Here is a 288358-nt window from a genome sequence, read left to right on the forward strand (position 1 = left end):
ATGTCTTTGCCTTGCCCGAGAGTAGAAGTGTAGCTTCCAAACACTGGCTTTCTCTGCTCACCTGCCACCACAGCTCCTCCAAGGCAGTCTCCCACCTTAAGAATTCTCCACAAAGGAAGCAAGAGTCCTCTACTCAGCTTTCATCCCAAACTTTCAGGGACCCTTGCCATGCCTTCCCGGAAATTTCTCATTGGCCAGTCACTCTGGTGCTCTGAGATGATGAGTATTCAGCTAAAGGATAAATGCCATTCTCTCCTTGTAAGCACCCCAAACTCCATGAACTGTCCTCTTGGAGCCCCTTTGCTTGGCTTGGACGTGAACCCCTAATCTTGTCCCACAGGGAGAAAAGTGGCAGACAAATTCTATGCATTAACTCTTTTTAAGCTTCTAATCTTCTGTGTTTAAAGCTTGGGGGAGAAAGAAAGGTTAGCAAATTTCAGAAAAAAGTAACATTCTCTTAGACAACCCCATCTCCAATCCAGATCTCTTCCCTCGGAAGCAGGTACATATAAATCCAACACTTTTTAGTAGTCTTACACTTATATATACGTATGTAACATACACACATATGCACATACACACATATATGTGTAAATCTATTTTAAAGAATATATTATATCCCCAGAAAATATATACTATTATTTTGGTGGTTTTGTTATTTATATAAATGGTATCTTGCTGCATGCATTATTCTGCAGCCTGGTTTTCCCACACGATGTGTTGGACGTCTTTGAGTCTTTGAGGCCCCATCTCACATGGTCTTGGCCAGCATTCTGCACAACAGTTGCTGTGGCAACCAGCAGCTCCCAGGTGTAGCCTGACAGCTTTGCCTCAGTTGCACCTCACATGTCTTCCTTTCTGCCCCAGGCATTCTGGTGTGCTTGTAAACCCGGAAGCGCCAAGGAGTTAACCCTCCCCGGGGCAATCCTTGACCAATGGGAGATGGGAGCCAGTGGATCAATATTCCACACTTGCAGGTCTCCAGCACACGATTTTATGGTATATTCTACGTGGTTTCTCAGGGGGTCCCCAAATAACCTGAGCCCCAATTGCCCAAAGCAGTCATTGGCTTAATAACACACCCCTGTATAGGCTTTCCTGTTTCCCCATTTCATTCTTCTCACTAAGTTTTTTTGTCTTGGAAAATATAACTATTTTTCATTAAAATGTTGTTTATACTATTACAAGTATTATGTTAACATGTAATGGGTTTATTTTTTAATGAATTGATATATAAATATTTTAAAAATTTCTCAGCCTTGTAATTTCCAATGTTGTAAATATTAGTAGATATAACCCACATAAACAAAAGCTTTTTGAGGTTCTCAATAATTTTTAAAATGGCAAAGGGGTCCTGAGCCCAAAAGTTTGAGACCCACTGATCTACTTCACTGCTTTTAACTTCTAAGTCCAATGAATGCATTCTACTAGTGTATGTGCCCTATTGACTTTATACATTCTCTTCCTGATGAACAGTTAGGCTACTTCAGTTTTCTTCTGTCACCAAGAATGCTGTATAAACACCTCTGGAGCTGCTCCTTGTGCATGGGTATTCCTTGTGCATGTTCCTCTATGGTAGAGCCCTAGAAATAGAAGGCAGAGTCACAGATATGAGCATTTTTAGTTATAAAAGTGAAATTGTCTTCTGTACTTGCCTGTACAATTTGTTTCCTGTATCAGTATACAAAGAACCCATTTCTTCATACCCTCTCTCACTAACACTTATACTGTCCAACTTTGATTTTAACCAATACAATGGTTGAAAATTTCTCTCACCGTTATTTTTCTTTCGATTTCCCTGATTGCTAGTGAGGTTGGTCATCTTTTTATATGATGATTTGCCATTCGTACTTTCTGTTTTATTATTGCTTGTTTGTATCCAATGCTCATTTTTCTATTGAATTGTGCCCTTTTTCTTCTTGGTTTGTGGGAGTCCTCCATATATTTTGTGTATTAAATCTTTGTTATATCTGTTTCCAATATGCTTTTTCATTTTGTTACACGTCTTTTAACTTTATGTTTTCTTTTGTCATGGCAAAGTTGATCGTTTTCATGTCAAATTTATCAGTTTATTCCTGTAAATTTTTCTTCATGTGTTTTGTTTAAAAGTCTTTCCCACCCCTAAACCAGCGGTCCCCAACCTTTTTGGCACCAGGGACCTGTTTTGTGGAGGACAATTTTTCCACAGACCGGGGCTGGGGGGATGGTTTCAGGATGATTCAAAAACATTACATTTATTGTGCACTTTATTTCTATTATTATTACATTGTAATTTATAATGAAATAATTATACAACTCACCATAATGCAGAATCAGTGGGAGCCCTGAGCTTGTTTCCCTGCAGCTAGATGGTCCCATCCGGGGGTGATGGGAGACAGTGACATCCAAAGTGTGTGGCTTATGTCCAGTCTACTCTGTAAGATGCAGCTTAATTGTCACTTGCCGCTCACTGATAGGGGGTTTTGATATGAGTCTGCAAGCAACTGATTTATTACGGTCTCTGTGCAGTCAGACCTCTCTGCTAATGATCATCTGTATTTGCAGCCAATCCCCAGTGCTAGCATCACTGCCTCAGCTCCACCTCAGATCACCAGGCGTTAGAGTCTCATAAGGAGCACGCAACCTAGATCCCTCGCATGCGCAGTTCACAGTAGGGTTCACGCTCCTCTGAGAATCTAATGCCACCTCTAATCTGACAGGAGGTGGAGCTCAGGTGGTAATGTGAGCGATGGGGAGCGGCTATAAATACAGAGGAAGCTTCTCTCCTTCACCTGCCGCTCACCTCCTGCTGTGCGGCCCGGTTCCTAACAGGCCACGGACCAGTACCAGTCTGTGGGCTGGGGGTTGGGGACCCCTGCCCTAAACCATAAAAATATTTTCCTGTATTATTTTCTAATATTTTTTATTGCAGTATAATTGACATATAACATTTTATTAGTTTCAAGTGTATAATATAATGATTTGGTATTTGCATATATTGCAAAATGATTAACATAATGTCTAGTAAACATCTATCACCATCACCATACATAGTTACAGAATTTTTTTATTGTGATGAGAACTTTCAAGATCTACTCTATTAGCAACCATCAAATATGCAATACAGTATTATTATATATTTGCCATGCTGTACATTACATCCCCATGATTTATTCATTTTTTAACTAGAAGTTTATACCTTTTGACTCCCTTTACCCATTCCACCATTTCTAATTAATATTATTATTTTACAACTAAGTCCTTAATCTACTTGGAATGTTTTGTTTGTTTACAGTATGAAGTTAAAATCTAATTTAATTTTTTTCCATATGGCTAGTCAATTATCCCAATATCATTTATTAGGAGTCTATCTTCACCTCATTGATTTATGATGCCAAGCTCCAACATATAATAAATTCCCATGTATACATATGTTCTCTATCCTATTCCATTTATCCATTTACCAAAATCTGCTCAATACTGTACTTTTAGAGTGAAATAACTTTGTAACATGTCTTCTTATCTGATACAGTTATTTTTCCTCATTATTCTTATTTTTCAGAACTATCTTAATGCTTCTTGCCCACTTAGCCTTCCAGATTAATTTTAATATCAGTTTGCCAAGTTGCATTAAAAATTTTGTTGGCAATCTCATTAGGATTACATTAAATTTATATATTAATTTGGGAATAATAATTATTTTTTACAATATTGGGCTAATTCATTTATTTGAATCTTCTTTCAATTTCTTCAATAAATTTTTGAAATTTTTTACATAAGTTTATTATACATTTTTGGCTAGGTTAACTCCAAGATACATTATAGTTTTGTTTGTTATTTGCTGTTTGCTTTTTTTTTTTTTACTATAGTTTTGATTGTCTTCTTTCCTATTGTATTATTAACTGATTATTGCTGGTATATAGAAATGCTATTGGTTTTTGTATGTTGATTTTATATCTGGTCATTCTGTTAGTCTTAAACCCTATATTTGTTGTGAATTTTGTGAAGATGATAATATCACCTATAGATTATAATTCTTTGTCTTTTTTTATTTCTTTATTCTTGTATTCCTTTATTCTGTGTTTTATTGCATTATTTGAACAATATTCATTCACAGTAGTGATAGAGGATATTATTACCCTGACTGGAAGCAATGGTGGTCCAGGCAGTGGAGAACTGAATGCCTTTAACTTGGCCACTGGAGTTCCTAGTGCCAACAGCACACTTCCAGCGAGAGGTGGCTTCAGTAGATCGAGAAGCAGAGATTTATTCTGAGCAACACTGGGACCATTGCCGCAGCAGCCTGGAACTAAAGAGGAAAGAAGTGGGCTTCCCTGGTGGCGCAGTGGTTGAGAATCCGCCTGCCAATTCAGGGGACACGGGTTCGAGCCCTGGTCTGGGAGGATCCCACATGCCGCGGAGCAACTGGGCCCATGCGCCACAACTACTGAGCCTGCGCGTCTGGAGTCTGCGCTCCGCAACAAGAGAGGCCGCGATAGTGAGAGGCTCGCGCACCGCGATGAAGAGTGGCCCCCGCTCGCCGCAACTAGAGAAAGCCCTCGCACAGAAATGAAGACCCAACACAGCCATAAATAAATAAATAAATGAATAAAATTTTTTAAAAAAAAGAGGAAAGAAGTAACAGGCATATAGGGAGCTGTCCCAGACACAGTCTACCCCTTGGAGACTCCTACTCTAGAGAAACCTGAAGGGACCAGTGGGAGATCTGTTCTTACTTCATCAGCCAGGTCTCAGGAACAACAAATGCAGGTGTTTGTTGAATAAATCAATGAATGTTTATTGGACTTTGTAGAGAAGATAGCTTGCCGCCTGTAAAGACTGAGATAGACTTCAAACTATCTAGAGAGAATGAGGGCTTGGGGACAGTTCTCGCCCTTCTCTGCATCACCTAAGGCCTTTCTTCTTCCTGTACCCTCTCCTGCTGAGCTGGTCCTTCTCTGCTCAACTCTTCTCCCTATCCCTGCTTCAGGATTCACAGGTGTGCTCCACCATGCCCCCTTGGTTTTGTTTTTCCAAGTCAGTCTCCAACCACTCCCTGATGGTTTTTTTTCTGATTCTGAGGAAGCCGGGTGAGAGGTTCTGTTTCCCCCTCTCTTTCTTCCCTCTCCTTCCTCCTTCATCTTCCCTTTACTTCTATCTTGCATCTTTCCTCTGGCTTTTACTATCCTGCTTGCTGGAACTGAGCTGATACGGGGTCAAGCATAATGTCCAGGGATTAAAGGCAGGCTGGGCCTAATGGAAAGCCAGTCTGGTCTAGAAACAACGAGGGTTTTGGAACCACAGGGAACTAAGTTCAAACTCCAGCTCTTCCAGGTACTAGCTGGGTGATCTTAGGCAAGCCACTTACATTTAACATCTGTAAAGTGGGGATAATAAGAATAGTCTCATCATAGGATTGAGTTAATCATGTGAAATGCTCAGGACAGTGCCTAGTACATTCTAACTGATCAATAAATGTTAGCCATTGTTATTTCACTCTGCACGGGGGCAGACTAGAGCACTTGTCAGAAAAAGGAAGTCCCTCCTTCTATATTAGATTTTTAAGGCTATCATAACCAAGTACCACAAACTGGGTGGCTTAAACCAACAGAAATGTATTATCTCACAGTTCTGGAGGCTGGAAGTCCAAAATAAAAGTGTTGGCAAGGACATACTCCATCTGAAACCTGTAGGGGAGAATTCTTCTTTGCTTCTTCCTAGTTCTTGCTGGTTGTTGTTTCTTGGCTTGCAGCATCACTTCAATCTCTGCCTCCATCATTACATGGCATTCTCCCTGTGTATCTGTGTCCAAATTGCTCTCTTCTGCCTTTTTTTTTTTTTAATTAATTAATTAATTGATTGATTTCTGGCTGTGTTGGGTCTTCGTTTCTGTGCGCGGGCTTTCTCTAGTTGTGGCGAGCGGGGGCCACTCTTCATCGCGGTGCACGGGCCTCTCACTGTCGCGGCCTCTCTTGTTGCGGAGCACAAGCTCCAGACGTGCAGACTCAGTAGTTGTGACGCACGGGCTTCGGTGCTCCACGGCATGTGGGATCTTCCCAGACCAGGGCTCGCACCCGTGTCCCCTGCATTGGTAGGCAGATTCTCAACCACTGTGCCACCAGGGAAGCCCCCTTTTTTTTTTTTAATATTTATTTATTTATTTATTTTGGCTGCGCCTGGTCTTAGTTGCAGCATGCGGGATCTTTCGTTGCGGCGTGCAGGCTGCTTAGTTGCGGCATGTGGACTCTTAGTTGCAGCATGCAAACTCTTAGCTGTGGCATGCATGTAGGATCTAGTTCCCCAACCCAGGCCCCCTGCATTGGGAGCTCCGCGTCTTACCCACTGGACCACCAGGGAACTCCCCAAATTTCTCTCTTCTTTAAAGGACACCAGTAATGTTGGATTAGGACCCATTCTAATGATCTCATCTGAACTTGATTTCATCTACAAAAGACTCTATTTTCAAATAAGGTCACATTAACAGGTACCAGTGTTTATGGCTTTAATGTATCTTTTGAGGGAATACGATTCAACCCATAACACTCTCCAAATTTTTTAATATTCATCTTCTTGGCACCCAGATTGCTACCACCAAGTGAATTTGGATGGAGGCCTGGACTGAGAAAACGAACAACTCTCTTTCATTTTCAACATTGGCATCCCCCTGCCACCACGACCACCGGTTCCTAGAAGGCTTCCCAAACTGCCCTAGGGAGTTCACCCATTTTTAAGGGCTCCTCCTGCACGCAATGAGTCCATAATCTCTATTTCTTGGCCTGATATCATCTCGCAAACCTAGCCACTTAGATTTTAGAAGATAAAATCTTTCCCAATTGCCTCCTGTAGGCTTCCTTCTGAAGGTTCCTCCTTCGTCTCTACTTTTCCATGTCTAAAGCTAAACTCAGCACTTCCCCAGTCCTGTTTGTGCCCTACACCCGTCTCTCAGGGCACGAGTCTGTCTTCCAGACTAGGAATCTTAGAGTCATTCCTGACTTCTCCCTTACTGTAATAGTTTCCAGTACTTACAGCTCTGAGACGCCAGTGAGGGAACGTCCACAGGTTATTTTCAACATTTCAGGAAGCTAAATGGAGACCGTGTCCACAATAAGTTCTCAAAGTTAACCAAAGTTCAAGTTCTTTATTGTTGTCTGATAATGTATCAATTCTGGGAAATAACACAGCTATGTAATGATGATCAGAGCCCCTGATTGGCTGTATCTGAATCAGAGTTCAAGCGTAGTTCCTAGCTGTCTGTGTAGGTGGCTATGCTCCTGATGGACACAGGGTCCCATGGATCCAGGACAAGACAGGATGGCCAACTTCCAGCTCAACATCCTCAGCAAGCTGCTCAACTTCTAGCAGAGGAGCTCTGGGACTCAGGACCCAGGAGTTCTTCCTCTCTGACCCCCCACATTTCTGCTCTGTGGGATCTGCCCTTCAGTTCTCTGTGCTTAGATCTGATGATTCTCCCAATCCTTTGTAGGTTCTAACCTCTCAAGCTGTCTTCAGTCTGCCCAGGTTTCTCCAAGACATCATCCAATCACGGCCTAAGCCACTGAGACTCCCTGGCAGGCTTTGGACTCCAGGTTGCATCAGATTTTACCTTAACCTGCTCTCTGAGCCTCGAGGCTGGACTATCCACACAGACTGAGATGGTCCCAGGGGGGCGCTGGCCAAGTGATTATAAGTTCTCCCATGTCACCTCCCCTGTCTTCCTTCTCACCATCCCTCCCCACCCCCATTCACTCTCCTTGCCTAGATTCTCAACACCCAGATTATGCAGAAGGACTTGGATCCAGAGTCTCCAGGATGTCCTCACCTAAGGGGGTGAGTTCGAGACAAGAGAGAAGGTTAGGACTCCCTAGGCAGCTGAATCATGAAACTGCTGTGAGGCCAGGACTAACTGCCTTTCCTTCTCTGGATGTTTGGACCAGGAGATCTAGGTCTCTCGTACCTGACAGGCCATGGGGAACAGATCTGGGCTTCAGACGTGAGAAGTGCAGTACATGGAGCATAGAAGTCCTGATTTGTCCCTAGACCCAGGCTATAGGCAGGGAGACGAGGCTCCAGAGGGGACCGGTAGTGAATGTACCTTAACTGTGCAGCAGGTCATGTGCAGAGACACGGGATGGCATTATGAGATGGAGCCCTTCCAGTTGACACACTTTGCCCTGATGCCTCTGCCCCAGCCATCTCCTAGTTCTGTCCCTTCACCTTCTCTTCAGTCCTTGAGCAGTGCTTCACCTGGAGGGCTTGTTAAAACACAGCTTGCTGGGCTCTGCCCCCTGACTTCCTTATTCCTAGGTCTGGGATCGGGCCCAAGAATTTGCATTTCTCACAAGTGTCCAGATCTGATACCGCTGGTCCTGGGAGAACACTCTGAGAACCGCTGCTCCAGACAGAAAGCTGGAAGCACAGAACCACCTGAGGGCCATCACCAAAGTGAGTCAGGGTGTGTGCTCCCTGAGGGCAGGGACCAAGACTGATTGCCCTCTGCACCGAGGGCCTGGCCCTGAAGCTGCCGTGTGAGTACGGGACTGAATTGGCATGCGAAGTAAGCAGCAACCGGGCATTGAAAAGGTTGGGAACGGGCTTCCAGGAGGGAGAGGGTCCCAGGTGGGTGGCATCTACACAGAGCTCACCACAAGACATTGCTTTGACTCTCCCAAAAAAAACCTCTGACAAATATCTCAGGTTTCAGAAAGCAGCTCAAGGAAGAAGCCACCTGCTACCTCCTGCCTTACCCTGGAAAACAGAAGATAAACAGCAGCAGAAGGGTGACTCAGAAGGTGAGGGTCCTGGGGTCCTCAGAGAGTCAGGGTATTGTGGACAAGTCCGCATGACTCGCTTGGCTTTCCTCGTGGATGTGCCAGCATATGGCTCTCTGCTCACAAGAGCGCAGTTACCATTGAAGAAGGGGGTGAGCAGATTTCCCAGAGCCAAGCCCACTAGACCTAGATCCGTCTCTCACTTGGCTCCTCAGCAGCCCCTTTCCTCTCTGCTGGGCTCTCACAGGCATAGAAAGAAGGGAAGAAAGCTTCACAGTCTCCTCGGCCGCTGAGATACGGTCTAACCAAGCTGGGACTGAGTTCCAGAGAGGGCAGAGAGCCGGATCTCCTGGCTTCGCAGAGCGAGGATTCAGGGCAAGGGCTGTGGTCTCTCTGCAAGTTACAATGGGAGGCGGCGGCCTCCCTGACTGTTCTGAGGAAAACAGAAGCTGCCAGGAAAGAGGCTGAGGATGATGTGGAAAAAAAGAAACGGATCTGGCTGAAGTGGGGCCTGAACTTGGGAGGCTGGGCTCTCAGAAAGCGAAGGGGTGACAGGCCAGGGCTGCACAGGATGCGGCTGCCTGAGGTCGTCCGGCCCACACTGCCAGGAGAAGTCTCTCGTGTGCCCTGATGCCAGGCAGGACTGTTCTCCACCTAGCCACTGGCCGTCTTGGTAAGACTCTCTCAGACCTTGAGGAAGGCCCAGAATATGGAGACGTTGGAACAGGGACTTCAGAACAAGAACAGAGCCTTCCTGGACAACGGTATTTACAGACCTAAGGGCCAGATGATGACTGTAAGGGGCATTGAGTCAGCTCTGTGGGAAGCTGTTGATAGGACCTCTTTGACTGGGGCTGAGACTTGGGCTGCTAAAACCTTTTCTAAAGACTGGACAACTTCTGGAATTGGGGATGGTGAGGATAATGAGGTGAGTTCCATGCTGCCCTATCTGGAGTGAGGCAACAGATGATGCACATATTGGATTATCAGGCAAAGATATTAAAGCAAGTATAATAACAACACTGAGTGGTAAACACACTTAAAATTAATGGAAAAATGCTCATCAGAGAAATAGAGACTATAAAAAATTAAAATGTGATGTCAGACGTAAAACATTCACTGGACAAATTTCAACAAGCAAGATGGAAGTGATAGGGGAAGAAGTTAATGAACTTGAAAATGTCAATAAAAATTATATTATCTGAAGAACAGAAAGGGGGAAAAAAGATTGAAAAGATAAACAGAACCTTAAGAACCTGAGGAACAATATTAAAGATCTAATGTTTGTGTCATTGAAGTCCTAGAAGAAGAGGAGAAACATATTAGTGCACAACAAATTTAAAGGAATGATGGTCAAAATGTCTCAAATTGGGAAAAGACATAAATGAAAAGAAGCACATAAACTGGATAAACTCAAAGAAAACCATCCCAGACACATCAAACCAAAACTACTAAAAGTCAAAGATTAAGAAAAAATCTTGAAAGTAGTCAGAAAAAAATTACACATTATTTACAGGAGAACAATGATTTGAATGATCACAGAAGTCAAAGGACAGTAAGACAACATCTTTAAAGTGCAAAGACCTTCCAATCCAGAATTCTATATTCAGTGAAAATACCCTTAAGGAATGAAGGCAAAATAAAGATATTCTCAGATAATGGAAAACTAACAGAATTTATCACCAGCAGCCCTGCTTTAAAGGAAATGATAAAGGAAGTTCTTTGGGCTGAAGGGAGATGATACCAAAGAGAAACTGGGAACTTCAGGAATGAAGGAAGAGCAAAACAAATGCATATATCTGTATAAATATAAAATATTTTCCCCTCTTAAGTTCTTTAAAATATTTATGACTGCTCAAAGCAAAAAATACAATGGTATCTGGAGTAGTTTTCATGTAAGACATGTAAAACATATGACAACTATAACATGTAGGCCAGTGGGGGAGGGTAAATGACCTGTATAGTTACTTCTACATTTTCTTTGAAGTGGTAAAATATTAACTCTCAATAAACTACAAAAGGTTAGTGATTGTTGTGGGTTGAACTGTGTCTCCCTAGAATTTGTATGAAGTCCTCAGATGTGACCCTATTTAAAGATAAGATCTTTATAGAGGTAATCAAGTTAAAATGAGGGCATTAGGGTGGGCCCTAATCTGATATAACTGTGTCCTTAAAAAAAAAAGTAGAAATTTGGACACAAAGACAGACGCAGGGAGAATGCCATGTAAAGATCAGAGTTGTGCTGCCTAGAGCCCAGGAACCACCAAGCTAAGAGAGAGGCTGGAACGGATCCTACCATACTGCTTTCAGAGGGAGCATGGCCCTGCCAACACCTTGATCTTGGACTTCAAGCCTTCAGAACTGTGGGAAAATAAATCTCTGTTATTAAAGCTACCCAGATTGCGGTACTTTGTTACAGAAGCCCCAGGAAACTAATAGAGTTATGTGCATTATATTCTCTAGAGCAACCAGCAACAGAAGAGAAAAAAAAAACAGATATAGGTAAAAAGCCAATATGTTAAAATCAAATACTAAAAAATATTCAAATAATCAAAAGAATGCAAAAAGCAGAAAGTAGGGAAGGGAAAAAGAGAAACAAACAGAAAACAAATAATAAAACGGTAGAACTAAATCTGACCATGTCAAGAGTGACACTAAATATGAATGATCTAAATCCCAATTAAATAGCAGAGGTTGTCAGATTGAGTTTTTTTTAAAGACCTAACCATATACTGTCTTCAAGAAAAAAAATACTTTAGGTAAAAGACATAAGTATGTTGAAAGTAGAAGAATGGAAAAAGGTATGCCATGCAAATATTAATCAAAAGAAAACTGAAATGATTACATTAATATCAAAGCAGTCTTCAGAACAAGGAATATTATCATGCATAAAGCATGACATAATATAATGATAAAAGGATCAATTAAACCTTAAATATGTATGTACCTAACAGCAAAGCTTCAAAACACATGCAAGGAAAACTGATTGGACTGAACAGAGAAATACACAATTATACTTGAAGACTTCACACTGCTCTCACAGTAATTAATAGAAAAAGTGGATAGAAAATTAGTAAGGACATGGAAGACCTGAATAACACTATTAAAAAGCTTGACTTAATTGACCCAACAACAGCATAATATACATTCTTTTTGTTTGCACGTGGAACACTTATCACAATAAAACATATTCTGGACTATTTGGGAGGAAAAAAGCTTAAGATTTTTAAAAGAATTGAAATTATACAAAGTATCTTCTCTATCCTAACAAAATTAAATTAGAAATCAATAACAGAAAAATATCTAGGAAAACCCCAAATATTTGGAAATTAAACAATGTACTTCTAAAGCAATTTATAGGTCATAGATGATATCACTAAGGAAATTTGAAAATATTTTTAATTTCATGAAAACGTAATATATCAAAACTTATGAGATGCAGCAAAAGTAACCTTTCTAGGGAAATTTATAGCATTAAATGGTTATATTAGAAAAAAAAGTCTCAAATAAATAATCTAAGCTTCCACCTTAAGAACCTAGAAAAGGACTTCCCTGGTGGCGCAGTGGTTAAGAATCCGCCTGCTAATTCAGGGGACACGGGTTCAAGCCCTGGTCTGGGAAGATCCCACATGCAGCAGAGCAACTAAGCCCACGAGCCACAACGACTGAGCCCACGTGCCACAACTACTGAAGCCCGCACACCTAGAGCCCATGCTCCACAACTAGAGAAGCCACCGCAGTAAGAAGCCCGTGCACCGCTATGAAGAGTAGCCCCCAATCGCCGCAACTAGAGAAAGCCTGCATGCAGCAACGAAATTAAAAAGAAATAAAATTAAATTAAAATTTATTAAAAAAAAAAAGAACCTAGAAAAATTGGAGCAAATTAAACCCATAGCAAGTAGAAGGAAGAAAATAATAAAGATAAAATCAGAAAACAATCAAATTGTTTCACTGAAACAACAAATTGAAAATAATGGAATTGATTAAACCAAAAGCTATTTCTTTGAGAAGATCAATAAAATTGATAAATCTCTAGCCAAACTGACCAAGAGAATAAAAGACAGAAATTTCCAATATCAGGAATGAAAAAATGAGCATAGAAGCAAAAATCCTCCAATAACAAAGTGAATTCAACACAATATTAAAAGGATACTATTTTATAACCATTTGGGATTTATCCCAGGAATGCAAGGTTTGTTCAATATTCAAAAAATCAATCAAAGTGATTCACTAAATCAAGAGACTAAAGAAGAAAACAAGTATGATAATCAAAATAGATGCAGGACAAGCGTGTAACAAATTTCAATATCCATTCATAATAAAAAGAAAACTCTCAGCAAACTAGGAACAGAAAGGGACATCCTTAACCTGATTAAGGACATCTACAAAAAACAAACATCTTGCTTAAAGGTGAAAAATGGGAAGCTTTCCTCTGAGATTAATAACAAGGAAAAGATGTCCACTCTCACCACTCTTATTTAACATTGTTTGGAGTTCCTACCCAGTGCAATAAGGTGAGATAAAGAAATAAAAGGCATAGAGATTGGAAAAGTTGAAAGAGAACTTATTGTCTTATAGTCTTATTGTCAGATGACATGATTGTCTACATAGAAAATCTCAAGGAAAATGAAACAGAGGCCTAAATATAATAACTAAAACTATAAAATTTCTAGAAGAAAACATAAGAGAAAATATTCGTGACCCTGGGTTAGCGAAGATTTCTTAATATGACAACCAAAACATGATTCAGCAAAAAAAAATGTTTTTTTGATAAATCGGACATCATTAAAATTAAGAACCTCTGCTTAGTGAAAGACATTGTTCAGAGAACGAAAGAACAAATCTAGAATATGAGAAAATGGTTGCAAAACACATTTCTGAAAAACCTTTTGTTTCAGAATATAAAAAGAACTCAAAACTCAGTGTAAGAGAGCAAACAATCCAATTTTATATAGGCAAAAGATTTGGATACTTCGTGAAAGAAAATATATAGATGGCAAGTAAGCATATGAAAAGATGCTTAACATCATTAGTCCTTAGGTAAATGCAAGATCAAAACCACAATGAAAGATGACTGTGCCCTAATAGAATGACTTAAAAAAAAAATACAACTGCTGGGAAGGAACTGCAACTCTGGTACCTTGCTGTGTGTACAAACACACGAGTACAAACATATGTGTTATATACATAAATACTTGTGTATACACACACACATGCAAACAAAATGATTCTCTCATTGCTTTGTGTGTGTGTATATATACAAATACAAACCTATATGTGTATGTATACATACATACATGCATACAAACTCTCACATGTTGCTTATGTATACATACATACAAAACGGTACAGCCACTTTGGAAAAGAAATTGGCAGTTTGTTATAAAGTTAAACACAAACTTATCACATGACTCAGCAATCCCACTCCTGGGTAACATATGAAGTGGAACACAAAACCTTACACACAATTGTTTATAGTGGCTTTATATATAAACACCCCAAACTGGAAACAACCCAACATGTCTTTCGTCTGATGAAGGAATGAGCACCTTGGGGTGCATCCACACAGAGAAATACTACTCAGCGATAAAGAGAAATGAACAACTGATAGATTCAACAGCATGATGAAATTCAATGCCTTATGCTGAGGAAAAGAAGCCAGACTCAAAGGGGTATACATTGTATGATGCTATGACAGTTTGGAAAATGTCATAGACATTTATGACATTCTGAAAAGGCCACATTATAGGAACAAATCAGCAGTTGTCAGGGGCTAGAGGCTAAGGGAGAAAATGACTACAAAGGGACAGCACGAGGTCATCCTGGGGTGAATTGGAACTGTTCAGTACATTGATTATGGGATGATTACATGACTACATGCATTTGTTAAAATTCAGACACCAATAAAGTGTGCATTTTCCTGTAATTTCAAAAAGGGAATATGGAACCTGGCTGCAGTGGGTCAGGGGCTGGGTCACGGCTGTAGCTGGGTTTCCAACTGGGGTTAGAGGGATGGTTAGAGATAATGTGATGGAGCAGCCCTCGCAGGTGCACTGGGGAGAGGGCTAGGGATGGGCAAGGAACAGGTGGCAGGACCCATAAGGGCGCCAGCCAGCAAGGCAATGGAAACTAAAAGACTGCCACAGATCTCAGACACCTCGTCCATGCCTTCCCCCACTCGATGGGTACGGGAATCATTTGGAGAATGCATTAGACAGACAGATCCCTGCCAGTACTGCCCACGTGCTCCCAGGTGCAAAGTGGGTACCTCTTTTGTGAGGGCAGTTGAGGAGGTCCCCAAACTGGCCATGCGCCCTGAGAAGCCAAAGGATGGGGTCAGGGCTGAGAACAACTTTCACATTAATGTGATGAGGGTAGGATGGGATGCTCCTACGGTGAGATTTTCAATGAAGAGGCACGTGTTACTCAGTAAAACCTTTCATGAGCACAGATGCAAACTCGATGGGCAATGCCGGCAAAAGAGACCCAGCTCGCACAAATTGTCGAGGGAGGATGGACATAGAATTACGTGCTCTAGCAGCAGGCAGGAGGGGTCTACCACGTCCTGATGACTCTACCCCAGTTTTCTCTCCCCTTCCATTTCCTTTATTGCACATAAAGCCACTAATGCATGTGCACAAGCGTATTGCATTTTTATTTTTTTATTTTTTGCTACACGGCCAATGATTCGTTTTCATGGACAGCAAATGGAGATGAAAAATGGATTTTGTAAAAATCCCTCCTTGCTTCGTTACCGAATTGCTCATTCTACTTTTATCTTCATTTTCTAGTAAATTTTTTTGCTCTCCATGTTTAGCAGCAACAAATCCTTGCGTATCTTATTTGGAGAATTTCAATGTTTTCCATTTTTTGTAAAGCCAAGGACTGTTTTGTGACTTTTTGGCATGTGACCATTTCATGTAAGGCAATCTATCTTTAGCTGGGAATATGACACTCTAAGTAGAGACTTTTTCCTTCATGTCAAGTATCTGGGTTTTCTGATTCTGGGGTTCTGGCTCTGTGGCTCTGGAGCGAGGCCCAGGACTCTGTATTTTGAACAAGTGCCGGAAGTGAGACTGATGCTATCGACGTCCACCAGCCTGGGGGGCACACTGTTCCCATCTAGAGATGGAAAAACTGAGGTCCTGTCCCGTGTGTTTGACTGAAGTTGGGACGCTCTGGGTGGGGCTGCTCCTGGCTCGTTTTGGAGGCAGGAAGAGAAAATGGTTTAAACACCAGCGGTGCCTAATACAGCGCTTGCTGCCCAGAAGGCACAACAGAAGAAGAAAGCCTGGTTTCTACTTGGGTGCCTTTAACAGTGGACCATGGGAGGGGTGAGTGGGAGTCTGGGCTGTGAGCCCCTGGGTGTGGCGGGATGAGGGACGGCTGGAGACCAGGTCTGAAGCCACAGAGAGGCACGTCAGAGTGGCATTTCCATACAACACTTTGGGTTCTTTGTAAAAGATTTGGGGATATGGGAAGGGAGGGTTCCCACCTATCCTCCGCATACCCCGTCCACTAGAAAACCAGCTCTTCCTCCCAGGGCTGTCTTGGATAATCGTCACCCCACCTCTCTAACCTCCCAAGAGCCCAAGGAAGAACTTTGGGTTGCGGCGTGTGCCAAGGGTCCAGTATGAGGACGTAAGTTGCAGGGGCCGAGAGACGGATGAATTGACCTGCAAGCAAAAGTGTGTGCACCTCATAGCGGCCACCTCTTCCACCTCCCCTGCCAAGCCTGAGCGTCCCCCCATCCCAGCCCCCTGGCCCCTCCCCAGGTGGGGCTGTGAGCCTTGCCTGACCAGGGAAGGCACCATGGTGCCCCTTTAACATTCAGGGGCTCCTTCCTTCCCTCCCCTCCCACCCCCAGGGAACACTCAGGGTCTTTCTTCCTCCTTCCCTTCAGGAGACAAAGGCTCTTCCACTGTCACGGGTAATTTCAGGCTCTCTTCAAGGCAGAGTTTCTCATCACACCTAAGCCTGACATACTTACTTGCCTGGCTCTGCAGATCACTCAGAGAGCAGGGCACAGACAACAATTGTGCAGGGGAAAATTCCACTCCTTCTGGGCAGGGATCCAGTTTCCAATTATTTCTTTATCCCGTTTACTTGATGACCAAATCTAGTGTCATCTCATAATTTTATGGCCATGAGCAGACCATGATAAGGGGAAATGGCTTCATGTCACTGCCAATGAGGGGCCTGCCTCCTCAGAGCCTGGAGGGACGCAAGGTTGCTACTCCTCTTTCTCTGCACCTGTGCACCTGCCACGCCTCCAGGATCAGCTACCCCTGCCCACATTTGAAGCTTCAGCTCTGTCCATTCCTGGGTCTGTCCACGAAGCAGCAAACCCCACCCCCAGCCTTACAAAGCCCTTCTCACCCTGGCTCTCTCTTAAGCATCCTCACCTCCTTGCCCTCACCTTCCACAGAAGCTGCCGGTGACTGGCATTATCCACGGCAAGGCACTGTGCCAAGTGCTTTTCTAACTACTGTGTCCATTCGTCCCTGTGACAACCACATTTTACACATCTAGATACAGAGACCAGAGATGTTAAGCGATTTGCCCAAGGTCACACAGGCAGGAAGGAAAAGAGCGACAACTTGAACCCAGCTCTGATTCTAAAACCTGTGCTCTCCATCAGTGCCCTAACCAGGCCCCCAAAGGTCACCAGGGACCCCCCCAAACCAACCTGTGGCTCCCCTTGGCCTCAGCCTCCTTGACATTCGAGTAACATTTGACTCCTCTGACTTCTGAGATCTCCTTTGCTGTCCTCCTCTGTGTCTCTTCCCCTCGACCCTCCCCTCATGGCCGTCAGTGCCCCATCCCTTCCCCCACCCCAGGTCAGATCTTCAGCCTTCTTCTCTTCTCCCTCTACTTTACCCAGGTGGCTCCGAGTTCCAACTCTTATCTCTACCAAACGCCTGTCCAATCTGCGTGAAGAGCTCTCCCCAAACTTCTCAGCTCTATATGTGTGTTTGCAAAGGATTCACCCTTCCTCCCCATACTCTCTTTGCCAGAAGCTGTGTCAGAGATAACTGGGCCCCCTTCTTCCTGCCCACATGGGCTTGAGACTCCAGGGTCAGCTTTGCCTCCCTGCATCTTGCCGTGCTCTGCACTAATGAAATTGGCTGCCCGCATTTCTCTCCTTGTGAATTCTCATCCTTCATCCTGCAGCTTAGGGGTCCCTTGGAAGCCATTGGGAGCTTGTAATCTCCACCCTCTTCAGGATCCTGCAGTCTACTGATGGGTACCAGTCCTGGAACCCCTCATCTGAGCCGAGACCTCTGTGCCTTTCTTGCCTGTCAAGCTGGCACACACAGGGCTAGCACTGGACTTGGCTCAGAAGTCACCTCCACCTGGAAGCCACCCCGCTTAACTGGGCACTTTCCCCTCTGGACTCTGATAGCACCTGAGCAAACCTTAATACATGGTTTTTCTGTGCTAGGTGCTGGGGACCCTGGTAAGGAGAACAAATGGCCCCAGTATTATTGGAGGAAACAAACAGACATAAAGAAAATGCACAAGGTGTGTCTTAGGTTTGCATGCAGGAGGTCAACACTTGTGAGGGAATGACAGAAGCAAGACTGGACAGAGGACAGACATACTGAGCTGCAGTCACAATAGTCCTCAGCCAATCCTATGAGGAACTCTGAGCTGGATGGCCCTTCAGAGTGGTCTCAAATTGAGGCAAGAAGACTGGCCTTTACCCTGCTCCCATCCCTTAGAGTGTAGGCTGCTCCCAGCAAGGGCGTGGGCTTGGACAGGGCATCTGCCTCCTGCTGAAGGCAATTCCCAGAAAGGGCTGCAGCCATCCTGCCATTGCAGCCAGTACTCCAGGCATCTGGGAAAACAAGTGCCTTGTCCAGAAGTGAGCTCTGGGTAACACAGCACAACATCCACTCCAGGGCACACACAAGGATGCCTAAAGAGGGGATGGCCAATTCTAAGTTGAAAGGAGAAGCAATAAGAGGACAGTAGGAGATCTTCCCATTTGGGCTGGGTCTTGAAATACACATATAAGTCTTTGTCAAGCAGACAATCCAAACATCTTCAGTTCCAACAGCTCTTCCTCGTATAAACATGACAATAATGGCTAATGCTTTCTCTGCCTTTGCTATGTGTCAGGCCCTGTGCTAAGCTCTTCACCTGCACAGCTTAGTTAATCTTCACGGTACTCTGCCAATTAAGAACTGCTGCCGCCCTCATCCTACACAAAAGGAAAGCCAGGCTTAGAGAGGTAAAATGACTTGCCCAAGGTCACACAGTAAGTAAGAGAGGGCCCCCTCTGCCTTTCTCACTAGTGACCTCCTTTCATCCTTCAAAGCTCAATCCCCACTTGCTCGACCAAGCCTTCTTCATTCCTCTTAGGAAGATCAGGTCCTTGCAGCCAGCCTGCAGAGTGTAAGCTGATCTGCAGCCACAGACCTCGGTTTCCAGCCCCTTCACCATCAAGGACGAGTCATCTAGGAGGTTCCATCCAGCCCTGTGGCCTTGCCGGTTTAAGTGGGATTTCACTTCCTTTATTCTGGACCCTGGCTTTGCGGACACCCCACCCCCAGGATGGCTCATGAATCCAGGGCAGCTGAGCTGCACTGGGGCCTGAGCCTGTGGTCAGCAATAAAGCATTAGGTTGTTCTCACCTGTGCCCTAGAAAGCCACCTCTCCTCAGCCTGTGCTGGTCATTCGGTCTACCCAACTGAGACAAGGGAGACTGAATGGGTTCAGGGGTCCCTTCTGCTGTGAAACTCTGCTTTGAATGAACACATTCACTGCATTCATGAGGGGCGCATCAGGAACAGACCGTATTTGTGTTTTGTCCTCACTGGTTGTCATGGGTCCGTTCTTCAGAAGAAGACCCTGAGATGGGGGTTCATGCAACTGGCAAAGAGAGAAACCAGTAAGGGAGTGGGGGAAGCAGAAGAGAAAAAGGGAAGAAGATTGTGCTTTGGGCAGAATCCTAGCCTCAGCTCAAGGTCAATTATACCACTTGAGGCAGGGTGGCTGGGTTTCCACGGCCCAGCACTAGCCTGGCACCCAGGCATCTGTGCACATGTGCAGGCAAGGTGGCTCCAGCAGCCCAAAGGCCAAAGAGAGTCGCAGATGCAGGGCATTAGACGACACGCCCTCAGACCCTGGGGGATGGGTGCACAGACACAAGTAAACAGACCCGAGGGGATCAGAGCAGCGGCCTCTACACTGTTATAGGGATGTTCGCCTCCCCACGCAGAGCAGGGACCAGGCCTCTGATCCCCTGGGTCATTCCCTGTTCTGTGTTGCTCAGCCAGCTGAGATCAGAAGCCGCCCAGGCACCCAGGGAGACAATGCCCAGTAGGCTTTTGTTTTCAAAGTCTGTGCTCAGAAAGTTGATAGAACTGATTTTCCTAGGAGGAAGCGACACCAAAGTTTGGCAAGGTTGGAATCCAGGGAGAAAGAAGGATTTAGTCTTCCCCAAGACCACAGAATCGAAATTTAAAAACCCTGGAAGCGGGGTCTCTGAGACGGCAGGAACCCATGCCTTCACCTGAACACCTTCCCAAGCAGATAGCAGACCTCACAGAGGAGGTGCCTAGGGAAGCCGACCTTAAATCCTGAGATTCCCACCTAGTAAAGATCTCCAGCTTCAGCCCACATAGAGGCAGAGAAGCCACACCTGCTGGGGTGGGAACTTAGAGTGACCAGCGACAGCAGAAGACCAGGGGGTTTCCCTGAATGTTCACCCTGGGTGAGGCCTGCTCGGAACATGACAGATATGGATTTCTCATCTATCTTGACAAATGGGGGCTTGCAGCCAGTTTAACTTGATTTGAAGCAAATAAAATAATGTGACATTCTTTCACCCCCAGCAAGAACAAATCCCTTCTTCAGTGCTTCTACACATGGCGTGCATTTCCGTGATACTTCTTTGTGTGACTGTCCTTCCTCCTCCCTAGGAGACCCTAATTTCCTTAGGGGAGAGTTGATGGTTTTCCCACCATTTCTGCATCCCAGGTACAAGGGCCCAGCACAGTATGGCTCTGCCGTAAGTGGGATCTATTGTAACCAACCTTCCTCTACGTCAGCACAGAAGACATCACAGTATTGTCGGTCGTTTCCATTTCTACATCCCTTCCCCCTTCCCATCACCTCGTAGCTCTCCAAGCACATAGAACAGAGTAGGCACTAACTAAGTGCCTGTACTCATAAATGAGTGCCTGCTCTGCCTAAAGAAGGGATGGATGGACGGATGGATGGATGGATGGATGAATAGATGGGTGGATGGGCAGATGGAAGGACTGACAGATGGGGCTAGTGAGAATGTGAAGGAATGCTTGCCGCAGAGTGATCTATTTGGGACACTGCCATTTCCTCTTGGCTGAGCAATGAACATGCCACAGGGCCAATCAGCTTGAAATGCAAGGGAGTGCATGGCCAGAGGAAAGTTCTGCTGTCTCTCCTTCACCCTGACAGCCATCGCCCTGAGGGCTAACAGAGGTCCTTAAGACCAATTCCACCGTCAGAAAGGAAAAGCCCTGACAAAACGCTTTGCATTCAGAAAATTAACATTTATAACACAGCCAGAGAACTACGAAAATATCTTCCCAGCCAAGAACTGGGCAATGCCATCTTGGGTTCTCAGGAACACTGGCAAACTCACGTGGCATTTCCTACCTCCCCACATTCCAGATACCCCAAGGTGTGGAACCAGCACCCATTTTCATACATTGCTCTTGGGAATGCACTTTGATACAGCCTCTACTCAACAGCAATTTGGCAATATCTGATAACATTTTAAATGTGCATACTATTTAATCTAGGCATTCTACTCCTAGGAATATGTCCTGTAAATACAGTCACATACACACACACAACAAAAAACAAACAAACAAACAAACAAAACACTGCAAAAGCAAAGCTTGGAAACCATCAAAGTCTCCATCCAATGGGGACTGGGTAAATAAATAAGGCATATTCTGCAGCCATCACAACGAGACTTCTACATGCTCTGCTATGGAAAAAGCTCCAGGATATATTGCTAAGGAGGGAAAGGCAAAGTGCAGTTCTGTGTGCATCACTATTTTTGTGTGATGGTCTTATCTAGGATAGAGGGAAGGGAGGGGATGCCTTGTGTTGTCACTTCTTCAGTACAGCTTATGGAGGGAGAGGAAAGGGGGGAGAATGCACTAAATCAGGTCCTCTTGTAGCCTTGGGATCCTTAGCCGCTCACTGCAGAGTCTGGGGGTGGAGGGAGCACCTGCCACTTTGCAGAAGTGCCCTTCTCTCCTGATCAAGATCTTTTTGGTCCTGACATCTGCGGGATGCCTCAGAGCACAAAGGTCAGAATGCCCACTAAGACGGTCTCTGGAGATGTTGGGCTGTACTGAGCCAGACTCGCCTTTCCGGCACTCCTGGAATGCAAGAGGCCAGCCCTGGGCCCAGGCTGGGGTGTTGTGGAGACTCAGTCTCAAGCTGCCTTCTCATGGACCATGAGCTCTTTGAGGCCTGGACCACATCCTACACAGGGTGCGTACAGAGAGGCCAGGAGAGTACAGAACACAGAGTAGGAGGGACCCAATATCTGGACCACTTCCCCATGTTTCAGGAAGGGGCTGTTGAGTGAGTCTTGGAGAAGGTTAGCCCTGCCTGCTCCAGGAAAGCTTAAAAGGCCCTGACTTGCTCTCTTTAGCCTGGGCAGCCAACGACAGCAGGTGCCTGAAGTTCAGACGATGGGATTCCCCCATCAGGGATTTAGGCTAGAGTGAGTGACACCTAGAAGCAGGGCAGGTCACAAGTATGGCTGGGGCTTCGCTGGTGGCACAGTGGTTAAGAATCTGTATGCCAATGCAGGGGACACGGGTTCGAGCCCTGGTCCTGGAAGATCCCACATGCTGTGGAGCAACTAAGCCCGTGCACCACAACTACTGAGCCTGTGCATCTAGAGCCTGTGCTCCGCAACAAGAGAAGCCACCACAATGAGAAGCCCATGCACCACAACAAAGAGTAGCCCCCGCTCGCCGCAACTAGAGAAAGCCCGCGTGCAGCAGAGAAGACCCACCACAGATAAAAATAAAATAAATAAAATAAATAAATTTTTTTAAAAAAGAAGTACTGCTGGCCAGGGTGGCAGTGCCGCCCCCAGCTGCAGAAGAAGCAGGGACAGTAGTGACAACTGGTGTCCACACTGATGGCCACAGTGTCCTGTCACATGACCTCAGCTGTCTTTCTGGCACCTGTGGTTCCAGCTCATTTCCCTTGTGCCTCCCTGGATTCTGTGAGGGCCCACATCTTCCTCCAGAGAGTCAGAGCCCAGGTCTGTTGTGGGCAACCCGGAGCCCTCATGGTCACAGAAGGGGAGGGAGGGACACGGACAGAGAGGGAGGGAAGAAAGAATATGATGCTAGCAGACCCCTCTGTGGCATCTGGGGGAATTTAAGGCTTTGTCCAGCCCATCCCCCAGAAGCCTAAAGAGACTTCATCAGCCCTCTCACTGTGCGTGGGTTCCCGGCACATACCCCTGCTCTAATGCTTGTCACCTTGTACTAGTTACACATCTGCCTCCTTCATTTGCTTATAGGTGTTTGGAGGGCAATTGAAACTTTCTCTCCCTGGGACTCAGTTTCCATCCATTCATTCATTCATTCATTTATTTATTTATTTATTTATTTATTTATTTATCTTCATTGGAGTATAATTGCTTTACGATGTTGTGTTACTTTCTGCTGTATAATAAAATGAATCAACTATACATATACATATATCCCCATATCTCCTCCCTCTTGTGTCTCCCTCCCTATCCCACCCTTCTTGGTGGACACAAAGCACCGAACTGACCTCCCTGTGCCATGCAGCTGCTTCCCACTAGCTATCTATTTTACATTTGGTAGTGTATATATGTTCATGCCACTCTCTCACTTCGTCCCAGCTTACCCTTCCCCTTCCCTGTGTCCTTAAGTCCATTCTCTACGTCTGTGTCTTTATTCCTGTCCTGCCCATAGGTTCTTAAGAACCATTTGTGGGGTTTTTTAGAATCCATATATATGTGTTAGCATACGGTATTTGTTTTTCTCTTTCTGACTTACTTCACTCCATATGATGGACTCTAGGTCCATCCACCTCACTACAAATAACTCAATTTCATTTCTTTTTGTGGCTGACTAATATTCCATTGTATATATGTGCCACATCTTCTTTATCCATTCATCTGTCGATGGACACTTAGGTTGCTTCCATGTCCTCGCTATGGTAAATAGAGCTGCAATGAACATTGTGGTACATGACTCTTTTTGAATTATGGTTTTCTCAAAGTATACGCCGAGTAGTGGGATTGCTGGGTCATATGGTACTTCTAGTTTTAGTTTTTTAAGGAACCTCCATACTCTTCTCCATAGTGACTGTATCAATTTACATCCCCACCAACAGTGTAGGAGGGTTCCCTTTTCTCCACACCCTTGCCAGCATTTATTGTTTGTAGATTTTTTTGATGATGGCCATTCTGACCGGTGTGAGGTGATACCTCACTGTAGTTTTGATTTGCATTTCTCTAATGATTTGTGAAGTTGAGCATCCTTTCATGTGTTTGTTGACAAGCTGTATATCTTCTTTGGAGAAATGTCTATTTAGGTCTTCTGCCCATTTGTGGATTGGGTTGTTTGGTTTTTTGATATTGAGCTGCATGAGCTGCCTGTATATTTTGGAGATTAATCCTTTGTCAGTTGCTTCATTTGCAATATTTTCTCTCATGCTGAGGGTTGTCTTTTCATCTTGTTTATGGTTTCCTTTGCTATGCTAAAGCTTTTAAGTTTCATTAGATCCCATTTGTTAATTTTTGTTTTTATTTCCATTTCTCTAGCAGGTAGGTCAAAAAGGATCTTGCTGTGATTTATGTCATAGAGTGTTCTACCTACATTTTCCTCTCAGAGTTTTATAGTGTCTGGCCTTACATTTAGGTCTTTAATCCATTTTGAGTTTACTTTTGTGTATGGTGTTAGGCAGTGCTCTAATTCCATTCTTTTACACGTAGCTGTCCAGTTTTCCCAGCACCACTTCTTGAAGAGGCTGTCTTTTCTCCATTGTATATTCTTGCTTCCTTTATCAAAGATGAGGTGAACATATGTGCACGGCTTTATCTCTGGGCTTTCTATCCTGTTTCATTGATCTATATTTCTGTTTTTGTGCCAGTACCATACTGTCTTGATGACTGTAGCTTTGTAGTATAGTCTGAAGTCAGGGAACCTGATTCCTCCAGCTCTGTTTTTCTTTCTCAAGATTGCTTTGGCTATTCGGGGTCTTTTGTGTTTCCATACAAATTGTGCAATTTCTTGTTCTAGTTCTGTGAAAAATGCCATTGGTAGTTTGATAGGGATTGCACTGACTATGTAGATTGCTTTGGGTAGTATAGTCATTTTCACAATATTGATTCTTCCAATCCAAGAACATGGTATATCTCTCCATCTGTTTGTATCACCTTTAATTTCTTTCATCAGTGTCTTATAGTTTTCTACATACAGGTCTTTTGTCTCCTTAGGTAGGTTTATTCCTAGGTATTTTATTCTTTTTGTTGCAATGGTAAATGGGAGTGTTTCCTTAATTTCTCTTTCAGATTTTTCATTGTTAGTGTATAGGGATGCAAGAGATTTCTGTGTATTAATTTTGGATACTGCTACTTTACCAAATTTACTGATGAGCTCTAGTAGTTTTCTGGTAACATCTTCAGGATGTCATCTGCAAACAGTGACAATTTTACTCCTTCTTTTCCAATTTGGATTCCTTTTATTTCTTTTCTTCTCCGACTGCCGTGGCTAAAACTTCCAAAAGTATGTTGAATAATAGTGGTGAGAGTGGACATCCTTGTCTTGTTCCTGATCTTAGTGGAAATGGTTTCAGTTTTTCACCATTGAGAACGATGTTGGCTGTGGGTTTGTCATATATGGCCTTTATTATGTTGAGTTAAGTTCCCTCTATGCCTACTTTATGGAGGGTTTTTATCATAAATGGGTGCTGAATTTTGTCGAAAGCTTTTTCTGCATCTATTGAGATGATCATATGGTTTTTCTCCTTCAGTTTGTTAATATGGTTTATCACATTGATTGACTTGCGTATATTGAAGAATGCTTGCATTCCTGGGATAAACCTCACTTGATCATTGTGTATGATCATTTTAATGTGCTGTTGGATTCTGTTTGCTAGTATTTTGTTGAGGATTTTTGCATCTATGACATTGGCCTGTAGTTTTCTCTTTTTGTGACATCTTTGTCTGGTTTTTGTATCAGGGTAATGGTGGCCTCGTAGAATGAGTTTGGGAGTGTTCCTCCCTCTGCTATATTTTGGAAGAGTTTCAGAAGGATAGGTGTTATCTCTTCTCTAAATGTTTGATAGAATTCGCCTGTGAAGACATCTGGTCCTGGGCTTTTGTTTGTTGGAAGATTTTTAATCACAGTCTCAATTTCAGTGCTTGTGATTGGTCTGTTTATATTTTCTATTTCTTCCTGGTTCAGTCTCAGAAGGTTGTGCTTTTCTAAGAATTTGTCCATTTCTTCCAGGTTGTCTGTCCATTTTATTGGCATATAGTTGCTTGTAGTAATCTCTCATGATCCTTTGTATTTCTGCAGTGTCAGTTTTTACTTCTTTTTCATTTCTCATTCTATTGATTTGAATCTTCTCCCTTTTTTTCTTGATGCGTCTGGCTAATGGTTTATCAATTTTGTTTATCTTCTCAAAGAACCAGCTTTTAGTTTTATTGATCTTTGCTATCGTTTCCTTCATTTCTTTTTCATTTATTTCTGCTCTGATCTTTATGATTTCTTTCCTTCTGCTAACTTTGGGGGTTTTTTGTTCTTCTTTCTCTAATTGCTTTAGGTGTAAGGCCAGGTTGTTTATTTGAGATTTTTCTTGTTTCTTGAGGTAGGATTGTCCTGCTATAAACTTCCCTCTTAGAACTGATTTTGCTGCATCCCATAGGTTTTGGGTTGTCGTGTTTTCATTGTCATTTGTTTCTAGGTGTTTTTTGATTTCCTCTTTGATTTCTTCAGTGATATCTTGGTTATTAAGTAGTGTATTGTTTAGCCTCCATATGTTTGTATTTTTTACAGTTTTTTTCCTGTAATTGATACCTAGTCTCATAGTGTTAGGAAAAGATACTTGATACGATTTCAATATTCTTAAATTTACCAAGGCTTGATTTCTGACCCAAGATATGATGTATCCTGGAGAATGTTCCATGAGCACTTGAGAAGAAAGTGTATTCTGTTGTTTTTGGATGGAATGTGCTATAAATATCAATTAAATCCATCTGGTCTGACGTGTCATTTCAAGCTTGTGTTTCTTTATTTATTTTCATTTTGGATGATCTGTCCATTGGTGTAAGTGGGGTGTTAAAGTTCCCCACTATTATTGTGCTACTGTCAATTTCCCCTTTATGGCTGTTAGTATTTGTCTTATGTATTGAGGTGCTCCTATGTTGGGTGCATAAATATTTACAATTGTTATATCTTCTTCTTAGATTGATCCATTGATCACTATGTAGTACCTTTCTTTGTCTCTTGTAATAGTCTTTATTTTAAAGTCTATCTAGTCTTATATGAGTATTGCTACTCCAGCTTTCTTTTGATTTCCATTTGCATGGAATATCTTTTTCCATCTCCTCAATTTCAGTCTCTGTATGTCCCTAGGTCTGAAGTGGGTCTCTTGTAGACAGCATATATATGGGTCTTGGTTTTGTATCCATTCAGCCAGTCTGTGTCTTTTGGTTGGAGCATTTAATCCATTTATATTTAAGGTAATTATCAATATATATGTTCCTATTACCATTTTCTTAATTGTTTTGGGCTTGTTTTTGTAGGTCTTTTCCTTCTCTTGCGTTTCCTGCCTTGAGAAGTTCCTTTAGCATTTGTTGTAAAGCTGGTTTGGTGGTGTTGAATTCTCTTATCTTTTGCTTGTCTATAAAGGTTTTAATTTCGCCATCAAATCTGAATGAGATCCTTGCTGGGTAGAGTAATCTTGGTTGTAGGTTTTTCCCTTTCATCACTTTAAATATGTCCTGCCACTCCCTTCTGGCTTGCAGAGTTTCTGTTGAAAATCAGCTGTTAACCTTATGGGGATTCTCTTTCATGATATTTTTTGCTTTTCCCTTGCTGCTTTTAACATTTTTTCTTTGTATTTAATTTTTGATAGTTTGATTAATACATGTCTTGATGTGTTTCTCCTTGGATTTATCCTGTATGGGACTCTCTGCATTTCCTGGACTTGATTGACAATTTCCTTTCCCATGTTAGGGAAGTTTTTGACTATAATCTCCTCAAATATTTTCTCAGTCCCTTTCTTTTTCTCTTCTTCTTCTGGGACCTCTATAATTCGAATATTTGTGCACTTAATGTTGTCCCAGAGGTCTCTGAGACTTCCTCAGTTCTTTTCCTTCTTTTTTCTTTATTCTGCTTTGTGGTAGTTATTTCCACTATTTTATCTTCCAGGTCACTTATCCATTCTTCTGCCTCAGTTATTGTGCTATTGATTCCTTCTAGAGTATTTTTAATTTCATTTATTGTGTTGTTCATCATTGTTTGTTTGCTCTTTAATTCTTCTAGGTCCTTGTTACACATTTCTTGTATTTTCTCCATTCTATTTCCAAGATTTTGGATCATCTTTACTATCATTACTCTGAATTCTTTTCCAGGTAGACTGCTTATTTCCTCTTCATTTGTTTGGTCTGGTGGGTTTTTACCTTGCTCCTTCATCTGCTGCATATTTCTCTGTCTTCTCATCTTGTCGAACTTACTGTGTTTGGGGTCTCCTTTCGCAGACTGCAGGTTCGTAGTTCCTCTTAGTTCTGGTGTCTGCCCCCAGTGGATGAGGTTGGTTCAGTGGCTTGTGTAGGCTTCCTGGTTGGGGGGACTGGTGCCTGTGTTCTTGTGGGTGGGGCTGGATCTTGTCCCTCTGGTGGGCAGGGCTGTGTCCAGTGGCGTGTTTTGGGGTGTCTGTGAACTTAGTATGACTTTAGGCAGCCTGTCTGCTAATGTGTGGGGTTGTGTTCCTGTCTTGCTAGTTGTTTGACGTGGGGTGTCTAGCACTGGAGCTTGCTGGCCGTTGGGTGGAGCTGGGTCTTAGTGTTGAGACCAAGATCTCTGGGAGAGCTCTTGCTGATTAATATTACATGGGGTCAGGAGGTCTCTGGTGGTCCAGCATCCTGAACTCGGCTTACCCACCTTGGAGGCTCAGGCCCGACACCCGGCTGGAACACCAAGATCCTGCCATCAGTGTGGCATGGAAGAAAAGGAAAAACAAACAAACAAACAAAAAAACACCAAACAAAACAAACAAAACCGACAGAACCGCAAGACAAATGATAAAAGCAAAACTAAACAGACAAAGTCACACAAAGAAACATACACACACTCACAAAAAGAGGAAAAAAAAAAGGAAGAGAGTAACCATACCAATAAACAAACCCACAAATGAAAACAAACACTAAAAACTAAACTAAGGACTTCCCTGGTGGCACAGTGGTTAAGAATCCGCCTGCCAATGCAGGGGACACGGGTTCGATCCCTGGTCTGGGAAGATCCCACATGCCGCGGAGCGACTAAGCCCATGCACCACAACTACTGAGCCTGCGCTCTGGAGCCCACAAGCCACAACTACTGAGCACATGTGCCACAACTACTGAAGCCCACACGCCTAGAGCCCATGCTCCACAACAAGAGAAGCCACCGCAATGAGAAGCCCACACACCATAATGAAGAGTAGCCCTGCTCACCGCAACTAGAGAAAGCCCACGTGCGGCAATGAAGACCCAACACACCCAAAAATAAATAAATTTTTTAAAAAAAACAACTAAACTAAGATTAAAATAAAACCAAAACCAAATCAAATGCAGAAAGCAAATCCCAAGTCCAAAGTTGCCCCCAAAGTCCACCACCTCAGTTTTGGGAACACTTGTTTTCTATTCAGGTATTTCACAGATGCAGGGTTTGCCAAGCCCGTTGCGGGGATTTAATCCGCTGCTCCTGAGGCTGCTGGGAGAGATTTCCCTTTCTCTTCTTTGTTCGCACGGCTCCTGGGGTTCAGCTTCGGTTTTGGCCCCACCTCTGCTTGTAGGCCACCCTCAGGCATCTGTTCTCCACCCAGACAGGAGGGGGTTAAAGCAGCGGCTGATTAGGGCTCTCTTGCTCACTCAGGCCGGGGAGAGGGAGGGGTAGAGTAGTCATAATTGGGCTGCGGGGGGGAATGCCTGCATCAGCAGAGGTCAGTGTGTAGTTGCAACAGCCTGAGATGTGCCATGTGTTCTGCGGGGGAAGTTGGCCCTGGATCACGGGACCCTGGCAGTGGTGAGCGGCACAGGCTCCCGGGAGGGTGTGGGTAGCGACCTGCATTTGCACACAGGACTCTTGTTGGCAGCGGTGGCACCAGCAGCAGTCTGTGCCCGCCTCTGGTGTCCGAGACGATAGCCGTGGCTCGCGGCCATCTCTGGAGCTTGCTTAGGTGGTGCTCTGCCGTCTGTGGGCACACGGAACAGGAAGCCCTTCTCCTCGTGTACCCTGAAACAATGGCCTCTTGTCTCTCCAGCAGCTCCAGACTTTTTCCCAGACTCCCTCCCAGCTAGCTGTGGCACACTAGCCCCCTTCAGGCTGTCTTCAAACCGCCAACTCCGGTCCTCTCCCTGGGGTCTGACATCCAAAGCCCGAGCCTCAGCTCCCAGCCCCCACCCGCCCCAGCGGGTGAGCAGACAAGCCTCTCGGGCTGGTGAGTGCTGGTTGGCACCGATCCTCTGTGCAGGAATCTCTCCACTTTGCCCTCCACTCCCCTGTTGCTGTGCTCTCCTCCGTGGCTCCGAAGCTCCCCACCCCCTGTCTCTGCCAGTGAAGGGGTTTCCTAGTGTGTGGAAATTTTCCTCCTTCACAGCTCCCTCCCAGAGGTGCAGGACCCATGCTTATTCCTTTGTCTCTTTTTTTTCTTTTGAACTACCCAGGTACGTGGGGAGTTTCTTGCCTTTTGGGAAGTCTGAGGTGTCTGCCAGCATTCAGTAGGTGTTCTGTAAGAGTTGTTCCACGTGTAGATGTATTTTTGATGTATTTGTGGGGAGGAAGGTGATCTCTGCATCTTACTCCTCTGCCATCTTGAAGGTTTCCTTAGTTTCCCTATCTTTAAACAAGAGATGGGGTAAGATTATCTCCAAGGCTGCTTCCACTGATTGTTTTATGGGTTGGTTCATGCATTCAACAAAGCATGCCTTTCTGGAAAAGCTCTACTGGGTTAAAAACATGGGGAAATTTAGGCTCAGAGAGAGGAAAGATGAATTGCCCAAGGTTAAACAGAACCAGAAGTACAGACACAGAAAGGAGAATGCATATGACTGTAGGACTCCAAATTCTATAACTGATGCCCGCTCTTTAAACAGATGCCCGCCCTCATCTCTTGCACTTAAGACTTTGTTTGCAGATCAATACCCATTAACAACTGGGGGAGATGGGCCAAGACTCCAGCAAAGGCCAGGTCTTCCCCTTGATGTGTCCAAAATAACGGGGACTCACCCTCCGGGTGGTGTAGTAAGTCAGTAGAGGCACTCCGAGCTGGGCCTGCCCACCCTCAGCCCCTACCCCCCACCCCGCCCAGCTCTCTAGGACTTCATGGTGAATCCCTCAATGCATAGGCCACCTTCTGAAGACACGTTAACTTCGCTCTCATTTTACTGTAATAAAATGGGCATAGTTGTTGAACAAACGAATACATGAACCTCAATTTTCCCTGTAAGTGAGAAGGTTGAACTAGAATTAACAAGGGGCTCTTTGAAGCTCTTTCCAGTTCTGACCTTGTCATCTGTCGCTCACTCGTTGTGCAACTGGATTATGTAAAGTCCTGGCCTCACCAGCTGTTTGGAAGGATCCTGTCTTTCGTCCCCAGCCAGACAACGATGAGCCTGAAGGCAGGGCTTGTGCCCACACTCACCAGGTATGTGTGTCAGTGTCTGTGGGTGGTGTGATGGGGGTCTCAGTGCTGGCCCACTGCGTCTGTCCCTTGCTGTACCTCTAGTGCCCCATCTCACACTCCCTTAACCTCCCCTCTGACCACAGCGGTGCCCAGTCTGCCCCCAGCTCAGAAGTGCAGGACAGCTAAGGATCCTTAGAACAGCTCTCAGTGGCCATGAGGCTGGGGCGTCTGCAGAAGAACATAAACTCCCCAGAAGCTTCCAGCAGGATGGAGAGCGTGTCCAACAACGTACCCTTGACTTGGCTTTTCCTCCTTCTCCATTTCAGCCCCTCACTCTGCTCACTGAGCTCTGCCCCCAAATACACCACGTGCACACTGGCCTGAGGCTCTGCCCTGAGTGGGACTCCAGGCTGAGACATGCCCCAGGGATCTGAACCAGAGCCAGAGAGCAGGAGGGCTGTGGGCTGCAGCCAGTGAGGGCTTCCTGGATGTGGCGTAGGATCTTGGGCAGGAGAAAGGGGATGGGACACAAGGAGGAGAAACACCAAGACAAAAACAACCAAACAAGAGGATTCCTCAGACAGGTTCAGAGGGCCTTTGGTTAATCCAGGGTTTTTCAATTTCTTGACTTCTTGGGCTAGACAGTGTTTTGCTGCGGAGTGGCTTCCCTATGCACTGCAGCCTCTCTCTGGCCTCTATCCACTAGATGCCAGTAGCACCCTCCCAGCCATGACAGCCAAAGATGTCTCCAGACATTGCCAAGTGTTCCCTGGGGGAGGAGGGGGAGGGAGTAAACTTGGCCCAGATGAGAACCACTGAGTTAATCAGAAATGATTCAAGAAACGTACTCCAGTTTGAGAGCTATTCACTAGAGAGAGTGGTTACGTCTGTGGCACCGGGGAGTGCCTCAGTTTCCTCATCTACAAAATGAGGGTGATGGTCATGGAGCCCAGTTCATGGGTTGCCCATAAGACCTGATGAAATAATGTATGTCAGGACGTACGTATGACAGAGTCTGGCACCTGTAAGGGTTGTGTGAATGTGACCTCTCATTACTTGTCTCTTAAGAAGAAAGGACCCTAAAGGCAAAATAGGACAGTAAGTGATTCCTTTAGGGGATCTTGGCTTTTCCTTACTGATTTCCCAGCTTAAAGAAAAATATGTAGTCAGAGTTAGCAAACACTCAGCAAAGGAGAGTAGCAGGCTAGTCTGTGGGGGGCTGCACGAGGCATGACCATTCTGCAGGGCTGGCTGGAGAGACGGCCATGAAACCCAAACGTTCCGGGACCAGAGCATCTCGAATGTTCAGGGGCGCATGGTGTCCTGGCCAGTCGGCACAGCGGCCTGCTCCCCGCCATCAGCGGGGCTTCCACAGCTCTGGCTCCACATCCCAGGCGCCTGGCAGGGACATAGCCTGTTCCCCTTTCCTCAGTCCCCAGAGCTTGCTAACTACACGCAGGTGTTCAAGACAGACGCTCGCCGAAGTCTCAGAACACAGGCCGTGGAAAACTTTGAGCGGAATGCCCCACAGCACAGTTTCTAGAAAGAAGCGCCTAGATTCCACCCTGTTTCAGGGACCCTTTTCTCTCTAGGTCTTCCTTCTGGCTGACTTTGAGCTCTGGCTTCTCACCCTCTCTCCCAGGTTGCCTGAAAGGCAAAATTCCTGTTATTTAAAATACAAGAAAATGTATCTCCCATGAGTCTGGTACCTCTGCGCCCAGGTGCGAGGTGAAAGGTTAGAGAGGAGTTTCCCTTTCATGGCAAAGGTGGCATCCCAAAGGAGCAGACCTCTCTCTTTCCCTCCCTGAGAGGAATTCTACCTTCCTCCTAGCCCAGGGCACTCAAATTGTAGCCTGTCTTTAAAAATAATATACTTTTTCTCCATATTAAAGAAACCTGTTCCAATACAAAAGAGATGGAATTGCCCACTAAGTGGTGAAGAGCTCTGAGGACAGGGGGAGCGGGTCTGAAGCTTGGCTGTGGCGTCTGGGTGTGTAAGCGTGACTACGTCCCTGCATTCTGGATGCTGACATCTGAAGGGCTGGAGGAGGCCCAGAAAAGAGGGGCCTATCAGGCAGCTTGACTCCCCACCTGCGATGCTTCCTGAGTGCCCAGAACAACAGCAGGAGGCCTCAGACCTGGCTGCCAGCGCCGCGCCCCACCCCGAGGCCTACCCCCTTCCACATCCTCCACCTTTGCCCAACTGCCCCTGCAGTGCTGCCAGCCCCACTCGGCCCCTGGTGGCTCTTCTCTCAGTGCCTCCAGCCTCTAACTAGGCAGGACTTTACAGCCTAGAAAGTCAAGTTCAAGTCGGAGCAATCCCAGAACATTCAAGCTGGAACAGCCCATGGGTGTTATCAGCTACAGCTGTCTCAGTGCCCTGATAAGAAACTGAGAACAGAGAGAGTGACTAAGTCAAAGGCACCCAGGCAGGTTAGGGAAGCTGGGTCCCTGCAAGATGCAGAGTAGATGCCTCAGACCCCAGGCACCCCCTGGGGTACAGGCTCGAGAGTCACGTGGCTAGGACAGCCTTCCACCTGTTTCTCACTTACACAGGCCCCAGCGTAGGGATCCCGAAATGTCACAACCCGCCACCACAGCGACCACAGCGTGCTGGCGGCACCACTTCCTGACCAGGGGCATGTGTCTGCCTGCCGGTGTTTGCAGATTTCAGTCTACATCTTTATTAGAGGGTTGGGTCAACAAGCTTTTTATTTATTTTTTATTAAAAAAAATTTTTTTAACATTTTTATTGGAGTATAATTGCTTTACAATGGTGTGTTAGTTTCTGCTGTGTAACAAAGTGAATCAGCTCTACATAGACATACATCCCCATATCTGCTCCCTCTTGCGTCTCCCTCCCTCCCACCCTCCCTGCCCCACCCCTCTAGGTGGTCACAAAGCACAACAAGCTTTTTCTTTAATGAAGTGGAAGAGAATAAAAGTTTAAATATCAGATCTTATCCCACGTGGTGAGGCTAAGTTTTGCCTCCTAACACTTTTTAAAAAATTAATTAATTAAATTATCTATTTATTCATTTTGGCTGCGTTGGGTCTTCGCTGCTGCGCGCGCGGGCGCTCTCCAGCTGCAGCGAGCGGGGGGGGGGAGGGGGGGGACTCCTCGCCGGGGCGCGGGGGCGCGCGGGCTTCTCCCTGCAGTGGCCTCGCCTGTGTGCTGAGCGCGGGCATCCAGGCGTGCGGGCTTCGGCAGTTGCCGCAGGGGGGCGCCAGAGCGCAGGCTCAGCAGCCGCGGCGCACGGGGCCCAGCTGCTCCGAGGCACGTGGGATCCTCCCGGACCGGGGATCGAACCCGCGTCCCCCACCCTGGCAGGCGGACTCCCAACCACTGCGCCACCAGGGAAGCCCTGTCTGCTAACACTTTTGCTTCAGGTGTGGATCTATAGCCTATATTTGAGTATATATATACTGGGTGGATTCTACGACCCTGTGAAAGAGCCTGAAAGTCATCGCCTTGTACCCATTTGACAAACCAACCACCCATCAAAAGCTTTCCAATATGAAATCTGCCAATTGAAAGGGGAGAGCTTGAGCCTGGGAGAAACCCCGGGTCTCAGGTGCTGTCTCCCTCGGCAAGGAGAGGGTTGAGGCCAGATTCGCGCTCAGGGCTGCGCTGAGCCTGACTGTTTGTAGCACCATCCGCCACGTGGCTGCTTCAGCTCTCCCTGCTGGAGGATCAGTGTTCTTGGCTGAGAAATGGGCAGATGCTGAGGGCCGGCCTAGAAGGGTGCTGAAGACGTTAGAGATAATGAAAGTGGAGCGGCCAGCGCACGCACCGGAGAGCTGGCTGGCAGGTGAGGGGACCCAGCGCCGGGCAGAGGGAGCTCCAGGGCCTCCTGGCCCTTCCCCCCGGCGCTCTCCTGCCCCCGCTCAGGTAGGATCTCTGCCCGGCAGTGTTTCCAACCGACTGGACTTCCGCCCTAAGAAAGCACCTTTGGGGGCTGACTGGGGAATGTGGGCCCGCTTAAGAGTGTGTGCCGCGGGGGAACGCCCTCGAGGTGAGAGAGCAGAGCCTTGGAGGGTCGAGGATGGCTTCCCAGACCTGAGTCTTAAGCGGGGACCATGAAAGAGATGCCCCAGCCCTCAGGGTCACTGCCTCAACCACACTCCTGGGGAAGGCTCCACGCGGCAAGCTCCATGTCTTTCCACGGTCTCTTCTTTTCCAAAAGCCCTGCCCATCACCGGCCCGCCTCTCGGGCCCACATGGTGCATTTGAGCCCCTAAGGGGACGTTCCTCTGCAAAGTGCATTACCTAGGCCTGTGGTTAATTTTTCAACAGTTGCTCGCCTTGCTAATGGTCTGGGAAACGGGCTGGGCCTCCAACCCTACCTAAGTGCTCAGGCACCCCACCTCTGCCCTGCGTGGGCAAGAAGCCCGGCGCTGCCCCCAAGCCAGGCTCGCCACACTGCCAGCCACTGCCGTTTGCCCTCTGCCAAGGACTTGAGCCCCTGCTTTGGGGTTTGGCATCTTATTTTACCAGTAATTTACCTGGTCCCTGGGAAAGTGAAAAGCTGTGTCTTATTTCACTTTGGGAGCCAGTCAAATTCTGAAGTAAATGCTGCTTGGGAGGAGATCCCAGTACTCAGAGGTTGGCAGTAAAAGGGGGCTGGATGCTGGGCCCAGGGACCCCACAGCTGCCACCAGTTCTGCCTGGACTCGCCAGCCCCTGCCAGCTCTGGCCACTCCTTCTGCCATCATCACACTGGCACACCCCCGTGGGTGTTTTTCCATGCTGTGCCTGACCAGTCCACAGGGTTTCTGAGCCCATCAGCCTGTGATCCCAAAAAGAAAATACCCTTGCTTTTTAGGCTGAAGTCTTTGTACCACAAGTCCCTACCATCATCTACCCAGAAAGTTATCCCCTCTCAAAGTATACCTGCCGTCGCCCCCCCATTATTTCTGAGTATTTCCCAGAAAGCTGCCTCCAAGGGCTCCTGCATGAAGCCCTTCCTCCAGCCTCTGGTCTGACCACCACGTTGCAAATGACAATATGAGATGGCCATCTGTGCACTTGTGTGGGCGCAACTGTCTCACTGGGGACCACTGATGACCCCACTGGCTTGGGAGAAGGAATGGGATCCCTGATTGCCCACAGCACAACTAGGCCCAGCCATGACTCTGAGCAAAACATCCCTCAAAGTTTGGAGTTAACCCAAGTCCGGCACTCTTAGCTCACACAGATCTTACAACTCACACTCAGTTCATAACCTTACGATTTACTGACCTTACAACTCCACTCAATTCTTGCCCATGTCCGTGTGATCCCCTAGAACTGAAGTTGGAATGGGGAGGGGCTGGAGAGGGGACGAGGGAAGTTGCCACTCGACGCCCACTGGCTGGAACTCTTGCCCCGCCTTCTCTGAGCATTCAGGTCAACACTCTCCAGCCCCAGAGCGGACCTCCTTTGCCCAATTCTAAAGCCCCCTACTTTCCCACAGCTGCTTTGCCCATGACCTGACCAGCTAATAGAAATCCATTCTCTGCAGCAAGAAAACCCCACCCCCAGCTATCCTCATGGTATGGCCAGGCCTGGACCAGGCTGACTTAAGAGCAACAAATACCTTGAGTAGCTGAAATAGACTTTAAGTACCGACATTAAAGATGAGCTTTCAGGCATTCCTGAAAACATTAACCGAGCACCTACCAAGCTCTAGGCACTGAGTCTGGGAATGGGGACGTGGCCCAGGGCTACCACGTTAGGCAGGCCTGGGCCGCAGTACAGGGATCTGGAGGCTTCTATGCGACCCCATTCCCACATGTGTGCACACATGGAGCAGTGTTTAGTTGTCAGGTAGCACAGCACTGTAGACTGCGGTCACGGTGAAGGGGCATGGAATCAGAATCGGGCAGCCTTGGACTGAATTCCAGTTCTGTCACTTCTAGCTGGGTGATGGGGAAATTCACCTCACCTCTCCAAGCCTCACTGTCCTTTTCTATGGAATGAAGACATTGTCCCGAATCAGACTGTCTGGAATCTTCCTCTCTGGTGCCCCCTCGGTGGCCCTGGTGCCTTCCTACACAATGGGACCTACTCATGGTAGGCACTCCAGAGTTGTTTGTCTTTGGCGTAAGCCCACTGAGAAGAGGGATTGTGCAAAGGGAAGGCTATGGGCATCTCCCTGTGAAGTCCTCAGAGGCCTAAGGCAAAGTCAGAAGTAAAGGGGAGGCATCCCATCCCGGACCAGCTGCCATCCCAGGGAAGCCAGCCTAAGGCCAGCTTCATATGCGTGTTATTTGCATAAATTTGCGTAAGCACCATATCCTGTGCCTTGTAGCCAATTATTTCATTCCTGCATCTCTGCTTTCCAGGAAAGGGCACCAGCAGAGGTGTGGCCCCCCCTGGGCTTCATGTCAAGAGGGCACCCAGAGCCTCTGCCCCACCTCCAGCAGAAAATGTCTCCCACGGGCCTGCACTACCCCTTCTCCCCCTCACCTACCTGCTGCCCCAAACCCCCATCAGGGCCTACTATCCACTGCCTTTAGCTGTGACCACCGGAAGTTCCCAGTACCTGGGAAAGGCAGGTCTTGGCAACTCCAGTCATTCCCCACTCCTCAGCAGCCCTAATTTAACCAGATTAGAATCTTAAATGTGGAGGGGACTTTCCGGAGGTCTAATCCAAGGGCATTCAACTTGATTTCACACAGAGACAGGTAATGGTAGCCCTGCTCTAGAAGAGGGGTGGGCGCAGCCTGGAGTCCCACCCTTGGACTAGTCTCTCACCCCGCAGAGGCATCTGCAGGGACTTCAGGCTCCTCAGAGCATTTGAAACCCACCCTCATTTTATATCTGGGCAAACAGAGGCCCAAGGAGGGGAAGGATCTCAGCCAAGGTCACAATGGCTGCAGCAGAGCTGGAACCAGAACCAGAGGAGCTGGCATGCCTGTGGTCCCATTGAAACTGAGTCCCCCTAAAGCCCAGTTCCTCTACCAAGTTCATGATTAACCTCTCGATCCAAGACTTTATTCCCTTTCTTGTCTTGCACATGTTCTCCTCAAGATGGAGGAGTATCAAAGAAAAGGGAGGATTGAAACTGAGCAGGACCCTGCAGGGCCCTCCCGCATGCAAAAGCCTTTCCGTGTCCTCCATTTCTTATTTGTAGGAAAAGGCTTCAGCCTTCTAGACCTTCTGTGAGTTCCAAAGGGCAGATTCAAACAGTTACTAATTAGGGAAGTAAGGGAATGCAGAATCAGAGGAAAAGCAGTCAAGAAACAACAGTGCAGTGATAAAGCAGAGTCCTAGATCCTCCTCAAGGGATAACAATCCGATACACATCTTTGAGCGTTCTACAGGAACTAAGCCCTCACCCCCTCCATGTGGAGGATGGTGACTCCATGCTGAGCCCAGGATTCTGGAACACCACCCTGCTACCTCACCGCCAATCAATCAGAAGAAAGTCATGCACCCTGCAGCCCTCACCCCAGGGTTGCCTATAAAAACTATTCCCTGAAAACAATCAAGGAGTTCAGGTCTTGTGAGCACGAGCTGCCCGTTCTCCTTGCTCGGCCCTGCAATAAACCTCTCTCTGCTCCAAACTCCAACGTTTTGATTTGCTTGGCCTCACTGTGTGTCGGGCACATGAACTTGGGTTCAACAACTCCAGCAGAGCTGGAGAACATGCCCAGGAGGCTCCAGGCTTCACAGAGCAGTTCCAGAAACAGAGTAGCCAGATGAGCCTGCAGCAGAAAGGGGAAAGACGGGTCCCTCCCTGCTTCCCACCCTTGGAGAATGAGGGTTCCTGGAACTTCAGGAAAGATTGCGAGGGGAGAGCTGAGGGAAGACTGGGCCTTGCAGCCACCCAGTTCAGGCCTTCCAGCCAGGACTGGGCCAGGGCCAAGGGACAGAGCGTACCCTGGGTCCTAGCATCCTCCTTCCATCCGCTCAGGCACTGGAATCCAGGGGATTGATTGAGGCAGAGGAGAATAAGGAACCAAGGAGTATAGGTGAGGGGAGGTGGGGAATTAACCTGTGTTCAAGCCTAATTGTACCACCTGCACTTGGTTTACTCCCCTGCTGTCATCATCTCCATTTTACAGATAAGAAAACTGAGGCTCAGGAGTCACACCTAGGTCCTTGTCACTTCAAAAGCCTTGTTCTCACCAGGTATCAAAGTCAGCAGGTGGGCCACGGGTCCTGCAGTCACTTCCCTTCCTGGACTCCCGAAGGCAAGAGATTTGACCTTGGCTAAATGACCTTTGTGAACCCCCTTTTTACCCCCGGCCAGAGGCCTACTTGGGCAGTTGCTTTGAACTCTGATTAAATGTGCAGCCCTTAGGCCTGGATGAGGAGCTCCCAACACACAAGATTTACTAGACTTATTGTGTCCCCTAAGTAGACTTCAAAACACAGCCTTGGGGCTTCCCTGGTGGCACAGTGGTTGAGAATCTGCCTGCCAATGCAGGGGACACGGGTTCGCACCCTGGTCTGGGAGGATCCCACATGCCACGGAGCAACTGGGCCCGTGAGCCACAACTACTGAGCCAGCGCGTCTGGAGCCTGTGCTCTGCAACAGGAGAGGCCACGACGGTGAGAGGCCCGCGCACTGTGATGAAGAGTGGCCCCCGCTTGCCGCAACTAGAGAAAGCCCTAGTACAGACACGAAGACCCAACATAGCAATCAATCAATCAATCAATCAATCTTTAAAAAAAAAAACAAAAAAAACACAGCCTCTCCCAGCCTCTCATGTGCCTCTTATGATCCAGCCCCATGGCTGCCAGAGAGAGAGGAGCTTTGGAAATGAACAGCCTCTGGACAACAGGAAGGTAGTGGTAGGGGGTGGGCACCAAAACACATCCATGGCGTTTCAATCCCAGCTCTACCACTATCTACTTCCCATTAAGCAGGTGACTTAACCTCCCCATACCTGTTTCCTCATTTGAAAATGGGGAAAATATACCGTGAAGACTGTTGGGCTGCACCCTGCAGGCCTGCAAGGCTTGCAGCTGCCCAGCCTCGAGACCAAAGAAAGAGCCCAGGGACAGCAACAGAGATACCAATAGCTTATTGGACAGGGACTTCCGTGGTGGTCCAGTGGTAAAGAATCCGCCTTCCAACGAAGGGGATGCGGGTTCGATCTCTGGTCGGGGAACTAAGATCCCACATGCTGCAGGGCAACTAAGACCGCGTGCCATAACTGCTGAGCTCGAGCGCCTCAACTACAGAGCCCACGTGCCCTGGAGCCCATGTGCCACAACTAGAGAGAGGAAATCCACACGCCACAACTAGAGAGAAGCCTACGCGCCACAAGGAAGAGTCCATGCCGCAATGAAAGAAACCGCACGCCTCAACGAAGACCCCATGTGCTGCAACTAAGACCCAATGCAGCCAAAAAAATAAATACATTAAATACATAAATAAATAAAATAAAATACTTTATTGGACAGGGGGATCTTACACAAAGGGTCCTGGAGTGACACCCCACCACATGTGGCAGATGGTGGGTGGGACATGACGACAGTCTTTGCTACTAAGGGGAGAAGGAGGCTACCATTTATAGGGGAATTGAAGTCAGGTGGGCTTATCTGTTACCAGGGGCTAATTAAGCCCCATAATTAAAAGGATTAGGTAGTCATGTGAGTGGAGCAGGGCCTGGTTGAGGAGGGGATATACAGAGAACAAGAGAACAGCCATCTTGAATGGCCTGACCATACAAGGATTAAATGAGTTAATACAGATAACATGCTTAGAACAGTGCCTGGTATACAGGATGCCTCAAAAACTGTTAGCTATTATTATCACACACACTCATGCCTCTTCAAATCTTCCTGGCCCCCAGGGCCAGCAGGATAAAGCCTCGATTTTCACCCAAAGGCAAACCAGGCCTCTCTTCATCTGTCCCCTTCGTCCCCAGCCCCATGTGCTGCAGCACCATTCAGAGACCACCAGATCATGCACAGGGCAGGGCCTGTTCACAGGACTCTCAAGGCAGTGGGGGAACTTTCAGACACTAAGTTTTCAGACACCTCGAGCTGGCAGGAGAGGAAGACCCAGGAAGAAGATCCTACAGTCGGCCCGGAGGCTGACTAGGGGGCCCACAGTGCCCGCTGACCACGGGGACGGGGCGGGCAGAGAGTAGAGGGGTAGCTGGCATTCATTGCCCCCCTGGGGGTCCTTGACATGGGGTCAGAGGAGAGCCAGTTCCCTGAGGGCTTCTCAGAGGCAGGGAGAGTTTAGATCAGGACACAGAAGGAAGAAGACTTTTCGAAGGGGGAAGAGAGGGGCCTGACAATAAGTGCAGTTCTTACGGAAATGGCTCTTTCAGCCGTCTGCCCTTCTCACTCTTCCTCTTCCTCTTAATGGCTGACTACTTTTATTGAGCACCTGCTAAGCGCCAGGCACTTTCCTGGCAATTTATCACCTCATTCTCACAACCACCTGAGGAGGTATATACTCTCATCTTGCAGTTGAGGAAACCAAGGTTCAGTGGAGAGACCACGTTTGGACCGAGGTCAATGTGCTGCTTTGCCCTGCAGATGCCTCCAAAGACCAAGGCCTGGTCCCTCTCCTCCCTGGAGGCCCCAGTACCTGGCTGACTGTGGCCGTGGCCCTTGGCACATGTACCAGATTTGGCCCACTATCTCCCTTATTTGTCCTGCAGGGACCTGGCTTCTCACATGCTGCCAGGGGCCAGCAAACATCTACACATGACTCGGAGGATGATGGCCGGCTTGTGCGCGTCAATGAAATCAGGCAGCACGCTGGAAAGAACCAGACTCTTGAAATCCTACCTCACATTCCACAGACCTGCTTCCAGGCTGTGCAAATCTCAGGTAGACACACTGGTGGAGCCGTCACCTCTGAGAGGCCGGGGGGTGGCTCATAGGCTCTCACCTAGGTGGGGCAGGGCTGCAAGCGTTTGGGAGTGACCCAGGTTCGTCTCCCCTTTGGTCCCGCTGCATGGACCACCCCTGATCTTCCCCCGCACTGAGCTGGCCCCAGTCCTTGGCACAAGGTGTGCTGGCCACTGCCCACAGGAGCCGTCCACCTCGTGAGGCAGACCCGTTTCGAGTCCCAGCTCTACCATCTCCCCACTGCAGGATGCTTTCCTCATCTGAAAATGGGGCTGATTCCATGCACCTCACAACGTCTGGATGGGGCTTAAAGCAGGTGATTTAAACGTGGCACAGTCCTTGTCTCAAGGTGGGTCTTCAAAAATGTCACTTCCCTCCTCCCCTTGGGAGCCAGGATCCAGGAAGCGGAGAATTAAGCGGGTTGAAAACATCCCCAGGGCTGGAGGGAGGGCTTATCTCGGCTGCTGACCACAGTGTGTTTGCAGATAACCCTGAGGTCAGTGACGCCCATCTGGGCTGGACCCGGCTCTGACCCTCCTGCCCTTGAGCAGCCTCAGCTGACTCTCCCCACGCCCCACCCATGCCATGCTGAGTGGGCGCTGGCCACCCAGTAGGGGGCCTAGCAGCAGAAGATCAGCACATGGAGAGCCTGCCGCTGGGGTCCCTGGTGAGCAGGGCCCCTGCCCCGGGCTGGGAAAAGTCGCCTGACATGGAGGACAGCACCTTGCACCCCCAATCAGGTGAGCTGGGAACCGACTGGCAGGGAGAGAGCAGGGAGGTGCACAGGGTGAGTGTCACAATACCCCACCGCCACCTCCCCAGTGTCGCCCAGCTTTCTGGGCTTTCTTTTCTCGGTAACTTTGGGCAGAAGTCCACGGACTCATCCTTCTCCCAAGCCCTCCGTCCTCTTCTCAAAAATCCAGCAGAGGGTAGGAATGACCCTGTTCTTGCCACGAAAGGGAAACGGCCACCCAGGGGAAAAAGAATTTGCCACTGTAGCACACAGAGTTTACCTATTTATTTTGCTTAAACAATTGGCTTTTTCCGAAAGCAACTTAGAACACCTTATAACGAAAAGCTTCACGATACAGTTAATAGTTAACTAGACACAGAAAATCATGGGTTGGGGGAAAATAAAGTGGAACTTAAATACATTTAGTAAGGATCATATAGTCCTGAATACGGGTCTGAGTATCCTAGTCGCCACGGTAAAAAGGGAAATGAGATCAGCAATTGGAAAGGAATAAGCATACTAGTGTTATATTTTTTTCTCAGAGCTTTGTATAACAGGCATTGAGTATTGCGAAGGACAGGTCATTTACTTCATATTTATAAAAATTCAGAAGCGCATGAAATCAGGTTATTTGGTTCACAAGGACCTTTGAGAAAGCAAAGGGGACGGTATTAAAGAACCACCCAGTGAGGGTGAAGGCAGCCCAGTAGAGGTTTCTGATGATCTGCCCTGGCCCAGGTGTTCAGGGAGTTGTCCATTTTCTCATCTGTGCTGTAGACCAGCGTTTCTCAAACCTTCATGTGCATACCATCTCCGGCGGGTCTTGTGAAGATGCATTTCTGATTCGGATCTGGGGTGGGTCTGAGACTCTGCCATTCTAAAAACCTCCCAGGCCACCACGTGCACCACCCTTGGAGCAAGGGGCTAAAGCCCAGACTTCTCTAGTTGTGCACCTGTGCAATCTCCCCCAACTGAAGGCAACGCAGTGCTACCGTAGTTCCCGCTGGCTACGGATGTCCAGTCACGAGCCAAGATGCCTGGTCTCACGCAGAGATTAAGTACATGCCATGCGCCGGAGCTTCCTTAGCAAAATGGTTGTTCCAGCCCACCCCTCCCCTAGTCCTTTATCTGCCCACTCCTTCCCCTGAAAGCATCTGCCTTTCCGAACCTTGTTCACACTCTTGTGCTGCCACAGTTAAATCTCTTGTGGATACGCAGTTTCTCATCCCACTGAGCTCAGAGGGCTTTTCTTCTGGAGAGAGATTTTCTTCTCATGTTTCAATAGAGAACTAGGAGGGCGAGCCTTATGCAAAAGCAGAGTACCAAGCCCTGGGGCGCAGGAACAGGGGCGGTGCCCTGTGCTCTGTTAGCCATGCCTTATAACGTCTTACAATATTGGCTCGAAATAAACTGCCACGTGAAAGAGTCTAAGCTTAAACGCCAGGCCCTGAGCACACTTTTGCAGCTTGCCTCCCCATCCGGTGCCTGCCCCTCACAGACCATGCCCATCGCCCACTGCCCTGACTCACCTCTGGGGGTTTTAGACATGGCTTCATCCACTGGGTCTTCATGGAGGAAGAGACAACCCCTCCATTTTCCCTCAGAATCCCTACCCCAAGCCGCAGCCCCTCTCCGTCCTTCACAGGAAGAAGCAGCTCCCTGTGCCCAGAGGCTTGGTTGGAGGAGTCTTACCTGGCCTGGGCTGGGCAATGGAGGCCAGGGCACCTTCCCTGGGGACACAGCCCGGGCTGGGCAGAGGTGGCCTGGCTCCCAGCCAGCCTGTCAGAATACATCCGGCACATGGGTTCTTGTGACCATCTTGATTGAGTAGTCATTTAGAGTATTTATTTTGTGAAATGGATGTGCTCTGTCTCAGCTTATAAGTGCGGGATCAATCCAAGAAGCGGAGCGTGAACTACGTCCTTCTCTCTGGCCCAAGTAGGAGATGAATCTAGATTCTCTTCCTGAATACTCTCATTTTCTTAGCCAAAGGAGTAGCCTTGTCTTCAGGAAAAAGGGCACTCTCAGGAGACTGACACCCAGGGGCTCCAGGTGCAGATATCCACCAGTGCGTGTACTGAACGTCTCCTGTGTTCCTGCAGTGTGCTAGCTCTGGGGCAAGCAAGGGGGGGGGGAGACCAGAGGTGGGCAGGAGCCCTGGGGAAACTTCCCAGAGATGCTGGGAGATGCAGAAGGTTGAGAATGGCAGTGCATTCATTCAACAACTATTTACAGAGCACCGACTATGTGCCAGGCTCTGATCCACGCGCTGGGAACACAGAAGTGAAGGAGGCAGATAAAACTCCCTTCCCTGGGGGAGCTCACATTTCTGTGGGAGCAGACAGTTCATAAACAGCTAACAGAGAAGATGTGTTTTATAGTGTGTTAGAAGGAAAAAAGGCTAAGTGAAGAGAAAAGAAATAGGGCAGGGTACACAGATGAGGGATGGGGATGATGGGGGGGGGGTGGGTCTCGCGGAGGTGATATTATTCTGCAAGGCTCCAGAGGAGGGAGGGAGAAGGCCAGCTTGGCAGGGCTGAGAGAGCAGAGAGAGGGGAACCGGAGACAAGGTCCCACTGGGCCTGGTCACCATTACAAGGACTTTGCTTTGACTCCGAGAGACCAGGGAGCCAGGGCAGGTTTTGAGCCGAGGAGTAACATGATCTGACAAATGTCTCAGAAAGATGGCTCCAACTGCTCTGCCCTTGGCCTTGCCAAGGACTCTGGCACAGAGGAAGTGCTCAACCAATGTCGGTGCCACGCTCCCTCCCTGCTCAGGAGAGGGCTCGTCTGCTTCCGGGAGTTTGGCCCCAGGAAACGTGTATTGAGCGCTCACCCTCACCAGGCCCCATGCCAGGCGAGATAGGGAGACAGACGGGCAAAGCACCAAAGCCCGACGGCGTGGGTGGTGCTATGTCCACCAAGGTGCTTGGCCTCAGCAGGGTGTTCACCTCCCTCCCTCCCTGTGCCTTTCAGGCCCCTGATTGTTCTCTTGCAGAAGTTCATGCTCTACTAGGACATTCCTCTGTGCACCTCTGCCACTCCAGCCTTCAGCTCGCTCCCCAACTCATTGGGAGCGCCTCAGCGGCCCACCAGGTCTCTTTGGAAGGATTCTGGACAGATCCTTTGAGAAGGCTGGAAGACCTCTCAGTGTCTCCATTTCCCAGGCTTCATTTCCTTGTGCCTCCCTTCGGAGTTGCAGGAAGGGTGCTCAGAGACCCCCCCCCCATCAGCCAGAGCAGATCCTTAAAGAGTACCTACTATGCGCAGGGCACCATGCTAGGGGCACCAAAGAGGGCTAGGTGCTCATTCTTGTCTCCCCAAAGTCTACAACCCACTGCAGAGGCAACTTGCTATCCAAGGGCCAGGACCAGGCATGGGGCATCTGTGTCTCCGGCACCTGGAACACTGGTATGGTGGGGTTCCCTGAGTGTGGAATGCATGAAGACCTATGAGAACTGCCACAGGAGCTCAGAGAGGTCCTAGGGCAGGGTGGGGCAGGAGGGTCACCGAAGGAGGTGGGAGAGGACCTGGGCCTTGGGGCCTGGCGGAGCAGCGAGCTGGGGAAGGAGGGTATTTCAGGCAGGAAGAAACCTACGGAAGTGAGGAAGCACAAGACGCTCATGGGTGGGTCTCGACAGGGTTGGAGGATGGAGGAGAGGCCCCTCACCCCACCACCCCGCCAGGTCTGCCCCTCCCCCCATAGTGCTCGCTGGGGTCTATCTCTGGGGCCATTCCCGAGGCCCAGCCCCCTGCCTCTCTGGTCTCAGGGATCAGATTACCCCTCCCTAGGACTTATCTCTCCAGAACAGGTTGTTATCCTGGAGTAATTTGAAGCTCTTTATCAAGGGCTGGCAGAATATGTACTACAGGAATAATCCAGAAAGAGTCCCAGGGGTCAGGTGACCCCCAGTCAGCCTCCCAGAAGATGAGTGACATTGGTGCCCGACAACCATCAGGGTCCCTATGTCCTCACCTGTAAAGGGGGGCGGTATAGCTGTCAGCAGCACATGATGTGAGGTTGTAGGTGAGAAAGGGCTTCAGGTGAAGGCACACACCTCTAGAAAGGTACCCAAAAGATATCCTTAACTTACACCTGACTCCCTGCTGTGTGGGACGCCACTAGCGTAGGGGAGGGGAGGACAGTGCCCAGGGCTGGAGGCCATCTTTCTCGGGGGCAGAAGGGTGGTTTGAAGCCCAGGAAGTCTAGACAGACAGACAAGCTCCCAAGGGCCCTCCACCAGCTCCCAAAACCTGAAACTGAGGACTGTTTAGAGGGTCAGAGGTCTGCCCTAAGGGTAGACAAGCGACAGAGGAGAAACAAGGAACCAAAGGCCGGGATGCAGCCGCGTCCAGGAAGGGCCTGTACTGCCTGCTCCCCTGGCAGGCAGGCAGGAAGGAAGCCCGGTTGAACCTGGTGCCCTGGCCTCTTTCCACCTGTGTGAACTTGGCCTGCCACTCAACCTCGGTTATAAAATGGACGTGGATTTGAGATGTCCCTCAGGTGAAGGGAGCGAGTGGGTCCCAGAAGTTACCCCGGCCTCCACACGCCCCCCTTGTCCCGGTTAAGAGTTGGTCCCGGAGTTCTGCACCCTTTAAATCGGGGAAGGGGGCGCCGATCAACACGTGTCCGAAGCTCAGGCCAGGGGCTGAGGGGCGGAGGATCGTTGGTGCCTGCCGCCCGAGGACCCTGCGGCTCTCCGATTGTGGCCCCGGGGGAGGCGGCCGAGCCGGATAAGCAGCAGCGGGCTGGCGGGCGGCCACCTCCCCCCGCAGGTCCGGCCCCGCGGGCAGGCGGGGCGGGGGGAGAGGAGGAGCCTCCGGGCCGGGCTGCCGCCTCCACCGCGGACCGTCTGCCGCGCCGCTGCTCCGCGCGGCGGGCCTGAGAGGTGAGTGACCCCCCGCCCGCTCGCCCCCAGCCCCGGAGCCCGCCCCCGAGCGCGCCCTGGCCGCGCGCCGCCGCACGCGAGCTGGAGGCCTGCGCCGCTGGGACCGAGCCACGTGTGCCCGGCGGCAGCGACCCTGGGTGCTGGGTCCCCCACGCCGTGGGCGCCTTCCTTCCCCAGGGACGCAAACCTCAGGCGCCACTCCGGCCGGGCAGGCCGGACGCGCCCTGCGCCGGGGGCGGGACTGCAGGGGCCGCGCTAAGCCCCGGGGCTGCTGCCTCTCGCGCCCCACCCCGCCGAGTCCTTCGGCCCCCGGTTCCCCGCAGCTCCGGGCCCGCGGTCTCCGGGCAGGGCGGGAGCGGTGGGCGGGCTCTTCTCGCAGCCCGTCGCAGCCCGGGCGAGGCAGGCGGCAGGGGCGGGGGCTCCCGACCTTGATCGGGAGGAGGCTGGGCTCACCAGTGTCCTCTGCCCGCAGAGCTCCCGCCTGGCAAACTTAACCCATTTCCCTTGCCCGTTTCCCCGAAATTGGGGGCAGGCTGCCCAGAGAGGTGCAGTTGGAACTTTGTTCACTCTGGATGGATGAAGGGGAGGGTACGGCAAGCTAATATTTCCTTTGAGGGCCAGGAGGCTGGGTCCGCGGGGAAAATGCAGACAGGTCTCGTTGGGAGCCCTGGCAGAGGACTCCGCGGAGAGGCCTCGCAGGTTTCCAGGGCCGCCTCTCAGGCTCCAGGAGTAGGGATTCTGGAGATACCCACAGGGAAATATTTCTGTCCATCAGAGTGCAGTGATGATATAATTAATAGCAGACATTTATTGTGCATTTATCTGTGCCAGACATCTTGCTTTGCACACAATATCCCAGTTAATCCTCAGCATAGGAAGGCACCAATTATCTCATTTAAGACGGGGAAACTGAGCCTCAGAGAGCATGGGTATTTTGCAAGGATACACGGGTAGCAGGTTGCAAAAGTAGGATTTGTACACAGATTTATCTGACTTGAGGGCCCAGAGGAGCCTACTAGTGGGAGAAGAGACAGGCCGTGTTCTCAGAGGATTGTGGCAGCCTGAAGAATGCAGTACTGGGGGCCAGAATATCCACAGGACCAAAGAGTCTCACCTGGGTGTGCCCCTTTAGTCACCCGCATGGTTTCTTTTTTTTTTTTTTTTTTTTTTTTATTGATTTATTTATTTTTGGCTGTGTTGGGTCTTCGTTTCTGTGCGAGGGCTTTCTCTAGTTGCGGCAAGCGGGGGCCACTCTTCATCGCAGTGTGCGGGCCTCTCACTATCGCGGCCTCTCTTGTTGCGGAGCACAGTCTCCAGACGCACAGGCTCAGTAGTTGTGGCTCACGGGCCTAGTTGCTCCATGGTATGTGGGATCTTCCCAGACCAGGGCTCGAACCCGTGTCCCCTGCATTGGCAGGCAGATTCTCAACCACTGCGCCACCAGGGAAGCCCCGCATGGTTTCTTAAAAAAAAAACAAAAAAAAAAACAGATGCCTAGGTCCTACCCACAGCTGGCTGAATCCAGTTCTGCAGAGTGAACCCCTCCTGCATCCGGTCAGGAGTGCCTGGAGGGCTGGGACTGTGTCTAACTCACCTCTATTCCCACTCTATCCCCAGTGGCCGGCAGAGGGGTCACCTGGGAGCAGATGTTTAATCAATGTCTGATGGATGAATGGACGTAGTGGGGCAGGGGCTATCACTGGGGTAGAAAGGTTTTCCTGAAGGAGGCCTTGAATGGTAGACAGGTAGCCTCAGCCAGGCCTGGGGGAGGAAGGCCTGGAGTTGGCATGGGGCGACCCTGGCCTCAGAGCTCGCAGGGAGCTCAGGCCAGGCCACCTGTTCACTAGAGAGTTGGACAGCCAGCCCCAAGCCTGCTGAGCTCCCCAGGACCAGGCCTGGCCACACTGGGACCATAGGTGTGCCCTCTCCAGCCTAGAGATGCTAAACGGGTAAATTCCTCTCCCCTTCAAGTTTCCTGTCCTTAACTCAGGGCCCTTCCCTCGCTGGACGTCTCAGAGTATTGGGCAGGGCTTCAGGTAGTTAAAGAGGGAAATTTAAGGACTGAAGCCCAAGCTGCACACCTGAGCAGTGGAGAGGCTGACTGCAGGGGAGGGCGCCTGGCTCTGCAGTCAGGTGGACCCCCAAGTCTGAATCACAGCTCTTTACCATGTGGCCTTGGCCAAGTCCTCAGTTCTCTGAACCTGCTTCATCTATAAAAACCTTGCTAAGGGCTTGGGACATAATCTTCCTGTAAAACAGGAACCATAATGCCTGCTGGGGGTGGGGGTGGATGTGACTGTGTGAAGTGCTGGGTTTTAGGAGTGCAGTAAATATCAGGTCCCTCCCCCTCCCCCCAGAGTTTGTGTTAAAGTCAGCTGGGGACCTTCCAGGCTCATCGCTCTTCCACTCTGAATCCCTCGGCTCACGAGAGCGTGGCCTCCATGCTCCCCTTCTCTGTTGCAGGCCTGACCTCGGGGCCCAGGCCTCAGTTTAGGAGCTGTGGAGATTACAGAACTTGGAGGTGGGGAGGCAAGGGTTGGGGGGACAGGACACTCTAGGTGATTTGCAAGTGTCACTTCCTCCTGTCTGCTCCCTGCAGCTGGACCCACCTACCCGTCCAGCCTGACCCGCTGTTCCCAGACCTCCGCATGTCAGCCCTTCACATCCTTGGCGTGCCACGAGCACCTCTTCCTTCATACCTCAAATGGCAATTGTCTTCATCACTGAATGTCCAGCTTCCCACGTGCCAAGCATGTTATGTGTGTGAGCACACTCAAACCTTCCGGCTCTCTTATGAAGTACACAGTGCTGTTCTCCCAGCCACATAACTCTCCCAAGAACACAGGAGACTCCATTCTTTTGAGCCCAAATTTGTGCTCCTAACCACGAACTCTATGCTTGTCCAAATTCGGCCTCATCGTTTATTCTTTCAACATTTACTGAGCACTAACTTGGTGCCGGGCACTCAGGACCTGGCTGAGTCCCACTTCTGGCAGGATGAGTGTCGGTTGTCATTTATCATCCCACGAAAACCCACACCCTCCACTTATTTCTGAATACAAGTGGGGCAGCTGAGGCCCAGGTCCCACAGCTAATGCAAGTCAGGATTCCAAAGCGGAGACGGCTCCCGCCTAGCTTGGAGGTATTGACCACTGTGCCTGCTGTCAGGGTGGGATCGGCGGCTGCTAATTTATGCAGGATCCTAAACCCCTGCCTTGTCACTTCAACCCAGAGCAAAACGTTTCCCTCCTCCTCAGGTGTGGAACACTGTCACTAGAGAATTACTCTTTCCAATCAGTCTGTCCTCATCAGTCACCATAGTCACCGGGCGGAACGTGCAGCGGGTGAGCGCTAATTGTCCTGCAATCAGGCAGTAACTTACTCCTTGCTCCCTCTTCTGCTTAATGAGAGCCAGGTGGGGTCGGAGCACAGCACATTTTTAAGCCTTTTGGAGCTCTCCGATTAGGAGATCAAACTGTGAAAAATGCAGCCCCAAGACTATCAAATCAGTCACAGGTAGATGTAGAGGAATTTAGGGACTGGTGAGTGGGCTTCCTAAGCTTTCCACGGGGAGTGGGCCCAAGCTTTCTTGGTTCATGTGTAGACAGCTGGCTTCCCGGAGCCGCTGTGCCGGGTGTGTGACGGGAAGACCGTTCCCGTTACTGTGGCATCCGATGCTTATGGTGGCCGTCAGCCCGTGGGAAGGGTAGGCCTGTGATTTGACTGGCGGGCTTGGGAGGGTGACAGCATGCCCTGCCGTCGGGATGAAGGTCTCTCTGAAGCTGAATGACTCAGGGCTCGCAGCTGAGGATGTTAGGGGGCTTCGGGTGGCCCTGTGAGGCGGGCCCTCCAGGGGGAGACTGCGCAAAGACAGGATGGCCAAACACAGAGCCTGTGGGGCCACCCAGACGGGACTTTTGGGATCCAAGGGGCCTGTGCTGAGCCCGGGCGCCCAGTCGGACGTGTACGTGGGTCGGTAATGCACCGGACGCGGTGGGGCAGGGTCCAGCGAACCAGCCCCGAAGTGGGTGTGGGCCTGAGCCGCCGCCGCCGCTGGAGGTCAGAGCACGCCCTTTGCGGCTGGTCTGCGGAGATGGCTCCGCTCTGGCCGGAAGTCAGGTGGCGCCTGGAACTGGAAGGGGAGAAAGCCAGACGTGCCGGGCCAGGTGGCCGCGGGTTGTGATGGGGGGTCAGGGCACTCCATTCGGGAAAGCCCTGCCCTCCTGGGGTTGCTGGATTAGAAGGCTGGAGGCTGGAGACCTGACTGCTCTGTAAGTTCTGGCTTGGCTGCCTTCTGTCCTCCCGTAACTTTGGCTACAACTCTTCTTGAACATTCTGATCTGGCGCGGCTGTGTGTGGCAAGGGAGGGGAGAGGGGGCATCCCAAGATTGGGGGGAGCTCAGGGAGAACCCCAGGGGACAGGCCATCACAGCTGGAGCCGTGGGGGTGTGCCTGGACCTCCTGTCTGCTCATACCTGGCGGGTTTGCTTTCAGAAGGAAGTGCGGTTTCCTGACTGTGCAGCTTCTCCAGGGGGATAGGAGACCACCCGGTAGCCCTGATGGGAACAGAGCGTGCGGAGCCCACCCCAACTACTGCATCAGGCAGCGGCTCCACGCGTAGAGCTGCCCAGAAGCCCACTGCCGAAACTCCGGGGCGATTTGGTGTTCACTGTTGGGGAGCACTGCCTGAGCGCCCCCAGCCCCCAGGCATCCACCAGCCTCACTGAGCAGAGCACGACGCGTGGGGCTGGGTAGGTACACAGGAGTGGAGAGCCCTCAGGGAGCTTGTAGTCAACTGGGAAGCTGAGTGAGGGTACAAAATGCTACCAGGCGGCAGAGGGAGAAGAGGCCAGGGCTGCCTGTGGCCGGTGGCCCACGGTGGAACGCAGGGCATGCGCAAGTAAGAGCAATGCTAAGATGCGGGTTTGGGGCTTTCATGTTCACTGTTTCACTTAACCAGCAGAACAGAGACGGAAAACAGCCTGCCCAAGGTCACACTGCTGGTACGTGGCCAAACCTGAATTCACACCTAGGTCTGTCTAACTAGATCTCCCACCTGAACAGCTGCCTCTGTATTCAGAGCGGGGGAGATGGTTGCAGGGCTCTGGGGGGCTGGGAGGTACCTGGCAGGCCCAAGGGCTCAGGCTGGGTCTTTAGGGAAGGGGCGTTTGGATGGCCAGGAGGCTGTCAAGACTTCAGGTGGAGGTGGCAGCACCGGCCGAAGTGGGGAGCAGTGGGGACTGAAAGGAGGCAGGTGGGCTGAATAGGGGAAAGTCAGTCTGCACGTGCTGGCCTAGGCTGGACTACAGAAGATGCCAGAATGCCCCTGCCCGCAGGCGGGTGCGCTCGAGTAGAAGTGACAAGACATAGGAGCCACGCAGAGAGCCGTGCAGGCCCTGATCTGTTGCTGGTAATAAGAGTAAAGCTGTCAGGAGCCCAGGGTGATGTATTCTGGTCACCAAAGGCCCAGATGCCCAGGGTTGCTCAGAGCTAGTTTCCCAAGATCGCCAGTTTTCCAACAAGTTGAAAACAATCAAATACACCTGTCGTAAGACTGAACTTGGCATGATTTACTTCAATGATACGAAAGCCTCCAAACCTCTGGCCTCCCTCTGTGCTGTTGGTGTGGCCTCCAGGGTCGCTGGCAGAGCAGGGTCACCGGCACCGGCAGGCCCGCCCCATCTGTGCTTTGCCCTCCGAACAGGTTGTCTTTCTGTGGGTCCTTCTGTCTGTCTGTCTTTCTCCCCACCGTGGGCACTGACTAGCAAGTAAAGACGACTGTGAAGCCTTTGTTGGCACAAAATGTAACGAGAATTATCACTAAGCCAGTGACAGCCACAGTGATTGCAATGCGTTACCCACCCAGCAACTGGTAAATTGCCATTTTCTGCAGCCATTACGTTTGGCTTTGTATCCGAGAAGTAAAGGTGTCCCTCTCTCTTTCTCTTTCTCCTTCCCTCCCTCTCTCTCACACACACACACACATACACACAGCCCTGTGGTGAGGCGATCTGCCCTGCAGTGGATGACGTTTATTCATTTTCTGTATCCTGGGTTCTGCTGGCTGTCCTGCCTCAGTTCCTGTAGCCAAGAGACTTGACTGTGAGCCACTAATTACCACCAGTGAGGTTTCCTCCCTAAACAGGAAGTATCAAGACAGACCCGCTCTCCCGCAGTGCACTCTGAAACCGGGCATCAGTCACGACCCCGTCCACTCCCCACAGCCAGGAACTGGAGTGCAGGCTGAGGGGGCCGGCAGCCTGGCCCGTGGCGGGTCCCACGCCCGTGGCAGGTCCCACGCATCTGGTTCTGAGCATCTGCCTGTCTTCAAAACCAAAGTCAGGCTGCTCGCAGGTCAGGGGGAGACCCCAGCAAGAACGGGTGGCCAGATCACAGTGGGGCTGTCAAGGGACCCGTGCTTCAGCCCCTCACGTCAGCCTGTCGTTGGTGAGTCTGGTTAGAGCCAGGGTGGCCTGGGCAGGGTGTGGGTTCCTCCCTCCAGCCCCACGAACCCCTGGCCTGCTGAAGTGTACCCCGGCACCACAGGGAGCCCCCGTTTGGCAACTGGCACCAAAGAGCACAGTCTGGTGAAGCTCTTGCCAAAATGGGGAATCTTCTCATCTGCACATTAAGTCAGGAACCTTTTCAAAATAAGGTGTTTAAGGATTTATCACACACAGTGCCTTCAGTTAATGAGAGCAACAGCTTTGCGGGTTCTGGTGTGTTACAAAAAAAAAAAAAAGGGTTAATGTTTATGATGTGTTTCTGTGGAAGGCAGGTCCATTTGGGAACCGTAAATTTTACTTATTGGTAACCACTTCTGGGTTGGTTTATCAGAGAACGACTGGTGTTAAGTAATCAAACCGGATTTTTCTAGAATGTTTCAAAACTCTAAATGTCTGTAAAAAGCCCTGTAAATTATTCATCCACTTCTGTTTTGCAAGCGGTGTGGTGATAAACGTCTCTTTTCTGTCCAACCAAACTTGCAAATGTGTGTTATTTGTGTGTGTACAGGCTTGTATGAGTGTGTGTGCACGCACCCGTGCTTTTTGTATTCTCTTTTGTAGGAGCTTGTCAGCCTTCCTTTTAAAACGATAATGATTTTTTAATGATGTCTGAATAACGATTCCAGGCAGTATTACAAGAAATGTAACAGTAAAATGTTTGTAAGAGTCCGTCAGAAAGGCAAAATGCCCACAGAGAAAATAGAAATGCACCAATTAAGATGTGTGTGGCTATAAACCTGGATTTGAGGCTGGCATCTTCTATGCTGTCTCCCCTCAAGTGAACTGTCGGGGCGGGGGGTGTGAGGGGCACCTGGACTCAGGTAGCACCTCCTTCTTGCCCCCTGGACCCATTAACCTGAGATCTGCGAGGGGGGGCCTGCGCTGCCGTGGTTTAGAATCTAGGAGAAGAGGGCAGCCCCAGATTTGCAGGAACAGCCTGAGAACGAGAGGCTGGAAAATATGAGTTTGGGCAGCTCAGCAGGGCAGAGGCAGAGCCGAGAGGAAGCCAAGACCACCTCAGAGCCCCATGTAGACCAGGTAACCGGCTATGACTCATGCCCACGGCCACGAGCTGCCCAGCCTCACTGCCCTGGAGGCAGCTTGAATGCAGGGACTGGACTAGGGCAAGAGCCAACTGTGGGGCCTCAACCTCAGTTTTCTCATCTGTAAAATGGAAGTAATAATACCCTGAGTGTACAAGTCCACAGTCAGTCTCCCCACCATTTGAGTCGGGCCTCGCCTCACAGTAAGTTCTCTTCTTTGACTCTTGATCGTTGTTGATGTGGCAGGTGCCAGGCACTTGCTGGGTGCTGGAATGTGACCTCCCGGCTGCATCCCGGTAGGGGAGGGCGGACGGACCTCACAGCCCTGGGGAGGCCCGGGATTTCTACATGATGTGGCTTCAGGGGCAGTCATGTGTAGGGAAGGGGGAACTAGGGGACTTCCCTGAAAGCTGCTTCTATTTGCATAGCAAGTAGCCGGCTTTTTACTTGGATTGTTTGTTTCAGATCTGTAAAATGGGAACGATTTTGTAGGAGGTGTTATTCACTTTACCTGACTGGGAAATGTGAATTATTCATACCAAGGGTATTAGTTTTCATACTAACATTAGCACATGGGGAGGGGTGACGGAGATTAAAGGGGGCTAGGGACCCCACCGCCATCCACCCCTTGGACCTCTAAGTCCAAGTAGGTACTAAGGAAAGTACCTACCATTGTGTGCTGGTTCCATCCTGTTACCTGTGCTGCAGAGAGCCAAGGGGACTAGGGGAGGGACATTCATCCTGCCTCGAAGAGGAGGTAGGGTAAGGACTTCACAGAGGAGTGGCCTTTCTGCTGCACCTTGAATTTTGTCCTTCGGAGGAAAAGGACTTTCCAGGCACAGAGGTTAAATCTATGACTTGAGGCGGAAAAAAGCATAAGGTGGGAGAGCCAGAGTCGAGACTGTAGATCAGGTGGGGTTTGACTGGGAAAAGCCACGGAGGCCATCTGCCAGAAGCCGCAGCTGGGCCTCACCTGCCCCAGACACTTCTCCCTGGTGGAGACTGGGCAGACCGCTCTACCCCCTGGCTCAGAGGCTCATGGGCCCTGGAGCCATCGACCGAGCATACCTGAAGCCTCCTTCCCTGGGTATGCACCTACCAGGCTGCCCCCTGATGTGCCTCAGATATGGGGTTTGATTTCCTACTTTTGCCAGAGTTGCACGAACTAAGCTGCATTTGTGTTATTCTGTTTACTTGCAGTGTTTAAGCACAGCTGCGCATTGGTCTTCTGTGTTACAAAGTTCATCAAATAGCGAAATGTCTGGCCAGTTCTAACAGTATGGCCAGGCTACCGGAGGGGTTCGAAACGCACTGTATGATTGAATCCCCACTGGGTGCAGGAGGGCTCCAGCTAGGTTCTGGGGAGAACAGACGCACTCAAGCGCACTCTGCCCTCAGGCACGGAATCTAGCAGTTAAGTCATTCAAGCCACAAGCATTGATGGAGCACCTACATGGTGCCAGGCCCCGGGCTGGATGCTAGAGACACAGAAATGAGTCGGAAGTGGCCCCCAGCCTGGTGGGGTGACAGATGAGTGAACCAGTGTGTGCAGTCGATGGTAATGTGACAGGAGTGCGCAGGAAGAGGCCACGGAGGGTCAGGGGAGGGTGCCCCCGAGGTGGCCCATCAGCGGGGCAAAGCTGGGAAGCATGCACCCCAACCCAAGAAACTGGCCGCGTGAGGCGGGCTGAGCTCCTTGGCAGGAGCCCCGGGAGCTGCCTCTCTCTGGCTTGGCCGCCTGCCTCTGCCCCTTTCCCGTCCTCCAGCCTCCCCAGGAGCAGGGGGCCCCTTGCTGAATCCGCAGATTTACACCGCGGCAAGGGGGAAGGTGGGGACAGCCAACAGCCCACAAGACCCATCTGGCCCCAGGGGTTGCAGCAGCAGGTGTCCCTGGAAAGCAAGAAGCCACCCAAGCCCAGGTGCTGAGGCTGCAGATTCAGCTGCCACTGCCGATAGCCTCTAGCCTGGCGGGATTAAGGGGGTCCATAGGGAGCTGGGTGCGTCCACATGCCAGCGCCCTGACCTCCCTGGGCAGAGACAGGCGTTCCTCCCTGGCTGCCACAGAGCTGGGCACGCCCTCTTTCGAGCACTTTTCTCTTGGCTGCGGGGTGTAGCTGGCCTTTCCCCAAAGAGCCCCAAGAGGACAAGCCGTCTTCTAGCCAGCTGCCAGAACACCTGCTGGGTACACAGTGGGGACTCAGGGAATAACAAATGAGGACATTTTTCAGACGAGAATTGGCAGGACCAAGCTTTGCATAAAACCGTGCAGGCTGTGCACTGTACCACTCCAGAGGGCCCTCTTCACACGGATCACGATGTGAATCACGCCCCTGGGGTTGTGCAGCCTGGGGACCCTAGCATCTTCCCGCTTTGCGCCCCTGGTCTGGGCGCTGACCACCGACTCCCTCCCCCTCGCAACCGGCACTGACCCCCCTCCTGCCTCTGTGCTGACGGTGGGTAGTAATGAACTGTGCCGGTGAGACTTGCTCCAGGCCTGGCTATTAACTCTTAGTGAAAGAAAGTCATGAATATGGTGTCAGGCCGTCTGAATTCTTGGTCATCCAGGAAACTCGTACTCTGGGAAGATCACCCCAGTTGTTGTGTTGGGGGCTCCTGGGTCCCCAGGATCTGTGTGGTCTCCCAGTTCCACTACTCTCTTCACCCTCAGCCTGCAGTGGGCCTGGTGACCCACGTACAGGAGGGGAGGGGACCGTGGGAGCGGTTCTCCTGGAGGGTTTGCCTCATTGGCTGAGTGGGCAATGCCGCCATGGCCTGGACCACCTTCTCCTTACCAGAAGGAGCCAGCTTTGGGAGGCCAAGGGGCGTGCAGGAATGGGGCACACACACCTGACCCTCAAGACCAAGAGGAACATAAGGAGAGATACCAGGGGCCCTGTGGGTCAGGGAGGGCTTTATGGAGAGCTGGGCCCGACTATAAGAATTCAAGGGAAAAGTCAAATCTGGAGTGGTTCTTACATGCAAGTGATTCGTTAACTCACTCACCCCTCACATAGACCTTTTGTGAGCGTCTACTGCAGTGATTTTCAGCCTGTGACCGGCAGCATCAGAAATCCTGGAGATGAAGCCCAGCAGCATGTTTTAACAGGCCCTCCAGCTGCCTCCAGTGTAGCTCAGGCTTAACCTAATGGCACTGGACTAAGTGCTGGGCTTACAGAAGTGAGTTTCACTCTGTTCTCACCCTCAAGGAACTTGGGAAGGAGACAGGCAGGAAAGAGAGAAGTACCGTCAGTGGGAAAGGGCTGTTCTCAAGGGGTGTGAAGGCAGAGAGGCAGCTAGTAGGGTTTGATCCAGGAGCTGGGGATGCTGGTGAGGGAGGGTGGCCTGGGGACCGCCATGGCATGAGGGCCATCCCTGGCAGGGAGCCCGATGTTGGGACTAGCAGCCCCTAGAGGGCTCACTGCCCGGTCCCAGACCGCCCTGTGCCCTGCCCCTGACCGCCAACCTCTCCCTACTCTACCCCTCCCTGCTCTACTGCCCCCCTCTTCTTACCTCTTCCTGAGTCCCAAAGAGTCTTGGTGAGAAATGTGTGCAGATCTCCAGACCATTATCTCAGAGCTTATTTTTAGAAAATTTTAGAGTAAATTTTTCCATTCAGCAGAGAACACCCTGTATTGATTCAGGTGCTTCTATTTATGCTTTACACAGATCAAAGGTTTTTAAAAATCCTAGGCAGAAAGGAACATCATGAAAATTGTGTGACTTTAACAGGCTCAGACCGTGGCACTTGGCTTATCTCATATAATCCTTACTACATTTCATTCGAGTAAGTAACCTCACTCCATTGTACAGATGAGGAAACTGAGGCTCAGAGAGGTAAAGTGACTTGCCAAAGCCACCCAGCTAATATGTGGCGCAGCTGACATATGACCCCACAGCTGCCTGTGTTCTCGCTGGCCTATCTCGCAGTTTACGAAGGCGTCTGATCCTGAGTAAATCCACAACATCCAGATGTTTTCCTGAGACCACATTCTGCTGGGCAAGCTCCCAATGACCAGTGATGGCTCTCGGCGGCTGATCTTCTGCCTAATTAAGGAGGGAATGAGTTTGGTGGGGGAAGACGAATGGATTGGACCTAATGCAAGCGGATTTGCCGTTGTGTGCCAGTTTCCAGCCGTTTGTCTTTATATAAACCCTCAGCCACTTGGATGAGTAGCAGATGATTCCTCCCAGTCCTCTGTCACCGGAACACATCTGTCCTATTCACTGACCCACCCTGGGAGCTGGGAGGGTGGGCCTCAGGCCTCAGTACCCTTCGTCGCATGCCGTCCAGTGTGGCTCTGGAACAGCTGTCTGCTGGCGTGGGGTGGAGTGCAGAGAAGTAGCTGTGTGGGCAAAAGCTGCTGCAGGACCCACTCAGCAGCCAAGAGGGCTGTGTAGCCCGTGGTACCATCTCCCCTACACCAACATAAGCCTCACTTTGCTAGAGGTCCTGGGGCTTAGAAACCTCAGATTTTGGAAAACAGCTAGGAAATAACTTCGGAAGGTTGCAGAATCACCAGCACTGATGTCACAAAATTCACGCATGAAGTTCACTGAAGAGTCCTTAAACTCTCACCAAAGCACGTTTATTCTTAGTTTACACACAGTCATAACAGGCTGTGTGGTATCTCAGCTTTTTTGTAACAACATTATTGAGCTATAATTCACATACTATATAATTCATCCATTTAAAGTAAACAACCAGTGGTTTTTAGTGTAGGCACAGAGCTATACAACCATCACTACAGTCAATTTTAGAACATTTTCATCATGCCAAAAAAGAAACCCTGTACCATTTTCCCCACCCACTCCTCCCCTTAGGCCCTGGCAGCCTCTCATCTACTTTCTGTCTCTATAGATTTGCCTATTTCTAGGCATTTCATATAAATGGAATCATACAATATGTGACCTTTTGTGACTGGCTCCTTTCATTTAACATAATATTTTCAGGGTTCATCATGTTGTAGCATGTATCAGTACCTCATTCCTTTTCATTACTGAATATTATTCTATTGTGTGCATAAACCACATTTTGTTTAGGCATCCGTCCGTTGATGGTCATCGTGTTGTTTCCACTCTTTGGGTATTGTGAATGTGCTACTAGGAACATGGGTGCACATATTTTTGTGTGTACATATGCTTTCATTTCTCTAGGTTATATATGTTCCTAGGAGTGGGATTGCTGGGGCATATAGAAACTCTGTATTTAACTTTTTGAGGAACTTCCAGACTCTTTTTCCCTAGTGGCTACACCATTTTACTTTCCCACTAGCAGTGGATGAGGGTTCTGATTTCTCTACATCCTCACCAACACTTATTTTCTCTGTCTTGTTTTGATTAAGCCATCCTAGTGGGTGTGAAGAGGTATCTCATGGTTTTAATTTGCATTTCCCTGGGGGCTATTATGTTGAGCATCTTTCTATGTGCTTATTGACAGCTAGTATATCTTTGGAGAAATGTCTACTCAAATCCTTTGCCCATTTTTATATAGGTTCTCTTTTTAATATTGAGTTGTAAGAGTTCTTTATATATTTAGAAACAAGTCCCTTATCAGATGTATGATTTGCAAAATCGGTCTCTCATTCGGTGGGTTGTCTTTTCGCTCTCTTGATAGTGTGTTATCTGTATTTCTTGTCCCCAGCAGATGAGCAGGACCTGGGAGGGCTTTAATTAAGAGGCAAGCAGGCTGACAGCTGTGATAAATATCCTGACAATGAGGGAGGATATAAGGCTATAAAACAGTCCTATAAAAACAAGACGAGACTCAAGAACATCCCTTCTTGCAGCTCGGGTTGATCTCTGGGTTCTGGGAGAGGACCTGACTGCCTTCTCTTGAAATATGCACTGCATTTTGGAAGGATTTCTGCCCCCAAAAGACAAAATAGAGTAAGTTTTGAAGATGTAAGCTCCCGTGATGTGTATCTCTGGTCACAAATATGCATGGAACTTCTGCAATGTGCCAGGCACAGAGCTGGGTTTTCGAGTCGGGCCATGGAACAAGCATGGTGATCTCTATCTACCCTCCCAAAGCTGACTGGGAGTGGGGCGGCGCAGGGGTGCACAGAGAAGCCAACAGGCAAAGGACCCGGGGAAGCCCCCAACCACGGGCAAAGCCCCAGGCCCTTAACTGCCCACTGAGCGAAGCCGGGCAGCCCTCGGTCATTTTACAGATGAAGCTAGAGGGAAGATGTAACTTGTCCCGTGTCTACTGGTGAGGAAATCGTCGGGACAGAACCCAGAGTTTCAGCCTCTTGGATCCATACTCTTTTCATCCCTATAATTTTTAGGTTTAAAAAAGAATTCTGGGCAAGAATTTGTGTTTTCATTTATGGCTTGCCAACTCCCGGGTGCTGGCTGTAGGCGCACTCCAGTTTGCCCCCGGGGCCGCAAGCTGTCCGTGGACACCTGCTGTTCGGCCCCTGGGCCTTTGCTCACACAGGCTCTTCTTTCTAGAAGGCTTTTCCAGGCTCACTCTCACATCCTTCAAGGCTCAGCTCAGGCCCACCTCCTGCAGGAAGCCGCCCAGCTGCCCTGCCTGAAGGCAGCGTCCTCTCTCAGGCGACCTTGTTCATCCGCGGGGACCCAGGTGTCTAGGAGGGTGTGGACCTCCCCAGGGATCGTAAGGGATCATCCCTGGGAGCAGGAAGAAAACTCAGAGCTTCTATCTGTGTTTAAATTTTAGCCTTATCTCTTTACATTTATATTTGTTTATATATGATTTATTCTGTATATAACATTATAGTGCACCAGTCATATTTAAATATATTTATAAATAAATAGGGCAGTAGTAGGAACGTGTACCCCCAGATTTAATGTTAAAATCTAAAACTAAAATTTGAAGGTAACTGTGGGCTGCGTGAGACAGGAATTGTGCCATATTCCCCTCTCAGTCCCCGAGGCCAGAAGTGCTAAGTCAGCCTCTGGCTGGGAGGGGGTGGGCGGCACCCCAGCTGGCTTGTAGACCATCCGGCCGCCGGGTGCCCAGCTGGTCACCCCACCGCCACCCACCCACACCCACCTCCACGGTGACCCCTTCCCGGCCGCGGCCTGCTCCGGCCACTGGGGTCTGAGGGGCTGCGCGCTGCCCGGGCAGAACAGGCTGGGGGCTTGTCCACGCCCTGCCTGCCACGTGCCTGGGGGCCACGCCTGGCCCACTGGCCTGCCCAAGAGCGGCCGGGAGCCGGCAGGTAGGCCTGTGGGCCAGGCGTGGCTCCCAGCCCCAAACAGCCCATGTCGGGGCCCTGCCGGGAAGAAGGCGAGACCGGGCAAGGCGGGTAGAGACCCAGAGGGGCTGGGAACCGTAGCTGGTGCCGGTGCCTGCACACCCGGGCCTCCGTGCTGCTCTGTCTGCAACCTGGGAGGGGGCAACGGGCAGGTCTGTGTGCGCAGGCCGCAGGCCCCCCCGGCCCAGCGGCTGTTGGATCCCTCCCCCCACCCCCAGATCTGTAAATAGAACAGCCAGCGAGCCAGGGCCCGGCCAGGATTAGGCACTCTCACCTTTGGGCCACATAGACAGGCAACAGGGGCTCTGCTGGACCTTTGGGGCCTCCAGGACTCTACCACCTGTCCTACCCTCGCCAGCATCACGCCAGCAGCAGGCCTTGTGCTGGGCACCGGGAGGGTGGAGGAATTCTGAAAGGCCCGTGAAGCACTTCAGAGAATACACACGCGCACACACACACACACACACACACACGCACGTGTACACAGAGCACCAGCCAGAAAAGGTGGCTCTGAGCTCTCGTTAACTAGTTTCATCCTCACAACAGGGCATGGAAGAGGTGCAATTCGTGTCCCCATTTTAAACGTGAGGGGACTAAGGTGCAGAGGCGCCTGGGTAGTGAGTGATGGGCGTGGCTATGATTAGAACCCAGCACCTCTGCCCAGGGGGCTGTGTCCCTGCGTCAGAGCTGGAGGGGAAGGAGGCGTTACAACCTGGCGCTTTCCTGTCCCAAGGATCGAATTTTGGTGGCAAGAGCATTTTAGAGGTGCTTTACGTTTAATTTCCATTTACCCTGCAGCTAAAAGCAGGGCCCCTTAGGACCGTAAGTCTGGGATGTTTAATAGGTCCCCAGAGGCTCCCATGTCCCAGGGCCAGTTTGGGGCAAAGCTGGGACCAGCCGCAGGCCACCAGGCCCGTGCCCTTGGCTTCCCTCTGCTGCAGCTGCCTCGTCTGGGGTCCCCCAAAGGGGACCGAATGAGGTTCTCAGCAGTGAGCCTTGAGTGCCAGCCCCGAACACTTGCTCCCCGCGTCGTGATGCTAAGTCTCGAGATAAACAAGGACAGGATGCAAAGCCCAGGTCTCATTGACTTTCTCGTTGGGCTGGTTCAGGTTTGCTGGGAGGCTGTAAATCATTCGGGGCTCTGCGAGGACCAGCAGGTGCTGGGTGTGCCACGAAGCCCTCCTTGGCTGCCCCTTTGGCAGCCCCACCCCTTCCTTCCCCGCATCCGCTCACGGTGGACACGCCACCCAACACGCACACGATTATAAGCCATCCGGAAGCGGGGAGCACGTCTTGCTCACCCGTATGCTCCTAAGAGTGTTCAGCACGTGGTAGTTGCCCAGGAGATGGGAGGGAGGAGAGAGACAGCAAAGCCGGAGGAGAGGCTTCCGTCCAGGAGGGGATCTGCCTGGGATCCTCCAAATTGCTAGCAAATGTGAAGACGACCTGAAGGCCTCAGCGTGGTGACTCTCCCTCCCCGTAGGGACAAAACCTGCCCCAGGACTGGTGTCTCCAGGTGGCTGAGGCAGGGACTGGGGTAAAGCCCTGGGGTGTATGTGTCCCAGGCATGACTGACCCATAGGGAAGGCGGGAGTCCCCAGGGAGGGATTTACAGTTACCTTGGCCCAAATCCCCCCCCGCCCCCCCGGCGCTGGCCTGGGAGTCTGAGGCCACCTGCAAAGCCCCTGTCACCGCTCGCCCCTCTTCCCCCGGGGCTGCAGAGGTGCTGACAGGGTCTCTCCATCCTTCCTTTGCCGCATCCCCGCTGCTGGGACAGTGCTGGCAGCCAGTGTCTGCTTCGTCACCGCCAGCCGCCCACCCAGTACTTACTACGTACCGAGAGAGCACTGTCCCGAGTGCTTTACCCACATTGGCTTCATTCCTACAACCTCCCCGTCAGGAAGGAACTGTGATCTCTCCCATTTATAGCTGGGGAACTGAGGCACTGACAGGCCCAAGGTGGCAGAGTGAGAATTAGAACCCAGGCAGACGGACTCCGGAGCTGGCTCTCCACCCAGGCAACTGTAAGTCGGGTGCTAAAGCAGCCCACGGACACATGACACTAAGCCTGGCCTCTGGGGATCCTCGGGAGGCCCATTTGCATCTACAAAGCACAGATCATCACCACTTGGAAAAATATCCTGTACCCAGGCCAGGCAGAAAACGCTCTTTCCCATTTTTCAGGGAGTGGCAATCCCCGTCTGAGCCCACAGTCAGCCTGGCCCGAGCAGCGTGGAGGCCCCGGCTGGGGCTTGTATATCTGTGTGGTCATGGCCCCTCCATTTGTGTGTCCCCCAAAAAATGACCCTGAAGGGGCTTAGCTCAGCCGGTCCCTGGTGTCTGTGATAGAGACAGGGGCGATGCTCTGAAACCACTTCAGAGGCGCGAGACGCTAGGGGAGTTGCCTGTATTTGGCGGACGCAGGCCAGCAACACGTGTCCCTGACTCTCGGTCACTGCGTCCGCTTCCACACTGACCCTCTCTTCTCAGCCAGCGTGGTCCCAACTATGCCACTTGCTGGACAGGTCACTGTCCTTCATCTGGGAAGTAAGACTCTTGGGGAAGTTCAGACTACAGAGGCCAACAGACCTGCGTCCCATTCTTCCTTCCTTCGCTTCCCCTCTGTGCCACCTGAACTCGTCACGCATCACACATCACCTTAGAGCAGCGTCTGGCACATGGCGGCCGTCCCATAGCTAGGAGCTGCTGCTGCCCCCTTGTAAAATGTCCGGGTCAGTTTTCAAAGCCTTTTAAGATTGCATTGTCTGCCATCTCGGAGCAGAGATTGTGACCTCCATTTACAAAGGTGGAAGCTGGGGCCCAGAGAGGCACAGGGACTTGTCCAAGGACACACAGCTGATTCGTGGGAGAGCCAGGACACAGCCTCCTGGTTCCCCTGCGCCCCCTTGTGTTAGATCTTGTGCCTCCCACCTCACCCGGTGTGTAGCACATGCCAGGAGGCTTCTGTGGAAAGTGGGAAGAGGGTGTTAAAAAGCCATCCCTGCAGCTCCACTGGTTCCAGGCAGGGGTTCTTAACCCTCCTATGCCGAGGACCCCCATGAACTCATAGACTGGTGAAGCCCCTAAACTTCTGCTCAGAATAATGCTCTTCTTACATACATAAAATTACATAGGGTTACAAAGAATACCTACTATATTGAAACACAGTCCCTAAAATATACTTTTAAAAGACGTATAATAGTAACATGCATGATTCTTTATGTTAAGTAACAAGATCTAGTGACAAAATCTAATACTATAATTTTAGTTTTTAATTCCCCCCCACCCTTATTGAGTTATGAAAGACAAATAAAATTGTGTATATTTAAGGTATACAATGTGATATTTTGATATACATTGTGAAATCACTACCACAATAAAGCTAATTAGCATATCCATCACCTCACATAGTTTCCATTTTTGTGTGTGTTGGGAACACTTGAGAACTACTCTCTTATAAAATTTCAAGTATGTAATACAGTATTATCAACTGTAGTCACCATAATATTCATTAGATCTCTCATCTTATAACTGCAAGTTTGTACCCTTTGACCAACATCTCCCCATTTCTCCTGGTCACTATTCTTTCTACTCTCTGCTTCTAAGTTTGACTTTTTCAGAACCACATGTAAGTGGGATCATGCAGTATTTGTCTCTCTGTGTTTGGCTTACTCCACTTAGTGTAATGTCCTCCAGGTTCATTATGTTGATGCAAATGTCAGGATTTCCTTCTTCTTTAAGGTTGAATATATTTCATTGTACGTATGCACCACATTTTCATTACCCAGTCATCCATCAACAGACACTTAGGTTGTTTCCATATCTTGTCTACTATGAATTATGCTGCAGTAAACATGGGGCGCAGATCTCTTCAAGATAGTGATTTTATTTCCTTTGGGTAAATACCCAGTAGTGGATTGCTGGATCATATGGTAGTTCTATTTTTGATATTTTGAGGAGCCGCCATGCTCTTTTCCATAATGGCTGTACAAATTGACATTCCCACCAGCAGTGCACAAGAGTTCCCTTTTCTCTAAGTGTGTGCCAACACTTATTATCTTTTGACTTTTTGACACTAGTCATCCTAAAAGGTGTGAGGTTTTGATTTACATTTTCCTAATGATTACTGATGTTAAGCATCTTTTTATAATACTTGTTGACCATTTGTATGTCTTCCTTAGAAAAATGTCTGTTCAGTTCCTTTGCATCTTTAATTGGATTATTTGGGTTTTTAACTATTGAGTTGTATGATTTCCTTATATATTTTGGAAATTAACCCCTTATTGGATATATGGTTTACAAATATTTTCTCCCATTCCATAGGTTACCTTTTCATGTTGTTGATTATTTCCTTTGCTGTGCAAAAACGTTTTAGTTTGACTTAGTCAGACTAGACTTGTTTGCTTTTACTTTTGTTGCCTGTACTTTTGGTGTCAAATCCAAAACAAGTCATTGACAAGACCAGTGTTTTCTTCTAAGACAGTAATACAGTTTCAGGTCTTACTTTTTTTTTTTTTTTTTGAGTTTAAGTCTTGAATCCATTTTGAGTTGATTTTTGTGTATGGTATGAGATGTGGGTCCAGTTTCATTCTTTTCCATGAGGATGTCCAGTTTTCCCAAGGCCATTTATTGAAGAGACTGTCATTTCCCCATTGTGTATTCTTGGCACCTGTGCTGAAGATTAATTGACCATATATGCATGGGTTTATTTCTGGGCTGTCTATTCTGTTGCATTGGTTTATGTCTGTTTTTATGTCAGTACCATATTGCTTTGATTACTAAAGCTTTGTAATACAATTTGAAATTAGGAAGTGTGATGCTTCCAGCTTTGTTCTTCTTGCTCAAGATTGCTTCAGCTCTTTGGGGTCTTTTGTGGTTCTATACAAATCTTAGGATTTTTTTTCTATATCTGTGAAAAATGCCATTGGAATTTTTATATAGATTGCTTTGAATCTGAATGTCTTTCCATTTATTTGTGTCTTCTTCAATTTCTTTCATCAATGTTCCGTAGTTTTAAGTGTACAGCTCTTTCACATCCTTGGTTAAATTTATTCCTAAGTATTTTATTCTTTTTGGTGGTATCGTAAATGGGATTGTTTTATTAATTTCTTTTTCAGATAGTTAATTGTTGGTATATAGAAACACAGCCGATTTTTGTATGTTGATTTTTTTTTTTTTTTTTGGCTGCATTGGGTCTTTGTTGCTGGGCATGGGCTTTCTCTAGTTGCGGTGAGCGGGGGCTACTCTTCCTTGCTGTGTGCTGGCTTCTCATTGCAGTGGCTTCTCTTGTTGCGGAGCACGGGCTCTAGGCGTGAGGGCTTCAGTAGTTGTGGCTCGCAGGCTCAGTAGTTGTGGCGCACGGGCTTCGGTGCTCCGCGGCATGTGGGATCTTCCCGGACCAGGGCTCGAACCCGTGTCCCCTGCATTGGCAGGCAGATTCTTAACCACTGTGCCACCAGGGAAGCCCTGTATGTTGATTTTGTATCCTGCAACTTTACTGGATTAATTTCTTAGTTGTAACAGTTTTTTGGTGGAGTCTTTAGAGTTTTCTATATATAAGATCACGTCAACTGCAAACAAAGATAATTTTATTTCTTCCTTACCAATTTGGATGCCTTTGTTCTTTTTCTTGTCTGATTGCTCAAGCTAGGACTTCCAGTACTATGTTGAATAGAAGCGGCAAGAGTGGGCACCCTTGTGTTGTTCCTGATCTTAGAGGAAAAAGCTTTCAGCTTCTCATCATTGAGTATGATGTTAGGTGTGAGCTTGTCATATATGGCCTTTATTATACTGAAGTACATTCCTAGTTCTGTATCTGATTTGTTGAGAGTTTTTATCATGAAAGAATGTCCAATTCTGGTAAATGTTTTTTTCTGCATCTATTGAGATGATCATATTATTTTCGTCCCTCTTCTGTTAACATGATGTATCACATTTAATGGTTTGCTTATGTTGAACCATCCTTGCATCTCAGAGATAAACCCCACTTTGATCATGGTGTAGGATCCTTTTAATGTGCTGTTGAATTCAGTTTGCTTGTTTCATTGAGGATTTTTGCATCTATGTTCATCAGGGATATTGGCCTGTAATTTGTTTTTCTTGTAGTGTCCTTATCTGTCTTTGGTATCAGAGTAATGATGGCCTCATAAAATGAGCTTGGAAGTGTTCCCTCCTCTTCAGTTTTTTGGAAGAGTGGGAGAAGGATTAGCATTAACTCTTCATGAAATGTTTGGAAGAATTCACCAGGGAAGCCCCCCAGTCCTAGGCCTTTCTTTGTTGGGGGAGTTTTTTGCATCACTGATTCAATCTCCTTACTCATTACTGGCCTGTTCAGATTTTTTATTTCTTCATGAGTCAGTCTTGGTAGATTGTATGTTTTTAGGAATGTATCCATTTCTTCTGGGTTGTCCAGTTTGTTGTCATATAATTGTTCATAATAGTCGCATGATCTTTTGTATTTCTGGTGTTATCAGTTGTAATGTCTCTCTTTTTTTATCTTATTTGAGTCTTTTTTTTTTTCTTTGTGAATCTAGCTAAAGGTTTGTCAGTTTTATCTTTTCAAAAAACCAGGTCATAGTTTTATTGATTTTTTTTTTCTGTTGTGTTTCTAGCCTTTATTTCAATTGTTTCCACTCTGATCTTTGTTATATCCTTCCTTCTGTTAACTTTGGACTTAGTTTGTTGTTCTTTTCCTAGTTCCTTGAGGTGTAAAGTTAAGTCGTTTAAGATCTTTCTTTTTTCTTCATTTTGGCATTAAGCTATAAACTTTCCTTTTAGAGCTGCTTTTGCTTCATCCCATACTTTTTGGTATGTTGTACTTCAATTTTTGCTTGTTTCAGATAAATTTTTTTTATTTCCCTTTTGATTTCTTCTTTGGCTCATTGGTTGTTCAGGAGTGTACTAATTTCCACATATTTGTGAATTATCTAATTTTCCTCCTGTTATTGATTTCTAATTTCATACCATTGTGGTCAGAAAAAATACCTGATATGACTTCAGTATTTTTAAAATTGTTAAGGTGTGTTTTATGACCTAACATATACTCTGTCCTGGAGAATATTCTGTGACACATGAGGAGAATGTGTATTGTGCTGCTATTGGATAGAACATTCTCTATATGTCTGTTAGGTTCATTTGGTCTAAAGTATAGTTCAAGTTCAGTGTTTCCATACTGATTTTTTTTGTCTGATCCATCCATGGTTGAAAGTGGGGTAGTGAAGTCCCCTACCGTTATTTATAATGTTGTCTATTTTCCCTTCAGATATGTTAATATTTGCTTTCTGTATTTAAGTGTTCTACCTACCATAATTTTAAATTAATGATGAGTTTAAATTGTATTTGGAGAGTTCTTTCACAATTAAATTTGTGATGTGACATTGGTCATTATTGGTGACAAACTCGCAGGTAGGCTAATACTACTGTGTTGCTGCTTACATTCATACTTGAAGAAAATAGCAACTTTCAGTTAGAAGTTGGTGACCATTAAAACAAATAATTTTCCCACCCAAGTTTACTATAAATTCGTGGCCCAAGTCCAGGGTTTCCTCCACGTCCCCTCATATCTCAGACTTAGTAAAGGAGCTCCCAGGGCACCCACCCAATCTTAGGGCCCCATTCACTGTCATGTCCCACTCCAATCCCACCCTCAGAGAGTAGGATTTCAGTGTTCATTCATTCAGCAAACATTGAACACCAGCTCCGTGCCAGGCCTTGGGACAAATGGTGAGATCCAAAGTCAAACAAGATGAGGTCCCTGCCTTTAAGCTGCTCGTCATCTACTTAAGGAAGAGCATCAGAGATACCATCCCAAAATGCAAACTGTAAACAAGCACAGGAACATGTCTACCCTTCCTGGTAATCAGATAAACCCGGTGATGCTGAGGTTGGGTCACTAGCATTGATCATAGAAATTCCATACCCTTCTTTCTCAGCACTCTCACTCTTGCAAATTTGTGCCAAAGAAATAACTCAGGACAAAGGACAGAGTGTGGAGGGCAGAGGTCCTTTCCTCTCCTTTTCTGGAGGCTGTGTCCTCCTCAGGAAGGGGTTGGGTCTTGTTCAGCTTGTGCCCCCGTGCTGGCACATGTTAATACCCATAAAGCCCTGTTGGGTGAATGTTGGACCACCGTGCAGCTCCAGTGGACAGGAGAGGGAGCTGGTAGGAGGGGCAGTCCAAAAGCCCTCCACTCATCAAGTTCCTGTTTTCTCTTCTAGCCACCAGAACATCAGGAGAGATGGACAAGCCACTCATCAGCTGCCACCTGGTGGACAGTGATGGCAGCCTTGCTGAGGCCCCCAGTGAGGTTCCCAAAGTGGGCATCCTGGGCAGCGGGGACTTTGCCCGCTCCCTGGCCACACGCCTGGTGGGCTCCGGCTTCAGCGTGGTGGTGGGGAGCCGCAACCCCAAACGCACGGCTGGGCTGTTCCCCTCAGCAGCACAAGTGACTTTCCAGGAGGAGGCAGTGGGGTCCCCAGAGGTTATCTTCGTGGCTATGTTCCGGGAACACTACTCCACACTATGTGGTCTCAGTGACCAGCTGGCCGGCAAGATCCTGGTGGACGTGAGCAACCCCACAGAGCAGGAGCACCTTCGGCACCATGAGTCCAATGCTGAGTACCTGGCCTCCCTCTTCCCCGCCTGCACAGTGGTCAAGGCCTTCAATGTCATCTCTGCCTGGACCCTGCAGTCTGGCCCAAGGGATGGAAACAGGCAGGTAGGTGCTGGGGGAATGCCAGTCATCATAACAATAAATGTAAATGGCTAACTTTCATTGAGGGCCCTTGGTGTACCAAGCTCTCTATGTACATTATCTCAGCTCATCTCACAGCACTGCAAAGTTCCATTTTACAGAGCAGGAAACTGAGGCCCAGAGATGTTAATGAACTTACTTACACTAGGTCCCACAGCTTGGTGAGCTGGGATTTGAACCCAGTTCATAGGAACCTGAAATCATGTTCTTTCTTCTATGGTAATTTGATTTCCAAGAAGACAAGGAGGAAAAGGTTGATGGCTTTCTTTTCACTATTTGGAGTCAAGAAGAGGAGAGATTTTGCTTTTAGGATTGGACTTAGAAAGAAGAAGGTAACACACTCATGTGCCAGGTCCTAAGGAAGCAGGCATGTCCCAAACTTGATCTCATTTATTCCAAGGGCTTCCAAAAACTGCGTGGATTTCTCAGAATAGTCAACAGCAGGTTTTTCTGAGGGTGGAAAATGGCTCCAGAAAACAGCCATTGCTGCATACTGTTGTTGGCAAGTGGACCCCTAACCAAGACAAGGTGGTTTTTAATGCCGAGAGGCAACCTGTACTTGCCTCAGGGAAGCATGCCAGGCTCCACATGTGTATGAGAACTTCCACCCATGAGTCCAGCTCAGACGCCTTCTCTGCCCAGCTCCATGCCAGGCTGTGGGGAGCCCACAGGTACCCAGCCAGCCCTGACTGGAGGGCCCTCCATGCAGCCTGCATCTTGGGACTCCTATATTTGGACAGGCAAGGAACAGCGGGGGAGTGTAGGGTAGCAGGGCCTGGGAGGGAGCAGAGCTAGAGGCTGGCTGGGGAAGACTTCGAGATCGGCCTTGGCCTTTGCCCTACCTCACGTCGTCAGGCACAGGGAACAGGAAGGGCATTCCAAGCTGAGGGGGCAACCCGCAGAGGCACAGAGGTGAGGAACAGTGTTCCAAACGATGTTCCCAGATGGGGACGATAGTACCTACTTGCAGGCTTGTGACGAGGCTGAGGGTCCACACGTGTAACGCCTGGCACATAGCGGGTGCTGAGTCAGTGTTGGTAGACCACCTGACCACAGCGGTGTCAGGAAGACCCATGGAGTGTTCAGGGATCAGAGGACACCAGTGGGCTTGCGCTGGGGCTCATGGAGGGAAGCAGTGGGCTATGAGGCTGGGGCTGGCTTGTGGAAGGCCTTGTGTGTTGGCTGAGGGCTCTAAGGGGCCAGAGGACGTGGTCAAAGGGGACACTTCTGGACTGAGGGATGGAGCTGCAGCCACAGTTGCACTTTCTGGGCCATATTGCAAAGCCCAGTTGCTGAACGACCCCCAGGGCGGGCCACAGTCCTTTGAGGCACCTACTCCAAGGGCCCCTGGGGGCTGCCTAGATGGGCATTTTGCTTGTGGATGCTGATGGCAATGAACTGGGCGAGATGCTCACTGTTGGGTGAGTCTTGGCCATTTTCCTCGAGTAGCGGGCATTGCTGGGCCAGAGGCTAGGAGCCCACAGGGAGCCGAGGAAAGGCCCCGGGCCGGGATTCAGGGCCCCCTTCTGCTCCAGCCGTACCCTTACCCGGCAGATTGCTGGGCCTCGGTTTCCTCCGCTGCTCCATGAGAAGCTTGGCCAAGATGCTGTCCGAGGTCCTGCTCAACCCTCCGGGGACCCCACCTGATCCCCCCCACCTTCCTCCCCACAGGTGCCCATCTGCAGTGACCAGCCAGAAGCCAAACGCGCCGTCTTGGAGCTGGCGCAGGCCATGGGCTTCACCCCTGTGGACATGGGGTCCCTGGCCTCGGCCCGGGAGGTGGAGGCCATGCCCCTGCGCCTCCTCCCAGGCTGGAAGGTGCCTGCTCTCCTGGCCCTGGGGCTCTTCGTCTTCTTCTACACCTACAACTTCATCCGCGATGTGCTGCAGCCCTACCTGCAGGAGGGCAAGAACAAGTTCTACCAGCTGCCTGTGTCCGTGGTCAACACCACGCTGCCCTGCGTGGCCTACGTGCTGCTGTCGCTGGTGTACCTGCCCGGCGTGGTGGCGGCGGCCCTGCAGCTGCGCCGCGGCACCAAGTACCGCCGCTTCCCCGACTGGCTGGGCCACTGGCTGCAGCACCGCAAGCAGATCGGCCTGCTCAGCTTCTTCTGCGCCGCCCTGCACGCGCTCTACAGCTTCTGCCTGCCGCTGCGCCGCTCGCACCGCTACGAGCTGGTCAACCTGGCCGTCAAGCAGGTACGGCGCTCGCCTGCCTCCCGCCAATCACAGGGCGGGGGGTGCCCGTGGGTGCAGCCCACCGGTTGTCATCGGCCAATCCTGCCCGGACTGGGTCCCGCCCACATCCTGCTGTCCGAGGTTGGGCGTATCAGCGAACAAAACATGGAAAGCCCTATGCTCCCAAGCCAGGGAGACGTAAAGCGCAGCTGTGAGTTACAGAGGGTAGTGAGGTGCTCAGGAGGGAAGTCAAGCCGGGGAGGGGGTGGGGTGCAGTATTAAGGGGCGGTGAGGGAGGCCTGGCTGAGCGGGGGACATGTGAGCCCCGGTCGGAAGGGCAGGAGCTGCCTGGCACCTTTGAGGATCGGCAAGGAGGCCCTCTTGGTGGAGCCAAGGGACGGCGGAAGCCACACGAGAGCGGCCTTAAAGGCTGCGGAAGGGCTTTGACCTTAGACTTGAAGCCAAGGAAAGGTGTTGAGTAGAGGAGTGATGACCCGTCTGGGGTTTTAACTGGCTCCCTCTGCTGCCAGGTGGAGAAAAGACAATCAAAGCGCAAACGCACACGCTGGGAAACCAGGTAGGCTGTGCAGGAACCCAGAGGAGAGGCGGTGGGGGCTCGGAGTGGGGTGGGAGCGGCAGAGAGGCGAGAAGGTGCTGAAGGCGTGTTCTGAAGCCAGAGCGCGCAGAACTGCTGTAACAGACGTGGGATTCATGAGGTGTTTGAGGACGGCTCTGGGGTTTCAGCCTGAGCACCCGGAGGGCTGGAGTCGCCATCACCGGAGACGGGAAAGGCTGCAGGAGCATGTGTTTTCCGAGGGGGGAGAAGGGCACAGTAATTATTCATTTAGGAGAGCCGTACGGTGATCTTTCGCCAGCAGGATTCCTGGGAATGGAGGGCCTTCGGGCCAAGCCAGGTGGTATCACAGGCAGCATCCCCTGGCACCTGTACCCACAGAAATAGTCCCCCCCAGATGCTTCCTCCGGGTTTCCAAGCTCACGGGGCCTGATCCTGAGTCCCAGGCTCAGGTCTGCAAGCAACGCTGTCTTTCTTTATTGTCCCCAACCTGCTTAATTCCACCTCTAGTCCTCAGCCTCTGGCCTGGAGCGTGGGTCCTACCCACTCCAGGACCCTTAGTCACCCAATGAGACACTTCTCTTCTACCCCTGGTTCCAGCTGCAGTTTTGTTCTTGCTTGGGAAGCAGGGATCTTACTGAGGCTGGGCCCTCCCCAGGTTCACCCACCATGCGGCCGTCCCCTCGGAGGCCTGACCACTTCCCAGAGCAGGACCAGGAGGCAAGGCTGGGCCGCTCCCTGGGAACCACAGACCTCAGCCCCTATTCACTCTAGTTCCTGCTTCCCTGCTGGCAGCTTCTCAAATGCCCTCGTCATTCCCCACCCACGGACACCTGGCACCATTTCATCTGTAGGCTTGGGCTTTCATAAGAGAAAAGAGGAACCCCAGACTTCAAGCAAAGAAGCAAGACACCTGCTGGAAATGAGAGAGGAAGGGAGAAAATAATAGTCACTAACGCTTAAAAAGAGCTTACTGTGTTCCAGGTACCATCTAAGAGCTTTACATACCCAGTGTGAATTCATTGAACTCTTATCCCTATAAGGCGGGTGCTGTACTACCCTTATTTTACAGATGATAAAACTGAGGCACAGAGAGTTTAAGTAACTTGGTCAAAGTCACTCAGCCAGTAAGTGGCTGAGCTGGGATCCAGATCCAGCCAGTCTCCTCCAGATCCGTGTTCATGCCCATACTGCCTTCTACAGGGAAAACAAGTCCAAATTAACAGTTGAATAAATGATCCCAGAACTCATCCATTCGCTGAGTTCTACTCTACCGGGCCCTGAGGCCACAGGATGAAATAAGACGGTCTCGTCCCTCACCTTAGCTGGCGTGGGGTGGCGTGGAGGCCTGCAGGCCAGAGCCCTAGACTCTTGTCCTCCAGCATCACTGACTGGAACAAAGATCTTGACCTTGAGCAAGTCACAGCCCCTCTTTGGTCCTCAGGGCCCTGATGCAGATGGAGGTCTCACCCAGTGCTAACGTTTCCTGATGCAGATGGAGGTCTCACCCAGTGCTAACGTTTTTGATGCTCCTTGATGGTATTTTCTTACTTCTAAGAAGAGTCAGCCCGCTGGGCAGGAAGCTCTGCGTGGCTCCTCGGAGAGTGGAACAATGTTTGCTGCCCAGGAGGTGGCAGGTGTTTCAGGCAGTGGATGGGGAAGAAGGTAACGCCCCCTCCCCACTAGAGCACAAGGCAAAACCCCTGCCCGCTCCTTCCCCTGCCCACCCTCTGACTGCCATTCTCCAAATTCTCCGCCCCGCCAAGGCTCTCCTTGATATTACGTTCATATAGTTTTGCCATGATGCAAATACCAGGGCACAGAGGGGCCCGTGTGACGTAATTTTCCCTGAGTTCCAAGGCCCTTTAAGGCTGCAGGCCCCCGTGGCGGTTGCCAGGCCACCATCACTCCCACAGGACAGGATCAGAGACAGACAGCAAGGCCTGTCAGGCAAAGGGGCTGAACCTTGTTCTGCAGAGTTCTGGAGGGCAGAGCCAGGGCTGATGTGGCTTCTCAGGGACGGGAGTGGAAATGGGGGGGAGGGATTAACAGAGCAGAGCAGCCCAGAAGAGGGGTGAGCAGCCAAAAAGTAAATCAGTGGTGCCTTAGAAACGCATGTCAAGATCGAAATCCAAAATCAAGATAAAGATCAAAGAAAATGTTTTACCCACACACTGTTTTCTTCGCCCTATGACCCCAAATCTAGTCCAGGCTGTCAGAGAGAACTGTCTAAATCTCACATCTGAGTCTCCTGCCCCTGGGCCCTTCAGCTTCTAACTTGCAACCTACGGGGAAAGGAAACCCCACATGTGGATGGCAGCGTTCCATCTCTTGTGGACGAACGCTATCCTGGTCGTGCTCAAGGTGGCCAGCTTGATTAGCTCCGAACATGAGAGAATCACTAGGGGAGTGGAGAGCGTGTAACCTATGTCCCAGTTTGCCATCTGTGACACTGGTCGCTGGGGAACCCTGGGAACAGCACTGTAGTTCAGTCAGCTGGGTGAGGCTCCCACAGGCTACTGAAGGTGGCCGGGAGCCAGATGCCTGTGCAGGTGCCTCACCCCACCCCTTCCCAGTGTCGCGGCTGAGTGGAACTATTAGAGGAAAAAACAAGACCTTTTGCAAGCAGATGTGGTGTATGTAATCATCCAAGCTCTGACTTGTGACATGAACTGCCTGATCTTACCAAAATGCAGAAAGGAGTGACTAATAAAGTATATTTGAAGAACAAACAACTTACAACTCGGGGATGACCCGCTGAGCGGCAGTCGTTAGTGCAGGGAAGGTCTGAGTTAACCTTCTCTGGGCTCAGTTACGTGGGAGACCTCCCTGCCCTCTGCAGGGTACCGTCGGCCCCGCCTTTCTCGCTAGCGCTGACATTCGTTTGGCACACAGCAAAATCACAGGATTTTAGATGTGACCTCTTCCAGCTCTGTCAGTGGAGAAACGGAGCCCCAGAGATGGAGTTGCCCGGAGTCTCACAGGACTCATGGTCAGGGTGAGAACCTGGGTCCCCAGACTCCTGGTCCTTTTGTGGCTTAAAGGCACCAGTGAGAGCCAGCTGCCCTGAAATAGAACAGAGGGCCTCGCTTCTCTCAAATTGCAGGAGAAGTACCCAGTGGATGGCCTTTTCTCAGTTTCTTTCAACGTTCTCTCATAAGCTTTTCAACCATTTTTGCTCAGACCACTAGATTCATGTTTAATATTATATCTTCTAACTGCACTTGGGTTCTTTTTTTCCTGCTGAAATAGTTTCTCAAAAACCTGTATGAGTCACTCTGTTTTGCGAAGCAGAGACCTACCTACTAAAGCCTAGTCATGTTTCCTAATGGAAATGCTGTTCCTTGTTGTGCGGGTAGAATTGAAGCAGCAGCGTTTCCTGGTGTTTCTCAGAAAACATCTTGACTTCCAGGAACTCTGAAACACGGTCTAGTTCGGAAATGATGGTTCTGTTAGAAGGATCTTAATAAAAGCTCTTCCTCGTGTGCACGGTACGAGTGAGCGTCGGCCAGGCTGGGGGGGGAAGGGTGGGGCTGAGGTGCAAGGGGTCGCTGAGTGGGGAGGGAGAGGGTAGAATCCTCTGGGCCTGCAGGGGCTCCCCCATTGGTGCGTCCCTGGGGCTCACTGGGGGATCCCAGAACTCTGTGAGGGCAGGTATCTTTGCTCTCTGCAGCCCAGGGCCTAGCACACAGTAGGTGCTTCATAAGCACCTACTGTGTGCTAGATTCTTCATAAGTGCTCATGGGCCCGCTTGGTGAATGGATGTCGGCCTCTGTTGCCTGGCAGTGGTTGACTCAAAGCTACATTCCTCAGACAGAAATGGGGAGCTGGGTGGGAAGATGGGAGCTGGGGGCTAGTTAGGAAATGTTGAGGGGTTTGGTGTATGTGTGTGTGTGTCTGGAATATGAGCCAGTGACAGGGGCAGCTTGGGGGACCAAGGATCCAGGGTGAGACAGGCTGGGAAGGAAGGTAGTCAGCAGAGGCCGCAGCCTGTCTGGCTGAAGGGATTCTGAGTTAAGAGAGCGCCTCCTTCCTGCTGGGGATTTGGGCACCAGAAAACCTTGTGAGATGGTCATAGTTGGAGGTTCTTTATGTCCTGTCAAATCCTCTGGCTCCTTACTCTTGGCTTATGTGACTGTTCTGGTCGACCAGCCCCAGACAGAGTTGTGAAAGCCCTGGGGAAGGAGGAGCCATGCCTTCCGAGCCAGCTGCCTGGGTCCTGATCTCAGCTCTGCCATCTCCTAAGCTGTGTGTGACCATGGAAAGGTCACTTGATCTCTGTGCCTCATTTCCCTCATCTGGAAAATGGGGATAACAGTGACCTCTGCCTCACGGGGTTGCTGTAAGGATCAGGTGAGCTGATACCTGAGAAGCGCTTAAAACAGAGCCAGACACATGTTACGTGGAGTGGAAAGTGGGAATGTTGGTCGTTACTGCGTTCTTCCCGTCCTAAATTCCTTGCTCGCCCAAATCCCAGGGCATCGACCTTGGCCACGGTGTTCATGGTTTCCTTTCCATCCACACCAGGTCTTGACCAATAAAAGTCACCTCTGGATCGAGGAGGAAGTCTGGCGGATGGAGATCTACCTGTCCCTGGGAGTGCTGGCCCTGGGCACGCTGTCCCTGCTGGCTGTCACCTCACTGCCATCCATCGCAAACTCCCTCAACTGGAGGGAGTTCAGCTTTGTTCAGGTAAAGCAGTTCTGCCTCTGCTGGTGAGCCTCGGCGTGGCCCTGGCCCTGCCTCTCCTGTGCAAGCACCTTGCCATCCACGCGCTGCCTGGGCTTTCGTAATCTGTGCTACAGAACCTCTCAGTCAGATGCCCGGGCCTCCCCAAGCCTGGCAGGCTCATCCGAGTCTCCTGATAAAGGGGCTGCCTGGGACGAGCTCAGCCTCGTGGCACCTGGGGATGCCAGATTTAGGCATGTGTAAAAATCAGACAGCAGAATGCTGAACCCTGGACTACACATTCTCAGTATGTACAGTTCTTGGGCTTCCCAAACAAAATCCCATAATACGCAGTCACTGGACGTGTCACTGATCTGGCTGGGTCGTCAGTGAGCCCTTGGGTGAGCCAAACTGCCCAGCCAGCACCCTCAGCTGAACCCGGCCCTGTTGTTTCCTTTAACCTCTTGATTCATGCAGGGTGGATGGCAGGTGAGAGTAGGACCTTCAGTTTATAGGAAATAAAACACAGCATTTCCCAAAGGACACCGTTCCTATGTAAAAGGACATGCAGAGTCAAATAAATCTGGGAAGAGATTTGCCTCCCGCTCAGCGAGTCACAATGCACTTTGGCACATCAAGTACTGTCTACAGCAAGCAAACCTTGTTAAGCAGACTTATTTCAGTATTAGCGTCCTCCCTCCCCCCACCCCGTTTTTCTTTCACTGTCTACACTCCACAGAACACACTTTGGAAGATGCTACTAGTGGCAAAGGTTCTTTATGCATTTATTCACTCAATGTTTATTGAACACCTACTGCGTGCCCAGCGTCATGCTAGACCTGGGATGCAAGAGGGAACGAGACAGGTATAGCCACGTTTTAATTCTGAGGGCCACTGGGACAGGGACATTTTTTACATTCCTTTGGCATCTCCCACTGTTCTCCATACAGAGCACGTGGTCAGCCCCCAAGTGCTGGCAGATTAACTCATCCCCTCCAGTGATGGGCACTGACTAAGACTGGGTTCTGCCATCGATATGGTATCAGGGCAGGGAAGAGACATCACACCCACCCCCGATGTCAACAAAAAATCTGTCCCATATCTTCTCTGTGCAGTGAGGACACAGTACGGGATTCCAAGAGGGACACCAACAGGGCAGTGCTCTTATGTAATCCATATTAATTATCCCTCATTGGGGATGCTGCATACCCTAGAACAAAACAGAGTTGTGGGTTTTTTGGGGGTTTTTTAAGTGTGTCTGTTTCTGAATCTCACTGGCTCTGCTCATCTCGGAAGGTCTCTGAAGGCGTGCTCAGGCCTGACACATGCCGGCAAAAGGGGAAAGAAAGAATTTTATTTATCTGCCACTAATCCTCACGTGTCGCACACCCAAATCTGGGATTTTCGTGTTCCTGCCTGGAGTATGCTAAGGTGCCTAGTTTATTCACAATTAAAACAGACTGCAGTTCGCTCCCCTCACCGGAAAGTTGCTCCCTTAAGCAGCTGTAGATTACAAGGCCCAGCTCCAGCTGCCAGAGAAAGCCGGGGGATTTGGTTTTGTTAGCAAAAGCTGACTGGGACTCAGCAGCTGTTCTACTTTACATACTGAAGAGTCGAAATACAAACAGGAAAGTCCTTATGCTGCTGCAAGAAGAGGGGGGTGCAAAGCCGAGAGACGGGTAGAAGGACAGGGTTTTACGTGAGGAAATCAAATGCCCACATTCTGTCCACAAATGCTCTATCTCCCCAGAGTGCTGATACAGAGGAGGGACCGGCACATCGCAGCTCTGTAACCATTAGCAGATCACGTGCGCTCCCCGAGCCTCACTTTACACTCTTGTAAAATGGAGTTAGTTAGTTCCCTACAGACGTGTTGTGAGCCACTGTGCAAGATTACGTGTAAAAGAAAAATACAAAGCAATTTGCTGTGATTCTCGGGGCATGTAGCCACATTTCCATGATCTCTGACTAAGCCACCCATTTCTGAGTTCAGTAGGAGGCAGCAAGAGACAGGCAAGAGACTCCCACCCAGAGCTGCAGAATGGTCCGGGGCAGTGTTTGCAAACTGCAGTTGACACTTGTCAGTGGGTCATGAAATCAATTTTGTGGACCACAGCAAGCTTTTTAAACATAAAATAGAGTAGAATGTCTCCAAAAATGTCAGAGTTCTTTTTACATGTTCTAAGCACAGACATTTTTTCAGTGGTATCAATTCAGTAGTTATATACACATATGTGGGCATACGTCATTGTGTACTGGGCAGTAATGAAAATGTGATTCTTAAGGTGAGCCGCCATCAAAAAGTTTAAAGTCACGGAGCTCTTGGAGCAATGCAGATACCCAGGACTACCCTTGACCTGTGGACTCAGATGCCCGGGGTTGGCTCTGGAGTCTGTTTTTATAAGCTCCTTGGGTGACTTAAGTGCACGTGATGCAGTGTGTGACAGTCTCCGGGGTGGGGGACACAGGCTGTGGAGCCAGCAGACCTGGGTTTCAGTCCCAAGACCACCACTTAGCAGCCCTGCACCACTAGACAGTTCCTTAGCCTCTCAAGCGTCTGCGTCCTGACCTGTCTGCGTCCACCTCCTGTAGTCATTGGGAGGATTTGTGTTGAGGACATGTATAGCGCATGATGCATGCACCCAGTAGAGGCTGTGCAGTTTTTGAGGTGAGCTGCAACCTCCTCCTGTAAGGTGAGCGCTGCTTTACAACGAGGAGCTACCCGGACCCCATTTCCTTTCCCAGCCACGAACGACTGCAACAGGTCACCAGGGCTTAGAAAGTGGCTGTGGAGACACCGTGGTTCTCAGTGGGCCTGGCCTGACCCCTGGGTCTGTAATGATTTATTGAGCTAGAAAGCCATCAAAACAGGGTGTGGATTCCACAGAGGTGACTCGTGCTTACGTGTATCCTTTTGTTCCTGAGGCTGTTTTCGAAGTTTTTAATTTGGGGTTTTGTTTGTCTGGGTGTTTCTGTTGCTATTGTTTTGGTTTGGTTTGGGCTGTGCTAACTGCTCCGAATTAAGCCAGTTAAACATTGTTAGATTGCCAAATACCCAGGTCGGGGCAGCTGCCCCTGGACAGAGAAATGAGTGTTCGGCTCTTAGCACCTTGGCTCTGCCCCATCGTTAGGGGAGCTCCCTGTGGCCTTGCCCACTCCAGCCACCTGCCTGAGATAATAACAGAGCCCCGTCCTGACCCCAGCTTTGTGAGCAATTGTCCAAAGGCCCTCCCGCCATAGTGATTGAGCGCCAGCAGGAGCCACCAGCAACCTAGCTGTTTCTTGTCTGCTAACAAGCTTACGTAGAATAAAAATGGCCCTAGCTTGTGGTGGGCGTTATTAATTGCCCCGTGACGATGCCTCCCTTTCTTTTGGCTTCCTTTGACTGTTCTGGGATTTTTAAAATTGTTCCCAAGGAGAGAGAGTTTTAAGGAAACAAACTTGCTGGAATCATCCAGGCTTCCCATTGGGATTGGAAAGTCAAAAGGCCCTTTGTTACTGGCTGGTCTTTGGGGCCTCCTGCCATCTGTCACCATGGGATTCTGGATGGCAAAGGGAAGAGGATACATGAGCAGAAGCGGGTCTTCATACTCTCCCAGGGCATGTCTTGTTTGCCCAGCACAGCCCATCACTCTCCAGATTAGGGCAGGGGACAGTGGTGAACACGGGCCAAACACTGGAGCCCCAGGGCACGTCACTGAGGGAGGTGCTGAGGCCTTTCTGGGGCCACCAGGACTCAGTCCCCAGGCCTGGGTGGCTTCTCGCTGCTGCAGCATCTGGGAGAGCTTCACGATGCAGCGTGTGAGCCCATTCAGGCCCTTGATGGGTCTTTGTCTAAGGAACAGAAAGGACCGGGTCCACCCCAATCAAAGAGCCTGGGCAGAGGGACCTTGACGACTTCTCAACCTGAAGTTAGAAGGGCTCAGGTGATAAGAGTCTCCTAAGTTAGTGGTTCTTAGTCCTGTCTGCATGTCAGCATAATCTCTGAGCTTATAAAAGCTACCATGCCTGAGCTTCACCCCTATCCAATTTAATCCGATTTTCTGGGACTGGCGCTTGGGCATTAAGATTTTCCCCATTGACCGTGTAGCCAGATTTGAAAACCACGCCTCAGGCCACTAAAGTCTCAGGGGTAAAAAGGCACGTCCCAGCCATCTCAGCAAAGCCCAGTAAATTCGCCTGAGTAAGGGGAGCAACAGCTTGCAACTTGGACGCTGGTTGGGGAATAACAAGGTGGTTGTCAGGCTAGTTCAGGATTTATTCCTGATGGTCAGTGCTGAGGCCTTTCCTCCCCCCAATTTTTTTTTACTGTAGTAAAGTAACATAACAAAAGTTATCACCTCAACCGTTTTGAAGTGTGCAGTTCAGTAATATTAAGTATATTCACATCGTTGTGCAATCATCACCACCATCTATCTCCAGAGCTCTTTTCATCTTGTAGAACTGAAACTCTGTCCCCGTTAAAACACTAACTCCCCATTCCTCTCTTCTCCCAGCCTCTGGCAATTACCATTCTACATTCTGGCCCAGTGATTTTTACTACCTCATACAGGCACCTTATATAAGTGGAATTATCCAGTACTTGTCTTTTTGTGACTGGCTTATTTCACTTAGCATGATGTCCTCAAGGTTCATCCATATTGTAGCATGTGACAGAATTTTATTCTTATTTAAGGCTGAATAGTATTCCATTGTACAGAGATACTACATTTTGCTTATCTGTCTGTCAGTGGACACTGGGGTTGCTTCTACATTTGAGCTATTGTGAATAATGCTGCTGTGAACATGGGTGTATAAATAACTCTTCAAGACCCTACTTTCAGTTATTTTGGGTATATACCAGAAGTGGAATTGCTGGAGCACATGGTGATTGTATTTTTAGTTCACTGAGGATCCTCCATACCATTTTCCACAGTAGCTGCACCCTTTTACCTTCCCACTAGCAGTGCATAAGGGTTTTAATTTCTCCACCTCCGCGCCAACACTTGTTTTCTTGTTTTCTTTTTTTCTTAATAGTAGCCATCCTAATGGGTGTGAAGTGATTTTGATTTGCATTTCCCTGATGATGAGCGATGTTGAGCATCTCTTCATGTGTTTATTGGCCATTCATGTATCTTCTTTGGAGAAATTTCTATTCAAGTCCTTTGCCTATTTTTTAATTGGGTTGTTTGTTTTTGTTGTTGTTGAGTTTAAGAGTTCTCTATATAGTCTGGATATTAATCCCAAATATTTTCTCAATGCTGGGGACTTTTTTAACCCCCGTCTTCGTTATCAATAGATCAGAACTTGGAAAAAATTGGTGTGGTTCAGAAGTTGCTACGAGATTTGGAATCTTGATAGACACATCTGGAGGTGACAAGGATTTGGTTACACATGACTCATAGTCAAAGAGGCTTCCATTTGGGGGCTGACCGTTTGCACATGACACGTGAAGTAGCTGTGGGTAGTAGCATAGAGCCAACCATGGCCTTTCCCTACAGGCTGTGCTGAGCCAGGAAGTTGTTAAGGATGTAATAAAAAGATCCTTGAAGTGGTCACAAAGCCAAAGAGAACCAGAGATGGCTAGGAAGGATAGAGACTGGGGATCTTCTGGCAGCTAGTATTTTGTTTAGGGTCAAAAATGTTATACTTGTGAACCTGTCTATGAACTTGTATGTATAGCCATTAGAAAATATTTATTATTACTATTAGTTTTACTATTTACTATTAGTTTACTATTATTTATTATTACTATTATTTATTATTACTATTATTATTACTATTATTTACTATTACTATTATTACTATTTACTATTATTAATAGTACTATTTATTATTATTATTACTATTATTTATTATTACTATTATTTACTATTGCTATTATTACTATTTACTATTAGTATTACTATTTACTATTAGTTTATTAGTTTTACTATTAGTAAAAGCGTTACAAACAATTCTTCTGAAGCATGTTCTTCCACTTACTGAGGTTCACCATCCTGGTGTTTATACTGGAGAAGGTATAAGCAAAGCGCCCCCCCATGCTAGAGAGGAGCGAGAATGAGGCACGGTAGCAGAATCAGACCCACTTAGCGCCGTGTCTGGGGGGAGTGCAAACAAGACAGCGTCCCTCAGCCAAGCCCCTGGATTGATGCTGAGAGGCTGGGCTGGAAGGAAATCCAGGCGGCCTGATTACACTTTCTCTGTGGAAAGCTCAAAACCAACCTGTAAAAAGCACCCTGAGGTATCGTCATGCTGCCACATTTCAATTAAACCCTTGCAGTGTCTCGTTGGAGAAAATGCAAATGTGTTCACTGCTCGATGGGCCACTGCTGTCTTCATTCCTTGTGTAATAAGCACGGGTCTCTCCCGCCCAGAACCTCTTGGTGCCCGGTGCCCGGTGCCCGGTGCCCGGTGCCCTGTGCCCGGTGCCCGGTGCCCCTCCTCCCGAACCTCCACGAAGTCCTAACCCCGGGGGCCCTCTGCTCTGCATCGCTGCCTGCCAGGCCTGGGGGCTGGAGAATGCTGCAGCTATACAGCACTTTCCCTACAGTTCTGACTTCACTTTTGTAATCACCTCCTTCTCACTGAGGCTAATTAAGCAACTTGCCGAGGGTCACAGTGTCAGTTGAGACTAGCACCAACAGTAGAATCCGGAAGGCATCATTTGTAGTTTGCAAGAAACCCTACATGCAAAAGATTCCCAGAGGCTAGAGGTACAGATCGTCACTTCCTGGCTATTTGCACATCGCACTTCCCATAGAAAGTCATGATTGTATAGCACTTGGGGTGACGAGGAACTGCTCGTGGCTGGAAGTGACCCACGAAAGCCCACACCTGGCTCAAGGGGCAAGATGCTCTGCTGTACGATGGCTCGGACCATTTCCATTTGCATCTGTGATGGTCTTGATCTCCCCAGCATCACTAATCTCCTTCCAGGCAGGAGAGTAATCCTGGTGGGGTTTGCACCTGGCGTGTTCATAGCTCAGAGCATGGGCAGGAGGTGAGGGACCAGCACCCACAGAAAGCATCTGTGTGATGTTATGGGCTTTATATACAGTGTCAGGACAACTAGCCTGCAAGCCCCTGTGAGTCACCTTCACTATTGGTGCCAAATCCATGTGCCAAGTAAATTTTTCCTTTGTGTTTATCTTTTCTTTTTTTTTAATATTTTTTTAATTTTTATTTTTATTTATTTATGGCTGTGTTGGGTCTTCGTTTCTGTGCGAGGGCTTTCTCCAGTTGTGGCAAGTGGGGGCCACTCTTCATCGCGGTGCGCAGGCCTCTCACTATTGCGGCCTCTCTTCTTGCGGAGCACAGGCTCCAGACGCGCAGGCTCAGTAGTTGTGGCACACGGGCTTAGTTGATCCGCGGCATGTGGGATCTTCCCAGACCAGGGCTCGAACCCGTGTCCCCTGCATTGGCAGGCAGATTCTCAACCACTGCGCCACCAGGGAAGCCCCCTGTGTTTTTATCTTTAAATCAACTTGAAATCCACTCACTTTTTACCTGGCCGTATCTTATGCCAAATATTATCTGTGAAATTATGATTTTGATATGCTAACAGACACATTACTCTGTACACATGAAAAGATACACAAAACTAGTAACATGTTTTTAAACTTCTTTAAATTTAATTCCATCTTAAGTCCTCTGGCAGCCACCAGAGGTAAGAATAATACAGTTTGGGGAAAAGCATTGGGTTTCTTTGTTTTTGTTTTTTAATAAATTTATTTATTTATTTATTTATTTTTGGCTGCGTTGGGTCTTCGTTGCTGCGCGCGGGCTTTCTCTAGTTGCAGCGAGCGGGGGCTACTCTTCATTGCGGTGTGTGGGCTTCTCGTTGCGGTGGCTTCTCTTGTTGCGGAGCACGGGCTCTAGGCGCACGGACTTCAGTAGTTGTGGCTCGTGGGCTCAGTAGTTGTGGCTCACGGGCTCTAGAGCACAGGTTCAGTAGTTGTGGCGCACAGGCTCAGTTGCTCCGTGGCCTGTGGGATCCTCCCGGACCAGGGCGCGAACCCGTGTTCCCTGCATTTGCAGGCAGATTGTGCACCACCAGGGAAGTCCCCAAGCATTGTTATTTTATAGAATCCTTATGAATCAACGAATCCTTATATACTTTGATGTACGAGCATTGTTCTCTTGGGGAAACTGAGGCTCAGAAGAGTTTAGATAGTAATAAGATCGCACAGAGAGTGAGTGATGGGGCTGGGATTTGAACCCAGAGCCCTGCTAAAGCTGCCCTCCTTCCTTCCCCTCTGCCAAGTAAGCAGACAAGCCATTGGTAGGATCTCTGTGTCCATCCTCACCCTGACCCTCATTCTAGCCTTCTTCTCTCCGGCAGTCCACTCTGGGCTTTGTGGGCCTGGTGCTGAGCACCATGCATACCCTCACCTACGGCTGGACCCGCGCCTTCGAGGAGAGTCGCTACAAGTTCTACCTGCCCCCCACCTTCACACTCACCCTGCTGGTGCCCTGTGTGGTCATCCTGGCCAAAGGCCTCTTTCTCCTGCCCTGCTTCAGCCGCAGACTCTCCAAGATCCGGAGGGGCTGGGAGAAGGATGGCGCCGTCAAGTTCACGCTGCCAGTGGACCGCGCCCTGGCCCAGAAGACAAGCCACGTGTGAGGTGCCTGCACCCGGCTCCGGAAGCCAGACACAGGCAGGACAGTGCCCAGAGTCTCTCAGGACTTCTCGCCTTGATCATGCAGGACAACAGAATTACACACAGATTGGTGGGTTGAGGTCTGAATTCCTGGGACGTGTGTGGTAATATTCAGAATGACACACCTGTGTGTGATATGTATGTCCATATGTATTTCATATATATAACAGGATTTGCAATTATACTTACTTAGCTAAAAAGTTGAGTCCCTGAGATTTCAACCTGTAGATTTAAAAGCAAGTGTCAGATGTTAGGAGAACAGCAGCTCACACTATTGTGACATTTACAGAGAGATGCACAGACTTTTTGCACAGAAAAGGCAGTGAGAGGCTTGCACTTTGGTGGATTCCATCCATTTGTGCACCTCCCCACCCGCCCCTTTTTGCTACTTCCCCAAGGCTTTTGCAGAACTGGGGCTCCAAGGTGGCAGGACAGACAAGAGCTCTGCCTGGAGCCCAGTTTGGGTGCACAGGGCTGACGAGTCTCCAGTGAGCAGGGCGTGCAGCTCCGTCTTTGGCTGCAGCAGGAGGCCAGGCGGGATTGAGGGCACTGGGGGTGAGCTTGTGTCTGTCCTGGGTGCCACCTGAAGGTCCATCCTTTGCCAGGTTGGTGGGTGGGAAGGTGGAGGGATTGGAGCTAAGCCTGCTCCCCCTAATTCTCCCTGAGCTGGGAGATCTTTTCCTGAAAGTCAGAAGTCACCACGGCAGCTGCAAATTGATCCTCCTGTGGGAGTGTGAAGTCATCTCCTTGCCAGAACCACTAATGAACCCTGTCTTGAGAACAAGTGTAATTTCTTTCCTTCCTTTAAGTTGGTGATGACCGTTCTTTAAACCGCTGTGCCTTCTCACCTTGTAAATCATGAGTTTGAATGTCTCCCAGGAAGGCCTAGAGCAGACCCTTTAAAAGTTGGTTCAGGGGGAAGGGAACACAAGACCCAGAGCGCTCAGCGTGACAGCCCCGCCTTTCTTGGGACCCCATCCAGCGGGCTGAAGGATGGATTGTCCTCACTGAGCTGGTTCAGTGGAAGGACACCGGGGACCTCTTCAAATATCTTCTGCTGCTACCGGGCAGAGAACCTGCCTTCCAAGCACCCCGAAAACCACACTGGCTCCAGGTTCCTCCTAATGCAGGGTTATGTTTCAAAATAGCTGGAAGGGTCTTTTCCTCCAAAGCCACAAATTTGAAACACTGCTGCTCCAAAGCACAAGAGGCTGCAGGGCGTGTATCCTTGAATCACACGCCATCCCTCACTGATTCATACTGAAACTGTTTTCATTTCCCCCGTAGAGAGAATCAGCTGTTCTCGGCTGAGCCCCCAACCCATGGCAGAATCAGGATGACTGAACACAGAGGGGATCTTTGAACACAGAGGGGTGCGGTCCTGATGGAGGACATCAGTGAGGCGTACCCAGGATGGGGGTGTTGGTCACGCTCATATTCTTAGGTCTCCTGGGCCAGAGGGCATCTTAGGATGGAACAGAGTCAGCTGGCAAAAGCTGACCCAAGAGCGCCCCAGGAGCGGATGGTCCCGCCTCCCCACAGAGACTGCGCTGGCTCATGGCTGTGAAGCACCTTAGGGTCCTTTAGCGAAAAGGGACAAAAGAGCCAAGTGCAAGCATATCTCATTGGCCCAGTGACCGATGGAGGGAAGGCAGTGCAGGCAAAGCTGCCTGCTTCCTGCACATGTTTTCCATCTGCAGCTCAAAGGCTGAGCAGCACAAGCTTGCCTCCCAGATGGGCCCTGACGGAGTGGCAGCCTTGGCCTCAGAGAGGCTTGCTGGAAAGGAGGCAGGCAAAGCAGACATGTCGGCGTTTGCTTGACAAAATGAGGGCCCATCAGTTTCCTGCTGACAGGAAGCAGGGAGAACATGGGCAGCTGGGACCCACCAAGGATTATCAACCCCGGTCAGTATTGGCTGCCCTTTTTCTCTGGCCCTCCCCAGGCCCAGGATGTTTCCTTCTACCAAAGATGCTGACCCAGAGCCAAGTTTAATGCGCTCCCTCCCCTTCCCCGCCCAGGAGGGGACAGGCGCAGCAGAGGAGCTGGCCACCCCCAAACTGGACAATCAGCTCATGAGAGGCAGGGTGGGCTGTGTGCTTGGCCTTGACCTGGTGTCTGCTGCTGCCCTTCCCTACCTCATCAGGCAGCTGGCAACAGCACCCCCGTGAGAGCAAGTCTCTCCCTTACAGCCTGGGAAATTCTATGTGCCTCTGGGTACAAAAGTGCCTGAACCAAAGTGCTCTGGAAACCCTAAATGCCATGGTCTGAGGTTGAATGTTTAAAATCTATGCTCTTGGAACTGTTTGTGTATTTTGTTTTTACCTTGTAGAGCTTGTCTGAGAAGCAGCAAAAATAAACACCTAACTTCCCGTGAATTTCAGGCTTTTATTTCTGTTGCACTGATCACCTGCCCATTCATTCGTTCATTGGCCTGGTGAGCCTTCCGATTGGAGTTTGCTCTGAGTCAGGCAGCGTGCAAAGTGAGCACAGAATGATCTGGGCTAGAGCTCACCTCTGAGGAAGGGACCTGCAGACCTGCAGTGACAAGGCCAGTAAGGATATGGACGAGATCCAGGTGACAAAGTGCCAGGGTATGTGAAAGGAGTACCAGGAAGGCTTCCTGGAGGGAGCAGTGCCTGTGCTGTGGTCTGAAGGCTGTGGCTTTAATGTAGGTTAGAGCAGCAGTGCCTCTCAAACTATCACGCGCACAGGAGTTGCATAAGGGTCTTGTTCATACACAGGTTTGGATTCATGGGTCAGGGGTGAGGCCCGAGACTGTGCATCTCTAATGAAGTTCCCAGGTTACACACATGGTATTGATCCTCAGACAGAGTAACAAGGGCTTAGACAGCTTCCTTTGTCTCTTCTGTGCTATAGTCTATGGCCCACAGACCAGTGCATCTCTGCCGCATTAAGCTTCCTCTGGACTCTGGTGCCCTGGTTGCCCTGGTGAGATATGCCTCTGTATACTGCTGGTGCTGCTGCAAGCGCCTTGTTCTCTTTTTTTTTTTTTAAAGAAATTCACGTTCTTTTATTTATTTATTTATTTATGACTGTGTTGAGTCTTCGTTTCTGTGCGAGGGCTTTCTCTAGTTGCGGCAAGTGGAGACCACTCTTCATCGCGGTGCGCGGGCCTCTCACCATCGCAGCCTCTCTTGTTGCGGAGCACAGGCTCCAGACGTGCAGGCTCAGTAATTGTGGCTCACGGGCCCAGTTGCTCCGTGGCATGTGGGATCTTCCCAGACCAGGGCTCGAACCCGTGTCCCCTGCATTGGCAGGCAGATTCTCAACCACTGCACCACCAGGGAAGCCCGCGCCTTGTTCTCTTAAAGGCAGAGGGAGAAGACACTCCACCAGGGCCACAGCCTTGCACTCTGCGTGCTCCGTGCAGGACGCCTCCAGGTAGTTCCACACATCAGCCCTGGGTCCATCAGGAAAACAGGAACTCTTCACAGAACACCCCCCTGTCATGCAGTCAAGCTTTTCTACTGAAGCAACCAGAAATGTCTTACTGTACTGGGAAATGAAAAGGAAACCTCCATGCAGAAAGCAGTCTAGTGACTAAAAACCATTTCTTGGGAACAATAACCATTCTGAGCCCATGAAAGGAGTTTTCCAAAATAAGAAACATGGCCAGAAAAAAAACTTCACAACAAATAGTTTTCAAAAAGAAAAAAAAAAATCTTGTGCTTGAAGGTTTGTTTTTCTACTCTGCATCCTCCCACGCATAATGCTGGGAGAGTTAAGTTTAAAAAGAAGTGATAAAATCAATGACAAAGTATCCATTATTTTGATAGTTCACATAAGAACTAACGAGCAACCAAAATAACTCATATTAGTTAAAGAGAAGAATGATCATTCAGCTACTTGAAAAGCTGAATCTGTTTCAAAAGAGATGAAGGGGGACCCTTGGAAGTACAGAAGCCCACTTGCCCTGGATCTCTTTAGAAAGAAGAAGTTGGCATCACTAGAGCAGAAACTCTCAATCCCACCAGACTAGCACCAACTTTTTCTAACAAATATGTTGAAAATTCCTTTCTACTAACCTAAGATGAAATTCAGAAATAATATAACCTACTTATGTGTGTAGTTCTTTTAATCAATATAAGGTCTGGATTCAAATATAAAGTATAAATAAATCCAAAGTCTAATTTACACTAACATGCATATAATACTAATAATGAGTAGTAATTATTATAAGTAATAATCTTACAGTAAATAAGTTGGTATTGAGAGAAATACAACGATATTCAACTAAACACTGTTGACCCTCTTTATAATTGACATTTTAAAATAAAGGCTAAAGAAGTGTAAGAGATTGTGTGTGTGCTCACGTGAGTGTGTGAAACAGTGTTGGATCCTATGGAGAAGTCAAGTAGGGTGAAGACCGGTAAAAGTCCACAGAATTTGGAAATACGGAAACTTTAGGGTAAGAATTTCAGTGGAATGTTGGGCATAAAATCAAGATTGGGAATGAGTGACAAGTAAGGAAATGGAGGCTAGTTCTACATACTCTTTTGAGATTTGGCTGTGAAGTGGGGGAAGAGAGGATTGTAGATATAGGGGGTTAGAAGGAGAGCTGGTTATTTTTTTCCCATGGTTCTGACCTGAACCTGTTTTAAATGTTTCTGGAAAAGAACAAGATGAACTGGAGTGTTTGAAGATGAGAGAGAGAGAGAAAGATCAAAGTCCTAGAAGGTATGGGAAGAGATGAGGTCCAGAGAACAGGTGGCTTTAGCGAGGAGGAGTGCCAACTTGTCTTTTAAAATTAGGAGAAAAGAATAGGGGCCAATGAGGGGAGGATTTACTCCTGGTGATGTAAGGTGTGGAAGTTCTCTTCTGATGATGTCTATACCCTTCGTAGAAAAGTAGTCAATGCCATCTGTTGAGAGTGACAGGGAAGGAAGTTGTTTTGGCCCTGAGGGTTGAAGAGGGAGGAGAAGTTTAAAAGTAGTTGTTGGAAAAAGTGAAAGAGGACCTGACCAGAGAAACATGGTAGGATTAACCTAAAACAAAACACCTTGTTTAGAACAGTTTTTGTCTAAGATGAAACATACTAATTGTGTTTCCTGGAGAGTGTGCAAAGTAGAATTTTTGTTCAGTTAAATTCTATTTTCCCCCACCAATTTCTGTAATAGTTCCAGACAGTTTATCTTAGTTCACTTTGATCTCCAATAGTTACTCAAAATGCTTTGGCTTCATTTTTGTTTTCTCTGTTCAGAAATGAACTGTCATAAATGGAACCTTTGATGCGCCTGGCAACCAAAAGCTTCCACTGCCAATCCTCCCATAAAGTGAATAATCAACCCCTTGTTTATTGAGTGTTGATTTTATTTATTGGATCAGAAACCTAGCTTATTTCTATAATATCCATCATATGCAGAGCCTACTCTTGAAAATCTAATTTTACCCAACAGTTGAAACTTTTCCCCAACTAAAGAATTTATAAGGGCTTAACTTCCTGAAGAGTCTATCTGTTATAAAGCAACTAGTTCCTGGACAAAAAAAAAAAAAAAACATACTTTTTAATACACTGCTGAACTCTCAGGAGGTAAGGGAAATCACCAGGCAGAAAATAAATGGGAATACACACACACATGCAAATAAATGAACAAAACAATGCTCTCCATGGCTACTGCCAGAAGCAAACTTAAGTCCTGGAGAAAAGCAAACTCAGTTCAGATTAACCAAATAGGAACTCAATATCTAAGATCAACAAACCACAGGGGAGAATCAGCAGAAACACAGCTCCAAGGAATAGAATTATCAAAATAGAAAAATGATATACTAAATATCTAAGGAATTAAAAAGTAGAGTCATGAAAATAAGTAAGCAATGAGACACTATGAAAGGACCAGGCATGATGAAAAATAGAACCTTCAGAAATGAAAAACTGTTGGAAACAAACCTAATTTGAGAGATTTAACAACAGACTAAAGAAAACTAATGAATTCTAAAACGGAGCTGAAGAAGTTACCCAGATTGCAAAAGAAGAGACAAATGGATTAAAAAATATAAAAGGTTAAAAGACAGAGGTTAAATAAAAAAGACTAACATGAAAATAACTGGAGCTCCAGAAAGAAAGAATGGAGGAGAGGCAAATTTTAAAAAATAAAGGCTAAGGATTTTCCAAAAGTAATAAAGACTGAAATCCAAAAAACCAGGAAAAACAATGCATACCACCAAGCAGGAAAGCAAACTTTAAAAATAAAACCACACTTAGACACACTAAGAAGCCCTTAAAAGCAGCCAGAGAAGAATGACAGATCATTTAAAATTGTGAAATTGTAACAGACTTCTTAACAAATTAATGGAAATCAGAAAATAGCAATCTAATATCTTGGAAGTCCAGAGAAGAAATAATTGTCAAAATTGTAAATCTAGAAAAACATTTTCAAGAAAGAAGGAAAAATACAAAAATTTAGAGAGTTTACCAATAGTTCTTATCTAAAGAACTTCTAAAAAGTACATTTCATGTAGAAGGAAAATGATCCCAAAGGGGGAATCTGAAAAGCAAGATGGTATGATGAGTAAAGACATGGTGACTGTGAAGGTAAATATAAATAAGCTTTATCTATTTAAATTATATAATGTTTATTTATGTAGTTTTTTTTTAAGGGCACACTAAAAGACAGATAAAAATGACGTGTAAGTTGATTGAGTAAAGGATTGAGTTAAAATGTTCTGAGACCCTTGTATTTGGGAGCAGGGGCAAATTATGGACTAATTTAGATTTTGTTCAATAAGCCTGGAAAAATGTCAGGGGAAATCACTAAAAAGCTAAAAATATAACATCCAAAACCTTAAGAGGGGAAAAATGAAATAAGAAAGCAAACAATCAATTCTTGAAAATCAAGAAAAGAGAAAAATAGCATAGAAAAGGCAGGACATGTTGAAATCAAAAAGTAGATGTTAGAAACAAATCCACATATATATCAATAATCACAATAAATATAAATGAATTAAACCCTTGAATTAAAAGATAGAGATGACTAGATTGGATTTTCAATATAGTTATATGCTATTTATTTTTATCTTTAGGTAAAGATAAAGGTATAATAAAAGAGATGTTAGGCAAAAGCAAACTAAAGGAAAGTTGAGGTAGCTAGGTTATTATCACATAAAGTATACTTTATGACAAACGACATTATTAGGGATAGAAAGAGTCACTATGGAATGATAAAAGGAAGAATTAAATATTTTATAATTGTATGCATTTATTATAGCTTCAAAATCATAAAGAAGAAAAACACTGTGGACAAATCCATCATCATACAAAAAATTATGTGTGTACGTGTGTGTACAACACAACAAGCTTCATATAAAAAATAGGGAACTTATATTCCCCTCAACAAAACAAATTGAAAACATATTAGACCTGAGCAAATCTCAATAAATTTCAAAGAATAAATATCATATAGACTACATTCTCTAAACATTGTGCAAAAAAGTTAGAAATCAAGAATAAAGGCTATATTTTAAATACCCACACATTTTGAAATTACATTTCTAAATAAATCATTAATCAAAGAGGAGATTATAATGGAAATTTTTCAAAAATTTAAAACTAAACGGTAATTAAATATCTCCATACCAAAAATTTGAGGATGCAGCAAAAAATATTACTTAGAAGGAAATCAATAATCTCAGTAGGAAATAATGCCCTAAGAATCCAACCCAGAAAAAGTAAAAAGAAAAATATACTACATATAAGAGCTGAAACTGGTGAAATAGAAAAAAAAGATCATTAAAGAGGACTGACAAAGCCAAACGTTGATTTTTTGATAAAACTAATCAAACAGATAAATCTTTGATAAGGCTGGTCATGGAAAAAAAGAAACCAGAAAAGCCTCAAAGGAATAATTTTAGGTATAAAAAGACAAAACTATAAATGAAACAGAAATTTAAGAGATGATAAAAGAATACTACAGAGTTTATGTGATTAAATTGGACAACTTAGAATGGACAAAATATAACTTACCAAAAGAAGAAAGTCTGAATATTCCTAAAGTCATTAAAGAATTCATATCAGTAGTTTAAAATTTTCCACACCAAAAGACCCCCTCAAAAAACCCAAGGCCCGGATGATCTATCAGCAAAATTCTACTAAACTTTCAAGGAACAAATAATTCCATCTTATATAAACCCTCCCAAATATTATAAATAGATAAACTACTCCCCAACTTATTCTAAGAGGGAATGAGTAATAATAAAAATAGACAAGAATTATATAAGAAAGAAAAATTATAGGTCAGTCTCACTCCTAAACATAAATGCAAAACTCCTAAATTAAAATATTAGCAAACTTAACCTTGTGATATATAAAAAGGTCATACATCATGACTAAGTTTGACTTTTTCCAGGAATACAAGTATAGTTTAATATAAATTCTATAAATATCATTCACTGCATTAAAATTTTTATCATCTCAATACAGAAAAAGATAAAATTCAATACCTATTCATGATTTAATTTTTTTAAAAAAAACTTCTTAGCAAAATAGGAATAGAAGGGAACTTCCTTAACCTGATAAATGTAATCTATTTAAAACTTACAGCAAATATCATTCTTTTTTTTTTTTTTTTTTTTTTTTTTTTAATTTTTTTTATTTATTTATGGCTGTGTTGGGTCTTCGTTTCTGCGCGAGGGCCCCCTCCAGTTGCGGCAAGCGGGGGCCACTCCTCATTGCCGTGCGCCACCGCGGGCCTCTCACTATCGCGGCCTCTCCCGCCGCTGAGCACAGCCTCCAGACGCGCAGGCTCAGTAATTGTGGCTCACGGGCCCATTTGCTCCGCGGCATGTGGGATCCTCCCAGACCAGGGCTCGAACCCGTGTCCCCTGCATCGGCAGGCAGACTCCCAACCACTGCGCCACCAGGGAAACCCCGCAAATATCATTCTTAATGGTGAAATGTTAGTAGCAGTTCACTTAAAATCAGAAGTAAGGATGTCCGCTATCACCACTCCTATTTAAGATTGTACCAGAGGTACTAGCCAGTGCAAAAGAAGAAAATAATAGAAGAAATAAATGGCATATAGAACAGGAAAGGAAGACACAAAACTGTCATTATTTACAGATAATATAATTGCATATACTGGAAACCCAAAAGAATCTACAAATTATAATAAGAGAATTTAGCTATTTTTAAATAGCTAACTCTCTTTTAATGGGAAACTATGTCTAAATAACTAAAAGAAAGCATGAGAATTGTATCTCACCGAATAGTATCAACAAAGAGATAGAAAATGACCATACTGGACTTTGATCTTGGACTTTCCAGCCTCCAGAACTATGAGAAAATTAGTTTCTGTTGTTTATGCTACCCAGTCTATGGTATTTGTTATGGAAGCCTGACCTTACTGAGATAACCACGGAGGCAAGAAGGCAGAAAGATGATATATTTAAATTGCTAGAAGATAAAGACAGTCAACCAAGAATCCTAAATCCAATAAAACTACCCTTGAAAAATGAAGGAGATCAACTTCCAGCATCAGTGTGAGGAGCTCCCACTCCCCAGTGAAACTGTGAAAGTTATTTAAACAAGCATGTAAAGCCTCTGGAAATGGTCCTAAAGGCAAATAGCAAATGGAGAAGCATATGTTTAAGAAAACCTTCCCCCCAAAGTTGGTAAGAAAGGCAAGAACGTGCAGTCCTTGAACAAAGACCACTCCCTCCCTCCCTCTCCCAGCTCAGTGAGGTGAAGACTCCAGACTCCTGCAGCCAAGGACACAGGGCTCCCTCTCCTCAAGCTCAGTTGAAGGAACTTCAGTGTTTCTCCGCCTATCCCCAGCTGCCTATTGCTGAGGCTAATTCCAAGCAAGTGTCGTTGAGAGGTGGGAGCTCCCTTCTTCTGTTCAGCCCCCACTTATAGAATAGAGGTTGTACCTTGGATGTGGCATGCTGAGAACACTGGGGCCCAATTGCTCTTGCCCCAACTGATGAGGTGGGTGGCTTCATGCCAGGAGAGACAAGACAAAGGGACTTCAGGCTGCCACCATCACATTCCAGTGATCGCTCAGCTCCTAGAGAAGGGGTATGATCAAAGAGAAGCTTGTCATCACCCCCACCTGCAGCTCTAGAGCCCTGGCTCAGAGATTTTGCCTGGGTGGAGAAGCAGGCTGTAAAATAGGTAGCTCTGAATCTCTTCCCAAAGGAACTGATTTTATTTTCAACAGAGCATGGAAAACTTCAAACCTAAGAGCACTGTCAAGAACAGTGAAGGTTTAGGTGAAATGCAAAGAGGGAGAGATTCATGGATTTTTAAGAAAACACAACCTAGGGACCTCGTTGGTGGTCCAGTGGCTAAAACTCTGTGCTCCCAATGCAGGGGGCCTGGGTTCGATCCCTGGTCAGGGAACTAGATCCGCAACTAAAAAGATCCCACGTGCCACAACTAAAGAGCTCGCATGCCACAACTAAAAAAAAAAGATCCCGCATGCCACAACTAAGAGTCAGTACAGCCAAATAAATAAATAAATATTTTTAAAAAATTAAAAGAAAACACAACCTAGACTGTAGGGTGGCTAGTTTATGAGGGAACTATGGAATAAGACTGCTGGGAGGAACCCTCCTGGAGTCAGAACAAATATCAAACACAGACCTCAGGAACTATTTTTTCAAAGGAGCCACACTTTGATTGTATTCGTTTGTAGAACATTTATGCCCTGGGGCATTATTGGAAACAGTAGATCAATAAGCTAGCAATTAGTGGGGTTTAACAACTGGGTGTGGTCAGAGAAAGAGAGAAGGAGAACCCTACCAATACCACTATCATCCCAAGGTGACTGTGGGAATATCCAAATTGGGCCTCCTGATGCCGAAAACTCAGCCTCTGTGCACCAGTGCCTAATTGAATCTTGGAGACAGAGTTTTGGGTGAAGTAGAAAAGAATAGCTTTATTGCTTTGCCAGTCAAAGGGGGACGCAGGGGGCTCCTGCCCTCGAAAACTCTGTGTCCCAACCTGGGAGGATTTGGTGAGGAGTGTTATAGAAATAGTTCAAGGGTGGGGTTCCTGACAAGATTAGGGTGTCTGCAGGGCCTGCCCTCCTTTAATCTGGTCTCAGGTAATCTCTTGATGAGCTTCTCTGGTTCCTTTAATCTGGCCTCAGGTGGTCTTCTCTGGAATGAAGAATGCTGACATCTTCCATTTGTTGGGGGTTTCACTTCTATAAAGATATTGCTATGTGTATCTCTTGAGGACCCTGCCCCAAGGCTGCACTATTGTTTCTTGTCTGTTCCTCCCTTGTTTCTGCATCCCCTCCCTTCCCTGATTAGCAACTGTTTGAATCTGCCCTTTGGGACTCAGGGAAGGTCATGGAGGCTGGAGGCTGTTCCCTACAAACAAGGAGTGGGGGACACAGAAAGGCTTCTGTGCCCAGGAGCCCTGCAGGGTCCTGCTCGGTTTCACTGCCTGAGGAGCAATGTCAGAGGCTTCACACTTTATGGGAGGGAGAAAATAAACGTCACTAAAATAATCTAGTCACTAAAAAACAAACAAAAATAACAAATCTTGGTGGGGGAAAGGGGGAGACCAGAACCCAGAGTTGCTACAATATATTATCTAAAATGTCCAGTTTCCAACAAAAAGTGATGAGGCATGCAAGAAACAGGAAAATGTAACCCATCCACCATGGGAAAAAAGCAACAAAAGCTGCCTCTGGAAACAACTGGATATCAGATTTTACAGAAAAGACCTCAAAATACCTATTATAAATATGTTCAAATATGAAGGAAAAAAGAAGACATTCACAGGTAATAAAAACTGAGATAATTCATCACTAGCTGACCAGCCCTACAAGATATACTAAAGTTTTTCAGGCTGAACTGAAAGGACACTAGACAGTAACTCAAACCCAGATGAAAAATAAAGAACACCAATAAAGGTAACTACAGAGGTAAATATATAAATGTATTTTTTATTTGTAATTTTCTCCCATCTGATTTAAAAGACAACGTGTAAAGCAATAACTATCATCTGAGTTGATGGGAACATAGTGTATAATGATGTAATTTATACAACAATAACAGCACAAAGGAGGGGGGATGGAAAGGAGCATATAGGGGCAAAGTTTTGTATAATACTGAAATTAAGTTGGTATTAACCCAAACTAAACTGTTATAAGTTAATATGTTAATCACAATTCTAAAAACAACCAGTAAGAAAATAATACATAGTAAAAGAAATGACAAGGGAATTAAAATGGTACACTAGAAAAGGTCTATTTAACACAAAACAAAGAAATAATGCTGAAATTGAGGCACAAAAAAGAAGATATATAGAAAACAAATGGCCAGATGGAGACATAAATCCTACCTTATCAATAATTACATTATATGTAAAAAGACTGAACACTCCAATTAAAAGGCAGAAGGGATTTTCTTTACATGACCAAACTATCTGTTGGCTGCAAGAGAAATACTTTAGATTCAAAACCACAGATAGGTTGAAAGTAAAAGGATAGAAAAAGATATTCTATGCAAACAGTAACCAAAAGTGAACTAGCATGACTCTCTGAAAAAAGACAAATAGATTTAAGACAAAATTAGTTAATGGAGACAACATTTTAAAACAATAAAAGAGTCAATATACTGAAAATATATAACAGTTATAAACATATATGCACCTAACAACCCCTCAAATACATGAAGTAAAAGCTGTCAGAATTGAAGAGAAAAATAGATAATTCAAAAATAATAGTTGGAGACTTCAATAGCCCACAGAAAACTTGACAAAAGAGCAATAAGAAAATCCAAGATTTGAACACTATAAACCAACTAGACTTAACACGTAGCTATAGAACACTCCAACAACAGCAGTGTACACCTTCTTCTCAAGTACACAGGGAATATTCTCCAGGACAGACTATACATTAGACTATAAAACCAGTTCCAATAGATTTTAAAAGACTAAAATTATACAAAGTATGTTCTCCAACCACAATGGAAAGAAATTAGAAATCAATAACAAAAACACAGGAAATTAGAAAATATTTTGAGATGAATGAAAATAGAAACATAACATACCAAAGCTTATAGGATGTAGCTAAAGCAGTGCTTAGAGGAAAATTATAGCTGTAAATACTTATATTTAAAAAGAAGTTCTCAAATCAATAATCTGAATAAACAAGAAAAGCAAGAGCAAACAAAACTCCAAAAAAGCAGAAGGAAGGAAAAATAAAGACTAGAGTGGAAATAAATGAAATAGAGAATAGAAAAACAATAGAATCCTCAAAACCAAAAAATTGGCTCTTTGAAAAGATCAACAAAATTGACAAACATAGACTGATCAAAAAAAAACACAGAAGCCTTAAATTATTAAAATCACAAATGAAAGCAGGGACATTACTACTGATCTTACAGAAATAAAACAAATTATAAGGGAATACTATGAGCAACTGTATGCCAACAAATTAGATAGCCTTCAAGGACAAATTCCTAGAAAGTCACAAACTACTGACACCGAGTCAAGAAGAAACAAAATCTGAACAGACCCGTAACAAGTAAAAAGACTGAATTAGTAATCAAAACAACTTCCTACAAAAAAAAAAAAGAAAAGCCCCTGGAACTTCCCTGGTGTTCCGGTGGTTAAGAATCCGCCTTCCAATGCAAGGGACGCGGATGGATTCAATCCCTGGTCAGGGAACTAAGATCCCACATGCCGCGGGGCAACTAAGCCCATGTGCTCTACAGCCTGCGCCACAACTAGAGAGCCCACGCACTGAAACTACTGAGCCCACGTACTCTGGAGCCTGCACGCCACAACTGGAGAGAAGCCCGCGCACCACAGTGAAGGGCCCGCACGCCGCAACAAAAGATCCTGCACGCCGCAACTAAGACCTGATGCAGCCAAATAAATAAATTAATTAATTTAAAAAAAAAAAAGCCCCTGACAAGGAGGCTTCATTACTGGATTCTACCTAATGTTTAAAGAAAATTAACAATAATCCTTCACAAACTCTTCCCAGGTATAAAAAATATGTGAACGCTTCGTATTATGGGTTGAACTGTGTCCCCCCCAAAATTCACATGTTGAATTTCTAAGCCCCCAGGGCCTCAGAATATGACCTTATTAGGATATAGTGTCTTTACAGAGGTAATAAGTTAAAGTGAGGTCATTAGGGTGGGCCCTAATCCAATATGTGTGGATTACATATTATAGTTGTATGTAACATATCATTGTGTCCTTATAAAAAGGGGAAATTTGGACACAGTTATACACATAGGAGGAAGATAATATGAAGAGGCATAGGGAGAAGATGGTCATCTACAAGCCAAGGAATAGGCCTAGTATAGACCCATCCCTCAGAGCCCTCAGAAGGAACCAACACTGCTGCCACCTTGATTTTGGACTTCTACCTCCAGAATTATAAGACAATAAATTTCTATCGTTTAAGCCACCCAGTTGGTAGTACTTCATTACAGCAGCTCTAGCAAACTTAGATATTTCCCAATACATTCTGTGAAGCCCGTATGACCATGATACCAAAACCATACAAAGATATCACAAGAAAACTACAGACCAGTATCCTTTCTATGAATACAGACACAAAAAATCCTCAATAAAATACTAGAAAATTGAATCCAGTAACATATAAAAAAGAGTTATAGATCATGACCAAGTGGAAAAGCAATGTAATACACCATATTAATAAAGGACAAAGATCACATAATTATCTCACTAGATATTAAAAAAAGCATATGACAGAACCCAACATCCTTTCATGATAAAAACACACAACTGATTAGGAATAGAAGGGAACTTCCTCAACCTGATAGAGGGAATCTATGAAAAACCCATAGCTAACACAGTGGTGAAAGACTACTGGATTTTCTCCTAAGATCAGGAAGAAAACAAGGATGTTCACTCTTACCAATATTGTATTGGAGTTCTCTCCAGGGCAATTAGGCAAGAAGAGAAATAGAAGGCATCCAGATTAGAAAGGAAGAAGTAAAACTACCTCTGTTTACAGATGACATGATCTTGTATATAGGAAATCCTAAGGAATCCACTAAAAAATTAGAGCTAATAAATGAATTCAGCAAAGTTACAGGATATAAGATCAATATGTGAAAATCAGTTGTACTTCTATGTCCTAGCAATGAACAATACAAAAATTAAACAATTCCATTAATAATACCACCAAAAAGACTAAAATACTTAGGAATAATAATAATACTTAGCGAAAAGGTGTGAGTACACTTAAGTACACTGAAAACTATAAAACATTATTGAAAGAAATTAAAGAAGACCTAAATAAGCAGAAAGACGCCCCATCTTCATGGATTAGAAGACTTTAACGTTTTTAAGATGACAATATTCCCCAAATTGATCTACAGATTCAATGCAATCCCTATCAAAATTCCATCCAGCTTTTTTTTTTGCAGAAATTGACAAGCAGATCCTAAAATTCATATGCAAATGCAAAGAGCACAGAATAGCCAAAACAATTTTGAAAAGAACAAAGTCGGAGGACTTTCAAAAACTTACTACAAAGCTACAGTAAACAAGACTGGCATAAAGATAGACATATAGATCAGTGAAATAGAATTTAGAATCCAGAAATAAACCCATACACCTACGGTCAATTGATTTGAAACAAGGGTGCCTATTGAATGGTGAAAGAATAGTCTTTTCAACAAATGGTGCTGGGACAACTGGATAGTCACACACAAAAGAAAGAAATTAGACCTTCACATCACAGATAAAAATTAAGTCAAACAGATCAAAGACCTAAAGAAAAGAGCTAAACGATAAAATTCTTAGAACAAAACATACATGTGAATCTTCATGACCATGGATTAGGCAATGGTTTCTTTGATATGGCATGCAAAGCACAGCAACACAAGGCAATAGATGAATTGAAATTAAAAACTTCTGTACTTCAAAGGACATCACCAAGAAGTGAAAAAACAATCCACAATATGGGCGATAATATTTGCAAATAATTTATCTGATGTGGAACTTATATCCAGAATACATAAAGAACTCTTTTTTTTTAATACTTATTTATTTATATTTATTTTGGCTGCCCTGGGTCTTAGTTGCGGCACGTGGGATCTTTAGTTGTGGCATACAGGTTTCTTAGTTGCAGTGTGCAGACCCTTAGTTGCGGCATGCGAACTCTTAGTTGCGGCATGCATGCGGGATCTAGTTCCCTGACCAGGGATCGAACCCAGGCCCCTGCATTGGGAGTGTGGTGTCTTACCCACTGGACCACGAGGGAAGTCCCCTATAGAGAGCTCTTACGACTCACCAATAAAAAGACAAATAACCCAATTTTTTGGATCTAAATAGGCAAAAGACCTAGACATCTAGAAAACGGTTTGGCAGTACTTCAAAAAGTTAAACACAGAGTTACCATATGACCCAGCAATTCCACTCCTAGGTATACACTCCCCAAAATTGAAAACACATGTTTATACAAAAATTTGTATATGAATGCTCATAGCAGCATTATAATAGCAAAAAAGTGGAAATCACCCAAAATGTCCATCAAATGGACTAAATAAACAAAAATGTGGTATATCCATACAATGGAATATTATTCAACCATAAGAAAGAATGAAGTACTGATACATGCTACAACGTGGATGAACCTTAAAAAACATTATACTGAGTGAAAGAAGCCAGACACAAAATGCCACATACCACATGATTCCTTTTGTATTATGTGTCCAGAATGGAAATCTAGGCTGAAGGGAGTGGGAATGGGGAATGACTGCAAATAGGTACAAGGTTTCTTTTCAGGGTGATGAAAATGTTCTAGAATTGGATGTTAGTGATGGTCATACAACCTTGTGATGTGCTGAAAGACCACTGGATTGTACCCTTTAAGGGGTAAATTCTATGGTGTGTGAATTATATCCCAATTAAAAGAAAGTGATTCAGAAGTAAATGTGAATAAATTTTAGGACTACTTTAACCAATTTAATTCACATATATTTTACTTATGTGGATTCAAAAGAGTGATAGATGATAAAAATGCTTTTCAAAAAAGTATAAAATAGACCATGTTAAGTGATAAGAAAGCATTATGTCATCTTTTAATTGACAGCAATTTTTCTTTTTTAGCTGCACCAAAATAATGTTACATCTTATATGGATAGCTTCTTAGAGTCAGTGAAATATGGTATGACAGAAGTAGCATCACAGGTTACTGGAAAAAAGAAGGTAATTATCAATAAATGGTGCTGGGATAATTGGTTACACATATAGGGAAAAATCGAATCCCACCTCACACTACTTACTAAAAACAATTCCAGATAAAGACTCAAGTTTCAAATGAGAAAGTACAGAACATCTTTATGACAAAGGGGCAGAGAAAGATTCTTTAACAAGACACAAAAGGCACTAAGCATAATAGAAAATAGTGATATATTCAACTATAGTAAAATTTTTAAAGTCACTGCGTTGCACATGTTAAAATGGTGAATTTTATGTTATATGAATTTTACCCGAGTAAAATATCAAGAACTCTTATCAAAAAGGCACCATAAATATGTGAAATATAAACGGAGAAAAGTATATTCTCTAAGAACTAAAATTAATTTAAAAACATGACTACCCAAAAGAAAACTGGACAAAAGACATGAAAGGCAATTCATTTAAAAGAATGAATGCAGGATAAATAAACATATGAAAAGACGTCTGACCTCATTATGATTCAGGGAAATGCAAATGAAGATGAACCATTTCCATCTAGCAGACATGGAAAATCAAGAAGTCTGACAATACCAAGTATTGGCAAGCATGTGGATCAACAGGGACTTTTGTATTCCGACAATGACAGCATATATTGATACAACATCGTTAGAAAACAATTTACAATTACCTTGTACTATCAAATATTTGCCCTAAGAACCTGTAATTTCTCCCATAAGTACACTCAGAAAAATTCTTATAGGTATACAACAATAAACTCTATAAAAATATTCATGGGGATTCTGGGAAGGCAGTAACCTTGGTAGTGTAACTGTTTAATCTCTTCAAATTCTCCATAAGGATACACAGAGCAGCCAGGATTGGCAAAACTGAAAACCCAAGGGCAATCACTACTACAAACTAAATGACACAGAAGCCACAAACCCTAAAACCTGACTGGGTGGAGACACACCTACAAGACCTGCACATCACAGCAGCTGTGTCAGAGGAAGCAACAGAGCATGTGACAGACCTAAGAACCTCGAATAAGTAATCCAGCAGGCCAACTGTAGAAGGGCACTAGATGCAGGGAGGGGGTCTGCTTACCCCCAGAGCAGTGGTACAAGGGCGGAGTCTGAAGGGACCAGTGGAGACTGGACCTGAGAAACACTCAGAGCTGACCAGCTCAGGCTCCCATCAGGACAAATCCCAACTGAGGAGGGACTGCCAGGAATAGAATACAAAGGGAGCAGGTCAGGAAACTAGAGAAAAGGGGGGAAAATAAAGTGGATCCTGTTAAAAGTAGTCAGGAGATCTCAGGAAGTGAGGTGCCATAGTTCTTTAATACTTAACAACAACCACAGAAGAGGATATTCTAAAGCTGTAAAAGTAGAACAATTCTTAAATTATACCTCCTTTCTGTAAGTTAGGGAAATCTAATGTTATGTACGCATAAGTAACAGAAAAGGATTGAAGTCAAATCCCGTGCAGTTACTTAAAGAAAAAATAAGGAGCAGAATAACATCCCAGCAGATAATAAAAGCATGCCAGATGAAATGCACAGATGAAAACAATAGCCTAACATTTCAAAATGGCAAGAGGAAGAAGAGGAGATGGAAGGGGGGACCTACAGATTAAAGGAGATCTAAAAGAGACATCTGCAGAAAGAAAAACAAAACAAGCAAAGCTAAATTGTAGTGTTTAGGAATGGCGACAGTACAACAGAGAAAAGTGAAGCGCTGATTAGCACAAAAGTCAGGCTGGAGGAGGGAGGGCATGTGAGCACTGCTGGCTTTGCAGTCAGAGTCAAGTCTCCTTGCCATGTGGTATTTAGAGGGGCTTGCTTTTTAATTCATGAACTTTTCATTTTTTATGCTATATGTATGTGTGTATAATGTTATTTTAACAGTTCAAAAATATTTTTTAAGAATGTTCATAGCTGTATTGTTCATAATTGCCCCAAACTAGAAACAACCTAAATTCCATTGACGGGGGACTGCATGAAAAAATTGTACTATTCAGATGATGTCCTATTTATTATTCAGCAATGAAAATAAACCACCTATTGCTCCAGTGAAACTTAGAAACATAATGTGGAGTGAAAAAGCAAGTAGCAAAAAACAATAAGCTGTATGATATCATTTTTATAAACTTCAGAAACCAAGCAAAAACTAAACAATACACTGTTTAGGGATACATACATATGTGACTTGAAAAACTATTTTAAGGAAGTAAGGCTGGTAAACATAAGATTTAGGATGGAATACATACATATGTGATTTTTTTAAACTACTCTTTTAAAAAGCAAGGGAATGAGAAACACAAAATTCAGGGTGGTTTTTATTTAGAGGGAAGCGACGGGAAGGTATCCACAAGCTTTTTTCCGAAGCTATGTAGTGGGTTAACAGTGTACTTCCCACTACTGTTTCATAATTTACAAATATGTTTATATGAAGTGTTTATCAGATCTGCACACAAAGAATAAAAAATTAAAAATGTAATTCTCCCTTTCATCCACCGTTTGTTCACTCACTCAGTTACTCAACAAACGGTTCCTGTGCACCTACTCTATACCAGGCACTGTGCTAAGTTCTAGGACAGTGCAGTGAACAAAACAGATACTGCTGTTCTCCTCTTGCAGCTCACAACTTCCTAGGACTTATCACGTCACTGGAGATGGTGCTGAGTGTGAAGCAGCTTTTTAAAAATCTACAGAACTAACAGCCAGGACAATCTCAGAACAATCAATTTCAGGATAACTGGGAGATACTTTCTTAGCATCACTTGAAGGAGGTCATTTTAAAATTAAGCTGCCAATATATCTGCAAAAGATGAAAACTCTAATTCGAAAAGATACATGCACCCCAATGTTCATTGCAGCACTATTTACAATAGCCAGGACATGGCAGCAACCTAAGTGTCCATCAACAGATGAATGGATAAAGAATATGTGATATACATATACAGTGGAATATTACTCAGCCATAAAAAGGAATGAAATAATGCCTTTTGCAGTAACATGGATGGACCTAGAGATTATCATACTGAGTGAAGTAAGTCAGACAAAGACAAATATCATATGATATCACTTATTTGTGGAATCTAAAAAAATGATACAAAGGAACTTACTTATAAAACAGAAATAGACTCACAGACATAGAAAACAAACTTATGGTTACCAAAGGGGAAAGGGGTGGGGAGGGATAAATTGGGAGTATGGGATTAACATATACACACTACTGTATATAAAATAAACAACAAGGTCCTACTGTATAGGGGACTATATGCTTGCATACACACACATATATGCACATGCACTTGCACGCACACACACACACACACACATACACACAGATTATTCTGAGCTTATGTCCTCCCTATGTTTCTGGGTCAGGATCTCCTTTCATTCTTTATCATTTATTGACAATGATAAAGAATGATTGTTGGATTTTGCTACTACTTAGAGAAGTAATATGTTTACTTGGTGAAATAAAGAGATGGCAAAGCCAAATCAACCTCTAAGATTTAAGTTATTTATTATTTAAATGCCAGAGTCTGAGACTTGTGGTCAAGAGTTATGTTCGGACCCAACTTTTTTTGAAAGAGAATGTAGGAAGACTGAGCTCAGCTTTCACTAACAAGTAACTGAGAGTGTAATGCCGTGGCTGAGACCTTGCTGGGTTTCAGAAGCGGCCTGGCCTGTCCTCCCAGGCCAGCTCCACTCCTGTTGGCAGAGTGGCCTGGACAAGTTCCACAGCATATCCCAGGCTCAGCTTCCTCATCCTGGGGTGGGCATGAAAACCACCACAGAGGCTGTCATGAAAATTTAAAGGGATAATATGGGTTAAAGAAAACAAGGAGATGAATGGATAAAGAAGATGTGGTACATATACAATGGAATACTACTCAGCCATTAAAAAGAATGAAATTTTGCCATTTGCAGCAACATGGATAATAGAGATTATCATACTAAGTGAAGTAAGTCAGACAGAGAAAGACAAATATCATATGATACCACTTATATGTGGAATCTAAAAAACGATACAAATGAACTTATTTATAAAACAGAAATAGAGTCACAAAGAAAACAAACCTCTGGTTACCAAAGGGGAAAGGGGTGGGGAGGGATAAATTGGGAGTTTCGGATTAACATATACACACTACTATATATAAAATAAACAACAAGGACCTACTGTATAGCACAGGGAGCTATATTCAATGTCTTGTAATAACCTGTAATGGAAAAGAATCTGAAAAAGAATATATATATATACATATATATATGTATATCTATCTATCTATATATATATAACTGAATCACTTTGCTGTATACCAGAAACTAACACAACACTGTATTTTTTGTTTGTTTTGTTTTGTTTGTCTTTATAACACAACACTGTAAATCAACTATACTTCAGTTAGAAAAGAAAAGAAAGAATGGTGCTGATAAAGCTGTGGGGCTCCATTCCTGGTACATAACGGCAGTGAAAGCAGCAGCGTGCATCTGCATGTACGTGTGCATGCGTATGTGCGTGTATCTGTGGATGTATATACGTATTATTACAAGTACATCCTCTGCCGCAGCAGGACATCTCTAGTACAGAATCAACCTGCAAGAAGTTTTATCTGCAACTCCAGGGATCCTTTGGGTCAGTGTGCAGTGTCTGTGTCTCAGGTCCAGTGCTTAGTCAGCCGAACACAAAGTCTGGAGCCGAACACAAAGTCTTCCCCCACTGCCTAACCTGATTGAACCCTCTTGTTCCTCGGTATCCCCATCTGTAAGATGAGGGTGATTACAGTTCTTATCACACAGGTTTACAATCAAGTTGTGAGACTCATAGGATTGTCTCTTTGTAAAGTGTTTGAAAAAGGCCTTCCACAGAGTAAGTGCTATATGAGTGTCTGCTAAATAAACGCCTCTAATGTAAATGGAAAACCAGTATTACCCGCCATAAAATCTTAAAACAAATAAAACCTTAAAAACAAAATAGGTTTACTAAAGTCTAGCTAGATATCTACCTGCTACAATGCTTAGTGGGGTGGCCTTCGTATCTTTAAAAATATAAAACAGACAGGAGGGGATGAGGCGAGGGAAATCTTAAGGACATCCCAGCACCAGAGTGAGGCCTCCTCTCCACTCCAGCAGACGACCAGGAGGGGAAGTGAAACAAGAGTAAATTTCTCACTGTGCCATGACCAGAAATCATCCCCAGACGCACCAGGAATAGGCTGTATATTCTCTGGAAAGTTCTGGAAAGCCCGTTAAGATGGAAAGTGAGAGGTGCCCTGAGGAGAACATATAAATGAAAAATGAAAGCAGGCATTCCTGTGTCGATCTGTTTATCACAAACATCCCCGTATTGAGAGTAAAACATTTTACACTGGTAAGTTGGCTCCAGTGCAGAGAATCCGTTTTCACTTTGAACTGAAGCTTCGTTGTACAAGGTGCCGCCAGTGGGACTGTCACTCAAGCCTCCTCTCCATCCTTAGTCTTGAGGTGACCCAGCACTTCTCAGTAGGTGATGCCAGGTGACAGCCTACAGCCAACTTGCCTTCTCTTCTCTTTTGCAGGCACAGCGGGCTTAATTTCCATGTATTTATTCTTTTAAGCACCAGTGTCACCTGAGATGGATGGCTAGAGGGGCAGCAATAGATTTGGGATCTTGGCACCTCCGAACATCCTGTTCTGTGTAGGCCAGGTTACAAAGGCCTGTGAAGTGTCAGTCTCAATGGGCCCTGATGGATGGGGCGAGGAGCACCTTGGACAGGCTCCCTCCATAAAAGGATTAAAGGTGATGTTTAGAAAGCAGAGCTCCATCCCTGGAGGCAAGGTGCTAAGAGACATCCACACGCAGCTCTGCATAATCAGTTCAACACCAAAACAGCAAAAATGGGAAAGGAAGATTAAAAAATAATCCAAATTTCATAGCACTGAGCGGTGTGATGAAATGGGGAATAGGGTAAAAGCGTGAAGCCCAGAATCACAAAATGCTCTCCTTTCACTCTTTTAAAACATCAAGGCTGAGGTAGGAGATGGCGTTCCTGCCCTTGGGAGAATTCTTCCAAGTCCCTCGGAAAGAGTGTCCACTTCGGAGTTTCTCTCTTTGTGAATGAGCACAGGAGGGGGTAGAAAGCTGGCCACCTTAGGTGAGTGTCTCCAATAATTAACGGGGCATTCACAGTTGAGTGAGGCCCTAATAGGCCCACCTCCCAACCTGGGAAATCTCTCCACAGGGCCCTTGGCAGGAGGCCAGGGCTCCAGAGAGCTGCTGGTGACCTCCTCCCTCGAGGCTGCAGGCTGGATGCCCCTGGAGGCACCAAGGGGCAGCAGGGGCAAGTGGAGGGTACAAGGGTCAGCACTCAGCAGTCTCTGCTGGCATCACCCTGCCCTCCCCGTCTCTGGTTTATGTAATGTGCTCACCCGACCCCAGTGCAGCAAGCCCCTCTCCCAACATTCCTGGGTGTCCAGCCCAGGGTTTGCCCTGGTCCTGCCTTTCTCCTCCCTCTGTCCTTCCTGTACCCCTCCCACCTGCTCCCCTTTCTCTTTGCCATGTCCCAAATCTAATTTACAGTATTGAAAGACTGACATTGGAGGATTTTTCCACTTCTAGGTTACATATTATCAAAACCAAAAATTCAGAAATTGGGCTTTGACGATAGGACTGAACCTTGGAAACTGAGACTTCCCAGGAAGTCCAGAATACAAGCCCTATTTACACAGTGAAATGACCACAGACATTTGGGAGCACAACTAAGACATCCAGTATTGGCTTCTTGGTAGAATCTGGCCTTTCTGCTCACCCATAATATGAAAATGGTTTCAGACTTCATGCTCACTCCTCCTCTAAGTGACATCTTTGCTCCCTCCTGGAGTTCCTAGAAGTCTTCCATAATTACCCAGCAGCAACCTCAGTTTCTGCATACTCTCTCAATCTGCAGAGCCAGAAGAGTGCACCTTGCTAACCAATGTGAAGGAGAGTGCATCTCCAGCCAATGACAAGAGCTACCTACCGCTTGCCGAGCCACACCACTAAGAGACGCCATGCTAAGCACTGGACAGACAGCTGATATTTAATCTTGATGACACCCCATGCAGTAGGCACCATCAGCCTAATTTTACAGATGAGGAAAATGGGGCTCAAAGTAAATTTCCCAGAGTCATATGGACCCCAGAGCCTCTCATCTTAACTATTGTGTCACTGTGTCACATAGAATCGCCAAAGAGGCCTCAATGGGTCATTGGGTTTGTGTAACATTGATTTAGGTATATATTGTCAAATTACCTCCACCCCAAAAATACTGCTCCAGGTTTTCTCAGGCTTTTACCATATGGAAATACTGACGTACATCAGCCCACGTTCATTTTCTATACTATGCATTTTTTTTTGAAGCCTAATGGCTAAAATATTTTTCATGTTTGAAACTTAAAAACATATACATGGAAAGGATGTATTGTACAACACAGGGCAGATAGCCAATGTTTTGTAATAACTGTAAATGGAAAGTGACCTGTAAAAATCATATAAAATTTTTTTAAATTAAATTTAGAAAACATATACATGGATAAAAAATAAAAATAAATATACTGTATTTGCCAACAGAATCTTATGGCTGACAATTTTCTAAAGAATTTAACCCAGAATTTCACATGAATGAATTTAGATTTAACTATCTATAGGTGGTATGTGTTAGTGACTGTAGAGACCTCCAGCAAATTAATGAGCTTCGGTTTTTTATTCTGTAAGGAAGGGATTTAATATCATTGTCCCAGGACTGTGGAGAAGATCAAGTAAGGTTATTCATATCCCAAATACCCATCACAGTCTTCACTAAACATCAGTACTCTTGTAATTTCCTTCTTGGGTCTCTTTAAATAAGATATACACATTTGTTTGCATATTCTTATGAAATTCTTAAAAATCAATAGTCAAATCCAATTCACCTATATATACATATATAATAAAACCATCTACTGGGCATAAAATCATTTGAAAAGAATGACACAATAACTATCAAATGACATTTGATTTAACATGATAGAGTGCCATAGTCTCAGTACAAAGTGACCTTAACTGCTTCAAAGTTCCTTCCTTATTCTTATTGCAACAAATCATATGATGAGGGAAGACCCTCATCAGGGGCATGCAACTCAGAATGGATTCTTTGTGGCTATGTGCAGACATCTTTGGGGACTTTGGAGGAACGTCTTAGTAATTGGCTTTAATGGGGCTTTTTCCCCACAGGCTCTGTCCTGTCTCCCTTTTTTTTATTTTTATTTTTTTTAATAAATTTATTTATTTTTTTATTTATTTTTGGCTGTGTTGGGTCTTCGTTGCTGCGCGTGGGCTTTCTCTAGTTGCGGCGAGCGGGGGCTACTCTTTGTTGCGGTGCTCGGGCTTCTCATTGCAGTGGCTTGTCTTGTTGTGGAGCATGGGCTCTAGGTGCATGGGTTTCAGTAGTTGTGGCATGCAGGCTCAATAGTTGTGGCTTGAGGGCTCTAGAGATGTGCCACGAGGTTAAACCAAGAAGTCCCCAGCGCCACACTAGAGTGTGGACTTGGACATAGTCAGACTTACATTTTTAAGAGATTACTCTGGTAGCACACATGACGGACTCGATGCACAAGAGTCTGCAGGTAGGGGACACCAGACAGGAGAGTGTCTCTATGGTCAAGATAAAAATGACCAGGGCCCAAAGCAGGGCAGTGGAAGTGGAAAGAGAAGGGGAGGGCCGTCTCGTGAAATGTTAATTCCAGGAGTTCTGAGCTGACTCATCTTGAGGAGGTATCAGAAAGCAGTGAAAGGCAAAGAAGGATATCATTCACTCCAGCTACAATCAGGAAGTTTTTTCTAGTACAGCTGGTGAGTCTAAGGAACCTCTCTTTTACCCTTAGAGTCCCTCCTGGCTTCCTTACAAAGACAGTGTGATAGCTGCTCGTGAGCAGGCTCTACACCCCAGCAGGGTAACTAAGTGTGTAAATCTAGTAGCACTCACTAAATGCTAGCTGCTCTTGGACCTGCTGGGCCTCTCTTCTGATGGCCTAGCTTGTCCTACAGAGGTCTCTGACTCTTGTTGTGGGAAAGACACTCAGACTTAGCATTTTAAAATATGGCTTTCGTCATTCATGGAAGGTCTACATGAAGCGAACAACCCCCAGGCAGAAGCTAGGCAATTAGAACACCCCAGTCCTTATCACAGGTCCCCTCTACACACACGGCACCACCCAGGATCCACCCTCCCTTCCACCCCTGCCTTGAGGGCCTTGTGCCACAAGTGCACACACTTCAGAAGGTATTTGAAAGGATGGCTAATCATATATGTTTTGATAAGAGGTCAGATATCCATTTGAAAACAAGGGGAATCTTGGTTTTTGTTTAGAAGAACAAAGGGGAGTGTGACCTTGAAGATCCAGAAAGAGAGCGTGATGTTTGTTCAAAGATATTAAGGATGGTTTTTGACTACTTGAGTTTTAAACTAAATATGTGATATGAAGTTCTGATGGTTATGGAGGAAACTGATTTCCTCAAAAGCCTTTCTAGGTAACAATAAATCTCTCTTCACTCCCGAAGAAGGACGTAAGATTTGGACAAAATTCTGTGCCTTTTTTTTTTTTTTTTAAATAAAACAGAATTGCTCTCACTTAAATTTCGATTTCTTAAAATAATAGAGTTGTTCTTCAGTTAGATAAGTTGGGAGAGTGATTTGTACCATATAAATACTTCCCTCAAACATTGAAAAATGAGGATCCCAAACTTATCTATAGTGACAGAAATCAGAACAGTGGCTTTTGATGGTGGAAAGGCAGGGAGGGAACTGAAAAGGGGCATGAAGGAAATTGCTGGGACATGGGCATGTTCTGTAAAGATACAGGTAGGGATGTAGATTGCACATTTGTCACACCTCATGGAACTGTACACTTAAGGTCTTTGCATTTTACTATATGTAAATTATACTTCCATTTTTAAAAAGGAAACAGGGTAAGAGCATGCAAGCAGATTTCCAGTTAAACATGATAGACCGACCATATTCATTATATCATCTCCTCTGGAAACTCCAATAAAATGAGGATAAAGGAATAGCATAGGTATAAGCCCATGAAGACAAAGAGATTAAGAGAGTTCATCCAATTTTTGAAGATGGACAGTTAATAGAGGAGTAGGAATTGCCAGAATGAAGAAGCTCCGAGTAAAGTGCTCACAGAACGTGCTAAGAAGCTGGCTGACTCACGCTTCTGGACCCTGGGAACCTCGGGCTGTTCCCAGGCAGGAGACTGGACATTTATCCTCTGGACTCTGGGACCTGCAGCACCATTCAGCAGGTCCCATCCACCCACAGAGCTCTTTTAAGAAGCTGTTTAGCACCTCAAGCTTAATATAAATGGACAGACATTTGAGGAATACCTCTACCACACAAGAAAGAAACTAAAGCAAACTGGGGAAAGGAACCCAGAGGAAACAGAAACAATGTAAGGAACAGAATAAAACATTCCAATAAAACTACACCTAACATCTTTAGAGAGAAAAGAGAAGATACTGCACCCATAAAATAAGAAAAGGACACTATAGAAAGGAAATAGAGAATTAAAAATTGAAAATCAAAAATATGAGAGCAGAAATCTTTAAAAATCAATAGAAAAGTAGGAAGATAAAACTTAGTAAATTTCCCAGAAAGGCAAACCAGAAGACAAAAGATAAAGGCTTTAGAGGAGAAATCCAGGAAGCAGAGAAAACAGAGGAAAAAAAGAAATCATCAACCTATACAAGAAAACTTCCCCAAACTGAAAGACACAAGTTTCTAGATTAAAATGGTCCACCAAATGCCCAACCCAAAGCCTTAAAACACAAGCACCAGGTTGTGAGATTTTATCACACCTGGGATAAAGAGAATGTTCTAAAAGCTTTTAGAGAGAAAAAAATGGTTTGCCTACAAAAAAATAAGGCTTAGAATGGCACGGGTCCTCTCAACGGCTTCCTATAAGCTAAAAGCGATGGGACGGTGCCTTCAAAATTCTGAGCATCGGTGTTTCAGCCTAGATTTCAATACCCACCAACAGTGTCTGAGAGAAAAACAAAGACATTTTCAAACATTTCAAAACATGGACCTTCTGTGTGCTCATTTTTAGGAAACTACTAGAAGCTGTGCTACAGCTCAACAAGTGAGACAAGACAACAGTAAAGTATTCAGAGAACAAAGAGGACAGGAAAGCAAGGGAGGGGAGTCCCAGATGATGACAGTGGGAAGCCCCCTGTAATATTTTTACAGCAGACCCAAGGAGCAGCCCATCCTGGTTGGAGCAGGATAGAGGTCTCAGAAAACAGCAGGCCAGGGAGAAGAGGTTATCTGATGTGCTTCAATAGTTTGGAAAAACTACAAGAGGCTTAGACCAATCTGATGGGGAAACGTATGTATATGTATACAGACAACTACACATGTGAAGCTGGAAAGCATTTACAAATTCCCAAGAAAAGGCACAATCATGGTATACAACCATAACAGTGTAAACACTGAATGTTGATCTAACTAAAAACTGTTCAAATACAGTGTGAAAACAGGGGGCAGAAATGTGAAAGTAGCATAAAAGAGTTAAATCCTCACCTACCTGTAATAGGTGAGTCAATTCCCTTCTATAATAGGAAGTCAATAGATTCTTCCACAAATGGACAAATCAAGGAAAGGAACAGGAGCATATAAGATGAACTGTGGAGATAGATAGCAGAAGGAACTAATATAAGAGTTTAAAATAGTTGCTCTTGGGTTTTGAGACTAGGGAGAGGAGTTAGGTCAGGAAGCTAGTATAATGCTTTCAGTACCATTGGACATTTTTTTAAATTGGTAAAAATAAAATAAATATATTTTTTAATTCTCCAAAAAAGAGATGTTTCTTTTGATAATTTAGGAGTAGAATTTAATTCTGTACTCCATTTTTTATTAAATTATCATTTTGGTTGGTAACGAAGAGGCTATGTTGCCCTTCCTTAAATATTAGGTTGGGTCAACTTGGTATAGTGGGTATGAATCTGCAATTGTAAACATATGTGTAAAAGAAATTTCATGTTTTTTTGATTTTCTGAAGTCCGATTCCAAGTCCCCATCTGGCTTGAAATTCAACCTCAGTCATTATTGAGCTTCCTTATTCTCTGCCTGAGGGTATGAAAAGGTCCTGGGGCAATGCATTCCAGAGACTCTTAGTCTTCAGTTCACAGTGGCTTTCCCAGAAATGCCTGTTGTCTCAATCCCTGTGGTTCTGAGAGGCTGAGCAACTTGGCTGCTCACATGAAGAGTGGAGGCCCGGGGTCTTGGGTGGAGGTGGAGTGCTCCCCCTGCTTAGGGCTAGCTCTTTGCCTCTGAGGCCAGACCCCTGCGAGAATGCAGACACCCGCTTATGGTAGAACCCGCAGGCCTCCATCCTCGCCTGCCTTGGGGAACCACTCCAGCTCCCCAGTCTCACCCACCCTCCCTTCCAAAATCTGCCTGACCAGCTAAGGCTTTCAGGAAAGACTTAAAGAATTTATCTTCAAGTTGCTTCTGCTTTCAACCCTTCAAGCACCCTGGGCTAGGACACCAAAGAGTCCGACGACCTTGGAATGAGCGGAGGGGAGAATACAGAGGACCACACACAAATCCCTGTCTCTATACTACTCTGTCCTCTTGAGCTGGAGACTCTGAGGAAGGCTAGTCACCATGCCTTTGCACAACAGGTCCCAACACATTTCCATCAAATATGGGAGACCTAAGACCACAGAATGCTCACTGGGTCAGGGGAGTTCCATTCAGCCCAGGGCTGTAAGAATTTGGAAAAGGGAGAGCTGGGGAAGGGTTGGACTAGCTCCTACATCAAATCTTCTCCTCCTTTCCAGCCTCTGTGCTTCACCTTGCACTTGACCAAGTCTTTCATCAGCATCTTAGTCTGGAAGCATCTACCAGCTGTGGTACATGCATTAAAGAGCTGAATGGCATTGACAGCACTGCGGCTGAAATTAGACATCAACAGAGTCCCCAAAGCTGTAAAGAGACCCTGCTACCTCAAACCTACTCTCAGGCCCCACTCCTCGCACCACCTCAGCCCTCTGTCTGCCCAAAAAGTTTTCTTCTAATAGCCAGACTGAAGCTAAACCATGAAGAGAACCCACGGAGGCAATTCTGCACCACGGCAGATTGGATTTTAATTCTGTTCACTAACTTAAAGTGATGTTTTAAAGTTTTTTAAATAATTCAGAAAAAAACCACAGGGTTTTTTGTAAACTATTCAGGGTTAATGGCATTGCCTAATCACGTGTGAGAACATCCAGCCTTCAGAAGGGAAGAGAGACACCACCTCCCTCGTGCAAAGTAATTCCTGTGTCCTTGAGGTGGAAGTCTTTGCTCCCAGAGTTGTGGACACTGCTTTAAAGCTTGCAAAAAGAGAGCTTCCAAGGCCTTCCACCAAGTGGAATGTATGCACCAACATCACTGGTTTGGGAAGGAATTGGTTCAAGTATCTCACCTCAGCCAAACAAAGGAAGTTGTATATAATGCAGTAAGTCCCATACATACGAACCTTCAAGTTGCAAACTTTCAAAGATGCGAACGTGCGTTCGCTTGTCAAATCACGTAAGTTAGGTAACATGTCTGGCGTACATTGTCACGTGTGTGCATCCTCTACAAGTGGTTGTGCTTTTGTGTACTTTACTGTACAGTACTGTATAGAGTACAGTAGTACAGTATCTTTATTTCAAGCCCAGGATGTCCTGAAGCAAGCGTAAAAGCAGCGGTGATGGAGCTGGTACTGCTAAGAAGCGCCAGGAAATGGAGGCCCAGAGAAAGGACGAAGAGAGACAAGAGGAAGAAGAAGTAACTGAAGAACCGAAGAGATTCATGACGCAGGAAATGGCAAGGGGATTTTCTTTATTTGAGGAGGCACTGTTAGTTTTTGAGGCACAGGCCCTGAACACAGAATGGTACACGAAGGATGCAGCAGCCATTCAGAATGCAATCCAGTGCTACCGTGTCATCTATGCCAAGAAAAAAAGAGCTTCTACCCAGACATCACTGGATTGTTTTTTCAAGAGGGTAGATAGAATTGAATCCAGCAAGGAACCAGAACCTGTGCCATCCACGTCAGGCGTGAGTGACATTGCAGCTTGCCCTCCGTCTCCTATTGCTGATGACCCTTAAGCTCTGCCATCTCCCACCTCCTCTCCCTCCTCCAGTCAGTAACTCTTCTGGCATGTTCACTGGATGCCAGCCCCTGGATGCCAGCTGTCCTACTGTACTACTGTACTTTTCAACGTACTGTACTGTAAGATTAAAAATGTTTTTATTTTTTGTGTTTGTTTTTCATGTATTATTTGTGTGAAAAGTATCATAAACCTATTACAGTACAGTACTATATAGCCGATTGTGTTAGTTGGGTACCTAGGCTAACTTTGTTGGACTTAAGAACAAATTGGACTTACGAACGTGCTCTCGGAATGGAACTCGTTCACATGTGAGGGACTTGCTGTACTTGGAAGCTTTTAACAAAGCCTCTATTAAAACTTTCTTGCCACCTTTCAGTCCTTAGTTTTAAAAAATAATCCTCCTCAACAAATAAGTAGGAGCATTTTCTGAAACGTTAACACATTATTGGTGTTCGTTGTAGAAATAAACAAGATTATAAAGGTATAGCAGACTAAAAGTAAGGCATTGGCTTTGAAATAATTAGGCACTGGTTTTTGAAACAAATCAAAATTTTAGGCAGTAGAAACCACACAATCTCTTTGTCCGTGTGTACAACATACCATTTACTGGTCGAAGGCTTTGACTTTCAGCTGATGGACTGCAGGGCCGACTCAACAGGTGTACAAACCTCCCCACTAAGCACAGTCATTGACGGACGCCTCAGCCCTCTCTGCCCCGGTGGCTCTGAGGCCCAGCAGCCTCTGCTGACACCCGCTGGCAGATAGCAGGCAGATGGAGCCGAGTCCGTAGCGGAGTTTCCTCCTCCTGACCTGCTGCCTGGACTTCCGGTCTGTGGAGTGGGTATTGGCTAGAACAGCAGGAAAGGCGTTATATTAGAGGAACAGCTGCTCTATAAGATCTTCATACTAATGGCCAGGCATTAATCAGCACCAATAACGAAGCCCGGGCAGGTATCTGGAAAATTCAAATGGTAAAACCGGCTTTTGCAAGATTGCTCTTCCCAAAGATGATATTTGTTTGAAAAACATCCGGGCTTCCCTGGTGGCGCAGTGGTTGAGAATCTGCCTGCCAATGCAGGGGACACGGGTTCGAGCCCTGGTCTGGGAAGATCCCACATGCCGCGGAGCAACTGGGCCCGTGAGCCACAACTACTGAGCCTGCGCGTCTGGAGCCTGTGCTCTGCAACAAGAGAGGCTGCGATAGTGAGAGGCCCGCGCACCGCAATGAAGAGTGGCCCCCACTTGCCGCAACTAGAGAAAGCCCTCGCACAGAAATGAAGACCCAACACAGCCAAAAATAAATATAAAAATAAATAAATAAATAAATAAATAAATAAAATTTTTTAAAAAAGATTACTATAAAATTCTTTAAAAAAAAAATCCATATCCACCTCTGTGGAACACATTCATTCTATCAACCCCGATCTCCTCCCCATTTTAAGCAAGTTATACCCAGAGAATAGAGAAAGGGCTGGCCTTATTCTTTTAAAAAGGGAATTTAAATTGTTCTGCTGTTGTTAATTAACTCAGTCCTAATTGGGAACAATGCCAACCAGAAGAAAGGGGACATGCACACGAAACATTTGACAGGTAATGTGCGAAGGGTGAGCTGCATCCGAGGACAACGCTTCTCAGGAAAGGAAATGGGATGGGAAGATTTCTTGGAAAAAGCAAAATGAATTCTTCCCTGGGTCCAAGAACATTGCTGAGCTGTGCTGTTGGAACCAACAGGTCAAGCAGAGAGAATTGGCAAGCAGCAGGAAATAGCTGTCTTGTAAAGGCTTGGCTCTACTGCCCAGCATTTGATGCAGGATAATCTCATCTGTCTAGATTGTCCCTAATTGGGATGAATAGTCTCCTTTGTGAAAATAGCAACACGATAGTTCTTCCCAAAATAGAGTATGTGTGTGCCAGGCACAGAGCTAGGCCATCCTACCGAAGCTCAGAGCAATCCTGTGCGGTTAGTGTTATTATCCCCATTTAACAGGACAAGAGACTGAGACCTGGAGAGGCCGAGCCGCTTGCCCAAGGTTACACCTCCACGCCGGTGACAGTGTGTGTGTCCTTCCAACCCAGGGCTGTCTGACTTCAGAGTCAATGCTCTTTCCTCCTCCTCATGCTTTCCTAAAGCAAACACTGAAAGATAAATAATTCCAATGCAGGCAAAAGTGCACCATTTGCCTTTTTCAATTTGTATAATTTTAAATGTCACCACAAGTTCACTTCTAAATCACTTTTAAAACAAGTAACTTTGTCTTAAGGCAAGTGGGGAAAAAATCCTGCTGTAATTTGTACAGTTGTAGAATTCGCTGTGCAGTTTTCTACTCGGCTTTCCAGGGACAGTTCAAACAGAAACAGATGACAATCTAGGACACTTATCTTGCCTATTGTGAATACCCACCACCGCGGTTTTTTTCCAGCTTGTAAAAAAGCCGTCACACGAGGTACACGATGGCCTCCAGGCACACACAGAGACTGCACAGCGAAGAGAGCTGTCAGCTGCATGCCTAGGCAGGGGTGGCAGCGACCAGCTTCAGATGAATAAACACCAACTGTAACAAGATTTTTAATCTCATTTCCTCAACTGCATTTGAAGCACATCTGCATTCAGGACTGCTGGCCGATTACCGCAGGGCCAGGTCCATATTAGTATTCAAATCTAGATGACTGTCCTTCAAGTAAAAAAGCGTCTAGAATTTATCCGGTCTACTTTGCTAAGGGATGAGCTTCAAGAATCTATAAAGTTTTGATTTAAGATTCAAATATAATCCTAAAGTCATTCTTTCATTCAAGAAATACTCGTGCTGGCCTATTAAGCGGCAGCACAATGCTACATACTGCAGATAGCCTGGTAGGAGACTGACTAGAAAAAGATTTTTTAAGAGTAGAGTTCGAGGGACAGGGAGTGCTGCAGGGGCAGGCATTTGCTATTTTATACAGGGCGAGCAGGGAAGGCTTCTTTAACGGCATTTGAGCAGATATCTGACAAAAATGAGGGGGCAGCCTATAAAAATAACTGGGAGAAAAGGCATTGCAAGCAGTGGGAAGAGCAAGTGCAAAGGCCCTGAGGTGTTATGTTTGGCACGTATCAGGAAGAGAACCAAGACCAAAGGGGCTATTGCAGAGTGAGGGGAGATGTTAGAGAAAGCCACAGAGGTGGCAGGGGCTGATCACTTAGGGCCTTGTATGCCTCAGCAGGAAACTGGCTTTTTCTCTGAGTGAGGGTTTTAAGCTGAAGCATGACGGGATTTGACTTATGTTCTAGAAGAATCACTGTGACTGCTAGGTGGAGAATTGTAGTGGGGTAGGAGTGGGAGCAGGGAACCCAGTTAGATGGCTACTGCAATAATCCAGGTGAGGGATGCTGGTGCCTCGGACCAGGTGGTAGTAGTGAAAAAGGCTACGATTGTGAGGCTGGACACTGGATATACCTTGAAGGTGGAACAAACAGGGCTGGCTGATGGACTGGATGTGGAGTATAAGAGGAAAAAGAGAGATGACTCCCAAGTTTTTGGCCTGAACACATGGACAACTAGAGTTCTTTCCTTTGCTGGGGAAGACTGAGGAGGGACCAGGTTTGGGGAGAAAGCTCAGAAGCTTGGTTTCTGACATGTTAAAGTCTGAGATATCTATTAGTTGATGCCTATTAACCATCTTAATGGAGAGTAGCCAGTTAGATGTACGCACGCAGGATTCGTGGGCAAGATCTGGGCTGTTGTATAAAGTCGGGAGTCCACGGCATCTAGTAGTCATTTAAAGTTGTGAGATGCATGAGGTCATCGAGGGAGTAGAAAGGTTAAGAAGATGAGGAAGGACCAGCAAAGGAAATCAGGATGAGTTGCCAGCGGAGCTTGAGGAAGCTAAGTGAAGACCGTGTTTGCAAGTAGGAGAGTGCCAAGTCAATCTCTGGGTCAAATGCTTCTGATAGGTTAAGTAATTAGAAGACAGAGAATCATATTCCTTTGGCAACAGGGAAACCATTGGTGATCCTGACCAGACCCATTTCAGTAGAATAATGGGGATGGAAACCCAGTTGGAGAGAGTTCAGGGGAAAATGGGAAGAGAGAAAGCGGAAAAAAAGAGGGTATGTATAATCCTGTTAAGGAACTTTGCTGTAAAGGGAAAATGGGACAACTGCTGTGGGATGGTCAAGATGGGAGACGTTACAGCACGTTTACATGCTGCTGGGAATGATCCAGTGGAGAGGGGAGGTGAGACGACACAGGAGAGGGAGAGGCTGACTGCTACGGCGGAGCTCGAGAGGCGGGGTGGATGCACGAGTAGAGGACAGACTCAGAAAGGGGCACTGCTCATTCACCACCGTCACTGTGGCGGAACAGAAGCAAGCTGTCTTCTGATGACCCCTGTTTTCTCAGTGAAATAGGAACCAGGGAAGTGTAAGAACTGTAGGGCAGCGTTAGGAACTCACTTGAGCTTAGTAGTCGTGAACTAAAGCTTTGTCGGTCAACATGTTCTTAGGCAGCCATGCAGCTATTCAGGGCAGGTGTGGAGAAGGCAGAGCGTGGAATTAAACCTGGGGGCTTGGGGGTGGTAAGTGAGGGTCATACAAAGGCATGATAATGGAGGACCAGAAAATCTCGATTAGGTTAGGGGAGGAACACTGAGAAGACAGTGGAGTCAACGATGGCGGAGTCTTGTGAGGTTGACGGGCTGTGGGAGAGGGCACCGGAGGGAGAGAAAGGGAACGGCAGTAGGCAGTGGTTGATGAATGAGAGGCATGATGCCGAGACGAAGCTGTGGACGAGGATGTGGTTACTGGTGGTAACTATGGCTACAGTGTGACTGTAGGAGCAGGTGGCTGAGACCGCTGAGCTGGCCAGTGACCGCCAGGACCCATGGTACCGGAAGGCTTGCCTAGAGCAAATGACGACAGGAGTAGTACTGGCCTGAGCCAGGAGCTGGTCTGAGTTTGCAGGGAACAAGGGGGACTGGCACTGGCCCTACAACAAGCAGGTGGGGAGGCAGGCGACGTACAGTCTGACGGCATGAGGCACAAAACTGGGGTTACGTGGAGGGGGAAGGGGCAATGATCAGGAAATTAAATGGGATTCTTGTATTTCACTAAATGGGATTTAACAACAAAAGGATTGAAGATGACAGTCCTTGATCTTTCTGGCTCTCATTTCCCAAGAAGTGAGAAACGGGGGGAAGAAGCACCCACAGTCTTATCCTTATCACTTGCCTTAGTCCTGTTAAAGAATCAGAGCCTCAAGCGTACTCTGCTCACTCATGGACCACAAGAATATGATTATTGGGGGTGGCATTTTTCCTGTGGATTGAACTTAATAGGTATGAGGCTAAAACCAAAGCCTTGAATCTCTAAGGCAACATTCCCAGCATTTTCCAAAAGGTTTGCCTTCATGTATTTCAGGAGTCGTATGACATCATCTGGGGCCTGAAATGGATCTTCTCGATCTTAAATCTCACTGCCTATGAATATTACTTACTGAATACTCATGTGAAGAGCCAGAAGCACAGAATAGTCGGGTCACAGCTCTCTAAAAACCCACACTGCAGAGCAGCATGACACACATCCTGCATATTCCTGTTATTTTTATTTCTTAATTTTTATTGGGGTATAGTTGCTTTACAATGTTGTGTTAGTTTCTGCTGTACAGCTAAGTGAATGTTATACATAGACATATATTCACTCTTTTTTTAGATTTCCTTCCCATTTAGGTCACCACAGAGCGTTGAGTAGAGTTCCCTGTGCTATTCAGTAGGTTCTCATTAGTTATCTATGCTATACATAGTAGTGTATATATGTCAATCCCAATCTCCCAATTCATCCCACCCCCTCTTCTCCGCTTAGTAACCATAACTTTGTTCTCTACCTCTGTGACTCTATTTCTGCTTTGCAAATAAGTTCATCTGTACCATTTTTCTAGATTCTACGTATAAGTGATATTATATGATACTTGTTTTTCTCTTTCTTACTTCACTCTGTATGACAATCTCTAGGTCCATCCACGTGTCCGCAAAGGGCACTATTTTATTCCTTTTTATGGCTGAGTAATATTCCATTGTATATATGTACCATATCTTCTTTATCCATTCCTCCGTCAATGGACATTTAGGTTGCTTCCAATGTCCTGGCTATTGTAAATAGTGTTGCAATGAACATTGGGGTGCATGCATCTTTTTGAATTATGGTTTTCTCTGCATATACGCCTAGGAGTGGGATTTCTGGGTCATATGGTAGCTCTATTTTTCATTTTTTAAGGAACCTCCATACTGTTCTCCATAGTGGCTGTATCAATTTACATTCCCACCAACAGTGCAAGAGGGTTCCCTTTTCTCCTCACCCTCTCCAGCATTTACTGTTTGCAGATTTTTTTGATGATGGCCATTCTAACCAGTGTGAGGTGATACCTCATTGTAGTTTTGATTTGCATTTCTCTAATAATTAGTGATATTAAGCATCCTTTCATGTATTTGTTGGCCATCTGTATGTCTTCTTTGGAGAAATGTCTATTTAGGTCTTCTGCCCATTTTTTGATTGGGTTGGTTTTGTTGTTGTTGTTGTTTTTTTGATATTGAGCTGCATGAGCTGTTTGTATATTTTGGAGATTAATCCCTTGTCGGTTGCTTCATTTGCATATATCTTCTCCCATTCTGACGGCTGTCTTTTTGTTTTCTTTATGTTTTCCTTTGCTGTGCAAAAGCTTTTAAGTTTAATTAGGTCCCATTTGCTTATTTTGATGTTTGCTGTAGGTTTGTCCTATATGGCCTTTATTATGTTGAGGTAGGTTCCCTCTATGCCCACTTTCTGGACATAGTTTTTATCATAACTGGGTGTTGAACTTTGTCAAAAGCTTTTTCTGCATCTATTGAGAAGATCATACAGTTTTTATTCTTCAGTTTGTTAATGTGGTGTATCACATTGATTGATTTGCATATATTGAAGAATCCTTATATCCCTGGGATAAATCCCACTTGATCATGGTGTATGATCCTTTTAATGTATTGTTGGATTGGGTTTGCTAGTATTTTGTTGAGGATTTTTGCGTCTATGTTCATCAGTGATGTTGCCCTGTAATTTTCTTTTTTCGTGATATCTTTGTCTGGTTTTGGTATCAGGGCGATGGTGGCCTTGTAGAATGAGTTTGGGAGTGTTCCTTCCTCTGTAATTCTTTGGAAGAATTTCAGAAGGGTAGGTATTAACTCTTCTCTAAATGTTTGATAGAATTCACCTGTGAAACTATCTGGCCCTGGACTTTTGTTTGTTGGAAGATTTTTATTTTTTTATTGTTTAAAAAAATTTTTTGGCTGCGTGGGGTCTTCACTGCTGCACGTGGGCTTTCTCTAGTTGCAGCGAGTAGGGGCTACTCTTCATTGCTGTGCATGGGGTTTCTCATTGCGGAGGCTTCTCTTGCTGCAGAGCACGGGCTCTATGCACGCAGGCTTCAGTAGTTGCAGCACAGGGGCTCAGTAGTTGTGGCGCACGGGCTCTAGGGCACATGGCCTTCAGTAGTGTGGCACGTGGGCTCAGTAGTTGTGGCACATGGGCTTAGTTGCTCAGCGGCATGTGGGATCTTCCTGGACCAGGGATCGAACCCATGTCCCCTTCATTGGCAGGCAGATTCTTAACCACTGCACCACCAGGGAGGACCCTGTTGGAAGATTTTTAATCACAGTTTCAATTTCAGTACTTGTGACTGAGCTGTTCATATTTTCTATTTCTTCCTGGCTCAGTCTTGGAAGGTTGCATCTTTCTAAGAATTTGTCCATTTCTTCTAGGTTGTCCATTTTATTGGTGTAAAGTTGCTTGTAGTAATCTCTTATGATTCTTTGCATTTCTGTGGTGTCCATTGTAACTTCTCCTTTTTCATTTCTAATTTTATTGATTTGAATCCTCTCCCTTTTTTTCTTGATGAGTCTGGCTAAAGGTTTATCAATTTTGTTTATCTTTGCAAAGAACCTTTGAGAATCTTTTAGTTTCATTGATCTTTGCTATTTTCTTCGTCTCTATTTCATTTATTTCTGCTCTGATTTTTACAATTTCTTTGCTTCTACTAACTTTGGGTTTTGGTTGTTCTTCTCTCTCTAGTTGCTTTAGGTGTAAGGATAGGTTGTTTGAGATTTTTCTTGTTTCTTGAGGTAGGATTGTATTGCTATAAACTTCCCCTTAGAATTGCTTTTAATGTGTTCCATAGGTTTTGGATTGTTGTGTTTTCATTGTCACTTTTCTCTAGGTATTTCATTTCCTCTTTGATTTTTTCAGTGATCCATTGATTATTTAGTAACATATTGTTTAGCCTCCATGTGTTTGTGTTTTTTACAGTTTTTTTCCTGTAATTGATTTCTAATCTCAGCGTTGTGGTTGGAAAAGATGCTTGATATGATTTCGATTTTCTTAAATTTACCTAGGCTCGATTTGTGGCCCAAGTTGTGATCTATCTTGGAGAATGCTCCATGTGCACTGGAGAAGAAAGTGTATTCTGCTGCTTTCAGATGGAATGTCCATTAAGTATCAATTAAATCTATCTATCTGGTCTAATGTGTTATTTAAGGCTTGTGTTCCCTTATTAATTTTCTGTCTGGATGATCTATCCATTGGTGTGAGTGGGGTGTTACAGTCCCCCACTATTATTGTGTTACTGTCGATTTCCCCTTTTATGGCTGTTAACATTTACCTTGCATATTGAGGTGCACCTATGTTGGGTGCATATATATTTACAATTGTTATGTTTTCTTCTTGGATTGATCCCTTGATCATGTAGTGTGCTTGTCTCTTGGAACAGTCTTCAAAGTCTATTTTTTTTTGTTGTCTGATCTGAGTATTGCTACTCCAGCTTTCTTTTGATTTCCATTTGTGTGGAATATCTTTTTCCATCCCCTCACTCTTAGTCTGTATGTGTCCCTAGGTCTGAAGTGGTCTCTTGTAGACAGCATATACACGGGTCTTGTTTTTGTATTCATTCAGCCAGTCTGTGTCTTTTGGTTGGAGCATTTAATCCATTTACATTTAAGGTAATTGTCGATATGTATGTTCCTACTGCCATTTTCTTAATTGTTTTTGGTTTGTTTTTTAAGATTTTTTTATGTGGACCATTTTTAAAGTCTTTATTGAACTTCTTACAGTATTGCTTCCATTTTATGTTTTTTGGCCACAAGGCATGTGGGATATTAGCTCCCCAATCAGGGATTGAACCCACCCCCTACATTGGAAGGTGAAGTCTTAACCACTGGACCGCCACAGGGAAGTCCCTGTTTTGGGTTTGTTTTTGTAGGTCTTTTTCTTCTCTTGTGTTTCCCGCCTAGAGAAGTTCCTTTAAAAGGAACCTTGCCAACCAGGGATCGAACCTGTGCCCCCGGCAGTGGAAGCGCAAGTCTCAACCACTGGACCACCAGGGAAGCCCTGTATGTTTCTTTTAAATCATTATACATTATATGATCCTCTCACTAACAACCAAAAAATGAGTCTCCAAAGACCATTATCCAAAATCAGTGTATTATAACCCAAAATGCACACTTGGGGATGGAGGAACTGGTCTCAGGTCTGATTCATTGAATAAATACATCTCCTTTGATGGAGAGAAATGACAAAAGCCGTGCTCTCCTCTACCACGTCCTCACTTCCCATAAATGCTGGAGGTGTGGAGGGAAAGGTCGATAGTGACCATGAGCTTCATGCTGGGGGTTCAACATGAGAGATGGGTACTTTCCAGGCCCACAGACACCCAAGACCCCCCCCCATCATGACAGTGGAGTTCAAAATGTTCACCTCAAACCAAGTAAGAAACTATGCCACGTACTTCAGTTACCTTTGCTAATCTAATTAACCATGAGAGCGTTTGAAGAGTAAAATGAAGGGAAGCGACCTGTAACCAACAATCAGAGCCCCTCCCCCAGCACACATGCATGCCCACACAGCAAAGAAAAGAGGACCAGAGTCCGGATCCTTGGACACTGTCATACTTGGACTTCTCTGTGCTCTAGAGATGAAGTTCAGCAACCTCAGACTCCTCCAGCCCCTGCCGCCACATGCAGGGAGTGGGAAAAACTCACTCTCCCCTCCCCACCTCAGCAGTGAGCAGCAGTTTTCCCAAGGGGCCCAGGCCGGGCCATCTCTCTGAGTGTCCCACATAGGCAGGAGCACCACCACCTCTCCTGCATGTATCTGGAACAGGCAGAGAGAGAAGGGAATAAAACACCTTTGCTGTGGCAAAAAGCTCCTCAGACTCACATAAAACTAGGTGTGATTATTAAGTGGGGCTAGGGCCTGTCTGTTCCTTTGGCACAAGAAGAGAAAGTAAGTTCAACTGAGAATGGCAAAAATGCTTGGAGAAGGGGTGACAATCAACAAAAATTGGACACAGTCTCTCGGCCCGTGGTTGACAACCTTCATACCATGTTTCTCCAAGTGCCCAACACCCCTTGTTTTCAGTGAGTGGCAGAACGTTCTTCGACTTTCCAGATTTTAGGCCTTGGGCAAGTGGCTTAACATCTGAGAGTATCAGGGTTTTTGGCTCCAAATTGGAGTTGATGCTGCTGCACTGCTCATAATGAGTATCATAAGACATCTGATGAGCACTTACCTCATGCCAGGCCCTGCCTACTAAGTCCCATGTAGGCAGTGTCTCACTTGATCCCCAAGACTCTGTGAGGTGGGCATCATCATCTCCACTTCACAGATGGGGCTACTCACAGCTCTACCCAACTCGAGGACTTGAATAATGGATAAAACACATGCAGTATCTGGTATACAATGATGATTCAAAAAGAAAATGAGACTTTTATATATAAGAGAATGATATTTTAAAATAATCAAATGATAATGCTTTAAAATGCACATTTAAATAATGATACGTGTGCAGAAAAAAAAAGCTCCTAAAGTATAAACACCAAGTTATGCAAAAAAGTGACCTTTGAAGGGGATTTTTACTTTTTACCTGAGTTGTTTTTAACAAGGAAATATTACTTGTATAACTTAAAACACACTCAAAAGATCAGAAACATTAAAAAAATACATAGAAAAAATAACCTAGATGGAATATGCCGAAATATTAATGGCAATTGCCTGATCGGTTTTTTTCCTGCTTCTTTTAATTTCTACACATGCATTAGTTTTTACTAATTCTTAACACAAATAGATTCTCCTTAAATATACAGATACAGGCTTTTACCACCTTCACCTCCCAATTCTAGGCCCCTCCCCAGAGGTAATCGATGTTATCAATTTGGTGTATATTCTTTTGTGTATATGTATATATGTGTATATAATGTGTATATTCATATACACACATGTATTATATATATACATTATATATATATATTATCATTTTGTGCCTTTTTTAAACAAACGACATCAGTTTATGAGCCTCTCTGCAATTTTATCCATCAAGATGTCTCAAAGATTGTCCCATGTCAGTAAGTAATATGAATGTCCCCCATTGTTCTAGATTAAGTAGTAACCCAGAGTATAGATATACCAAACGTCATTTATATACTCTCTACTGACAGCATTTAGGTTGTTTACAGTGTTTTTCTACTATAAATAACACTGCAGTGAATTCCCTTATAAATGCCTCCTCCTGCAGGCATGAGAGGGTTTCTTTGGGACAAATTTTAAGAAGTGGAACTGCGGGGTCAATAGAAGACATACATTTGTTATTTCAATAGATAGCACATCAAATTGCTTGACCAAGTGACTGCACATGACTTTATACTCCCACTGGCAGCGTAGGCACACATCACTGCCAATACTTGTTATCAAACCCTTTACTTTTTGCCATCTTAATGAATGGAAATGATACTCTGTTGTTGTTTTAATTTCCTTGAATAAAAGGATGTGCATCTTTTCACATTTTTATAAGCCATATATGTTTCCTTTTATTTTTTTACAAATTTCTTCTTTACAAAATGTGTCCATTTTTCTGTTGCAGGTTCGTCCTTTTCTCATTGACTTGTAAGAGTTCTTCATATATTCTGGAAACTAATCCTCTGTCTACCTTGTAAGTCCAAGTAGTTTTTCCCAGTCTTTACTGGCCTTTCAACCCATTTATAATTTTTCTGGGGGGAGGGGGAATCTAGTTTCTCATATAGATACTTCAAACTCAGCAAATTATGGCACTTGCACATTTTGTGTTTTAAGAAGGCCATCTCTACCCCCAAGGTCATAAAATAATCCATTTTTTTTCTAATAAATTCATCATCTTGTTTTTCATGCTTATTTAATCTGTCTGAAATTTTAGTGAATGGTAGGAGGTAGGGTCCTTAATCATTTTTTTAATGCCTAGGCAGGGGATAAATATCCATCTTTCTTCACTGATTACAAATACTACCTTTATTATATACTAAGTTTCCATATACAGCAGTCAGTTTCTATTCATTGATTTTTTGGTCTACTTCTGTATCACAACCAAGATGTTTTAATTACTACAGCTTTAAAATATATTTTGACATCTGGTAGGCAATCCGCCCTCCTTTTCATTTTTCCAAACTGATCTTGGCTATTCTTATATATTTGCTTTTCCAAATGAACCTTAAAATCAGTTTGTCAAATCCCAATATAAATCCTGGGATTTTGATTGAGGTTGCACTGAAGTACAGATTAGGTATAAATCAACATCTTTACTACATCAAAGCTTCCATCTATGAACATGTAGTATCTCTCTATTTAGGTCTTTTATATCCTCTAGTTAACATTTTATAGCTTTTGTGCACATTTTAAGTTCATTATCAGGCATTCATAAAGTCTCTTATTAGTTCTTATAACTTGTCAGTTGATTCTCTTGCAATCATATTGTCTGCAAATGAATGTGTAGTCTCCTTTCCAATGTCTGTGGTCCTCACTACTTTTCTTTTCTTATTGCACTGGCTACAATAAGAGGCAGAACAATTCTGAATAGTACTGGTAATAGTGCCCTCCCTGTCCTATTCATCTAATAGGTTTGCTTAAGCACTTCTCCATTAGTAGGTTTTCTGTGGGTAACCCTCATCAGGTTAAGGGGATTCTGTTCTATTCTATTTCTATTCACGCATGGGGTTGCCCATCATCAGATGCTTTTTTTGGGCAACACTGAGATAGCACAATTTCTTTCTTCTGTATATATTTTGAGAATTATGTACATTGATAAGTTTTCTATGTTTTGAACCAATCTTTCACTCTTGGTTAAAAGCCCTTTTTAGTCGTAATGTATTTTAGTTTCTGATTTTTACATCTGTGTTTACAAGTGAAAAAAGCCTATATGTAACTTTCTAATAAGGAAAATAAATACACGCCAAAACAAAGATTAGACATATGTACATATTTTTGCATTATTTGTTAAAAAGAAAACATACAGGTAAAGGTATGCTTAATTTTTCTTAAAAAAGAAACAAAGTGTGTGTAAATTGAATGTTTGCAAAATAATCAAACGGAGTATGTTTTAACCTGTTCTTCTACTTACTAAATTCCTTATTTGGGTTGATGCTGTCACCATCGATCCAGTCATTCACTCCAGGAAGAATCATTGAAGTCTCCACTCCTCCTCCTACACCTTCCACACCAGCCATTCACCTAGTCCCAAAGATTCTACTTCATACCTCTCCTGGGAGGCCACAGGATGAAATGGGCAAGGTCAGAAATTTAAGAAAGACCTGGCTCCACTCCCAGTGCAAATTACTGCACTGCCTTGGGAAAGTTACCTTACCTCTCTGGGCCGCAATTTCCTCAGCCATAGATAAATATGATACTATCAAGACTAAAGAGTTGTGGTAAAAATTAAATAACACATGTAGGTACCTAACACAATGCCTGCCATCTAATGCATGACCAAATGTTAGCACTATGTCAACAAGGTCTCCTCTTCTCCATTCCCCTTTGTCAGGTCCTAGGTGAGTCCTTCCAATCTTCCTCTGGTCTATGACAACTGTCCTCTAGTCTTTCTGCCATCTGGATACTGCTGCCAAAGCTTACGTTCTAAAATACAAATCTAATCATGTAATTCATCTGTTTAAATCTTTCCACTGGCTCCCAACTACCTACTAGATAAAGTTTCCAACTCCTCAGCATAACTTATAAGGCCTAGCTCAACAGACCTTCTGCCTTTATCTTCCTTTACTCCAAGTGCTTTGTCTTTAAACAAAGCAACGCATCTTCTGGTTATGTCAACCAGACTTTCAAGCTTGATTTTTTAAGCAGAATAGGTTTTCTTAAATTAGCCTATACCACAATGAAACCAATTTGCCCTCCTAGCAGTTTTAAGGCTTCATGGAGTAATTCTAGAGCCAACTAACCTCTCTCAGAGTTCCGATTAGATGCATGCTGGCTGAAAGGCCCCCTTGAATTCACTACTCTTCGGGTGCTGGTAGTCCGTCATTAAAGTATTATGTTATTTTGAAAGAATGTATCATCCGTGACTTAGACTTGTTCTCAATGAACAATTTTCTTCCAGAAGTGCAATCATCCTGCTATCTTCTTTCTCCAAATAAATGAGTTTGATTCTATTATAGTTTGCCCCTGAAGTCAGGAAACACAGCTCAGAAAAACACATTTCAGCAATGTTATTTGTGTGGGCTTAATACAAAAAGAAAGAAAAGCCCTCCGACATCAGAAAACCTCCCTAAAATATACCCAGTTCTATTTCATGTGTGGTGGTGTGTAACATGGTAAGTGAAAAGATGGCATTCATGGTCATAAGAGACTCTTACAATCCCTGCTAGCCAAAGATAGTAACAGGGGTCTAACTAGAAACTACGGAGAAAACACAAAATAAACAGAATGACCTTAAGTCTTATAATCTTTTTAAAGAATCCAACATGCAAGTCACCAAAATGACCTCTAATTTCAGAAAAACAAATTATAACTAAAGAACCAACACTCCATGGTGATTTTTGAATAACTATTTCTTTCACTTAAAAAAATCAAATGTTTTCCCCATAAATAAATACATTATTTTACAACAAGAAAGAAAAACATGAGACCTGCAGAAGAGAGAATACACCACAGATTTTACCTCAAGTGGCAGAGCTTGGGATTCATTTTTTTAAGTTTATTTGTCAATTTAAAAAACTCACTAGTGGAATAAAGAGCTTAATACAAGTATGCAAAAAGGAAGCCCTGTGAAGTTCTCACCAGGATGAAAGGGGATTAGCTTTGTAGCTCTTATAGTCCTCTTCACAGAAGAATGCAATTTCAGTTTCATTGGCTGAAAAAAAAGAAAAATAGAAAATGGAAAGAAAATCTAATGTAAAACTAGATTTTTAAACAAGTATGGAAATCCATTTCTTTGATTCAGTGCTTTAGTTGCCTAAAGTTAGAAAGATGAGTTACTTGTTTGGTTTCACATTTCACAAAATCAACAAGAAGTATAAGTTGTAGTTTTAAGACTCTAGAATTCAACTGATTTAAAAGAAAAATAAGCAAAAACATTAAAAACAAGAATTAACACTTCAATCTGGTTTTCAGGAAATCATAAAATTGCTCATTTATAGTCCTCTTAACAGTCCTAGAAATAATAAGCCTTTATTTTTTTCAAATTTGCTACTCAGTTCCTGAAGAAGGAGGAAAACTCTTTTTTTTTTCCCCCTCTGAAATTAGCCTGTAGGTGTAATAATTTAATACTTAGAGGATCAGTAGAATATTTTACAGATCACTTTACATTCTCCCTCATGACCCATCAAAATATGTCTGAAGAAGTTAATTTTTTGCCTGCTTATGATTAATTCATGAGGCTTCAACAATATGCAAAGTGAAAGACACAAATTGGCTTCTACCGCAATACCTTCAAATACCTCTAATTATTCACAGGGGATATGGCACAGCTAAAGGACCCACAAAGGTTCAGAGCAGTCACAATTCTTTCAACCTAACAGGTCAAGGACTCTGTCTTCTAAAACAATAAGTCAGCAACATTATTAATTCAGACTGGAGACAAATCTGATGGAAAGCCTTCCAATTATTAAACATGCGATTCTTTAAGGCGTCACGCCAACAAGTTCCACATTTGTTTTTTAAATTAAACCAGAAGTTAATACAGTCTGCTTAGCTTTTACAGAAAGAGCAAAAGGGCCTTCAGAATCTTGACAAGAAAACAGACAAGATTATTTGTAAGGAATACTGATCACACAATTAACATATCCTCCTAAAACTGACAAGTAAAATTCTTCAAGCCAAATAAATAGGATAATAAGGAAGGATGCCAAGGATTAGCACGGGTCTCCTAGTTTACAGTTCTCATCTCATCATTAGAATTTATCACAGAAGAACGAAATTAAAGAACTTAGCATGACATTTCATTAAAAATGTTTTTTGCTAGTTTTAAGAATAGCAAATTTAATGTTTCTCAAACCTAAATTACCGTGTTCTTTACAGAAAATACAGAAATACTGAAAGAGGAAAATAAGATCACCCATAGTCTCAGATCCTCATTCCAGTCCTACTGTATCTTCAAGATTAGATGAAGATTAATCTTGATAAAAATCAGATTACAAGCTCTTGTCACAATAAGCCTGGATGTGCGTGGAGGGTGTAGGGGATGGGGAGACACAGAAGAAAGAAGCTGGGAATCAATGAGAGGGGCTGTAAACAAATGCGCCCTGGGCAAACAGTAAGTTAATGTACAGTGAAATTTTACAAGAAAATAGCATTTAAAAGAACGGCTAAGAGCTCTACACTTGGAATCAAGGGGCTTCAAAAAATTCAACATTCAAAGAGAAGATATTTTGAGATCTATCCTTCATATAAAAAGCTCCTGGGGTTTCCTTTTTTGAAGAGAAGCAAGCCCAAAGGTAGACTACATAATTTGCAAGTGATTCTAATATCCTCCTCCTAATGGAGAATGAGAAAAGCCCCCTGTTCTTAATAATCACAATGCAAGGTTTCATCCATGATGTGCTATTTACATACAGAACTTTACATCGTGCTTTGCCCACACAGCACTTTGCTCAATACACACTAACTGTAATTACAATTTTACTTACCGCAGTTGACATTTATCTCTGTACCCCTTCTGAGAAACTAATATATCGTATGGCTCTTCAGGAAACCAATAAGAGGTTTAGAATGAAGCAGATAAAAAGAAAGAACTGACAAAGCATTTTTGTTTTGACACATAGGTTCTCTTCTTTCTAATTAACTTACAGAGCAATCCATTATCTACATAATACATATAATACAGACTCAAAATGAGATCACCTAGGTAAAGATTCTATTTTCAGATGAATGAATTTTTTCAGGAAAACTAGATTGACAAACGGGTTAAACTCAAATGGTCCAGGCTGAAAAAATTTCTCACCCTTAACAAATTGGAGAATAACACACAAATTAAGAGTTAGTTGCTCTGAACATTCAAAAGAAAGACATAAAATGGATTTTAAACTTTGGTAATGTGGTCCTCAAACAGAAATAGAATATAATGTTTTTTTTAAATCTATAGAACTCTGTTGAAAATGTCTGAATGATTTCACGTATTTAGACTGCAAATTTACTTGCCAATTAAAATGAAAACAAATAACGATTTTCAAGACCTCTACATACCACCCTTTCCACCATTATCCCTTAAATTCCTGCTTCCCAAATTCTATTTAAAATGGCTCCAGAAGAACCCTCGGGAAGTCTACCACATGCCGGTCCCCTACGGCACCTGATTTTAAATTAAATGTGCCGCAGGCGCCAGTGCACTCAGGTGCACAGTGCTTTGGCGTGTGAATCTGAAATGAATGTGCATTCTCAAATCCAATAAATACACTCCAGCTCATCCCTTTGTCTTACTATCAAATGAAATCAAGTAAGAACTCTCCAAATACATTTGTGGTTCATTTTAATACTGACTTTCAGGTTTAATAAAATGAACGCAAGCTAGGACATCACATGTTGGATACGAAATAAATAATTAAGAATTTTATAAAGTTTCCATTATAAAATACACATATATACACCTTGAACAGGAAAATAATGACTTCAAATTTTTTAAATATAAGAAAAACCCATTTTAAATGTAAAATCTCCAGAAAAATTAAGTGCAATGTACTTAAACTCCTCAACGAACTTATTTCAATAAACTCGCCTGCCAGCAAGGATTTAGTGTATAGTTTCTAAGTCCCTAGGCTTGTACTAGTCAGTACCAAAGTCGTGCGCAGCACAGCAACCGTCGTCTGAGGAAAGAGACTGAGACGTGCATCCTGACTGCAGTACAGATAATTAATGATCAGGGCAGACTATCATCGGGCGGGCTGTAATGTGAAAATAACTGCAGATTATTGGCAAAAACAAAAACAGAAACAAAAAAACCATGAAGGGCCAGGTGTGATTTCTGCAGCAATTTGAGACCAAAAGGACAAAGTTTCACCCTCTCCCCTGGTCCAGGACTATACCCCATCCTTGCAAGTTTCACAAAATCCTAATCTACAAATCATTCAAAACCATGCTCTCTGCTGAGTTATATTTTTAACTTTTCACCAAAGGAGGTCAACAATCCAACAGATAGTTCCAAACTACTGTGTCTTTTATTTCGTAGCTGCTTGAGCATCTGTTTTCAAGCTGGCAGAGAAGATTTCAAACTAGTTTGAAGAAAACAAATAGTAAAATGAATCTGACCTTTGATAGACTGGACACTGTGATTTCCACAATGGCGAGGGGAGGGCAATAAGGGAAGAAACATGTCTGGGAGGTTCCTTCTGACCCCCTTGCTCTGGGATCTCAAATTCCCTGGTCCCACCACCTACTTAATCGAGTACCAGACCATCGCTGTTATGATGTTAACGTGAACAGCCAGTTTAACGCACTGTCAAAGGAGAAAAGCACGTATGCCCCAAGATATTACTACCCAAAAGAGAATGGGAAAGGGACCCAAACCTTCAGGAAACACAAATCAAATATGATCCTGATAAAGAAGTGGGAGCCAAGGAATCCTATCATATGAGCTGCTTATCCAAGATCACCCAGAGGTGCTAGGCACAAAGGCTGGGTTCTGGTTGCGGGCAGACAACAGGAGTGACACACAAGATGAAGACAAGCCACAAGGGAGTTTGGGAATTATTACAAGATCTGGCTTGATGCGAACTCTTCCCACAGATGAGCACTTATGGTTTGGCCGCCTGTATCTTGTTTTAAAATATTTCCAATAAAACGTAACTGACTTTAGAAGAGTTACCCTACCCCAGTTTCTTTCCTAAACCAGAGAAGATTCAAAAGATAGCAGCAGTAGAATGTAGCAAAATGAAAGAGATAAAATATAACCCCAAAAATATTTAACACGCAAATTTATTACTTAGGGGAATTAGTCCATAAAACCACAATTGTTAACAACAAGATGAAAATCTTTAAATTATAAATAACAATTCTAGGTAAGGCCTTCTTCTTCCTTCCACAAAGCAAATCTTTTTATTTATGTATTTTAGAACTAAATCCACAACCAAAAACTTCCCCTGACATCAAGTGTAAGCAGAATATACAATTGGGATCTGCAATGTAGATAAAAGGCCAGAGAATTTCTCAGTGAGAAAAGAAATCTTCAAACCACTTTGTTCCCCTAATTTCCCCCCTCACAGTCTTTCTTTTCCTTTCATGGTTTTTACAGAAAAGTCCTAATGATACATTTGTTTCACTGGCATTATTCCCATGGCAATTGGCTATGCTAGCAGAGTGACAGCTCTACAGCAAGATCAAGTGGTAAAAAGGGAGAGAGTGATGACTTAGAATTTTTCTCTTAAACATCTTAAAACCCTAACCAGGCACGCCACCGAGGGAGGGAAAATTCCCTAGAAAAATCACACACTTCAAGTATCACTTTTACAATCTACTTGCACTTAGAACTTTTTGCACTGCTCTAGGCAACAAAGGGGAACATGCAGGAGAGGGGATCACTCCCCACAGGGACCAAAGTCACCCTCAGGCAGGGCTGTAGGCTTGCCACGGCAGGAGAGCAGTTTGAAGTACCACCCTGAAACCAGTGGAGAACCCACAAAAAGGATCTGATGCTGATCTAAGATCTATGGCCTTAAAACAAGAATGACAAAAAGAGGGATTTGATTTACACCTTTATAGGTGGTTCGTTACTTAAGTCTGAAATTAATAACAATTAAACCAACAACTTGATGTTTTAACAAATTCAAAACATTTGCCAATTGCTTTCTCCAAAATGGCTTCCAAATAAACTAAGTATTTTTGAGGGCCTTTACATGCATTGCTCTGGATGCTTTCATATACATTCTTTTACTCAACCCATGACAACCATCTGAAATAGGTTTAATTGTTTCCGTTTTGTTTTACAGAAATCAAAGTAGAAGTTCAGAGAGGCTAAATGGCTTCCAGGTCACAAAGCAAGCAAAATGTGGAGTCTTCATTCAAACCAATTTTCTCCAAATTTAGGAGTTTATTCCTTAAAATTGGGTCCTTACTTTACAAGTAATACATGTAAATAGTAGAAAAAAGTTTAAATTATCAATACAAGAACAATTAGATAATGTGGAGAATAAAGGGAAGAAGATTAATTACTGGCAATGCCACCACCCAGAGAAACCATTTCTATAATTTTAGCATATGATCTTTTCTCCATATACATATACAGACATGTAAACACATACATTTTAAAATAATAATGGTATCACACAATATAGTCTATTTCCATTCAGTAAATAAAGCTCTACATCAATGAATCCCAAACAGAGAAGGTAAGAGATAACACCTCAGAAGGCATATCACAACCTGGGGGGGAGTCACAGAGTTGAGGAAGCACTTCTGTTGGCTTGGTAATAGATATGACAGAAAGTTAAGTTTGAGAAAGTCTTATTGGTCAAACTGACCTACAGAAAGTTAGAGGTAATACAGCTTCCGAACAATAGTACGAGAGAACATTCATTTCCTAACACTCCCTCAGATACTACCACCGTTCTTCACGTCTGCTAGTCTTATAATCACTGCTTGTTGAAGGTCACCCAGACAGTAAGTGGCAGAGTCAAGCTGTGAACCCAAGCACTCTGACTCTAGCCTCTAATTCTTAACCACTAGAGTAGAAAACTACATAAAATAGTATCTATTTTCATGTGCATTTCTCTCATTTCTAATAAGGCTGAACTATTTTTTATGTTAGCTATTTCTTCTCTCAGTAGAATTTATTTCTCCTTTTTATATTAATTATAAGACCTCTTTATAAAGTCAGGCTAATAACTTTTTCTTTGTCATATATGCTGCAAATATTTTTTCACAGTTTTTGCTTCTCATTTAACTCTATGTGGTCAAATCTAGCATTTCTCCCGGCTTTATGGCTTCTGGCTTCAAAGGCATGCCCTTTATAAGGGCATGCCCTTCTCCCCAGCATTATGAAACTACTGACCTACATTTAAGAAAATTTTTTTTACATTATCACATTTAACCTATAGAGAATTTATTTTGGAATGAAGACTAAGAATTTAAATTTGATTTTCCCAAATGTTTTCGCAATGGGCCCAACATTTTCTGGCTAATTCATTCTTTTCCCCACTTATCTGAGATGTCAGAATTTTGTTATATTGTGAAATTTCTTTTAGTTGGTTTTGGGATTTTCCAGTCTTTTCCATGGAGCTATCTGTCAATTCCTATATCAATACCAGTCTATTATACTAATTATAGCTTTATGCTTAACAACAAGCAGTTGCTAAGTGCCACCTGCTATAATAATATAATAGCAATTGAAGAAATAAATGCCAAATTGAAAATTGTTTTTCCAAATAATAAGTTTTTCCAATCAATCTTATGTATTCACAATAAGGAAAGACACTGAATCTAGCCAACAGTGTAGACTTAAACACAGTAAACAAGTCTGAGGTTATACAACATGGTATTTAAAATCATATTTAAATTGGAAGATATGCCAGGAACCCACTTTAGCCACGTGTGTCATTTAAAAATGAATTCCTGACAGATGTGACTAAAATAACTCAATAAAACACCTGTCAAAAAAATTTAAGGCTTCCTAACATGGACTTCGTGACCCTTAGAGTGCTCCTTAACCAGTGCCTATAAAAAAGTTAGAAAGTAAGTATGATTTGTGCTGTTTCATTAGAGTCACGGACCACAAAGGCATGTCCGAGGCATAATGCCTTCAACTGCTCACATCTCTCTCACAAACTTCGTCCACCTGCCACATCATCTGTAAGTGTACACGTAAGTAGAATTATAGTGACCTCTAATGGTCATAAAACATGTCACACAGCACTTCTTTAAACTAAAACTACATGCATATTCCAAATGGAAAGGCTAAATCAGGCAATTTTTCAACTGTACACACTAGGCTCCTATTTGAAATTCCATGACTTGGTCGGCCCAGAGTGATCTGGGTGACTATCAGAAACTACGCTGCATGTTATACAAACAACATCTCACTTCATTATTCCACATGAGTTCTACCAGGCCCTATTCTCTTAAACTGTCTGTTCAAATGATGCTGATATGAGTAAGTAGGTTATTAAGTGAGTAATAACCTGTCAATCACTTAAAGTCGCCCTCCGCAGAATTCTGAGCATACCTTCTGGAAAGAACTATTTGCATTCTGAATGTTTGGAGAGCAGATATCTACTTCCCTGAGTCAAATGATCTGAATGTACTTCATTCTCGTCCTCCTCCTCTGAATAATTATAAGGTAGTGTAAAGAGCACCAAGGGTACCATTTACATTGCATTAAGTTATCCAAATACAATCAGCCAGGTATCACCATACAGGCCAGGAAAGCCAGCGCCCCCCCAACTCTACATGGCACACACACTCTTTCTCACCGATTCCAGCTGCTTTCAGGGTGCTGTCTTCTTTTAACAGGAGTCTGTCATCATCTTCCAAACTCAACACAAGTTCATTTGTCTAGAAGGAAAGAAAATCTGCATTTTACCAGTACTTATATGTGTTTCATACTTGGTAAGATTCCTCAAAGACAACTGAATTGTTACTCTGGGTCACAGCAATAATTTACATTCTGCTCCCATCATTGTAGGGAGAGAAGTGAACAGATACACAGTGAGTACCTACTACATGCACACACTACATAAAGCACTGAGCTTTGGAGCTGGAGCTGGGTTCAAGTTCAGGTTCCACCAACATCCAGCTGCGTGGTCTCAACAACCACCTCTTAGAGGTCTCAACAAACAAACCTCTCTTAGAGGTGCTCTTATGTGCTCATCTGTTAAAAAAACAAAAAAAGTAGGGGGAGGGATGCATCTTCTCACTACCCTGTGGAGAGGATGAAAAGAGATGAAGCATACAAAACCCTCAGGACAGTGTCAGCCACACAGGGAGTACTGTTGGCTGTCACTGTTCTGTTATCATCATCATCATCACATCCTCACAATAATCCAGGAGGAATCAGAGAGGTTAAGATATAGGCCCAGAGTATGTGGCTAGTCAGCCAGGGGGCTGAGGTTCCAGCTTTGGCCAGTCTTTTTTTTTTTTTTTTTTTTGAATTTTATTTTATTTATTTTTTTATACAGCAGGCTCTTATTAGTCATCCATTTTATACACATCAGTGTATACATGTCAATCCCAATCTCCCAATTCATCACACCACCACCGCCCCCCGCGGCTTTCCCTGCTTGATGTCCATACGTTTGTTCTCTACATCTGTGTCTCAATTTCTGCCCTGCAAACCGGTTCACCTGTACCATTTTTCTAGGTTCCACATATATGCGTTAATATGCGATATTTGTTTTTCTCTTTCTGACTTACTTCACTCTGTATGACAGTCTCTAGATCCATCCACGTCTCTACAAATGACTCAATTTCATTCCTTTTTATGGCTGAGTAATATTCCATTGTATATATGTACCACAACTTCTTTATCCATTCGTCTGTTGATGGGCATTTAGGTTGTTTCCATGACCTGGCTATTGTAAATAGTGCTGCAATGAATATTGGGGTACACGTGTCTTTTTGAATTATGGTTTTCTCAGGGTATATGCCCAGTAGTGGGATTGCTGGGTCATATGGTAGCTCTATTTTTCGTTTTTTAAGGAACCTCCATACTGTTCTCCATAGTGGCTGTATCAATTTACATTCCTACCAACAGTGCAAGAGGGTTCCCTTTTCTCCACATCCTCTCCAGCATTTGTTGTTTGTAGTTGCCATTCTAACTGGTGTGTGAGGTGATACCTCATCGTAGTTTTGATTTGCATTTCTCTAATAATTAATGATGTTGAGCAGCGTTTCATGTGCTTCTTGGCCATCTGTATGTCCTCTTTGGAGAAATGTCTACTTAGGTCTTCTGCCCATTATTTGATTGGGTTGTTTGTTTTTTTAATATTGAGCTGCATGAGCTGTTTATATATTTTGGAGATTAATCCTTTGTCTGATGATTCGTTTGCAAATATTTTCTCCCATTCTGAGGGTTGTCTTTTCGCCTTGTTTATGGTTTCCTTTGCTGTGCAAAAGCTTTGAAGTTTCATTAGGTCCCATTTGTTTATTTTTGTTTTTATTTCCATTACTCTAGGAGGTGGATCAAAAAAGATCTTGCTGTGATTTATGTCAAAGAGTGTTCTTCCTATGTTTTCCTCTAAGAGTTTTATAGTGTCTGGTCTTACATTTAGGTCCTTAATCCATTCTGAGTTTATTTTTGTGTATGGTGTTAGGGAGTGTTCTAATTTCATTCTTTTACATGTAATTGTCCAGGTTTCCCAGCACCACTTATTGAAGAGGCTGTCTTTTCTCCATTGTATATCCTTGCCTCCTTTGTCATAGATTAGTTGACCATAGGTGCATGGGTTTATCTCTGGGCTTTCCATCCTGTTCCATTGATCTATATTTCTGTTTTTGCAAAAACAAAAACAGTCTGACTTCTGAGAGAAGCAAATTTGCCTCTGCTGAAAGTCCACATATCTAAACACCTTGCTAACAAACACTTGGTCCCATGTCATATTAACTAACATTTCTCTGTGTGATTTGGGGTGGGAGTAGATGAGATTGCTCTCCAATGCTATTCACAAATTCAGTCAAACATCATAAATACAGGAGGATTGATATCTGCCCCTAAACAGCGCCTAGTAGTGAGCACTAGTTGGGCACACAGTACCACCTGTCAACCAGAACGCAGCCGTTTAGCGACGGATTCTCTTTCTAGAATATGGCTGAGAGGGAGGCTCAACAATAAGGCCTCTCAGCAGCCAAAAGAGCTGACCCAGAAGCCATGCTCCAAAGCTTCACTCACTAGAGAGCACAGGGGCTTAAACTCCAAAGCACACAGATTAAAAGGGGGAAAAAAAAACTTCACTAAAGAAATCATTAATTAATTAACTAATTAATTAATTTAATATTTATTTATTTGGCTGCACCAGGTCTTAGTTGCAGCACACAGGACACTCCATGCTGCATGCAGGATCTTCGTTGCAGGCTGCGGGGTCTTTAGTTGCAGCATGCGGGATCTAGTTCCCTGACCAGGGATCAAACCCGGGCCCCCTGCATTGGGAGCGCAGAGTCTTAGCCACTGGACCACCAGGGAAGGCCTAAAAAAATCATTTTAGAATAGGTAATACATACTCACAGTACAAAATTCTCCAAGTACATATGGAGAGAGTGAGAAGTAGTCTCCTCCCAACCCCATCCAACTAGTTCTTCTCCAGAGAATTTGTACTAATTCTTATGTATCCTTCCAGAGACTGTCCCTGTACGTGTACATGCAGGTGGAGAGGTGCATGTAAACTTTTTCACACAAATAATGGCATATTATACGCTGTGTTCTAACACCTTACTTTTTTCTCTTAAAATATCTTAAAGTCATTCAAAATCAGTGTAAGAGCTGCCTCATAATTTATCAAGATTGCAGCATATTCCAATGAAAGTATTAACTCTCCCTCTCTGTCCCTACTGATGGACATTCAGGTTGTTTCCTATCTCTTCGTACCATACACAATCCTGCAACAAATATCCTTGTACATATATTATTTTGCATAAGTTTTATCTGTAAGATAAATTCCTATAACTATTGAGTCAGAAAGTAAGGGCAATTTTTATTTTGACAGATATCGCCAAATTACTCTCCAAAGAAGCAGTACCCATTTATACCAATGCTACCCATCACTGAGAGTCCCTGTTTCCCACACCCTCACCAACACAGTGTATTACCAAAATCTTTTGATCTCTGCCAATCCAGCAGATATAAATTAAGTATAGTCTTAATTTGTATTTATTTTAAGTAAAGATTTGAATATTTTCTATTTTTTAATAAACTTGTAGGATAATTTTTTCAATGGAATTGTAAAATTAGGCCTTTTCTGTAATATAAGTTAGAAAATTTTCTCTCAGTTTTTCAGTTGTTCATTTTTCTTATAGTGTTTTTTTTTAAAAGAAGGTGCTGAATGTCTGTTGAATAAATTAATGAATAAAGTAAAATGTATCAATCTTTTATTTTCCTATCATATTTGGACCTTCAGTCTAAGATTACTTTTAAGATTCCATGTTTGCTTCAAATATTTTAATTTCATCTTTTAAACTTTTAATCATAGAGAATTTCAAACATACAATGTATACAGAATAGTACAATGAACCCTCCTGTACCCATCACACGGCCTGAACAAATTATCCACTCATGTTAATCTATTTCATTTCTACCCTCACCTATGGGTTTCATCTTAGATTTATGTCATTAACCCAATGAGTATTTATTTTGGCATAAGAAAAGGATATGGATTCAATTTAACTGTTTTCTAGATGTCTACCTAGCTGTTCCAATAACATTTACTGAATCCTCCATATTTTCTCCATAAATTTGAAATGCAATATTTAATATATATTAAATTCCTATATATAATTAGGTCTATTTTTGGGCTTCTAATTCTGTGCCATTGAACTAACAGTTCATGTGACAGTACCACACCGTTTTAACTAGTATAGTTTTATAATATGTCTTAACATGTGCCAGGGTTAGTCACTTTCATTTCTCTTCTTTTTTCTGACTATTCTTCATTATTTATTTTTTGCATGTTAGTTTTATAATCAGTGTCTTTAGCTCATATATATATACACACACACACACATATACACACACACATATATACAAATACATATATACACACAACTGTAGAATTTTATTTGGGTGGCATTAAATTTGTAAATTAACTATGAGAGAACTGACATCTTCATGCTGTTGCATCTTCCCATCCAAATATCCTAATACTTGCACTTAAGTCTCATCTTGTATCCCTCTTTACATGCTTTACTTTTTTGTTAAATTGAGGTAGAATTTCACATAAAAAAATGCATAGATCTTAAGAGGAGTTCAGCTCAATGAGTATGGACAACTGAATACCCTCACTGGCATTTTAAAGTCTTCTTCTTAAAGATCTTGTATATTTCTTACAAAGTTTATTCAAGAGTGTGACTTCTTCCTTTCATAAACTTTGAACAAGGATAGCTATCTGGTTTCCAAACTCACAAAATAAAAGATAGAAATTATGGTTCTTCTTTCAAATCTTTTTGATAGGAATTATGACTTTATAAGTAGCCTACTGATTATAATCAAAATACACACACAGACACACAAATACATTTTCTTGATAAAAAATAAATCATATTATGGTAATTATTTGTAACTATTGATTCATTCAATAAACACGGAGCTCATCATCCAAACAGGAGGCTCTGGTGGGAAGGTATCCAGTCACCTTTTTATTGTGATGGCAAGAAATTTCTGTGTATACCTGGTAATTGTAATTAAGAAAGTCTTTGGACCTAGAAAATTCGGGAAATGGGGAAAATGCCTTTCGTGAACAAGTTCATTAAGATACAGGAGTTATTTGGAAGTCTCTCCCTTTGGCTAAGGGAGGAGATTAAAATTACAGATGGGTTGGAAAACTGACAGTCTGGGCCAGTGATGCTTATAGTCCCTGCAAATGAGGAGTAGAATGCACATGAAAAATGACAAAAATGTCTGGTAGTTGGAAAAGGCACAAATGAGGACATGTGGGTAAAATTTTTAAGTCTTAAAACCATATCTGTGAAAATATATTGGCTCCTTCCTTACAAAAGTTAAAGAGGAAATTTGAAGAACCATCTCTGGGGTATATAGGCTGTACTTAACTAGAATCATTATGGTTTAGATGAAAGTTTATAAAGCCAGATTCCTGAAACATTCTAAGTGACTTAATTTGTTCTGGGACTCTTTCTTTAAGTAAATACATTGTTCAACTAAAAAATAGGCCCTAATTTTTCAACTCTAACATGCCAAGATGGAACATATGTTTTAAATATAAGGAACAATTCTAAGATATTTCCAACTATAGAAGGAAAACTTCCTGATTTTTTAAAAATGTAATAATACTGATTATTTGAATATTATGAACTAGGTCTTCATTAAGGATAAGGGAATAATTTAGTTATTATCCCTTTTAGGAAACATGAGCTTAATGATGTAAAAATGCAACACTGAATGGAGAATGACAACCTTTTCAAAGAGCATACTGTTTCATTGTGACTTCATTTTATATATTCCCCTTCTACAATCAGACCAAGCTTCCTACTCTCCACGTTTTAGGGACAAGGTTGTAAAGGGTCCCGCCTTGGAGAAGAGAAAGTGGATGGAGAATGTGGACAGATACAACTCTAGCATCGATACAAAGTACAGATTCTACACCACAGTCCCAGACACACACAAGCACTAAATTTTAAAGTGTTTGACAATGGATACTGTCAAATTTGTATATATAATCCTTGGTATAAAAAAATAAAGTTACTGGAAAGACCCAGCTTGATTTTACCCAGGGAAACTGATTTCAGATTTCTGACCTCCAGAACTATAAGAGAATAAATGTGTGTTGTTTTAAGCCATCAGAAAAAAAATGTTTTTGAGTTACTAATTCACAGTCAACAGACATACCCTCAGGCCATCTTCTTTATGATCTTTTGTTATACGTTTATTTAAAAGCTGATTGAGTTTATGGAGGGCATCTATGACTAGAGAAGAGAATGAAATTAAATGAATTCATAAAATATTTCCTTCAAAAATTGTTATGGAAACACTCCTACGAATGAGGCATTGTGCTAGGTATTGGAGATATGAAGAATAAGATACAGTCCCTTGTCCTTGAGTAGTCTGTATAATAGAGAAGGTTACTTTAATGAGAAGTCTACACAAGGTCACTGAGATTCAAGAAAAAAAAATCACTCTGGTCTCTCTGTATGAGAAGCAAACATAAAAACATCGCTCTAAAAAAGTAAGAAAACAGAAATGAAAATATACTATAAACAAATAACTAATCAGTCCTCTTTGGGGAAGGCTACGTCCTCTGTGGAACTAATAGGTCTGTTCCCAAGAGCCACAGTCCGGAGCCTTCTCTTACACACCGAAACAGTCAAATCAGAAAAAAAACACAGTATTTTCATCTACTTTTGGCTCTTTTCTTCTGGTACAGAATTAAGAAAATCAAAGAAATTGGACTGACAGATAATACTTGACTTCCTTTATATGTAACCTGAATTTATTTTACCAAGTTTTATGCTTATTTTATGTTACACATTTGCTTGATATATAACGTTGTTTTTTTTTTAATTAACACCTTTTTTTTAAAGGATCTACTAACAGGAATATGACTTAGAGGTTTTTTTTTTTTTCCTTTAATGGAAAAGTAAGGCTATAGAAAGGGTAGCTACAAAATTAAAAATTCTATTATAATGGAAAATATCTGAGAAATACATGTGTTCATTCATTTATTCACTAAGTCAACAAAAATTGATTACTTGCTATGTGTGTGCCAGATACTGTACATATGAAACATACCTTTGATTTATGTGCTTGATGAACAATCTTTAGTTTATCTGAAAGAAAAAAAAAAACAAGTTGTCTTTTTACTAAAACTATTCTAAAACTTCATTTCAAACTATTAAACTGAGATGGGGAGAAGGTGGCAGCTATGAAACTGAGAAATCTGAGTCTTTGCCTTATGATCAGGTTCACTTAAACCTCTAGTACATAGTAAAATAAAAATTACACTTGCATATTATTAAAATTAAAGCTCACTGTATAAAGATATTTAAAGCCCTGGCCTTTGACACACACAACTGTGTTTGTACAATAACCTGAAGTCAACTCAGCACAGTTTCCCTTAGAAGACAGGTGAATGACATTATTCTACCCTGTTTGTTAGAGTCATTAAATGCTAAGATTAACAAATAAGGTTTAAAAAAAACAGTCTGTCTTAAATTAAGACAGACTTTGTTAATGTCTACTACTACTACTATTACTAATCTATTAATCTCTCAGAATAGATTCAGTGACAGGAGGTCAAATCATACCAACAAGTTGTTACCATTCTCAGAATTCAAACACCATCAAGGATCACTGGTAATCTGACCAAGGCTGCTAATACCCAAAGACTACTACTGTCTTCTGGTTTTGAAATAATACACAGGCTCACACCATCTAATCTGCTTTACTCAATTTAGAAAGTTTCCAATTCTTCACTCATTTTTATCTAACCATTTAATTAATGTATTATGATTACATGTGTTATTATGTCTGAATAAACTCTTAACCTTAAACTAAAATTCATTTCTATCAATCATGCTGTTGGATTCAACAAGGAAGTCCAGTGAAATGAAATGAAACAAGATAAAAAAGGAACAAGATAAAACCCCAGAAAAACAACTAAATGGAGATAGGCAACCTTCCAGAAAAAGAATTCAGAATAATGATAGTGAAGATGATCCAGGACCTCAGAAAAAGAATGAAGGCAAAGATCGAGAAGATGCAAGAAATGTTTAACAAAGACCTAGAAGAATTAAAGAACAAACAAACAGAGATGAACAATACGATAACTGAAATGAAAACTACACTAGAAGGAATCAATAGAATAACTGAGGCAGAAGAACGGATAAGTGACCTGGAAGACAGAATGGTGGAATTCACTGCTGCGGAACAGACTAAAGAAAAAAGAATGAAAAGAAATGAAGACAGCCTAAGAGACCTCTGGGACAACATTAAATGCAACAACATTCGCATTATAGGGGTCCCAGAAGGAGAAGAGAGAGAGAGAAAGGACTAGAGAAAATATTTCAAGAAATTATAATTGAAAACTTCCCTAACATGGGGAAGGAAATAGCCACCCAAGTCCAGGAAGTGCAGAGAGTCCCATACAGGATAAATCCAAGGAGAAACACGCCAAGACACACAGTAATCAAACTGGCAAAAATTAAAGACAAAGAAAATTTATTGAAAGCAGCAAGGGAACATGAAATTTCTAAAAATCATATTTGTATTTGTATGGAAATATGTATGGAAATATGTTAATATAAATGTTTCAGACATTAAAAAAAAAAAAAAAAAAAAGAAAGCAGCAAGGGAAAAACGACAAATAACATACAAGGGAACTCCCATAAGGTTAACAGCTGATTTCTCAGCAGAAACTCTACAAGCCAGAAGGGAGTGGCATGATATACTTAAAGTGATGAAAAGGAAGAACCTACAACCAAGATTACTCTACCCAGCAAGGATCTCATTCAGATTCGATGGAGAAATCAAAAGCTTTAAACACAAGCAAAAGCTAAGAGAAATCAGCACCACCAAACCAGCTCTACAACAAATGCTAAAGGAACTTCTCTAAGTGGGAAACACAAGAGAAGAAAAGAACCTATACAAAAACAAACCCAAAACAATTAAGAAAATGGTCATAGGAACATACATATCGATAATTACCTTAAACGTGAATGGATTAAATGCTCCAACCAAAAGACACAGGCTTACTGAATGTATACAAAAACAAGACCCATATATATGCTGTCTACAAGAGACCCACTTTAGACTTAGGGACACATACAGACTGAAAGTGAGGGGATGGAAAAAGATATTCCATGCAAATGGAAATCTAAAGAAAGCTGGAGTAGCAATACTCATATCAGATAAAATAGACTTTAAAATAAAGAATGTTACAAGAGACAAGGAAGGACACTACATAATGATCAAGGAATCAATCCAAGAAGAAGACATAACAATTATAAATATATATACACCCAGCATAGGAGCACCTCAATACATAAGGCAACTGCTAACAGCTATAAAAGAGGAAATTGACAGTAACACAATAATAGTGGGGGACTTTAACACCTCACTTACACCAATGGACAGATAATCCAAAATGAAAATAAATAAGGTAACAGAAGCTTTAAATGACACAATAGACCAGATAGATTTAATTGATATTTATAGGACATTCCATCCAAAAACAGCAGGTTACACTTTCTTCTCAAGTGCGCACGGGACATTCTCCAGGATAGATCACATCTTGGGTCACAAATCAAGCCTCAGTAAATTGAAGAAAACTGAAATCATATCAAGCATCTTTTCTGACCACAACGCTATGAGATTAGACATCAATTACAGGGAAAAAAAGGTAAAAAACACAAACAACATGGAGGCTAAATGATACGTTACTAAATAACCAAGAGATCACTGAAGAAATCAAAGAGGAAATCAAAAACTACCTAGAGACAAATGACAATGAAAACACGATAATCCAAAACCTATGGGATGCAGCAAAAGCAGTTCTAAGAGGGAAGTTTATAGCTATACAAGCCTACCTCAAGAAACAAGAAAAATCTCAAGTAAACAATCTAACCTTACACCTAAAGGAATTAGAGAAAGAAGAACAAACAAAACCCAAAGTTAGCAGAAGGAAAGAAATTATAAAGATCAGAGCAGAAATAAATGAAAAAGAAACAAAGAAAATAGCAAAGATCAATAAAACTAAAAGCTGGTTCTTTGAGAAGATAAACAAAATTGATAAACCATTAGCCAGACTCATCAAGAAATAGAGGGATAGGACTCAAATCAATAAAATTACAAATGAAAAAGGAGAAGTTACAACAGACACCGCAGAAATACAAAGCACCCGAAGAGACTACTACAAGCAACTCTATGCCAATAAAATGGACAACCTGGAAGAAATGGACAAATTCTTAGAAAGGTATAACCTTCCAAGACTGAACCAGGAAGAAATAGAAAATATGAACAGACCAATCACAAGTAATGAAATTGAAACTGTGATTAAAAATCTTCCAACAAAGAAAAGTCCAGGACCAGATGGCTTCACAGGTGAATTCTATCAAACATTTAGAGAAGAGCTAACACCCACCTTTCTCAAACACTTCCAAAAACTTGCAGAGGAAGGAACACTCCCAAACTCATTCTCTGAGGCCACCATCACCCTGATACCAAAACCAGACAAAGATACTACAAAAAAAGAAAATCACAGACGAATATCACTGATGAATATAGATGCAAAAATCCTCAAAAAAATACTAGCAAACAGAACCCAACAACACATTAAAAGGATCATACACCATGATCAAGTGGGATTAATCCCAGGGATGTAAGGATTCTTCAATATATGCAAATCAATCAATGTGATACATCATATTAACAAATTGAAGAATAAAAACCATATGATCATCTCAATAGATGCAGAAAAAGCTTTTGACAAAATTCAACACCCATTTATGATAAAAACTCCCCAGAAAGTGGGCATAGAGGGAACCTACCTCAACGTAATAAAGGTCATATATGACAAACCCACAGCAAACATCATTCTCAATGGTGAAAAATTGAAACCACTTCCTCTAAGATCAGGAACAAGACAAGGATGTCCACCCTCACCACTATTATTCAACATAGTTTTGGAAGTCCTAGCTACGGCAATCAGAGAAGAAAAAGAAATAAAAGAAATACAAATTGGAAAAGAAGAAGTAAAACTGTCACTGTTTGCAGATGACATGATACTATACACAGAGAATCGTAAAGATGCCACCAGAAAACTACTAGAGCTAATCAATGAATTTGGTAAAGTTGCAGGATACAAAATTAATGCACAGAAATCTCTTGCATTCCTATACATTAATGATGAAAAATCTGAAAGAGAAATTAAGGAAACACTCCCATTTACAAATGCCGCAAAAAGAATAAAATACCTAGGAATAAACCTACCTAGGGAGACAAAAGACCTGTATGCAGAAAACTATAAGACACTGATGAAAGAAATTAAAGATGATACCAACAAATGGAGAGATATACCATGTTCTTGGATTGGAAGAATCAATATTGTGAAAATGACTATACTACCCAAAGCAATCTACAGATTCAATGCAATCCCTATCAAATGATCACTGGCATTTTTCACAGAACTAGAACAAAAACTCTTAAAATTTATATGGACACACAAAAGACCCTGAATAGCCAAAGCAGTCTTGAGGGAAAAAAATGGAGCGGGAGGAATCAGACCCCCTGACTTCAGGCTATACTACAAAGCTACAGTAATCAGGACAATATGGTACTGGCACAAAAACAGAAACATAGATCAATGGAACAAAATAGAAAGCCCAGAGGTAAACCCACACACCTATGGTCAACTAATCTATGACAAAGGAGGCAAGGATATACAATGGAGAAAAGACAGTCTCTTCAATAAGTGGTGCTGCGAAAACTGGACAGCTACATGTAAAAGAATGAAATCAGAACAATCCCTAACACCATACACAAAAATAAACTCAAAATGGATTCGAGACCTAAATGTAAGACCAGACTCTATAAAACTCTTAGAGGAAAACATAGGAAGAACACTCTTGACATAAATCACAGCAAGATCTTTTTTGATCCACCTCCTAGAGTAATGGAAATAAAAACAAAAATAAACAAATGGGACCTAATGAAACTTCAAAGCTTTTGCACAGCAAAGGAAACCATAAACAAGGCGAAAAGACAACCCTCAGAATGGGAGAAAATATTTGCAAACGAATCATCAGACAAAGGATTAATCTCCAAAATATATAAACAGCTCATGCAGCTCAATATTAAAAAAACAAACAACCCAATCCAAAAATGGGCAGAAGACCTAAATAGACATTTCTCCAAAGAAGACATACAGATGGCAAAAAGGTACATGAAAAGCTGCTCAACATCACTAATTATTAGAGAAATGCAAATTGAAACTACAATGAGGTATCACCTCACACCAGTTAGAATGGGCATCATCAGAAAATCTACAAACAACAAATGCTGGAGAGGGTGTGGAGAAAAGGGAACCCTCTTGCACTGTTGGTGGGAATGTAAATTGATACAGCCACTGTGGAGAACAGTATGGAGGTTCCTTAAAAAACTAAAAATAGAATTACCATATGATCCAGCAATCCCACTACTGGGCATATACCCAGAGAAAACCATAATTCAAAAAGACACATGCACCCCAATGTTCATTGCAGCACTATTTACAATAGCCAGGTCATGGAAGCAACCTAAATGCCCGTCGACAGACGAATGGATAAAGAAGATGTGGTACATATATACAATGGAATATTACTCAGCCATAAAAAGGAACGAAATTGGGTCCTTTGTTGAGACGTGGATGGACCTAGAGACTGTCATACAGAGTGAAGTAAGTCAGAAAGAGAAAAACAAATATCGTATATTAACGCATGTATGTGGAACCTAGAAAAATGGTACAGATGAACCAGTTTGCAGGGCAGAAGTTGAGACACAGATGTAGAGAAGAAACGTATGGACACCAAGGGTGGAAAGCCGTGGGGGGGTGGGGATGGTGGTGTGATGAATTGGGAGATTGGGATTGACATGTATACACTGATGTGTATAAAATGGATGACTAATAAGAACCTGCTGTATAAAAAAATAAATAAAATTAAATTAAAAAATTAAAAAACAAAAAAACAACTAATACTAAACTTTCTTTGGGTTATTTGTTTGGAAATATGTTAATATAAATGTTTCAGACATTACATGAAATTCCTAAAAATCCTATATGTTCTGGTATAATGTTATAAGTCATAATTCTAGTTATTATTTTAAAATGTGCATCTCAGAAATAACTAAATTTCCTTGTCAATTGCATTATTATGAACTTTCATCAAGTCTTTAACTGTGGTCATTTTTAAGTTTTTTGTCATATACAGACAGTTCTGGGTGTACTCTGATGCTTTTGCAAAAATGTTCCTATAAAAGGGTTTCATCTTCAAGGAATTCATGGAAAAGACTCTGACAAGCACAGGTTTCTGGTAACTGACTATACTGCTGAACTGAATGAATAAGCATTTTCAGAACTCTAATGGAAAACTGATGAATTCATAAAAGTGCTAACAAAAGATCAACATGAAAAAAAAAATTAATTACATGGGACTGAGTGAACTGATGAGGATGAGTATAATTTTTGTGACTTTCTGTTTGAATTAAAAAAAAAAAATCGGGCTTCCCTGGTGGCGCAGTGGTTGAGAGTCTGCCTGCCAATGCAGGGGACACGGGTTCGAGCCCTGGTCTGGGAAGATCCCACATGCCGCAGAGCGGCTAGGCCCGTGAGCCACGACTACTGAGCCTGCGCGTCTGGAGCCTGTGCTCCACAACAAGAGAGGCCGCGACAGTGAAAGGCCCGCGCACCGCGATGAAGAGTGGACTCCACTCGCTGGAACTGGAGAAAGCCCTCGCACAGAAACGAACACCCAACACACCCAAAAATAAATAAATAAATTAATTAAAAAAAAAAAAATCCCACAAGGGCTCAGAGGCAAAGAATATACAAATCAATTTTCACTGCAAAGTAAAGGAGCTGTTACAGTGGAGGATTACTGGACTGAATGTCAATATTATGACATAGTATGAGTGTGATTCGTGTTTGGTAATTGCAATCATTGTTGCTTTTGTTGTGGTCATCCATGTACAATGCTTGGTGTCAGTCTATTTATCTCTTGTAAAAATAAAATACAGTGTGTGTGTGTGTGAAAAAAAAAGATCTTTAACTGTGGTCATTTTTAAGTTTTTTGTCATTTACAGACAGTTTTGGGTGTACTCTGATGCTTTTGCAAAAATGTTCCTATAAAAGGGTTTCATCTTCAAGGAATTCATGAAAAAGACTCTGACAAGCACAGGTTTCTGGTAACTGACTATACTGCTGAACTGAATGAATAAGCATTTTCAGAACTCTAATGGAAAACTGATGAATTCATAAAAGTGCTAACAAAAGATCAACATGAAAAAAAAATTAATTACATGGGACTGAGTGAACTGATGAGGATGATTATAATTTGTGTGACTTTCTGATGAATAAAAAAAAAAAGGATCTGTTTAAAAAAAAAAAACCTTGATTTAACTATGTTCTAATAATACAGAAGAATAGGGTACCTATTCAGTTAAGAACCAGCACCCTGAATTACCCATTATTTTAAATAGTCAACTTTCAATTACCTATTGCAATTTTTAATATAAGGTCAGCCTAATCCCTGGACTATATGTATTGTTAAGAAATAAAAATAAATCTAACCTAAGTGAAATACACATACTTCAGATGTAAATATGCCACAACTGCTAAAAATAAGCTTACAATGTACACACGAAAATAAACACATGTGACTTGTGAATTATCTATTATACTGAGTTACCTATTACACTCTTTTTCTCACTGCAGATATATATCAGTTTGTTACTGGAGACTAAAGAAGCCAAGAGTAGTTTTTTTTTAAAACAAAAGGACCTTGCAATCAACTTGCAAAACTGTAGTTTGACCTTGCCAAATGTTAATCATGTTCTGTATATTTTGCTAACAAGTCTTTAAATTAGACATATCTTTGTTCTGATAGGTTCTAGAACCCCACAAGAAGGAAGCCACATTTTTTAGCAGAAAAAGAAATGCTTTGAATAGAAATTTTCACCAGATTTTTCTCTCCAACAGAAATTGGTAAGACTTGGGAAGAAGGTAAGAAAGGAGAAATGACAAGCTAGCAAAAGATGTTGTATTAATGTCCCTTTCTTTGTTAAATCATCTCTTTCACTTGTTTTTCCTTCTTAAAAAAATAATCTTCATTATTAACAGAAACAACTTCTGTGGATATTGTTTCCTTAATGCAAATTCCTTGAGGAAAGCAACCTCATAAAAATAAAAAGAAGATCTTATGTTTGCGGAGTATTTAATGTGTTCACACGTGCACTGTTTAATCTACTCTCACACAGCCTTAGAAACAAACAGGATTAGCAGCCCCACACTGCACAACAACCAACATTTACTGCACACATGCACCATGCCTAAACGATAGGATTTAAAAATAAAACAACATCCCCCGTGCTTTATGAACACACTGTCTGGCCAGGGTAAACCAGTAATAGATGTAGATGCCAATTAAATGGGAGGAAGGGCTCTGAGAAATCTCAGACTCTTGGTGGCCTGGCAGAGAGAACTGGACCTTTGTCCAAGGGCACAGAAATGGCAACTAACAAAAATGAAATTTGAGCCTGTGCCCTTTCCACTCCCCAACACCCAGTGTGTTCAACCCCATAGAGAGTGTAGCAATACTGCAGGACAAGGACAGGTGAGAAAGTAACACTTCAGCCTTTCTTGTCAAACACAAAGTGGCAGACTGTTAAAGAGCCAAATGCAGACAGTCACTTGAAATCTATCAAAGCCATGGTGGTTCTCTAATTTCTTCACAGATAAATGTATTCATTTTTCCTGTCAATTCATCTGAGTAGTATAGAAATAATAGGACAAGAGAATGTTAATAAGGTAGAATAATATGAGAGGTACATTATCCACTACCATGGAAAAACAAAAAGAACAAGGAAGAAATACAAAATCAACTGGAACGCAACATTTAAAATGGCAATAAATACCTATCTATTAATAATTACCTTAAATGTCAATGGACTAAATGCTCCAATCAAATGACACAGAGTGAAAGATTGGATAATAAAACGAGAACCTACAATATGCTGCCTACAAGAGACCCACTTTAGGGTGAAGGACACACATAGATTGAAAGTGAGGCGATGGAAAAAGATATTTCATGCATGGAACCATAAAAGACCCAGAATTGCCAAAGCAATCCTGAGGAAAAGGAACAAAGCAGGAGGCATAACCCTTCTAGACTTCAGACAATACTACAAAGCTACAGTAATCAAAACAGTGTGATACTGGTACAAAAACAGACATATGTTTCAATGGAACAGAACAGAGAGCCAAGAAATAAACCCACACACCTACAGTCAATTAATCATTGACAAAGTAGGCAAGAATACAAAATGGGAAAAAGTTTCTTCAGCAAGTGGCACTGGGAAAGTTGGATAGCTGCATGTAAATCAATGAAGTTAGAACACACCCTCAAGAAGTTAGAACACACCCTCACACCATGTACAAAAATAAACTCAAAATGGCTTAAAGACTTAAACATAAGACAATACACCATAAAACTCCTAGAAGAAAACATTCTCTGACATAAATCATACCAATGTTTTCTTAGGTCAGTCTCCCAAGGCAATAGGCAATAGAAAAATAAACAAATGGGACCTAATCAAACTTACAAGCTTTTGCACAGCAAAGGAAACCATAAACAAAATGAAAAGACAATCTACAGAATGGGAGGAAATATTTGCAAATGATGTGACCAACAAGGGCTTAATTTCCAAAATATACAAACAGCTCATACAACTCAACAATAAAAAACCAAACAACCCAATCAAAAAATGGGCAGAAGACCTAAATAGACGTTTCTCCAAAGAAGACATACAGATGGCCAATAGGCACATGAAAAGATGCTCAACATCACTAATTATTAGAGAAATGTAAATCAAAACTACAACTAGTACCACCTCACAGTGGTTTTTAATGGAGTGTTGTATTAATGTCCCTTTCTTTGTTAAATCATCTAAGCTACAGACATATGTTTGTATGTAGCTTGTATGTAGCTAACCAGACCTCACACTGGTCAGAATGGTCATCATTAAAAAGTCTATAAATAACGAATGCTGGAGAGGGTGCGGAGAAAGGGGAACCCTCCTACACTGTTGGTGGGAATGTAAGTTGGTGCAGCCACTATGGAAAACAGTATGGAGGTTCCTCAAAAAACTAAAAATAGAACTACCATATGATCCAACAATCCCACTCCTGGGCATATATCCGGACAAAACTATAATTCAAAAAGATACATGTACCCCTATGTTCATAGCAGCACTATTCACAATAGCCAAGACATGGAAACAACCTAAATGTCTACTGACAGAGGAATGGATAAAGAAGACGTGGTACATGTATACAATGGGATACTACTCAGCCATAAAAAAGAACGAAACAATGCCATTTGCAGCAACATGGATGCAACTAGAGAGTATCACACTAAGTAAGTCAGAAAGAGAAAGACAAATACCATATGATATCACTTATATGTTGAATCTAAAATTTGACACAAATGAACCCTATCTACAAAGCAGAAACAGACTCACAGACATAGAGAACAGACTTGTGGTTGCCAAGGGGGAGGAGTGTGGGGGAGGGATGGACTGGGAGTTTTGGGATTAGCAGATGCAAACTATTATGTACAGAATGGATGGGCAACAAGGTCCTACTATACAGCACAACGTACTGGGATAAACCATAATGGAAAAGAATATAAAAAACAATGTATATATATATGTATAACTGAATCACTTTGCTGCACAGCAGAAATTAACATAACCTTGTAAATCAACTATACTTCAATTAAAAAATAAACAAAACAAAAACAAAAAAAATTTTTTAAAGCTATTTCAGGCAAATGAAAAGGACAAGAAAGCAGGGGTGGAAATACTTATATCAGACAAAATAGACTTTATGACAAAGGCCATAAAGAAAGAAAGGACACTATATAATGATAAAAGGCTCAATACAAGAGGAGGATTACACTCATTAACATATATGCACCCGGGACTTCCCTGGTGGTCCAGTGGTTAAGAATCTGCCTTCCAATGCAAGGGACGCGGGTTCGATTCCTGGTCGGGGAACTAAGATCCCACATGCTGCGGGTCAACTAAGCCCGTGCTCTACAGCCTGCGCCCCAACTACTGAGCCCACGCACCACAATAAGAGAGAAGCCCACGCACTGCAACAAAGAGCCAATGCAGCCTAATTAATTAATTAATTAATTAATTTTTAAAAACATATAGCACCCAATATAGGAGCACGTAAAAACACAAAACAAATACTAACATACATAAAGGGAGAAATTGACAGGAATATATTATTTACCACCGTGATGATTAACAGCCAGATATTTTGATGATTTCATGATCTAACACTGGTCTTTTAAAATAACTTACATGGAACACAAGTTTGAATACACACCCACACCATGCAAAAAGGGAAACTATATGTAGCTATGCTAACTTTAAGTGGCATCTGCAGGCTGATTCAAGTTTAAGGTTATATTTCAAGGCATGATACTTTGAAAGCCATGAAAGACGAAACTGGAGAAGTTTCATATTTAGTTAATCATGCTTTTTATTCCTTTCTCTTATTCAATATTTAGTACATAAATTCTTTAAGTCCAATAAATCAAAGTACTTTCCACTCAGTGCCTTTAACTTCTGCTTGACTACCCCCTGTGACCTCACAATTAGTCTCTGGATATTAAAATGCATACACACGGTGAAGATTGTGATTTCAAAGTATTTTAGTTCATAAGTTGCTCTACCAAATGGCAGCAGAATTAAAAACCACTCCAAAAATGATCTAGGGTAATAAAAAATTTATGCTTTAAAAATGTCTGCACCAATTAACAGAAATATTTATTAGGTGCATTGTAATTCTCAAGTGAAGTCTCAAATTCAAAGTTTGGTGAGTGTCACTACGCTGAAGGTTAATAACTGTACCATCTTTATAATGAATAATGAAACCCAGCTTCTTGCCTTATTACTACATTTTAAAATCAGTAATTGCAACATATAAAATTACTATGTAACATGCTCAAGTTACTGGCCTCTAAAATGTTAAATCTCTTCTTATAATTCCTAGTCTTTAATCATTTCTTCTTTTCTGATTACCTGACAAAGAAATTCATTTTAAACAGTTTGCCAAACATACTATTCCTCACAAATAGGAGGAATATACAATTCATACACTTCCCTACACAATTACAATTTAACGATATACTAGAATTCCTATATTTCTAAATAACTTCCATAGTGGTTTTTATATACAGAGAGTAAATTCATTTTTGAAAACCAAATTTAAATTCACATCAATATAAAACTAATGTGAAATTATATTAACATATATCTTAAAAGAATAAGAAAAATTGGTTACCATATTTATAATTTCTGAATGGTGGTGGCAGGCTGGTCCTCAAAGGGATATCTGTAAAAGATAGATTATTTTTATTATAAAATATTCAAATAGACATAGTATTAAGTGAATTAGCATTTTATTATACAATAGCATCTTATACATTTGAAATATACAGTATGTATGTGGGAGACATTATTATATAGTTGATGTTCATTTAGCACATGAATCTGAGAACCCCTTGGGGGGGTTAAGTTAGTAGTGGAAACCAATGATCTAGAACGATCTTAATACTCTTACCAAATTTCAGATAACCTACCATGTAACAACTCTAACTCAGCAAAGAAAACAGAACAAAAACAGAGTAAAAAAATTTTTAAACAGTGTCCCAAATACTAGAATTAGTTTTAAATAATAATTAAACTACAACCCCTACAGAGGGCAATTAAGTAACATATATCAAAATTACATATGCATATACCTTTTGACCTAGCAATTCCACTTGGAGAATTTACCAGAGATATACTTTGCACACTCTTGTGCGTGTGTGTATGAAACGACATACATACAAAGGTACTAACTGTAGCACTGTTTGCAATAGTAAATGCCTAGAAAAATCCAAATATCCTTTAATGGGGGTACTTGCTAAATAAACTATAATATGCCCAAACCATTAAACATATTTTTCAACTGTAAAAAAAAAAAAAAAAAAGGATGAGGAAGAAGCTCTCTGCTAATATGATAAGATCTTCAAGATATGTCAAGAGTAAAGGAGGCATAAGGCAGAGCCTTATTTTTAGTAAGCCACCTTTGAAGTAAAAGGGGGGGAAAATACGAATATATGTTTGCACATGCTTATGTTTTCATGGGAGGGAGCATGATGCACTGGTCAGATAGAGAACAGAAGTGGCAAGGAGGCTTCTCACTGTATTCCTTTTTACATTTTGATCTTAAAACTACAGGAATGTGTTATCAAAGAAAACTCTAAAAACTCCCACACATCTGAATTAGGAAAACTGTTTAAGTACAGTTACCTTTTAAAGGTCAAATACATACCAAAATTAAAATATAATTTATTCATTTATGTTATATGCATTTAAACTACCTACTACCAAGTATTCCAGATACAGGGTAAATAAGAAGTTACCAAGACAAGTCCCCACTCTTGAGAACACATGCTCCCTGTGAATCCTGTAAAAAGGTACTGAGTTGGCCAAAAGGTAAGATGGCTCTAGTAGCACTTAGTTGCCTTTAACTTCATTCAAAACAATTATGTTAGATTGTATTGTGACAGCTGTCATATCAGAGTGCATTTTTTTAAAAACTTATCAAAATTGGTGAATTTTTGTGTAACCATTTTAATATTGAAGATGGAAAAAAAAAAAGCAACATTTTCAGCATATTATGCTTTACTATTTCAAGAAAGGTAAAAATGCAACTGAAAAGCAAAAAAAAAGATTTGTGCAGTGTATGGAGAAGCTGCTGTGACTGATCGAACTTGTCAAAAGTGGTCTGCGGAGTTTCGTGCTGGAGATTTCTGGCTGGCTGATGCTCCACGGTCAGGTAAACCAGCTGAGGTTGATAGCGATCAAATAGAGACATTAATTGAGAACAATCAATGTCATACCACACAGGAGAGAGGCGACATACTCAAAATATCCAAATCAAGCGCTGAAAATCATTTGCACCAGCTTGGTTTTGTTCATTGCTTTGATGTTTGGGTTCCACATAAGTTAAGTGAAAAAAACCTTCCTGACCGTATTTCCACATGCGATTCTCTACTTAAACGTAATGAAAATGTTCTGTTTTTAAAACAAATTGTGACGGGCGATGAAAAGTGGATACTGTACAATAACGTGGAACGGAAGAGATCGTGGGGCAAGTGAAATGAACCACCACCAACCACACCAAAGGCCGGTCTTCATCCACAGAAGGTGATGTTGCATATATGGTGGGATTAGAAGGGAGTCCTCTATTAAGAACTCCTTCCAGAAAACCAAACGATTAATTCCAACAAGTACTGCTCCCAACTAGACCAACTGAAAGCAGCACTCGATGAAAAGCATCCAGAATTAGTCAACAGAAAATGCATAATCTTCCATCAGGATAACGCAAGACTGCATATTTTTTCTTTGATGACCAGGCAAAAACTGTTACAGCTCGGCTGGGAAGTTCTGATTCATCCGCCGTATTCACCCAGACATTGCACCTTCGGATTTCCATATATTTCGGTCTTTACAAAATTCACTTAATGGAAAAAATGTCAATTCCCTGGAAGACTGTAAAAGGCACCAGGAACAGTTCTTTGCTCAAAAAGATAAAAAGTTTTGGGAAGATGGAATCATGAAGTTGCCTGAAAAATGGAAGAAGGTAGTGGAACAAAATGGTGAATATGTTGTTCAATAAAGTTCTTGGTGTTACTGAAAAATGTGTCTTTTATTTTTACTTAAAAACCGAAGGCACTTTTTGGCCAACCCAGTACGTTCACAGCCAGGGCTATGGTCTCACCAGCCAACGTTAGAATCACCCAGCCCCCTGCACCAGTAGATCAGACTCACAGCAGGCCAGTCCCAGGCATGTTTAAACACAAAACAAAAACCTGTTGAGATGATTCTTTGACAAACAAAATCACAGGAGGCCAACCAGATGACAGGAGTAAATGAGGCCCGGCAAACAGGAGGGGGCTGTGAGGTATGAGCAAGCATCCCATTAAAGGGGGCTGCAGCCCATACATTCTAATCTGTTGCCTAAAGTTTTAAATGGAAACGCTAAAGTCTGGGGGGTCAGGTGAATTTTTCTGACTTTGAAAATACTGTAGGCCAAAGGAAACCTGTCTGAAGTCCAAATTTGCCTGCCTGACCCCCATCTGAAACGTCTGTCTTAGGCTTAGCAGAGCACAGACCTTCATTTTATCTTTTGTTTCTCACTTACTTATGAATTCTGGGCCAAAGAAGTATTGACTAAACATCGGAAAGGAGAATTAAATGTTTAACTTATTGCCATTTATATTCCCTGAACTAGACAGTGAAAACCCCTGAAGAAAGGGTTGAGGTGCAGAACAGAGAGCTCAACGAAACTATTTTCATTCAGAGATGTCGACAGTCAAAACACCAAGTCACTGCCTTACGCTCGGTCTAGACTTCTGAGAGCAGAGACGATGACAGAGGCGAATGGGAGCCCCTTTTCTCTTTCTCTCTTCAGATCTCAGCTCAACTGTCACCTCCACCAAGAGGCCTCCCCCGACAGCCCTACTAACACAGGGGTCTCCTCTCATATTCCTCCCTTCACAACATTTTTTACGATTATACTTTTGTCTGTTTACTTAGTTTGGTCTCTCTTTCCTACTAATTCATAAATTCCTGGAGATTACAACACAGTGGCCTGTCTTCCCAAAACCTACGACAGTGCCTGGCACATTATAGGTTAATGAATACTGGTTCCAGTGAGGGCAGGTACTACAGCCTATTTTCTTCATCATGTTGCCAGTACCTAAAAGAGTGCCTGGCACATGGCAGGTGCTCAAAAATATACATGAGTGAATATGTATCGTTTAATCCCTTTAATCAGCAGGTAAAAACCCTGAGGTCTCAAGAAGGCAGGTGGTCAGCACAAAGCATTAAGAACCAGGACTAGAATCCAGCCCTCCCAACTCCCATCTGCTGCACTAAGAAGGGTAGGATAAAGCTGGTATCTTCCGCGGTGGCAAAAGAAAAGATTAGACGTTAAACACATTATGGTGAGAAAAATGCTTTACATATAAAAATGCTTGAAGAGGAGGAGAAAAAGAACAAACGCTTCCTTATGAAAAAGGGTGTTTCCCATTTTGCACCACTACGAATAAGGCTATGAGTATTCATACGTGCACAGACATTTTCATTTCACCTACAAGTGGAATTGGCTGGATTGTATGGTAGGTGTATGTTTAACTTGTTGAGACTTTGCCAAATCATCTTCCAAAGTGGTATCTTTTTAACATTCCCACTAGCAACATTTAAGGAGTTCCAGTTCTTCCACATCCTAGCTGAAAACTAGCTTTTAATTTCTACAATTTTTTGATTTTAGTCATGTTAGTGGGTGTGTTATGCTCTCACTATGGTTTTAATTTGCATTTCACTAAAGGCCAGTGATGATGAGTATCACTGAATGTGTTTATTTGTCATCCATACATTTTCTTTGATGAAGTGCGTGTTCAAATATTTTGCCCATTTTTTTTAAAGGAATTCCTTTATTTTTATTTATTTATTTATTTATTTATTTATGGCTGTGTTGGGTCTTCGTTTCCGTGCGAGGGCTTTCTTTAGTTGCGGCAAGTGGGGGCCACTCTTCATCGCGGTGCGCGGGCCTCTCATTATCGCAGCCTCTCCTGTTGTGGAGCACAGGCTCCAGACGCGCAGGCTCAGCAGTTGTGGCTCACGGGCCCTGTTGCTCCGCGGCATGTGGGATCTTCCCAGACCAGGGCTCGAACCCGTGTCCCCTGCATTGGCAGGCAGATTCTGAACCACTGCGCCACCAGGGAAGCCCTATTTTGCCCATTTTTAATTGGGTTGTATGTCTTATTACTGAGTGGTAACAGCTTGGTTTCTTTTCTAGTTATTATTATTCTAGATACAAATCCCTTGTTTTTATGTTTTACAAAGTCCTTCCAAGTCTGTGGTTTGCCTCTTCATTTTCTTAAGTGTATTTTAAAAAGCAAAACTTTTTAATTTTGATGAAGCCTAAGTTTTTTTATTTTTTGTTTATTGTGCTGTATTAAGAAATTTTACCAAAATCAGCCCCTAAGATCTTCTCTTATGTTTTCTTTCAGAAGTTTTATGGTTTCAGCTTTCAAATTCAGGTCTTGAACAAAAATTGTTTTTGTGTATGGTAGGAGGTAAGAGTTGAGTTCATTTATTTGCATATGGATATCCAAATGTTCCAAAACCTTTTTAGAAAGATGACCTCTTCCCCCCAAAATGCCTTGGTCAAAAACCAATTAAACATATATGTGTAGGACTATTTCTGGACTATTTTTCATTGATATATATGTCATCTATATATCAATACCACACACACTATCCTGCCTTATATAGCATTACAGTAATAAGTCATGAAACCAGATAGTGTTAAGTCTTCCAACTTTTTGTGACTTATTTATATATTTATTTATTTATATATTATGGGTCTTTTTTACTTTCCTTATAATTTCTGAACAAGTTAGAATAACTTGTTTATAAACTTTAGGATAAGTTTGACATTACCTGAAGGGAAAAAGAAAGTCTGTTGAGATTTTCATTGGCATTGGAATCCACACATTATTTTGAGGAGTCATGGTGTCTTAACCATATCGAGTTTTCTGATCCATGAACACAGTCTCTCTCTCCATTTACTTAGGTCTTTTGAAATTTCTCTCAGTGATGTTTTGGAGTTTCCAGTGTAAAGTTCTTACAGCTCTATCAGATATATACTAAGTATTTCATATTTTTTGATGCTATTATTCTTTTTCAGTTTCCAACTATATATTGCTAGTAACACAATTAATTTTTGTATATTGATTTATATCCTTCAACCTTGCTAATAAGCTCAACTTACTAGTTCCAGTACTGTTTTTATAGACTCCATAGGATTTTTTACATAGATAATCATGTCACCAGTGAATAATGACAATTTCTTTCTTTCTAACTTGGATGTCATTTATTTCTCTTTCTTGTCTTACTTAACTGGCTAGAACCTCCAACACAGTGTTGAATAGAAGTGATTTCTAAAAAACACCATGCCTGGTTCCTTATATTAGGAGAAAAGCCCTCAGTTTTTCACCATTAAGTATGATGTAGGGTGTCAGTTTTTCATAAATATCCTTAATCAGGCAGAGAAAGTTCCCTTCTATTCCTACTTTACTGAAAGTTTCTAACAGAAGTGGATGCAGCATTTTGTCTTCATCTATTGAAATAATTACATGGGTTTCCTTTCTTAATCTATAATATGATGCGTTACACTGACTGATTTTTGAATGGTAAACCATCCTTGCATTCCTAATATAAACCCCACATGGGCATAATGTATTATTCCTTTTTAAATATTGTTGGATTTGATTTGCTAAAATTTTATTAAGAATTTTTACATCTTTATGCATGAAAGTTATTGGTTGGCAGCTTTTTTTTTTTTTTCCTTCTAATTGCTTTCTCTGATTTTGGTATCAGGATAAGGATGGCCTCAGAGAATGAGATAATAATAATAATTCCTTTTCTTTTATTTTCTGGAAGAGTTTCTGTAGGATTGAGATTATTTCTTCCTTAAATGTATGGTAGAATTTACCAGTGAAGCCATCTGGGACTGGAGTTTTCTTTGTGAAAATGTATTTTAGTTACTGTTCATTTTAAAATACAGAATTATTCAGGTTGTTTGTTCCTGTTTAGTGAGATTTGGTAGTTTGGGTTGAGTCTTTCAAGGAATTTTTCCACGTACCTAGGATAACATATTTATGGCACAAAGTTGTTCAAAATATTCCTGTATTATTCTTTCAAACTCTGTAGAGAATCTGTAGTGATATAACAACTCTCACTCCTGATACTGATAACCTGTGTCTTCTCTCTCTCTTTTCTCCTGATTAGTCTGGCTAGCACTTTATCAATTTTATTAATCTCAAAGATCAGCTTTGGCTGTTATTGATTTTCCCAATAGTTTTTCTATTTTCTGCTACGATCTTTTTTATTTCTTTTATTCTGCTTACTTTGGGTTTAATTTGCTTTTATTTTTCTAGTTTCTTAACATAAGGGCTGAAATCACTGATTTGAGACCTCTTCTCTTTTTCACATTAGGCATTTTTAGTACCATAAATTTTCCCCTAAGTACTGTTTCACCTGTTTCCCACAAATTTTGAAAAATTGTGTATACATTTTTATTCAGTTCAAAAGTTTCCCTTTTCTCTGCTTTTATCCATAGGTTATTTAGAACTGTGTTATTCAGTTTCCAAATACTTGGGGATTTTACAGAGATATATCTGTTACTGCTTTCTAACCTAATTCCATTGTGGTCAGAAAACAACAGTACAGAGGAAGACACTGGAACTCACCAAAAAAGATACCCCACATCCAAAGACAAAGGAGAAGCCACAGTGAGACAGTAGGAGGGGCGCAATCACAATAAAATCAACTCCCATAACTGCTGGGTGGGTGACTCACAAACTGGAGAACACTTATACCACAGAAGTCCACCAACTGGAGTGAAGGTTCTGAGCCCCATGTCAGGCTTCCGAACCTGGGGATCCGGCAACAGGAGGAGGAATTCCTAGAGAATCAGACTTTGAAGGCTAGCGGGATTTGACTGCAGGATTTTGACATGACAGGGGGAAACAGAGACTCCACTCTTGGAGGGCACACACAAAGTAGTGTGTGCATCAGGACGCAGGGGAAGGAGCAGTGACCCCATAGGAGACTGAACCAGACCTACCTGCTAGTGTTGGAGGGTCTCCTGCAGAGGCAGGGGTGGCTCTGTCTCACCGTGAGGACAAGGACAGTGGCAGCAGAAGTTCTGGGAAGTACTCCTTGGCGTGAGCCCTACCAGAGTCCGCCATTAGCCCCACCAAAGAGCCGGAGTAGGCTCCAGTGTCGAGTCGCCTCAGGCCAAACAACCAACAGGGAGGGGACCCAGCCCCAGCCATCAGCAGACGAGCGGATTAAAGTTATACTGAGCTCTGTCCACCAGAGCAACAGCCAGCTCTACCCACCACCAGTCCCTCCCATCAGGAAACATGCACAAGCCTCTTAGATAGCCTCATCCACCAGAGGGCAGACAGCAGAAGCAAGACGAACTACAATGCTGCAGCCTGTGGAACAAAATCCACATTCACAGAAAGAGACACAAGATGAAAAGGGAGAGGGCTATGTACCAGATGAAGGAACAAGATAAAACCCCAGAAAAACAATTAAATGAACTGGAGATAGGTAACCTTCCAGAAAAAGAATTCAGAATAATGATAGTGAAGATGATCCAGGACCTCAGAAAAAGAATGGAGGCAAAGATAGAGAAGATGCAAGAAATGTTTAACAAAGACCTAGAAGAATTAAAGAACAAACAAACAGAGATGACCAATACAATAACTGAAATGAAAACTTCACTAGAAGGAATCAATAGCAGAATAACTGAGGCAGAAGAACGGATAAGTGACCTGGAAGACAGAATGGTGGAATTCACTGCTGCGGAACAGAATAAAGAAAAAAGAATGAAAAGAAATGAAGACAGCCTAAGAGACCTCTGGGACAACATTAAACGCAACAACATTCACATTATAGGGGTCCCAGAAGGAGAAGAGAGAGAGAAAGGACCAGAGAAAATATTTCAAGAGATGATAGTCGAAAACTTCCCTAACATGGGAAAGGAAATAGCCACCCAAGTCCAGGAAGCACAGAGAGTCCCATAGAGGATAAACCCAAGGAGAAACACGCCAAGACACATAGTAATCAAACTGGCAAAAATTAAAGACAAAGAAAAATTATTGAAAGCAGCAAGGGAAAAAAGACAAATAATATACAAGGGAACTCCCATAAGGTTAACAGCTGATTTCTCAGCAGAAACTCTACAAGCCAGAAGGGAGTGGCATGATATACTTAAAGTGATGAAAGGGAAGAACCTACAACCAAGATTACTCTACCCAGCAAGGATCTCATTCAGATTCGATGGAGAAATCAAAAGCTTTAAACACAAGCAAAAGCTAAGAGAAATCAGCACCACCAAACCAGCTCTACAACAAATGCTAAAGGAACTTCTCTAAGTGGGAAACACAAGAGAAGAAAAGGACCTACAAAAAAAAACCCAAAACAATTAAGAAAATGGTCATAGGAACATACATATCGATAATTACCTTAAACATGAATGGATTAAATGCTCCAACCAACAGACACAGGCTTGCTGAACAGATACAAAAAAAGACCCATATATATGCTGTCTAAAAGAGGCCCACTTCAGACCTAGGGACACATACAGACTGAAAGTGAGGGGATGGAAAAAGATATTCCATGCAAATGGAAATCTAAAGAAAGCTGGAGTAGCAATACTCATATCAGATAAAATAGACTTTAAAATAAAGAATGTTACAAGAGACAAGGAAGGACACTACATAATGATCAAGGAATCAATCCAAGAAGAAGATATAACAATTATAAATATATATGCACCCAACATAGGAGCACCTCAATACATAAGGCAACTGCTAACAGCTATAAAAGAGGAAATTGACAGTAACACAATAATAGTGGGGGACTTTAACACCTCACTTACACCAATGGACAGATCATCCAAACAGAAAATTAATAAGGAAACACAAGCATTAAATGACACAATAGACCAGATAGATTTAATTGATATTTATAGGACATTCAATCCAAAAAGAGCAGATTACACTTTTTTCTCAAGTGCACACAAAACATGCTCCAGGATAGATCACATCTAGGGTCACAACTCAAGCCTCAGTAAATTTAAGAAAATTGAAATCATATCAAGCATCTTTTCTGACCACAACGTTATGAGATTAGAAATCAATTACAGGGGAAAAAAAACATAAAAACACAAACACATGGAGGCTAAATAATACGTTACTAAATAACCAAGAGATCACTGAAGAAATCAAAGAGGAAATCAAAAAATACCTAGAGACAAATGACAATGAAAACACGACAATCCAAAACCTATGCGATGCAGCAAAAGCAGTCTTAAGAGGGAAGTTTATAGCTCTACAAGCCTACCTCAAGAAACAAGAAAAATCTCAAGTAAACAATCTAACCTTACACCCAAAGGAACTAGAGAAAGAACAAACAAAACCCAAACTTAGCAGAAGGAAAGAAATCATAAAGATCAGAGCAGAAATAAATGAAAGAGAAACAAAGAAAACAATAGCAAAGATCAATAAAACTAAAAGCTAGTTCTTTGAGAAGATAAACAAAGTTAACAAACCATTAGCCAGACTCATGAAGAAATAGAGGGAGAGGACTCAAAACAATAAAATTAGAAATGAAAAAGGAGAAGTTACAACAGACACCGCAGAAATACAAAGCATCCTAAGAGACTACTACAAGCAACTCTATGCCAATAAAATGGACAACCTGGAAGAAATGGACAAATTCTTAGAAAGGTATAACTTACTAAGACTGAACCAGGAAGAAACAGAAAATATGAACAGACCAATCACAAGTAATGAAATTGAAACTGTGATTAAAAATCTTCCAACAAACAAAAGTCCAGGACCAGATGGCTTCACAGGTGAATTCTATCAAACATTTAGAGAAGAGCTAACACCCATCTTTCTCAAACTCTTCCAAAAACTTGCAGAGGAAGGAACACTCCCAAACTCATTCTCTGAGGCCACCATCACCCTGATACCAAAACCAGACAAAGATACTACAAAAAAAGAAAATTACAGACCAATATCACTGATGAATATAGATGCAAAAATCCTCAACAAAATACTAGCAAACAGAATGCAACAACACATTAGAAGGATCATACACCATGATCAAGTGGGATTTATCCCAGGGATGTAAGGATTCTTCAATATACGTAAATCAATCAATGTGATACACCATATTAACAAATTGAGGAAGAAAAACCATATGATCATCTCAGTAGATGCAGAAAAGCTTTTGACAAAATTCAACACCCATTTATGATAAAAACTCTCCAGAAAGTGGGCATAGAGGGAACCTACCTCAACATAATAAAGGCCATATACGACAAACCCACAGCAAACATCATTCTCAATGGTGAAAAATTGAAACCACTTCCTCTAAGATCAGGAACAAGACAAGGATGTCCACTCTCACCACTATTATTCAACATAGTTTTGGAAGTCCTAGCTACGGCAATCAGAGAAGAAAAAGAAATAAAAGAAATACAAATTGGAAAAGAAGAAGTAAAACTGTCACTGTTTGCAGATGACATGATACTATACACAGAGAATCGTAATGATGCCACCAGAAAACCACTAGAGCTAATCAATGAACTTGGTAAAGTTGCAGGATACAAAATTAATGCACAGAAATCTCTTGCATTCCTATACACTAATGATGAAAAATCTGAAAGAGAAATTAAGGAAACACTCCCATTTACCATTGCAACAAGAAGAATAAAATACCTAGGAATAAACCTACCTAGGGAGACAAAAGACCTGTATGCAGAAAACTATAAGACACTGATGAAAGAAATTCAAGATGATACCAACAGATGGAGAGATATACCATGTTCTTGGATTGGAAGAATCAATATTGTGAAAATGACTATACTACGCAAAGCAATCTACAGGTTCAATGTAATCCCTATCAAATTACCAATGGCATTTTTAAAGAACTAGAACAAAAAAATCTTAAAATCTGTATGGAGACACAAAAGACCCCAAATAGCCAAAGCAGTCTTGAGGGAAAAAAATGGAGCTGGAGGAATCAGACTCCCTGACTTCAGAGTATACTACACAGTAATCAAGACAGTATGGTACCAGCACAAAAACAGAAATATAGATCAATGGAACAAGACAGAAAGCCCAGAGATAAGCCCACGCACCTATGGTCAATTAATCTGTGACAAAGGAGGCAAGGATATACAATGGAGAAAAGACAGTCTCTTCAATAAGTGGTGCTGCGAAAACTGGACAGCTACATGTAAAAGAATGAAATTAGAACACTCCCTGACACCATACACAAAAATAAACTCAAAATGGATTAGAGAACTACATGTAAGACCGGACACTATAAAACTCTTAGAGGAAAACATAGGAAGAACACTCTTGACATAAATCACAGCAAGATCTTTTTTGATCCACCTCCTAGAGTAATGGAAATAAAAACAAAAATAAACAAATGGGACCGAATGAAACTTCAAAGCTTTTGCACAGCAAAGGAAACCATAAACAAGGTGAAAAGACAACCCTCAGAATGGGAGAAAATATTTGCAAACGAATCATCAGACAAAGGATTAATCTCCAAGATATATAAACAGCTCATGCAGCTCAATATTAAAAAAACAAACAACCCAATCCAAAAATGGGCAGAAGACCTAAATAGACATTTCTCCAAAGAAGACATACAGATGGCCAAGAAGCACATGAAAAGCTGCTCAACATCACTAATTATTAGAAAAATGCAAACCAAAACTACAATGAGGTATCACCTCACACCTGTTAGAATGGGCATCATCAGAAAATCTACAAACAACAAATGCTGGAGAGGGTGAGGAGAAAAGGGAACCCTCTTGCACTGTTGGTGGGAATGTAAACTGATACAGCCACTATGGAGAACAGTATGGAGGTTCCTTAAAAAATGAAAAATAGAATTACCATATGACCCAGCAATTCCACTACTGGGCATATACCCAGGGAAAACCATAATTCAAAAAGACACATGCACCCCAATGTTCATTGCAGCACTATTTACAATAGCCAGGTCATGGAAGCAACCTAAATGCCCATCGACAGACGAATGGATAAAGAAGATGTGGTACACATATACAATGGAATATTACTCAGCCATAAATAGGAACAAAATTGAGTCATTTGTTGAGACGTGGATGGACCTAGAGACTGTCATACAGAGTGAAGTAAGTCAGAAAGAGAAAAACAAATATCGTATATTAACGCATATATGTGGAACCTAGTAAATGGTACAGATGAACCGGTTTGCAGGGCAGAAATTGAGACAGAGATGTAGAGAACAAACGTATGGACACCAAGGGGGGAAAGCGGCGGGGTTCGGGTGGTAAAAAAAAAAAAAAGAATTCTTTTTTACACTTCAAAAAGTTAAACATAGTCCAGAATAGGAAAATTTACAGAGACAGAGAGTAAATTAGTGGTTGCCAGAGGCTAGGGGAAGGGGAGAATGGGGAATGACTGCTAGTGGGTACAGGGTTTCTTTCTGGCACGATGAAAATGTTCTGGAATTAGACAGTGGTAATGATCGCACATCTTTGTGAATGTACTATAAACCACTAAATTGTACACTTCAAACGTGAATTTTATCATATGTGAATTACATCTCAATAAATCCATTATTTAAAAAAAAAAGTTACATCAGAAGCATGCATGTTAAAACATAAACCCAGAAAAAAAAAAAAGAAAAGAAAACAACATTGCATGACTCAAATCCTTTCAAATTTATCAAGATTTGTTTTTATGGCTCAGAATATGATCTCTCGGTAAATGTTCTCTGAGCACTTGAAAGGAATGTATATTCTGCTATTGTTGGGTAGAGTGTTTTTAAAATATCAATTTGGTCAATTTAGGTTGATAGTATTCAAGTTTTCTATATCCTTACTAATTTTCTACTTGTTCCATCAATTACTGAGAGAGGGGTGCTGAAATCTCTCACAATAATTGCAGCTTCACCTAATTTTCCTCGTAGTTCTACTAGTTTTGACTTCATGTATTTTGAGGCTCTGTTGTTAGGTGCATAAACATTTAGGATCATTATGTTCTCTTGACTAATTGATGCCTTATCATAATAAATTGAGAGCCTTTATCCCTGCTATATTCTTTATTCTGAAGTCTACTTTATGTGATATTAACAGTCACTCCAGCTTTCTTTAGATTAGTATTAGCATAGTATAACTTTTACCTTTAACTGATCTTTATCTTCATATACAAGAAAATACATTTTTTGCAAGCAACGTGTAATTGAGACTTCCTGTTATATGTTTGAATTTTAGTTGGGGTGTTTAAACCACTTACAATTAATGTGATTATTGATATAGTTGGGTTTAAACCTACCATTTTGCTATTTGTTTTTTATTTGTCCATCTATTCTTTATTTCCTCTTCTACTTTCCTTTATTTTTTCAATATAAAGCATTTTAATGTATTTGACTATAGTCACATAAAACTATTTAAATGATGAGAAATTTAACCACATAAACAGTGTTCAAAACTTCTGCACCTTCTGAAAGACAAGGCATCCATGGTCTCTTGGGTAGGGGAAAGCAGGAGGATCAGACACCAGATCTTAGAAGCTCTGTCCTAGAACTGACATCTATTACTTTCTCCTCCAGCATATTGGTCAGGAGCTCTATCTAAATGAGCACATGGACAGCTGGTGAGCAATCATTACAAAATGTGATGTTGTAGGTACCAACTAGAAAGACAAAAGAAGTTCTTAGTTTAGCAGGCGAAACTGAGTCTGGAGCACAGGAGAGAGACCAAGGAGAAATCAGTTAAGAGGGGAGAGAAAGACAGTGTGACTGGGAGAGGGAGAGAATGTCCTTTGCCTAAGTCCAAAACCCAACTACCTCCCGAAATTTCATTTGGGAGACATGGCTTAACAGTAGCAATCAGGATAAAAAAACAAAACCTAAGGATTTAAGAGATCATAGACACAATATGAAGCAACCAAGAATAATTTTAAATTAAGTTGTATGAACAGAACTACATTTTTAAGAAAAGGCAGATGATAGGCACTTGGGTTGCTTCCACGTCTAGGCTTTTGTAAATAATGCTGCAATGAGCACTGAGGTGCATGTATCTTTCTGAATTAGTGTTTTCATCTACTTTGGGAAAATGCCCAGGAGTGGAACTGCTGGATGATATGGTTGTTCTAGTTTTAGTTTTTTGAGGAATCTCCAAACTGTTTCTATGATAGATTAGAAGAGAACAGAACTATCATCTCCCTTTTCTTTTTTCTTTTTTGAAGTATAGTTGATTTGCAATATTATATTAGTTTCAGGTGTACAACATAGTGATTCAATATTTTTATAGATTATACTCCATTTAAAGTTATTATAAAATAATGCCTATATTTCTCTGTGCTGTACAATATATGCTTGTTGCTTCTTTTACCTTCTTTTAAATTGACTATTTGACAGTTTTTTATGATTCTACTCTATCCCCCTTTTGTTGGTTTATTAGCTGTAATTCTTTAATTCGTGTGTGTGTGTATTTGCTTTAAGGTTTTTAGTAAATATCTTTAACTTATCAGTCTACCTCCAAGAGATACTGTAACACTTCATATATAGTAAAAGAATCTTATATCCTCATGTTTCCATTTCTCCCCTGTTGGCCTTTGTGCTATTGCTGCCATATATTTTCCATAAACCCCACAGCACATTATTGTTTTTCTTTAAATAGTCAAATATCTTTTAAAAAATATTTTTAAAATAAGGAAAAAAAGCATTTTCTGTTTACCTTCATTTACGATTTTTTAGTACTACTTCTTTGTGTGCATCCAGATTTCCATCTGGTATTATTTTCCTTCAGTTGGAAGAAGATCCTTTAGCATTTCTTATAGTTCAATCTCCTGGTGATAGACTCTTTCTGCTTCTGTATGTCTGACAAGCCTTCATTTCTGAAAAACAGGAACAGAATCCTAGGTTGACTTTTTTTCCTTCAATACTTTAAAGATGATGCTCTACTGTCTCCTGGCATGCATTGATTCTGATGAGAAGGCTGTTGTTGTTTTCATCTTTATTCCTTTTATGTAATGTGTCCTTTTTACTCTGGCTGTTTTTAATGTTTTACCTTTATTACCAGATGTAAGCAATTTGATTATGCTATGCCATGGTACTGCTTTCTTCATGTTTCTTTTCCTTGGGATCTGTTGAACTACTTGGATACGTGGGCTTATAGCTTTCATCACACTTGTAAAATTTCAATCATTATTTCTTCAAATAGGTCTTCCCTCCCCTGTCCCAACTCCTCTCCTCATGGTCTCCAATTACATGTATATTTGGCTACTGGAAGTTACCCCATACCCCTCTACTGCTCTATTTATTTTTCTCTCAGTCTTTTATCTCTTTGTGATTTTAGATAGTTTTTGTTGCTATGTTTTCAAGTTTACTTACCTTTTCTTCCGCCCATCTGATCTACATGTTAACCCTAATCAGTGCATATACATCTCAGACATGGTATTTTTCATCTACAGTTCAATCTGGACAATCTGGGTCTTTTTTTTTTTTTCGTATCTTCCATCTGTCACATGCTCAATCTTTCCTCTACTTTCTTGAACATTTGCAATATAGTCACAATAACTGTTTTAATTGTCATTGTCTACTAATTCTACCATCCACAGCATTTCCTGTTTGGTTTCAATTGATTGATTTCTCTCCTATGATTTAGATTTCTTGAGATTTCTCTCTTATGATTTATATTTTCTTGTTTCTTTGCATTATTGGTAAGTTCTGATTTTCTTGTTTCTTTGCATTATTGGTAAGTTCTGATTTGATGCAGGACATTGTGGGTTTTATCTTGTTGAGTACTGGATATACTTGTATTCCTATAAACATCCTGAGCTTTGTTCTGGAACACAGTGAAATTACTTGGAAACATCCTTTTGAGTCTTACTTTTGAGCTTTGTTAGGTAAGAGCAGAGCAGAATTTAGCCAAGGGTTAATTTTGCCCTACTATTGCAGCAATACCCTTCTAGATACTCTACTCAATAACCTATTAATTACAAGGTTTTCCATCCTGACTGGTGTAACTACAAACTGTTCCCAGCCCTGCATGAGCTCTGAGTATTCTGCCTTCTGCTACTGTCAGGCGTTTCTCTACCTGGCTTCCTTAAACACACATGCTGATTGTATTCAACTGAAGATTCAGGCTCTGCAAATCTTTAGAGCTCTCTCTTTGTACAGCTCGCTCCATTCCAGTACTTTGCCCTGTGAACTCTCCAGACTCCACTCCAGGATGCCAGCTGTGACTCATAAACTCATGGAATTCTCCAGCCTCTGCCTGGATTCCCCCACTCTGCTCTGTGGCCTACATGCTCTCTCCTGCAGTAACATGGCACAATCATAGGGGCCACCTTGTTTGTTTCTGCTCTCTGATGTCCAATATCTGAACATCATTGTTTCATGTATTTTGCACAGTTTTTCAGTTGTTTCAATTGAAAGAATAAGTTCAGTCCCTGTTACTCCACCTTGGCTGAAAGCAAAAGCCTGTAACATATCTATTATATTCTGAAAATTATTTCCTACTTTGTACTAAGTTTTCCTTTCATTTTATGTTTTCCCACCTTTGAACTTAACTTTGGAATCTAATGAACTTTTACAGAAGAGTTCAGGATTGCAGAATTCTGCAAAAACCCACTTAGTATTTCATTATTGGAAAGTTCACAAGAAGGTAACCAGTAATTTTACTCATTCATTCAGGTCCCCATAAAAGGCATCCACAGAAGAATTAATTATGAGAAAAATAAGGCAACATAATAAATATACTGCTGGCAATTAGGATGCTACAAAGGAGTCTGAGATGTTAAAACACATGTTTCAATATAAAAATCAATAAAGTCTGGAAAATTATTAAAGTACCAATGGACAACAAAATAATTCTTTACCTCATAGTAAAGGCTCTAAAAATAGAAGTGGTATAATTTGTAATTTTTTATTAGATGCTGGATCTACATTTAAAGATTTTTAGGAAAGCACAAACACCTAAGGGAAAAAAAGAAACTGACTAAATCAATGACTAATCTGTACAGGCAAGAATACCAAAGACATAACATTAATCAGAACATTGTGCCAACATTCTACCCTGATGAAGGGTTCTATCAGATATTATAGTAAGACTTCGAAGTTAAGCTATATCAAGATGCTTTTTACTTTAATCATGAAATAATCTAAACATTAAAAAGTATGGAGAATAGAACAAAAGTTCATTTAACCTATCAACCAAATTTAACAAATGTTAACATATTGTCATAACTGCTTCAGATCTTTACTATTTTTTTGTTAAATACAACATTATGGATACAGTTGAAACCTTTTCTCTTTCTGTAGTCCCATTAACCTCCCTTCCCAGAGGTAAGCACTAACTATCCTTAAGTTAGCATATCTTCTTCGTTGTTATATATTCATTCTGTTGTCATAGCCACAGAAGATAGAGTATTATTTTGTGTTTCAAATTTATAGAGCTAAGTATTTAAACTAAAGAATCTACAATACATTTTCTAGTACAAACAGGAGACCATCACCTCAACACTGTATTGAAGGAATGGCCCCTTTGTGATAAGGTGATAATGTGCTATGACTTTGCTACTACAAAATTATCCTGTTCCTTTCTAAATAGGAGGGGCACCAAGGGAGTGCTTCTTTACAGAAGAATGCCAGATAATAAATGCAGAAGGAGTCACAGAGTTAGAAAAAAATCCCAATTTCTGCAACCACCAGTGACTCAGGTAAGGATCATCCATAGACACTAAAACTACTGGAAACAACACATGCATATCACCTCAATGTTTATCGCTCCACACACTACTTATTAGTTATAAAGATACCTTTACAACAGAGAAATCTGGTAGACGGCACCTTAACCAAATGACCTAAATACGTATCACCAGAGCTTCCAGGTCGGTGAACACATGGAGATACCAGGGAGAATGGCGCACTCTGAGAGGACACGGAAGCTCCACACCATTTCCCCATGCTTTGTCCTATGCATATTTTCCACCTGGCCATTCCTGAGTTTTATCCTTTTATAAAAAACTGGTAATCCAGTAAGTTAAATAAGTAAATAAATACCGCCAATAATGGGACAAAGCAATACCAAGTGCTTCCTGATGTGATGCAACTAGGAGGAATCACCAACATCAGGGATCAGCAAACTATTTCTGTAAAGACCAGTAATAAATATTTTAGGTTTTTGTGAGCCATACAGTCTGTCACAACTGTGTAAGTGCCACTGAAACACAAAAGCAGTACATATAACATGTAGACAAATGGGTGTGGTTGTGTTTCAATAAACTTTGTTTATAAAAACAGGTGGCAGGGCTTCCCTGGTGGCGCAGTGGTTGAGAATCTGCCTGCCAGTGCAGGGGACACGGGTTCGAGCCCTGGTCTGGGAAGATTCCACATGCTGCGGAGCAACTGGGCCCGTGAGCCACAACTACTGAGCCTGCGCGTCTGGAGCCTGTGCTCCGCAACAAGAGAGGCCGCGATAGTGAGAGGCCCGCGCGCCACGATGAAGAGTGGCCCCCGCTCGCCGCAACTAGAGAAAGGCCTCGCACAGAAACGAAGACCTAACACAGCCAAAAATAAATAAATTAATTAATTTAAAAAAAAAAAAAAAAGAAAAAATACAGCCATTTGCTTATGACTTAAAAAAAAAAAAAAAAAAAAAAAAGGAAACCCTCCTACACTGTTGGTAGGAATGTAACTTGGTGCAGCCACTATGGAGAACAGTATGGAAGTCCCTTAAAGAACTAAAACTAGAGTTACCCTATGATCCAGCATTCCCACTCTTGGGCATATATCTGAAAAAGATGAAAACTCTTAATTTGAAAAGATATTTGCACCCCAATGTTCATTTCAGCACTATTTACAATAGCGAAGACATGGAAACAACCTAAATGTCCATTGACAGATGAATGGATAAAGAAGATGTGGTACACATATATAATGGAATCCATATACATATATATACTCAGCCATAAAAAAGAGTGAAATAATGCCATTTGCAGCAACATGGATGGACCTAGAGATTATCATACTAAGTGAAGTAAGTCAGATAAAGACAAATATCATATGATATCACTTATTTGTGGAATCTAAAGTAATGATACAAATGAACTTATTTACAAAACAGAAATAGACTCACAGACACAGAAAACAAACTTATGGTTACCAAAGGGTAAGGGGTGGGAAGGATTAATTGGTAATTTGGGATTAACAGATACACACTACTATATATAAAATATGTAAACAAGGACCTACTGTATAGCACAGGGAACTATATTCAATATCTTGTAATAACTTATAGGGGAAAAGAACCTGAAAAAGAATATGTATATATATAACTGAATCACTTTGCTGTACACCTGAAACACTGTAAATCAACTATATTTCAATTTAAAAAAACACTAGAGCAAGATGAACTAAATTCAAAGACTCTCTTGACACTGAGTGAATCCATTTACTTCAGGGATCCTCTTAAGCAAGCAAGGTGGTAGACAAAAATAAAGAGGCAACTTAGTGTAGTGTTTAGGAGTGCATGATGCACAGCTGAACAGCCTGGGTTGGACTGTAGCTTTGCCTTGTATTAGCCACGTAATCTCAGGCAAGTTGGACTGGGTTGGACTGTAGCTTTGCCTTGTATTAGCCTCGTAATCTCAGGCAAGTTGGACTGGGTTGGACTGTAGCTTTGCCTTGTATTAGCCTCGTAATCTCAGGCCAAGTTTCTTAACTTCTCTCTCTGTTCCTTAGTTTCTTCATCTGTAAAATGGAGATAATAACAGTTCCTAATTTAGAAGGATGCTGTGAGGATGAAATGAGATAAGCTACTTAAAGTTCTTAGCACAGTATCTGATACAAAGTAATGCTTGCTATTATTATTATTAGTTCAAAAATTTCTCAGTAATAAGCTATTTGGTCTTTGTTATGTACACAATTCATAAAGCATAAATTCACCATCTTTGCAGAGTTCCACAGTACCTCAAATCAGATGACAAAGACAGGCACAGAGCACGCAAGTCAAAAAGGTCTGAACCCCAAAGTTTACCTTTTAATCAGTGGAACACAATTCCCACATGCACAACAGAAACAAGTAGTGGATATACTATTAGTAGCACAGGTGAAAGATGTGAGTAGGCTGGGCTGAGCGTCTAGCTGTGATCCACACCACTGCTCTAATGGGGAGCGTTCTATGGTACTTGGGAAGGAAAGGACACAGTGACCCCAGGGAGAATACATCTTCCTCTGGCACTGGAGCAGCTTGAAGATTACATCTTATTCTCAAGGACTTCAGAGAACCTATTCTGCACTGTACCAAGAACACCACAGCACTCACTGTATTAACAGTAAGAAACACTGTAACCCATAACACACACAAAGATTTTTAAATAAAAAATGTAGGGATTTGTTTTTATTTCAAAACCTGAATATGCTTTTGGCGATATCTTTTCAAAAGCAGGACCCTCTTTTTTTTTTTTTTTTTAAACACTTTTATTATTTATTTATTTATTTATTTATTTATTTATTGGCTGTGTTGGGTCTTCGTTTCTGTGCAAGGGCTTTCTCTAGTTGTGGCAAGCGGGGGCCACTCTCTTCATCGCGGTGCGCGGGTCTCTCACTATCGCGGCCTCTCTTGTTGCGGAGCACAGGCTCCAGTCACGCAGGCTCAGTAGTTGTGGCTCACGGGCCTAGTCGCTCCGCGGCATGTGGGATCTTCCCAGACCAGGGCTCGAACCCGTGTGCCCTGCACTGGCAGGCAGATTCTCAACCACTGCGCCACCAGGGAAGCCCAAGGACCCTCTTTAATTGGCAATATCTCAGTACCAACTCTCAATCTCTCCGTAACAAGTAGACTGACTAGTCTGTTTTCCCTATGGGTTTATATATCTCACTTTCTTCTTAAGCAAGTAATACTGAGCAGTGAAACCACTCAAAATCAGACCAAAAAAAAAAAGTAAGGGAGAAGAGTTCAGAGATTTTACAAAGTCAATCAGGAAGTAAAATGTCAAGAATTAACTACATTTTTTAAAGTTAGCTATACACACTTACATTGCACACACATAAACCAAGATCTTGGTCTCCCAATAGCATTCTCCAGTAATAAAATCAGAGATCCTCTGAGAAATGGCTGATCCCAGGGCTGGGGCAGAGAAAGAACAGGACATGTCTGGAACATCTTAGACCAAGAAGTAAGGAAGTGCTCAAAGAAGGATTGGGGACATGTTAAAAAGACATGGACCCAGACTGAAGGGGCTACCACCGGCCAAAATGGGGATGAGTAGAGCATCAAAATAAAATAATAATAGTAAAGAATTATAATCCTTTGAATAAAGTAAGAATCCTTGAGTCCACAGTGATATAAACAAAAGATGAAATAAATGGGGCGGGGGGTGAGAACGGGGGGGTAGGGTAAAAAGCTCTTCCTTACTGTAGAAAAACAACTAATGTATCTAAAAGGAATGATGGAATAAGAAAAATCACCATTTGCCAATCATCATCATAATAACTGATTCAGGCAAGAATCATCAAAGGATGCTGAACTAGTGGATGAAAGTTTGAGAAGCAACAGGACATTCACATAGTCTCAGAATATACCCCTACAAGTTACTTTTCAATTACAATAAAAATTTACAGTGGAGAAACCTGGCAGATATCACCTTAACCAACTGATTAAAGTCACCATTGCCAGTAATGGGGGCAGTCGACAGCATGTGCGTCCTAGTGTAAATGCACTGAGAAGTCAGCATTGTTTCAATGATTTCTCTGCCAAAAGCATAACCTAAATCTAATAATGAGAAAACATTGGAAAAACCCACCTGAGGGAGGCATTCTACAAAATAACTGGGCTGAACTATTCAAAATTGCCAATGTGATGAAATACAATAAAAGACTCCAGGATAAAGAAATTAACTCAGATTAAAGGAATTAATTAATTAATTAATTAATCTCAATAAGGTCTGTAAATTAGATAATAGCATTGTTTCAACGTTAAGTTCCTGATTCATCATTGTACTAGGTTTACTTAAGTGAATTCCTTGTTTTTAGAAAATACACACTGAAATATTTACAGGTAAAAGGGAATCATGTCTGCAACATACTTCTAAAAGGTTCAGAGAAAAAAATGAAGTGGGAGAGTAAGAGAGGAAGGGGGGAGGAGGAGGAGAGAGAAAAACAAACGTAACAAAATGTTGACATTTAGGGAATCTGTGAAGAGCATCCAGCAGTTTCTGCAACTTTTCTGTGTCTGAAATTATGTCAGTTTAAAAAAATTAAGTTGGATATAAAGTACTACATCTGTCGAAACTCATAGAACAGTACACTAAGATCTGTACATTATACCATAAGATAATAATAAAAGCTTATTCTAGATGTTTCATCAAATGTTGATGATTGGAACACTTCAGTAATTAAAAACAGAGGTTAGAAACCCACCAATCAAAATGAAGACTAAATTCATGCCTGCTGCATGTTAAGCTTGAAATGATACAGTAGCACCAGTGAGGCTGGCTGTCACTTCTGTGCCCACAATGACCAGCAGCTCTCGTGACCTCCTGGCTGTACAGAGGCCTGCCACCTTCCTGTCACACTCCCCAGAAGGCCCTCTTGTGCTCAGCCGGGTAACACTACATTCTCTTACTAATCAGTCTCCAAATACGTAAACCCGTTTGTTACAAGCAAACACAGACCTTAATTTTTTTCTTTTTTTTAATTAAAAACAAAAAAAAAGGAGATTAACCAAGATGGCGGAGTAGAAGGACGTGCTGTCACTCCCTCTTGCGAGAGCACCAGAATCACAACGGGCTGCTGGACAATCATTGACAGGAAGACCCTGGACTTCACCAAGGAGGATACCCCACGTCCAAGGACAGAGGAGAAGCCACAGTGAGACGGTAGGAGGGGCGCAATCAGAGTAAAATCAAACCCCATAACTGCTGGGTGGGTGACTCACAGACTGGCGAACACTTATACCACAGAAGTCCACCCACTGGAGTAAAGGTTCTGAGCCCCACGTCAGGCTTCCCAACCTGGGGGTCAGGCAACGGGAGGAGGAATTCCTAGAGAATCAGACTTTGAAGCCTAGTGGGAATTGGATTGCAGGACTTTGACGGGACTGGGGGAAACAGAGACCCCACTCTTGGAGGGCACACACAAAGTAATGTGTGCATCAGGACCCAGGGGAAGGAGCAGTGAGCCTGGGGGAGACTGAACCAGACCTACCTGCTGGTGTTGGGGGGTCTCCTGCAGAGGCGAGTGGTGGCTCTGTTTCACCGTGGGGATAAGGACACTGGCAGCAGAGGTTCTGGGAAGTTCTCCTTGGCGTGAGCCCTCCCAGAGTCTGCCATTAACCCCACCAAAGAGCACGGGTAGGCTCCAGTGTTGGGTTGCCTCAGGCAAAACAGCCAACAGGGAGGGAACCCAGCCCCACCCATCAACAGTCAAGTGGATTAAGGTTTTACTGAGCTCTGACCGCCACAGCAACAGGGAGGGAACCCAGCCCCACCCATCAACAGTCAAGTGGATTAAGGTTTTACTGAGCTCTGACCGCCACAGCAACAGTCAGCTCTACCCACCACCAGAGCCTCCCATCAAGCCTCTTAGATAGCCTCAACCACCAGAGGGCAGACAACAGAAGCAAGAAAAACTATAATCCTGCAGCCTGTGGACCAAAAACCACAGTTACAGAAAGATAGAGAAGATGAAAAGGCAGAGGGCTATGTACCAGATGAAGGAACAAGAAAAAACCCCAGAAAAACAACTAAATGAAGTGGAGATAGGCAACCTTCCAGAAAAAGAATTCAGAATAATGATAGTGAAGATGATCCAGGACCTTGGAATAAGAATGGAGGCAAAGATTGAGAAGATGCAAGAAATGATTAACAAAGACCTAGAAGAATTAAAGAACAAACAAACAGAGATGACCAATACAATAACTGAAATGAAAACTACACTAGAAGGAATCAATAGCAGAATAACTGAGGCAGAAGAACGGATAAGTGACCTGGAAGACAGAATGATGGAATTCACTGCTGCGGAACAGACTAAAGAAAAAAGAATGAAAAGAAATGAAGACAGCCTAAGAGACCTCTGGGACAACATTAAACGCAACAACATTCGCATTATAGGGGTCCCAGAAGGAGAAGAGAGAGAGAAAGGACCAGAGAAAATATTTGAAGAGATTATAGTCGAAAACTTCCCTAACATGGGAAAGGAAATAGCCACCCAAGTCCAGGAAGCGCAGAGAGTCCCATACAGGATAAACCCAAGGAGAAACACGCCGAGACACATAGTAATCAAAGTGGCAAAAATTAAAGACAAAGAAAAATTATTGAAAGCAGCAAGGGAAAAACGACAAATAACATACAAGGGAACTCCCATAAGGTTAACAGCTGATTTCTCAGCAGAAACTCTGCAAGCCAGAAGGGAGTGGCATGATATACTTAAAGTGATGAAAGGGAAGAACCTACAACCAAGATTACTCTACCCGGCAAGGATCTCATTTAGATTTGATGGAGAAATCAAAAGCTTTACAGACAAGCAAAAGCTAAGAGAATTCAGCACCACCAAACCAGCTCTACAACAAATGCTAAAGGAACTTCTCTAAGTGGGAAACACAAGAGAAGAAAAGGACCTACAAAAACAAACCCAAACCAATTAAGAAAATGGTCATAGGGACATACATATCGATAATTACCTTAAACGTGAATGGATTAAATGCCCCAACCAAAAGACATAGACTGGCTGAATGGATACAAAAACAGGACCCATATATATGCTGTCTACAAGAGACCCACTTTAGACCTAGGGACACATACAGACTGAAAGTGAGGGGATGGAAAAAGATATTCCATGCAAATGGAAATCAAAAGAAAGCTGGAGTAGCTATACTCATATCAGATAAAATAGACTTTAAAATAAAGAATGTTACAAGAGACAAGGAAGGACACTACATAATGATCCAGGGATCAATCCAAGAAGAAGATATAACAATTATAAATATATGTGCACCCAACATAGGAGCACCTCAATACATAAGGCAACTGCTAACAGCTATAAAAGAGGAAATCGACAGTAACACAATAATAGTGGGGGACTTTAACACCTCACTTACACCAATGGACAGATCATCCAAAATGAAAATAAATAAGGAAACAGAAGCTTTAAATGACACAATAGACCAGATAGATTTAATTGATATATATCGGACATTCCATCCAAAAACAGCAGATTACATGTTCTTCTCAAGTGCGCACGGAACATTCTCCAAGATAGATCACATCTTGGGTCACAAATCAAGCCTCAGTAAATTTAAGAAAATTGAAATCATATCAAGCATCTTTTCTGACCACAACGCTATGAGATTAGAAATGAATTACAGGGAAAAAAACGTAAAAAGGACAAACACATGGAGGCTAAACAATACGTTACTAAATAACCAAGAGATCACTGAAGAAATCAAAGAGGAAATAAAAAAATACCTAGAGACAAATGACAATGAAAACACGACGACCCAAAACCTATGGGATGCAGCAAAAGCAGTTCTAAGAGGGAAGTTTATAGCTATACAAGCCTACCTAAAGAAACAAGAAAAAGCTCAAGTAAACAATCTAACCTTACACTTAAAGAAACTAGAGAAAGAAGAACAAACAAAACCCAAAGTTAGCAGAAGGAAAGAAATCATAAAGATCAGAGCAGAAATAAATGAAATAGAAACAAAGAAAACAATAGCAAAGATCAATAAAACTAAAAGTTGGTTCTTTGAGAAGATAAACAAAATTGATAAGCCATTAGCCAGACTCATCAAGAAAAAGAGGGAGAGGACTCAAATCAATAAAATCAGAAATGAAAAAGGAGAAGTTACAACAGACACCGCAGAAATACAAAGCATCCTAAGAGACTACTACAAGCAACTTTATGCCAATAAAATGGACAACCTGGAAGAAATGGACAAATTCTTAGAAAGGTATAACCTTCCAAGACTGAACCAGGAAGAAATAGAAAATATGAACAGACCAATCACAAGTAATGAAATTGAAACTGTGATTAAAAATCTTCCAACAAACAAAAGTCCAGGACCAGATGGCTTCACAGGTGAATTCTATCAAACATTTAGAGAAGAGCTAACACCCATCCTTCTCAAACTCTTCCAAAAAATTGCAGAGGAAGGAACACTCCCAAACTCATTCTATGAGGCCACCATCACCCTGATACCAAAACCAGACAAAGACACTACAAAAAAAGAAAATTACAGACCAATATCACTGATGAATATAGATGCAAAAATCCTCAACAAAATACTAGCAAACAGGATCCAACAACACATTAAAAGGATCATACACCACGATCAAGTGGGATTTATCCCAGGGATGCAAGGATTCTTCAATATACGCAAATCAATCAATGTGATACACCATATTAACAAATTGAAGAATAAAAACCATATGATCATCTCAATAGATGCAGAAAAAGCTTTTGACAAAATTCAACACCCATTTCTGATAAAAACTCTCCAGAAAGTGGGCATAGAGGGAACCTACCTCAACATAATAAAGGCCATATATGACAAACCCACAGCAAACATCATTCTCAATGGTGAAAAACTGAAAGCATTTCCTCTAAGATCAGGAACGAGACAAGGATGTCCACTCTCACCACTATTATTCAACATAGTTTTGGAAGTCCTAGCCACGGCAATCAGAGAAGAAACAGAAATAAAACGAATACAAATTGGAAAAGAAGAAGTAAAACTGTCACTGTTTGCGGATGACATGATACTATACATAGAGAATCCTAAAACTGCCACCAGAAAACTGCTAGAGCTAATTAATGAATATGGTAAAGTTGCAGGATACAAAATTAATGCACAGAAATCTCTTGCATTCCTATACACTAATGATGAAAAATCTGAAAGAGAAATTATGGAAACACTCCCATTTACCATTGCAACAAAAAGAATAAAATACCTAGGAATAAACCTACCTAGGGAGACAAAAGACCTGTATGCAGAAAACTATAAGACACTGATGAAAGAAATTAAAGATGATACCAACAGATGGAGAGATATACCATGTTCTTGGATTGGAAGAATCAACATTGTGAAAATGAGTATACTACCCAAAGCAATCTACAGATTCAATGCAATCCCTATCAAATTACCAATGGCATTTTTTACGGAGCTAGAACAAATCATCTTAAAATTTGTATGGAGACACAAAAGACCCCGAATAGGCAAAGCAGTCTTGAGGCAAAAAAATGGAGCTGGAGGAATCAGACTCCCTGACTTCAGACTATACTACAAAGCTACAGTAATTAAGACAATATGGTACTGGCACAAAAACAGAAACATAGATCAATGGAACAAGATAGAAAGCCCAGACATTAACCCACGCACCTATGGTCAACTAATCTATGACAAAGGAGGCAAAGATATACAATGGAGAAAAGACAGTCTCTTCAATAAGTGGTGCTGGGAAAACTGGCCAGCTACATGTAAAAGAATGAAATTAGAATACTCCCTAACACCATACACAAAAATAAACTCAAAATGGATTAGAGACCTAAATATAAGACCGGACACTATAAAACTCTTAGAGGAAAACATAGGAAGAACACTCTTTGACATAAATCACAGCAAGATCTTTTTTGATCCACCTCCTAGAGTAATGGAAATAAAAACAAAAATAAACAAGTGGGACCTAATGAAACTTCAAAGCTTTTGCACAGCAAAGGAAACCATAAACAAGACGAAAAGACAACCCTCAGAATGGGAGAAAATATTTGCAAATGAATCAACGGACAAAGGATTAATCTCCAAAATATATAAACAGCTCATTCAGCTCAATATCAAAGAAACAAACACCCCAATCCAAAAATGGGCAGAAGACCTAAATAGACATTTCTCCAAAGAAGACATACAGATGGCCACGAAGCACATGAAAAGATGCTCAACATCACTAATTATTAGAGAAATGCAAATCGAAACTACAATGAGGTATCACCTCACTCCTGTTAGAATGGGCATCATCAGAAAATCTACAAACAACAAATGCTGGAGAGGGTGTGGTGAAAAGGGAACCCTCTTGCACTGTTGGTGGGAATGTAAATTGATACAGCCACTATGGAGAACAATATGGAGGTTCCTTAAAAAACTAAAAATAGAATTACCATATGACCCAGCAATCCCACTACTGGGCATATACCCAGAGAAAACCGTAATTCAAAAAGACACATGCACCCGAATGTTCATTGCAGCACTATTTACAATAGCCAGGTCATGGAAGCAACCTAAATGCCCATCAACAGACGAATGGATAAAGAAGATGTGGTACATATATACAATGGAATATTACTCAGCCATAAAAAGGAACGAAATTGAGTCATTTGTTGAGACGTGGATGGATCTAGAGACTGTCATACAGAGTGAAGGAAGTCAGAAAGAGAAAAACAAATATCGTATATTAATGCATGTATGCGGAACCTAGAAAAATGGTACAGATGAGCCAGTTTGCAGGGCAGAAGTTGAGACACAGATGTAGAGAATGGACATATGGACACCAAGGGGGGAAAACTGCGGTGGGGTGGGGATGGTGGTGTGCTGAATTGGGCGATTGGGATTGACATGTATACACTGATGTGTATAAAACTGATGCCTAATAAGAACCTGCAGTATAAAAAAACAAACAAAACAACTAATACTAAACTTTCATTGGGTTATTTGTATGGAAACATGTTAATATAAATGTTTCAGACATTACATGAAATTTCTAAAAATCTTATATTTGTATTTGTATGGAAATATGTATGGAAATATGTTAATATAAATGTTTCAGACATTACATGAAATTTCTAAAAATCATATTTGTATTTGTATGGAAATATGTATGGAAATATGTTAATATAAATGTTTCAGACATTACATGAAATTTCTAAAAATCTTATATTTGTACTTGTATGGAAATATGTATGGAAATATGTTAATATAAATGTTTCAGACATTACATGAAATTTCTAAAAATCTTATATGTTCTGGTATAATGTTATAAGTAATAATCCTAGTTATTACTTTAAAATGTATATCTCAGAAATAACTAATTTTCTTGTCAACTGCATTATTATGAACTGTCATCAAATCTTTAACCGTGGTCATTTTTAAGTCTTTTGTCATTTACAGACAGTTCTGGGTGTACTCTGATGATTTTGCAAATATGTTCCTATAAAAGGGTTTCATCTTCAAGAAATACGTGGAAAAGACCCTGACAAGTACAGGTTTCTGGTAACGGACTGTACTGCTGAACTGAATGAATAAGCATTTTCAGAACTCTAATGAAAAACTGATGAACTCATAAAAGTGCTAACAAAAGATCAAGATGAAAAAAAAAATTAATTACATGGGACTGAGTGAACTGATGAGGATGAGTATAATTTTTGTGACTTTCTGTCTGAATTTAAAAAAAAAAAAAAAAATTCCACAAGGACTCAGAGGCAAAGAATATACAAATCAATTTTCACTGCAAAGTAAAGGAGCTGTTACAGTGGAGGATTACTGGACTGAATGTCAATACTATGACATAGTATGAGTGTGTTTCATGTTTGGTAATTGCAATCATTGTTGCTTTTGTTGTGGTCATCCATGTACAATGCTTGGTGTCAGTCGATTTATCTCTTGTAAAAATAAAATACAGTGTGTGTGTGTGAAAAAAAAAAAAAAAAAAGAAGCAATCAAAAGGAGGGTGACCAGGGCTTCCCTGGTGGCTCAGTGGTTGAGAATCTGCCTGCCAATGCAGGGGACACGGGTTCGAGCCCTGGTCTGGGAAGATCCCACATGCCGCAGAGCAGCTTGGCCCATGAGCCACAACTACTGAGCCTGCGCGTCTGGAGCCTGTGCTCTGCAACAAGAGAGGCCGCGACAGTGAGAGGCCCGTGCACCACGATGAAGAGTGGCCCCCGCTTGCTGCAACTGGAGAAAGCCCTCGCACAGCAACGAAGACCCAACACAGCCAAAATAAATAAATAAATAAATAAATAAATAAATAAATAAATAAATAAAAATTTAAAAAGGAAAAAAAAAGAAATAGTAGTTTTAAAAAAGGAGAGTGACTGAAAAGATAAATAAATAAATAGATTATTTAGGCAGGATGAGTGTGACCAAGATCACACATCAGGAACTGAAGATAACAAAGATAGGAGGAGGCCATCAAGCAAGATCAAATACCTTCCTGAAAATGTGTGTTGGCTTCTGGGGTTTCACTCTCACATCCAGGGAAACAGTAAACGCCCAGACAATGGCCCCTGAAGAAGAGCACATCCACAGCACTTGACTCACTGCATTTTTAATAAATTTGCCAATAAATAACTTCCTTCATAAAAAAAAAAACAAAAAAAAAAAACAAAAAAAAAGGGAGAAGCCAAACATGATAGTGACAATCTCTGATGAGGGCAAACCTGTTGCTAAATAAGCCTCAGGGAAACACTGCCGCTGATGCCAAGGCCCAGAGCAGGAGCCAGCCTCACACCTGGCTTAGAACACAGGCTAATATCTTTCCAAGTGTTTTTTAAAGATTACTATCACTCTAATAGTCAACAATTTTTTTCAAAACACTAATAAAACAAAGTGGCTGAGATGTCTCATACCTTGCTTTAGAAATACTATAAATTCCTTTACAGTTTGGTCCATCTGAACTCCATGATATACTACAGGTCTGAAATTGCGATGCTCAAATGAACGAATGAGGCGAACTGTAACGGTCACATCTTCGGAAGCCATGGGAAGAAATGCCTGTGGCAAGGGACAATAACATCAACTCATAATTATCTACAAGGCTGCACTTCCTCCATCAGCTCTTGGGCACCCAGCCCATCTCTCCCACACTGCACAGTTAACAACACAGCCCCCACACCCAGGCCAGATTCCGGGGCAACCAAAGGGTCCCAAGGTCACTCCCACCTACCCACTGCGATCCTGGACAGCTTTATCACAGTCACGGATGTTCTGACTGGTAGAAAACTGACAGGGCACAGAAGATGAACACAACTGACTCAAGGGTGTGGGTGTGCATGTATGGGGAGAAGTGGGGTTGCACTAAACATGTGACCTCTCTGGTTTGGTACACCAGCGATCTCCTCATTTGGCCCTGAGATGAAGTACACTTACATTAGCGTCAACTATCAGGCTGCATTTTGTTTTGTTTTGTTCTTTTTGTTTTGGCTGCGTTGGGTCTTCGTTGCTGTGCGCCGGCTTTCTCTAGTTGTGGTGAGCAGGAGCTACTCTTTGCTGCGGTGCGCAGGCTTCTCACTGTGGTGGCTTCTCTTGTTGCGTACCACAGGCTCTAGGCACACGGACTTCAGTAGTTGTGGCATGCGGGCTCAGCAGTTGTGGCTCACGGGCTCTAGAGCGCAGGCTCAGTAGTTGTGGCGCACCGGCTTAGTTCCTCCGCGGCATGTGGGATCTTCCTGGACCAGGGCTCGAACCCGTGTCCCCTGCATTGGCAGGTGGATTCTTAACCACTGCGCCACCGGGGAAGCCCCAGGTTGCATTTTAATTTCACAAATGCTGCCAGATTTCAGGAAGGATTTAATCATGTGCCACGGTATCATCCATCTTCCACACTATTATTTAATTTGAATATGTTTGTTTCATCCTAAAACTATGTACTGGGTTGGCCAAAAGGTTCTTTCGGTTTTTTCTGTAAGATGGCTTTAGTAGCACTTGGTTGTCTTTAACTTCATTCAAAACAATTATATTAGACTGTATTGTGACAGCTGTCATATCAGAGTGCATTTAAAAAGAGACTTATCAAAATTGGTGAATTTTTGTGTAGCCATTTTAATATTGAAGATGGAAAAAAGAAAGCAACATTTTTGGCATATTATGCTTTATTATTTCAGGAAAGGTAAAAACGAAACCAAAATGCAAAAAAAGATTTGTGCAGTGTATGGAGAAGGTGCTATGACTGATTGAAGTGTCATAAGTGTCATAACCATGTCAAAAGTGGTTTGCAAAGTTTTGTGCTGGAGATTTCTCGCTGGATGATGCTCCATGGTCGGGTAGACTAGCTGAAGTTGGTAGCAATCAAACCAAGACATTAATTGAGAAGAATCAACATTATACCACGCAGGAGATAGCCAACGTACTCAAAATATCCAAATCAAGCCTTGAAAATCATTTGCACCAGCTTGGTTATGTTCATTGCTTTGATGTTTGGGTTCCACATAAGTTAAGTAAAAAAAACCTTCTTGACCATATTCCCGTATGCGATTCTCTACTTAAACATGATGAAAACGTTCCGTTTTTAAAACAAATTGTGACAGGTGATGAAAAAATGGATACTGTACAATAATGTGGAACGGAAGAGATCGTGGGGCAGGCAAAATAAACCACCACTGACCATACCAAAGGCCGGTCTTCATCCAAAGAAGGTGATGTTGCGTATATGGTGGGATTGGAAGGGAGTCCTCTATTATGAGCTCCTTCTGGAAAACCAAACGCTTAATTCCAACAAGTACTGCTCCCAATTAGACCAACTGAAAGCAGTACTCGATGAAAAGCGTCCAGAATTAGTCAACAGAAAAACACATAATCTGCCATCAGGATAACACAAGACCACGTGTTTCTTTGATGACCAGGCAAAAACTGTTACAGATTTAATTCTATCATCAAACCAGGAGGTATTATATTCATGTAAGGATGAGGAAAGACTCAGAGAGATTGCACTAATTGCCCAAGGTCATACAGCTGATAAAAAATGAGGCCAGGATTCAAGCACCAATTTAATTCCAAATCCAATGCTCTCTCTAATGCACTGTTCGAAAAATCATCCCAAACTATTTCCTCCAAAAACTCTGCAAAGTTGCCAATGTTTTTTTTTTTTTTTTTATGAATTTATTTATTTATTTATTTATTTTGGGGTGTGTTGGGTCTTCGTTTCTGTGCGAGGGCTTTCTCTAGCTGCGGCGAGCGGGGGCCACTCTTCATCGCGGTGCGCGGGCCTCTCACTATCGTGGCCTCTCTTGTTGCGGAGCACAGGCTCCAGAAGCGCAGGCTCAGTAGTTGTGGCTCACGGGCCTAGTTGCTCCGCGGCATGTGGGATCTTCCCAAACCAGGGCTCGAACCCGTGTCCCCTGCATTGGCAGGCAGATTCTCAACCACTGCACCACCAGGGAAGCCCCGTTGCCAATGTTTTAAAAATAAAATTATGGTATATTTCTAACTAGTAGCAACTACTTCATGCTTTCAACTTTGCATACAACTTACAGCCATAATATGCAAGTACTAAAAAAATACCTGTAATGAGGGGAAAGCAGGGAGCAGGGGACGGGGGGGTGGGTGGTGGTGGTGGGATGAACTGGGAGATTGGGACTGACATATATACACTAATATGTATAAAATAGATAACTAATAAGAACCTGCTATATTAAGAATAAAATTCCAGAAGAAAAAAAACCTGTAATACTAATAACATAAAAAAAGATGTCCAACCTCACCAGTAATCAGTGAAATTCAAAATAACCATGAGATATATTACTCATCAAACTGACACACGAAAAAGTCTGACAATACCTAGTGTTGACAAGGGTGCAGAACCAGTTAAGGCTGGCATCCAAACAGGTTCTACTTTTGGAGACAATTTGGCAATATTTAGTAAAGCTGAAGATTCACATACCTTTCAATCCAGCAATTTCATTCATAGGTAGGTGTCCTGGGGACTCTCTCACACATGGCACAAGGAGAACTGTAAAAGAACATTAATAGTAACATCATTTGTTAATCGCAAAAACTGGAAACGACTAAATGTCCATCAGCAGGAGGATAGATAATTATGACATTTTCATACGGTGAAATTAGTTCAAGCAGCGAAAATGAATGAACCTGAACTATGCACATCAACACAGATGAAATCTCAGAAACAGTAAGGTGAATGGAAAAAAATCAAGCCGCAAAAGCATCAGACTACACTACCATTTACATAAAGTTCAAAAGCGTAGCTTTTATTATGTTTAAAAGGAGATGATTAATTGTTCTTTCTGAGGCAAAGAAAGGATTATGCAATTAGGGAGAAGTAAAACCGTCATTTCAATTATACTGGTTGCATTTTATATCTTAAGTAGGATGTTAGGTATAGGAATAGTATAAATTACTATTCTTTAAGCCTTTTAGTGTGTCTGGAATACTTCATAATATACACAAATAAGCCACACTAATTTGGCCTAGAAAGGCTCTCTGAATCATAGAATGCTTACACAAATATTTTACGAAGTTTGAGAGAATATACAGCATGTTTTGCATGAAAAGCAAAGGTTCAGCTGTTTTAATGCATAAAATAATTTGCAGTTATAATTAGTATACTGTTTATAATTAAACAAGTGGTTTTTAAGGAACTAAAAATAATATTTTCCCTCTAAATTAAATCTTTTGATAATTCCATTATTAAATTAAATCTTTTGATAATTCCATTATTAGCTACTATACTATTTGTTATTTTTTGTTGTTGTTATCTAATTCCTTTATTTTTGAGTATTGTGCAGCAAATTCCAGATTTCATATAATTTCACCCTATAACACTTCAGTATGTGTCTCTAACACTGAACACTTAAAAAAAAAACTAAAATGTCATTATCATGCCTAACAACACTAATAGCAAATACTCAATTTCATCTAATACTTAGTCCATGTTTGATTTTCTGTCTCCAAAATGTCTTTTTTACAGTTAGCTTGTTTGATTTAGAATCCAAAGTCTACATACTTTGACTTATATATATAAAAGTTTTTAAATTAGGAACATACAGTACAAGCTCTTTATAATCTGCCTTTTAAATTAACTTCTTATGCACATTTTCCCATGTATTAAATACTTTTCTTCAATGATTTTAAGGTCTGTACAACATTCCATACTCCTTACCTCCAACATCTTACTATTGGACATTTAGCTTATTTTCAAATATATCACCCATGAGAAAGGCTCTGATATACATACATGAGAAATGACTCATGAGAAGTAGAAAACCTGGGTTCAAGATGAATAAGCATATTTGTTACATTTTTTGATACTGCCAAATTGCTCTGCAGAGGTGTACATCAGTTTTCCCATGAACAGTGTATTCCTTGCAAACACTAGGTATTATAATAGAAAAATTATTATTACTTTTATCCAAATCAATAGGTAAAATAATATCTTTTTATTTATTTGCATTCTTTAGTGTGGTTAAACATGACCAAAAACCAAACAAAACAAACCAAAAAACCCTTACAAACCAACAATGAAAATGTAAAACATATCAGAAAAGTGGACAAAGAATATGAACATAAAAATTTCCAAAAAATACACTATTTGTTATTAAATCTGGTTTTACAGTGCTTCCCAAAAATTCTGACCCTAGAATCTACCAAATAATGGCAGTTCAGCAAGACATTTACAATTTAAAATATACTGAGGTACTTAATAAAGAATCTCTCTCAAGAAAGGGATATTATAAAAGATTCCGTATTTTAGAAGCAGTGTTAACAGGTTTGTGAAAATTATGACCAACTTCTTCCTCCTCTCACCAAGCCCCCAAAACAACAAAGAAGCCCTCCAAATCACACCAGACATGTACATCCAAACGTGCTGGGAAGCCCTGTAATGCAGTCCAAGTTCCCAAAGAGTTTAGAGCTGGACAGATCTAACTTAATTATTGACTCTACCTCTTAGCCCCAACACATAGTTGGATCTCACACAGCTGGACCTCAATAAATAGTAGCTGCTTTTATCAACAGTCTACTTGGGATTAAATAGGTTTGGGCATAAAGACAGCTCATGTAGGCAGCAGATAAAGATACGAGATTCCCAGGTACAATGAAATAAATGATATAAATGGTCTAACCAAGGAGGCTGGGCAAGCTAGCATATGCATGCCTTATGAAACTTTTCTAATTGTAGGTTTGTTTTTTTCCACTTAATAAAAAGCTGCCCATATATTGTACTTAAATAGTTGAAGTTTTCAATTTAAAACTCCAAATTTGCATTAATATCTAATTTTGGTCAACAACATATGGTCATCTTCATCAGAAATTTGCTGTAATTTATACTCAGTAACTAAACCATATTAGCTACTATCAGAATGAAGCCATTATTTAATTTGCCTCAAGGACTGTTGGAAATACAGCTTGTTAGTTTAGAGAGCCAGACATACTGTAGAGACAGCTTGGAAAGCCAGTATTACAAATTATAAATGTGACATTTTCCCAGAAGGCTTGACCTACTTTAAAAAAATGAATCTGATCAAGTTTAAAAGGCATTCCTCAAATGAAGGGACAGAGAGGCAATTGGCTAAATTGTTAAGAAGTCAATAACATGAAAAGATGATCAACTTTACTAGTAACTAAAGAACTGAAAATAGAAATAGTAAGATATCAAGTTGCCATCAGATTGGTAAAATATTTTTAAATTAAAAACTGGCCACACCGGTGTTGGCAAGGGTATAGAAAAATAAATATTTTATATACTCTTGCTAAAAACATAAAATGATACAGCCTTTCTGGAGAGGAGTGGGGTAATCTATATCAAAATTTAAAATTTGCCTACCCTTTGACATGGCAATGTCTCTTCTACTAATTTACCTGGAAGATAATCGCATCAAACATTTTAAAAATCCATGTGTTTATAACGATACGGTTTAGAAAGCCAATTAGTCACTCTGGAGCTAAAAGGGCACTTATTTGTTTTTCTGAAAACTGGCTTACCAAGGTGGGGAGGTGGGCATTGAAAATAAGAAAAATAATCAAATTCTTATACAGACTGTATTTCAAGGTTACCAAATGGCTAATGAAAAAGTTCTTCTTTATAGAAGAATTACAGCTAAAAAGCACTAAAGGAACGATAGAATTTAAAAATCATGATTTACATATTTATCAAAATGGCTAAAACAAAACAGTGATAACATCAAATGTTGGTGAGGGTGCAGAGAAACTAGATCTTTCATTCATTGCTGATGGGAATGCAAAACCGTATAGCCACTCTGGAAAAGAATAGCAGTTTCTTACACAACTAAACATGTGCTTATCACAGACCTAGCAAATACACTCTTGAGTATTTATGCCAGAGAAATGAAAACTTATGTTCACACAAAAACCTATACATGAATGCTCATAGCATATTCACGTGTAATACCCCAAAACTGGAAACCCAAATGTCCTTCAACATGTGAATGGTTAAACCAACTGTGGTATACTCATATCATGAAACACTGAGTAATGGAATAAACTGTTGATACACGTAACAATTTTGATGGATCTTAAGGGAATTTAAACTGAAAAAAAAAAAAAACCAACCTCAGAACATTACATACTGCGTAGTGCCATTTGTACGTCATTCTTGTAATGACAAAATTATAGAAACGGAGAACAGTGTTCCGGAGGTCAGCGGGGAGGGAAGGAGGTGGCTGTGGCTATAAATGGGTAGCAATGAGAGATCCTTGTGATGGAACGGATTCCTGACCATGGTGTTATCCACATTTATCTACACATGTGATAAAACTGCATAAATCTAAATGCACATGCACGTGCATACATGCATACATAAGAAAATGTAAAACCAGTGAAATCTAAATATGGTCCATGGATTGTATCAACATCAATTCCCTGCATGTGATACTAGACTACACTGAAGCAGGACGTTACCCTTGGGGAAAACTGGATGAAGGGCATACAGGATCACTCTGTATTCTTTCTTACAACTGCATGTGAATCTACAATTATCTCAAAAGTTGCTAAAAGCCATCATTTTGAAAACCCTAATGAAATAATGAATGTAGGCAATGATCATAAAGGGGTGTCAAAACCATTAGGTAAAAGACTGATGGGAAACTTTAGAATGAATACTGCAGGGGCTGACAACACTTGAACTTAGTAATCAAACTTAACAAATGAATCAAGCCTCCGGATCTAACTCCTGGTTTATGGGCTATGATGGTGTCTGGAAGAACAAGTTAAATGACACCATAAGGAGATCATCAGCCAAGTTCAGACTGTGGAAAATTCTACTGAATAAATGACTTGTTTTCTTCAACAAATAATTAGCATGAGATATATAGAAGGAGAGGAAGGTTATAAACCAAGAGACTTAAAAGAGATATATCAACCAATGTTTAGACCTTGCACAGATCCTTATTTGCATAATATTAGATGATATTAGGAATTAATATCAACTCTGTTTATTTAATATTATTATGCTTCTGAGTCTTTAACTTAAAAGACTGAGGTATATAGGTGAAATGGTATTATGACTGGTACTTGCTTTCAAATACTCTGACAGAGGGAAAACAATTATGGATGTGTAGATTATTTTAAAAATTGTAGAACATTGGTAACTGCTGAAGCTGGGTGTATGTGGGACCTTATCATACTACTCAATTTTTTTTTTCTTTTTTTTTTTCAATTTTTTTTTTTATATGCTTAAAATTTTTCATAGTAAAATCATTTTACTGATTTAAGAGAAGATAAGTGCACAAAGATGTACATTCAAGGAAGATTTTTTCATTGATGTGTTTCTAATAGTTTATAAAAATTAGAATCCATCTAAATGTTCATCAATGAAGACCTAGTTAAGTAAATATGTCACGCCATAAAATAAAATCCCCTGCAGACATTAAAGGGTGAAATGGATCCAGGGATATTAACTTTAAAAGATGGCTATGACATATTAGTGAATATTAGCTCTTGCCTGTTACTTGGTTTATATATCTTTAATATTGCTTGATGTTTTAATAATGATTATGTGTTTTGGAATTAGGCTAATTTCCCTGTATACTTACATTTGCACTTTTCTGATGTATGTGGTATACAGCAACAAAAAGTTATTTTTAAAGCTAAAGTATTTCTACTTCCTTTAAGAAAAAAAGACCTAACTGAACAAAGCAAACAAAACAGAACTTATCAAACACTGTACAGAACAGAGAGGGTCGGAACCTTAGTTATACTACTGACACGTATTGAGGGACGCCAACTAAATCCGGAAAGTATTGAGCAGTGAGGGCACTAGGAGCAGGTCACATGCCCAGGATAAGTCTACACCTGTCCGAGGTGCACGAAAGGCCTTCCATATTCAGCCCCTCCCTACCCCTCGGATGGTATTCGTCCCCACCACAGCCCACTTTGCACATGTCACGCCGGCAGCAACAACTGCCCATGATTTCCACACGTAGCAGGCTGTTCCAAGCCTCCTCCGCACCTCTCCTCCCCCAGCTTCTCCCCAGGCTCCCTGTGCCCCTCGCCTCCTCACCTCACCACACAGGCAGGCAGCCCCCGAAACCGGCCCGGGACCACCTGCCCCGGGACAGCATCAGTCAGCTCCTCCTCTGCCCCAGCTCAGCGAAAGCCCCCTCTGTCCCCCCACAGCGCCTGACCGTGTCATACTGCAGTCATCTGTTCATGGTTTATTTTTGTAAACCCAGCAACGTGTGCGTCATGAGGCACAGCAGAGCCCCCATCGATGTCTGGATAACTGCAGGGCTGAGGGATGCCGGAATTCCTCCTGACACACCAGTCCTGCACTACAGACATAGTACCCAGGGTCTATGAGCTCTTCCAGGGCCATGAAAATGTTTGAGACCTGAAGAAAAACATCATTGCTCCAGAATATGAAAACCTTTAAAAATCAAAATTAACATTTAAGTAACTACCTACAACACGTAACATTTCAACAGCAACTCAACTCGACTTATATATGTTTGATTTAATACAGGATATAGGTCCATTTTTTACAATGTAGGGTGGGGATCTGAAAAGTAACAGTGCCTAGGGCTTAGGAAGGTCTTTAAACTTCCCTGCCTAAAAAAACCTGTTCTCGCTGGTACCTTACCCAGCTGGTTTGGGATAATGAAGGAAAAACCCATATCCAAAGCAAAGCAAAACTCTTAAAAACAAACAAACAAAGCAAACACAAAACCCATGCAGGAATGAGCTCACATGGAGCTCCCACATCCCTGACAGGTAACCACTGCATCATCAGAGCCAAGAATGGATGTAGCCCAGCACCCTCCCCTCCTGGACCAGCCTTACGGGTCAGGTTGAAGCTGCTTTTTATGGCCCAGGATCCAGCGGCCTGAACAGGGAAGGTGGAAATTCAGCATGGAATGGTCAGGGAAAGTCAAGACAAGCTGCAAGCCAGGTTCGCTAACAGCCTAACAGCTCTCATTCCGAAGCTGGCTCCTCTACCCGAGGCAAAGTTCTGAGCTAAAGAGCTGTAAACCAGCTTGGTGGGGGTTGGCTCCTGAGGTGAACAAAAAGCTCAGAGCCCAGCATTATGATAAGCACAAAACATGCAAATGCATAAAATACTCGACAGATGACCTCTCTCAGCTTAAAAAAAAAAAAAAAAAAGTAACTACAGCCAATTCTGGTTACTCACAGTGGATAAAAAGTAACTACAGCCAATTCTGGTTACTCGCAGTGGATAATGTCTGTAAAGTGGTCGTGAACACTGAATTCGTGAATACTGAACCACTGCTCCTAGGGAAATACAGGGCCAGGTTCTGGGGAGCCTCTGGTTCCTCTAGCCACAACATTTTCATCAGCCAATAAATACATAACCTTGTTTTACGTGCATTTCTGTTGAAAGATACCTTATTTGACATATATTGTTGATTCATGAACGCTGAACTCACAGCCAACAGTATTACAAGTCATGCCTGAACAAAGCTTACCTAATGCACGGATTTTCTCTGTAAGGCACACACAGCCCTCTTGCACTTAGGAACACTAGATGGCACTACGTTTGGGGGCCATTTTAAACAGCGACACCACCAACAACAAGCATAAAAATGTGAAAAGCATGGCATTAAATAAAGCACAATGCAGACAACTGCTTACAGTATGAGCTGAAACAAGACGGCAGCAAGTTGCCTGGTTTGACCTCAGCTGGTAACGTGAATTTTGTTGATTCAAATGTGTCACTGGGGAATGCACATCCGGGAATGACCAAGAAAGTGCCTGAGTATTGCTTTTACTCACAAGTAAATTTTAGTGAGTAGGCAAATTCACAAATACACAATCTGTGAATAATGAGAACTGACTGTATTACCAAAAAGAAAAAAGAAAAAAAAGTGCTTTCCAGTATTTGAAGAAAGCATGCTCTTGATCTTTTTGTAAGAGAATGGAAGAGAATCCAAAATGTCCTTAGGAGTTAGAAGCTTTAAGTACTCAGCACTCGGGCAGTTAGCATGGAGAAGATTTTATAACCACCAGGCAAAAGAGTGCACTGGTTGACTTTCCTTTCCACAACAGGCAGGAGAAGGGGTGTATGCGACTTGAAAATTAACAGACTCCTAAGGTGAATCATTTTGAAAAACTACAATATTTTGTAAAGTTATATCTACTCCCTAAATTTAAGTATTGTAAAATCAAATTTGTCATATATGAAGTTTGCTTTAAACCTTGTCTTACCCATATGAAAAAGGTACAACTTTCAAAGAACTAACATTCTAACCACATACAAAAATATATATGTATATTACTCACACTAAATGCTTAATTTTCCTCTAGATTTAGGAACTAATATTACAGGGTGAAGAGTCTATTTGCCTTCCTTTTGAAACAAATCAATAAAAAGAAGATAAGAAATACAGTTTGTTCTTTTACATGAGGAAACTAAACTGGCATAGATGATCAGGTATAAAAGTAGGAAAAAGAAGACTTCTGCTAAGATTCATCGTTACTCAATATGTAAATGATTCTGACAATGATTTTGGAGTAAATAAACATATGTACTACTAAATATCATCCAAGTATGTCATTTTACCCCTTAAAAAGTTGTTTAAGGGAGAGGGAAAAAACCTCCAGAGAGAGGGAAAAAACCTACATTCTCTTTATTACTCTTCTTAAAAATACTGAGCACCTAGCACGCTGCTAAGTAGGTGAATGAGAAATGTTCACCTTTTAAAGAGAATACAACCTTGGTAAATTAGTAACTTTATATAAAATTCCAATTTAACTAAAGTTCATAAGAATGACAAATTATAATCAAGTCACATTTAAGACTATGCCTAAAATGTTAATTCCATTTTAATCTATTCTGGCCTACTTCAAAAGCATAATTTTTTTTAAACTTTTAAATGGAAAACAAAATTTTATTCTAAAAATAGATCTTGGTAACAATGAAATACCAAAAGCTTGTCATTATAATAAAAAGAAAAAAGTTAACAGAAATTTGCTATAAAAATTTTCAAAAGCATAATTTTTAAGAAATGAAACTATACATTTATAGAGTAGGACCACGTGAGAATCAAATAAATATTTGAAAACCTCTTGGTCTTTTTCTTCCAAATGTTTAGTTGTATAATTCAAATCAAAACCCTACTATAGGGATTTCCCTCATGGTGCAGTGGTTAAGAATCTGCCTGCCAACGCAGGGGACATGGGTTCGAGCCCCGGTCCAGGAGGATCCCACATGCCGCGGAGCAACAAAGCCTGTGCACCACAACTACAGAGCCTGCGCTCTAGAGCCCGCGAGCCACAACTACTGAGCCCACACACCACAACTACAGAAGCCCGCGTGCCTAGAGCCCATGCTCTGCAACGAAAGAAGCCACCGCAGTGAGAAGCCCGGGCACTGCAACGAAGAGTAGCCCCTGATCACCGCAACTAGAGAAAGCCTACATGCAGCAACGAAGACCCAACGCAGCCAAATAAATAAATAAATTTTTTTAAATTATAAAAAAACCCTATTATATTAGAAAAATCAGTTTATTCATCTTTCACTGACGTGAAACTTTTAAGAAAGAGATTTTCAATGTATTAACTTATGAAAGATTTTAAAGTCTTTGACCTCAGCCATTTTTAAGATAGGTTAAAAAAATAAAGTCTCACACCTTAGGTGCTTAAGATAACATAGGAGGTGCAAAACAAATATTAGTTAAATCAGACAACCACACAAATACTTCTCCATGCTAGAACTGCTTTACTGCAAGATGACATTAGCAGCTGGCCTTTCCTGAGGAAGAGTCAGTCAATCAATTCTAGTAAATGAACCCTTGCTGTTCACCCTGAGTACACCACCCACTGACAAATCAACACCTACAATTCCACAGACCTGCCTTTGTGACCTTCAATTTGGGGCAAATACACAAAATCATAATCTGTTTTCTCTGCTCAAGGCAGGTAAGACTCTCAGAGAACTAACTATTCTGGGCAGTTGAGTTTTCCAAAGGGTTTGAGACTTAACCATTCGGAAAGAATATTTCACGCACTTTCCTTCTTGTTTTAAACAAGGTACACTGAATGTAAATCCGATTTTTCTTGATACGCAATCATCAGTGAGAATGTTAATCCTTGTACAGTGTGCGTGGGAGACGATTCTCCACGGCGCGCTCACGCTTCTGCACGTCTTGCGAGCAGAGGCGCTGGCTGCTCTAGCTCTCAGATATCTTTTCAAGGATGTGAGTATAGCGAACAACCCAGGAAGACAGAGATATTCTCTCCCTCCAGAATAGAGGGCAGGTTGGTTTGTTGTCCACTGTAATAAAAATAACGTCTCTCTCTGGGCTAAGTTTGGGCAGGTTCGCTTGCAGTTCTTTTTTTTTTTTTTAAAGTGTTGCTACGTTATCTTTTCAATAGTACATTTATTTATTTATTTACTGACTGCACCATGTGGCACGCGGGATCTTAGTTCCCCGAGCAGGGATCGAACCCGTGCCCCCTGCAATGGAAGCACGGAGTCTTAACCACTGGGCCACCAGGGGAGTCTCTGCTTGCAGTTCTTTATAAAACATTTGGATTAGCTAAACTCAGGGCTCTACAGCTGTGGATTCACGGGGCAAGAGGAAATGACACAAACAAGGAGCTCATGCTATTGGCTGTGCTGTAATACAGTCCTTCGTCTCAGACCCAGGAGTTCCATGTCTTCTGCCAGCGACCAGTAAACTGTGACAGGCTGATTTGTCAGCTTCCGAGTAGGATAAAATCTCAAGACTCTTCACAGTTCTTGACAGTGTGTGACAAGGATGGGATGCTGGCAGAAACATGGCTTTCTGGAACAGAAAAGACAAAGGCCCCATGGGTTTAGGGCATATAAGAAGATTCCCTGGGATCCAGAAGCAAATGCTCTTGTCCAAGTGGTGGGTGTGGGGTTGTAAGGGTTAACTAACCTTTAGAGGATGAGCAGCAAAAGGTAGGATTGAAACAAACTGCCCGACGGTCCTCTGGTCGCTGATCACTCTCCTCGGGGTGGGCGGGGAAGGGGTGCAACCACGGCAATGAGGCGCCAGCCCCGCGGCCCCAGATGACAGGCAATGAGGCTGCAGCTGTTAAGTAGAGTCCCCAGAGCCGAAACAAATCATGTCATCAGTGGGGATCTAGAGCTTTTGGGTAACTGAAAAATTCATTAAGTTGAGCCACGAATAGCCACCGGGTCATATGAAACTAAACACATGTGTGCCCTGCTAACTGGCACAGAGCTCCAGTAACCCTCTGTAACCCTGATCCCTCCCCTTGCCCCCTACCCTGACATCTGCTTTAAGCAGGAGCATTAGGGGTGGCCTGAGGTCTCTCTGTCCCCAAGAGAGACTGAAGGCCTTATGCACCCAAGCATACTGAGGAACTTCAGGGAAAGGAGGGACTCAAATGTTTATGGCTCTGTGGATACAGGCACCCATGTCACTGTCCTACCCGGCCCTGTGCAGGAGGAGGTACTCAGATTCAGCTAGTGGGATCTGGACAGGATTCACAGCGGGGAAAGGAAACTAACATGAGGAAGTAGATGGGATGCTTCAGGCCAATTCAAAGTACTGTTGTTGTTTCTACATCTGATTGTACAAATGATGCATATATATCCTTATACTTCCCTGTCTACAGTGCCAAAGGAGATTCTCCCCCATCAGGAAGAGCTATAGGTAGAGAAATGCTAGTGGGAGGAGCTCCCCTGCTGTTTGTCATCAGTGGGTGGGTTGGGACGTCACACAATTGCCCTACCCACTGATGTTCAAAGTTTTCAACATATAAAAAAATGTCCTGTTAGTTGGCAAGTCAGAAACCTCAGTCTCAATGGTCCTGTGCTGTTATCACACCTCCACCAGCTAAATCCAGGGCTCTACTCAACAAGTAAAGTTTCTTGGGATTATGTGGGTGGATTCATAATGCCCAATCCCTTTGGCCATCAAGGAACAACAGCTGTCTCCTCAGCCTCCTACCACCAAAAAAGAACGCCAGCACCTTGCTGGTCTCTTTGGGGACTGGAGACGGTGTGTGCCTGGGACGGCTCTGTGACGTGTCAGTGTGGCCAGGCTGAGCTAGAGTGCCCAGAATGCCCTTTCTGGCATGCTTCTGGTTACTCTGAGCCACAAGGGATATTTTCTCCTGAATGTCAGAGGAAGAAGCATATTTTGTATGTACTTTGTAGCATACACATTTTGTAGATGTAATTAAAGTCCATAATCAGCTGACCTTAAATTAATCAAAAGGGAGATTCTCCTGGGCGGGCCTGACTTAATCTGTTAGAAGCCCTTTAGGAGGACTTAGGCGTCCCTGAGCTCAGAGACTCCAAATCACAGCGGGGTCTGCACTTGCTCTCCCTTCCCCTGGGTCCTCCCTCCTGAGCGCTGCTTGAGACCATGAGCCTCAGCTGGTGTCTGTGGGGTCCAGTCTGCTCCTCACGGGCCCTTCCTGACTACCGGCCTCTGCATGTCTAACCTACTTAGCCAGTCCCCAGCATGGAGTAAGCCAGTTCCTCGTGTGATATGTGTATGGTATGTGTGTGTGTGTTCTGTATTTTGTCTTCTACTGGTTCTGCTGCTTCTCCAGTTGAGCCCTGATTGATGAAGTCCTCACTTGGACACTCTACTTGGTCTTTTAACCTACAAGGCAGCATCCTGAGTGGCGCCCAAACCAATCAGCTGCATTGAAAGTGGTCTAGCAAGCTGCGGTACATCTCCACCTGTGGGCCCTACAACCCGACGACCCCTTTGAGGTACCAGTCACTGTGGCTGATGATTTTGCAAGCTGGAGCCTCTAGCAAAGGGAAGTCAGCCTCCACCCAGAGGACCCTTTTGGTCTTGGGCTCCTCACCTCCCTGACACAGCTTGCGATTCTTCAGCCTAATATTCCCATTCGGGAGTGAGTCAACTCCAGCTCAATGACTAATAAGATGGGAAGAACCAAACAGGTTCCCTTATCAAATGGAAATGATATGTTTAACAACTTAGCAAGTTGAGCCCTATGTGCATATCCGTTTGATTTGAAAAAGTGGCAGCTTTCCCTTTGGGGAAAACTTTCTTCTTCACTCTACCACCTGAAGCAAAGTTACTGACTCAACAGGACCCTCTGTTCACAGCAAGGTTCCCCTAAATGCCTGGGCCTAGTTCACAGATGGTTTGGCTAAGCTGAAACCCAGCAGTGTCCACTGGCCTACTGTGACTGTTCAGCCGAGCTCCAGCTGTGAAAAACCAAAACCAGACATGTTCACTCTGCTCAGTGGCAGAACTGAAGGCTGTTCCCATAGCTCTGGCTAATATTCCCATAGATGAATCTTATGTTTTACTTACTCTTGAGCTGTTGCCAAAGGCCCAGCTATTTGATCTACCGCTTAGAAAACCACAGAGGGGCAGATTAAAGACACTTCTCTTAAGGGCTGTGAATCGTGGAAACAATCCTCAGAGGAGTAGAGGAAAATTTCTTTCTTCCCAACACAGTAGACCTCCCAAACCTCCCTAACATCACAGCTACTTGGTACTGTTAAGCACTGAAACCGCCGTCTGAAAAATCAACTAAAAAAGAATTCTCACTCTACCTCCCTCATCGCCTCCTGGAACACACACCTTAGAATGGCAGCTTGTTCACTGAACACAGCTATCCCCAGAAAGGGATCATCCTTTCTCTGCTGTTTCCTGGGAGATGATCAGGACAAAGAGGAAGAGGGGGCAGGGGCAGCTATAGAGACCAGTGTGAAATCCTGGGATTCCACCCAGACCGTTCCTGTGCATAATGCTTCTTTCTTTCCCCTTCAGGTACCCCCAGCCAGCCTGACTGGTACATCTTCCATGTGGCAAGGTGGCCAAAAGGGGGCTTAGGGGATTTGAACATAACTCTGGTTCAGCTTCCTGGATTCTCTTGTTGGACGGACAATGATCTAGATCACATCGGTGGAGTACACTTCAGGCCAGAGTGGGGGACCTAATGGGTCTCCGTAAGTTTTATAAAAACTCCCTTCAGGGAATAGGAGTTGATTAGAAAAAAGGTGAAGTTATAGCTTCTGGAATGGGACACACACATTTTTGTGGAGGTGGAGGGAGGGAAATAACCTCACCACCCAGGGAGAGAACAGCTTGTGCCCCAGGAGATAGGGGTGGGAAGGATCATTCGTTAACTATCTCTTATCTTTCAGAATTGCCCCGGAGCAGTTCTCATGAAGCAGAACACCCTGACAAGGTTCCCCCAAACTGGTATAAGCACCTTAAATTTAACTGACTCCTGAATTTGCCACCCCTGACAGATGGCTCTGACCACAATGCTAACCATCACCAACAAGTGTATCAGAACATCTGTCCCAGCTCCTGTGCCTCCCATACAAAACACCTATCAACACTTCCAGATGTCTCCTCCACCCCATTCCCACAGCCACTACTCAGTATGCCATGTTACAGACAAATGACACTCAGCTGGCAGCCTAGTCAAACAAGACAGACTGCCTGCCTGCCCTCAGGCAGACCCCCAAAAGCAAGGTTTAAATGCAATAATGTGAACCCAAGTGAAAACCCCAATGCCTTCTATCAGGCTAAAGGTCACACTGGAGGCCCTGACAACCTGTGTGCTCTGAACCATGTGGGTCCCAGCTGTAAATTGTAAAGAAATTTCTTTCCAAGGTCACACCAGCACCTCCAGGCCTGTGATTTTCTGTCTGTGTGTGTGTGTGTGGCGAGCGGGGGCTCCAGTATTAACTTGCCTCTCTCCCCACAATACTGTTATTTGCATCTTAGACCTGCAGGTGTTTCAGAAAACACCATGAGTAAGCTCTCACATGACCAACGACTAGATCAATGGTGGCAATCTCTCCAAAACAGCCCTTGGTTACTCAGGAAAGCTTCCGGGAGGGTTAAGTGCACCCTATGGGCAGTTTTCCCCACAATGAGTCATCCAATTAGAAAAGGTGGTATGAAATCTGTCCCCAGCTTTAGCTAAAGTGATAAGTAACACCACCTCGCCCTCACTGCCAGTGTCATTATGGATGGCAGACTCTAAACTTCTGCCTTTTGCCCAGGGTGGTCTGTGCCAAGGCTAGCACAAGCTGCTGCACCTGGATTGATGCCTCAGACCAAGTGGGAAGCTCAATATAGAAAGTTAGAGAAAGGTCCCTCGTTTTCTAAGGCCCATGGGTGGTTTCTGAGATTTGTTCAGGACCCTGGGGACATGGCTAAGGTCAATTCCGCAGGTTGGTCTAGTCCTGCTGCTTGGAGTCTTACTGAGAGTAGCCCTAATTAAATGCTGTCTGAGACGAATGGAATTGACTTAGTCCCAGCCCGTCAGTCAGATTAACCAGAGTGGCTGAGAAAGTGGCACACCCATAGGAAAATTCAGCAGAATATGGTGTAGAAATGAGGAGTGGCTCTTAGTGGAACACAATTTTCCAGGAGTCTCTGAGTTTCTGCGTATCTTATAAGCAGAGGCACTAGTGGCCTTTGTTCTGGGCTATCTTTTCCCAGGATGTCTGTATAGCCTACAGCCCTGGAGGACAGTGTCTGCCCCCAGCACAGGGCCAGTGTGTTTGCTCTCCAGAATAACAGAGCTGCCTACACACGCCTGATCCAATTCCCCACCTCTCCCATTCTCCCTTCAATCCATTCTAAATGAGACTTTGCACTCACCCCTCAGCTAAAACAGCACGAGGTCAGATCCACTGAACACGTCTCTGTCCTTATCTTCGTAGCACTCTGATGTCAGTGAAGGAAGATCACACTCAACTTCTGAGAAGCGCTCAGCATGGCTGAAGAACTTGCTCACCCTTCTCTGCCTCTGCGACACCACTTTCTCCAGCTGTCTCTTCCTGCACTGCTCCCTTCCTAGATCGCTTCCAGGCTCCTCTCCTCTTTAAGAACTTGAAATGTTAGTGCTCCTCTGAAAACTCTCTCAAACACATTTCCAGCCCTGAGGTCGAAACTTGGTTGGCTACTTAACTTCTCTACTTAGATATCACCAGGCATTTAACATTTCACATACCCCAAACTGAACTTGGCAGTTTAAATCTGATACCTACCCCCAACCCTGATTTCCCCATCTCAGTCGATTATACAATCATCCACTGAGTTACTCAAGCCATCAGCAAAGGATTCCTCCTTTCCCTACTCTCTAGCTAACCCATCAGCAAATCTTCGCAGCTCTTTCCCCAAAACGTACCTTGAATTTCCCCATTTCTCTCCATCTCCCTTACTGCTACACTAGTCCAAGCCTCCACTGTCTTTGTCTCTATTGGAAAAATAGAAAAGCTTCCCAATTGGTCTTCCCACCACCAGTGTGGTCCCCTCAATCCATGTGGCATATAGCAGCGGGAGTGATCTTCTAAATATGTAAATCTGAGTATGTCTCCCCTGCTTAAAATTCTTCAAAGGCTCCCCAGAACCCCTATAAGAAGTGAACTCATCATCTTGGCCAGCAAGTCCCTGCATGATTTGGCCCCAGACCCCATCTCCCCCTGGGCCACCACACAACAGTGACACTGGCCCCTCTTTCATTTCTTCCAATACATCGAGCTATTTCTGGTCTTTCCACAGGTAGCTCCCTAGCCTGAAACATTCTTGCTTTCCTGGATCCTCCCTATCCTTCTGTTCCCAAAGTAAATGTCACCTCATCAGAAGGACCTTTCCTGACTGACTCAGCCCCACTTATTCCTCCTTTGCTCTCAGTTTTCCCATCACTGTGGGACAATAATGCATGAGGAAAAGGGCTGTGTTTTTAGTACCAACTCGCTTATTTCTGATTTTCAGATGAATGCTGTTGCGGGTTGTACTGTGTCCCCCCTAAAAAAACATGTTGAAGTTCTAACTCCCACCCAGGACCTCAGAATGTGACCTTATTTGTAAATACAGTTGTTGAAGACATAACTCGTTAAGGTGAGGTCATACTGGAGTAGGCTGGGCCTCATATCCAATATGACCAGTGTCCTTATGAAAGAAGAGGGCCTTGTGAAGACAGACACACAGGAGAACACCATGCGAAGATGGTGGACTGAAGTGATGCATCTACAAGCCAAGGAATGCCTGGGGCTACGGGAAGCTAAGAGAGAGGCATGCAACAGATTCACCCTCACAGCCCTCAGAAGGAACCAACCCTGCTCATTGATTTTGGACTTCTAGCCTCCAGAACTGTGGGACAATAAATATCTGTTGTCTTAAGCCACCCTATTTGTGATACTTTGTTATAGCAACCCCAAGAGACTAATACAAATGCCAAATTGCAAAGACATATATAGAAGGGAAAGGTGTTCTTACAGAGGAAGGTGGTGGATAAAGGGGCATAAGTGACTGTTTTAACATTATGTTCGCGTAAACTAAAACTTTCATTTTCAAAAGTAACCTAATTAAAACATGAACTAGAGTTACAGTGAAGCCTCACTACCACTGCATTATTGTGATTTGTAGGAAAAATATATATGTGGTCTTCATCCACAGTTCCTGGCTCACAGCTCCCAAAACTCCTGGAATTTCCTGAACAATGGGATGATATTTGGTCTCTTGTCCTCAGTTCCTGAAAACACTTCAGGGAAGGTGACTTTCGGGATCCCACCCAAAGGTGGGGGCTAGTTGTCAGGAGAACCAACTTTCAATCCCACCCCCTGCTGGAAGTTGAGTCAATCACCATTGGCCAGTGACTTAGTCAATCATGACTATGTAACAAAGCCTCCATAAAAAACCCAAAAGGACAGCTTGTTGGACCTTTTCAGAGAGCTTCCACATTGGGGAACCAGAACACTTCCACATGCCCTTATGCTTGGCCCCATCCACCATGAGGACAGAAGCCCCTTTGTTCAAGACCTTGACCTTCGTATCTCATCTGGCTGTTGATTTATATCCTTTTATAATAAATCAGTAATCTAGTGGGTAAACAGGTTTCCCTGAGTTCTGGGAGCCCTTCTAACAAACTAATTGAACCCCAAGAGGGAGTCGTGGGAACCTCTGATTTACAGCCAGTTGATCAGAAGTATAGGTTACAACCTGGACTTGCAACGGGCATCCTGAATTGGAGGGATCATCAGAACCTCCAATCTGCAGCTGGTCAAAAGCACAGGTAACAACTTGTGACTGGCCTCTGAAGTGGAGGGAGGTCTTGTGGGACTGAGCCCTTTGTCTATGGAATCTGATTCTATCTCTGGGCAGACAGTGTCAGAATTGAGTTGAACTTCTGTATACCTGCTAGCATCCAAGAATTGATTGTTGATGTGGGGAAGCCTCCACACACACACATTGGAATTGGGTCCAGGAACCCAACTCAACCAGGCCAAAAAAAAAAAAAATCATGTAACTATTATTACACCAATCCATATTAAATGGTACTGCAAACAGTTCCTGAAAAATTATAATGGAGTCAATGAAGAAAAGCCACAGACCCCTCAGTCTCAACTCTATGACCTAATAATGAGGATAGGAGCAAGTTATTTAACCTCTAATTTTGTTATGAATTTGCTTCAAGGTTTCTGCTTTAATAAATGGCATTAATGATGATAATAATAGCTACTCAGCATGTGTCAAACATTGTGCTAAATGCTTTAGAAACATCATTAATAATCCTCAATTACCTATCAGCAAAGCAGGTCCAATTGTCCCCATTTTACAGATGAGGAAACAAAGGATGTGTGAGTCAAGAATAATGCTGCTAATTCAGTAGCACAGCCAAGACCAGAACATAACGTCTTGTGACTTCCATCAAGAGCTACCTATTATATCACACAAATAATGTATTTGGCAGACTCTAATAGAGAGCAACCAGTTTCACTGGAGCAACATTCCCAGCACTTTCACACTTAATCAGAAAGTACTGTTAAGATAAATTCAAAACTTACTTTTGTATCACTCATCCCAGGAAGGATGCTTTTTAAAATAAACTGTTTCTAAGGTAATATTTTAAAATGTACATTATACAAGCACTAGCTAAAGTTGAATTTGGCCTTACTGAAACTCACTTTTAATGGCAAACCAATAAGTATCTGACCAGATGGCTTTTTTTTTTTTCATTGAAGTATAGTTGCTATACAATATTATATGTTACAGGTATACAACATTTTTTAAAGGTTATACTCCATTTATAGTTATTATAAAATATTGGCTATATTCCCCTACCACTTGGCTTCTTCAGAAGAAAAATATCCTGCTATTGAATTTGGTAAGTTTTAAGCTTAACCACATGTAACAGCTTTCACATAGCCAAAACAGAACTAATGCTCTCCTGAAAAGAATGGAGAACGATGAGTCTTTATTCAACTTTAATAGCCATAACTTAGGTTACAAATTCAGAATCTAGTGTAATTCACAGAGAAAATAATACTAATGAATTTTAAGCGGTACTGTTCTATACATCCGCTTCTGGGAAGATGGAGTAGATGTACTTTTCCCTATGCTTCCAGCTAAAGTACAACTAAAAATCCTGGACACTATCTATAGAACAAACATAAGAGGATCAAAAAAGTGGAGGGAGGGCGGCAGACTGGCCAGGGACCTGTAGACCTGAGGAACAACATGGTGGAGAGGTCCCTGGGTTTTCATATCTCTCAGACACGGAGCTGAAGAAGTCAGCAACCCAGAAACATGAACAGGTGCAGGAAAAAAAAAAAAGCTTGAACAAAGCCTGCTCTCTCTAGCCAAAGGACCAGGAAAGGGACAACCTAGCCAAGACAGAAAACTTTTAGACAAACGAGCCCTCGAATCCAGCCAGAAATCGCATAAAAAACTGCAGCCCCACCGCCACGAGGAAAGGCAGAGCTAGAGCCTAGACCCCTACCCTTCCCAGGCTTTAATGAGGAGCCCCAGCCCCTGCCAGGGTCACATCAGAGAAGGCTGAGTAGGGAGCTGGACAATAATGAGCTTGACTCCCCTGCCTCCCAGAGTCAGTGGAGACCACCTGCAGAGCTCAGACTTCCACCTCCACAGTCATAACAGGGCCCTCCCCTTCCACACTGGGGCGCTGTGGAGAGTTTAGCTAAGCTACTCCATGGTGTTGCTGCCTCGGCATCCATTCTGCTGGCTGTGTGGCCCATAGGGACCTCAAACTGAAACTTGCCCCCTCATGCAAGCATGTGCCCTAGATAGCAGCCCTCAGAGTCACAAGCAAATACAAGCTCCTCATATGACTTCCCCAACAGCCCCTGTGATCACCAGTTTCCCCTGCCTCCCAGGGCCTGCCCCTTACACACCCCCCTTAGATAAAACCCCCATGGAGCTTACTAGAACCCTGCACTTCCCATCTGAATTGACCAATCTGGCCTTAGCCTGGGAACCCCAAAGCATTCCACCCATAGACCCTAATAAAGTCATGTGCTCCAGGCCCTATTGCTCGCTCTCTCTCTCTCTGCACCCAGTCTTGACCTCACCATGTGGCCCCTCGAGGAGTGCCGTGTACTCCCTCCAGGACCTGTGAGTAATAAACTTCTCTATTTCAATTTCTCTATGGTCCTCTGCTGGCCACAGCTCACCATCCAACAATCTGTGCTCCACTTAACAAATGTTAATTTAACAAAGCAGGTAGTGTCAGAGGGGGCCCGGTGGAGAGTCAGGAAGCTCTCACCTCAAGAACCTAGAAAAAGAAAAGCAAAACAACCCAAAGTAGGCAGAAGGAAAGAAGTAATAAAGAACAGAAATCAATAAAGTTGAAAACAGAAAAACAGTAAAGAGAAAGTCAATGAAAAAAGAGCTAGAAAGGTCAAAAAAGTTGACAAATCTTGTGCAAGACTGGCAAAAAAAGAAGATGTAAATGACCAATATCAGAAATGAAACAAAGAATATCATCAAAGACTCTGCACACACCATGAGGGTAATAAGGGAATACTATGAACGAATCTACATATGTGCATTTCACAACTTAGATAAAATGGATCAATTTCTTGAAAAACACAAACTACCACTGCTAATCCAATACAAAATAGATAATCTGAATGGGAACTATTAAGGAAACTGAATTCATAATTTTGAAACTCCCACAAGAGAAATCACCAGGCCCACAAGGTTTCACTGGAGAATTCTACAAAACACTTAAAGAATTAACATCAATTCTACACAATCACTTCTAGAAAACAGAAGAGGAGGGAACATTTCCTAATTCATTTTATGAAACTAATAGTTCCAGGATAAGAAACCAGACAAAGACATTATAAAAAAGAAAACCACAGACCAATATCCCTTATGAACATAGACATAAACATCCTTAAAATATTAGCAAACAGAATTCAACAATATACACAAAGAATTATACACCATGACCAAGTGGGATTTCTTCCGGGGAAGCAAGTCTAGTTCAATATTCGAAAAGCAAGCAATGTAATCTACCACATTAACAAGCTAAAGAAAAAAAATCACAAAATCATAACAATTGATGCAGAAAAAGTATCTGACAAATTTCAACATCTATTCATAATAAGAATTCTTAGAAAGAGAGGGGAACTTCCTCAGCTTGATAAATGGCACCTACAGCTAACATTACACTTAATGGTAAAAGACTAAATGCCCTCCCCTGAAGATCAGGAACAAGGCAAGGATATCCACTCTCATCACTCTTATTCAACATAGTGCTGGAAGTTCTAGTCAGTGCAATAACGCAAGAAAAGGAAATAAAAGGCACATACATCAGAAATTAAACTGTCCCTATCTGCAAATGAATCTACATAGAAAATGCCAAGGAATAGGAATCTAACAAAAATCAAAAAACAAAAAAAAAAAACACTTCTAGAATAAGTGAATTCAGCAAAGTCACAGGATACAAGATAAACAATTGACCAAATACAAAAAACCAATCGTATTTCTATATACTAGTAATGAATACAAGGACACAATTAAAAGTATAACACCATTTGCTATCACTCAAAAACAATGAAATGTTCAGGTATAAATCTACCAAAACATGCACATGACTTACACTGAAAACTACAAACTGCTGATGAAAGAAATCAAAGATCAAAATAAATGGAGAAACATGCTGTGTTCATAGACTGGAAGACTTGACATGGTAAAAATATCAATTCTCCCCAAATTGATATGCAAGTTTAACACAATTTCTATTCAAAATCACAGCAAGATTTTTTTTTTTGTAGACACAGACAAGATTATTCTAAAATTCATATGGAATGGGAAAATAACTAAATAGCTAAAACAATTTTGAAAAAGAATAAAGTAGGAAGAATCGGTTTACCCAATTTCAAGACTTATTATACAGCTACAATAATCAGGACTGTGTGGTACTGGTGGAGGAATAGATACATATAGATCAATAGAAGACAGAACCCAGAAAAGACTTCATAAATATGCCCAATAGATTACTGACAAAGGTGGAAAACCAGTTCAATAGAGGAAAGATATCTTTTCAACAAATGGTGCTGGAGCAATTAGACATCCAAGGGGGCAGGGGATGGGGGGAGAACCTCAACCTAACTCTTACACCTTATACAAAAATTAACTCAAACCTCATTATGTTAATTTTAAAATGCAAAACTATAAAACTTTTACAAAAAATAGGAGAAAATCTTCAGGATCTAGGGCTAGGCAAAGATTTATTAGACTTGACGCCAAAAGTGTAATCCACAAAAAAAAAATTGGAAAAACTGGATTTCAACTTATGCTCTGTGAAAGACTCTGTTAAGAGGATGAAAAAACAAAATAAAAACTGGAAGAAAACATTTGCAAACCACATATCCAACAAAGGAATAGTATCTGGACTATATTAAGAACTCCAAAAATTCAACATTAAAAAAAATCCAATTTAAACACATGCAAAAGACACAGAGAAATTTCAGAGAAGAGATATACAGATTGCACAAATAAACACATGAAAAGATGTTCAACATCATTAGTCATTAGGGAATGCAAATCTAAACCATAATGAGATACCACTACACACCTATCAGAATGCCTAAAATAAAAAACAGTGATAACACCAAATGCTGGCAAGGATATGGAGAAACTGGATCTCTCACTCACTGCTGGTAGGAATGCATAATAAAAGGGTGTAGCCACAACGGCAGTTTCTTACAAAACCAAACATGGAATGGCCATATGGCCCAGATTTGCACTCCTGGGCATTTATCCCAGAAAAATGAAAACATGTTCACAGAAAACCCTGTACATGAGTACAGATTCTGTACTAGCAGCAGCTTTGTCCTTCAACAGGTGAATGGTTAAACAAACTGGTTCATCCATATGATGGAATACACTCAGCAATGAGAAAGAACTACTGGTACACACAACAATCTGGATGAATCACCAGAGAATTGTGCTGAGTAAAAAAGCCAATCCCAAAAGATTACAAACTACATGCTTTCACTTATAGAGCATTCTTGAAATGACAAATTATAGCAATAGAAAGAACAAATTCCTGGCTGCCAGGAGCAGGGGAGGGGTAGGGGCAGGAGGGAAGCAGCTGTGGCTATCACAGGGCAACATAAGGATGATGATGGAAATGTTCTGTATCCTAAACATATCAATGTCAATGTACTGTTCGTGGCATGTACTACAGTTGTACAAGCCGTTACCACTGGGATAAAATGGGTAAAGGGTACAATGGATCTCTGTGTTATTTAACAGTAAGAGCACATAGGGACTTCCCTGGCGGTCCAGTGTTTAAGACTCTGTGCTTCCACTGAAGAGGTCGGGGAACTAAGACCCCTCATGCTGGGGGAGCTGGGGAGCACATAAATCTACAATTATCTCAAGATAAAAATAAGGGTTTTTTTTTAATGGCATTATCTCAAAACAAAGTTTTTTTAAATGGCATTATCTCCAAAAGAATTATCAGCCAAATCATTTGTCATCAGATTTTAATATTTCTAATTTTTTTTGTCGACAGGCAAGAGAAGAGCTCACTAGAAAAATCATCTCTAACAACCGGGTTCCAAAGCATTTACCAAGTGCTTGTCATGTGCAACTAGGAGCTAGGTTAATAGGCAAAGATGAGGAAGACGATGTAGATTTAGAAGAGAGTTTATACTTCTAATGAAGCTGAACAAGAACTACAGTACTGAGCGCAAGACAACTTCATAAAACACTTCATTATTCCTGCCCATAGTCATAAGTATTTCTAAACAGAATACTTGACCACTGCATGACCAACTTACATAAAAGTAACTCTAAAGAAAGTCTTCCCTTCCTTCCTTCCTTACTCCCGGCCAGTGTAGGACACTTTCCGCCAGGAACGCTGACCCCCATCCAAGCCCTGGTCTCCATGTCTCAACTAAGCCCAAACCAACTCCGACCCCGAGCCATGTTGGCTGGGCAAAATCAGGACAGGGGAAAGGTGAGAATCACACACGCTTACGTCTCACACACACACACATTCTCCTCTCACCCACCTTGCTGCAACTTCTCTGAATACGAACACCCAAAGGAAGAAAAGAATGGCAAAGGGGAGGGGCTGGTTGAGACCTCCAGCTGCCAGGCCTCCTCTCACCAGTTATATCATCAGAAAAGGAAAAGAGACATAAGAGGGGAAAAGGAAAAAAAGAAAAGAAGAAGAAAGAAAAGCTACAAAAGGTACATTTTTACGCCACCCCCTCAGCTGTCACCTCCCCACCCTTCACAAAACAAAGGCGCCCAACTCTGCCCAGCTCTCTCCACTCCTGTCCCAGAAGCATTTCGCAAGTGCCTCTGAACCCAAGTCCCCCTAAAACCGAGTTCCCTTACCAAGTTTATGATTAATCTCTTTATCCAAAATTTTATTCCCTTTCTTGTCCCCTCAGACCCCAATCCTGTGCTAACTGAGCACTAATCAACCAGAGTCAGATGACTACAATTGCTGTTGTCGATAACATCTTTAATGTACTAAAATTGCTATTTATAGACATCATCATTAACATACAAACTCAGGTTGTTTCTCCAGGGCAAGATGAGCTAACAGATCCCCAAGCCATGGACCACACGGCCAGAGAATGGTAAACCAGAGACATCTTGACTCCCCAAACTAGAAACTACAATTAAGAAATGTCACAAAACAATGATTAATCCCAGCCTCTTTGTTCTTCCCCTTTTAAAAAAAAACCCCTAACTCAAAAACCAAGTTGGAGTGGCTAGGAGGCTTCTCCCACTCCCTTGCTTGGTGCCCTGCTGTACAGTAAACGCTGTACATTCCTTCACCACAAGCCCGCGTTAGTAGACTGGCTTTGCTGCCCATCGGGCGAGCAGACCCCAGTTGGGTTCAATAACACCTCCTTCCCTTTAAAACACACTGTTCTCCTCCCAGCTTTGGTGGAGCCATGCCTCAGGAGTCACATTCCAAGAAACTGGAAAACAAATACCAAATGAATATAATCCATCATTTGTGAATACTCTAACCCTTGCCTTCTAGTGAAGCTTTACTGTAAAGCTCTTTATTGATTTTCACGTTTTAATGGTTAGGTTACTCTTAGAAATCAGAGGTTTAGTTTATACCAAGAAATATTAAACTATTATTCACACCTACTGGGCAAGAACTGCTTTCACCTGTTAATATAACTTGCCCAACTGGCTTTCCACTGAGACCCAGCAAGTGAAGCCCGTGAGCAGTCAAAACTGGCAACCCAAGGATGTGAGGGCAAGCTGCAATAATGATAATGGCCTTTCCACTAACTAGGACGGTCCATCAGGCGAACGAGCTGGCTTATCAGGTTCCCTTCTTCCCTTAACATATCAGGTGTTCTGTTTCCAAGGCTGGGAGTATAACAAAGAGATTACACGGTCCACTTTAACCCACAGTTTCACATTCAGTTCTAATAAACTTAGTTTCTAAGTTCATGGCTAATCAGAAGGAATATGTTTCATAAAGGAAAAAGCACTCTGTTCATTCACCCACCACTTAAGTGCCTAACAAGTGTCAGGCACTTGGAGACGGAGCATTGATTGATACACAGTGATCCCCATCCCCCCTGGCTTATGTAGGGAAGGGGGCTCAGACAGTAGAAGAGGAAACTAAAATAAAAATAAATGTAAATAAAATAATTACAAAAAATAATTAAATAATTACAAACTGTGATTGTTGCTAAAAGGATATAAACAGAGCCAACGAACTTGTCTTTTCACGGGATATGAAGAGCAATTTCCTTTCCAGTATTGTCAAAATGTAGAACAAAAAAATTCATACAATTTATTAACCCCAAATATACTCTAAAATTTACTTTTAAAAATTAAATCCCAGCTGCTGACTTGTTACCCTCTCTTTATGTTAAAAGCTGAATGGCATTTCAATTCCCTAGACTAGAGGTGGTAATGCAGGGCATAAGGCAGCATTTCCACAGGTGGAGGTTACAAAAGATAGGTCACTGACAAGTGAGGGAAGGAAGCAGTAAGACAAAAAGCATGCCTTCGGCTATTTCAAAACTTCGCCTAGGGTGGGCCCTCTAACAAGGAAAAACACTCTGTCTTCTCCTCCTTGTCAAGATCACATGGCACCCTGCTCCCTGGGATCCACAATCCCTACTAGTTTCATACTTTAGTTGCTTTAAGCAACTTTTGTAGACTGACCTGGACACAAAACCACCATGTGCAAGGTTGGTTTTTTAAGGAAAGTGGAGTATATTCCAAAAAAAAAGTAACCAACAAATCACCCCCACTTAAACTGGAGACTGCCAAGTTAATTTAAAACACTAGCCGTGCTCTCTGCAATGTTTAACTCCATTCAAAACTCAATCACACCAGCCAACCTTGGAGGAATATAAACAAAATTACATTATCAGAGGTACCTCATCTTTTCAAATGTGCCAAACACAATAACCTCGTGTTAAAACCTACTGACTGGAAGATATATTTGACTGCAAATCTGACCCACACAGGGAATCATCTGAATTTCCATCAAGAAGGCTGTAAGCACTAGATGATGGAGCAAAAGTGAATCCAAGCTTCATCCGAGCCTAGGAGTGAAAAGACAGTTCTGAACTGTCATTTTGGAAGACACTCACATCTCTTACAATTCAAATGTAATTTCCCCAAAGTTAATTCCAAAATTTTTGTTAGTTTGTTTGGCTTCGCTTTCTCAAACAAAATTATTCATAGACTGAAGACTCTAGATGTGTTCCCTGCTATTGCATCTCCACTTCTTCCCTTTTCACAAAGCCTGACCTCTACTAAGTTAGGAAGTTACATCTGAAAGCTTCTACCTGGACTTTCTTTAGTCTAAACACTTACAGCTATAAATTAACGGGGCTGGGGGGAGGGGAGTTGGGGGCGTGGATTTGTACTCCACTCATCTCGTTACAAATTAGGAACTGGAGAGGAATGGTCTCTCTTTTTTAAAAGATCTCCAGAGAATTATTTTCCATCAATTCCCTCCTTGCACCCAGCTCCTTTGTAACCGCTGCCACAAAATTCTCCCTTTGGGTCTCTTAGGCATCACCCTCAAACTCTCCCATCCACCTGTGCTGCTCCGTTCTCCCATGGAGAACATCGGCCTCTGTAACAACCTTGCAAAGCTGCCCCCCTCAGTCTCCTCATCCTCTGCTCAGAAGCCTCTAACTTCCCATTTCACTCAGAATAAAAGTCAAAGTTCTGCATCATTTAGCCAGCCTGCCACCTCCTTAACTCTCCAGCCTCATCTCCTATCTTTCCCTCACTCCCTGCTCACACATTTACACTAACTTTCTGCCTGGAAGGCTCCCTCCTCTCCTTGAGGGGCTTTCTCAAATGTTACCTTCCCTTAACCCTCCACCCGCCACCCCCCCATGTAAAACTGCAAACTTCCAACTCCCTGTCCCCCTAGCAAACTCTCTATTTAACTGATTTTATTCACTACTATCCCCAGTGTAAGTTCCAGGAATGCAGGGATTTATCTGTTTTATTCACTGCTGTATTCCCAAGGTCTAGAACGGCGCAAGATACCCGACCATTCAGTACGCATTCATGAATGAAGGAGTCATTTACTTAACAGATGTCTGCTGAGCACCTAGTCCGGGCCAAGTTTGTTAAGTCCAGACAAATAAGACACTGTCCCTGACTTTAACGCACCAGATGGATTACTGCACACAAACAAAACAGGACTGCAAACTACGGCCACCAGCAAGCCATAGAACGTGCCAAAAATTCAAAGGAAGAGGTCTCGGCTTCGCCCTTCGGGAACACAGTCCAGCTTCCCACCCTCGCGAGATTCTCCAGGGACCATCCCCAGAGGGCCTCTTCTGGTCCCCTGAGAGGGGTCCCGCCCTCCCCAAGCCCGAGAGGTTACTTGTCCAACGGTGCAACTTCCGGCCTTTCACGCCGGACACAAGATTTAATTAAACAAATTTTAAAACCTCCGCCCTTCAGCTCCCGCCCCCTCTCCTCTGCCTCGCCGGTCACTCCCTTCAGTGGCCCGCGACCGAATCCTCAACCCGGCCTAACAGCCCTCACAACGGAGAGCGCCCTACTTCCGCGGTCCCTACCTGCTCCCGGCGTCCCCTGCGGCTCCTCCCTGGTGCGCATGCGCGAGCAAACCCTCCTGCGTTCCGAAGAGGCAGGCCGTGCTCCGAGGCTGGGCACGCCCCCAGCGTACAGCTGGCTCCTGATTGGCTGCCTCTTGCTCGCCCGAGCGCTGTTGGGGAGACCTGCGGCTGCGCCTCTAAAGGCGCTGGCAGTTGACTCTTGTGTGGCTGCTTTCTGTTTCTCGCCGTCTTCGCGGGCTTCCTGGAATCGTTGCAACGCCGCCGGCATGTCTCAGGTATAACGCGTGCCCAGCCTAGCTGCGAAGGTGCCACGGGGCGGGAGGCTGGTGCGGGGATCATCCCGCAGACACAACCCTGCAAGGTCTTTTCCTTCCGGCTCTGCTGTTCTTCCTGGACCCATGCCCAGCGCAAACTCTTTGGACAGAGCCCTGTAAGCGGAACTTTCCGTGTTTGGACTCCTAACACCGCTACTTAGCCCGCAACTGCTGGCAAGCTGCCCATGGGGAGGAATTCGCAGTGAAGCAGGAATTGGGGTCGGAGGCGAGGGTCCTAGGAAGACAGATAGGATGTAGTGGGTTACATGGATCGAAAGAGTAAGGCGACCGTGTGCCCCATCCGGAAGGACATGGCAGGAGTAGGGGCGCCATACAGAGTGGAGAAGCAAGGAGGCCGTGGTTGAGAGCTTGGAGGTCAGGGAAAGTAGGGGCCGAGTGTCAGGCGTGAGGCAAGGGGAGGGTCCCAGCGTGAGGAGGGGTGACCTAGAGGTCTTTCCCTCCTTCGACTGTAGACGCTTTTCTGGGACCTAGCAGTGTGGGGTGACCTTTGGCTCCTCTACCCTTCCTCCAGTTAGGCACTGGGTCAGAGGTCGGCGCTGGATGCCCTCCCTCATGGGGAGGGGGCCAGCGGGCTCTGGCCGCTGACACCGCGGCGCTCATGCCCTGTTCCTTTCTCAGCTGTTTCAATCACGCAGTGCCAGCCCTATCCGCAAGTCAGGGCTGTCCTGGGACCCCGTTCTGGCCAGGGAGTTGGCCACGCTGCCTTTTCTGTGAAGTGTATGCCCAGTGCAGGCAGTCTTAGCCTGTCTCCTTCACCTCTGTTTCCAGCACCTGATACCTAGTATAGTGAGAGAGCCCAATGCATAGTTGTTCATCAAATGAGTGAACCGATGTGCTTCCCCTCCTGGTTTTGCTGAATCTTTCTAGCTGCCCTGTTGAGTTGAGGAAAGACTTCACTGCAAGAGGAGTGCTGCCTTTCCACTCCCTCCATCCCCATTACTGTGCTCTATTCAGGCCTCTTCTCTCCCTCGACTTTAGGCTGAGTTTGAGAAAGCTGCTGAGGAAGTTAAGCACCTCAAGACCAAGCCAGCAGACGATGAGATGCTGTTCATCTACAGCCGCTACAAACAAGCAACTGTGGGTGACATAAATACAGGTATGCTGAGGTGAGGCTGGGAGGGTCCAGACTCATCAAAGCAGGCTCAGCAGGCTTGGCTGGTGCTGGAACTCTTAATCCCTGGGAACCTCACTCTCAAAACCACCCACAGCCCTACTGCCCTACTCTTAATGCAGTTCATGGCGTTCCTGAGGTTTAAGCTGGGAGAGGTTCCCCAGAGATCATGTTCCTGGATGGGGTTCACAGACCCTGCACTGTTCTTGGTTTCTTGGTGGCTCATATAGCAGTATTCAAATCCTAGTTTGGGAAGAACTTTATTCATTCCAGCGTTTTCCATCTATTTGGGAGGAAGCAAAGATCCCAGCTTGGAAGAAATTTGCTCCAACTCTCAGATCAGCGTTGAGCCATACTGCTTCCACCTAGATGGGCAGGATCAAAGTCGGAGCACTTGGCAGCCAGGCCAAGCCTGATGGCTGGAGCAGAGAAGCAGCTGGCTTCCTGCGGCAGGTCAGAAGCGTTTTTGCTGATAGCAGTTCCAGATGACCATTTGGCCCCTGTCAAAAAATCTTGGTAGAGATTTTGAGACCTTGGTTTGGACCACCATATTCTGTAATCCTGTCTCTTCTGCCTTGGACGGTTTTCATTCTGCCCATAAGTTCCTGAAACTCAGGCGTATATGGCAACAGCACGATGCAGTCTATGAAGGGACTCAGAGGCGGTGGCCATAGTAGCGTAGAAGGAGGTCACCCCGCCCCTGTTCAGGAGGGCAAGTGTGGCCCCTAATTCCACTGCAGTTGGGGTAGAAGGTGGAGCTGGTGGGCCGGCTCTAAGGATCCTGGGCAGTGCCACAGCAAAGATTACAGGGTGGGCTTAGTTAAGAAAGGTCTTGCGGTGAAAGTGAGTTTTACCCTGGGTTAATAAATCCTGCATCTTCCTAGGGAGGCAGGAGAGATGAAATGAGGGTGACCAGAATGGCTGAGAAGCTATTCTGACAAACACGATTTTCACAGAGACTGGCCTCTGCCCTGCTTCCACATAAGTATAGGTAGACTGGCTTGGGAATCTATCACTTCCCGATCAGCTCACTCTAGGGCTGCACTGTCCGCTACAGTAGCCACTAGCCACATGCAGCTATCTAAATTTAAATGGAAAATACTTAAAATTAAATAAAATCAACAGTTCAGTCCCCAGTCACACAAGCCACATTGCAGGTGCTCAGCTGCCATAAGTGGCAAGTGGCCCCTGAGTTGGACAATGCAAATGTACCACCTTTCCATCATCACGAAAGGGCTGTTAGGATGTGCAGTTCTAGGATGCTGTTGATGATCCTGCAGGTGCAGTTTCGCTCAGGTATCCCTGGGAACGCTTCCTGGCGAGCACTTGGGGGGAGACTTGATGTTTCTCAGACACAGTGGTCCAGGCTATGGGCACTGCGATTGCTCCCCTTGGCTTTCTTCTCAGTGTGGCAGTGAACGAGGTCAGCAGGGAAGTGGTAAGTGTGTTTGCCAAGTGCAACTGATAACAGGTCTATATGTGTAAAACCACGGTATGACTTAAAGGAAGCTTGCCCTCACGAACAGAGCTCCCACAAATCAACAAGAAATAGACTAACAGTTCGGTAGCAAAATGGGACAAGGATATGAACAGACAATTCACAGAAAAGGACACCCAGAGAACTGATAATAACGTGGGAGAGAAATTGGGTGGGAAGAGTGGGAGGAAACTTTATAGTATCCCCCTTGTGGTGTTTGAATTTTAAACCAGATGAATGGATTGTAGTACTTGTTTTAAAAAAAAAAAAAACATTAAAGTACAGTTTTTAAAAGAAATTTTGGAGTTATTTAACTTATAAGACAAGGACTCTCTAGTAATGAGAACAGTTTTTCTCCTACTTTGTCTAGATTTTAAATTTGGGTTTCTGTACACGTGGGTTTCTGAAGGCAGAACCTGCCGTACTAGACCCATTTAACTCCATAGCAGAGCCTAGAGAGAATAGTGTAATAAAATATAGCTGTCATGGCAAGAAAATTGATAAAGTTCCATGTTAGAACTTGCAGCAGGTCTCATGTCTTTCCCTCTCTTGTTTAAGAACGGCCTGGAATGTTGGACCTCAAAGGCAAGGCCAAGTGGGATGCCTGGAGTAAGCTGAAAGGTACTTGTTCTGATGTGTTTCCCTCATTCGGGAAGCCCAGTAACGAACCACGCTTCATTAAGGAATGTAAGGGGTGAGGCGGGAGGACACAGTGGATGAGGCACATACTGGGAGCCAGTCTGACCGGGGCCAGAATGGAAACAAAACTGGGCCACCTACTTATTCTTCTAATACCATTTATGCCTTTTCCAACAACACCATCTCTGAGTCATGGTATCATCTGGAGAGAGGAGGGGCTGGCGACCAGGCCACTAACAGACTGGGAGGTGATTGAGTTGGCTTGGCCTTTATATGTATTCAGAATGAGGGGTGGTTTCCTGTCCAAACCTCCTTCTCCCCCACAAGGCCAGGCAGTGACCCTCTAGCCCAAGCAGCCCTCCCCGGTTCCCTTCCAGCCAGAAAGGCACCTAAAAAAAGGAATGAACTAATGCATGGCAAGCTGCTGGCACGTCGTAGCCTCGGTGAATGGAGCTATTATACGCTAAGCAACAGCAGCCAAGAAATATCCCAGCTCTGACTTAATCACGTGCCACCTACAGCAGTAGGACCCAAAAGTTGGCACTAAAGTGCCTGCCAGCTTTTGTGCCCTAGCTAGCTTGTTTCTGAATAAGCCCTCTGTCTTCCTGCAAATGAGAAACACTTGAATTCAAAAGGGGCCAGAATACAAAAAATAGATACTCCTAGGATTTGCAAGTAACTGGAAGAGGAATGCCCGTCTGACTGTCCATTCTCATTGGGCATTTCCATACCATTCTCAGGCCCCATGTACTTGCCATTGCTCCAGAACACACTCTGATTCCCAGTGAGTATCTCTCCTTCAGCGTAGAATCCAGGACTCCGGGCACCACTGTCTCTGAGGGATATCTCCAGTGTCCTCTATATTCCCCTCCGAGAGCCAGCTGCTGTGCTCAGAGTTCTCAAGACTTTTCTCATAGCTTCTCTCTGGGGAGAAGAGGGTGCCTGCCTTTGTTTTTTCCCTGGCAGCTTAACAGCTCTGGGAGATAAGAGCCAGGCAGAGAAATAGGTGATAGGTCAAAGCCAGTTGTGAAAGTCAGCAGGACCAATAGTCACCGCAGCTCCCCATGTTAGGCTTGACACGACAGTAGGGGGACTCACGTGGCCAGCAGGCCAGTGACAGGCCCTGGACAGCTGCACACACATTATGGGCTCAGCGCTTTATGGGGCATTCCCTGTGGACCAGGCTCCTCGAGGACTTCAAGTCAGATCCTGGCCAGGTCTGTGAGGTGCAGGTAGTAGAACCACCACCCCCTCCACAGGTGAGAAATTGAGCCTCAGAGCATTGAACCAGGGCTCTAAAGTCTGCTGCCTTTCTACCATGCTGCCTCTCTGACAAATAATCTTGTTGATGCCTTACAGGGACTTCCAGGGAAGATGCCATGAAAGCTTATGTCGACAAAGTAGAAGAACTAAAGAAAAAATATGGAATGTAAGGGACTGGGTTTGGCTGCCAGCCACACATTTCACCTAAACTGATCTAATACCTTGTTTTTCTAATACTGTGGATGAAGTTAATAAATAACTAGTTAACCCAGTTGCTCAAAATAGCCCAGGATGTGACACTAACAGAGTGGGGGCTGAAATGGTTACTGATCCCCGCTGAGTCGTTTTTATCAATAGGTCAATTAAAAGTATGTTTGTTACTTTAAGTCTTTGATGACCTGGGTTCTTGAAATGATGTACTCCCTTGCGATCTCTCTTCCTCACTTTTTCCAACAATTTCATCTGGAAGTGTTTGCGCTTCCCCTTCTCACCCTCCGCTATGCTCTGCTGGAGGGTGGGCAGGCGCTCCCACCTCTTCAGACCTGGCATGTGCTCACCTCTCGTGTGGAGGAAAAGGATTATAGAAGTGGCCTTTCCCGCCTCCTTCCCTCAACTCCAGCCACGCTGATCAGGCACGCTGAGACGTCAGTTTGCAGCTACTGCCAGCCCTCTGTCAGGAGCATTGCTGGCCGCAAGCTCGGAGGAAGGCCGGGTTGATGAGTGTCAGGTCTGTCTGAGGTCCAACAGTCCATGGTTGCAGAGCAAACAAGCAAGGGTGGAAGCCCCGGTCAGGGTGAAATGTGCATCTGCAGGGAGCATTCCCAGAGTCCCTGTGGAAGCTTGGCCACAGGCAGCTGGGTGGGCAAAAAACAAGTGGGGAAAGCGAGGGCTTAGCAGGGAGAAGGACAGTCAGGACCTAGGAAGGGCAAGGGGTTAAGGTTGCGGAGAAGAAAGGCTGGAGCTTGACTTTGGAGGATGCAGGTGGTTGCATCGTAAGAAGGAAGAAAAGGAGATAGCTGTCAGACCCTCCTTGCCCCATGTTCCCCGTCAGTCACTGCCACAGTCCTGCAGGGGAAGCACTCATGTTTCCATTTTGCAGGTGAGCATGCTAAGGCCGAGAGGAATTAAAGAGAGGCTCCCTGAGGCCAGGAAGCTCTTAGTTCTCCCCTCCCAAGCCTGTACCCTGGTTTTAGACATAGTTCAGCCTTGCTCGACAGTGAGACCTGAGCATTACAGTAACTTGGCCAGGGTCACTCAGCTGGTAAACTCAGAAGCAGCGTTCAAGTGCAGCTCTCCCTAGTCCAGATACCTGTACCACTCAAGGTGGCCTCACAGGTATGAGCAGCGCTGTGGTGGGAGACACAGGAGCAGCAGGGAGGACAGGTGTCTGGTGGGGCTGGTGTACGGCAGGCCGTCAACGCCGAATGGGACTAGCTAGTGGAAAGTTGGTAACGAAGTTAAGAAGTACAGAATTTGACCGTAGGTGATGGGGAGCTGCTGGGGAATCGACATGGTCAAAGGCATTCAGACGGTCAGTCTGACTGTATCAGTAATTATTGAGAGTAGCTGATCGTCCTGTTCCAGCCCAGGCTGCCCACGGAAAGCTAAGCCCCACAGCTCAGATGTAGACGGGAAGGTCACTCCAACAAAGCAGTGAGGTCAAGGTCCAAAACCCAGACATGCGGCCCAGGTGAGGTGACATCCTGAATAGCAGTGTCATTTGTGCAGCGCCAGTTGCTGGACGCGGATGTGACTGAGGGCATATGAGGCAGGGAGCCCACGGTCCTCTCCCACTTGGCTCCCCTCCACCCAGGCTTCCAGGACCACCCAACTCATGGGCATCTATGAGCCCCAAGGGAGGCAGTAAGGAGTCAGAGCCACTCGCCTGTACCCATATTTGGATCATCTTGGCTCGGTTATTGGCTGTTTCAGGAGTAAACCAAAGGAAGAACAGTCCTAAATAGAGGCCAAGGTACGGTGCTTGTCCAAACAGACCTGGTCCAGGGTCGGGCCTAGCGCACCCACCCAGGGCTTGTGAGAAGCTCCTGGCATAGAGTAGGTGCCCCAGTGTGTAGCACTTTATCAGGAATTTCTCTCTCGCCCTCCTTCAAACCAATTTTTGTCCCTGGCAACGTCCCTTGCAATATCTGTCAGAGTCAGGGACCTAACCCAAGAGCAAATTACCACTCCTTTGGTAACACTGGAGAGGGTGTGGATAAGAAAAGCACCTGCCTAGTATCCTGCCCTATTTCCAGCTTGTGAAAGTCAGCCAGGACCTGTGTTCAGGCTGCATGTCACTGCCTCGCTGTAACATGAATCCCAGAAGAGTGGGCCTGAGCTCGAGGAAGCCCTGATGAAGGTAGCGCAGCCTGGCCCCCTGCAGTTAGTTACACTACGCTAAGACTGTACTGTGATGACTTGTATCTCTTCTCCGGCGGATGCCGATTGGAGAGAAACACTGGAGTGAAAAGGCGGACCCAAGGCCCCCCTGCCCACCACTGGCTTGGCCTCTGATCGATGGCCGTCCTTTGCGGAGGGCCTGCAGAGCCAGGCTCCGTCTCAGTCCCTTTGCTTCAGTTCTGAATTTCATCCATGGCGCCTTGAGGTGGGGACTACACCTCCTAGCTGTGTCATGGGGGTTACCACGTCCATTATTCAAATGAGGAAATGAAGACTCAGGTGATGAGTAGATCCAAACCCGGGGCCCTCTGGCCGGGGAAGGCCTTTCTCGTCCCCTTCCGTCACGTTCCCTCTCGTGACCACTGGCTGTCCCTCCCTTTGCACTTCCTCCGTCTGTCCGATGATGGTGGTGACCCCTATCTCGCTGGGCAAGCGTAAGACGCTGTGGAATCCCACACCCACTGGCAGCTCCTTCCTGAAGAGTGGCTTCGAAAAGCAGGTCACCTCTCCAAGGCTGGCGTGGGGTCCAGGCGAGCTGTACTTTTTAAGCACCTCAGGTGATTCCGAGGCTCTGCCAGGTTTAGGAGAGGCCCTCCCCACTCACTATAAAGTGGTGGTACCGGTTTCTCCGAAAGCAGTGTTGGTCTGGCATTCTGAGAACATGTCACCAGTAGCCTTGGGGGCGGTGCCTGCTCGCGTAGCCTCTGCAGGAGTCCGTGTACAGCCCAGGGAGGGCTCACAGGTGTCACTGGGGAAGAAATGAGATAGCCACTGGGGAGCAGGCAGGACACCAGCCTTCACCCCCTCCTCAGGCACAGCCAGCACTTGTGTGGGACTTCTTCTTACCTCCAATCTGACTTTGGTGACAGACGTACATGTGAATCCCACTTCAGGCTCTCAGGTGCTGAATCACCTATGTTCTTAGAGCCACACTTCCTTCATCTGGAAAATGAGCCGATAAAATGGGTAAAGTGCTTCGCATGATGCCCAGCAAACAGCAACGTGCTAGCAGCCTGGAGGTCTTCCCTAGCCTGGAGGTGCTTCCCTTAGCCTCACCCTCAGTACTTCACTCCCCAACTGTGCGGACAAGCCTTGGCCTGAGGACACAAACTCCTGCTCCCCTCTTAGCAGCGCTTCAACAATTGGGGGTCAGCCATGTCCTACGATGTTCTCCCTACTCCAAAGTAGTTCCAAGATCCAAAAGCCTGGGAACTGCTGCTATGGATCAGGGACCAGGCGTCTTGGGGGACATGGAAAGGCCACTGGATTGCAATCTGGGGACCTTGGCTCAGCCATTGCCCTAGTTACATAGACATAGGGCAAGTTATGTCACCTCTGTAAGCCTCAGTTTCTTCAATAAAATGGGGCTGAGCAGAAGATCATGTGTCCAGCGTAGAAAGGAAGGAGAGCCAGAGGTGGGGAACAAGAAGGCCCCAGGGATGGCTGGCTTGACAGGAATCAGGCTGGGAAGTTGTGAGGGGGCGGTTTAAGCAGCCGGATGAATAAAGGTGTGTAAAATGAAATTACAGGTATTCGACATGAAAGGATGCTCAACATCACTAATCATTAGAGAAATGCAAATCAGAACTACAATGAGGTATCACCTCACACTGGTCAGAATGGCCATCATCAAAAACTCTACAAACAATAAATGCTGGAGAGGGTGTGGAGAAAAGGGAACCCTCTTGCACTGTTGGTGGGAATGTAAATCAATACAGCCACTATGGAGAACAGTATGGAGGTTCCTTAAAAAACTACAAATAGAACTACCATACGACCCAGCAATCCCACTACTGGGCATATATCCTGAGAAAACCATAATTCAAAAAGAGTCATGTACCAAAATGTTCACTGCAGCTCTATTTACAATAGCCAGGACATGGAAGCAACCTAAGTGTCCATCAACAGATGAATAGATAAAGAAGATGTGGCACATATATACAATGGAATATTACTCAGCCATAAAAAGAAACGAAATGGAGTTATTTGTAGTGAGGTGGATGGACCTAGAGTCTGTTATACAGAGTGAAGTAAGTCAGAAAGAGAAAAACAAATACCGTATGCTAACACATATATATGGAATCTAAAAAAAAAGGAAAAAGGGTGGTTCTGAAGAACCTAGCGGCAGGACAGGAATGACGACGCGGACGTGGAGAATGGACTTGAGGACACGGGGTGGGGGAATGGTAAGCTGGGACGAAGTGAGAGAGTGGCACGGACATATATACACTACCAAATGTAAAATAGATAGCTGGTGGGAAGCAGCCGCATGGCACAGGGAGATCAGCTCGGTGCTTTGTGACCACCTGGAGGGGTGGGTTAGGGAGGGTGGGAGGGAGAAGCAAGAGGGAGGAGATATGGGGATATACGTATATGTATAGCTGATTCACTTTGTTATAAAGCAGAAACTAACACACCATTGTAAAGCAATTATACTCCAATAAATATGTTAAATAAATAAGTAAATAAATAAATAACAGGTATTCGGAGTTGAGGATGAGTGAAGAGAAATAACCAGCGGAGGCAGGCTTTAAGGGGCTGTGGCTTTGCGCTGGCTCAGGGCAGGACAGCACCTCTGCCCTCAGCAGCTCCCAGGGAAGAGAGGGTCAAAATGTTTCTTCCCTTATTTATTTATTTATTTATTTGTGTGATTGCACACAACCTCTCTTTTGAAAGGACTTGAGGTAGCTAAGAACAGACCCCCAAAATGAGCAAAGCCCCATCAGGATCCTAGGTCTAAGGGTAACTCAGATGCCCTTCTTGCCCTGAAAGAGCTGTAAACCAGAAACTGCAACAGAAGTGCCCTTGGATGCCTTCTCTGTACACCTCCAAGCAGAGAATCCCCCTTGCTTCGCAACACCCACCTGCCTTGGATACAGCTCGACCCTTGGAGGACCAGGAATTAGTCGACCTACAGCTTTTTTCTTATTTTGTGATTTTTAAAAATTTATTTATTTTATTTATTTATTTTTGGCTGCATTGGGTCTTCGTTGCTGCACGCGGGCTTTCTCTAGTTGCGTCAAGCAGGGTCTACTCTTCGTTGCGGTGCGCGGGCTTCTCACTGCAGCGGCTTCTCTTGTTGCGAAGCACGGGCTCTAGGCGCGCGGGCTTCAGTAGTTGTAACACGCAGCCTCAGTAGTTGTGGCTCGCGAGCTCTAGAGCGCAGGCCCAGTAGGTGTGGCTCACGGGCTTAGCTGCTCCGCGGCATGTGGGATCTTCCCGGACCAGGGCTCAAACCCGTGTGCCCTGCATTGGCAGGCGGATTCTTAACCACTGCGCCACCAGGGAAGTCGCATTTTGTGATTTTTTTGATAAGTATTCTTGCTAAGTAATCAATGAACTAGTGTAAGTCTAGACTGAAAATATTTTCCTTTCATGTAGCTGTAAAGATAGCCCCACAAAGCCTTTCCAGAGAAATCAGCGAGATACCAAAGACAGCACAGGATTCTGCACTTGGTGTGGGCTAGCCTAAATGTGTGACTTGTAGGGCCCCAAAATACCCTGCTAGAGTGGGTTAGATTGTGTTCCCCCAGGAGATACATCCAAGTCCTAACCACACACACACACACACACACACACACACACACACCCCAATACCTGTGGATGTGACCTTATTTGGAAAGAGGGTCTTTGCAGTTGTAATTGAGACAAGGATCTCAAGACAAGATCATCCTGGATTAAGGCTGGGCCCTAGTGCAATGACTGATGTTCTTATAAGAGAAAGGAAAGGGAAATTTGAGACCAAGTTTGAGACCAAGTTATGCACAAAGAGGAGGACAACGTGAATATGGGGACACAGGTTGGAGTTCCATATCTAGGAGCCAACGAATGCCAAGGGCTGCCGGCAACACCAGAAGACAAGAGAGAAGCGTGGAATGGGTTTTCTCTGACTCCCCAGAAGGAACCAACCCTGCCCATACCTTGCCTCTGGACTTCTGGCATCCAGAATTGTGGGAGAATAAATTTCTGGTCTTTTTTAGTTGCCCAGTTTACGTGATTTGTCACAGGAGCCCTAGGAAAGTGATATGCTCGCTGATCCCCGTGTGGCTACCCATGGGCTGGTCTCTTCCACCAGGAGCCCTTCTTTAGAAGACCCTGAATGTCATGGTCAAGTACAAACGAGACACCATTACGCGGAGGGCTCTCTTGTGAACACTTGATTGCGCTCACCTGTGTTAGGAATCAGGGGCCTTAAAGGCATGGGTGTGAGCACAGTTCTGGTGGAAATCATGAAAAAGCTAGGGCTCAGGTCGCTGCCAAGGTGACCATACTTAGAAATCCCCCACCGGCACCAGGGCATGAGCATCTGATAGGAGATTTGCCAAAAGAAAGGGGAAACTGCAAAGTGGGAGGGGTTTGGAGGGACTCATTATCTCAGCCCTTCGCACAGTTTTGCCTAAGTGTGGCCCTGAGGGACGTTGCCAGTTCACCAGACCATATAATTTGAATCACAAAGTGGCCACTCTTATTCTTTCTGACCTTGAGTAAGTTTCTTATTTTCTCTGAGCCTCAGATTTTTTTTTTTTTTTTGTCTATAAAATAGGGATAATCTCTATGGTGCAGAATTAAGTGAAGATTTAATAAATGCCTAATACACATAAGAAAAATGAATACATGATAGCAGTTATTAATCAAAAGTGTTTTGAATGAATAAAGAATGAATTAATTTTTTTAGGGTTTTAAGATCTGAGAGGTTCTGGTTGAGGTAGCCCAGACTCTTCCCCAATATTAAACTGTATATCCTTTGTGCTCATGTGTGCTTGGACCAGCACCCCGGCTTTTGAGGTATAATTCCCCCTCCCCTATTCCTGGGGAATTAGCCCATCAGGGTCCTAGAGTATAGGAGGGATCATTTTTCCCAAAGGTCCCAGCATGAAAATCCTAGGGAAGAACGATTGCCTGGGTCTTTTGACCATCTTTGAATGATCTCATGGCCAGGGGCACGGAACACCTTAAGTGGCCAGGCCTCAGTGGAAAGTTCGCCCATCCTCCAAAATCTCTAATTGTAGGGACATTATAAGCGGGAGCTGCTTGCTGCCATCTTTCCCAGAAGCATGGAAGAAGCTGTTTGCCCGAGCAAAGAATGATGTCAATAAAATCTCTTACCTGAGATTTTATTTGGACACTTTATCTGTTGCTGTATAACAAGCCACCCCCAAAATTAGTGGCTTAAAATAACAACTATAATTTCATTATCATTTTCATGGTTGAGTAGCTCTTGTTCAGGGTGGCTCACGTGGGTGCAGCTAGATGGTGGCGGGGATGGGGTCACCTCAGAGCTTCCTCACGCACATGTCTAGTGGTTAATGCTGGCTGTCAGCCAGAGACCCTACACACAGTTCTCCATGTGGCTTGGACTTCCTCACAGCATGGTGGCTGAGTTCCCAGAGTGAGTGTGCCAAGGGACCCAGGTAGAATCTGTACTGCCTATCATAACCTAGCCTCAAAAGTCACATGGTATCACCTCTGCCATAGTCATAGCCCACCCAAATTCAAGGAGGAAGAACACGGACCCCATTCTTGATGTGAAGAGTATCATAATCACAATGTAGGAGAGGCCTGTGGGATGGGAGACATTGTTGCAGCTATTTTGGATTATACATAACCTGCCAGAGATTTATGAGCATATTGCATGTGGCCTCCATCAAACTGTCCTTTCCAGATAACTGAACCACTGCATCCTCTTTTTGCTTAAGCTAGTTTGACATGGGTTTCTGTCACTTCCTGGCTACAACAATATAACGCACATCTCACAGGGCTACTCTAAGGATTAGATGATTGATAATGCTTGCAAAACTCACAGCACAATGCAAACTATAGGAGTTCCATAAGTGGAAGTTCCCTTCACCCCCCATCCTTCCCTTCCAGTGACTCCTCATTTCCCCTGTGGCTGGTGAGAATTTGCATCTAATGCCATCTATGTTGCAAGACAGCAGTAGCAGTAACCTTTACCACCATGGACAGTTCATATCCCATCCTTACAATTACACTGTCAGGAATTTTGTAGTACGTTTGCTCCAGCCCAATGCAGACAGAACTCTGCTCTTAAGCTGTAATCTTTGTTCCTTCTACCCACCAACTTAACATTTCCATCAATATGATCCCAAACTGGGACCTGCACTGACTTCATAGTATAAGCAAAAGATTTTGCAAATTGATTTTTTGAAGAGTTTTTAAACAAGCCTTTTAAGATACAGTTTCTTTACATTATATCCCAAATCCCTAGACAGGCATCACTTTCATACCCCAGTCCAAGACTATGCTGCTTTTAAAAAAAAATTTTCTCTGATTTGAAAAACAGTGTGCATGCATTGCAGAAAACTTGGGAAATACCAGAAATATGAAAAAGAGAACAAGTTACGTCTCATACTCTTATAGCATATAATGGGAATCACATTGTATATAAAATTCTGTAACCTGATTTTTCTCCCCTAAAAGCATATCATGAAAAATGTCTGCATAGTATTTGCATTACATTGTTGGACTGTCATTTAATTAGTACCCTGATGGACAATATCCAATTTTGCTATTATTATAATACTTTGTTAAACAATTTTATATACAGGTCTTTGAAAACATGTTGATTTTTCACCCTTAGAATGTAATTTATTGATTCAAAATGTATGATCTTTTATACATATTTTTTAATTATTTCCATAAAAAGTTCTTACTGGTAATGTACAAAAGTGCTCTTTCACTATCACATCCTTGCCAGCACTGAGTATTATCACTTAAGAATTATTTTGTTTTTACAGTTTGGCAGGTAAAAAATGGTGTTTTGCAGTTTGAGACTCCCTCGAAAGTGAGAGGGTTTGATGTCTTCTCCAGGTTCCTATCTCTAGTGGCCGCTGCTCCCCCAGACTCTCCCTCCCTCTCTCTCAATCTCTCTGCCATCTTTCACAGTCTTGCACAGTTTCCGCTCGTTTGTCTGGAGCAGACGTGTCTTTCTCAGTTCCAGCTCTGCTCTCCAAAGTCTCAATCTGCCGGGGAGCATAAGGCCAGATGTTTTCCATTAACCGAGGTCACGTGTGTTAAATGGGTAACCAGGAAGCCCCTGGAGGCGGCAGGAGTTCCCAGTTGGACTGCGCGCCCAGGAAAGCCGTGTGGGGCGGAGGCGCATCCCCCTGGGCTGGGCTGGCCGGATGCCACAGGCAGGGGGACACCAGACGCCTAGCCTTTCCTGGAGTCTCTGCGGGCTGAGTGTGAGGACGCAATCCTCCTGCACCACGCAGACGGTCAAGACGCACATGCTTGCACAGGATGCTGAACTCTTGGATGGGCGGAAGGAATGGTGTTCCTGGCTGGGAGGGAGGAAGCCGCTTTCCTGCAGGGGTAGCCCCAGGCCAGAACCGCGGGACGCACAGATGGAGGGAGGGTCTGCAGAAGCAGGTGATGTATGCAGAGCAGGAAAAACTGGCCTTCTTTTAGCCACACCGAACTTGGAAGGACTTTTTAAGGACTTTCAACTTATTTCTGTCCATTTAGTTATGAAACGTTACAAACCTACAGAAAAGTGAAGACTTTTTTTTTTTACAGTGATCACCCGAGTATCCCCTACCTCGATTTTTACCACAGCATTTTACTCTAGTTGTTTTATCAGATAGCAATCCATCCACTACTCTGTCCAGGGACCTGAATGATTTTTTGGATGCAGTTCAAAGTAAGTTGCAGACATTAGTATGCTTCTCCCTGAATACTTAAGCGATAAAGTAGAGTTCAACATTTGCTTACAGTTTTATTATTTCTTTGGGGTAAAATTTCTTTACAGAAAATGCAAAAATCTTAAATGTACCGACTGATAAGTTTTAACAAGCGCATGTACCTGTACAACCCAGATCCCTATCAAAATATAGAATACAACCGTCGATCCAGGAAGTTCCTTCATGTCCCTTCCCAGCCACTATCTGTCATCATGCTCCCAGAGGCAAACCTTGCTCTCATTTTTTTCTACCATAAATCAGTTCTGCCTGTTCTACAACTTCACGTGCGTGAAATCATACATTTGTATCCTTTGTGGGAGGCTTCTTTCACTCCATCTAAGGACACTTTATTATGTACGAGAAAACTATCAAACTATAGGGCCAGCCAGAAACCCAGTTTTTATTTGAGACGAGGGAAAAACTTTTTGTTAAATAGAATTTCATTTAAAACCACAGTGGGAAACACCATTAAGAGAGTACGAAGACAAGCCACAGAGTGGGAAAACAGGCTTGCTATATGTCTATCCTACGAAATACTCATACCCAGAATATATAAAGAATTCCTACAGATCAATAACAAAAAGACAGATAACCCAATGGAAAAATGAGTAAAAGACTTGAACTTCTCAAAGGAGGCTATCCAGTAGCCAAAAAAACACATGAAAAGGTGCTCAACCTCACTAGTCATCAGGGAAATGTAAAACCATGATGTGAGACAAGTACACAGCCATCAGAACGGCAAAAATGAGAAAGAAAAAAAAAAAATGTCAAGAGTTGGCAAGGATATAGAGCAACCAGAACTCTCATAGACGGCTGATGTCTCATCAGCACAAACACTTCAGCTCAAATATTTTTTTTTACAGCTGTGTGGCAATACCTACTAAAGCTAAACATGCATATACCCTATGGCCCAGTAATTCAATTCCTGGGTATACACACAAGTGAAATGCATACACATGTTCACAAAAAGACTTGTACAGAAGTGTTCATAACAACACTATTCACAATAGCCAAAACCTGGAAACAACCCAAATGCCCATCAACAGGAGAATAGATAAATAATGTTCGCACAGTGGCATAATAAATGGACAAACTACAGCCTCATGCAACAATATGGACAAATCTCATAATATTACAGTGAGTGAAAAAAAGACAAAACATAGCATAGATATCAAAATGCTTAACAAAATATTAGCAAATCAAATCCAGTGATATATAAAAAGGATAAAGTGAGATTTATTTCAGCAATACAAGGTTGGCCTAACATTCAGAAACTAATTGCTTTAATTCATACCGAAAGACTAAAGAAACAAAATATGATTACTTCAAAAGATGGAGGAAAAGCACTTGACAAATGTCATCCCCCCATTCATGATAAAAACTCTCAACAAACTAAGATCACAAGGAACCTTTTTCAACTTGATGAAGCGTATAAACAATACAACTACAGCTAACATCATACCTAATGGTGAAAGACTGAATGCTTTCCCTCTAAGATTATGGACAAGGTACAAATGACCACTCTCACTTCTATTCAGCTGTGTACTGGAGGGTCTAACAAGGCACTGTGGTAAGAAAAAGAAATATCTAGGTTGGAAAGAAAGAAGTAAAACTATCTTTATTAAGAGATAATATGATTACATTGAAAGAAAAACTCAAGGAATCTACAAAAAAGCTACAACTAATAACAGAGTTTAGCAATATCACAGGATGCAAGAGCTACTCATTTACTAACTTTCAATTTATCAGATATGTGTTTTGAAAATATTTTCTGCCAGTTTATGGCTTGTCTTTTCATTCTCTTTACAGTGTCTCTCACAAAGCAGAAGTTTTAAATTTTCTTTCATGGATCATGCTTTTGGTATTTTATCTAAAAAGTCATCACCAAATCTAAGATCTCCTAGATTTTGTCTTATGTTATCTTCTAGGAGTTTTATAATTTTGTATTTTACATTTAAGTCTATGATCCATTTTGAGTTAATTTTTGTGAAACATGTAAGGTTAATGTCTAGAATAATTTTTTATTACAAGTGGATATGCAGTAGTTCCCACACCATTTGTTGAAAAGACTACTCTTTGCTCCTTTGTCAATGGTCAATTGACTGTTTTCTGTTCCATTATTCTCCTTGTCTATTCTAGTACTTAATACCACACTGTCTTGATGACTGTAGCTTTATTAGTCAACTGATTTTTTTTTTAATTTTTATTTATTTATATATATATATTTTTTTTTTGGCTGTGTTGGGTCTTCATTTCTGTGCGAGGGCTTTCTCTAGTTGCGGCAAGCGGGGACCACCCTTCATTGCGGTGCGCGGGCCTCTCACTGTCGCGGCCTCTCTTGTTGCGGAGCACAAGCTCCAGACGCGCAGGCTCAGTAGTTGTGGCTCACGGACCTAGTTGCTCCGTGGCATGTGGGATCTTCCCAGACCAGGGCTCAAACCCATGTCCCCTGAATTGGCAGGCAGATTCTCAACCGCTGCGCCACCAGGGAAGCCCAGTCAACTGATTTTTGACAATGGTTCTGAAATGATTCAGTGGGGAACGGGATAGACTTTTTGACAAATGGAGCTAAAACAACTGTAATCCATATGGAAAAAAATTAAAGCTGTCCCTTTTTCCATACCATATATAAAAAATTAACTCAAAATGGATCATAGACCTAAATATAAAAGGTAAAACTATAAAACTACTAGAGGAAAACATAAGAAAATATCTGAAACCTTGGGGTAAGCAAAGATTTCTTAGATAGGACACAAAAAACACAAAGCACAAACCATAAAGAAAAAAAATTGATAAATTGCATTTCATCATAATTAAAACCTTTACTCTTCAAAGATGTAATTAAGAAAATGAAAATGAAAGGGCAAGGCTAAACTGGGGGAAAGATATTAGCAATACATTTACCTGACAAGAAATTGTATCTAGAATATATAAAGAGTTCTTACAACTCAATAATAAAAAGAAGATAAAGAATCCAATCTCTAAAAATTGGCAAGAGATTCTAAGTCACTTCACAAAAGAAGATATACAAAGGGTAATAAGCCCAAAGGAAGATACTTAGCATCATTAGTCATCAGGGAGATTGCAAGTTAAAATCACAGTGAGATACCATTACATATACACTAAAATGTCTCAGATTAAAAAGACTGACACTACTAAGTGTTGAAGAAGATGTGGAGCAACTATATATTGCTAATGGGAACGTAAAATGGTGCAACCACTTCCCAGTTTGGTAGTTTCTTATAAAGTTAAACAGACTTTTACCCTATGACCGAGCAATTCCTCTCTTTAGTGTTGACTAAAGACAAATGAAAACATATGTCCACTCAAAACCTAATACCCAAATGTTCATAGCAACTTTATTCTCAATAGCCAAGAAACAATTCCAATATCCATACAGGAGAATGGAAAAGAAAATTGTTGTGTACTCATACAATGGAATTACTACTCAGCAGTAACATGGAACTACTGAGACACGAATGGATATCCAAAACATTATCCTGAGTGAAAGAAGTCAGACACAAGAGTACTTATTTTATATTTCACTTACATGAAACTCTAGAAAAGACAAATCTAATCTACAGTGCCAGAAACCAGATCAGTGATTGCCTGGGGCCAGAATGGAAGTGCAGAATTTTTTGAGAAGGAATACAAGGGAATTCTTTTTTTTTTTTTTTTTTAATTTATGTATTTAGCTGCGCCGGGTCTTAGTTGTGGCATGCGGGATCTAGTTCCCTGACCAGGGATCGAACCCGGGCCCCCTGCATTGGGAGCCTGCAGTCTTAACCACTGGACCACCAGGGAAGTCCCCAAGGGAATTCTTTTGAGTGATATAAATGTCTTCTGTCTTGATTGTGGTGGTCTACATGAATATATAAATTTATCAAAACTCATCAAAATGTATATTTAAAAGAAGTGCATTTTATTGTATTAAATTATACCCCAATAAAATTAATGTTTTTTAAAGTGACAAAAACAAAAAAGCACTATTAGAGACACAAATTAAATTGTATTTTAATTACACCTTACATTTCAAGTCTAATAAAATTTGGATACACTTCCAGTCTTGCCAAAGAAAGAAAGGCTGTCACATATGTGAAAACTATACTAGAAAAAAGTACCATAGAAGAGAGATGTCTCGGGAAAACAATGATAATTAAGTTAGTGTTCTAGCAATGAAAATAATAGGTAATTCAAAGGCAGAGGTCCTGGCGTGCCAGGAAGTTATCCTGGAGAAGGCAGAATTTGAGGCAGACATCACAGGAAGTAGAATTTGTGTGAGAGGCAGAAGGCATTGCAGGTGGAGAAACCCCAAGTCTAAAGCTGTGCAGGCGACAGTGGCCATGAAATATCTGTGTAGGAGAAGACTGGGCTGTCACATGTAGACCTGACAGCCCGGGGCCCTGGGAGGAGGATGGGGACCTACCCACTATTGTGTAGGAAGACAGAACAGGGCTGGAGACAGTCCAGAGAGAGCCAGCTATGGTTCTCAGAGGGACATGCAGAGATGGCGTAATTGCTCCCTGGATGGAGTGGGCCCAGGTCTGGAAGAAAGAAGGCCTGAGGGCCTGATGAGCAGAGCGTGAAGCCCCCAGGGAGTCAGCCCTAGGACAGAGTGCTTAAAGTATGGGACTCACTTCAGTGCCAGGAGGCCTGGATTCAAATCCTGGCTCTGCCACTTATTACTAACCACTCTGAGACGCCATTTACTCATCTGGAAGGGGGGTTGTTATGAGGACTGAATGAAATCAAATGTGTTCAGATGCATAAAGTACCTGGCACCCAGCATCTACTCCGTAAGTACAGCAATTTTTATTGTGAGGAGGGAACAAAGACTTAGGGTACAAATTCCAGAAGATGAGGTCAAGAATTCCTTACCTATTCTATACATATAGCCAACCCCTTCACTGAGTTCCTACGATATCCTACAAGTATGTCTCTTGGCGGACTGATCACATGCACGGAATTTAAGTGATCTGCTTATGTGTCTGTGGTCCCCACCGCCTACCAGACAATGGAATTGGAGCTGTACCAGATACACAGTAGACATTCAGGGCCTACTGAGAGACTGAACCTTTGTAGGAAGCACTGGAGCGCCCTCTGGAAGCCAAGGGAAGAACTATGACGGTGCCAACCGTCACTGTAGGGGTCCCAGCAAGCTTACTCAGGTCCTGTTGCCTAGTTCACTGTACAGCCTCTTCTTGTGGTGGCTGGAAAAAGCACTGTGAGAGCAGACTTCTGCTGACTCCTGAGCTTTTTATGCAGAGCTCAATCCTGGACCCCCCTGCCTGCCTCTTGCCACGTGCCTGGTGGGACCTGAGGGGTGTCTGCTTCTCTGGCTTACCTCCTGGTACTCCTCCGCTCCCCCAACAACTACAGATCCAGTTGACCTCAGGCTGTGGCACCTTTGTACGTTCTTGAAAGAAGCTGTTCCCTCCTTTCCCCCAACTGGTAACTCCTTCCTCTATCCCACCCACGCCCATGGATACAATTCTATCCTGGGACTCTGAGTGTTGTATTACGATTATTTGTTAACACAACTACCTGCTCCCTCCTGGTGAGGTCCTTGAAGACAGGGAATGTGTCTTCTCCATCTCTGTATCCTCAGAGCTTAGCCACATAAATCCGCAATAAATATGTGTTAAATGGTTGGATGGCTGGACGTCAAAATCCCATCTACTTCCTGCCGTACTCCACCTTACCCCCTTCAAAGATATTTCACAATAAATTATATTAATAAATCTTCATTGCAATCCACCATTACCATAATTACAATAATGTGTTTTGCTATAACAGCTATGCCAAAAATCTCAGAGACTCTTACAATAGAATTTAATTGTTCACTCATGGGAAGCCCAAAACCGATTTCCCACTCAGTGGATGGCTCTTTCCAGGGCCTTGGCTCTGCCTTCTCCTACAGCCTTGGAGTTCTCTGTATTCAGCCTGCAGACTGGGAAAGAAAGTGGAGGTTTTTACGGGCCAGGTCTGGAACTGACAGGTATCACTTGTGCTGATAGCCCATTGGCTAGAATTCAGTCATATGGCACCCTGCCTGTAAGGGAACCAGGAAATGTGGTCTGGCTGTGTGTGCCCGAGAGAAGAGGAAATGGATTTGCTTGGTAGCAGGCCAGTCTCTGTCACACATGAATGAATGGGAATTCATTATTTTACCAATTGAAAAATGAGGGAGTTTAGATTCAGCTCTGCCCTTTATGTGGGCAGACTATTTTAATATCAGAAGGGCTTTTATGATCAGAGACGAACAATTCCTACCATTTGTATGGAAATGAATACAGCCTTTATTAAACAACACAATTTTAATAAACCACATTTAGAGAACAAGTTTTCATAAATATTTGAACACTGATTACAGACTTAATTCAATAAGTTTCCTCAACAATTTAAACTAAAATTAGAGTCTTATCACGACTGATTATTTGAAGCTTCACATACTCTCGTTCAAGCGTCAGCAAATTATGGTTCACCGTCTGCTTTTGTAAATAAAGTTTTATCAGCCCCCCCAGCCATGCCCTTCATTCAGAGGTTGTCTATGGCTGCTTTTGCACTACAACGGCAGAGCTGAGTAGCTGCAAAAGAGTCCACATGGCCTGCAAAGCCTAAAATATTAAGTATCTGGCCTTTTAAGAAAAAGATCTAGACTGAAAGAAAACATCCACAAATACACCATGGGATACATCTTATAATCATCACCCTTTTAGTTGTTTTTTACCTTTGTGGGATTATGGTGGGGTTTATTCTGATAACTTCTAGGAATACAGTAAAAAGACCTGAAAAGGAAGGAGAAGGGAAGGAAGGGGAGAAGGAAGGGGAAGGAGAGGAGGAAGCATATGCTCGCTTTATGGGGACTCATTTTTAATTAACTAAGACAACTAGAGGTTTTATCTCCCAGAACTCAGGAAATGCCGTCTAGGCAGTTCTCTTCTTTTAGAGTCTTGCCTAATCCATCATCTTGCAGCACACTCTCGGGCTCTTTCTACTTTGTGACTTTGTGTGGCCATCAATGCTGCTAGGTCCTTGCTAAGGACCTAGCTCATCTCTCCCTCACTCACGTTGCCTGTACTCACTTGTTTCCACTTGCAAACATAGAGAATATGTTGGACGGATGCAGTTTTATAAACAGAGCCTCAAGAAATAAGAGATCCATATGTTATCAACACTGTCCGTATTACTGAAGTTTATTGAAAATACTATCTTTTTGTACACATTACACAAAGTTTTCCCTTTTTAGGTAGCATTATAGACTCATGTCTTTTTACACTAAAATTGCTCTTAACAACTACAACTATCCTGCCGTTTGAGGCCAACAGCAGGATACTCCAGGCCCCTCCTCACCTTTTGCTACTCCCGGTACATGGAATCAGTTACCTTCTAGCAGAGTCCTGACTCCCTTTAATGTAGAATTATATTAGAATACAAAACCTGGGTACTTAGAAATAGCCAAAATAATAGTCATCTTCTGCTGTCATTTTTGAAGTTATAGACCTGGAAAAGAAATATCTTTTGAACGTGTCATTGCTCACCTTTCAAAATGATTCTTTTTTTAATCCTAGGAAGACAGCAATCTTGAAAACTTGACTTCACAGAGACAGAAAAGTTTTTCTGATTTCCAAAAGCTTCCCACTACTTATCAAAAGCAAAGCTTGGGGGGCTGAGAACAGACTGTTGATTAACTACAATATAAAGAGGATGCAGAATTTGACCTAAGGGGTGTTTTCACTCCAGGAGAGGGAGAGAAGGACAGGAGGTGATCCTGGAGGGTCTTCTCTAACCCCTTCCTCCTCTAGCTGAATACGGAGGGAGGAGACCAAGTCCCATAAGAGTAAACTACTCCAGTGATTGCGGGTGGAAGAAGATCAGACAGCCAGCTCCCTCTCCTTGCTGGCAGGCAGCTGGATCTTGGGAAGGACTAGAGGCTTCTGGCAAGGAGAACAGTGCACCAGTGCTGAGGGCCACGCCTGGGGCGGCTCCAGGACCCAGAGGAGCCCAAGTTCCCAGACGATGCCCTTGGTGCTGACTCCTTCGGCAAGGTACAGAGGGTCTCTGAGGGACAGGGACGCAGGCAGGCTTTCAAGCCAGAGCCTTAAAGTGAGCTGTAACCATGCCTCCAGGACGGCAGGGCCAGCGAGCACGCGGTGAAGGCAAACAAGCATGGGCACGGGGACCGCTGAGCTTCCGGGAGAAGGCATATGCAGGTCCTGAGTTCCTGAAGCCACCGCACATCAATCACGGATCCAGTGGTGACCCAGACACAGCCCCAGGCCATAGACCGCTCCCTTGCCTCTCACCTCTTGGGAAGGAGGGGTGGAGAGGAGACTCTTCCGGAGAGGAGGCCTGATGGGGATGTCTTAAATCTGAAGTATTTGCAAAAGTCTCTTAAACCAGAAGAGACCTTTAACTGGCAATTTACTACCCCCTATTACTCAGTTCGTACCCTCAGCGGACCGGAGGCAGAACAAGAAGAGGCACACGCACATTTATTTGGAGGGACCACTGCCTCGCCCGCCCGCTACAAGGCTTTTTTCTTGTAGCCTCCCTGCTAAACTGGCCCTTTGCGAGGCTGCCGGCTCCGCTAGGGGCGGGGCAGGAGGAGGGGCGGGGCAGGGGGAGGGGCGGGGCGAGCTCGCGCTGTACTTTGGATCCTTGGCCTCTAGAGGGCGCGCTGAAGCCTCGACTCGCCAGCCTCGTTGAAACCCGTGAACCGCGTCCCCGCCTCAGAAGCATATTCCTCCTCCTTAAAAGCTCATGGCAGTTTCACCAAAGTTTTGTGTCAGGCCTTACTTTTGTAGGCTGTGTTGCAATGAGGTAGGGTTTTTTCCCTCTTCTAAAAGTGAGTTGTTATGATTTGAATGTGGTTTCTAAATACGTTCCATTCCATCCTGGAGATTTTCATATCCCTACACACAAAGACGTGTGAGCTCCCCTGCCTTTGAAAGTGACTCTGGGAGGTCTGTCCCCCGACGTGGCCATACTTTGGGACATCCTGGGACAGCACCATTCATTTCAAAAGCGAAATCTGCTCAGAGCCTCTCACCTGTGAGCTTCTCCCCCGAGGATGGGAGCAGAACCCGCCTTTGCAGACACTCCCTCCTGTCTCTATTTTCTGGATTTCCCCCCCTTCCTTTCAGCCCCTCTCCAGAAATACTTGGGTTTAATGTTGTCTAGGAATATTTGCCTTCTGAAAGGAGAAACGGGGAACAAGGCAATGCTCACCCCCCAAGAGATGACTCCCTCCTGCATCCTCAGGCATCGGAAAGCCAGGGAAGCTGTGTCTGGGCGATGCCATCTTCCCAGGGACCCTCCTGTCTCCCCACCCAGTGCCACCTGCACTGCCTGAGGGGCCTCAGCACTCACCTGGGTGTCCAGGCAGATGGAATAGCTGGTGGTGAGAAGGACCACTAACACTGAGAAGCATTTAAGAGCTGTGTACCAGGAAGGCTCTTCTAAGCCCTTACATGGAGTAGATACTATTATCCCCACTTGATAGATTAAGAAATAAAGACTCAGAAAGTTTGAGTAAGTTGCAGGTGCACGGTAAGGGACAGAGCTGGCATCTGGCCCCAGAGCTTTCACTTTAACTCTCCACCTCACCTCGTCTCGGGCTTTTTACCAAGAGAAAAAACAGGGACTCTACCCTGCCTCCTGCCCCCTCCCCTGCCCATCCCAGGGGCAGGAAGAGTCTGAGAAAGAGAGGCCCTGTAGCTGACTCAACCTCCCTGCCCCGGGGCGGGGTGGGCCCAGCGCTAGGAAGAGAGGGGGCCCACGGATGGAGCACCACATGGGAGCAAGGATTCCAGTCGCCCTCACCAGATGATGGGTACAGGGGCCTAAAGCAAAGGGAGGCTAGGCTCTTACCTGTGAGAGGCAGCTGCTGAGACCCTTCTTCTTTGGTCACAAAGGATTATACAGGCTCCACCACACATAAATAAAACATGTCCCTGAGAATCATGCAAATGGAACCACTCCTCCCCCTCTGGACCTTCTTGCAAATAATCTGACCTCAATCTGATCAAGACTCCAGATCTAACCATCATCTCACAGGAAATACTGGAGACAGATTAGGAACATGTTAAACTGCCCCATAGGGTTTCAACCAGCAAACTCCAGATGGTACACACACTACAAAGGAAAAATCAAGCTTTGTCCCCTGAAAGTGCATTGTAGGGGGGGATAAAGAGGGAGGGAGACACCCCGAGAGACAAATCAGCCAAGTACAATGTATGGACTGTGTTTGGATCCTGATTTGAACAAAATAACTCAAAAAGAAGTGATGAGATAATTAGAAAATTTGAATATGGATGGGACATTTGATGATTAAGGAATCACTGTTTTGTGATAATGATATTGGATTATGTTTTTTAAAAAGAATTCTTATATCTACATCTTAGAGATACATACAGAAGGATTTACGGGTGAAATATTTGCTTAAAAAACATTCAGGCAGAAGTCAGAGTGGTAGGGGAGTAGGTAGTGGCATATAGATAAAAAAAGATTAGCCCTCAGTTGAGAACTGTTGAAGGTAAGTGGGCGTTTCTCTCTGCTTTTGTATAGAATATTTAGTGATTAACGTGTAAAATAGAATTCTGAGGGCAGAGGCATGTAAGTAACCAATGACTCTGTTTACAGCGCAGTCCTCAAGCTTGAGTCTCCATATATGGATCCAGGCCTCTCCCACCATCAGGAGCTGTACAGGAGCTAAATTCCTACAGCTCCTGGGGAAGCCAGGGAGTTTCTACATTGCCTGACACCTGGGCTGGCTCCCTGACCCCCTGAGAAGCTGGAATTCTGAAAGTAACTGTGTCATTCCTTAACTACACAAAACAGTGATGACGCCTGAGCATCGTGGAGGCCAAACTCGCACTCTGCCCACCAGTTACTAACAGTGAGTGCTGGCTGAGCGTCCCCCATCCACCTGGCTCTGTGTTCATTCAATGCTCACGGTGATTCAGCAGCTGAGCACATCAAGGCTTGGAGGACATAGGTAGCCTGCATAGGGTGACCCATTCATCTAACTTGCTCAGGACTGTCCTGATGTTAGCGCCGAAAGCCCTGCATCCTAGAAAACCACTCCACCTCCAGCAAACCTGGAGGGTTGGTCACCCTGAGATTACACCCAAGGGGTCCATGTTCCCTCCACCATGAAACATGATTTTTCCAAATTGATGAATAGAATATTCTCAATTTGAAGTGCCTTTCCTATCAATTTTCCTTAGTAGCAACAGATTTTTTTAATGGAAAATTTAATATTAATGGAAAACTGAGAAAATAAAGACGATTATTAGTTCGATGGCCTATTTTTCTATGTGGGATTCACAGGCTGTGGCTCCCCCATATGTCCATCTATATATTTATCTCATGGAGCCAGATCTTCTACTAAGTTCTTCCTCCCTATTTCACATAAGACAATTCAGTGTATCAGGGTTTCATGATGCTTCACAAAGAACATCATGGTTTTGGGGGGATTCCTTCCTGGACCAGTTTTTCAATCCCTGAAGCCAACCAGGCACTCCTTCCTTTTTTCTGCCCACCCTCTACCTATCATGGTAATTGGCTTCCCCTTACATAGAAATGAAACTGTGTGGCTCAGCTTACGTCTGATTGTTAGCACGAGAAGGGCCTGTGATCTCCACACCCAAGGAGAGCAAACAGGCTTCAACCTAAGTGCTGAGTCAGTCGATTGATTGGTAGTAGCTGCCTGAAGTCCTGTGTTGAAAATGATTCTGAAGCCATATCCAGGACCTGGCAAGAAAGCTCCAATTAACTTGTGATGCCTGCCCTGGGAGAATTTATAGAGGTTTGCACATGACATATACCTACTACCCCAAGCTTCCTATCCCACCCTTATTCTACAGGTAATAATTGCTAATATTTATTGAGCACTTACTATGTGCCAGCCATTGTGCCAATTGCTTTATACATATTTCCACACTTGACTCTCACAATGATTCTAAGTTAGGGATTGTTATTATCATTATTTCACAGATGAGGAAACTGAGGCAGAAAGAGGATAGGTAATGGGGGTGGAAGGAGCAAAGAGGGCAGGAGTGATAAGGTAGTGCTTTCCTGAGCTCCAAAGGCTGTGACATGCCCGAGGTCCAGAGAACACCCACAGTGCAGGGCAATGGTTTCTGTTTTCTTTCCCTCCAGCTACACTCCACTCTATACAGGGGCCTTAAGGGAGCTTCTGCTCAGCACTGGAAATACAGACACAAACAGAAGCACAGTCTAAAGTCACTTTCGGTGGTTTTTCCCTCCTTCCAAGCATTGTTCAGTACTCCATTTATACATTGATTCACTCGTCAAGCATTTGCTGGCAGTGCTGTGTGTCGCCCACTGAGCCCCGAGAGTTCAGCTGCTTTTACTACAAGTTGGTAAATAAAAGCTTCCTCCATTCCCCCAGGGGCGCCCTGACCACAAAGGGTTAAGGCCAGCTTGGTAAGGAGCCTCCAGGGCCCTGCTCCATGAGGCCTATTCAGTGCAGTTGTCCGGGTTGTTGGATGTGAGGTGTCAGTGGGAAGGATGAACGAGCAAATTGTCCTTACCGTGCAGGGCGTGGCCAGCCCAGAACTGGAGAGCCCACGGTTCTAGATGCTGCGGCTTGTCCCCAGAGGGAAGAACAAGCAAGGTGGTCTAACACGTATCAAATGGTTTATGATGTGTCACTGGTCCCTTCCATGCCCCATGGAGTCCTCACATCAACCATGAATGATAATCCCATTTTCCCCATGAACACACAGGACGGCTGAAAGTCTTGTTCAAGACCCCTCAGCTAGGAGTCAGATTCCAGCCCATCTGATGCCATCTCCAGGATGCCCCATCATTCTGGGCTGCCTCTGTAGGGAGTGAACCCTGGGTCTTTGCCTCCACGATACTCTGAGGAGCTTCTTCAGCATGAGGAGCCTGGGGTGGGAAGGAAGAGCCTTGCTTTGACCCTCATCAAACTCCATTTCCTCAGCCATAAAACGAGGAAGTAAGAAAGACCAGGTCTCCACCCTCCCCAGCACCACACTCCTGGCTCTGGTCGTGCTCTGCCATCGTATCTGTACCTGCTGCACGAGCAGGACCGGCTGTATAAGCTGTGGAGCCCAGAGCAAAACGAAAACACAGGTCCCCTTGTTCAAAACTACTATGAATTTCAAGATGGTGACTGCAGAACATTGTTCCAAGCATGGGCCCTCCTGAGCCTGGAGACGTTTGTGACTATGTGGGTCGCATGCCCATGAAGCTGGCCCTGCTTCCGTGGGATCTGACAGAAGTTGGCTGCCCTGGTGAAGAGTCAGGTGTCACCCACTGAGTGTCCTCAGTGTGGGGCTCCTGTACCTCATGCTCTAAGGGGTGCCTAGGAGACAGGAAGCTCTGCGCATAAGGCCTGTGGCTGATGTAGTGAGGCTAAGTCACGACCATTCCTTGTTCTATGCTTGCTAGTGGGTGCCCAGGCCCAGGCAAAGATTCACAATTGGCCTAAGATAATCATGGGACTCCCTTCTCAGCCTCCCTGAGTTAGAGGACGTACTGTGCTCTACTGGGGTTTATGGGAGAGATTTCACCTTCCCTGAGCCTTATAACCCCTCTTTATACTGCTGTGGGCTTCTTTGGTGCCTTTTGCTTTGCCCCATGTATGGACCTGAGGTGGCCCTTCCCTTCTCCAAACTGACACTGGGCTTGAGCGGGCAAAAGACTATGATCTGAAGGCATTTATCGTGTAGGAAAAGGCAAATTTAAAAGTGATGTTAAGAGAGGCTGCGATAGTGAGAGGCCCGCGCACCGCGATGAAGAGTGGCCCCCGCTTGCCACAACTAGAGAAATCCCTCGCACAGAAACAAAGACCCAACAACAGCCATAAATAAATAAATAAATAAATTTAAAAATGGTCCACGTCAAAAAAAAAAAATCTTTAAAAGTGATGTTAGAAAAAATGTCATGCACTTCTGCATCACTCACTGGCACACTCACTCTTGACACTTTCAGCTGCATTTGCAGGCAGTCTCAGTTTGCAGAGGCTGCCATGCTGTGAGGAAGCCCAAGCTCACCCACATGGCCAGACCCCACAAAAGGCCCTGAGAAGCCAGAGAGCTTCAAGGTGCAATGTGAGTTGGAGGGGGTCAGGGGGTGACCCTTGACTGAGAGAGCTAGGTCACTACCACACAAGCAGCAGCAGGAGTAGAGGGATGTGCCTTCGACTGGAAGGGGACACATGGCACAGGAACGTGGCAGACTCTGGCTCCTGGACCTCAAGGGCAGGACCGGACCAGAAGCCAGGCTGATCATGATGGAGGGGGCACTTCCTTCTATCCCACTGACAAGTAATGGGTGTGACCCACACTTCTGAAATTGGGCTGGACCTAGGAGGGGAATACTGTGAGCCTGACTTTGAAGACTAGAGGTCTTTGAGGGCCAGCAGGAAGCCAGCCATTGTAGGATCTGCATCCCCACTTCCCCTAGTTGCTTGCCTTTTCCTGACGTTTCTTTGATTCTCTTCCTTAAATGCTCCCTCCCCACGTTATGGGAGAAATGGACACACTTTCTCTCTGTACAACAATTGTTTAGAATTTGGAGTACAAACCCTTAACCTGGGTTTAAATGGATCTAGTATTCCCTGGAAAAAGCACATTAAAATGGGCACCCAGCACGTCTGTGTCCCAATCTGACTAAAAGGTACAGTGGGTCCTTGAGAGTCTCAAGAGGGTTCCCATTTCCAAAAGATGTAAAGAATGGCTATTTTTGAGTTGCTCAAATCTTCCCAGCTCCCTAAAATCTCTCAAAGGAATCCTCTTGCAGAGTTTTCTCTTAGGCTGAAGATTCTTTTAACATATTTCTTGGGTTTGAGAGAATGTTCAGGAAGCAGTTTCAAGCAAGGGAGCTGCAACCACCAGAGCCTTAAGGAAGATTCCTTAAAGATGGTGCAAAAAAAAAAAAAAAAAAAAAAGATGGTGCAAATTCAAGGCTGAGGAGGGAGCATCCCTGGAAGGCAGATGGACTTTTCTGAGATCCTAAAGGAGACTAAATGATTCGCTAACCCAAGGAGAACTCATGCAGCACACTGCCAATTAGTTGGTCCCAAAATGTTTTCTTGACATAATAAAACATTTAACAAAAGTTTGGCACAATGTTTTGAGTGAAAGCGAAACTGAGCAAAACCCTGCGGCCCCCGCTCCCCAAGTACAAAACCGAGCAGTTAATGATTAGGACTACAGAGTCACAGACTCAGTGTCTGATGCGCATTCCTGAGCTGTTTTAAAAGGAAGGAAACCCAAATATCACTAACTGCATGATGACCAGACTGGAGCCATAACATAAGCTGCTCCATCTTGAGCAGTACTGAATCTACGGCTAGCACAGTTCCAAGAACTGGCCTCAAGAGAATGGGATTAACATTATTGCTCATAATAATCTATATCTTGGTGGGAATCAAAATAACTGTCGCTTGCTCTGCCTGTATATGTAAGTGGGCAACTAAAATTGCAACAAAGAGATGCTACAGACTCACGCTGACATCCTCCACTCTGAGAGTACAGCGCCCTATGTCAGCATGAAGAAGTTACAGAAGATGGACCTTCGCCCCTTAATCCCATAGAAGTGGAATGATGTTTGACAGTGGGGAATTGAAAGTAGCTCTTTTGCCTCTTTCCTGTTTGCCCATTTCTGTTCCCCTCTAACCTTGAAAGAACCGAATTAACCTGTTGATTCTTTTCCTAGATTAAAAAGAAGAATAAAGAATTAACTAGTTAAAGAATGACAACCCCCAACAACCCCCTTTAGCACTCCTGTAGGCAGATCACACAGGCAAGATAACATCTGAAGGGAGAGTCAACCAGCCTGCACACAATGGAGAATGATGCAGAACCCAACCTCCTGCCTCAGTGATTCACTGAGATTCTCTCCCCCTCACCTTTTCCGTTTAGAAACTGTCATGGCTAAGCAGAATCTTCAGAGTTGGTCTCAGGACATGAGGCAACCTTCTCCCCAGATTTCTGGGTTTTCTGATTAAAGCACCTTTCCTTTCTATTGACACTTCCTCTCAAATTATTGGCTTTTGACCGGTGGGCGCATGAACCTGAGTTTGGAAACAACACTTCTTACCAGAGAATGGTGTTGAGCTGCTGTCCCAGACCAGAGTATTGACATGGTATTTAAGAGTATTAAGCAAAGGAACAGGCTAGTTTTCCCTAGGGTTTTGCCCAATTCTGGCCTTTAGGCAATCCCATGCATGGTTGGAGCACCAGGAACACACACCCAGGAGTAACCAATTGCTGAGGCTGGTCTGAACACTACCGAGATTTCACGTTCCTCAAATCAGATCAACTGTAGTAAAATACACATTACCTAAAATTTATCATCTTAACTTTTTTTTTTTTTTAATATTTTAGTGAGTGGGTTTCAAACACTGTAGACGGGTTTAGTATTCTTCTGCTTTTTTATTTATTTATTTATTTATTTATTTATTTATGGCCGTGTTGGGTCTTCGTTTCCGTGCGAGGGCTTTCTCTAGTTGCGGCGAGCGGGGGCCACTCTTCATCGCGGTGTGCGGGCCTCTCACCGTCACGGCCTCTCCTGTTGCGGAGCACAGGCTCCAGACGCACAGGCTCAGCAATTGTGGCTCACGGGCCTAGTTGCTCCGTGGCATGTGGGATCCTCCCAGACCAGGGCTCGAACCCGTGTCCCCTGCACTGGCAGGCAGATTCTCAACCACTGCGCCACCAGGGAAGCCCTTAACTATTTTTAAGTGTACAGTTCCATGGCGTTAAGTACATTCACCTTGTTGTGCAATCATCACTACCGTCCGTCTCCAGAAGTCTTTGACTTGCAAGTCTATACCCATTAAACACTGACTCCAAATTTCCCCTCTCTCCAAGACCCTGGCAGCCATCATCCCACTCTTTGATTCTATGACTTTGACTATTTTAGATACGTCACATAAGTGGAGTCATGCGATATTTGGCTTTCTGTGACTGGTTTATTTCACTTAGCATAACGTCCTCAAGTTTTATCCATGTTGTAGCATTTGTCAGAGTTTCCTTCCTTTTAAAAACTGAGAGGGTGTGGAGAAAAGGGAACCCTTCTACACTGTTGGTGGGAATATAAATTTGTGCAGCCACTATGGAGAGAGTATGGAGGTTCCTTAAAAAACTAAAAAGAGATATGATCCAGCAATCCCATTCCTGGGCATACCTCCAGAAAAGACAAAAACTCTAATTTGAAAAGGTACATGCATCCCAGTGTTCATAGAAGCACTATTTACAATAGGCAAGACATGGAAGCAACCTAAATATCCATCAACAGATGAATGGATAAAGAAGTTGTGTGTATTTATATATATATATATATATATATACACACACACACACACATATATATATGCACATACACACAAAATGGAATATTACTCAGTCATGAAAAAGAATGAAATAATGCCATTTGCTGAAACATGGATGGACCTAGAGATTATCATACTAAGTGAAGTAAGTCAAACAGAGGAAGACAAACATCATATGATATCACTTATATGCAGAATCTAAAAAAATGATACAAATGAACTTATTTAAAAGACAGAAACAGACACAGAGACATAGAAAAGAAACTTATGGTTACCAAAGGGGAAAGGGAGGAATGGAGGGATAAATTAGGAGTATGGGATAAACAGATACAAACTACTATACACAAAATAGATAAGCAACAAGGATTTACTGTATACACACAGGGAATTATATTCAATATTTTATAATAATCTATAATGAAAAAAAATCTGAAAAAATATAACCGATCACTTTGCTGTACACCTGAAACTCATGATATTGTAAATCACCTATACTTCATTTTAAAAAAAGAAAAAGGAAAAGGAAAATAACAGAAATAACAAAATGGAGCATCATCTAATTCTCATGCTCATTTCATCACTATTTCAAACACGTATGAGATGTTCTATTTCTAGAAAAGCTGGCCTTATTAAAAGCTGTTCTGAAAGAGACAATAAAATGAATAAACAACGAATCAGTTATTACAAAACTTCCTAGATATGGCAATGAACTACAGAATTTTTTTTCAGAAATAGTACACTAGCCATGCAAAATTAAAATGCATATTATAGAGCAGTCAAGATGGCACAGTAGAAGGACCCTAAGCTCAACTCTTCTCACGAGCACACCAAAATCACAACAATCTGCAGAAAAACCATCATTGAAAAAGACTGAAATCTATCAGAAAAGATCCTCTACAGCTCTTTTTTCATAAAAACGGAATCACAATGAGACTGGTAGGAAGGGCGGACTTGCAATATAATCAAATTCCATACTCTGCAGGTGGGTGACCCACAAACTGGAGAATAATTATATTACAGAGGTTATCTCACAGGAGTGAGAGTTCTGAGCCCCACATCAGGCTGGGGGTCTGGCACTGGGAAGAGGGGTCCCCAGAGCATTTGGCTTTGAAGGTAATTGGGGCTTGATTGTAGGAGCTCCACAGGATTGAGGGAAATAGAGACTTCACTCTTAAAGGGTGCACACAAAATCTCATGCACACCAAGACCAAGCACAAAAGCAGTAATTTGGTAGGAGCCTAGTCCAGACCTACCTGCTGGTCTTGGAGGGTCTCCTGGAAAGGAGGGGAACAGCTGTGGCCCACCCTGGAGGCATAGATACTGGTGGCAGATATCTCAGGGAGCATTTATCTGCATGAGCTCTCCTGGAGGCACCAAGACCTGGCCCTACCCAACAGCCCATAGGATCAAGTTCTGGGACTCCCTGGACCAAACAACAAACTGGGTGGGGACACAGACCCACCATCAGCAGAAAGGCTGCCTAAAGACTTCCTGAGCCTACACCTGCCTCTGGACATGCCCTTAGAAATGGCCCTGCCGACTAGAGGAAGAAGACCCAGTTCCACGCACCAGGGGCAGGCACCAACCCCTCCCACCAGGAAGCCTGCACAACCCTCTAGACCAGCTTCACCCACCAGGTCGCAGACACCAGAAACAAGAAAACTACAGTCCTGCAGCCTGCAGACCAATTCAGCGAATGCAGCCCAGACACTACCCTGAGAGCAGCAGGCCCCTGGCCCTTAGGGGATAAGAGGGGAGTGCACTGCTGGGACCTATAGGATATCTCCTACAGAGGGCCACTTCTACAAGATCAAGAAACATAACTAACTTATCACATACATAAAAATGCAAATAGAAATTTAGACAAAATGAGGCAACAGAGGAATATGTTTCAGACAAGGGAACAAGATAAAACCCCAGAAGAAAAACTAAGTGACATAGAGCTAAGCAATCTACCTGAAAAGAGTTCAGAGTAATGATCATAAAGATGATCAAAGAACTTGGGAGGGGAATGGATGCATGAAGAGAGAAATTAAAGTTTTTGACAAAGAATTAGAAAAGATAAAGAACAATGAAACAGAATTGAAGAATACAATAACTGAAATGAAAAATACACTAGAAGGAATAAATAGTAGACTAAACGAAGCATGAGGCAGAAAAATGGAGCAGTGAGTTGGAAGAGAGAGTAATGGAAATCACTGCCACTGAACAGAAAAAAGAAAAAAGAATGAAAAGAAATGAGGACAGTTTAAGAGACCTCTGGGACAACATCAAGCATGCTAATATTCACATTATAGGGGTCTCATAAGGAGAAGAGAGAGAGAAAGGGCCTGAGAAAATATTTGAAGAGATAAGAGCTGAAAAGTCCCTAACCTGGGGAAACAGTACCCAAGTCCATGAAGTGCAGAGAGTCCCATGCAGAATTAACCCACACAGGAATAGACCATGGCACATTATAGTCAAAATGACAAAAATTAAAGATAAAGAGACAATATTAAAAGCAACAAAGGAAAAGCAAAAAATAACAAATAATTTTTTCAGCAGAAACTCTGCAGGCCAGAAGTAAGTGGCACAATATACTTAAGGTGATGAAAGGGAAAAACCTACAACTAAGAATACTTTACCCATTCAGATTTGATGGAGAAATCAAAAGTTTTACAAACAAGCAAAAGCTAAAAGAATTCTGCACCACCAAACCAGATTTACAACAAATGCTGAAGGAACGTCTCTAGGCAGAAAAGAAAAGGCCACAACTAGAAACAAGAAAATTATAAAATGGAAAGGCTCACTGGTAAAGGCAAACATACAATAATGGTAGGAAATCATCCATGCACAAAGCTAGTAGGGAGGTTAAAAGACAAAATAGTAAAATCATTTGTATCCACAATAAGCAGTTAAGGGATACACAAAACAATTAGATGTAAGATATGAAATCAAAAACAGTAATTGTGAGGGGAGGAGAGTACAAATGCAGGGCATCTAAAATGCTTTTGAAATTAAGAGATCAGCAACTTAAAACAGACACGTACAAATACAGACTTCTATACAAGAACCTCATGGTAACCACAAACAAAAATCTATAATAGATATACACACACACACAAACAAAAAGGAATCCAAACATAACATTAAAGATAGTCATCAAATCACAAGAAAAGAGACTAAAAGAATAAAGGGGGAAAAAAGACCTACAAAAACAAATCCAAAACAATTAACAAAATGGCAATAGGAACATACATATTGATAATTACCTTAAATGTAAACAGACTAAATACTCCAACCAAAAGACACAGACTGACCGAATGGATACCATAACAAGAAATGTATACTTGCTGCCTACAAGAGACTCACTTCAGAGAAACATACAGACTGAAAGTGAGGGGATGGAAAAAGCTATTCCACCCAAAGGAAAATCAAAAGAAAGCCAGAGTTGAAATACTCATATCAGACAAAATAAACTTTAAAATAAAGACTGTTACAAAAGACAAAGAAGGACACTACATAATGATCAAAGGATCAATCCAAGAAGATACAACAATTGGAAATATATATGCACCCAACATAAGAGCACCTCAATATATAAAGCGAATGTTAACAGACATAAAAGGAGAAATTGACAGAAACATAATAATAATGGGGGACTTTAACACCGCATTTACATCAATGAATAGATCATCCAGACAGAAAATCAATAAGGAAACACAGAACTTAAATGACACATTACATCAGATGGACTTAATTGATATTTATAGAGCATTCCATCCAAAAGATGCAGAATGCACATTCTTTTCAAGTGCACATGAAACATTCTCCAGAATAGATTACATGCCAGGCCACAAAAGAAGCCTCAGTAAATTTACAAAAACTGAAATCATATCAAGCGTCATTTCTTTTTTTTTTTTAATACATGTTTTGAATCATTTTCTTTTCATTTTTAAAATTATTTATTTATTTTATTTATTTTTGGCTGCATCGGGTCTTAGTTGTGGCATGAGGGGTCTTCGTTGAGGTGTGCAGGATCTTCACTGCAGCACGTGAGCTTCTCTCTAGTTGCGGCATGCGGCTTTTCTCTTCTCTAGTTGTGGTGCGCAGGTTCCAGAGCGTGTGGGCTCTGTAGTTGGTGGCACACAGGCTCTCTAGTTGAGGTGTGCGAGCTCAGTAGTTGTGGCATGTGGGCTTAGTTGCCCCATGGCATGTGGGATCTTAGTTCCCTGACCAGGGATCGAACTCCCATCCCCTGCATTGTAAGGTGGGGTTCTTTACCACTGGACCACCAGGGAAGTCCCATCATTTCTGATCACAGTGCTTTAAGACTAGAAATCAACTACAAGGAAAAACAACTGCAAGAAACACAAAAACATGGAGGCTAAACAATACGCTACTAAACAACCATTGGATCACTGAAGAGCTCAAAGAAGAAATTAAAAAATACCTAGAGACAAATGAAAACAAAAACATGATGATCCAAAACCTATGGGACTCAGCAAAAGCAGTCCTAAGAGGGAAGTTTATAGCAATACAACCTTACCTCAGGAAATAAGAAAAATCTCAAATAAACAACCTAACCTTACATCTAAAGCAACTAGAGGAAGAAGAACAAACAAAATCCAAAGTTAGTACGAGGAAAGAAACCACAAAGGTCAGAGCAGAAATTAATGAAATAGAGACTGAAAAAACAATTTAAAAAGTTCAATGAAACCAAAAGCTTGTTCTTTGAAGAGATAAACAAAATTGATAAATCTTTAGCCAGACTCATCAAGAAAAAGAGGGAGAGGGCCCAAATCAATAAAATCAGAAATGGAAAAGAAGAAGTTACAATTGACACTGCAGAAATATAAAGGATCACAAGAGACTACTATGAGCAACTATATGCCAATAACATGGACAACCTAGAAGAAACAGGCAAATTCTTAGAAAGGTAGAATCTCCCAGGAAGAAATAGAAAATATGAACAAATTACCAGTATGGAAATTGAATCGGTAATTTTAAAACTCTCAACAAACAAAAGTCTAGGACAAGATGACTTCACAGATGAATTCTCCCAAACATTTTGAGAAGAGTTAACACCTATCCTTTTGAAACTATTCCATAAAGACTGCAGAGGAGGGACTTCCCTGGTGGCACAGTGGTTAAGAATCTGCCTGCCAATGCAGGGGACACGGGTTCGATCCCTGGACCGGGAAGATCCCACATGCCACAGAGCAACTAAGCCTGTGCGCCACAACTACTGAGCCTGCGCTCTAGAGCCCGTGAGCCACAACTACTGAAGCCCGCGTGTCTAGAGCCCGTGCTCCACAACAAGAGAAGCCACCACAATGAGAAGCCTGCGTACCGCAACAAAGAGTAGCCCCCGCTTGCCGCAACTAGAGAAAGCCTGCGCACAGCAACGAAGATCCAATGCAGCCAATAAATAAATAAATAAATAAATTTATTTTTTAAAAAAAACAAAAAACTGCAGAGGAAGGAACACTTCTGAACTAATTTGATGAAGTCACCAGCACCCTGATACCAAAACTAGACAAAGATACCACACACAATAAAAGAAAATTACAGGTCAATATCACTGATGAGCATATACGCAAAAGTCCTCAACAAAATACTAAAATACTAAGGAGGAAACAGCCCATGAATGTAGGATGTCTTCAGATGAAATTAATATTTGGATTGTTATTTCTATAGGAAAATATGTTAGATTATTTACTTGTAGTAGTTGCAGTTTTCCTAGTTTTATGTCTAATGCAGAAATTACATAGGACTTGAGGTTTAAATCTTCATAATTTGTATAGTCACAGCTTCAATATCATTGATGACTCTTACAGAAGGAAAAGATTACTAATTTTGTCTTATATATAAAGAATTTGTAGTGATGGTAAGGCAATTAATATTAGGATAATGGCTGGTAGAATAATTCAAACCAGCCCGTGCATCTATCGAACTGTGTGAGTCAATTTACTTGCTGACATTAATGAAGTGATGTAAAGGACTAAGGAGCTAATCAGGAAGCAACTATTAATGCACGATCATGAAAGTGTAAAAGTTTGCATCTTGGAAACCTACCTGAAATGGACATGCCATAGAGATACAAAGGATTTGAACCTATAGTTTAACTTTGACAAAGTTCACTTATTGAGAAAGACAGAGCTTATCTGTGTTTATCAGAGTTTATCATATTGAGTTGAAACCATTTGGAAGAGGTATGATTCCCTCTTTTCTTATCTTAGATTTATGTAAGTAGGTTCTTCAAATGTATGATATGGTGGGAGACATTCATTTAGTCATTTAAGATTAGTAGTTGATAATTCTACTATTGATATTTCTCACTTAGATGCAAATACCTGTCAAATTATAAAAATGATTAATATTACCGCTGTCAATTAAATGATTGAACCTATGGATGAGATGGTATTTCATGTTTTATATGAAGCTGGGTAATCGGAGTAATAGCATGGCATTCCTGAAAGGCCAAGAAAGTGTTATGGGAAGAAAGTTATGTTAACACCTACAAATATAATTGTGAAATGAATTTTTGCTCGGGTTAGGGGTATAGTCTGAAAATAATGGGAATCAGTGAACAAATCCTCCTATAATGGCAAATACTGCTCCTACGGATAAGACATAATGAAAATGTGCTACTGCATAATATGTATTGTGGAGAACAATGTCCAAGGATGAATTAGCTAGAACAATTCCTGTCAGACATCCTACTGTAAATAAGAAAATAAAACCTAAGTCTCATTTAATGTCATTTAATATCAACTCCATGGAGGGTTGCAGGTCAACTAAATACTTTTACTCCTGTAGAAATGGCAATAATTATGGTAGCTGATGTAAAATGTGTTCCCATGTCAACATTTATGCCCATTGTGAATATATTATGAACTCATACAATAAAGCCTAAAAAATGGATATTACGGCTCGAAATATTTCTATATATTCAAAAGGTTCTTTTTTGCCTGAAAACTTTGTACCAATATGTGAAGTTATTCTGAAGCCTGGCAGGATAGGAATATAAACTTCGAGATGGCCAAAGAATCAGAATAAACGTTGATATAAAATTGAACCTCCTCTTTCTGTGGATCAAAGAAAGTAGTGTTTAGATTGTGGTCTGTTAATAGTATAGTAATTCTGGCTGCTAAGCCTGGGAGTGATAATAGTAATGGTACAGCCAGAAGTAGACCTGACCAAACAAATAAGGGTGTTTGGTATTGATATAAAGCTGGTGCTTTCATAATAATTGTAGTGATAAAATTGATAGCAACCTTAATTGAGGACACCCTGCTAAATGTAGAGAAAAATGGTTAGGTCAACAGAAGATCCTGCATGAGCTAGATTACCAGCTAGAGGTGGGTATATAGTTCAACCTGATCCTGCACTTGCTTCAAATATCAATGATGTGAGCAAGAGTAAAAATGTTGGTGGGATTATTCAGAAACATTTAGTTGAGAAAATGCTATGTTGAGTGCTCCAATTATTAATGGAACTTAGTTTTTGAATCCTCCAATTATGATAGGTATAAGTCTGAAGAAAATTATTACAAATGCATGGGTGGTTTACAACTACATTATAGACTTGGTCATCACCTAGTAAAGCTACAGGTTGACCTGGATTGGCGTGGATTAAAAAGCTTAAGTCAGTGCCTACCATTTTAGCTCAGACACCAAATAGTGAATAAAAAGCGCTTATATCTTGGTGGCTTGTTGAGAATAGGTAAAATGGCTGAACAAGCAGAGTAAATCTAAAGACAGAGGTTAAGCCCTCTTTTTGGCATGCCCTGTGGTGAGTGACATTGAATTGCAAGTTCAAAGAAGCAGCTTCAGTTTTGCTGGGGTTTCTCCTGCCTTTATTCCCGAAAAGGTGGGAGAAGTAAATTGAAACTGGTTGATTAGGGGATTTAGCTGTTAAAAGTTTGTGGGGTGGAAACCAAGCAATCTAATTAGGATTTAGCTTAGTAGAAGTGTTTGATTTGCGTTCAGTTAATGCAAGATAAAGTCTTGCAATCTTTATTTTTCAGAAATTAATAAAATTGTATTTGCTTAGGGCTTTGAAGGCTCTTGTAACTATGCTAACCTAAATTCCTAGACCAGTACTGATAAAATTGGTTTTAAGGGAAGAATTAATGTCAGGCTTAAAATTAGTGGTGAAAAAAGGGTTATTCATTTTCTCAAAATGGCATTTTATTTTTATGTTGTTTACTGATGGAAATGTAGTTAGTGATGTGGAGGGGTTTAATTGTATGTAGAAATATGTTAAGTAGTGCTGTAATAGCTATTAATGTTGGTAAAATGTTATTATTTTTTTCTTAATTCTTGAATGGTTATTCAGAATCACTAGATATGGGGCTCTAATCATGATGACCTGGAGATCACTAGCGTTGAGTGAGCAATGAGTGATCACCAAAGTCTTTCTTTTCTTTATGACACTGAGAATGTTTAAGGCAGTGAGAATCCTCACATGTCCTACAAGTGTCTTTGTGTGCTTAATAGACTTCCAATGTACAGGTGACTGAATTGCTTTTCCATTACAAGTTATTTGGTGTAACCTAAGAGTTTTCCCCTCCAAGTAATCTGTTCTCCCCACTTTCCTGCTTTAAGTATTATATCTATTTATAGTCTTCTTTTGCACATTGGGGCTGGAGCTTGGATGAAGGCTCACCCAGAGTGATTAGGGGACCTATGGTTTCTTGACAAGGAGAATGTGTTCTTGTTGAAGGGTTACATTGACACCTTTTCATGGTGATTGCAAACAGTTCCTCCTCTGTGAGTTCTTTGGTTTAAATAAAGGTTAGCTTTCTGGCTACTGGTTTTCTTACATCTGTTACATTTATATGGTTTCTCTACAGAGGGCTGCATTTGGGTATTTCCCTTCCTTCTTGTCAGTTACGTTAAAAACCCAGTTGTTTCGTGTTTGGTAAAATAGTTTCTCTTGAGGGCAGGCCTCATGAAGAACAGAATGTTCTGGCCTATTTCAGAATTGGTACTCCACCCCTACCACCCCACTCCTGCTGGAAGTGCAGCACATTTTCTCTAATTTTCAGTGTGAAAACCTGGTAGGGATGAATTCTGTAGGTTAGACGCACAAAAGTGGGGGACCCCTCCTATGAGTGAGTACCCACTCCAAGTTTTTAACTCTCAGACTTGCCCACAATGAACCTCTAGCAACTTGCAGATTGCAGTTTAAATTTTCCTACCCTGGTTCCTGTGGAGGTTTCTCCTTGTGAGTTTCTGCTCTGTAAATGAGATTCTTTGTATCCACCTGTCTGTCTCTCCCATTTTGAAGGCAGCAGTTTGCCCTGTGACCTCAATTCTCTTATGGATCTAAGAAGAGTTATTTTCAGTTTGTTCAGTTTTTTACCTGTTATACGGAGTGACAGCTTCTATACTTTTTACATGCTGAACCAGAAATCAAAAGTCTGCATGTGTTCTTTTTTCTTTATTTCCCTGTAAAATTTTGCTGCTTTCGATTAATATTGATACAATAATCTTTCTTCATTTTGTTAATTCCTCATTATTTCTTTAAACTTTTATTAATGTCTACTTTATTTGAAGTGATTTGAACCTTCTAATTCACTTCCGTTTATGTTTCACTCCTTTTAGCTTAGAAAGTTGAACATTTAATTCATTTATTTTTATACAATTTTGTTTTCTACTAATTTTTTAAAACCTACTACTTTGGTCTCATAATTTTATCACTTACATTTTTCTTGATGATAATGACAATAATTATTAATGCCATTTTGTTTTCAGTTTACCCTAGTTGTTACATATTTATATATAGCTTTTGCTTTAATCACATTCTAAGTGATTAAACTCTTTTTTATACTTTAGTATTATTTTTACTATCTGACTACTTTTATTTTGATTCTCTTGTGATAGGAAACTGTGGTCTCTTCGATAAATAAATTTTACAACTACCTGAGATTTTTCCATGGCCAACTACAGATATTTGAAAGATGTTTCATAGGTGTGTTGAAGTGGAATAATAAGTCTTTGCTTTAAGAAGTTTCCGTGACAGATGTAAAGAAGTTCCACATGTGTTACGGTGTCTGAAACCAAAAAACAAAAATTCAGGAGGCTTAATACATAAAAGGCTTATTATTATCTCTCAGTTGCTCTGGGTAGTTGACCCTCTAGGTGTGTTGACTACCACGGTTACTCAGGAATGCAGTTGCTCCCATCCCACAACTGGGACTCTCTGATCATGATTGCAAAGGAAGAGAGAGAAAGCAGGTCACACATTGGCTCTAACATGATTGGCCCAGAAGTGAGGCATCAATTCTACTCTTACCCTATTAGGCAGAATTTGTCATATGGACTTGTCTTGATGAAAGGGGCCTGGGAGATGAGGGGAAAACACATAATTATATGAGGTACAGCTAAAAGATATCAGAGAAAGACTGTTATTCTAATATGGAGTGATCTCCACTGTATGTGGAAAATATGATATAGCCTGCTTTTTTGGTGTAAAAATGGGAAATAAAATCAAAAAGAATACAAGTGTCTACTTATTGGCTGCAGGGAAGAGATAAGGCAGAATTGTAGAAACTCTCTGAGTGTATATTTTAATATAATTTTGACTGCTGAGATTCACAGATACTTTATATGTGCATAATTAAATAAAATGAGAACACTGAAAAACTGAACCAATCACCTTATTTGTTGAATATATAATATGAAATAAAGATAGAAGTATTTCAAGTGGTTTACAGCAAAACATGACATAAGATATAATCATTTTAAATGTATATAATCAGTTCAACATATCTAGTATCAATATAGAGAAGCTTTTGAAGTCCATTTGCTTTTTTGGAAAAGTTTAATTGAGGTGTCTTATGTCCTAAAGTCACTGAGTCATTATAGTGATAGTTACATTATAATCTGTTATTAAAATACCATTGGATATTTCACAACTACAATCCTTTTCATAGAACTGCCTCTTAACAGTAGGATGGTGTTGGCTGAAGAATGCCTCAGTAGTGGTTTCCTCTTTTTCCTTACTTGGAATAGAGTCTGAATAGTATCTATAGTAAAGCTTTGAAAATGTTTTAGTTTGTGTAATTTGGTTAGAGTTCTAAAGTAATACATATGTAAATTAGGAAACATTAAAATTGTGTAAATGGTGATTTTATTTCTTTACTTGGGGTACCTAGTAGACTGGACGTGGGATGCTTGGAATATTAGACACTCAGGATAAAGAACAAAGTCTTTATAAAATCCTTGATAGAATCTGTTTCTTCCCATAAATATCCTGGATTACCAAGCATAAAAGCAACTGAGTTTCTCTATTGCCATCCTAATCTTGAGTCATTCCTGTGTTTATTAAATACAACTTTTCATGAGGTAGTTTCCTGTAGCGTCATACTGCAATCTATGCCTCTACATTTTATTAGGATCTCTAAAGCTTTACTCATAATCATTATTGGCCTACAAAATAACTATTTACACATAAATGGAGAATTGCCATAACTCAAAACTTATAATACCTCAATATAAAGTAAAATGACTAGGTATAAAAATAAATCTAATTATAGATGTGGATTATTTGAAGCACACAGGTAACTAGATGTGTTAGTATAGCATAGTAGTTAACTGCACTGCCTTTATTACCAGCCCAGCCCACCAGAACATTTGGGTTCAAGTCCCCACCGTTCTCCTAACCAGAGGGTGAAATTTAGACAAGCCTACATTTTCTTTGTGTTTACTATGCAATAAATAGCAGTGCTTGAGTCACAGATTTGTGAAGAACAAGGAAATTAACACACGTGATCGCCTTCATAGTACTGATTTATACATTGTAATTGCTCTTTACAGATTATGCATTCAAATTGAGACAGGCCTGGGACCTGGGACCCTTTGCTGCCCTGCTGCAAAGCTTGCACCTGGACACACCTCTCCTGGAGCTACAAAATACAAAGAAACTATATGGGACTAAAAATAACTGCGTGCATGCCCAGTGGGGGCAAATTCTGGACCCAAAAGATACAAAAGGCAAACAAAACAAAACAAAACAAAACAAAACCCAACTGCCATTTCTGCAGCGCCCGGAGCAAAAACTTGGTGTTGGGAGCAATAGCCCGGTACTGCGCATGCCCCCCAGTCCAACCCCTGGACACGCCCCTACCCTCCCCCCCTATAAGGAACGAGCTCGCCCCGCCCCCCTGGGGGAGGGAGCAGGGGAGCCTGTCACTTGTTTTCGCTGCCTCCTGCAGCCAGTTCAGGGACCCCAGTGAAGCTTTGCCTGAATTTCTTGTCTGGCCTCTAGTCAGTTTCTATGGACTGGGGAAAGCCAAGGACCCTGGTCGGTATCAAAACTCTCCAAAGATTCTTAGAAAAAAACTTTAAATATTTCAAGGTGTCACACAAGGGTAATTGGAGAATTTTCTATCCGTTCACATGATAAATGTAGCTCAAGCATGTCTCCATGAAGGATCATCTGACTCGGAACTTGAATACCAATCTCTGGGAATGACAAAATGCCCTTCAGAAACTTAAAACAGGAATGTCTTATCACAGACCACAGTCGGAATCCTGGAGAATTTCATTGTTCTTTACTATTGTATAGTCTTTTATTTTACTGGATGCAGACTAAGGCCCACAGATTTGATTCTCAGGCATCTGACTTTAGACAACTCCTTGTTCTTCCTCCCTAAAGGAATCCTCTAGTAAAGCACAAATGTGGGGTTAAAACATTTTTTCATTGATTTCTGTGACCACAGAGTGGGCAGGGGTTGTATCTGTTTGTACCTCCTGCCTGTTAAGTATTTCCAGGCTGTCTCAATCGGCTCCAGGATCTCCAAGTGGACAGAGCTTAAGGCAAAAGATTTCTTAACATTATTTTCCTGTGTATGTGACTGGAAAATGAAGCAACAAAAACATCAGAAAGAAAAAGGATTTGGGGTCTCACATAGAGGTATGTAAGGGTAGCTGGATCTCTTGTAAAAACCCATGTCAGTGTCATCCTCTGACAGAGTCCAAAGCCACCTAAAATGGAACTACCTTCACCCACAGTAGAGACCAGGGAACTTTGGAGAGCCTGACAGCCCTTGGCCTAATCTTAGAGAAAAAATGGCCTGAGGCATGGACTGTACACTTGGGAAGGGAGTCACATCAAGGCGGAGCATTTCTGGGACTACAGGACTCCTTGCTACTGGAGCAGAGGCAGTGATGAGTGTCACAGCCTGAAGCCAACCACCTACCTCTGAGGAACACAAATGTCTGATCATAGACAAGAGGGTCACAGAAAGATACAGACACCCCAAGAAAAGTGTGAAATTCAAGGATCCTCATGTGTAGGAGGCACCCCTTCCCACCCCCTGCAGGACTTCCGTCACCCCAGCCATATCCTGGTGCCAAGGACTCTGGTGCTCTGTCCTTCTTCAGCCCTGTTCTGGTTTTGTCTTTGGGTGTGTGCCTCTTGACATTAGCCAGAAATGTTTTCTACTTTTTCTCGGAGAAAAACTTCTCACAAAGAAAAGTTTCTGTGTAGGCAGTAATAAAAGAAATTTTTTCATATTAAGATATAGGGAAGTCATTCTGGCTTATACATGAGTTCACTTGAATTTTATGCTAACTAAAATAGCCTCTTTGTGGCCTATCAAACATACATTGTAAATATGCTTTAATTATTAAAGAAAAGGGCACATTGACCAGAAATAAAGAATGTCCATGTTAAAAATAAAGATTAAATGCCTCTCTTTCTGGGACGCCAATGCTGGTACTTCTTAAATGTTAAGACTCCCTTCCCAGGTGCCAAGGCCATATTGATTCACTGTGTACATGCTGGTCTGTTTTTTTTTTTACTTTGGAGAAATGTATCCCTGACTTGTTCATGTTCTTTGTTCTGACAAGATAGAAAAACTGTGCTGGAAACCCTGCTTCTCTGGAGCAACTTGTCAGAGTGATCTGGAAGCTGGCTTCTGGGCTGGTCTTCAGTTTAGCTCAAATAAAACTCTTTTCTATTCTTATTATTGATTGTTTATTGATTATTTTCCTCAGCAGCAGTTTTTATGCTAGCATATGCTCTGAAGAAGGTGGTCTGTTTCTCATAATCAAGGATGCTTCTTATTTCTACATTTTTTTTCTTTTAAAGAGTTGTTGTCTTCTGCTTGTGCTGTTTTGTGTTTGTCTCCTGACATTATCCATAAAGTTATGTAATTTAATTTATATTAAATTTCCATATACATTTACTTTTCTTTTGAATTTTGTATTCCATTAGTCTCTCACTCTATCCATGAATCAACACAAAACTATTTTAATTTCCAGTTCTTTTTTTTTATAAATTTATCTGTTTATTTATTTATTTATTTTTGGCTGCGTTGGGCACACGGGCTTTCTTTTAGTTGCAGCGAGCGGGGGCTACTCTTCGTTGCGGTGCACAGGTTTCTCGTTGCGGTGGCTCCTCTTGTTGTGGAGCACGGGCTCTAGACGCACAGGCTTCAGTAGTTGTGGCACACAGGTTCAGTAGCTGTGGCGCACGGGCTTAGTTGCTCCATGGCATGTGGGATCTTCCTGGACCAGGGCTCAAAACCGTGTCCCCTACGTTGGCAGTCGGATTCTTAACCACTGCGCCACCAGGGAAGTCCCATCCAGTTCTTTATAATATATGTTAGGGGACATCACTCTCTTTTTTCCTTCAGGTTTTTCACAAATATTATTTGTTTATTCTTCTTGTCAATAAAATTTCTACCTGCACGACACAATCAAATGGTATCAATATAGAAGTCAAACTCAATTTATAAATTGATTAAAGGCTTGTTGGTTTCTTGATATCGTTAGATCTTCCTGTCTAAACTAGCAGTGTTATTTTTGATTTGTACAGATCTTTTTTGATAGTTTTCAGAAATATCTTACCCCAACTCCATTTGATTGGATTTTTAAAGTATAATTTTCTCTAGAATTCTGTCAATCTCTTTTTTACATCTCTGAACATAATCACATGGCATTTTCATTATTTCTCTTAATGTGATTAATTGTATTAATGGATCTCTCCTGTTAGTTAATACCCATGTAATTAATTTTATTGATACTGAAACACTTTCCCACTCACTGCATAAGGTGCTTGATCACAATATAATGTTTCAATGTATTGATGTAATTGTTTCTAATATTTAATATTTTTACTTTCATATTCACATATCTTATTTGTCTGCAGTATTTTCTATGACTCAATCTAGGCAAAATTCTGATATCACACGTATTTACCATCCTAAAAATTATTCAGAAGATTGACTACTTTATAACTCTTGAATAGTTTAGGTAACATTGGTTTATCAATCAGTTCATCACTAGTAGAATTTCTCTCGACTATAAAAAATTGGTGCCTTTATGTGTGTGAGGGAACTCTTCACAAATGTCTGTTTCTTTTATAGATATTGTTTAGAATCCCTATATTCATGAGGATAAATATTGATAAAATATACATTCCTAGGATATATATCATGTGCATTTGTACATTAATTTGCATTGAGTTGTATCCATTTCTCTCTATATTCTAATATCAATATTTGATTTCCAGTTCTTCTGTGCTCTAACCAAGTTTTTTGTGTGATTCTATTTCTCTATTCATAATTAAATGATAGCTCAGTTCAGGAATCTGTCGATTAACAGGAAATTAGATTTCAGCAGAACATCATGTCAGGGAAGCACGGAATCCTGTAAGACGCCCGTGCTTTGCTGTCAGTCCTCATGTCTTAGACCTCAGCATTCTCTGCTGTGTCCCTTTGAGCCCTTTTTTGCTTCCAGGGACCATGGAAAAGGAAAGCCTTTTCCAAATACTCTAATCGGTGTCTCTGGAGATGCTCACTAGAAAATTGTGATTGTTTGTGCTAACTGGTAGCTGAGACAAAGTTTTTGAAAGATGTTCTCAACTTCCCAAATCTCTACTGTCATTGACACTACAGGGGAACAGATAATGGCAGTTTTGTGGGGACCTGAGGACCCTCACGGGCTGTCATAACCATCACATTGAGCCCAGTGCCATGCCAGAAGGAAGGTGTTTGGTCTTATGTCCATTTTGGTTAAGATGAAAAGAGTCTCCTCTCTTAATTCCAGCTTGGAAACACTCGTGAATTCAATACATTTCATTTAGTCTTATATGGTTATTCTTTTAGGATTGTACTAATATCAGGGTATCATATTCTACCTGGATCTCTGAATAATTATAGGTGATATTTGCCTGTAGAATAAATAATTAGATTTAACTTTGTGACCACCTAGGGGGTGGGATAGGGAGGGTGGGAGGGAGGGAGATGCAAGAGGGAAGAGATATGGGAACATATGTATATGTATAACTGATTCACTTTGTTATAAAAAAAATTTTTTTAAAGTCCTCTTAAAGGGGAGAAAAAAAAATCATGAACTTTCTCTCCATGCTATTTAAGGATATAATAAAATAAATATTTTCAAATAAAAAAACGTATCTGCATAAAATATTTTTAGAATGATGCCCAGGAAACTGGTAAATGGCTGTCACCGGTAGGCAGGCCTGCCTTATGAATTCTGCCTCCCTTGAAAATTATTTTAAATTATGCTTTATAATTACCTTGGTATAAAGACAGATATGATCCAGGCTCGACTCATTATTATATGTTTATTTTTTTTCTTCTGATTGTAAAAGAAATTACAATTAAAACAGCACTGGCATGTCTCAGACCAAGCAGCTCCCCGGTCAAGGACACAGCCCCCCACCAGCAGTCTGGCTGCCTTGAGACCCCTGAGCTCACAGCTGCCCTGGGACCCGGCCCCTCACGCCAGTGCACTGGCCATAGCCTTGGGACCCCCAGAGCCCTGCAGCCAGCCTTCAGGACCCCACCCTGCCCACCAGCAGGCCTGCACCAACTCTGGGACTCCCGGGGCCTGCAGTCAGAGACCCCAGGACCTGGCTCTGCCCACCAGTGGGCGCCTTCCTGGGCTGGTTTCCTCCACTTGCCCCCAGGCAGGCCCTGTCCCCGGTTCTTTGCTCTGGGAAGCGGAACAGGCTGACCGCTGGGGGCTGCAGCCACCGTCCCCGTGCCCTTGGCTCCTAGGCGGACTTGCCAATGGGGGTGCCCACAGGACTGTGGAGGGCGAGGACAGAGAGATGGGTGTCGACTTCCCTGGCTCCTGCCAGCCCTGGGGCTAGACAGAGGCTGGCGTCCTATGTGGCCACGTGGTCCTGGCAACTCCTGCCCTTGCTGGCATCTTAACCCTGCCCTCAGTCCCGCCAGAGCCTCTCTGCAGTCAACCCTTGGAAGGTCCTCTGTTTCAGCCAGCCCCTATCAGGCCCACCTCCGTGCCTCTGGATAATATCCGGCTAGACTTGGTCTGCCTTGAGGCCCCTCCTTGTCCCCAACCTGGCCGCATCTCCCATGACCAAACCTGGTACTTAAAATGTCCATTTCTGCTGGAGACACCAAAAGGTAGCTGTTTAAGAGGCTGATGCTACCTGGACCTATTACCAATTAGTGCAGCAGAAAAAGTCAAACAGATCTGAATTTGAATACTGTGTGACTTTGGGCAAGTCACTTAACCTCTCTGAGTCTCTGTTTTCTCCTTTGTAAAATGAGGATTCTAATACGACCTTCTTGGATTGTTGTGAAGATTTAATGGATTAGCAGCGTGCCTGGCACATGGCAGATGACAGGAGGCGGAGCTCTGGGGAGTTTTGCATCCCACCGACCCCTCATGACCCCCACTCTGGGGGAAGGCAGACACCATTGTCCCCATTTTACAGAGAAAATGGGTCTAGAGCATGTTCCTGCAGCAGTGAAGACCCAAATTAAGTACTTGAACTCAGGTCTCCCAACACCCAGGCCAGGGACCCCTTGGATACAGCACAAGCCTTCTTCCAGAGCCTTTACAATGCTTTTTGATATGTATGGGTGAAAAGACAGGCTATCTGGAGTTGACTTTAAAATAGTCCAACAGGGCTTCCCTGGTGGCGCAGTGGTTGAGAATCTGCCTGCCAATGCAGGGGACACGGGTTCGAGCCCTGGTCTGGGAAGATCCCACATGCCGCGGATCAACTAAGCCCGTGTGCCACAACTACTGAGCCTGCGCGTCTGGAGCCTGTGCTCCGCAAGAAGAGAGGCCGCGATAGTGAGAGGCCCGTGCACCGCGATGAAGAGTGGCACCTGCTCGCTGCAACTAGAGAAAGCCCTCGCGCAGAAACGAAGACCCAACACAGCCAAAAATAATAAAAAATAAATAAATTAAAATAGTCCAACAAAACCCAAAAAAGCTGGGGGGAAGCAGAATAGATAAAATAAGCAGACTGTTGGTAAATGTCGTAGCTGATGGCAGATACATGGGCTCCTTATGTGATTTTCTCCAACGTTAGGTACATTTGAAGTTTTCCATAATAAAACGTTGACATACATTTGAACCATCTTTAATAACTGATGAAAACACTCACGATAAAATAATCAGCAAGAAAGCAAGATACAGAATTGCATAAGCATTGCAATCCCAACTGTGTGTGTGTGTGTGTGTGTGTGTGTGTGTGTGTGTGTCTACACACACAGGTGTGAAAAGGTCAGGAATGAATGACATTGTTCATTTAACATGTTTGTGTGATGGACTCATTATTTTTCCTATCTATATTTTCCAAGGTTTCTAAAATGAACATGTATTACTTGCATAATCAGAAAAACGATCAATATGAAAATGCTTAAAATATAATTCTGCTTATATAAAACCAAGCAGTTGGGAGATGCTGGGGCCATTTAGCCGGTTGGGGACAGAGAGGCTGGGGGTCCCCGCGGCTGCTTGGCCCCCGCCCTCGGAGAGGAGGGGTGCAGGACAGGCACCTCCGGTCTTTGGTTCCTCTCCCACGAGTGGGTGCCAGTCCCAGGAGGCCCAGCCAGCTGCAGGCTGGTTGGCACGGCCCTGCCCGGCTGCCACGGCCCTGCCTCAAGGACCAGGTACCAGGGGAGGTGAGCCAGATGTCAGAGCCACAGCCTGCGTCTGGGAGGGTGGTGGAGAGGCACATCGCCCAGCTCTCTGGGCCGGGATCTGGTTTCATCACCTGACCCCAGCACAGAGGGCTCCAGGGCCGGAGGGTGTGGCACTGCGCCTTCGTCCTGGTTGGACAAGGCAGACACAGTGGCTGCATCCGTACTGAGGACCTACCATGTGCTGGGTTCAGCCCGCAACCTGGAGAAGCTGCGATTGCTGTGTCCACTCTACAGATGAGGGAGTCGAGACCAAGAACTCCACCCACTTGGATAAAATCCTCCTGTGCTTCCCCATTGCCCTCAGGCTACAGCAGAGCCCCTTCCCCTGGGTCCTGCTGCTACCCACCCCACACGTGTTTCTGCCACGGAAATACTCACAGCCTCTCCACCCACTGGGCACACACATCTCCAGCCCTATGCTTATGATTTCCGCTCACTGTGTCAGCTTTCCTCTTATTTCCACATCATCTTGTCTCTGTGGCAATGCCACCTCCTCCAGGAAGCCTCCCCTGATAGGCTTGGACTACTGGGGCAACTCCCATGAGGAAAGTGTTCCTCTTTGCAGAGCCCTGGTTGTGCTGGGTTGCAAGCATACTTGCACGTCACTAGCCCCTACTGCCCCTGACCATGGACTTCCCGAGGTCAGGGAAGGGACCAGGGCCACCGCACAGAATCTTTCCCCCAGGAGGAAGCAGTCCCATGCTACCACGGGGTGAGGCTTGGTGTCCTGGGGCAGGACACAACCTGCACAACTGTACACAGCATCCCTGGCCTGGGTCTTGCTCGTCTGTGGGCCTGACACAGAGGCTTGTGTGAATGAACGAGCGAATGAATGAATGAATGAGTGGATGGGTGGGTGAATGAGAAAGTTGTCCAGGGTCTTCCAGCGGTAATGGCACAGCCATGGTTCGATCCCTGGCTCAAGGGACTCCAGATCTCATGCTTGGCACACCCGCTGGGGATGTGGGAAGCTTGGGGCACATCCAGATGCTGAGCCAAGGCTGCTCCAGAGGCCTGAGCCCTGCCCAGGCCCGACTGCGGCGGCCTCCGGGCCTCCCAGAGGATGAGGTGCTGCTGGACGTGGGGTCAGGGCTGGCTAAGGCTGATGACCACGTGGCAGGGAGCACCAGGCCAGGCCAGGCTCCAGGCAGCCCAGGTCCCGGCCCCTGAGGGCGCATGGAAGCTGAACACTTGAGATCAACTGTGTCCTTGGGGCACCTTGGGAATCCTCGATGTGGAGGTGGCTTGGACCTCAGTGTGGGGTCTCCCAAAAAGGCTGCCCCATGGAAAAGACAAAACGGAGAAAGGAGTCCAACACAAATCTGTTGAAGACCATTCCGGTGGGGTACAGTGCGGTGAGCACTTTGCCTGCCCTTGGGCTGCACACAGCCTATAGGGGATGTGCAGGGCGGTTCCTCCCCTTCCCCGGGATGGGGGTGGCTCTAGACTTTAGGGAGCAAGGTCCCGATTCTCCCACAGAAGGTGCAGAGATGGACGGGGCAGAACAGGAAGTGGAGGTGCAGGGGGTGGGCCCAGAGCAGCGGCTAGCACTTACTCTGCAGAAATCGGGCTTGCTCCAAGGCGCTTCTTACAGGCAGGGACGTAATAGAAGGAAAGAGTGAGTGGCTTTGGGGGTCAGACGGAGCTGGGCTCGTATCCTGGCTCCACCGCTACAGGGCTGTGTGACATTTGCAGTTTACCCAGCTCGTGAGGGTCTATGAAATGGGAGTGAAGGTAAGACCCACTGGGGCAAGTTACAACAGACCTGCATCTCCCATAGGCCGCTTGAAGAAGCCAGGCCCCAGAGGGCACAATGTGATGATTCCATTCATATTCAGAGAGAGCTGATCCGTGGCGATGGGGCTTGGGAGGGAAGGGATTACAAAAGGCCTTCACAAGCAAACTTCGGAAGATGACCGACATGTTCATGACCTTGAATGTGATAATGGCCTCAAAAGTGTGTACATAGGTTAAAATTTGTTGTACACTTTAAATCTGTGCAGTTTGTTGTATGTCAATTATGCCTCAATAAAGCTGTTAAAAAAAAAAAAAAGAAATCCCCCAACCTCGAAATTTTTTAAAAGTCTCAGTGACTTCTTCCTGGGGAGCAAGTTACAGGGTGTAAGTGACTTTCGCAGACGCCTTGTTTCTGTTTGGGTTAGTTCCCTCCCCATCTTTACATCATCAAGACAATTATTCCCTGACTCATTTGTTGAATGCACATCTATTGAGTTCCAACAAGGCTCCAGGCCAACAGGCTGGGACAGAGCTCCAAAGGAGACCAACCTTGTGGGGTTCCGCCTGTCTGGAGGGGAGCCCAGGGCAGCCCCAAACTTGGCCTGGGGACCCAGAAACCAAGGTGGGGATGCCCAGTTGGCTCAGTTTGGAGCCCTTGTCTGGTGGTCCCCCTGGCCAGCAGGAGGAAGGGCGTGTTTCAGAGCTCACTCCCTGTGCCCCCGATTCTGCGTATGTTGATGAGTTCGGTGCACCTTGGGCTTTTTAACCTCTCGTGCACCTGTAAGCAAGCATCCTTGTCAGTTTTAATTTTTTTCAATGTAAATTTTGTATTGAAGGACTTCCCTGGTGGTGCAATGGTCAAGAATCTGCCTGCCAATGCAGGGCACACAGGTTCCATCCCTGGTCCGGGAAGATCCCACATGCCGCGGAGCAACTGAGCCTGTGCGCCACAACTATTGAGCCTGCACTCTAGAGCCTGTGAGCCACAACTACTGAGCCCACGTGCCACAACTACTGAAGCCCATGCGCCTAGAGCCCGTGCTACTCAACAAGAGAAGTCGCGGCAATGAGAAGCCCATGCACCGCAACGAAGAGTAGCCCCCGCTCGCTGCAACTAGAGAAAGCCCACACGCAGCAATGAAGATCCAATGCAGCCAAAATTAATTAATTAATTAAAATTTTGTGTTGAAGTTGATTTACAATGTTGTGTTAGTTTCAGGTGTACAGCACAGTGATTCAGTTATACTTGTGTGTATGTGTATATATATACATATATATATATATAGTTTTTCAGGTTCTTTTCCCTTTTAGGTTATGAAAAAATATTGAATATAGTTCCCGGTGCTACACAGTAGGCCCTTGTTGGTTGCCTATTCCTTGTCAGATTTAGATGACTATTTTTCTTTCTCATTCTGGTTCATTTTTAGTCGATTATTCCCATTCTGACCTGTCATTGCAAAAAGTTCAAACTAAAATGTCCAGCAATATGGATTTTGTTGAAGGAATTAGACTGAGTTTAAATCATCATGTAGGATATTTGCGGGGGCGGGGGGGGCGGGGTGATGTGTGTCTGCACATTCACGGGCCACAAGCTGTGAACAGTCATTTCTCGGGGCAACTGCAGCTGTGGCTGTCCTTCAGGACCTTCTTGCTAGTTGATATTTTCTGTTCTTAGAAATGATCATGCACCACTCCAGTATTAAGAGAAAAATCATGAAAGAAACCAGCACTGAAGGAAGCGTATAGAACCACGTCTGGCCAGCCGTCCTCTCTGCCCTGACCTGAGACTGTCCCCCACATCCACGTGGGCTCCAGGCTGGCTTCCTCCCCTCTGTTCTGTACCCTGAGTGACCTTTACAAGATGCGAATCTGATTATGTCTTTCTTCTGCTTGCAGAACAAAGTCTGGTCCCCCGTTGAGTGGAAGACAAAGCCTTTTACTGACCATCCCTTCCCACCTTGCAAGCTCAAGGCTCTGGAGGGAACATTCCAGACTCTTTCTGCCCCCTCCGGGCCCTTTGTACCCGGGGCTCCATGTGCAGGAGACGCTTTCCTGCCTTGGCACTCACCCTCTTTCTTCCCCCAGCAATCAGCTCCCGATCCAGCAGGTCTCGGCCAAGGCCTTCCTCTGTGGAGCCGCCCTGGCCCTGGGTGCTCCCACAGCTCCTGCAGCCCATCCATCCGGGCCTGTGCACCCCGAACCCTGACCCTGCTTCCTGTCTGGTCAGGGAGGGCCCCACCCATCCGCCCTCATGTGGCCACTCCCCACGCCCAGCTCGGGGCTTAGTGGAGAAGATGCTCATCAAAGTATTAGTGAATGAATAACGAATCCCGAGTCTGCGTTAGCCTGAACCCTGCCCACATCAAGTCCGTCCGCCTTTACAGAGGTTTTCCCAACTCCATTGGCCCCTGGTGATCTCACCCTATTCTGAACTTTCATGAAATCTACTGAAAAAATTGGTGATTTGACCCTTGTTCTACACTACCTGGAATTCTTTATTTCTTTGTTTATTCTTCAATATTTGTTTTTATTCTTATATATATATATAAAATTAATATCTAGAACAGGTGAAGAACTCCTACAAATCAACAACAATAATAGAAGACCAAGAACCCCATAGAAATGGAAAAAGGATCTGAACCACACTTAGCAAAATAGAAAATCCACACGGCCAGTAAACATTTGACAAGAGACTCGTCCTCACTAACAATCAGGGAAATGTAAGCAAACACCACAGTGCAATACTATTTCTCTTGCATGAGTTGGGCAGAAGTTAGAAAGTTCAAGGACCTCAGGAATGGAGAGGATATGGAAATGGACGTTCTCATGCCCTGATGTGGGGCGTGTAAATAGATATAACCACGTTGGAAGGCAATTTGGCTATGTGAATTTCAAACTTCAAATCTCGTATACAGTGACCTGACCATTCCATTTATTGGTATGTACCCATGAGAAACACTTGTACACACATGCAAAGAGGCATATACAGACTTGCTGACCGCAACCTTCTCTAAAGGAGCAAAGACAAGAGATACAACCTAAACGTCACAGATGGGGACAGGCCTAAGAAACTGTGATATGACCATACAATGAAATAACAATAACATGCTGCGTTACAAATAATGAGGTTGCTCCTCTGACTTGACCAGGACGGGGCTCCAAGTCATACTATTGTTAGAATAAAAAAGCAAGTCACAGAGTGATACCACCCGTACCACGCCACGTGTGAAAGCATGCATACAACAAAAATGAAACGTGCTTTCTCAGACACATGTATGTGTCAATACAGGGGTTGCCCCCAGGTAGGAGAGTGGGATTAGCCTGTGATCAAAGAGGACCAAAGAGGTGACTTTTTTAGTACTGATTCAATTTTTTTCAAGTAGAATATATTTGTATAATTTAAAAATATGACAACATTGTAAATCAACCATACTTCAATTAAAAATAAATTTAAAAAAAAAAGAGGTAAAAATTTAGGCCCAGAAAAGTTAAGATCTAATTCTATTCTGGAAAAAGTTCAGGAAACTCAAATTATTGTTACAGATTTTTTTATAGACATCTGGGTGAATACAGTGACCTCAAACTAGGAAAAAATGAAATATGAATTAGACACAGGGAACTATATTCAATATCCTATGATAAACCATAATGGAAAAGAATATACATGACTTCCCTGGTGGTGCAGTGGTTAAGAATCCGCCTGCCAATACAGGGGACATGGGTCCGAGCCCTGGTCGGGGAAGATCCCACATGCCGTGGAGCAACTAAGCCCGTGCAGGGTTTGGGATCATGTCTGCACCCCCATATCAGTGGTACGAAGGTCAGAGTGGTGAAGCCATTTCCTCCATATCACACAGTTGGCTGGCACCAGAGTGAAGAGTATAAACCCGGTGTCCTGACTCTTTCGACTGCCCAACCCACCCTGCATGCCAGATTCAACTATAAACTAAGCATGTGATGTGTCAGCAAAATCCTCAGAAATCCTACACCCAAGCATGTGTTTTCCTTCACACTAGTCACCTGGCAGGCAAAACACTTGTTCCAGGTCGAGATTTTCAGGTTGAGAGTAGAACTGACCAAAAGCATCCAAAACCTGGTCTGGGAGATGACGTGGACAATCAATCATAGCTTGCTATTTATTTTTACCCTGCTCTCTCTGAAATGGATTTGAGTTGATTTTTAAAAGGTGTGTGAACAAGAAAATATAAAATAAATAAATGATGAAAGGGGAAAATGAAAGTTTAAGTCGAAACAGAGCAAAGTCAGTACGTAAAAAGCATGCACCATAGTGCTAGAAGTGGGCTCCAAATGTGATCCCAAGCTTCCTAGCGGCCAAAGCAAAGAGGGAAAATGGTCAACTTCAAGGTGCTCATATTCTACAATTTATAAACAAGTTGACTGTCAGATGCACAGGCTTTCCTGAACATGAGCTCTGAAGCCAATGTCTTTTGTGGCTCCCAATAAAATTGGTCTCGTGGGATGAGGGGACAATGTCCTGACCACATCCCTACAACAGCGAGTAGGGAGTTTCTGGAGAGCCTTTTTTTTTTTTTTTTTTTTTTTTAAAGATTTATTTATTTAATTGATTGATTGGTTGCTATGTTGGGTCTTCGTTTCTGTGCTAGGGCTTTCTCTAGTTGCGGCAAGCGGGGGCCACTCTTCATCGCGGTGCGCGGGCCTCTCACTATCGCGGCCTCTCTTGTTGCGGAGCACAGGCTCCAGAGGCGCAGGCTCAGCAGTTGTGGCTCACGGGCCCAGTCGCTCCGCGGCATGTGGGATCTTCCCAGACCAGGGCTCGAACCCGTGCCCCCTGCATTGGCAGGCAGACTCTCAACCACTGCGCCACCAGGGAAGCCCTGGAGAGCCTTTTTAAAACAGCATCTTCGAAGCACTCAGCTGGCATGGCGCCAGAATGTAATTCAGTAAAGTCACCCGTCCGGGGGGGTCAGTCTGGGCAATACAGATTTGTCACAAACAAGTTGTGGACAAAGGAACAGGCTCATAGATGGATGCGGAAATTAATTCCCAAAGAAGACCCAGGCAGCAGCTGGCAGCGAATGGGACAGACACCACTGGAGGCACGGTGGTCCTGCTCCTGTGGGAGAGGCCTAGGGAGGAGGGGCAGGGTGCCCTTGCATAAGAAGGTTCTATTGTGTTTCTTTCAAAAAGGGGGTGGGGGGGCTTCCCTGGTGGCTCAGTGATTAAGAGTCCGCCTGCCAATGCAGGGGACACGGGTTCGAGCCCTGGTCCGGGAAGATCCCACATGCCGCGGAGCAACTAAGCCCATGCGCCACAACTACTGAGCCTTCGCTCTAGAGCCCACAAGCCACAACTACTGAAGCCTGCGCACCTAGAAACCGTGCTCTGCAACAAGAGAAGCCACCGCAATGAGAAGCACGTGCACCGCAACGAAGAGTAGCCCCCGCTCGCCGCAAGCAGCAACGGAGACCCAATGCAGCCAAAAGTAAAATAAATTAATAAAAAGGAAAAAAAGTTCTCAGTTTATGAGGCTGCGTCTTGTGTCTGGAAAATGCCCATCACGGTCCCTAGCCTTGTTGGCTTCAGGCTGTGCTGACCAGCCAGCGGAAGTGCTGAAAACCTCCTGTGTGAGGGGTCGTGAACCCAGCGCCTGTGGCTTGGGCAAGTTACTTCGTCACTTTGAACCTGAGTCTCTTCCTCAGCCATGCAGGTCGGCTGGGAGGCCTGGAGAGAGAGCAGGGGACATGCTGGTCCCTTGTGGGCGCTGGACAGATGCTACGTCTTTCTGTCATGAAAGAACGGAGGGTGGCACCGTGCATCTGGTGGAGGACCCTGGCCCGTTCCCCGGCCTGGATACGGGATGCTCGCCACAGACCAGGATCTTCGGCTCAAGCCCCAGGATCCATCAGGTCCTCCGGGGCCCCACGCAGGAACTGGCTCTTTCAGACCCGCAGGCTTCTGGGCAGGTCAGGAGCCTGCCTGCCCGGACGGACCAGCCTTGGAAGGAATTTTAATGGAAGTTCATTAACATTTTTCTCCCACTTCTGGAGGATTTGCTTTGAGAGGTGGGAGGAATGTTATCTCTGATAAGATGGAAGTAGGGCCCCCCCGGATGAATCAAGCCCCCTTGCTCCGAGGGATCCTGTTCGATGCTAAGTTTGCACACACATACCTGGCAAGCCCCTGCAGCCCACTTCCAGGCCCAAGACATTGGGGCCACTGGCTTAAGTTCCCCAAGAGCTGTCCCCTTGGTGCCTTGGTGAGCTGGAGAGGTGAGAAATCCCAGCGCCTGCGTCCATCTGCAGGGCCCAAGGCCAGGTAGCCGCACATTCATTCAACTTTGATCCGCCTGTTCCCAGGTGCTGGCCTGGGCGCTCACAGTGACTGCTATGGGGGGCTCCTGGGGGATGCAGTTACGTGGCCAAGGGTGCGTCACAGCCATCGAGCACAGGAACTGCCACTCCAGCCCCACTCTGCCCCATCCCAGAACTCAGGCCCCCTGCCCCGCCCTGCTGGACCATCCAATGTGGAGGCCGCGACCTTACATGGCTATTTATATTTAAACTTAATTCAACCAAATACAAATCCAGTTCCTTAGTGGCACCAGCTTCATTTCCAGGGCTTGGTAGCCACTCTTGGCTACCCTACGGGACAGAGCAGGTGGAGAACATTTCCATCACCGTAGGAAGTTATGATGGATAGTGTGGCCAGGGCGTTAGGCCTTTCCACTTGCTGGGGGAGGCCAGTGGGCTCCAAGACCGAGATACTGGGGATGGCCGGTGACATGCACCTCCAGATGCATCCGTGGGTGTTGAACCCTGGGTGCATCTGGGCCTCGCTAGGCTGCCTCTGTCCTGAGCCAGGCTCACCCCCTAAGCCCTGTGCTTGCTCCCCTGCCCTCAGAGAGGTCAGAGTGGAGAAACTAGTCCCAGCAACCCAAGGTCAGCAGTTTCCAGCCAAGCAGGTCTGGGCTGGGCCTCGTGTTTGCAGAGCTCAGCGGCCCCTGGGGCCCCATGGCCGCCTGGGCCTCCACCCTCCGGAGGCAACCAGACACCACAGCCCACTGCCTTGACTCCATCTGCCCATCTGGGACCGTCCTCCTGCCTCCCAGCCAGAGACGGGCAGCTGAGAACAAGGCAGCAGCCCTCCGTAGCCCACCCTGAGAGCACCCACGTCTGCCCGCGTGAGAGCCTGGCAGAGCCTCCGCTTCTGTAAAGGCCTTCGCCTCCCTGTGTGTGCCTGTTTGTGTCTGCAGATGTGTACCTATGTGCACGTGTGTGTGTGCGTGTGTCATGCGGGGCTGAGGCTTTGGGGACCGAGGGCATCCTCCCCTTCCTCCACAACATACGCTGATGGCAGGAGGAACATCTGCATCCCAGTCTTGCCCAGCAAGCAAGGGCTGGTCCTGGGGTTTGACAGAGCTCATGGAATAATCTCCAGCATGTGAAAGATGCTAATCCTGGGCTTGAGTCCAGCTTAGCTCAGTTTTCTCTTCTGTAAAATGGGGACAGGAAAGACAGCTACCGTATAGCACCGGGGTGGAGATGAAGTGTAAAAGCTCTCAGCACGGTGCCTGGCATGTGGCACGTGTTCAGTAACTCTTAGCTACTGCTGCCTTTTAAGATAATAAATACAGGGGCTTCCCTGCTGGTCCAGTGGCTGAGACTCCACACTCCAAATGCAGGGGGTCTGGGTTCGATCCCTGGTCAGGGAACTAGATCCCGCATGCTGCAACTAAGACCCTGTGCAGCCAAATAAATAAATAAATTTTTTTTTAAAGATAATAAATACAGAGGAACACCTTCCTTTATTAAACTCCTACTACAAATCAGAGTTCTACTGAGCAATTTTTTATCTTATTTTCTTTCATTTGTTGTAGTATAGTTGATTTACAGTATCGTGTTAGTTTCAGGTGTACAGCACAGCAATTCAGTTACATGTACATATACTTCTTCAAATTCTTTTCCCATATAGGTTATTACAAAATATTGAGTAGAGTTCCCTGTGCTATACAGTTGGTCCTTGTTGTTTATCTATTTTATATATAGTAGTGTGTACATGTCAATCCCAAACTCCTAACTTATCCCTCCCCCCACCCCCTCTCCCCTTTGTTAAGCATACATTTGTTTTCTGTGCCTGTGGGTCTCTTTCTATATACAATGGAATATTACTCAGCCATTAAAAAGAATGAAATAATGCCATTTTCAGCAACATGGCTGGACCTAGAGATTGTCATACAAAGTGAAGTAAACCAGAGGAAGATAAATATCATACGATATCGCTTATATGTGGACTCAAAAAAAAAGATGCACTTGATGACATTAGCTCCTTGAACGCTCCCCGTGCCTGTAAGACATGCTGATGGAGAGCAGGGGGGTCAGAGAGGTTAAATGAATGGCCCATGGCCACAGGCTGTGGGATTCCCCGTCCTCAGCATGGCCTCTCCTGCTGCCCTAGAAGCATCAGAGCCCACGTGGGAAGTGAGAGGCCTAAGAGCAAAGAAACAAGCTAAGTGGTTGCCACGGGTGCAGGCTGCAGGAGAGGGTGTCCAGTGTCCCCTGCTCAGTTCTGTGACCCCCAAGGAGCATCCACTGGGTACCAGGCCCCCTGGGCTACCTGCAGGGGTGGAAGAAGGAGGAAGGTTCCTGGAGAAGCCCCGGAGAGGCCACTGCTGAGTAGAGAAAGCAGCGGTAGCCAAGCAGGCCAGACCGGCCGTCGAGGGCTTCTCTGCTCGGGCCACACAGGCCTAGAGTAAGGCTGCCTGCTCGGCCTGCCATGGAAGAGGAGCAGGAGGGCCAGGGCCCGGCAGAGGGCGTGCACTTACATGACATGAGGCCTCCAAACACCCTCCCGCTGTGACAGAATTCCCCTCCCGGCTGCTACCCAAAGGCCACTGCTTAAGAAGCATCCACACCTTAAGACTGGGAAAGTCTGTGTCTCTAAAAGGCAAACTGTCTTACAGGGTTGGAACCACTCACAACCAGCAGAGTCTTGGGGAAAGCTGTCACATACTCTTTTTTTTTTAAAACATCTTTATTGAAGTATAATTGCTTTACAATGGTGTGTTAGTTTCTGCTTTATAACAAAGTGAATCAGTTATACATATACATATGTTCCCATATCTCTTCCCTCTTGCATCTCCCTCCCTCCCACCCTCCCTATCCCACCCCTCTAGGTGGTCACAAAGCACCAAGCTGATCTCCCTGTGCTATGCTGCTTCCCACTAGCTATCTATTTTACATTTGGTAGTGTATATATGTCCATGACACTCTCTCACCCTGTCACATCTCACCCCTCCCCCTCCCCATATCCTCAAGTCCATTCTCTAGTAGGTCTGTGTCTTTATTCCCGTCTTGCCACTAGGTTCTTCATGGCCTTTTTTTTTTTTTCCTTAGATTCCATATATATGTGTTAGCATACCGTATTTGTTTTTCTCTTTCTGACTTACTTTACTCTGTATGACAGACTCTAATTCCATCCACCTCATTACAAATACCTCCATTTCATTTCTTTTTATGGCTGAGTAATATTCCATTGTATATATGTGCCACATCTTTATCCATTCATCCGATGATGGACACTTAGGTTGCTTCCATGTCCTGGCTATTGTAAATAGAGCTGCAATGAAACTTAAAAGCTTTTGCACAGCAAAGGAAACCATAGACAGGACCAAAAGACAACCCTCGGAATGGGAGAAAATATTTGCAAATGAAGCAACTGACAAAGGATTAATCTCCAAGATTTACAAGCAGCTCATGCAGCTCAATAACAAAAAAATGAACAACCCAATCCAAAAATGGGCAGAAGACCTAAATAGACATTTCTCCAAAGAAGATATACAGATTGCCAACAGACACATGAAAAAATGCTCAACATCATTAATCATTAGAGAAATGTCACATACTCTTAGCAGAGAAATGGACCCGAGTGAGACGCTGGGTGGAGAAGTTTCGATGAGACGCAGGAGGGAAAATCGTGGCAGTGCCAGAGTGGGAGGGTGCTGATCTGGGGGTGGGACCCCAGTGAGATGGGCCACAAGGCCCGGCCAGACAGCTGCCTCAGCAGACACACTCAGGACTCAGCAGGCGATGTTGACAGGCCCACACCTGAGCACAATGACTTCATTTTCAGCTTATTATTATTTAAACATGGAAACAAAAACGAGGAAAGACAAAAGAAGTTTGTTTTGGCAACTGGACTTTCAGCCTCAGGAAAGTCGAGGCCTAGGGTTTTTTCCCCCAGCATTTGTTCCCCTGGGTCTCGGGTGCAGGGCGAGGGGGGCAGGAACAGCTGGGACCGGGTGCAAAGGCAAGGGTGACATCCAGGGCCACTTGTTTTGCCTACAAGACCACATGACTGGGGTGGCTGATTCTTTCTTTTTTTAACTGCAGTACCTGGTAGACTAAAATACTGCTTTGGGTCTTTTTCTCTGTTTTGGTTTTTGTTTAGTTTGTTGCGATTCCTGGGTAAGCATACTGTTTCTAGCCCTGGCTCTGCCGTTGCAGTGCTCTGTGGCCTCACGCAAGGAGATGCCCCCACTGGGCCTCATCTCATAGCACACGTACGGCGAGGGCTGTCCCTGCAGGAGCCTGGGATCCTTGTGTGGTGCCTGCCCCTCCACACCTTTGATTCAGATAAACCCATTTCCAAGGCTTCACCCCAGCGCCCCGTCCTCCGAGAGTCGGCCTGGACCCTCTGGTCGTTCGCCATGCCTGTATCTCTCGTGCTTGGCTTCACATTTTGCAAACAGCAGACGAGAGGGTTCGAACCCTGGCTCTCCCCTGTTGTAGGCACCCGGGCAAGTCACTTGCCCTCTTGGCACCTGTTTCTTCATCTCAGGACTGGGGAGCTGTCATCACCATGAAATGGGTGTGAGGACATTGCACGCCGGTCTGGTCCAGCCCCGGCACGCCATCAACCTGTCGATTTCAGGGCCGTGCGCATTGTCCCCCACTTGCCTCTCACGGCCTGGATGGACCTGTTCTGTCTGACGCTCAAGTGGAAACTTCTGGGGCAGCGACCGCGTCTCCTCGCGGCCCTGGATCAGTGAGAACCCTGGATGAGGTCCAGTGTCTTCTCCCAAGGCTGCAGGAGCATCTGGGTCCAGGGTATGGGGCAAGCCAGGGGCCTGGGGACAACGCTGAGGGAGGCGCCCACTCCCAGCTGGCAAGGGCAGGGTCGGCCTCCCTTGTCTCATCCGAGTCCCAGCCCTGCGTTGGGGACCAGAACGAGAAGATGCCGCCATCAGCCATGGAGGAGTGCGGGCTTCCCCTGGGAAACGGGGGTGCCAGAGCCGCCATTCTCCCTCTGCTCGTTTACCTGTCACCTGGACGGGTGGCCCTTTGAGAGCAGGGGCTGTGTAGTCTTGCTCTGCACTGCACGGGTGGTGCCTAGAGCACAGCCCGCACGCAGTAGGTGCTCAATAGACAGAGGCTGAACACATGCTTTGCAGAACACACACTCAACTGGCCGGTCTTGTGTAAATCTGTCCATCTGTCCGTCCATCCACACAGAAAACATGGCCTTAAAGCCTTATCGTGTGCCGAGCACCGTGCTGAGAGCTGGAACCCACAGCATGGCTCACAGTGAATGTGAGTGAGTGTGTGTGAGTGTGTGTGTGTGTGCGCGCGTGTGTGTGTGCGTCTCTGTGTGTATCTTGGCTCCCTCCCCAACTGCCCTGCAGAAAGGTGACCTGACAGCCAGGGGCCCTGCCACTGGCGTATTCAGCAGGTGCCTGCAGGGAACGAGGCAAGGTCACACCCCAGACAGTGGAATTTCTCCATAAATCAGGAGTACCCCCCCCCCCCCACCGGCAGTGGGGCCTGAACAGAGCCGGTTCTTTATCTGTCCCAAACATCTGTGAGGAAGGCCTTTATGAGAATGGAGAGACGTCAGCCTCCCAGAACTAAAGGTCTGGGGTGGAGAGTCACAGCTGGTCCCCATGGGTCGGGCAGAGCTGTGATGGGCTTGATGCTGGCCTGGCCTCCAGCCAGCCTTCACCATCGTGAGCTCGGTCTCAGCAAAGCCACACAGAGGCTCACTGTAGGGTGGAGGCCTGCCTCAGCCTGAACTGGGCTGCACATCCACCCTTGGAATCCCCTGCAGTGATGAAGTAGATGATTGGCATGGCCAGCACGGAGTTTTGTAATAATAATAACAAATTATAGCACCAGCTCCATGAATTGAGTGCTTGCTATGTGTTAGGCACTGTCTGAGTTCTGCCTGTATCTTATCTCATTTAATCCAATAATAACAAATAAAGCAGCTAGTACTCTCACCTCCATTTTATAGATGAAGAGACTGAGGTTCAGAGTGGTCCTCACCCTCTCCAAGCCTCAGTTTCCTCACCTGGGAAGATAGGATGCAATACCTCGGAGGAGGAGCTAATGCAACAGCTGGGGAGGATCGCCCGGCACTTTAAAATGCATTTAGCCCAGCAGAACTGCCGCAGAGCCAGAGGAAGTCAGGGGATCACCAGGTAGCCAGTGCCCCTTTCACTATGACACTGTGCAGTAGGTCCTGCTATGACCCCCCAGTTCCAGAGGAGGAACTGAGGCTCAGATGCACCGAAAAACTTCGCCAGGTCCCAGGACTAGCAAGTGAACAGCCAGGATTCAGACCCACA

The 288358-nt window shown here is 43.6% G+C and overlaps 3 protein-coding genes across 9 annotated transcripts; 2 read left to right on the top strand and 1 right to left on the bottom strand.

Moving 5' to 3' along the window:
- Nucleotides 1-47994: 47994 nt before the first annotated feature.
- STEAP3 (STEAP3 metalloreductase) lies at nt 47995-184177 on the top strand. 5 transcript variants are annotated; one of them, XR_009504173.1, is made up of 7 exons: nt 47996-48072; nt 61408-61507; nt 71059-71558; nt 73266-73793; nt 78874-79038; nt 178930-179038; nt 184036-184177. XR_009504173.1 is itself a non-coding variant. In XM_059927644.1 (7 exons), the coding sequence occupies exons 3-6, from the start codon at nt 71079-71081 to the stop codon at nt 130890-130892; spliced, it is 1200 nt and encodes a 399-aa protein (XP_059783627.1). In that variant the 5' UTR covers nt 47996-48072; nt 61408-61507; nt 71059-71078; the 3' UTR covers nt 130893-130934; nt 139177-140572. The 5 variants fall into 5 exon arrangements, 4 of the variants coding, with proteins under 4 accessions (XP_059783626.1, XP_059783627.1, XP_059783628.1 ...); XM_059927644.1 differs by lacking the exons at nt 178930-179038; nt 184036-184177 and adding exons at nt 130866-130934; nt 139177-140572; XM_059927645.1 differs by lacking the exons at nt 178930-179038; nt 184036-184177 and adding an exon at nt 139177-140572.
- On the bottom strand, nt 133935-222906 carry C7H2orf76 (chromosome 7 C2orf76 homolog). Of its 3 annotated transcripts, XM_059927648.1 has the most exons (8): nt 210126-210538; nt 205419-205574; nt 194966-195034; nt 191937-192081; nt 160948-160998; nt 148632-148669; nt 141655-141736; nt 133935-134111 (listed from the first exon to the last, which is right to left on the bottom strand). In XM_059927648.1, the coding sequence occupies exons 4-8, from the start codon at nt 192067-192069 to the stop codon at nt 134035-134037; spliced, it is 381 nt and encodes a 126-aa protein (XP_059783631.1). In that variant the 5' UTR covers nt 192070-192081; nt 194966-195034; nt 205419-205574; nt 210126-210538; the 3' UTR covers nt 133935-134034. The 3 variants fall into 3 exon arrangements, with proteins under 3 accessions (XP_059783631.1, XP_059783630.1, XP_059783632.1); XM_059927647.1 differs by lacking the exons at nt 205419-205574; nt 210126-210538 and adding an exon at nt 222833-222906; XM_059927649.1 differs by lacking the exon at nt 205419-205574.
- A 57-nt stretch (nt 222907-222963) lies between these two features.
- DBI (diazepam binding inhibitor, acyl-CoA binding protein) lies at nt 222964-228043 on the top strand. Its single transcript, XM_059927646.1, has 4 exons — nt 222964-223107; nt 224146-224263; nt 226314-226376; nt 227754-228043. Exons 1-4 carry the CDS (start codon nt 223099-223101, stop codon nt 227825-227827), a joined length of 264 nt encoding a protein of 87 aa, XP_059783629.1. The 5' UTR covers nt 222964-223098; the 3' UTR covers nt 227828-228043.
- The last annotated feature ends 60315 nt before the right edge of the window (nt 228044-288358 follow it).

The sequence above is a fragment of the Balaenoptera ricei genome, chromosome 7 (assembly GCF_028023285.1).
Source record: "Balaenoptera ricei isolate mBalRic1 chromosome 7, mBalRic1.hap2, whole genome shotgun sequence".
Classification (NCBI taxonomy): Eukaryota; Metazoa; Chordata; class Mammalia; order Artiodactyla; family Balaenopteridae; genus Balaenoptera; species Balaenoptera ricei.

Bases quoted from the DNA above. Each gene is read 5' to 3' on its own strand.
- STEAP3 (XM_059927643.1), top strand. From the start codon at position 71,079: ATGGACAAGCCACTCATCAGCTGCCACCTGGTGGACAGTGATGGCAGC. The intron at 71,559-73,265 runs GTAGGTGCTGGG...TCCTCCCCACAG, and splicing joins CAAGGGATGGAAACAGGCAG to GTGCCCATCTGCAGTGACCA. The intron at 73,794-78,873 runs GTACGGCGCTCG...CATCCACACCAG, and splicing joins TCAACCTGGCCGTCAAGCAG to GTCTTGACCAATAAAAGTCA.
- C7H2orf76 (XM_059927647.1), bottom strand. From the start codon at position 192,069: ATGGCTTCCGAAGATGTGACCGTTACAGTTCGCCTCATTCGTTCATTT. The intron at 148,670-160,947 runs GTAACCAATTTT...TTTTTCTTTCAG, and splicing joins ATTCAGAAATTATAAATATG to ATAAACTAAAGATTGTTCAT. The intron at 134,112-141,654 runs GTGAGAAAGAGT...CTTTTTTTTCAG, and splicing joins CCTGAAAGCAGCTGGAATCG to CCAATGAAACTGAAATTGCA.
- DBI (XM_059927646.1), top strand. The intron at 224,264-226,313 runs GTATGCTGAGGT...CTCTTGTTTAAG, and splicing joins TGTGGGTGACATAAATACAG to AACGGCCTGGAATGTTGGAC. The intron at 226,377-227,753 runs GTACTTGTTCTG...GATGCCTTACAG, and splicing joins TGCCTGGAGTAAGCTGAAAG to GGACTTCCAGGGAAGATGCC.